This window comes from Meriones unguiculatus, chromosome 6 (genome assembly GCF_030254825.1).
Source record: "Meriones unguiculatus strain TT.TT164.6M chromosome 6, Bangor_MerUng_6.1, whole genome shotgun sequence".
Lineage (NCBI taxonomy): Eukaryota > Metazoa > Chordata > Mammalia > Rodentia > Muridae > Meriones > Meriones unguiculatus.
In genome coordinates this window covers 61368195-61619285 of record NC_083354.1, presented here as the reverse complement: position 1 = coordinate 61619285, position 251091 = coordinate 61368195, and the positions used below count along the sequence as shown (strand labels likewise).

The 251091-nt window shown below is 39.6% G+C and overlaps 5 protein-coding genes and 8 pseudogenes across 5 annotated transcripts; 3 read left to right on the top strand and 10 right to left on the bottom strand.

Moving 5' to 3' along the window:
• Window positions 1–2125: 2125 nt before the first annotated feature.
• On the top strand, window positions 2126–2745 carry LOC132654864 (small ribosomal subunit protein uS4-like; annotated as a pseudogene).
• Window positions 2746–7585: 4840 nt separating this feature from the next.
• On the bottom strand, window positions 7586–28400 carry LOC132654863 (tripartite motif-containing protein 43-like). Its single transcript, XM_060386141.1, has 8 exons — window positions 27990–28400; window positions 27352–27447; window positions 26578–26808; window positions 25787–25809; window positions 24997–25094; window positions 23419–23929; window positions 9063–9477; window positions 7586–7870 (listed from the first exon to the last, which is right to left on the bottom strand). Exons 1-8 carry the CDS (start codon window positions 28398–28400, stop codon window positions 7586–7588), a joined length of 2070 nt encoding a protein of 689 aa, XP_060242124.1.
• A 13970-nt stretch (window positions 28401–42370) lies between these two features.
• Window positions 42371–53045, bottom strand: LOC132654862 (zinc finger protein 420-like; annotated as a pseudogene).
• A 10172-nt stretch (window positions 53046–63217) lies between these two features.
• LOC132654861 (small ribosomal subunit protein uS4-like) lies at window positions 63218–110945 on the top strand (annotated as a pseudogene).
• A 5291-nt stretch (window positions 110946–116236) lies between these two features.
• LOC110540469 (tripartite motif-containing protein 43-like) lies at window positions 116237–121189 on the bottom strand. The gene is made up of 6 exons (XM_021627245.1): window positions 120779–121189; window positions 120154–120249; window positions 119369–119599; window positions 118565–118587; window positions 117788–117885; window positions 116237–116718 (listed from the first exon to the last, which is right to left on the bottom strand). Exons 1-6 carry the CDS (start codon window positions 121187–121189, stop codon window positions 116237–116239), a joined length of 1341 nt encoding a protein of 446 aa, XP_021482920.1.
• A 14380-nt stretch (window positions 121190–135569) lies between these two features.
• On the bottom strand, window positions 135570–137932 carry LOC110540470 (zinc finger protein 73-like; annotated as a pseudogene).
• Window positions 137933–156988: 19056 nt separating this feature from the next.
• On the bottom strand, window positions 156989–157555 carry LOC110540471 (small ribosomal subunit protein uS4-like; annotated as a pseudogene).
• A 6825-nt stretch (window positions 157556–164380) lies between these two features.
• LOC110540472 (tripartite motif-containing protein 43B-like) lies at window positions 164381–169926 on the top strand. Its single transcript, XM_060386139.1, has 5 exons — window positions 164381–164791; window positions 166524–166754; window positions 167544–167566; window positions 168248–168345; window positions 169328–169926. The coding sequence occupies exons 1-5, from the start codon at window positions 164381–164383 to the stop codon at window positions 169924–169926; spliced, it is 1362 nt and encodes a 453-aa protein (XP_060242122.1).
• A 15419-nt stretch (window positions 169927–185345) lies between these two features.
• On the bottom strand, window positions 185346–186033 carry LOC110540468 (spliceosome-associated protein CWC15 homolog; annotated as a pseudogene).
• A 416-nt stretch (window positions 186034–186449) lies between these two features.
• On the bottom strand, window positions 186450–187454 carry LOC110540475 (RNA binding motif protein X-linked 2). The gene is given in 2 exon segments (XM_021627248.2): window positions 186450–186947; window positions 186949–187454. Coding segments are annotated over 2 exon segments (987 nt in total). The 5' UTR covers window positions 187438–187454.
• Window positions 187455–194124: 6670 nt separating this feature from the next.
• LOC110540474 (tripartite motif-containing protein 43B-like) lies at window positions 194125–199141 on the bottom strand. The gene is made up of 5 exons (XM_060386138.1): window positions 198731–199141; window positions 197282–197512; window positions 196469–196491; window positions 195679–195776; window positions 194125–194636 (listed from the first exon to the last, which is right to left on the bottom strand). The coding sequence occupies exons 1-5, from the start codon at window positions 199139–199141 to the stop codon at window positions 194125–194127; spliced, it is 1275 nt and encodes a 424-aa protein (XP_060242121.1).
• Window positions 199142–227365: 28224 nt separating this feature from the next.
• On the bottom strand, window positions 227366–232377 carry LOC132654859 (tripartite motif-containing protein 43-like; annotated as a pseudogene).
• Window positions 232378–246389: 14012 nt separating this feature from the next.
• Window positions 246390–251091, bottom strand: part of LOC110544836 (zinc finger protein OZF-like) — a 7980-nt pseudogene continuing 3278 nt past the window's right edge.

The following is a 251091-nucleotide window of genomic DNA, read 5'->3' as shown; positions in this document are numbered from 1 at the left end:
GGAGCCAATGATGCAGGGGCTAGGATATAGGTTTATCTGTTGGGGCTGGGAGCCCCATGATCTGTTGGTTTTCACAGTCTGTCCAGCTGTGATATTCCTTGAGTGTCTCTTCTATGTTTTTGTAAATAAGCATTACTAGGTTTTTTGTTTGTTTTTACCAGACTTGCAATCTACTGTTTTGTTTACTTTTATAGTTAATCAAATCAATGCTAAATTAATGTTGTTTCAAAAATTATGAGATCAAAAGAGGACTAGCAGGAAAAGAGTGTTTAGGACTCTTTTATGTTACTTGCCAGTTTTTTACATTGAGATATGCTTAGTATTTAGAGAGCCCAAGGAACCATATGAGTATGTTGAGACAGATACCAACAAGTGTATACTAATGATGAGAAAGACGTTAAAATTACATGTAAATAATCCATTAAATCCTCGAATATGACAATGGATTTGTCATCTGATGAAGATTTTTTATGTATGTAAAATTTATTTGACTCCTGTAGGTAGAAATGTGGTTCATATAAGGACTTCAAGAATTCCATGGATGAAAGTCAGGCTGTGCACTGTCATTGATGCTGTAGCTTCTTCTGGTAACTGGATTAAAATCAATGATGTAACAGAAATTCCTTATGGCAGACCAGGTGGTGGAGAACCTCCCATTCCCTTAGTAAATTACTTTTCACCTAGAGTGATAGCCAAATCCTGGAACAAACGTCTCAACCCTAGTTGAACAGGTTACTAGAAACCATTTAGCTTCTGCCTTAGAGAATCCTCAGGTGGCGCGGGCGGGGGAGGTAGGGGGGAGGTAGGGGAGAGATGATGTGGTTTGTTTAAACAAAGGTGTGGCAAAGTTTTAGGGTGGAACCTCAGACTGTAATTGATCTATATTTAGGTGGGTCTCCCTGCTTCCAATTATTAAACCTCATATATATATATATATATATATATATATATATATATATAAATTTCCAAGGCTCTTGCATTTTAGTTAATTGTAGATGTAATCAAGTTGATAAGCAAGAATAACCATCCCAAGTGCTGATCACTTTGTATTGGATGATCATTTAGAAAGCTCATTCCTGAGAGAGGCTAATTTCTAGGTCTAGTAGTGAGTCCCTTCCAAAATTCTCCCTTCTACATCAACACATTCATTATTTTGTTCTTGTTTATGCAATTGTTTTAAGACAGGCTGTTTCACATCACACTTCCTTGTATTTTGCCTCTCAGAATCTCTTTGCCCCACCATCCGCACTATTTGCGGAACCACTGAGGCTGTAGCTATGGGATATAGATATCTGTTGGGGTTGGGATCACCATGATCTGTAGACTTTTTCCCTTGTAACAAGATGTGATTTGCAGTGATGGTTTCCATTTGTTGTAAAGAGAATCTTGTCTTATGAGAGGTAGTAGCTCATATAGATCCTATGGGTATATATTCAAATATTTTGTCATTCTTGACTCTCTTTCAGATCCTAGGCCCAGGTTACACTTTAACAATTTGAACAGACACAAGAGACTGGAAATTTAGCCAGTTAGGTGTACGGGAGATTTACAAGAAAAAAATTCGAGAATTATTTTGAGATACATCAGTGGTCTTCTTTTCCAATAGTTGTTAATCCAAGAGAGTCTTGTCCAGCTGGATGATCTGTGCATTGCTTGACAAGACAACTGGGAATTTTAGGATGTAATGACTGTTGTCACCCTGTGCTGTTCTTTCCTCTGTCTTTACCGTTCTTTTCTCAGGTAGAGAAATAAGCATAATAGCTAGTTCTAAGTCCAGGTGGTCTCACTTACTATGGCATGCATGTTGGTGGTGGTCAATGATGGTGAATAAGCATTTACAGTAGCATAATCCTACCCTGGGTTTCTACTCTCTGCTGTGAAAAGTCTTGAGGGGAAGCACCCAACACTGTTCTGAAAACTCAGGGTAGAAACACCCCAGCTAACTGTATCTGCATATTCTTGGTTCCTGTTAAATTGATTTCTTGTTTTATGCTGCAGTTGCCAACTAGGATAGAATTTGTGTGTGCATGCACACATGTGTGTGTTCCTCATCTTTAAAATCTCCCTGCACCTCTCTTTCTCCCAGGCATCAGTTCATAGAATCAGCAGGCCTAGAGAAGTCAGCATGCTGGTTACCATAATTTGGGTTTGCCACAAAAACTATGTGACCCCACAAAGACCCTTTGAGAAATCATTCTCAAACAAGAATTGATGTTGATCAGAGAGTACGAGCTCCACAACAAACAAGAGGTGTAGTGGGTCAAGTTTACATTGGACAAGATTCGCAAGGCTGCCTGGGAATTGTTGACACTGGACAAAAGGGACCCCTAGAGCATCTTTTTGAAGGCAATGTTCTACTGAGGCAACTTGTTCAAATTGGAGTGCTGAATGAGGGAAAGATGAAGCTGGATTATACCCTATGCCTGAAGGCTGAGGATTTCTTGGACAGGCAGCTGCAGAATGAGGTCTTTAAGTTTGACCTGGCCAAATCCATTCACCATGCCTGTATACTGATCTCCAAGCATCTATCTGGATCTGCAATAAGGTGGTGAACATTCTGTGCTTCATTGTCCATCTGGACTCCCAGAAGCACATGGACATCTCCTCCTTTCTCATCCAGGCTGAGAGAAGAGGAAGAATGCCAAGAAAGGCCAGGGTGGTGCTGGAGGTGGTGAAGATGAGGAAGAGGATTATATCAATAACTTCCTGGACTTGAGGACTACATGTAGGTTTCCAGTTGACTAATAAAACAGAATTGATAATTGGAAAAAATCTTCCTCTAATATGCACTTGGGTTTGCTCTGTGAGAAGTGTTTTGTTCTAAGAAGTCTCTTGCAAGTGTACGAGCTTGTAAAAATTTGATAAAGTTTTTCAACTCTGTGTTCAATTTTTGTTATTTTAATGTTCTTCCAAATTATTTTAGATTGGAGGGTCTAATGTACAAAAAAAAAAAAAAAAACAAAAGAGGAGTGAGCATCATATTGTACTCACAAACTCTTTTCTTAACAGTGACAATGAGTATGAGTATTGGTATTTGAGGAACACAGGACCACCAGCTAAAGCCAATTAAATGCAACTTTGTCAAACACTGAAAGTTTAAGTTGCTGGACAAAATTTGCCTCAATCAAATCAAAATGAGTTTTAGTGTAGATATTTAAAGAGATGGGCACCTGTTGGTTGGATAGCCAAGTCTTGTACAATCATGGGAGCTTCCCTTATGACTCAAGGTTTCCTCCCATAACACAGGAGGGTTCCCCTACTGTTCATCATGATGGAATTTAGATAGACATAGAAACCTCTGGACAAGTCTGTGAAGAATTAGTGCCATTCCATTCACTTTAGTTGGAAAGAGCCACCCTAAATGGTAATAAGATTTATTTATCCCTTCTATGGATTGGAGTCTCAAAATGAAGAAAAGGAAAAAAGGAGCTGAGCAGGAAGCTTTCCTAGAGTTCCTGCTTCCTAATGCTTTGGGGATGCCATTAAAACAGCTGCCTTGGGATCCTGCCACCATTTTTTCCCACCTTGATGGACAATATCCTTGAATTGTGAGCCCCAAGAAGTTCTTGTTCATGTAAAATTAATCAGGAAAAAGGAAAGTAACTAATATGGTCTTCAAGTGTCAAGAGGTTGTAGAGGAATGTTACTTTAGAACATGGCTGTTCTGGTAAGAGATGAGATCCAAAGATCTTCTAAATCTCTGTGATCCAGCTGGAATACACACACACTTTTAATTCAGGAGACAGAGGCAAGCAGATCAGAGGTCAAGGCCAGTCTGGTACAGAACCAGTTTCAGGAAAAGAAAAGCTTAGATCCAGGTGTGGGGATACGTTCCTTTAATCCCAAACAATGAAGATAAAATTTGGTTGCAGAAGGAAGCACCCATGCTTGGAATTTATGTCCACTTGAGTGGCAGAAAAGATGACAAATAACTGAAGATTTGACAGAATAGGATACTCCCAGTCTCATGAGAAGAGAGAGGAAAGAGGGGCATCTTAGGTGGCAATACAAAGTGATAAGAGGCAGTTTTACTGGGATAGTAATAGAGAGACTGTTTGTGGAGAGAGAAGTCAGGTAAAGCCTGAAGGAGCCAGAGAGTGAGATGGAGCCAGGAAATTACAGCAGATTGCTGGAGTTAGTTGGAGGCTAAGCTAATTAATTCAGAGGCCTAAAGAAAAGCCAGATTGAATAAGTTAGCTGGGAGAGGAATTTGAGTTAAAACATCAGAGTTAAAACAGCCAGACCAAAGCTCAGTAAGAACAAGAATGGGTGATCATATTAAGCAGTAAGTCTCAGAGGCTGAAGAAATCCCAGGCCTAGGTTAGAGTGTATGGAGATTAGAAGCTTCCAGCAATAAGCCTAGGCTAGCAGAAGAGGCAGTATGCCTCCCAGACAATTAACTGAACCAGGCAAATAAAACATACTTTTACAAGAAGTGAAACACTGAGATCTGCATTACTAGGATGCTAAAATCAAATATGAAAGCAAAGCACTTACTAGGGAAGGCGTGAAGTAAGGTTGCATTTTCTTGGAGAGACAACCAAAGAAGGAGGTGACTTACTGCAGTGAAAAATATAAAAGCTTCAGAGGTTTGAAATGAAGGTGTTTTAACTCAGAAATATGCCATTCTCTTTCTTACTTTTTTATTATTTGAGATTTTTACTTTACATCTCTTAAGAGTGCAGTCTCCCCTCTCACTCAACCCTCAACTTCTGCTCCTTCCCCCCTCCAGTCTTCCTTTTCCCCCAGAAAAGAGGAGCTTCCTCCCCTACTAACCCAGCCTGCAGGTCAGTCTAACAAGACCCTAAGACAGGGGATGAGAATGGGAAGGGACAAAGCATACCAACCCAGCCCATTGGCATCTCTATATAGTGTTGAAATTCTGGGCAGGTGGTGAGCAGACTATACTGGTTACCCTGCTTCACACAAACAAGGAGGAATACACCCTCAGGTTCATTCTGTTGACTGTCATCCTGAAAGACTCCTAGAGCCCATTCCAAAGACTTGGTTAAATTCAGCTCCCAGTAATATTTCCTAGAGGTGAAGCTTTGTGATCCCCTGGAAGCAAAATAGTGTTGAGATGATTTCACAGATGTCTCCTGATGGTGAAAGCTAAAGTTGAATCTTCTCACAACATCAAATGGGGTCATACTGTCAGGGGCTAAGATTGCTTTTCCAAATGAAATATACACTGTGGAAAGAGGCAACATTTTAATTAAAATGAGCATTTTAATTTCTCAGATGAGAGAGGTACCTGGAGATTGCCCAAGCTATAAGAGAGACATCTAAGGCTAGAAGGTTAAAGGTGGCTCAAGCACTTTAAAGACAAGAAATTCCACAAGCAACAAAATGGGATCCTGATAAAACAAAGAGAAGGGAGCTTCATCCTACTTCTGTCAGGTGACTTTTAATTACACCTGGCAAAAGGAAGATGTGTGCATTGCTTCAAGGTCTAGAATGAAGGCTGTCCTCATGGGCCTCCATCAAAACTCATTTCTAAGAGAGAGGCGATGATAATCATATCTTTATTTGCATGTAAGCACTCATGTTTATACTCAAGGAGAAGCTAAGTATGCATTAAAAGTGTTTTGCTGGTTGTAACTGTCTGCCTTTATCCAATTGGCTTCTCTGATACTCTTTCCCTGTGAGGGTATAATTCACATTTAGATGTAACAGGGAAATTTAGACACTGTCTCATGTCCTACAAATTGGTTTTATTTTTATTGTTCATGATATATACCCTTGGGTATATAGTTATTTTATGTTTATTTATTTAGTTCTTTTTGATACAGTCTTGATATATATTTTTGACTGGCCTGTCACTCAGCATATCAACCAGGCTAGCCTCAAACTCATGGGTAATCCTCATGTCTTGATATTATATTGTTGGGATTACAAGTGTATAACACTATAATTTGTATATTTCTAATCTAAGAAGTGAAGGTACTTTATAAATTCTACAGCTAAAATGTTTAAGGAAAGGCAGTCAAATATTTTCATCACTGGGTTTATTTAACATGAATTAGATTATAATGAATTAATTTATCATTCCTTATGTCACAAGAAAAAACTGATACTATATTTTCATCCTGGATCACATACAACAATATATTCATGTTCATGTATATTTTTAAATAACCATGTGAATAAACATGATTAGAAATGACACATCTTTCAGTGGAGATTAAAAAAAAACAGGTTGTGGTAAGCTTATCTCATTGTTGAAGTGCACCTCTGGCCTTTTCAGCAGTGCTGACACTCACCTTGGAAGCACTTGCACCTCTCAATCAGTCCAGTGATGGGCAAGGCACTGAGCTCTGGTTTCATAGGCTGGGGCATGCAAAGCTGCACTGACTCACTCCTGCAAGGACAAGAAGACCTTGATCTGCCGGGTGCTAAAGAAACCATTACAGTGATTAGGAGAAATGCTCACCCCAAGTTCACACAGGGACTCAGGAGTTAAATCCCTTCCCACACAAGCCCTTCCTGCTACCAATTTGTTTGTCCATGTGTCCTGCTACTTCTTCTACTACAAGAAAATGCTGCTGATGGGCCTCAAGATTTATGATTTCAAAAGTAGATATTTTATCACCAAGTCCTTTTGCATTACTGCTTTACTATTATGTAGTAAGTAAAGGCACTTTCTGGTAAAGAACAGATGTCATATACATGAAACCAATCTCAAACATCATACACAAGCAATTGAGTATTATTCATTTCTAAAGGATATTTTTAGTTTGTTAAGGCAGCTTGATCAATTTTATAGCCTAGTTCAAGGATCCTGGCTTGCACTGATGATTGTACTCACCTTCTGAACATGTCTTCCAAGTCCTGCAAAAACAACAAGAATAGTTTAGACTCATGAAGAAATGGCTTACAATGTTTTTGTATGAAGTTCATATAAATGTTAGTCATCATCACACTTATTGATCTTTCAAATTTATTTTCATGTCTTAAGATAATACCAACCAAGCAAATGAGCAGAAGAGAATTCTTGATGAAATCAGACAGTGAGCGCAATATTGGAGAAGAACATGCATAGTGATTGTACATTGTTTTACAACCCACAGATGTCTACATGTGGGACTTTCCTTGAGCCTGTCCACAAAGCACAGGCATGATTTTACTAAGAATAATTTCAAACTGCAAAGTCACCCCTGAATGACACCTCATGCCTATAATTCCAGAATTTGGGGTTTTGAGACCTCAGGATTACTGTGAGTTTCAGGCAATCATTCACCACCAAAGAAGTCCATACATCAATGTTTCACCTTCCAAAGAACACAGAAAAATACATTTTGTAAAGAGAAGACATTAACTATAAATTTCTTTAAAACTATACATAATTTTCAAGTTGAGGCAAAAAATAATGAATGTTTTGTAACAGGAATAACTACATTTGGGATTTTAGAGAAGCAAGCTACAAAAGAAAAAAATGAAGAGATATTCAATGGGGAAATCCACAGACACAGTGTCAAAAGCTTGCTCTTTTAAGGTTATAACAGAACATAGTGTCTCCAGATTATCCCTAATATCCGCTGACAATAAGTGCAGGGAATGTGGACAGCTATCTTAGATGTAACAGTCAGAGTGGGGGCCTCAGATAACAAAGCCCTTTCATGCACTCCTCCATGCTCCCCTGGAGCAGCACCACATATGGCTGCTGGAATATTGTCATCAGCTCCCGATACATTGCTATTAGTTGACTCCTCTTTTGGACCATCAAGGCTTCACTTTTCCTCAGTTTCTCTAACATAGTCTGGCCTTCATTTTCCATATACTCTATATGCTGCTTTTCTTCTTCATAATGAATTGGATGTAGTTTCCTATATTCTATCCTGATCATTTCTTTCTGAAGAGTCACATAGTCCTGAAGAAAAAGCCCAGAATATTTTATCATCTCAACTGATTCCATCTAAGCTTAAATTCGACTGGTCGATTCTGTCACTGTGGTGTACACACTGATTTACTGTGCCCACTTTTCAGAAATGGAAATTATTTTATTTCATTCATTTTTCTATGTTAATGGCACAATGAAACAAACCCATCATTTTCTCTAAGTATTTTCATCAATTTAATGAGATCTTGAGCCAATTGAAAAGATTATTTGATAATTCATATGTTCAAACAAATATGACATTCTGCACGTAGTAATTAAATATCATGATATAGCCATAAAGTCAAACATACTGTGCTAAACTGACAGGAAGTCACTCATTAGTCTCAACATTCTCTACCATAGCCTGGCCATGCTCTCTGAGTGGAGAATTTTATTTTACGCTCAGAATTAGAGGCCTGCAGAAAAGGTTTTCCTAGTATCAATGTCCATGCCTTATTCTCAACTTGTGAATGAGCAGGTTTGCAAAAGAGCTGCCTCAATCTATTTTCAAGCTGATTTTCAGCATCAATTTCATACCACCAACCACTGAGTTGTCATTCTATTCGCTGCCTTTAGATTCTCTTGATTTTCTTGGATCTTCTTCTATAAAGATGCCATCTGATTCAGAAATCTCTCCTGTAAAAAACAAAAAATGTCCACTTTAGGTAAATAAATAGTACTGATGGACTCTTAGGCAATGAACACTTTACTTTAGGGAGAGTAGAAGGATCACAGTGTCCTTCATTTTTTCTTTTGTTGACAATGAATTTTAGATTTCTGGCAATAGAAATAAAAAATACAGCATAACCCTTTGTTAAGTCATTTATAAGCCTCACTGGGTAACATGCATCTGGTTGGGATTCCCAGATCCTTCTCTCTAGTTAATTCCAATGTTTTTTTTTTCTCATTTTCTCCAGTCATGGACAGTTTAGAAAGATATGAACTTACTTAGTCACTTTCCAGGGACCTGGACATGAGGAAATATAAAACTAGATATTATCTTTACACTTATGGGTTTCTAAAAAATATTTATATAATCATAGTCACTCTCTCTCCATTACATGTTTAAAATTTGCCACCACTTAAAACAGAAAGGCTTCCTCATAATCAGGACAGGCATCTTCCTGTGCTCTGCTAAGCTCCCTCTCTCCAGCTGTCATATTCTCTCAGAACCATCACTTACCATTTGCCCCTCAGCAGCTGCTTCAGTGGGACAGTGCCTGTGACCCTTGTGCTCCTGAGAGTCAGAGCACAGTTGACAGAGGAGGACCCTGTTTTCCTCACAAAAGATCCTCTTTGCCTCCTTGTGGGTCACACACTTGTGCTCCTCAGAGCTCAGGTACTTCATGAGGCTGTCCTGTCTGGCAATGGACACCAGCTTCTTCAGAACAACATTGGTTCTGAAGTCCTTCTGCCTGGATGGATGCCTACACGTGGGACAGTGGACAGGAACTTGCTGGTCTTCCCAGAAAAAGCAGAGGCAGGCCCAACAGGAGCTGTGTCCACAGCTTATGGTGATTAGGTCTGATAGGCAGCCCAAGCAGATGGGGCAGGTGAGCTCTTCCAGGAAAGCCTGTGAGATGCCTGACTCCACTTTCCTGAGGAAAGAAGCAGAATTGCTATTATTGGACCCCAGAGAAGCAAGAGACTGCTCAAAATTTGATTCAAGTTGTGATTCAATTCTGTCTATGGCAAAACAGGCTTCACTTTTCGCATGATCAAGGATAAAAGGAAGCATAGGATTTTGGGTGCTGATGTTTCCTGTTACACTTTCCTGACAGAAACAGAGTAGTAGCCGGACGTGGGGGCAAATGCCTTTGATCCCGGTACTCAGGGAGGAATACACAGGACGATCTCTGTGAGTTTGAGTCCACCCTAGTATATGAAGCAAGTCCTGGTCAGCAAAGGCAACACAGAGAAACACTGTTTCAAGAACGAAAAAAAAAAATTCTGTTGACCTTTTGTGCCTTCTGATCTGAAATTGTCCTGGAGACTTCTGCCAAATGTCACCTTGGCTCAAGGTCAGAGACTTTCTTTCAGTGTTTTTTGGGGTAAAAAAAAAATGTGTACCCACATGCACACACTACCTTACAGACATACGTAAGTAAAACACCTCCTTCTTTGTTTTCTGTCCAAGAAAAGGCACCCCGGCTTCACACCTTCCCTAGTAAATGCTTTGCTTTGCTTTCTGATTTTAGCTTATTAATCATTCAGATTCCACTGTCCCATCCATTGACACTTAAAGCAATGTTATTTACTTTTTCTCTCTGCTACAAGTACCTAACAAGAACAAGAATTTTTGAGGGTTTATATTTCAAGGTATTGGCCATCACGGTGGGGAAGAAATGTTGGCAGGAGCTCTAGGCAGCTGGCCCCATGGCGTCCAAAATCAGGAAGCAGGAAGCAAGGGAAGCTTGCTGATCAGCTCATCCCCATTTTCAGCCTCAACCTGTGGAATGGTGCAGTGACCTCACCAGCCTTGTGGGAGCAACTTCCCACCTGAAGTGAATCTAAGCCAACTATCTCTCAGAGACTTCTCCAGTCATCTCATGTCAGTCCTGAATCTAGGAACATTGTTTTCTTGTAAAAACTTATTTGCTTCCCAAAAACACAACTCCTGCCTGAGTATATGGGAGGAAATCTTGAGGCATAAATGAAGTTCACATGAGTATTTGAGACTTGGCTGTCTAACCAATAGGAGTTCACTTTCGATCCCTTTAAGCGTCTACACAGAAATAATCTTGGTTTGATTGAGCCACATTTCCTTCAAAGAGCTTAAGTTTCTGTGTTTGAAACAAATGGAGTGAAATGATATCCTGGATATCCTGTGTACATCAAAAACCAATACAAATACTCATTGTCAATACTTAGTTGGGCAAAGGGACTGTGGCTCCAGTATTTCTTTCATTCCTTCTTTTCGTTTCTTTTTCTTTTATTCTTTTCTTTTTGTCCTTTAAGACATGGTTTATCTTTGTATCCCTGGCTGCCTTTGAACTCAGGCCTGCTTCTGCTTTCCCACTGATGGAATTAAAGGCTTGTGCAAGCACTGCCTGGCTACTGGTTTCATTTCTTTCCTTTCTTTCTTTCTTTCTTTCTTTCTTTCTTTCTTTCTTTCTTTCTTTCTTTCTTCCTTCCTTCCTTCCTTCCTTCCTTCCTTCCTTTCTTTCTTTCTTTCTTTTTTTAGATTTATTATTATTTATACAGTGTTCTGCCTGTATGCCAGAAGAGGGCACAGATCTCATTATAGAAGGTTTTAAGCCACCATGTGGTTGTTGGGAATTGAACTCAGGACCTTTGGAAGAGCAACCAGTGCTCTTAACCTGTGAGCCATCTAGCCAGCCCCTTGGCTTCATTTCTAAACTTCTTTGATGGTCATGTTTTTCTCATTTGTTTTTTTTTTTTTCAGTACATTATATATCTCACTCCAAATTAATTCATAAATACACAGAAATATCAAAAATTGAACACAGCATTGAAAATTTGCATCATTTAATCAGGACCTATTCTTATGAATAAAATGGTTTAATTAGTTCTCTCTACTTTATTACATGCAGACTTCCATTCTAGTAAACCAATCTATAGCTAAAAATAGCCACTTCTTACAACATGGCAGCCTATTATCAAACATCCCTGAGATTCTCTTACAATTTACAACAGAAAAAAATATTACTCCCCACCCCCAAGGGAGGAGCAGTACTGCTAGGCCACAGAGGAAGACTATGCAGGCAGTCCTGAAGATACCTGATAAAACAGGTCCTCCCTGTTTTATTGGGGAGGAGGTCCTCCCCAATCAGTGGACTGGGAAAGGGGCAGGGAGGAGATGAGGAAGGGAGGGTGGGATGGTGAGGAAATGAGGGAGAAGGATACAGCTGGGATATAGAGTTAATAAGATATAACTAATACTAAAAATAAATTTAAAAAAAAGAAATTTTTTTCTTTTGCTAAATCTTGTATTTTTTACTTTTATACTACCCCAAAATATCTCTAAAGACTGGTATTTTTCAAGCCATTCAGAATATTTATTTGTTACATATTATATATGTATGCAGTATTAGATGTTATGATCTTGCTTATATGCAGTACATACATAGTAAAATGCTCAAATGCTTTAGAATTAAGAAAAAACTCAAAATTGAAAAGTGTCTTGTAATTGCCTCTTAGTATAATACATCAGAGGAATTAAGTCATGCATGATAAATCTATAATGATCCACATCTTTAACATGTTCTATACCAAGGAATATGATCAAATGGTAACAAAATCATTTTTGCTAAATAGTGAAATATCACATCTAAGCAGAATCCTCAGTTTGGTAATTAATTAAAAGTGGTAAATATTAATGACTTCTTTCCTGTAAATCATGCACTCACCCAAGCAACTGTCTCTGGTCTCAGCAATATTTTGTTGGGATGCAGTAAACTTAGCTCAGTTCTGGGTCAGACCCTCAGTGCAGAGAGGTGGTAGATCTAGCAGGGTCTGGAGCCAGAAGGTGTGGAGACAAACTCTGTTTGCTCTGGAGAAGAGTGAACTTTGATGAACCCTTGGAGGTCCTTATATACAGTCTCTAGAGACCCCGCAAACTCCCAATAGCACCTTTCTAAATAAAAGATTGAATCATGGTAGAGAGGACTCCCACTTTCTGTGGAATAAGGGTGAGGAAAGATGCAGGGAGAGTGGGACAGGGAAAAAGAGAAGGGGAAGACTATGATAGGGATGTAAAGTGAATTAAAAAGCAATTAATGAAAAAAGGAAATCTGAAATATCAAAAAAAATAAGGTTGAATCAACACCATTTCAAAAAAAAGGTTTCAAAAAAAAAGGGAGTCAGTGCTTAGCTGGGTGTGTCAGCTCACACCTTATCCCAGTGTTCGAGAACTGGGATCCTGAAGCAGGAGGAGTTTTAGGGCAAGGCCTACCTAGGATATACAGTAAGAATTTGTTTTTTTTTTTTTTTTTTTTTTTTTTTTAAAAGACTTAGTGATTTTATACCCAAATACTTTTCAGTGTCCTTATATTTTTACTTTTGCTAAGGTAAGAGTTGATTATGTTATGAATCTGTGATTTTAGCAACTTTCAACATTAAAATTTTTATTGGTTTCTTGAAAATTTAGTTCAATTTATTTTTATCATGTTCACCTCACCTGTAACTCCTCTCAAACTGATCCACTTTTTCCACTAACTCAACTCTCTATTATTTAAAATCACAAAGCACCAGCCAAATGTTCGTGCACATAATTGTATATCAGTTCCTTCTGTGAATAGTGTCGCTAGAGTTCAAAGATGCCTATCTCAATAGACATTTAGTGTTCACAGTAACCAGCTAGAGAATCCCACGGAAATGCTGTAGTAGTAAAATATCCAAGAACCTGCAACATTGTGAGGCACATGCCTTTAATCAAGCACTCAGGGACACAGAGGGCAGTATATCTCAATGAGTTCCAGGGCACTATATCTCTGAGTTTCAGGTAAGCATGCTTTACAAAGCAAGTCCAGGACTTCCACAGCTTGATACATAAGAAAAAACTGTCTACAATAAAAGAAAGCCAGAGAGAAAGGAACAAAAACAACAACAACAACAAAATCAAAATAAAACAAAACATAAAAAAAGAACCTGCAACATCTTTCTGTCCTCCCTGCTCTCATGAAACAGGGTTTTTTCTAGTAGTCTTGGCTTTCCTGGAACTAGTTCAGTAGACCGCAATGGCCTGTAACTTTACAGATCCTGCTGACTTTGCCTGCCAAGTGCTGGGATTAAAGTCATGCACCACAACTACCACCTGGCCAAACACATAACATGTCAGTTAGATACTGTTCAGTGTGTTGAATGAACCTGCATGCTGTGTTTTCATATTTTAATTCTCATGTGGTTTTAGTTGAAATAAAATCATATCACTTTCTCAGTCCCATTTCATTTCTTCTTACAGATTCTTTATATAGGCTGGTGCCAGACAGTGTGGCTAAGACTTAAGGTGGATCCTCACATCTCAATAGATGCAGATTAAGGTGGGTCTCTTCGCTCCAGGTGATTCAACCAGGAAAAAATCCAGCCTCTTGTGTTTTAATTAATTCCAGATGTAGTCAAATTCACAAGCAAGAATGGCATCACAAGGACTGGCCACATTTTATAGGGTGCTCAGTTAAGTAGCTCATCTTTGGTAGAGGCTAATTCTTTGTCAAAATTTCCCACTTGCACATCAACAAATCCAATGTTCTGTTCTTGTTGATGCAGCCAGTTTTTGAAAAATTATTAGCTTTTTACAACTTGCAGTTTATTCACCTTGTATCAGAGCGGTAGCCACCTCCCTCATTTCCTCCCAAACTCACCCTCCCTCCCTCATCTCCTGCCATACCTCTCCCCAAGTCCCCTGATAGGGGAGGTCCTCCTCCCCTTCCATCTGGCCCTAGTTTATGAGGTCTCATCAGGATTGTCTTATGCAGCCATTTTTAAGGAGAGACTGTATCACAGCAGACTTCCTGGTATTCTGGCTCTTCCTATCTTCCCTACCCTCTGCCACAATATTTCTGGAGCCAGTGATACAAGGGCTAGGAATTAGGTGTATCTGTTGGTTGTCGCAGTCTGTCCAGCTGTGGTATTCTGTTAGTGTTTGCCTGTATGCTTCTTCTCTATGCTATTGTATATATGCTATATGCTATATGCTATCCTAGCTTTACTAGGGTTTTTGTGTTTTTGTTTTATCAGATTTGCAATCTAATGTTTGGTTTACTTTGATAGTAAGCTAAATCAATGATATATTAATTTTCAGTGATTATGAGATCAAGGGAAGAATAGCTATAACTACTAAGGAGGCCTGGCAGAAAAAGGGTGTTTAGTATTATTTATGGGACATGCCAGTTTTACACACTGAGCAGTATTTACTATTTAGAGAAGACAAGGGACCATAATGAATATATTAAAATGGAGCTCAAAGTGTGTATAAAGATGAGAAAGATGTTAAAATTACATATGTTCACCTATTGTATCCCAGATAATGGGACTGGATTTGTCATATTGACAAAGGTTCTAATGTATATAAAGCATATTTGAGTCGTGAAGCTCAATGTAGTTCAGATAAGGATTGTTCTTAATTGGAGTTAGCTAGCCTATAGATGAACTCAGGCTCAGTGATGGTCTAGCTTCAGTGTAGCCTCTTCCCTCCCTGGTGATTGAATTAAAATCAGTACCATGAAATGAATTACCTCACATCAGACAAGGAGCTGGAGCCCCTCACATTCCCTTAGTAAACTATTTTCATCTAGAGTGATAACCAAATTCTTTAGCGAAACCAAAAAAATCTGAACACAGGGGTCTTTCCTGAGACTGCTATTCCAACCAAGGGCTATACATGGAGATAACCTAAGACCCCTGCACAGATGTACCCCATGGCAATTCAGTATCCAAGTGGGTTCCATTGTGATAGGAACAGGGACTGTCTCTAACACGAACTGATTGGCCTGATCTTTAATTACCTTCCCCTGAGGGGGAAGCAGCATTACCAGGCCACAGAAGAGGACAAGGCAGCCACTCCTGATGAGACCTAATTGACTAGGATCAGGAGGAAGGAAAAGAAGTCCTCTCCTATCAGTGGGCTTGGGGAGGGGCATGTATGCAGAGGGTGGAGGAATGGAGGGATTGGGGCCAGAGGAAGAAGTGAACCACGGGGGGGGGGGGACACAAAGTGAGTAAAGTGTAATTAATAAAGAAAAAGGAAAGAAAAAAAATAAAAACGAATTAAAAAAAAAGAAATAGTCCTTGTTCCCCTTACTATGGGCAATCACTTGGTTACTGAAAATTCAACCAGAGAACTCCTTCAGCTGATAAACACCTTCAGCAAAGTGGCAGGATACAAAATCAACTCAAAAAAATCAGAAGCCCTCCTATATACCAAAGACAAAAAGGCTGAGAAAGAAATTAGGGAAACAACACCCTTCACGATAGCCACTAATGACATAAAGTACCTTGGTTTGACTCTAACCAAGCAAGTGAAAGACCTGTTTGAGAAAAACTTCAAGTCTCTGAAGAAAGAAATCCAAGAAGATATCAGAAGATGGAAAGATCTCCCATGCTCATGGATTGGTAGGATTAACATTGTGAAAATGGCCATACTGCCAAAAGCAATCTACAGATTCAATGCAATTCCCATCAAAATACCAACTCAATTCTTTACAGACCTTGAAAAAAAGATTCTCAGCTTCATATGGAGAAACAAAAAACCCAGAATCTCCAAAACGATCCTGTACGACAACAGATCATCTGGAGGTATCTCCATTCCAGATCTCAAGCTGTACTACAGGACAACAGTAATAAAAACTGCATGGTATTGGCATAGAAACAGAAAGGAGGATCAATGGAACCGCATAGAAGACCCAGAAATAAATCCACACACCTATGAATACTCGATATTCAACAAAGAAGCCAATTCCATTCAATGGAAAAAAGACAGCATCTTCAACAAATGGTGCTGGACCAACTGGATGTCTACATGCAGAAAAATGAAAATAGATCCATATTTATCACCCTGCAGAAAACTAAAGTCAAAGTGGATCAAGGACCTCAACATAAAACCAGATACCCTAAATCAATTGGAAAAAAAGTGGGGAACAGCCTAGAACTCATTGGCACAGGAGACAACTTTCTGAACAGAACACCAACAGCACAGGCTCTAAGAGCAACAATCAATAAATGGGACCTCATGAAACTGAAAAGTTTCTGTAAAGCAAAGGAAACCGTCATCAAAACAAAACAACTGCCTACAGATTGGGAAAGAATCTTCACTAACCCTTTATCTGACAGAGGACTAATATCCAGTATATACAAAGAACTAAAGAAGCTGAAAAGCAGCAATCCAAGTAATCCAATTAAAAAATGGGGAACAGAGCTAAACAGAGAATTCTCGACAGAGGAATATCGAATGGCAGAAAAACACTTAAAGAAATGCACATCCTCATTAGCCATCAGGGAAATGCAAATCAAAACGACCCTGAGATATCACCTTACACCCATCAGAATGGCCAAGATGAAAAACTCAAGCGATAACACATGCTGGAGAGGTTGTGGAGAAAGGGGAAACCTCCTCCACTGCTGGTGGGAATGTAAACTGGTACAACCACTGTGGAAAGCTATCTGGAGCTTTCTAAGACAAATAGGAATAGTGTTTCCTCCAGACCCAGCTATACCACTGCTAGGTATATACCCAAAGTTCGTTCAAGCACACAAAAGGGATACTTGCTCAACCATGTGTATAGCAGCTTTATTTGTAATAGCCAGAACCTGGAAACAACCCAAACGTCCATCAACGGAGGAATGGGTACAGAAATTGTGGTATTTTTACACAATGGAATACTACTCAGCAATCAAAAAGGAGGAAATCATGAAATTTGCAGGCAAATGGTGGGATCTAGAAAAGATCATTCTGAGTGAAATATCCCAGAAGGAGAAAGACAAACATGGGATATACTCACTTATATAGATACTCACTTATATACTCACTTATAAGATATGATAAACATAATGAAATCTATACACCTAAAAAAGATAATCAATTGAGTGGACATGGGGTAAGATGATCAATCCTCATTTAGAAAGACAGATGGGATATGCATTGAACGTATGACAGGAGTCTACTGAGCACATCTGAAAGACTCTAACTAGCAGTGTTTTCAAAGCAATGACTCATGACCAAACCTTTGGCAGAGTACAGGGAATCATAAGAAAGAAGGGGAGTTAGTCTGATGGGGAAAGGATAGGAGCTCCACAAGGACCAAATATATCTGGGCACAGGATCTTTTCTGAGACTGACATTTAACCAAGGACCATGTATGGATATAACCTAGAACATCCACTCAGATGTAGCCTATGGTAGCTCAGTAACCAATTGGTTTCCCAAAGTGAGGGGAACAGGGACTATTTCTAACAGGAACTCAATGACTGGCTCTTTGGTCTCCCCACCCCAGAAGGGAGGAGCAGTCCTGTTAGGCCACAGAGGAGGGCTTTGCAGCCAGTCCTGAAGATACGTGATAAAACAGGATCAGATGAATGAGGAGGAGGTCCCCCCTATCAGTGGACTTGGAAAGGGGCACAGTGGAGATGAGGGAGGGAGGGAGGGACTGGGAGGGAATGAGGGATCAGGACACGGCTGGGATACAGAGTTAATAAAATGTAACTGATAAAAAAAAATAAAAAATAAAAAAAGAAGAAATTTGAGACAGCACATTCAAGCAACTTAATGGCTCACTTAAAAACCCTAGAAAAAGAAGAAGCAGACACACCAAGAAGGAGCAGACGGCTGTAAATAATCAAACTCAGGGCTGAAATCAATCAATTAGAAACAAATAAAACAATTCAAAGAATCAGTGAAACCAAGAGCTGGTTCTTTGAGAAAATCAACAAGATAGACAAACCCTTAGCCAAGCTAACTAAAAGGCAGCGAGACACCATCCAAATCAATAAAGTAAGAAATGAAAAGGGGGACATAACTACAGACACTGAGGAAATCCAAGAAATCATTAGGACTTACTTCAAAAGTCTATACGGAACAAAATTTGAAAATTTAAATGAAATGGCCAATTTTCTTGATCAATTCCACTTACCAAAGCTAAATCAGGACCAGGTAAATCAATTAAATAGTCCTATATCCCCCAAGGAAATAGAAGCAGTCATCGAAAGTCTCCATTCCAAAAAAAGCCCAGGACCTGATGGTTTCAGCGCAGAAATTTACCAGACATTCAAAAAAGAGCTAACTCCAATTCTCTTCAAACCATTCCACAAAATCGAAACAGAAGCAACATTACCAAACTCATTCTATGAAGCCACAGTCACCTTGGTACCTAAACCGCACAAAGACCCAACCAAAAAAGAGAACTTCAGGCTTTATGAACATGGATGCAAACAATACTCAACAAAACACTCGCAAACCGAATACAAGAACACATCAAAGATATCATCCACCATGACCAAGTAGGCTTCATCCCAGGTATGCAGGGGTGGTTCAATATACAGAAATCCAACAATGTGATCCACCATATTAACAAATTGAAAGAAAAAAAAAACACATGATATTCTCCCTAGATGCTGAAAAAGCCTTTGACAAAATCCAACATCCATTCATTTTTAAAGTATTGGAGAGATCAGGGATACAAGGCACATATCTAAACATAGTGAAGGCAATATACAGCAAACCTATAACCAACATCAAACTGAACGGAGAGAAACTTAAAGCAATCCCACTGAAATCAGGGACAAGACAAGGCTACCCACTCTCTCCATATCTCTTCAACATAATTCTGGAAGTCCTTGCTAGAGCAATAAGACAGTTGAAGGAGATCAAGGGGATACAAATTGGAAAGGAAGAAGTCAAATTATCACTATTTGCAGATGATATGATAGTATACGTGAGTGACCCCAAAAACTCTACCAGGGAACTCCTACAGCTGATAAACACCTTCAGCAAAGTGGCAGGATACAAAATTAACTCAAAAAAATCAGTAGCCCTCCTGTATACAAAAGACAAAAGGGCTGAGAAAGAAATAAGGGAAACAACATCCTTCACAATAGCCACAAATGACATAAGGTACCTCGGAGTAACCCTAACCAAGGAAGTCAAAGACTTGTATGAAAAAAATTACAAGTCTCTGAAGAAAGAATTAGAAGAAAATATGAGAAGATGGAAAGATCTCCCATGTTCGTGGCTTGGCAGGATAAACATAGTAAAAATGGCCATTTTACCAAAAGCAATTTACAGATTCATAGCAATTCCCATCAAATAACCAACACAATTCTTTACAGACCTGGAAAGAAAAATTCTCAACTTCATATGGAATAAGAAGAAACCCAGAATTGCTAAAACAATCCTCTACAATAAAGATCTTCTGGAGGTATCTCCATCCCTGATCTTAAGTTGTACTATAGAGCAACAAATTTAAAAACTGCATGGTACTGGCATAGAAACAGAATGGTGGATCAATAGAATGGAACAGAGGATCCAGAAATAAACCCACATACTTATGGACACCTGATCTTTGACAAAGACACCAAAACCATACAATGGAAAAAAGATAGCATCTTCAACAAATGGTGCTGGTCTAACTGGATGTCTACATATAGAAAACTGAAAATAGATCCACACTTATCACCCTGCACAAAACTGAAGTCCAAGTGGATCAAAGACCTCAACATAAAACCAGACACATTAAATCGGCTTGAAAAAAAAGTGGGGAGTACCCTAGAACTCATTGGTACAGGGGAAAACTTCCTGAACAGAACACCAACAGCACAGGCTCTAAGAGCAACAATCAATAAATGGGACCTCATGAAATTGAAAAGGTTCGGCAAAGCAAAGGACACTGTCATCAAAACAAAGCAACCACCTACAGATTGGGAAAGAATCTTCACCAACCCTTTATCTGACAGAGGACTCATATCCAGTATATATAAAGAACTAAAGAAGCTGAAAAGCAGCAAACCAAGTAATCCACTTAAAAAATGGGGAATAGAGCTAAACAGAGAATTCTCTGTAGAGGAATACCGAATGGCAGAGAAGCACTTAAAGAAATGCTCAACATCACTAGCCATTAGGGAAATGCAAATCAAAACAACCCTGAGATTTCACCTTACACCCATGAGAATGGCCAAAATAAAAAACTCAAGTGACAACACATGCTGGAGAGGTTGTGGAGAAAGAGGAACCCTTCTCCACTGCTGGTGGGAATGTTAAACTTGTACAATCACTCTAGAAATCAATGTGGCGTTTTCTCAGAAAACTAGGAATAGTGCTTCCCCAAGATCCAGTCATACCACTCCTAGGCATATATCCAAAAGAGGCTCAAGCACACAAAAAGGAAATTTGCTCAACCATGTTTGTATCAGCTTTATTTGTAATAGCCAGAAGCTGGAAACAACCCAGATGCCCCTCAACTGAAGAATGGATGCAGAAAATGTGGTACATCTACACAATGGAATATTACTCAGCAATGAAAAATGAGGAAATCATGAAATTTGCATATCAATGGTGAGATCTGAAAAGGATCATCCTGAGTGAGTTGTCCCAGAAGCAAAAAGACACACATGGTATATACTCACTCATATAGACATACAACATAGGACAAACCCACTAAAACCTGTGCATCTAAAGAAACTAAGCAAGAGTTAGGACCCTAACTAAAATGTCCAATCCCCATCTGGAAAGGCAAAGAGGATGGATATCAGAAGAAGAAAACAGGAAACAACTTAGGAACCTACCACAGAGGGCCTCTGAAAGCCTCTGCCCTACAGACTATCAAAGCAGATGCTGAGCCTGATGGGCAATTGTTGGGCAGAATGAATGGAATTTTATGTAAGAACTGGGAAATAGTAAGAGCTGGAGAGGACAGGGTCTCCACAAGGAGAGCAACAGACCAAGAAAATTTGAACACAGGGAACTTCCCAGAGACTCATACTCCAGCCAAGGACTATTCATAGAGATAACCCAGAACCCCTGCACAGATGTAGCCCAGGGCAGTTCAGAGTCCAATTGGGTTCCATAGTAATGTGAAGAGGGACTGCCTCTGACATGAACTGACTGGCCTGCTCCTTAGTCACCTCCTCCTGAGGGGGAGCAGCCTTACCAGGCCATAGTAGAGGACAATGCAGCCACTTTTGATGTGAACTGATGGACTAAGATCAGAAAGGAGAGGAGAACCTCCCCTATCAGTGGACTTGAGGAGTGGCATGCATCCAGAGGGAGGAGGGAGGGTGTGATTGGGAGGGGAGGAGGGAGGGGCTTATGGGGGGGATGCAGAATGAATAAAGTGTAATTGATGAAAAATTTAAAAAAAAAGGGAAAAAATAATTTAAGAACCTTAAATGACTTTCAAAAGTGGAGGAAAACATGGAGTTAGTCAATTTACATGGAGCACGTCTCGCCCCTGGGGGCAATGGTCTCCTGAACCTACTCAGACCTCAGACACCGCCACTGCTAGTTGTAGAACTGATGCAGGATGTTCCAAAGAGGGGGTTAAGGCTTCTCATAATATTTCCTATAAGCCCACACCTGTTAGTCTATATCCCCCATTTTTATTCATTATTAGCCAGATAGAGCCAAGTAATTTTGGTAATGATACTTGCTTTTTTGCCCAATGCTGGAATGCTAGTAAATTTACTAGCTGGTTACTCTCATGCCTCGCTGGGTGCCTGTGCCCATTGATGCCCCTCACGCTATGACTCTCTTCAGACAGAAAAGGGATCTTGGAATTACAACCGCCATTGTTACTGCGATCTCATTGGCAGCTGTTGGAGTTACCACCGAGGCATTAGCCAAGAGTCATACTGTGCAGACTGCTCAGACCCTGAATAACCTTTTAGCCAATGTAGCTCATGCCTTAGATGTACAAAAAGGAATTAATGCTCAACTAAAAGGAGGCTTGATGGTGTTCAATCAGAGGATTGACCTCATGCAGGAGCAAATTGATACCCTATGGAAAATCGCTCAACTTGGCTGTCAATGAAAGTATGCTGGACTTTGAGTCACTAGCATGAGAATTTTCCCTGTTCTGCACATCTGTCTAAACAAATGTCTAGCTATATTTTAGGTAATTGGACTGGAGAATTCGATACTACGATGGAGCCGCTGAGAGTGGCCATTGTCACGGTAAATTCTACCAGAGTGGACACAGGACTAGCCACAGGATTATCATCATGGATTGCTGCAGCCATGAATCAACTGAAGGAATGGGCGGGCATGGGAGCGTTAGCAGGCCTTCTGGTGTTGGGTCTTCTTGGTTTGCCTGTGGTATATATGCAAGATTAGAGTCTCACAACAGCATAATGGAGCCATGACCATTCAGGCCTTTACAGCCATGGAAGCAGGACAGTCTCCCTAAGCATGGTTGGCTACCATAAAAAGCTAAAATGTTACGCTCAGGATGCAAGGCTAAGTAAGCACTGCACTCAGGGTCAGCCGATTTGGACCCAGAGAAGAGCATGTCTGATTGAATGCGGGTTGATGCCCCAGGTCCTGCCTCTGTGAAAAAGGTATCGGACGGGTCTGATGCTCTTTGGGTGGATGACACCTAAATGAACATCAGTACAAAGTCCCAATTTATTTCTAATATCAGAGATCAGACCTCTACTCTTGCCTGATGCATCTAAAACAAAAAGGGGGAACTGTAGATTGCTGCGTAATGCTGCACCTTAAAGATGGAGCTGGTTTCTGCCTTTCACCTTCCCGATGGTGAGTGCTCTCTGTCACGAACAAGTCCACATTTGGCTAAGGCTGAGGATCTGGCTTGCTTCCATGTATGTGGACCTCTCTGCATTGCCCACGTGGCATGCTGGGGTTGGCTACCCAGATGCTATTTAAGCTATGGGCTGGCTTTCCCCAGGGTCAGATGATTGTTCAAGGTTCCTGAATAAACTGCATTGAAAAAAAAAGGTGTTCTGGGTAGGTTATGAGGAACACAAAGAAAAGAAAACATAGTTAATCATGTTTTATATTTAATAGTATTTTAATGTTTAATGGCAAAAAAAGTAACATTATATTAGGAAATACCTAAACAACAATAAAGTACTGGATTATGCTTTCTATCAAAATGCCGCCAAGAGAGAAGAAAGGTCTGACAGGGTAATTGAAAGTGCCAGGTGGGTAACTGTATATGAGGGAACTCTTGGCTACATCCAGGAAACTCACACATCCACCCTCACAATCAAGGAACACACCAACCCGGCCCACTGGCTTCTCTATATAGTGATGAATTACTGGACAGGTGGTGAGGAGACTGTACTGATTACCCTTCTTCACACACACAAGGAGAAATGCACCCTCAGGTTCAGTCTGCTGCCTTGTATTTGTTAAATAGTCATCCTCACAGACTCCTATAGCCCATTCCGGATAGTCCGTTAAATCCATCTCCCAGTAATATTTCCTAGAGAAGAAGCTCTGTGATCCACAGGAAGCAAAATAGTGTCCAGCTGATTCCACAGATGTCTCCTGATGGTGAGGGCTAAAGCTGAATCTTTTCAGGACATCAAATAGGTTCATCTTGTCATGGAGTAAGATTGCATTTCCAAAGAATATGTTCACTGTGGGAAGAGGCAAGAGGCAACAATTTAGTTGAAATGACTGTTTACACTTCTTAGGTGAGAGAGGTACCTGGAGATTGCCTGAATTACAAAAAAGAAGGTTAAGGCTAGAAGGGTTAAATGTGGTTCAAATACTTCAAAGTCAAGAAATTCCACAAGAAACTGAATGGGATCCTGATGAAAAATTTGCTGATGCTGTAGAGGTGGCTTTTAATTACACCTAGTAAATGGAAGATGTGTAGTGTGCCTTGCAGCTATGTCTGCAGCAAAGACTGTCCTTACCCGTTTCCATTAATAGTTATTTCTAAAATAGAAGAAGTGATGATGGTATTTTTATTTGCATGTAAGCACTCATGTTTATACTCAAGTAAAGACTAAACGTGCATTAGAAGTGGTTCCCTGGTTGTAACTCTCTAGCTTTAACCCCTGCCTCCTCTGATACTCTTTCCATATGAAGTCACAATTCACATTTAGATCTAACAGGGGAATAAAGACACTGTCTCTTGACCTATCTATTTGTTTTATTTTTACTGCTCATGATATATGCCTTCATGTATATAGTTATTTTATGTTTATTAACATCTTTTTTGATACAGAGCATTGGTATATATTTTTGACTGCCTTGGAACTCCCTATTTCAAACAGGCTAGCCTCAAACTCATGGGCAATCCTGACAGCTCCACATTTTAATGTTGAGATTACAAGTGCACACCACTATATTTTATATATTTTTAAACTAAGAAGTGAAACGTACTTTAAAAAAATTCAACTGCTGAAGTGATTAAGGGAAAACAATCAAATAACTCCAACACTTAGAATGATTTAGATTGTCCTGAATTAATTATCATTCTTATGTCTCAAGGAAAAACTGTTACTATATTTTCATCCTGGGTCACATACAACATTATATTCATATTTGTTGTTTGTTAAATGACCACATGAATAAACACGATTAGAAATGTGACTTGCAATGACATATCCTTTAGAGGAGGTAGAAATTCATATACACAACCCTTATCTCATTGTTGAAGGACACCTTTGGTCATTTCAGCAATGCTGACACTCACCTAGGAAGCACTTGCACCTCTCAATCAGTCCAGTGATGGGCAGGACACTGAGCTCTGGTTTCATCACCTGGGGCATGAACAGCTGCACTGACTCACTCCTGCAAGAGAAGAACACCTGATCTGCCTGGTGCTAAAGACACCATCACAGTGATTAGGAGAAATCCTCACTCCAAGTTCAGACAATGACTCAGGAGTTAAATCCCCTCCCATACAAGCCTGACAACTAGAGTTCAATCCCAGGAATCTGTGGTGGAAGGAAAGGACTGACTTCTGAAAGTCATCCTGTGAACTCCATGCATGTGCAATGGCACACTTGCATGCATGCACAAACATACAGAAAACACAACTAATTAGTACAAGTAAACACTTGTCTGAACATCTTTCACACAAGCATTTTCTGATATCATAGTGACATCATGATCAGAAAACAGGGTTGTTTCCTCCTAGATGCTCTTTTTGAAGCCCTTCTGGCTACCCATTTGTTTTTCCATGCATTCTGCCATTTCTTCTACTACTAGAAAATAAAGGTGATGGACCTTAAGGTTTATGATTTCAAATGTAGATATTTTATCACCAAGCCCTCTTGTATACACTGATTCACTATGATGTAGTAAGTGAAGGCACTTTCTGCTAAAGAACAGATGTCATATACATGAAACCAATCTCAAACTTCATACACAAGCAATTGAATATTATTCCTATCTAAGTATGTTTTTAGTTTGCTAAGGCAGCTTGGTCAATTTTGTAGCCTCGTTTAAGGATCCTGGCTTGCACTGATGACTGTACTCACCTTCTGAACATGTCTTCCAAGTCCTGCAAAGACAACAAGAATAGTTAAGATTTCTGAAGAAATGGCATTCAATGTTTGATTATAAAGTTCAGATACATGTCAGTCATCATCAAACTGATCCACCTTGCAAATTTATTTTCATGTCTCAGGATAATGCCAACCAAGATTAGCAGAGGAGATATCTTAATGAAATTACACTGTGAAAGTAACATGATTGTAGTGTGCTCTGCAAAGGGGACTTCCTTGAGCCTGTCTACAAAGCATAGGAATATTTTTTATGAAGAATGCTTCAAAACTAACTTTACCCCTGGCTGGTACCTCATAGCTATAATTCCAGAATTTAGAGTTTTGAGGCCTTATGACTACTGTGAGTTGCAAGCCAGCAAGCACCACAAAAGAAGACCATATGTCAAAACCACTATTTCCCAAAGTACTCTCAAATACACAGGTTTAAAAAGAAGAAATTAGGTAAACTGTGTATAAGGAGAGGCAAAATATTCAAGTAGAGGCTCACTGGAATGTTTGGTAACAGGAATAACTGCATTTGGGATTTCAGAGAAGCAAGCACAAAAGCAAAAAATAATGATGTGATATTTAGTAGGGAATCTACTGACACACTGTCAAAAGCTTGTTCTTTTAAGGTTATGGCAAAGACTAGTGTCTCCAGATTATCCGTGAAAAGGAAATCCACTGACAATAAGTGCATGGACTGTAGACAGCTATCTTAGATGTAACAGTCCCAGTGGGGGCCTCAGATAACAAAGCCCTTTCATGCACTCCTCCATGCTCACCTGGAGCAGCACCACATATGGCTGCTGGGACGTTGTCATCAGCTCCCGATACATTTCTCTTAGTTGATTCCTTTTGTGCACCATCAAGGCTTTGCTTTTTCTGAGTTTCTCTAAGAGAGCTTGGCCTTCATTTTCCATACACTCTATATGTTGCTGTTCTTCTTCATGGAGGACTGGACGTCCTTTCCTATACTCCGTCCTGATCATTTCTTTCCGAAGAGTCACATAGTCCTAAAGGAAAATGGACATTCTAGTTCACATTTACAGAGCATTTTATCCTCTCCACTGACTCCTATGTTTAAAGTCGACGAGTAGCATCCTGTCAGTGTGCTGATTTTCTGTCTCCACTTTTCAGAAATGTGAATTATTTTCTTTCATTCATTTATTCTTTATTAATAGCACAAACAAACCCATCCTTTTCTCTAAGTATTTTCATCAATTTAAGGAGATCTGAGCCTCCTGAAGAAAAGGTATTCATTGCTAATTCACACATTCACTCAAAGAAGAAAATCTGCAGGTATTTAATAATCATGGGGCAGTCATAGGGTCAAATGCAATGTGATGAACTGTCGGCAAATCACTCATTAAACGTTTCTGCCATAGACAGGCCATGCTTTCTGAGTGCAGCATTGTATATTACACCCTGAATTAGAGGCCTGCAGAAAAGGTTCGCCTAGTATCAACGCACATGCCTTATTCTCAACTTGTGAATGAGCAGGCTTGCAAGAGTGTTAGTTGCCTCAAGCTGATTTTCAGCATCAGTCCCATACCCACCGACCACTGTGTTGGCATTCTCTTCTCGGCTTCTAGATTCTCTTGATTTTCTTGGATCTTCTCCCATAAAGATGCCATTTGCTTTAGAAGTTTCTCCTATAAACAAGTATAAACACATGAATAGTCCTGATGGAGAGACAGAAATGAATAGTTACTTTAGAGAAAGTTGAAAATCACCATGTTCTTACTTTCTGACTTTGATAACTATGAGTTTTAGATTTCAGGCTGTAGAAATACGAAATACAAAGTAACTGTTTACTCAAGTAGCATGATTAGTAAGCATGACTGAAGTCTGGCTAATTTGAATCTGACTGGGATTTCCAAATGCTTCTTTCCAGCTAATTCCAATGTACTTTTAGTAATTTATCTCCAGTGACATACAACTTTTACAGATGTAAATTTCCTAATTTTCTACCCACCAACATCAGCATAATGTATTACAAAACTAGAAATTATTTTACACTAATGGATTTCCCAATAGATGCTTACATTTTATAGTCACCCTTTCTCCATTAGCTGTTTTTAAAATGCCACCATTGAGAATGCAATGGTTTCTCTGTAATCTGGACATGAATCTTCCTGTTTTCTCCTAAACTCCCCCTCTCCACCTTTCAAGTTCTCTCAGAAATATCACTTACCATTTGCCCCTCAGAAGCTGCTTCAACAGGACAGTGTCTGTGACCCTTGTGCTCCTGGGAGTCAGAGCACAATTGACAAAGGAGGACCCTGTTCTCCTCACAGAAGATCCTCTTTGCCTCCTTGTGGATCACACACTTATTCTCCTCAGAGCTCAGGTACTTCATGAGGCTGTCCTGTCTGGCAATGTGCACCAGCTTCTTCAGAACAACGTTGGTTCTGAAGTCCTTCTTCTGGGATGGATTCTTACACATGGGACAGTGGACAGGAACTTGCAGGTCTTCCCAGGAAAAGCAGAGGCAGGCCCGACAGAAGCTGTGGCCACAGCTTGTGGTAACTGGGTCTGTAAGGCAGCCCAAGCAGATGGGGCAGGTAAGCACTTCCTGGAAGGCCTGTGAGATGTCTGACTCCATTTTCCTGAGGAAAGAAGCAGAATTACTATTCTTGGACCCCAGAGAAACAAGAGACTGCACAAAATCTGATAAAGTTGTGATTCAATTCTGTCTATGGCAAAAGAGACTTCATTTTTTGTATAACCATGAAGAAAACTAAGCATAGGATTGTGGGTCCTGCCCTTTACTGTTACAGTTTTCCTGATGGAAACACAGAATGAGCTCATGATCTTCTGTGTCTTTCCATCTGCATTTCTTATAGAGGCTTCAGCTTAAATTGGTACCTTGGTTCAAGGCCAAAGACATCTTCCATGCTGTAAAGTGATCAAAGTCCTTCAACTCCAGAGGCTGGCCTTTCATAGTAGACATATGTTAGTAAAACACCTCCTTCTTGTCTATCCAATAAAATACAACCTACTGCACACCTTCTCCAGTAAATGCTTTTGCTTGATATCTGACATTAAGTTTACACTGATCCACCGTTTGATACATTGTAAACAGTATTCTTTATTTCTCTTAATTCTGTTACAAGATACTGACAAGAATAATACTTTATGTTGGCTCATAACTCCAGGGTATTGGCCATCCTGCTGTGAAAGAAACGGTGGCAAGAGTTCAAAGCACCTGTTCTCATGGCATCTGATATAAGGGAGCAGGAAGGAAGGAATGTATGCTGCTCTGCTCCTCCTTCCCTTTTTCTTCAGTTTGGGACCCCAACCCATGAAATGTTGCAATGATCTCAGTAGAATTTATGGAGAATCTTCCCACCTGACACAAATCTAACCCAATAATCAGTAATGGACTTGTGCAGTCATTTCCATATCAATCCTAAATGACATCAATTGAATACTAGGAAAATTTTCCATGGTGTCCTGTTTGCTTCCCAAAGACACAACTCCTGCCTTGAATTTCTGGGAGGAAATCCTGAGGCCTAAATGAAGCTCACACGACTATTTCAGACTGAGCTATCGAACCACCAGATGGTCATTTTTCATCTCTTTTACATTTTACACAAAGAAATCATCTTGATTGGATTAATTTCAATTGTTTATTTTTTTAAAGATTTATTTACTTTTTGTTTGTTTATTTATACAGTATTCTGCCTGCATGTATGCCTGAATGCCAGAAGAGGGCACCAGATCTCATTATAGATGGTTGTGAGCCACCGTGTGGTTGCTGGGAATTGAACTCAGAACTGTTGGAAAAACAGCCAGTTGTCTTAACCTCTGAGCCATCTCTCCAAGCCTGATTAATGCCAAATTTGCAAAAATAACTTAAGTTTCTGGGATTTGACACAGATGGAGTCAAATGGCTTTAGAGTTGGTCCAGAGTAACTAAAAATGTAGGACTAACACTCAATGCCAATGATTAGTTTAGCAAAGAGATTGTGCCTTCCTTAACTTCTCTAATGGTCATGTTTTCCAAAAAGGTAATTTATTCTCTATTAGACACCTCACCCCATAATGTTTTGGAAGTACACAGAGATAAATAAAATCAAACACAGAAATTGAAAATTACATCAGACTTTAACCTGAATGTACTATTATAAACAGAATGGTGTGCTTGGTGCTCTCTTTAATTGCATGTAGCCTTCCAACCCAATACAAAACTCTGTCAGGAAAAGTCAGTCCTCCAACATGGTAGACTATCAAGCAGCTCTTAAGATTCAATTCAACTCACATCAAAATCCCAACACAATTATTTACAGACCTTGAAAAACAATTCTCAACTTCATATAGAAAAAAACAGGATATCTAAAATAATCCTGTATAATAAAAGAACTTCTGGACCTATCACCATCCCTCATCTCAAGCTGTGCTACAGAGCAATAGTAATAAAAATCGTATGGTATTGGCATAAAAACAGACAAGTTGATGAATGGAATCTAATCAAAGACCCAGAAATAAACTACACATCTACAGACACCCGAGTTTCAACAAATTGTGCTGGTCTAACTGGATGTCTCCATGTACAAGAATGCGAATACATCCATATTTATCAATTTTGTACATTGTCTAACAGTATCTTGTGACTATCTCTCAGTATAACACATCAGGTCAAATAAAGTGTAGAGAATGATAAATGTAAAATTATCCATAACTTTAACACACATTAAATACCAAGAAAGAAAACTAAATAGGGACAGCGTCATTTTTTTTGTAAAATGGCAAAATATCTCTTCTAAGCAGAAACTTTAGTTCCATAATTAACTGAAAATAAGAAAACATCAAGGATTTTTCTCTTGTAAATTGTTCACTCACCCAATGAATTTTCTCTGGCCTCAGCAGTGTTTGATAGTAATGTTAGCTCAGCTCTGGAGTCAGATCCTCAATGTGTGGAGAGGATAGATCTAGCAGGGTCTGGAGCCAGAAGGTTTGGAAACACACTCTGTCTAGTCTGGAGAAGAATGAACCTGGTTAGGCCCTGGAACCTCCTTTTATGGAGGCACTGAAGACCATGCCCACTTCCTCCCCTGGTAGCTTTCAGTAATGCTTCCAATAGGTGAGCTCCAATAGATTGAATCTACACAAACAAATCCCCACAACAAGGTTTCCTGAGTTACTGTTAAGCTGGGTGGAAGCTCACACCTTTAATCCCAGAGTCCTATGAACTGTACTATTGAAGCAGGAAGATTTTTTAGTTCAAGGACTGCCTAAAATGTACAGTAATAACTTTGCTTTTGAAAAAAAGTAATTTTACAATATTTTGCTGTACCTAAATATTTCAGTGTGCTTATATTTTGTTTTTGATCATGTAACAGATGATGATGTCATCAACTTCTGATTCTAGAAAATACCAAAGACTACTTTCTCCAGACATCTTCATTCCCTACTCACTCAACTTTATTTTCTAAAAAAAAAAACTCCATAAATCTCATTCTGTAGAGTGACATTGGAGTTCAAGGTTTTCTAGCTCCCCAGCTGTCTAGAGTTCATGTTGACCAGACAGAGAATTCTGTGTTAATGCTGTAGATGTACAATAGCTAAGAACTTCCGCAACTCAAGCAGGTACTTTTGCCCATGGATGCTGAATTTGTATTTTTCATGTTTTTAGCTAAAATAAAATTGCATCACTTTCCCCTTCTCTTCCCTTTTTACAGATCCTTTAAATCACAGAAGCCTTTAAATCCTTTAAAGCCACATAAGGCTTGGCTAGGGTTTTATGTTTATCCTCACACCTGGAAAGACCTGGGTTTGGGTAGGTCTTTGTACTTCAAATAATTCAATCAAGAAAAATCCCTTGAAAGAAAAATTCCAGCTGGGCAGGTGTGGTGGTACTTGCATATAATCCTAGCACTCAGGGAGGCAGAGGCAGGTGGATCCCTGTGAGTTCAAGGCCAACCTGGTCTACAAAGTGAGTAAGGACAACCAAGACTACATAGAAAAACCTTGTCTAAAAACAGGAAAGAAAATAAAAGAAAGAAAAGAAAGAAAGAAAGAAAGAAAGAAAGAAAGAAAGAAAGAAAGACATTAAAAAAAAGATAGATTCCACCCTCATGAGTTTTAGTTAACTCCAGATACAGTCAAGTTGACAAGCAAGAATAGTCATGACAAGGACTGACCACTTTGTAGGAGTGATCAGTTAGAGAGCTCATCGCTGATAGAGGCTAATTCTTTGTCTAAGGATGAGACTTTAATACAATCTTTCACTACCACATCAATATGTCCATTGTTCTGTTCTTGTTTATGCAGCCATTTCTAGAAGTGGCACTTTCACAGCAGAGTTCCTAGCATACTGGCTCTTCCTATCTTCCTCACCATCTTTCACAATATTTCTGGAGCCAATGATGCAAGAGCTAGGATCTAGGTGTATCTGTTGGGCTGGGATTCCCATAATCTGTTGGTTTTTGCAGTCTGTCCAGCTGTGGTATTCCTTGAGTGTCTGCCTGTGTGGCTCTATGTTATTTGTAAATAAGCTTCACTAGGATTTTTAAAATTGGATTTGCAATCTAATGTTTTGTTTACTTTGACAGTAAACCAAATCAAGGATAAGTTAATGTCTCTGCAAGTATGAGATCAAGGAAGCACAGGAGGACCAGCAGGAAAAGAGCATTTATGATTACTTATATGTCATGGCAGTTTTCCACGTTGAGCTGTGTTTAATATTTAGAAAGCACAAAGGACCATAATGAGTGTGTTAAGATGTAATCCAAGTTCATTGCAAATTTATTTGTCATAGGCAGAATCTGGAAACAACCTAGATGGCCCTCAGCAGGGGAATGCATACAGAAATTATGGCATATTTACACAATGGAATACTATTCAGCTATTAAAAACAAGACAATCATGAAATTTGCAGGCAAATGGATGGAACTATAAAAGATTGTCCTGAGTGAGGTAACTCAGAAACAAAAAGACAGGCATGATATACATCCACTTATAAGCAGATATTAACTGTATAATATAGGATAGCCATACTAAAATCTACAGACCTAAAGAAACTAAACACTAAGGAGGACCCTAGGGAGGATGCTTAAGTCTCATTCAGAATGGCAAACATGACAGACAACAAAAGCATTTGAAGAGAGGAAACAGGATGGGAATCTACTATACAGGGTCCTCTGAAAGAATCCACCCAAATGGGGATCGGAGCAGATGCTGACTCACAGCCAAACTTTGGGCAGAGCACAGAGTCTTATGGAAGAAGAGGGGGGTAGGGATATGACATGTAAGGGATAGGAGCCCCACAAGGAGAACAACAAAGCTAAAAAATTCTGAGTCCAGTGTGTGCTGCAGAGACTGATGCACTAATCAAGGACTATGCATGGAGAGGACGTACATGGAACTGATTGGCAGCTCAGTCTCCATGAGGGTACTCAAGTAAGGGGAGCAGGGGCTGCCTCTCTCATGCACTTGGTTGCCTGCTCTTTGATCACTTACACCTGGCAATGTGGCCTTATAAAGTCACAGAGGAAGAGGATCCAGGCAGGCAGTCCTGATGAGACTTGATAAGCTTTGGGCAGATGGTGAAGTAGAACTCCCCCTTTCAGCAAACTAGGGGAAGGGAATAGGGGAGAAAACAGAGAGAGGGTGGGACTGGGGGAAGCTGAGGGAGGGAGCTTCAATCAGAATATATAATGAATAAATTTAAAAAAAATAAAATTAAACAAAAGCTTTAATCCAAGGAGTATGTAAAATGATGAGGAGGAAGGCTTTAAAATTATATGTATTTCACCCGTTAAATCCAGATGATGAAACTGGATTTGTCAGGCTGGTGAAGAGTTGTTCCTAATTGGAGGCAACATAAATCTTACTGATGAAGTCAAGCCATATACTGTCATTGATGTTACCGCTTCTATGTAGCCTCTTCCTAGTAATTGAATTAAAATCACTATAGTGACATGAGTTACTAGATAGAAGACCAGGAGATGCAGCCCCTCCCATCCCTTAGGCTGTGTTCTTTGCATCTAAAGTCATACCTAAAGCCTAGAAAGATTTAATCCTAGAAGCCATTTGTGGGTGGAAGCCATTTAGAATCTGCCTCTGAGAATTCTAGGGCAAAAAGAAAAAAAGTGACCCATTTGGTTCTTTTATCCAAACTTTTGGTGTGAGAGATAAGTTTTGTGCAGAGCTCCTTTAGCCTCCACTTGGGTGAGCTGAGGCTTAGAGAAAGTGCGTATGGGATGCAGGCTTCCTGAAGTGGAGGTTGATGTGTTTCCTCTTTTGAGAATTCTCTCTGTAGACCTGTTTTCATTTGACTGGGTTGTTTGCATAATGTCCAGTTTTTTTTTAATTCCTTAAACATTTTAGATATTAGCTATTAGCTCTTTATAGGATGTGTAGTTGGTAAAAAAAAAAAAAATCTCTGTAGGCTGCCACATTGTTCCAAACAGGCTGTCCTTTGCCAAACAGAAGGTTTTCTGTGTTTGAAGTTCCACTTATTCATTGTTTTTATTGCCTGTCCTATCAGTGTTCTGCTCAGAAATTCCATTCCTGTACCTATGAGTGCAAGGCTATTCCCCACTTTCTCTTGATCATATTCAGTGTATCTATTTGAGGTCTTTGAGGCATTTGGAGTTGAGTTTTGTATAGGGTGATAAATATGACTCTATTTTCACACTTATACAGGCAACCATAGAGTTTGGCCAGCACAATTTGCTGAAGATGCTGTCTTTACTCCAGTCTGTATTTCTAGCTTCTTTATCAAAAATCAGCTGTCTATACATAAGTGGATATATACCTGGGTCCTCAGACTGATTCCATTGATCAATGTGAATGTTTTTGTGCCAATATTGTGCAGTTTTATTTTATTTTTTAATACAAATCAGTAGTTTTCATAAATACACATTTTTATATGCCAAGTCCATTTAAATGCTACAATAATAAAGTCATGAATTTAATGGAGAATTGACTGGAAGTTTGGGAGAGCACAGCTCTTTAATTCCAGCAGTCAGGAGGCAGAGGCAGGTGAATCTCTGAGTTCAAGGCCAGTCTGGTCTACAAACAGAGTTCCAGGACCGTCAGGACTCCACAGAGAAACTATGTCTCAAAAGAAAAAAAAAATGTTTTTCTCAGTGTAGTAATCTGGGCTCTCGTCTGTGGTTTCTTAGAGTTTGTAGAACACTTGTCCTGACCCTTATGGCTTTCAGAGTCTCTGTTGCTATATCGGTCATTATTCATTTGGTCTTGAAGATCTTAAGATAGCCTGACTATAACTCCATTTTGAAATAAAGATCTTGACTGGGAACTGATTTCAGGCACCATGAAATATCACAGAATGTACACCTGGCAGAAAACAAAGTTAACTCTCCTAGCAACAGCCTCCAGGAAATATAATAGAATAAATGCTTCATAGAAAATAGAGACAAACTCCTTGGCAATAATCAATGAGAATTGGTTGAGAATAGGGTGGGAAAATTCTCCCCAATGTTTCAGATGTTCCTTAGAAAAATAGCCATTGTGATTATATGCCTTAGCCATTGTGATTATGTGCCTCAGAAAAGGTCGCCCCGCCCTGCTAAACTTCACCCAATTCTGTAACGCCAAGGCTTGTGCCCCCCTGCTTGCTGCCATGGAAACCCCCGGTCCACAGACATTCCCTTTAAAAATCCGGTTCACTCAGAGCTCGGGGTCCCACTTCTCTACTGCTGTGCCAGTGAGACTTGGGTCCCGAGTTCTATCGCTCTTGTAATAAAGCTCTCTTGCAATTGCATCGAGTTGTCTCCTGGTGGTCTCTGAGGGTCCCGTGAACCTGGCATAACAGTCTAGCTTTTTATATGTTACTTGATCTTTATTTTTCTCTTGAAGCTTCTGATTTTATTTGCCCTGTATATTTAGTGTTTTGAGTATAACTTGTCATTGAGAATTTCTTATCTGATCCAGTCTATTTGGTGTTCTGTATGCTTCTTATAGCTGATACTTGTATACAAGTACCTGTACTTGTACTTGATACGCACCTCCTTCTTAAGTTAGGCAAATTTCCCTGTATGAATTTGTTGAAAATATTTTCTATGCCTTTGAGCATTTAACCTGGGTTTCTTCTCCTTTCTCTATTGCTAGTATTCTTAAATTTGCTCTTTTCATAGCTTGGCAGTGGTTTCACACGCCTTTAGTCCAAGCACTCAGGGAGCAGAGGCAGGCAGATTTCTGTGAGTTCAAGGACAATCTCATCTACAGGGCAAGTTTCAGGACAGCCAGCGCTACACAGAGAAACTTGGTCTCAAAACACACACACACACACACACACACACACACACACACACATATATAAATTTTTTATTTATGTCTCTGTTTTTGTTGTTGTTGTTGAAATTTGGTTGTTTGTTTTTTGGCCAAGGATTATCTTTTTTTCTATAGTTTCTTCAATGCCTGAAATTCTCTCTTCCATCTCTTATATTCTGTTCATGCGGTTTGCCTCTGAAATTATCAGGGTTGCTAAATTTTTCATTTCCAGTTTTCTCTCCATTTGAATCATCTCTATTGATTCTATTTCCACTTTCAGATCTTGAACTGTTTTATTCATTTCCTTTCACTGTTTTCTCTATATTTTCATTGATTTCTCTAACATTTATTAATTCCTCTTAAAGGGCCTCTACAATATTCATAAAGCTATTTTAAGATCTTTGTCCTGTGCTTCAGGTATGTTGCAGTTCTCAGGGCTTACTGTGATAGGGTTGCTGGGCTCTAGGGTAGACATTGTCATACTGGTGTTGGTTGTGATTTTTATTTTATGCTGATATCTAAGCATCTAGGTTTGGGAATGTTCTAATTCTAGGTGCTAATATCTAGTCCTTGTTGGGTGTTTTGTTCCTTGTTTTCTGTTGCTCTGATAGGAGGGTATGGTGACTTTGTGTTGTTTGTTAGGGAGTTCTGGGATTTGGCTAGCTGTGATCACTGGGGGTTCTATGTAAAATGTATTTCTAAGTATTGGGAGCTGAGAAGTAGTAGTGGTGATGTGGGGAGGACTCAGGGGATCCACAAGGGGGAGGAAAGCAGGTTGTTCCACCAGGTTCTAGCCTGTCTCCTGGGAAATGGAGCAAAGAATGGAGAGAGGCCACAAGTAGTATGCCACAGAGCCGAGGATGAGATTGGTGGACTGGATTTGGGGGAGAGAAGGGAGATTGAAGATCCACAGTTAGCCTCCTTGCTTCGTTAGCCTATTTGCTTTTCTGGTAGAGTTGGCTGAAGGGTTCCTAAGGAATGCATGCTGCTGTTTGGAGATTGAAATAATGTGGTAAGTGGGGGGAAGGAAAGTTAGAGCAGAAGATCTGAGTGATCCCTAGAGGTAAGGGCAGAGAGAAAGAGGAGGCCTCAGCAGGTGGTCTGATACAGAGGTGAGGCTGAAACTAGGGGACTGGATTTGGAGGAGAGGAGGGAGAAGTGAAGATCAGCAGTTAGCCTACTGTTTCCCTGGCTAGAATCTCTCAACTCTATTTCTATTTCCTGTTAAAACCCCTCTGTGTTATATATTGCTGAAACACAGTAGCAGTTTTTAAAATGTGGCTATCTGGGCAGATTTTCAAACAGGCTTTAATTTAGTCCTTTGTACAGCCATCCAAAGCAGGAGAAGAAGCAGACAGAGCTTTAACCCAGGGAACACTTGTCTGTGCCAAATTGTAGCTCAAGCTTTCTTTCGTTTTGTTTTTTGTTTTGTTGTGTTTTGTTTTGTTGTGTTTTGTTTTGTTTTGTTTTGGGGGTTTGGGATTTTTGTTGTTGTTTTTTGGTTTTTGGTTTGGTTTGGTTTTTGTTTTCTGAGGCAGGGTTTCTCTGTGTAGCCTTGGCTGTCCTGGACTCATTTTATAGACCAGGCCGGCTTCCAACTCCCAGAGATCCACCTGCCTTCCCTCCCTGAATGTGTAGTTTGACTTTTAAAATTATCCTCCTACAGGTTTTTAAATTATCATCCTACATTTTCTCTCCATTATATTTTAAAATACAGGAGAAACTGAATAAAATATAGTGTTCCTACTAGGACTTCTTCTGACCTCCTCGGGTACCAGACTTGTATGTGGTATATATACATACAAGTATGTATGTATGCACATGTAATACCAGGATCACGGGACCCTCAGAGACCACCAGGAGATGACTCGATGCAAGAGCAAGGGAGCTTTATCATGAAAGCGATCAAACTTGAGACCCAAGTCTCACTGACACAGCAGTAGAGAAGTTAGACCCTGAGTCCTGAGCGAGCAGGCCTTTTAAAGGGAAAAACTGTAAGCAGGGGGTTTCCATGACAGCAAGCAGGGGAGGTGGGTACATGTTTCCATGAGAGAAAGCAGGGTGTTTCACACCTTGATGTTACAGAATTGGGTAAAAGCCATAAGAGACAGGTGACTGTTTACATAATCACAATTGCCAGGGAGATTGTATCTATTTTTTACTAAACATTTATTCTGTGATATTTCCTGGAGGCCATTGCTTGGAGAACTAACTTTGTTTTCTGGCAGGTGCACATTCTGTGATATTTCCTAGTACATGAGTTCAGCTCCCAGTCAAAATGCCTCCTTATTTCAAAATGGAGTAACCCAGGCTAACTTAAACTCTTCACACACTTACATACATACATACATTTAGGGAAAATACTCACACATAAAATAAAGAAAATATACTTTCTTCTTTCTTTAAAGTTTAACTTATTGAGTAGTTGTTAGTGGACATGTATCTAGGACTCCATAACTAGAGAGTCAGTTACAGAGAGTAACTAGTTCTATATCCTTTGGCATGCATACGTACACCTAGGCAGCTACCAATTTCAACACATGGGAAATTCTTCTTCCAGAACCTGCATTTGTAAGACCTGGGGTCTCACAGCTCAGGAGTTCAAGATCACGCCCTTCCCAGAAACCCCCACAGACCACGACTCAATGTAAAAGGAAGACATTTAATTTAACAATTGCGCAATGGGGCCACCCCTGCCAGTCAGCAAACTGTGGCACCTGGAGACAAAGGCTTTAGGTTTTTAAAAGAAAAATTACGGGAAATTTGAAGTTGCAGTTTTGGCAATTTAGGATTGGATGAGGAAGCTATAAAGTAAGATAATTGGGTAGTCTTAGGTGCTCAAGCTTGGCCAGTCCTGCCAAGTGTGGATGCAGCTGCAATTGAAGGTGGAGGTGGTTAGCTCATCCTTGAAGATTAGGGGCTGCGGACTTTTGGCTGGAGGTCAGGAGCTACACAGAAGAAGTCTGTGTTGGTTGCTAAGAAATACTATCTCAAAGACAAGGGTCTGGTCCTTCTTTTTGCTGAGTGAACTAAATGGAATAAAATATTGCCATTGATCATAGATATTTGTGGTAATTCAGGGTTAATCCATTCAAAGTACTGTACTATGAATGTATATTTCTACAAAAAACACTTTCTTTAGATTTCTGGGTATCGCTGCAAACACTGAAGACATTAAGGGGGGAAAGTGTTTTACTTATGATTGGGTAATAAAAATAAAAACTGGCTAGGAATGGTGACACATACCTGCCGGGAGCCAAAGCTATTTACTGAAGCTAAAGTCAAATAATAAGCCAAGGCTATTTAGTGGAGACAAAGCTATTTACTGAAGCCAAAGCCAAATAGTGAGCAAAGGTCATTTAGTGGAGACCTAAAGCTATTTAGTGAAAGAGTTACCTAGGACCCTAAATCATGGGTGATAGATTTGTGAGGACATCTGTCTCTTAGTTGTAGAGCATCCGTGAGATATCTTAAGAAAACATCCTCACAGTATCTTCAGGTGCAATATTTAAGCTGTGAAAGCACTCTTCCTATCTCCTGCAGCAGTAATTTAACCTTCCCTCTTTTCTTGCCTTCTCCCTATATAAGTTGGGTAAACATTTCTAATAAACGAGGCTTTGATCAGACAAACAGACTTAGCCTTCATTCCTTGCGTCTCTTGTTCTCTACCTCATTCCTTCCACCCCTCTCTTTAGGAACCCCTTGAAGTCCCTCGGGTCGGGACACATACCTTTAATCCTAGACTTGGGAAAAGGAGAAAAGCAGATATGTGAGTTCAAGGTTAGCATGGTCAACATTCAAAGTTTCAAGGTCAGGTTGGTCTGCATAGCAAGATCCAGGGCAGAAAGAGCTACATAATAAAGAGACCCTGGCTCAAAATAACAACAAAAATGCTTAGGTAAATTAAAATTTTATATACGTTAGTAAAAAAACAAGCATGGTATAATTCTATGTTTCATACTCAAAATGATATGAGTTGGCAATGGTATGAATGTGAAATTCCTTTCAAAGGTTGGCGTGCTGACGTGCTGAGTACAACTTGGCCCATGGTGCAGTAATGCTGAAAGGTGAGTGAATCTCTACTAACTATATTGTGATGAGGGGAGGACATAGTGACTGGATCAAGGGGAAATGCCACAAAAGAGATTGTGATAATCTCATAGTTAGTCCCATCAGTTTGTATTGTTTTTAGTGCAATGCCAAAGCACATTTGTTTTCTCTCTTTACTTAGCTTGATCCCTTTGTGACTCTCCAATATATTATAAAACAACCAAGTACATCTACAGTAGATGCTAAAATGATGAAACTACCTGCTCTTGCATTTTTAACCTAAAAGGCTGTCATCAAAATAAATTTAATTTCTTGATAAAAGTTCTAAACATCAAGTGTTTTATTACAGCAACTGAAAATGGCAGAGCACACTAATTTCTCACAGCATTTATCATATTTGCTGCATGTATTGTCTCATCACCATTAAGGGATCCAATTTTGAGAAATCTCTAACATGAAACACCTATTCATTAATCCAGGTACTGGGGGGAGAGGGGGACTGGTCACTGCTTCAATAGCAATGTATCAGATCCCTGGAGCTGACTACTACCCAGGAGCTGACACTCAGCAGCTACCAACATCCAGTTAAGTAAACAAGAATGTCTCCAAGCTTAGTCAAATATACCAGCACAGACTGTATCACTACTCAGGCTTCATGTCTGGTGAAGACTCAAATATTTGTTGTTAAAGTTATGTTTAACATTACCTGTGTCCATATGCATAATACATGAATTGGTACATCTCTGTTTATTACAATTTTATATAAAACTGGAATTACTATGAAAATATCTGATGGGCCTGGAGAGATGGTTCTATGGTTAAGAGCATTGTCTGCTCTTCCAAAGGACCGGGTTCAATTCCCAGCACCCACATGGTAGCTCACAACTATCTGTACCACCAATTCCAAGGAATCTGATACATTATTTAAAAAAAATTAACAATTATCTACTTTTTTCTGCAATGAGCTATACCTGCATGATAAAATGCATTCACAAAAAAGATTCATTGTGGGTTTTTCCACACTTGATTCTTCTAGAATTAACCTGGAAATGGAAAATGAAAAGGCAGGCTTCTCTTCTGTATGAAGGTACTGTATGGAGTATAAAAGGCTACTTAACATCTCTCAGAAAGATTCCCTATATTCATAAAGTGACTTGCCAATAATGAACTGTTAGCAATATAATGAGAAGAAATCACAGTCGAGAAGACTAAACATTACAGACATTTATTTCTCACTAATGTACCAGACATATAAAAGAGAAATAAAGGAGAAAGATGTTTTCTTCAAACAAATCTTAAATCCCAGAAAATATCTCTCAACAACTTTTGCAAAGATATCCTTGGGGTAACATGCACCTTACTCTGACATGACACAGAAACTGGAAAAAACTGCCTGCTATTCTTCAGATTGCCAAGTCTAAAAGCACTAGGGTTCTACATGACCTAAGAGTAGCTCACTTAACTTGTGATGGCAACAAGTGGAGGCTGATTTCTAACGATGTTCTTCCACACTGTAAGACTTCCCTTAGACTGTGCTGTCTGATCGCTGCTGAGGTGTGATAGGTAGTTAATAGGTTTTCAACATTAGAAGCTTTCTTTTCTCAAGTGAGTTCTCTGATGCATGCTGGGGGAAACTGCTAGCAGAATGTTGCCACAACGACCCCATTCACAGAGATTCTCCTCACAGGATGATCTCATATTTAACAAGGTGTGACTTCCAGGCAGTTTTCTAATGATTATATTTCTTAAAGAGGTTTTTCCCATGTCGACTTTCTCATGAATATTAAGGCATGAATGAGGTCAAAATGATCTCCAACATTAATTATATTCACAATTTGTTTCTAAATTATGTTATAGAAGTATTTTCCACATTCATGGCATTGATATTCTCTTCAATATGAGTTATCTCAGCTATATCAAAGAAAACACATGGTTACAACTCTTATATTCTTGAGATTCATGTTTCTCCTACATAAATACTTAGAAACACACCAAGTTTTGACCTCTAGTAAAACATTTTTCCACATGTATTACATTTATAAAAATTCTCTTCTGTGTGACTTTCCTTACAACTGCTTAAGTGCAAGTTCTGGTGAAACTTCCTTTATATTCATTCAATAATTCCTAAACTTTCTCACCCCGGGTGTGTTCTCTCCTGTAAACTGAGATTTGTTTTATAGAAAGAAAACCTATACTACTCATCCTTAAGTGGATTCTTGGAGTACATGGTTTATTCTGAGGCTTAAATGTCAGGCAAATATCTTTCTGTACCCATTATCATCATAGCTCCCCATGACTGTGAGTTTTTTGATGCCTACTTAGGTCTGATTTCTGTGAAAAGGTTTTTCTACATACAGAGACGTTCATAGGGTTTCTTCCCAGAATGAATCAACTCATGTACAATAAGGGATGATTTATAGCCAAACGTTTTCCCACACTGAATGCATTCATAGGGCTTTTCACCTGTGTGAATTCTATGATGCTCATTGAGGACTAACTTCCACTGAAAGGTTTTCCCACATTTATTGCATTCATAGGACTTCTCACCTACATGACTTATCTGATGCTTGTTGAGATACGACTTGTTTTGAAATGCTTTTCCACACTCTTTACATTCATTGATGAGTTGTGAGGTATGACTTATTTTGAAAGGCTTTTCCACACTCTTTACATTCGTGTAATCTCTCACTGTTGTGGATCCTCTGATGCCTCCTGAGGTCTGACTTTTGGTAAAAGGCTTTTCCACACTCATTGCATGCATAGGGCTTCTCACCAGTGTGTGTTCTATGGTGCATGTTGAAGTATGACCTATCATGGAAAGTTTTTCCACATTTTTCACATTCATAATGTTTATCACTCTTGTGAGTTCCCTGATGCATTCTGAGGTATGACCTCTTCAGAAAGGCTCTTCCACAGTCTTTACATTCATACTGTTTCTCACCAGTGTGAGTTCTCTGGTGCATTTTGAGGTACCACTTATATTGGAAGGCTTTACCGCACTCACAACATTCAAAGGGATTCTTCCCAGTATGAGTCCTCTCATGTACAATGAGGGCTGACTTTTGCCTGAAGGTTTTATCACATTCACTGCATCTAAAAGGCTTTTCTCTTGTGTGAATTCTCTGATGAATAGTAAGGGAAGATTTAGTGCTAAAGTGTTTCTCACACTGAATGCACACATGAGCTTTCTTTCTTTATGTGTCCTCTGATAAACTCTAAGGTCTAAACTAGGAATAGCACTTCCTCAAGATCCAGCCATACCACTCCTAGGCATATATCCAAAAGAGGGAAAAGTACACAATAAAGACATTTGCTCAACCATGTTTGTAGCAGCTTTATTTGTAATAGCCAGAAGCTGGAAACAACCCAGACACCCCTCAACTGAAGAGAGGATTCAGAAATTGTGCTATATCTACACAATGGAATATTACTCAGCAATGAAAAATGAGGAAATCATGAAATTTGCAGGTAAATGGTGGGATCTGGAAAAGATCATCCTGAGTGAGCTGTCCCAGAAGCAGAAAGACACACACAGTATATACTCACTCATATATATATATAATATAGGATAAACCTACTAAAATCTGTACTTGTAAAGAAACTAAACAAGAGGGAGGACTCTAACTAAAGTGATCAGTCCGCATCCTGAAAGGCAAAGAGGATGGGCATCAGAAGAAGAAGAAAACAGGAAATAAGTTAGGAACCTGCCACAGAGGACCATGGAAAGGCTTTTCCCTGTAGACTATCAAAGCAGATGCTGGGACTTATGGCCAACTTTTGGGAAGAGTGCATGGAATCTTATGAAAGATGTGGGAAATAATAGTAAGATCTGGAGAGTATAGGAGTTCCACAAAGAGAGCAACAGAACCAGAAAATTTGAACACAGGGGTCTTTCCTGAGACTCATACTCTAACCAAGTATCATGCATGGAGATAACCTAGAAACCCTTCACAGATGTAGCCCATGGCAGTTCAGTGTCCAAGTGGGTTCCATAGTAATGGGAAGAGGGACTACCTCTTACATAAACTGATTGGCATGCTTTTTGATCACCTACCCCTGAGGGGGGAGTAGCCTTACCTGGACACAGAAGATGATAATGCAGCCACTCAGCCACTCCTGATGAGATCTGATAGACTAAGATCAGAAGGAAGGAGAGAGGGACCTCCCCTATCAGTGGACTCGGGGAAGGGCATGCTTGAAGAAGGGATAGGGAAGGTGGGATTAGGAGGGGAGGAGGTGGGGCTTATGGAGGGATACAAAGTGAATAAAGTATAATTAATAAAACTTAAAAAAATGTCTAAGGCCTAATTTGCTAGTAAATGTTTTCCTTCTTTCAAGGCATGTACAATATTTCCTCCCTGAGAATGTAGCTTGTTGTTTAGTGGGGTTACAGTTGTTACTGAAAGTTGCCTTCACTACCTTAGTCATGACATTTGATTTAACAGAAACTTCTTTGTATTCATTATGCTTACAGGAAGTCAATCCCATTTAAAGTTGCTTAGATGTACTAATCTTTTTTCAATAGTTTTGCCTCCTTTTCCTTTCTCCACTGTATTCAAAATTCTGCCATCCAGTTTGAATCTTGGAAATTCCATACAGTTTTCAATGCAGAAGAAGAGCAGCATGTACAGTGTATGGAAAATGAAGGTCAAACTATTTTAGAGAAACTCTGGAAAAGTGAAGACCTGATGGTCCAAAAGTGGGATCAACTAATAGAAATGTATCGGGAGCTGATGACAGTGTCCCAGCAGCCATATGTGGTGCTGCTCCAGGGGAGCATGGAGGAGTGCATGAAAGAGCTTCTTTATCTGAGGCCCACACTGTGACTATTACATCTAAGATAGCTGTCTACATTCCCTGCACTATTGTTAGTGGATTTTAGGGATAATCTGGAGACACTATGTTCTGTCATAACCTTAAAAGAGCAAGCTTTTGACCCTGTGTCAGTGGATTCCCCATTGAACATCTCCTTATTTTTTTGCTTTTGTAGCTTGCTTCCTTGAAATCCCAAACCGAGTTATTCCTGTTACTACATATTCATCCTTTTTGTCTCTACTTTAAAATTATGTACAGTTTTAATGAAATTTATAGTTATTTTCTTCTCTTTACAAAATGTAATTTTGTGTGTTCTTTGGAAGATGAAGCTTCGAAGTATGAACTTTTTTGGTGGTGAATGATGGCCTGAAACTCACAGTAATCCTGAGGTCTTAAAACCCCAAATTCTGGAATTTTAGGCATGTGGTGTCAGGCAGGGGTGAGGTTATACTTTTAAAGTAGTCTTAGTAAAACCATGCCTGTGCATTGTGGACAGGCTCAAAGAATGTCACATTTGTAAACAGCTGTAGGTTGTAAAGCAATGTACGTTCACTATGTATGCATGTTCTTCTTAATTATTGCCCTCATAGTCTGATTTCTTCAAGAATTCTCTTCTGCTCATTTGCTTGGTTGGTATTATCTTAAGACATCAAAATAAATTTGAAAGGTCAATAAGTGTGATGATGACTAACATTTGTATGAACTTCATATACAAACATTGTATGTCATTTCTTCAGAAATCTAAACTATTCTTGTTGTCTTTGCAGGATTTGGAAGACATGTTCAGAAGGTGAGTATAGTCATCAGTGCAAGCCAGGATCCTTAAAGTATGCTATAAAACTGACCAATCTGCCTTAGCAATCTAAAAATATACTTTAGACAGGAATAATCAATTGCTTGTGTATGATGCTTGAGATTGGTTTCATGTATATGATATCTGTTCTTCTTTATCAGAAAGTGCCTTTACTTATGAAATAATAGTGGAATATGCGGGGCACTATTTTGCTGCCTGGGGATCATGGAGCTTCACCTTTGGAAAGTATTCCTGGGAACTAGATTTGAAGGATTCTTGGGACTGGGCTGTAGGGGTGTGTCAGGATGCCTGGTTGAGGAAGAGAAACCAGCAGACTGAACCTGAGGGTGCATTTCCTCTTGTGTGTGTGAAGCAGAGTAATCAGTACAGTCTCCTCACCAAGTGAGAATAAACCCATCACTGTGTAGAGAAGCCAGTGGGCTGTGTTGGTGTGCTCCTTGGTTGTGAAGATAGATGTGCAAGTTTCCTGAAAGTCGCCAAGACTTCGTTCATATACAGTTACTCTCCTGGCACCTTCAATTACCCTGTCAGGCTTTTCTTCTCATCTGGCCACACATGACCATAGGAAGCTGTAATCCAGTACTTTAGTGCTGTTTAAGGGTTTCCTTCTGTAAATTTATTCCTTCTATTGCTATGAAATATTAAAATTCTATTAAATATAAAAGATGGTTGACTATTTTTTCCTCACCTGTTTTTAAAACAGGGTTTCATTTTTTCTTCCATTTACCTATTTATTTATTTAACCACTTGACAGCCTTATCTTAGCCTTCTTCCTCCTTTCTTCCCAATCTCTTCATTAAGCCCCCACCTTTTTCCTTCTCAGAGAAGAGTATACACCCCATGGGTACCAACCCACCCTGGCACCTCAGGTCACAGTAGGACTAAGCACATCCTCCCCCACTGAGGCCTTACAAGGTAGCCCAGCTAGGAGAAAGGGATCCAGATGCAGGCAACAGAGTCAGAGACAAATCCTACTCACCTTGTTGGGGGACCCATATGGTGACTAAGCTGAACATCTGCTACATGGTCCATCCCATTAATGCCCTCTGGTTGGTGGTTCAATCTTTGTAAGCCCCAATGAGCCCAGGTTACTTTATTCTACAGGTCTTGTGGTTTGCTTGACTGCACTATCTCCCTCAATCCTTCCTCTCACTTTTCCACAAGTCTCCCCTAGTTTGTCATATTGTTTGGCTAAGACAGGGTTTCTTTATGTAGCTCTGACTTTCCTGGAACTCACTCTGTAGACAAAGTTGGCCTGGAATTCACAGAGATCTTCCTGTTTCTGCCTCCCAATGCTGGGACTAAAGCTATGCTCTCCTTTCTTTTCTCCTTCCTGTTTTCCTTTCTTCCTTCATTCGTTCCTTTAAAAAAAGTTTTTTCGAAGGAACCAGACAGTAGCCTACCAGAGAGGGCCTCTGAAAGACTCTACCCAGTAGGGTATTGAAGCAGATGCTGAGACCCATAGCCAAACTTTGGAGAGAGTGCAGGTAATCTTAGGAAAGAAGAAGGAGATAGAATGACCTGGAGGGGACAGGAGTCCACAAGGTCATCAACAGAACCAAAAATTCTGTGCCCAGGGGTTCTTTTCTGAGACTGATACTCCAACCAAGTAACATGCATGGAGATATCCTAGAACCCCTGCTCTAATATAGCCCATGCCAGGTTAGTCTCCAAGTGGGTACCATAGTAAGGGGAATAAGGGCTGTCTCTGATATGAACTCAGTGGCTAGTTCTTTGATCACTTTCCCCTGAGGTGGGGACAGCTTTACCAGACCTCAGCAGAAGACAAATACAGCCAGTCCTGATGAGACCTGATATACTAGGGTCAGGTGGATGGGGAAGAGGTCCTCTTGGTGTCCAGCTGATCCACCTGGACTTGGGGAGAGGCATGGGAGGAGATGAGGGAAAGACAGTGGGACTGGGAGGGGGGAGAGAAGGGGCTATAGACAGGATACAAAGTGAATGAATTGTATTAAATAAAAAAAGTAAAAAATATATTGACCCAAAAATAGGTAAGGGGCTATTTTAAATTGTTTTCCTATTTATTTATTTTGTTCACTTTATGGCCTGATTGAAACCCCCTCAGTCTCTCCTCTCAGTCCCACCTTCATCCATTCCCAAATCCCATTATCCTCTGAGAGTTGGAAGCCCATCATGGGCACCATCCCACCCTGGTACATCAAGTCACAGCAGGACTAGCTGCATCCTCTCCCACTGAGGCCAGACAAGGCACCCCATTTATGTGAAAGGAATCCAAAGGCAGGCAAAAGAATCAGAGACAGTGTCTATTCTAGTTGTTAGGGAACCTACCTGAAGAACAAGGTGCATATATGCTATATATGCATAGGGAGCCTATGCCCATCCCATGCATGCTCTTTGGTTGGTGGTCCAGTCTCTGTGAGACCCTATGGACCAAGGTTAATTGACTTTGCATGTCTTTCTGTGCTGTCCTTGACCCCTTCAGCTCCCTCAACTCTTCCTCCCACTCTTCCACAAGACTCTTCTAGAGTCTTGCCAATTGTTTGGCTGTGTATCTCTCCATTTGCTTCTATCAGTGGCTGGATAAAACTTCTTCCAAGACAGTTATGATGGGCCCCTATGTACAAGCCTAGCAGACCATCACCAATAATGTCAGGGGTTGGCTCTCTCCAATGGAGTGTGTCTCAGTTGTGCCAATCTTTGGCCCTTACTCTGTCAGGCATTTCTTCTCCACTGGCTACACAAGAGCGTAGGAAGCTATAATCTACTACTTTAGTGCTGTTTAAGTATTTCCTACTATAATGTTTTGTAGCCATTAAATAATATAATGCTATAAAGGGTAAAAGAAAACGGCTGAGTATCTGTGATTCATATATTCTACCCAGAACACTTCCTTTCACACTGGTTCTTGTTTGTTGTTTTTTGTTTTTGCATGCTGGTGAGAATTACTAATTAGGACTTAGGCTCTAGTTTAATGATAAAGCCGTGGGTATGATCAGTACACTGATCTGGATTCCAGCATCCTAAAAATGTTATGTATCTGTGTGAGTCTAAATAAGTGGTGTCAAGCCGGAGCACAGAGATGCACTGTAGGCAGATTTGTTGATCCTTGAAATCTTTGAATCCATATTTTATCTAATAAAATGTAATCATTCATTATCTGAGACAGAAAAAAAAAGCAGGGTCTCATTATCCTAAAACAAGGGATTGTTTTTTTCTGAAAAAAAAAAATAAAAGGAAAAAAAGAAAAAAGAAAAAAGTGACTTTCTCCTATTCTTTATTTTTAAGCTATTTTATGTTTGCAACACACTCGAATTAAATGTTTTTTTAATTTTTTTATTTTATTTTTCTTTATTAATTACACTTTACTCACTTTGTATCTGCCCCAATTCTCTCTCTCCTCCTGTCCCAATCCCTCCATTCCTCCACCCTCTGCATGCATGCCCATCCCCAAGTCCACTGATAGGGGAGGACTTCTTTTCCTTCCTTCTGATCATAGTCAATCAGGTCTCATCAGGAGTGACTGCCTTGTCCTCTTCGGTGGCCTGGTAATGCTGCTTCAACATCAGGGGGAGGTAATTAAAGAGCAGGCCAATCAGTTCATGTCAGAGATAGTCCCTGTTCCTATCACAATGGAACCCACTTGGATACTGAATTGCCATTGGCTACATCTGTGCAAGGGTATTAGGTTATCTCCATGTATAGTCCTTGGTTGAAATAGCAGTCTCAGGAAAGAGCCCTGTGTTCAGAATTTTTAGTTCTGTTGCTCTCCTTGTGGAGTTCCTGTCCTCTCCAGATCTTACTGTTTCCCACTTCTTTCCTAAGATTCCCTGAACTCCGCCTAATCCAGTATATAAAAAGAACTAAAGAAGTTAAACAGCAAAAAATCAAGTAATCCAATCAAAAAATGGGGTACAGAGCTAAACAGAGAATTCTCTACAGAGAAATATCGAGTGGCAGAGAAACACTTAAAGAAATGCTCAAGCTCATTAGCCATCAGGGAAATGCAAATCAAAACAACCCTAAGATTTTACCTTACACCCATCACAATGGCTAAGATCAAAAACTCAAGAGACAACACAAGAGCCAGATTGATTTCCACAGTGGTTGATATGCCTACCCTAGCTCCTGAATAATGACATGCAAACTTTTATTTTTTTATTATAACCTTCTGGGACTATAGCTGAGAATATACTGACCTATTCTAACACCAGCCTACTTTCCAGCTGTGTGGCTCATTACCTGCCATCTTAGTATTTCTCTTGCACCTCCTTACTCATCTGTGTCCTCATTCCAACCCTCTTTTGAAGATGCCTTCCCCCCAACCCAGGACCCCATCACTGAGATCAGAAGTCCCTCCTTATCCTTTCCTTCCCTGCTATTGGCAGTTCAGCCCTTTATTAACTAATCAGAAGGTTAGTAAGAACAATGTTTACACAACATTGAGGCAGGAGATGTTTAGTAGAAATGACAGTGCTAAGGCCTGGACTGAAACCAGATCTCTGGGTACAGAAATCAGTTTTTATATACACAGTGCACAAAAACTACCTCTAACAGCAAGAGCTAGCCCTGCTCCCTACTGGCTAAAGCACTTGGAAGAGTGAAGCCTGTACCTCTCCTGGGCAACACAGTAGGGCTGTGTATTCCCTGATGGGGAAGGCACTGGTGAGCCAGTCCCAGGGTTTGAGAGCAAGAGAGCTATCCCAGCACCTCACAGGCTGCAGCATTTGGGAGAGTGGGCCCAGTGCCTCTACTGGGCAGCACAGTGGATTTGGCTTTGGAGTCATGGGTGTGGTAGAGCTGCCCAGCTTTAGGGCATGAGATCAGGAAAGCTGACCTTGCCACCTGCCCATGGCAGCACTGGGAGTCCTATAAAGAGAAGTGCTGGAGAGTTCACCCTGGTGGTGGTGATAAGGGAGAGTCAATGGGCCAACCAGCTCTGCTATCACCCAGGCTCAGCTCCAGATTTCAGAGTTGGCCCATCCCAACATCTGTATCATCTGTGAAGGACTGGGACATATGAAGAGGCTGGCCAATCCTGCTGATTTAAAGCTGCAGGATTTTTATAACACAGGGCAACAATAGCATAACTGAAAGGAGTCCCATTGAGGACCTAATATTGATGAATCAGAAAGCCAGATAACTTGAACCAGACCAATGAGTCATTGCAATGAACATTTAAAAGTGAAGATTTGTAGTGATATTTAGTGAGTTTGAGGACAGCCTGGTCTACAGAGCTAGTTCCCGGGCAGGCAAGTCTACATAAACACACACCAACCCATCCACACCCAACTATCCCTCCCCTACATAAATTCTATCTTGTGTCAATTTAAAATAAAATTAGCCAGCACAATACACATCAGTGCTAGGAAGCATTAAGATAGCATCCTACATCTAAATAATATTTTTATGATTCTAAATCCAACTGGGTTCCTGAGCATATTTAAAAAGGGCTTTAGTTCTGAACTTGAGCTTCACTCCTAATTAGTACTTCTGACATGTATGCAAAAACTAATAAACAAAAAATGAAACTGGAGAAACCTGCTTTAAAAGGTGTTCTGGGTAGACTCTGGGGGCCACAAAGAAAAGAAAACACAGTTAACCATGTTTTATATTTAATGGTATTTTAATATTTAATGGCAAAAAAGTAACATTATATTAGGAAATACTTAAACAGCACTGAAGTACTGGATTATAGCTTTCTATCAAAATGTGCCACCAAAGGAGAAGAAAGGCCTGACAGGGTAATTGAAGTCACCCAGAGGGTAACTGAACATGAGGGAACTCTTCGCTACATCCAGGAAACTCACACATCCACCCTCACAATCAAGGAGCACACCAACCCAGCCCACTGGCTTCTCTCTATAGTGGTGAATTACTGGGCAGGTGGTGAGGAGACTGTACTGATTGCCCTGTTTCACACACACATGGAGAAACAAACCCTCAGGTTCAGTCTGCTGCCTTCTATTTGTTAAATAGTCATCCTCACAGACTCCTACAGCCCAGTCAGGAGAGTCCATTAAATCCATCTCCCAGTAATATTTCCTAGAGAAGAAGCTCTGTGATCCACAGGAAGCGAAATAGTGTCCAGCTGATTCTACAGATGTCTCCTGATGGTGAGAGCTAAAGGTGAATCTTTTCATGACATCAAATAGGTTCATCTTGTCATGGAGTAAGATTGCATTTCCAAAGAATATGTTCACTGTAGGAAGAGGCAAAAGACAACTATTTAGTTGAAATGACTGTTTACAATTCTTAGGTGAGAGAGGTACCTGGAGATTACCTGTATTATAAAAGAGAAGGCTAAGGGTAGCGGGTTAAATGTAGCTCAAATACTTCAAAGTCAAGAAATTCCACAAGAAACTGAATGGGATCCTGATAAAAATTTGCTGATGCTGTAGAGGTGGCTTTTCATTACACCTGGCAAATGGAAGATGTGTGCTTTGCAGCTAGGTCTGGAGCAAAGACTGTCCTTACCTGTTTCCATTAATAGTTATTTCTAAAATAGAAGCAAAGATGATGGTATTTTTATTTGCATGTAAGCACTCATGTTTATATTAAGTAAAGAATAAATGTGCATTAGAAGTGGTTCCCTGGTTGTAATTGTCTGGTTTAACCCCTCCCTCCTCTGATACTCTTTCCATATGAAGTCACAATTCACATTTAGATCTAACAGGGGAATTAAGACACTGCCTCTTGAACTATCTATTTGTTTTATTTTTATTGCTCATGATATATGCCTTGGTGTATATAGTTATTTTATGTTTACCAAATTATTTTTTGATAGAGAGCCTTGGTATATATTTTTGACTGGCTTGGAACTCCCTATTTCAAACAGGCTAGCCTCAGACTCATAGGCAATCCTCATGGCTCCACATTTTAATGTTGGGATTACAAGTGTACACCACTATATTTTATATATTTTTAAACTAAGAAGTGTAACATACTTTTAAAAAATTCAACTGCTAAAATGATTAAGGGAAAACAATCAAATAACTCCAACACTTAGAATGATTTAGATGGTCCTGAATTAATTATCATTTCTTATGTCTCACGGAACAGGTGTTACTATATTTTCATTCTGGATCACATACAACATTATATTCATGTTCATTTATGCTTGTTGTTTGTTAAGTGACCACATGAATAAACACGATTAGAAATGTGACTTACAATGACATAACCTTCAGAGGAGTTACAAATTCATATACACAACGCTTAGCTCATTGTTGAAGGGCAACTTTGGTCATTTCAGTAGTGCTGATACTTACCTAGGAAGCACTTGCACCTCTCAATCAGTCCAGTGATGGGCAGGACACTGAGCTCTGGTTTCATCACCTGGGGCATGCACAGCTGCACTGACTCACTTCTGCAAGGAGAGGAAGACTTTGATCTGCCTGGTGCTAAAGACACCATCATACTGATGAGGAGAAATGCTCACTCCAAGTTCAGACAATGACTCAGGAGTTAAATCCCTTCCCACACAACCCTGGCAACTTGAGTTCAATCCCAGGAACCTGTGGTGGAAGGAAAGGACTGACTTCTGAAAGTCGTCCTCTGACCTCCACACATGTACAATGGCACACATGCATGCATGCACACACATAAAGAGAACAAATCTAATTAGTACAAATAAACACTTGTCTGAACATCTTTCACACAAGCATGTTCTGATATCATAGTGACCCCACGAACAGAAGACAGGGCTGTTTCCCCCAGATGTTCTTTTTGAAGCCTTCGGGCTACCCATTTGGTTTTCCATGCATTCTGCCATTTCTTCTACTACTAGAAAAAAAGGGTGATGTACTTCAAGGTTTATGATTTCAAAAGTAGATATTTTATCACCAAGCCCTCTTTTATACACTGCTTCACTATTATGTAGTAAGTAAAGGCACTTTCTGGTAAAGAAGAACAAATGTCATGTACATGAAACCAATCTCAACCATCATACACAAGCAATTGAGTATTCCTATCTAAAGTATATTTTTAGTTTGCTAAGGCAGATTCGTCAATTTTATAGCACACTTCAAGGATCCTGGCTTGCAATGATGACTATACTCGCCTTTTGAAGATGTCTTCTAAATCCTGCAAAGACAACAAGAATAGTTAAGATTTCTGAAGACATGGCATACAATGTTTGATTATAAAGTTCAGATAAATGTCAGTCATCATCAAACTGATCCATCCTGCAAATATATTTTCATGTCTCAGAATAAAGCCAACTAAGATTAGCAGAGGAGAAATCTTGATGAACTCACACTGTGAAAGTAACACTGAAGAAGAAAATGCATAGTGATTGTACTTTGCTTTGCAAAGGGGACTTTCCTTGAGCCTGCCTACAAAGCATAGGAATACTTTTTATGGAGAATACTTCAAAACTGTGACTTCACCCCTGACTGGTACCTCATAGCTATAATTCCAGAATTTAGAGTTTTAAGGCCTTATGATAACTGTGAGTTTCAAGCCAGCTAGTACCACAAAAGAAGACCATATATCAAAACCACTATTTCCCAAAGTACCCTCAAAAACACAGCTTTAAAAAGAAGAAATTAGGTAAACTGTGTATAAATAGAGGTGAAATATTTAAGTAGAAGCTCACTGGAATGTTTGGTAACAGGAATAACTGAAAATGGGATTTCAAAGAAGCAAGCTACAAAAACAACAACAACAAAAAAAGATGTGATATTTAATAGGGGATCTACTGACACACTGTCAAAAGCTTGTTCTTTTAAGATCATGGCAAAAACTAGTGTCTCCAGGTTATCCCTAAAAAGGAAATCCACTGACAATAATTGCAGGGAATGTAGACAGCTATCTTAGGTATAAGAGCCAGAGTGTGGGCCTCAGATAACAAAGCCCTTTCATGAACTCCTCCATGCTCACCTGGAGCAGTACCACATATGACTGCTGAGATATTGTCATCAGCTCCCGATACATTTCTTTCAGTTGGTTCCTCTTTTGGACCATCAGAGCTTTACTTTTCCTGAGTTGTTCTAAAATACATTGGGCTTCATTTCTCATACACTCTATATGCTGCTTTTCTTCTTCATAGAGGACTGGATGTAGTTTTCTATACTCTAACCTGATCATTTCTTTCTGAAGAGACACGTAGTCCTGAAGAAAAAGGGACATTCTAGGTCACATTTACAGAACATTTTATCCTCTCAACTGACTTATTCTATGTTTAAATTCGACTAGTGGATCCTGTCAGTGTGCTGCACACTGATTTGCTGTATTTTCAGAAATGGAAATTATTTTATTTCATTCAATTCTTCTTTGTTAATGGCACAATCAATGAACCCATCATTTTCTCTAAGAATTTTTATCAAATTAATGATATCCTGAGCCACCTGAAGAAAAGGTATTCATTGGTAAATCATATTTTCATACAAATTTGAAATTCTGCATGTAGTAATTAAATATCATGACATAGCCATAGAGTCAAGGCACTGTGCTGAACTGTCAGCAAGTCACTCATTAGTCTCAACATTCTCTGCCACAGCCTGGCTATGTTCTCTGAGTGCAGAGTTGTATACCACACTCAGAATTAGAGGCCTGCAGAAAAGGTTTTCCTAGTATCAACACCCATGCCTTATTCTCAACTTTTGAATGAGCAGGTTTGCAAGAGAGCTGCCTCAACCTATTTTCAAGCTGATTTTCAGCATCAGTCTCATACCCACCAGCCACTGAGTTGTCATTCTGTTCTCTGCATTTAGACTCTCCTGATTTTCTTGGAGCTTCTCCCATAAAGATGCCATTAGATTTAGAAATCTCTCCTGTAAAAAGTAAAAAATATCCACTTTAGGTAAATGAATCCTACTGATGAACTCTTAGGCAATGAACACATTACTGTAGGGAGAGTGGAAGGATCACAATATCCTTTATTTTTTACTATTGTTGACTATGAATTTTAGATTTCAGGGAAGAGAAATAAAAAATACAACATAACCCTTTGCTCACTTAAGTGATTTATAAGCCTGACTGTCTGGGTAACTTGTATCTGGTTGGGATTCCCAGATCCTTCTCTCTAGCTAATTCCAATGTATTTTTTTTCTCCAGTCATGGACATTTTTAAGGATATGAATTTACTATGTCATTTTCCAGTGACCTGAGCATAGTGAATCATAAAACTAGAAATTGTCTTTACGTTATTATTTTCTGAAACTGTGTTTACATTTGTGATTACCCTTTCTCCATTAGCTGTTTTAAAAAAGCCTCCATTCAGAATGCAATCGTTTCAACATCATCAGGACAGGAATCTTCCTGTGCTCTCCTAAGCCTCCTCTCTCCAGCTGTCATGTTCTCTCAGAACCATTACTTACCATTTGCCCCTCAGCAGCTGCTTCAATGGGACAGTGTCTGTGACCCTTACCCTTATGCTCCTGAGAGTCAGAGCACCATTGACAGAGGAGCATCCTGTTCTCCTCACAGAAGATCCTCTTTGCCTCCTTGTGGGTCACACACTTGTGCTCCTCAGAGTTCAGGTACTTCATGAGGCTGTCCTGTCTGGCAATGGACACCAGCTTCTTCAGAACAACGTTGGTTCTGAAGTCCTTCTGCTGGGATGGATGCCTACACGTGGGACAGTGGACAGGAACTTGCAGGTCTTCCCAGGAAAGGCAGAGGCAGGCATGACAGAAGCTGTGTCCACAGCTTATGGTGATTGGGTCTGAAAGGCAGCCCAAGCATATGGAGCAAGTGAGCTCTTCCTGGAAAGCCTGTGAGATGCCTGACTCCATTTTCCTGAGGAAAGAAACAAAATTAATATTATTGGGCACTAGAGAAACAAGAAACTTCACAAAATGTGATTCAAGTTGTGATTCAGTTCTCTCTATGGCCAAATTTTTTTTTATGATGAAAAAGAAAATGAAGCTTAGGGTTATAGTTGTTGATAATTCCTGGCACACTTTTCTGTACGGAAACACAGAGGATCTGATGACCTTCTGTGTCTTCCCATCTGCAATTCTCCTGGAGACTTCAGTCCACATTGGTACATTGATTCAAGGCCATAGCCATCTTCGATGTAGAAAAAAACAATGTGGTAGGAAAAATACACTGTAAAGTGACCAAAGTCAATCAACTCCACAGCTGGCCTTTCATTGCAGACGTACGTTAGTAGAACACTTCCTTCTTTTCTATTCAATAAAATAAACCCTACTTCACACCTTGTCCATTAAATGCTTTTGTTTGATATCACATTAAGTTTCCTTTGTTCCACCACTTGCCAAGAATAATACTTTATGATGGCTCATAATTCAAGAGTATTGGCCATCATGCTGTGAAAGAAATGGTGACAGGAGTTCAAAGCAGCTGGTCTCCTGGCATCCAACATCACAGTGGGAAGCAAAGAAAACTTATGTTCAGCTCCTCTTCTGCTTTTTCTTTAGTTTGAGACCATAACCCATGAAATGGTGCAATTATCTCAATAGAATTTATGGTGGAACTTTGCATCTGAAAAATCAAACCCAATAATCATTCACAGACTTGAGAAGTCATTTTCATACCAATCCTAAATAACATCAATTGAATACTAGGAGAACCCTCTGTGGAAATTGTTTGCTTCCCAAAGACACAACTCCTGCCTTGAATTTATGAGGGAAAATCTTGAGACATAAATGAAGCTCTCATGAATATTTGAGACTTAGTTATCTAACTAATAGGGTTCCCATTTTTCATCGGTTTTAATTTTTACAAAAGAAATAATCTTGCTTTGATTGAGGCCAATTTTGTGAAAATAACTTAAGTTCCTGGGATTTGACACTGATAGAGTCAAATGGCTATATAGGTGGTTGAGAAATAACTCAAAATCCAGGACTAACACTCATTTTCAAAGATTAGAAAAAGGAGGTGGCCTTAACTTCTCTGATGGTCATGTTTTCCATGAAGTTAATTTTTTTGTATATTAGACAACTCACCCCATAATGCTTTGGAAGTAAACAGAGATAACTAAAATCAGAGAAACTGAAGATTGCATCAGACTTGAACCAGAATGTACTATTATAAATAGAACGGTGTGATTAATGCTGCCTTTAACTGCATGTAGCCTTCCAACTCAATATCAAGCTCTGTCAGGAATAGCCAATTCTACCAACATGGTAGACTATCAAGCAGCCCAGAAGACTCAATGCAATTCTTACCAAAATTCCAACACAGTTCTGTAGAGACCTTAAAAGAACAATTCTCAACTTCATATAGAAAAATAAAACAGCCAGCATAGCTGAAACAATCCTGTACAATAAAACAAAATACAAGAACCAAAAACTTCCTGAGGTATCACCATCTGTGATATGCTGTATTACAGAGCAATAGTAAGAAATCCCATGTTATTAGTATAAAAACAGAGAAGTTCATGAAAGGAATTGAAGAGTCAGAAATAGACCCAGATACTGGAGTTTTTACAAAGAAGCCAAAACCATTCAACATATTGTGTTGGTCTAACTCAATGTCTGTATGCAGAAGAATGCAAATAGATCTATATTAATCACCCTGCACAAATCTCCACTTCAGGAGGTTCTAAGACCTCAACATAAACCAGAGACACCAAATCTAATGAATAAGAAAGTGAAAAATAGACTTGAACTCATTGATACAGGAAACAACTTCCTAAACAGAATAAAAACAGCTCAGGCATTAAGATCAATAACCAATAAATGGAACCTCATGAAATTGAAAAAGTTCTCCAAGGCAAAGGACACTCTCAATAGCACAAAACAGCAGCCTTCAGAATGAGAAAAGATCTTCATTAACCCTACATCTGACAGAAAGCTAATATCAAAAATATATAAAGAACTCAAGAAATTAAACACCAGCAAACCAAAAAACCCAATTAAAAAATGTGGTATAGAGCTAAACAGAGAGTTCTCAAGAGAGAAATTTCTAATGATCAGTTAACTAAATGTTCAGTGTCCTTAGTCATCAGGGAAATGCAAATCAAAATGACACCAAGATTAGATCTTACACCCATCAGAATGCCTAAGACCAAAAAGTCAAGTGCAGCACATTCTGGCAAGCATGTGGAGCAAGAGGAATGATCCCCCATTGCTGGTGGGAGTGAAAACTTGTACAACTACTGCAGAAATCAATCTGGAGTTTTCTCAGAGAACTGGGAAACATTGTACATCAAGACCCAGATATACCATTCCTAGCTATATACCCTAAAGATGCTCCACTGTACCACAAGGCCACTTGCTCATCTATGTTCATAGCAGGTTTATCCATAATAGTCAGAGGTTGTAAAGAACCTAGATGCCGCTCAACTGAAGAATGGATGATGAAAACGTGGTACACTTGCACAATGGAATACTACTCAGTGATTAAAAAAAGAAAAAATTATTTCTATGCTGTTCCTAAATATCTCTAAATTCTGATATATTTCCAAATAATTTGGAGCATTTAATCATTATATATTATATGTATATCCATTATTTGGAGATGTTAGTCTTGCATCTATGAAGTACATACAAAAGAAAACACTCTTAAAATATTTTATAATTTGGCAAAGCACAAAATTGAAAAGTATCTTGTAACAATCCCCCAGATCATCACATCAGACTATCTAGAATGTTCATTATGACAAATCTAAAAATATCCATAATTTTAACCCACATTATATAGGAAGAAAGATGACCAAATGGCAACTAAATCACTGTTTTTTTTTTTTTTTTGTTAAACAGTAAAAAATGTTAATTCTAAACAGAACCTTCAGATTTGTAATTAATTAAAAATAAAAAACATAATGTACTTTTCCCTTGTGAATTTCTCACTGACCCAAGAAATTTTCTCAGGCCTCAGCAGTGTTTGGTAGAAATGCACTAATATTAGCTCAGCTCTGGGGTCAAATTCTCAATGTGTGGAGGTGATAGATCTAGCAGGGTCTGGAGCTAGTAAGTTTGGAAACACACTCTGTCTAGTCTGGAGAACAATGAACCTGGTTAGTCCCTGGAGTCTCCTTTTATGGAGTCTCTGAAGACCACACCCACTTCTTCCCCTGGTTGCTTTCACTAATGCTTCCAATAGTGAGTTCTAGTAGATTGAATCAACCTTGTTTCCAATCTGCACAAGCAAATATCCACAACAAGTTTTCCTGAGTTACTGTTTAGCTGGGTGGAGGCTCACACCTTTAATCCCAGAGTCCTAGGTCCTTGGCTGATGAAGCAGGAAATTTTTAGTTCAAGGCCTGCTAAATTATACAGTAGGAACTTTGCTTTTTTATAAAAAAAAAGTGCATAATTTACAATAATATTTTACAGTGCTCATATTTTGTTTTGAATCATGTAATAGATGATGGTGTCATCCATCTCTGATTCAAGCAAATACCAAGAATAAAATGTTAAGATCTTCAAGAATTCCATCTTTGTTTTGATCACATTCATCTGAAAGGTTACTTCTTCCAGCCATCCCCATTCCCTACTCACTTAACTTTATTTTCTTAAAAAAAGTATAAAAAAAAAGACATAAATCTCATTCTGTTTACTTTGACTCTGTAGCATGACTTTGGAGTTCAAGGATTCCTAGCTCCCCAGCTGTCTAGAGTTCATGTTGACCAGACAGAGAATTGTCTGTTAATGCTGTAGATGTATAGTTAAAAACCTACCACATCTCAATCAGGTACTTTTTCACATGGATGCTGAGTTTGTATATTTCATGTTTTTAGCTGAAATAAAATTGCTTCACTTTCCCATTCTCTTCCCTTCTTACAGATCCTTTATATAGGCAGCCACAAGAGAGAAGTTTTGGGTAAGGTTTTAGGTAGATCCTCACACCTGGAAAGGTCTGGGTTTGGGTGGGTCTTTCTGCTTCAAATACTTCAATCAAGAAAAATCCCTCCCAAGAAAAATTCCAGCTGGGCAGGTGTAGTGGTGCATGCCTGTAATCCTAATACTCAGGGAGGCAGAGGCAGTCAGATCTCTGAGTTTACGGCCAACATGGTATCCAAAGTGAGTAAAGGACAGCCTGTCTCAAAAAGAAAGAGAAAGAGAAAGAGAAAGAGAAAGAGAAAGAGAAAGAGAAAGAGAAAGAGAAAGAGCAAGAGAAAGAGCAAGAGCAAGAGCAAGAGCAAGAGCAAGAGAAAGAGAAAGAGAAAGAGAAAGAGAAAGAGAAAGAGAAAGAGAAAGAGAAAGAGAAAGAGAAAGAGAAAGAGAAAGAGAAAGAGAAAGAGAAAGAGAAAGAGAAAGAGAAAGGTAGATTCCAACCTCCTGGGTTTTAGTTAACTCCAGATGCCGTCAAATTGACAAGCAAGACTAAAGAATAGACATCATGAGGGCTGACCACTTTGTGCTAGGTGATCAGTTAGAGAGCTCATCCCTCAAAGAGGCTAATTCTTCATCTAGGGGTGGGACTTTTTCAAAATTTTCCACTACCACATCAATACGTCCATTGTTCTGGTCTTGTTTATGCAGGCATTTCTAGAAGAGGCAGTTTCACTGCAGACTTCCTGGTATTCTGGCTCTCTCTAGCTTTCTCACCCTCTTCTAAAATGTTTCTGGAGCCAATGATGCAGGGGTTAGGATATAGGGGTATCTCTTGGGTCTGGGATCCCCATGATCTGTTGGGTTTTACAGTCTGTCCAGCTGTGGTATTCCTTGAGTGTCTCTTCTACGTTCTTGTAAATAAGCATTACTAGGCTTTTTGTTTGTTTTTACTAGACTTGCAATCTAATGTTTTGTTTACTTTTATAGTTAATCAAATCAATATTAATTTAATGTTGTTTCAAGAATTATGATACCAAAAGAGGACTGGAAGGAAAAGAGTGTTTAGCACTATTTTATGTGACCTGCTGGTTTTTTACATTGAGATATGTTTAGTATTTAGAGAGCCCAAGGAACTGTATGAGTATGTTGAGACAGACTCCAACGAGTGTGTACTAATGATGAGAAAGAGGTTAAAATTACATGTAACTCATCCATTGAATTCTCAACTATGACACTAGATTTGTCATCTGATGAAGATTTCTTATATATGTAAAATTTATTTGAGTCCTGTAGCTAGAAATGTGGTTCAGATAAGAACTGCAAGAATTCCATGGATGAAAGTCAGGAAGTATGCTTTCATTGATGCTGTAGCTTCTTCTGGTAAGTGGATTAAAATCAATGATGTAACAGAAATTCCCTTATGGCAGAGCAGGTGCTGGAGATCCTCCCTTTCCCTTAGTAAATTACTTCTCATCTAGAATGACAAGTTCCAAATCCTGGAACAAACATCTCAACCCTAGTTGAACAGGTAGCTTCTGCCCTGGAGAATCCTCGAGTGGGGGGGGGTCGAGATGGTTCAGTTTGTTTAAACAAAGGTATGGCAAAGTTTTAGGGTGGATCCTCAGAGTGTAAATGATCTGGTTTTAGGTTGGTCTCCCTGCTTCCAATTATTCAATCAAAAAAAATATGTCTCAGGCTAAATTTCCCAAGCTCTTGCATTTTAGTTAATTTAATCAAGTTGTAATCAAGTTGATAAGCAAGAATAACCATCCCAAGGGCTGAACACTTTGTATTGTGTCATCACTTAGAAAGATCATCCCTGAGAGAGGCTAATTTCTTGGTCTAGTAGTGAGTCCCTTCCAAAATTCTTCCTTCCACATCAACACATTCATTATTTTGTTCTTATTTATGCAATCGTTTTAAGACAGGCTGTTTCACATCACACTTTCTTGTATTTTGCCTCTCAGAATCTCTCTGCCCCACCATCCACACTATTTGTGGAGCCACTGAGGCTGTAGTTATGGGATATAGATATCTGTTGGCGTTGGGATCACCATGATCTATAGACATTTTCCCTTGTAACCAGATGTGATTTGCAGTGATGATCTCCATTTGTTGTAAAGAGAGACTTCTCTGATGAGAAGTAGACGCTCATATCCCTATGGTTATATATTCAAATATTTTGTCATTCTTGACTCTCTTTCAGATCCTAGGTCCAGGTTATACTTTAGCAATTTGAACAGACACAAAAGACTGAAAATTTGGCCACTTAGGTGTATGTGAGATTTACAAGTGTATGAGAGCAGAGACAATGCCACGATCATTTTGAGGTATATCAGTGTTCTTCTTTTCCAGTAGTTTTATCCAGGACAGTCTTGTCCACCTGGCTGATGTGTACATTGCTTACAAGACAAGTGGGTCTTCTAGGATGTAATGACTATTGTCACCCTGTGCTGTTCTTTACTCTGTCTTTACTGTTCTTTTCTCTGGTAGAGAAATAGGCAGAATAGCTATTTGCAAGTCCAGGTAGTCTCACTTATTATGGCATGCACACTGGTGCTAGTCAAAGCTGGTGAATGAGCATTTACAGAATCATTGTCCTATCCAGAGTTTCTACTCCCAGGAAATGTTGATGGGAAGCACCCAACACTGTTCTGGAAACTCAGGGTGGAAACACCTCGCTAACTCTAACTGCATATTATTGATTCCTGTTAAATTGATTTCTTCTTTTATGCTGCAGTTGCCAACTAGGATAGAGTTTGTGTGTGTGTGTGTGTGTGTGTGTGTGCGTGCACACACATGTGTGTGTTCCTTGTCTTTAAAATATCCATGCACCTGTCTTACTCAGAGGGATCAGTTCATAGACTCAGTGGGCATAGAGAAGTCAGCAGGCAGGTTGCCATAATTTGTGTTTGTCACAAAACCTATGTGACCCCACAAAGACCCTTTGAGAAATTGTTCTCAACCAGGAAATGATGTTGATCATAGAATATGGGTTTCATAACAAGCGTGAGGTGTAGTGGGTCAAGTTTACCTTGGGCAAGATTTGCAAGACTGCCTGGTAGTCGTTGACAATGGACAAAAAGGACCCCCAGAGCATCTTTTTGAAGGCAATATTCTACTGAGGTGACTTGTTCGATTTGGAGTGCATTTTTTTATACATCAGTTTATGTTTTATGTTATATAATTAATGTACTAAAGATGATAACATTTCATAGGGATTTCTTTTTGAATAATTATTAAAATACTAGTTTTTATTAATTAATTAAATTAAAATCTCAGTCATAGGTCCCTCCCTCCTTTCCTTAGGGGATATAGGATTATTTAATTGGTTTACCTGCTCTTGATTCAGCTTTGGCATGTGGAATAGTTTGAAGAGTATTGGTGTTAGCTCTTCTTTGAAGGTCTGGTAGAATTCGGCACTGAAACCATCTGGCCCTGGGCTTTTTTTGCATGGTAGACTTTTGATGACAGCTTCTATTTCCTTAGGGGATATAGGACTATTTAATTGGTTTGCCTGGTCTTGATTCAGCTTTGGCATGTAGAATTGGTCAAGAAAATTGTTCATTTCATTTAGATTTTCAAATTTTGTGGCATATGAACTTTGGAAGTCAAGCCTAATTATTGTTTGGATTTCTTCAGTGTTTGTGGTTATGTCCCTCTTTTTGTTTTGGATTTTGTTGATTTGAATAGTTTCTCTCTGACTTTTAGTTAGTTTGGCTAAGGGTTTGTCTATCTTGTTGATTTTCTCAAAGAACCAGCTCTTGGTTTTATTGATTCTTTGAATTGTGTTATTTGTTTCTAATTTATTGATTTCAGCCCTGAGTTTGATTATATCCAGCCATCTACTCCTCTTTGGTGTGTCTGCTTCTTTTATTTCTAGGGCTTTTAAGTGAGCCATTAAGTTGCTTACATGAGATGTTTCGAATTTCTTTTTGAAGGCACTTAGTGCTATGAACTTTCCTCTTCGCACTGCTTTCATTGTGTCCCATAAGTTTGGGTATGTTGTGCCTTCATTTTCATTGAATTCTAGGAAGTCTTTAATTTCTTTCTTTATTTCTTCTCTGACCCAGCTGTCATTTAGAAGCAGGTTGTTCAGTTTCCATGTGTGTGTAGGCCTTTTGCTATTTTTGTCATTGAGGTCCAGTTTTAGTCCAAGGTGATCAGACAGGATACCAGAGATTATTTCAATCTTCTTGTATCTGTTGAGGCTTGCTTTGTGACCAACTATGTGGTCTATTTTGGAGAAGGTTCCATGAGGTGCTGAAAAGAAGGTAAATTCTTTTGAGTTTGGGTGAAAGGTTCTGTAGATGTCCGTGAGGTCCATTTGATTCATGACCTCTGTCAGAGTTATTGTTTCTTTGTTTAATTTCTGTTTTGTTGACCTGTCCTTTGTTGAGAGTGGGGTGTCAAAGTCTCCCACTATTAATATGTGGGGGTCTATGTGTGGTTTAAGTTTTATTAAAGTTTATTTTACAAATGTGGGTGCCCTTGCATTTGGGGCATAGATGTTCAGGATTGTGATATCTTCCTGGTGGATTTTTCCCTTGATGTGTATGAAGTGTCCTTCTCTATCTCTTTTGATTGGTTTTGGTTGAAAATCTACTTTATTAGATATTAGAATGGCTCTTCCTGCTTGCTTCTTGGGTCCATTTGCTTGGAAAACCATCTTCCAGCCCTTTACTCCCAGGCAATATCTATCTTTGTGATTTAAGTGTGTTTCTTGTATGCAACAGATTATTGGGTCTTGTTTATGCATCCATTCTGCTAGTCTGTGTCTTTTTATTGGAGAATTGAGTCTGGCAACACTGTCATGAATGGATGATACTGAAGAGAACATGATGAATGTGTTTAATATGGTAACTCAGTGCTTTGTGTTTTCATGTGTCATAGAGATGTAATGAAGTGGTATAATTGGCAATCAGTTGCATCTCACTAAATAGCTTGATTTGATATGAACATATATATATATATATATATATATATATATATATATATATATATATGATTTGATGTTCTGTGATTCTGTATGTTGCTCCTTATTATCCATTTGTCATTTCATCTTACAGGACTGCATTCTATAGGAAATATACAATATAGAGATTCTAGGTAATGTAACAACAAGGATATTTACTTAAAAAGAGACACTCTAGTGTGCCTGTAAAGTGATTATGGGGTTTTAGGCCATGGCAGATATGTACAGAGTGGGAAACAACTTTGTGGCATCTTCTTTTGCCATCTTTTCTTTTTATTTTATTATTATTTTTTTATTTATTTATCAGTTACATTTTATTAACTCTGTATCCCAGCCGTGTCCCGATCCCTCATTCCCTCCCAGTCCCTCCCTCCCTCCCTCATCTCCACCGTGCCCCTTTCCAAGTCCACTGATAGGGGGGACCTCCTCCCCATTCATCTGATCCTGTTTTATCAGGTATCTTCAGGACTGGCTGCAAAGCCCTCCTCTGTGGCCTAACAGGACTGCTCCTCCCTTCGGGGGTGGGGAGACCAAAGAGCCAGTCATTGAGTTCCTGTTAGAAATAGTCCTTGTTCCCCTCACTTTGGGAAACCAATTGGTTACTGAGCTACCACAGGCTACATCTGAGAGGAAGTTCTAGGTTATATCCATACATGGTCCTTGGTTGAATGTCAGTCTCAGAAAAGACCCTGTGCCCAGATATATTTGGTCCTTGTGGAGCTCTTATCCTTTCCCCATCAGACTAACTCCCCTTCTTTCTTATGATTCCCTGTACTCTGCCAAAGGTTTGGTCATGAGTCTTTGCTTTGAAAACACCGCTAGTTAGAGTCTTTCAGATGCGCTCAGTAGACTCCTGTCATAGGTTCAATGCACATCCCATCTGTCTTTCTAAATGAGGATTGATCATCTTACCCCATGTCCGCTCAATTGATTATATTTTTTAGGTGTATAGATTTCATTCTCATGGGTGTAAGGTGAAATCTCAGGGTTGTTTTGATTTGCATTTCCCTAATGGCTAATGAGGTTGAGCACTTCTTTAAATGCTCCTCTGCCATTCGATATTCCTCTACAGAGAGTTCTCTGTTTAGCTCTGTTCCCCACTTTTTAAGTGGATTACTTGGTTTGCTGCTTTTCAGCTTCTTTAATTCTTTGTATATACTGGATATGAGTCTCGGTCAGATAAAGGGTTGGTGAAGATTCTTTCCCAATCTGTAGGCAGTCACTTTGTTTTGGTGATGGTCTCCTTTGCTTTGCAGAAGCTTTTCAGTTTCATGAGGTCCCATGTATTGATTGTTGCTCTTAGAGCCTGTGCTGTTGGTGTTCTATTCAGGAAGTTTTCTCCTGTACCAATGAGTTCCAGGGTATTCCCCACTTTTTTTTCTAGCCAATTTAATGTGTCAGGTTTTAGGTTGAGGTCTTTGATCCACTTGGACTTCAGTTTTGTGCAGGGTAATAAGTATGGATCTATTTTTATTTTTCTACATGTAGACATCCAGTTGGACCAGCACCATTTGTTGAAGATGTTATCTTTTTTCCATTGTATGGTTTTGGCGTCTTTGTCAAAGATCAGGTGTCCATAAGTCTGTGGGTTTATTTCTGGGTCCTCTGTTCGGTTCCTTTGATCCACCATTGTGTTTCTATGCCAACACCATGCAGTTTTTAAAACTGTTGCAATTTTTTTCATACAAGTCTTTGACTTCCTTGGTTAGGGTTACTCGGAGGTACCTTATGTCATTTGTGGCTATTGTGAAGGGTGTTGTTTTCCTAATTTCTTTCTCAACCCTTTTGTCTTTTGTATACAGGAGTGCTATTGATTTTTTTTTTGAGTTAATTTTGTATCCGGCCACTTTGCTGAAGGTGTTTATCAGCTGTAGGAGTTCCCTGGTAGAGTTTTTGGGGTCACTCACGTATACTATCATATCATCTGCAAATAGTGATAATTTGACTTCTTCCTTTCCAATTTGTATCCCCTTGATCTCCTTCAACTGTCTTATTGCTCTAGCAAGGACTTCTAGAACTATGTTGAAGAGATATGGAGAGAGTGGGCAGCCTTGTCTTGCCCCTGATTTCAGTGGGATTGCTTTAAGTTTCTCTCCGTTCAGTTTGATGTTGGCTATATGTTTGCTGTATATCGCCTTTACTATGTTTAGATATGTGCCTTGTATCCCTGATCTCTCCAATACTTTAAACATGAATGGATGTTAGATTTTGTCAAATGCTTTTTCAGCGTCTAGGGAGATTATCATGTGTTTTTTTTTCTTTCAGTTTGTTAATATGGTGGATCACATTGATGGATTTCCATATAGTGAACCACCCCTGCATACCTGGGATGAAGCCTACTTGGTCATGGTGGATGATATCTTTGATGTGTTCTTGTATTCGGTTTGTGAGTATTTTGTTGAGTATTATTGCATCAATGTTCATAAGGGAGATTGGCCTGAAGTTCTCTTTTTTGGTTGGGTCTTTGTGAGGTTTAGTTACCAAGGTGACTGTGGCTTCATAGAATGAGTTTGGTAATGCTGCTTTTGTTTCAATTTTGTGGAATAGTTTGAAGAGAACTGGAGTTAGCTCTTTTTTGAATGTTTGGTAGAATTCTGCGCTGAAACCATCAGGTCCTGGGCTCTTTTTGGATGGGAGAATTTCGATGACTGCTTCTATTTCCTTGGGGGATATAGGACTATTTAATTGATTTACCTGGTCCTGATTTAGCTTTGGTAAGTGGAATCGATCAAGAAAATTGTCCATTTTATTTAAATTTTCAAATTTTGTTGCATATAGACTTTTGAAGTAAGTCCTAATGATTGGTAGGATTTCCTCAGTGTCTGTAGTTATGTCCCCCTTTTCATTTCTGATTTTGTTGATTTGGATGGTGTCTTGCTGCCTTTTAGTTAGCTTGGCTAAGGGTTTGTCTATCTTGTTGCTATTCTCAAAGAACCAGCTCTTGGTTTCATTGATTCTTTGAATTGTTTTATTTGTTTCTAATTGATTGATTTCAGCCCTGAGTTTGATTATTTCCAGCTGTCTGCTCCTTCTTGGTATGTCTGCTTCTTCTTTTTCTAGGGTTTTGAAGTGAGCCATTAAGTTGCTTGAATGCACTGTCTCGAATTTCTTCTTGAAGGCACTTAGTGCTATGAACTTTCCTCTTAGCACTGCTTTTATTGTGTCCCACAAGTTTGGGTATGTTGTGTCTTCATTTTCATTGAGTTCTAGGAAGATTTTAATTTCTTTCTTTATTTCTTTCCAGACCCAGATGTCTTTTAGTAGCAAGTTGTTCAGTTTCCATGTATGTGTAGGCTTTTTGCTATTTCTGTTGTTGTTGAGTTCCAGCTTTATTCCGATGGTGATCAGACAGGATAGAAGGGATTATTTCAATCTTCTTGTATCTGTTGAGGCTTGCTTTGTGACCAACTATGTGGTCTATTTTGGAGAAGGTTCCATGAGGTCCTGAGAAGAAGGTAAATTCTTTTGTGTTTGGGTGTAAGGTTCTTTAAATGTCTGTTAGGTCCATTTGATTCATGACCTCTGTTAGAGATATTGTTTCTTTGTTTAATTTCTGTTTAGTTGACCTGTCCTTTGTTGAGAGTGGAGTGTTGAAGTCTCCCACTATTAGTATCTATGTGTGGTTTAAGTTTTATCAATGTTTCTTTCATAAATGTTGGTGCCCTTGTATTTCGGGCATAGATGTTCAGGATTGTGATGTCTTCCTGGTGGAATTTTCTCTTGATGAGTATGAAGTGTCCTTCCCCATCTCTTTTGATTAATTTTGGTTGAAAGACTATTTTATCAGATATTAGAATGGCTACTTCTGCTTGCTTCTTGTGTCCATTTGCTTGAAAAGCCATCCTCCATCCCTTTACCCTCAGGTAATGTCTATCTTTGTGACTTAGGCATGTTTCTTGTATACAACAGATTGCTGGGTTTTGTTTATGCATCCATTCTGTTAGTCTGAGTCTTTTATTGGAGAATTAAGTCCATTAATATTGAGAGAGATTAATGACCAGTGGCTGTTAGATCCTTTGAATTTGATGTTGGCTGTGGTCATACTGTTGTGTGCTTGGTTGCTTTTTGTTTTACTGTAGTGGGGTTATTTATTTCCTGTATTTTCTTGAATGTAGCTAGCTTTCTTGGGTTGTATTTTCCCTTCCAGTGTCTTCTGTAATGCTGGATTTGTTTGTAGGTATTGTTGAAATTTGTTTTTGTCATTGAATATCTTGTTTTCTCTGTCTATGAGGACTGAGAGTTTTGCAGTGTATAGTAGCCTGGGCTGACATCTGTGTTCTCTTAGGGTCTGCATGATATCCGTCCAGGCCCTTCTGGCTTTCATAGTCTCTGTTGAAAAGTCAGGTGTGATTCTAATGGGTTTGCCATTATATGTTACTTGGCCTTTTTCCCTTGCAGCTTTTAGTATTTTTTCTTTGTTCTGTATACTGACTGTTTTGATTATTATGTGGTGGGAGGATTTTCTTTTCTGGTCTAATTTCTTGGGTATTCTATAGGTCTCTTGTATTCTTATTGGCCTCTCCTTTAAGTTGGGGAAATTTTCTTCAATGATTTTGTTGAAAATATTTTCTGGGCCTTGGTGCAGGGAATCTTCTTTTTCCTCTATTCCTATTATTCTTAGGTTTTGTCTTTTTATGTTGTCTTGAATTTCGTGGACGGTCTGTGTCAGGAATTTTTTAGATTTAACATTTTCTTTGACAGATACATGTATTTCTTCCATTGTATTTTCCACACCTGAGATTCTTTCTTCCATTTCTTGTAGCCTATTGGTTATGCTAACCTCTGTAGTTCCTGTTTTCTTCCCTAAGTTCTTTCTCTCCACAATTTCTTCCATTTGTGTTTTTTTTTTTTAATTTTTCCAATTCTATCGTCAGGTCTTGAGCTATTTTGTTGGTTTCCTTCCCCTGTCTGACTGTATTTTCATGTTTTTCTGTCAATTCCTTCAGCTGTTTGTTTGAACAATCCACTGTTTCTTTTATTTCATTCAGTGATTTAAGCATTTCCTCTCTAAAGGCCACAGACTGTTTGGCTGCAGCTTCTCGTATTTCATCATGGAAGGCCATAATCTCCTTGTCTTTAATTTCCTCCATTTCTTTACGGATAGCCATGATCTGTTTCTTTTTATCTTCCTCTAATTCTTTTTGTATTTTATTTGTTTCTTCTGTTATCTTCTTCATGAGCATAGATGTTAGGTCATCTCCTTGAATTTCAATTATGCTGGGGTGTCTAGGGCTATTTGCCCCTGGATAACTGGGTTCTGGAGATGCCATATTGCTCTGGCTTTTGTTGGTTGAACTTTTACGCTGTCCTCTACCCATTGGGCTATCTTAGTTGTTTGAATTTAGTTTCTGGTTGTTCCTGGACCCTTGTACTGGAGAGAATCCCTTTGGCAGGAAGATGGGTTTTCCTGAAGGAAACCTTCCCAGCTTTTTGGGTATGTCCAGTGTTTTTCAGGAGTTGCTACAGCTCACCTCAGGCATAGAGACCTGGGTTGTAACTGTGGTCCTGATTAGTCAAGAGGGCTGTCCTCTCACTGGGAGAAGTCCTGGAGACAGCTGTCCTCCTTCTGGGTTTCTTCCTGTAAATTTAGTGATCAGCTGCTGTAACCTGTGTGTCCCGTTTGGTCGGTTCTGTTAGGGATAACTGGTTGCTCCTTGGAGCAATGTCTGGGGTTGATCACAGGGTTCCCGGTCTTTTGTAGGTCTGAGGTTGGGGCTCTGTGCCCCAGAACCCAAGAGGTAATCTGTGGCGGGTGAGTACTGCTCTGGTGTCTTGGGGCACACAGTTCTGCCTGTAAGGTGTAGTTGGTACAAAGCAGGCCTCTGGGCTGGCAGAGCGTGCGCCCACCTGCTAGTTTGCGGGAGCTGAGTTTCCAATCACTCTGTACTCCCTGTTTAGGCCCAGATCTGTGATGGCTGGGCTTACTCACCTGTTTGCGATCTGCAGGCTACTAGACTTTCCCTAGGTGACCCCAGCAGCACAGTTTCTTCCTTCCCTGTGGGGTCCTCTCTGGACAGGGGTTCCCAGTCCCTGTTGTACTGGGGCATGCAGCTTGTCTGTACCACTGAGCTGAGCGCGCAGCTCTCTGTGCAGCAGGATCTCAGTTGTGTTGGTGGTGGGTACCTGCAGTCCTAGAGACCTTCAGGGGAAAGACTGGGTGACCCATGATCAGACTGGCAACTTTGCTTCCCCGTGGGGTTTTCTTGCAACTGGGACTCCCAGTCTCAGGCACCCTTGTGCCCACCGATCAGCCTGGGAAAGTGATTGGGACATGCAAGCTTGCTGCTCCAGCCCGGGGACCCAAAGCCCGAGTTACCGGGGATTTCTTCTGGGTTCTGGCTGGGTAGCCGTGAGTGGACCGGACCGATTCCCACACCATGGGAGCCTCCCCTCATCTGGGAAACACAATCGATGTAGTTTCAAGGCCCGGAGTTCAGTCTCCTGGTCTCTGCAGGGAGAGTGCTGTCCTGTTTTCTCAGATGCGATGCTCTCCCGGCGCCGCCATCTTGGCTTCCCCTATATATTATTTATTTATATATTATTTAATTTTTTTTTATTTTTTATTTTTATTTATTTTTTTATACTTAATTCAATTTGTTTCCCCCCATAAGCCACTCTCTCCTGCCCTCCCGATCTCAAGCTCCCACCCCTTCTTCAGGCATGCTCCTCCCCAAGTCCACTGATAGGGACTGCTTTCTTCTGATCTTAGTCTATCAGATCACATCAGAAGTGGCTGCATTGTCATCTTCTATGGCCTGGTAAGACTGCTCTCCCCTCAGGTGATCAAACAGCAGCAGGCCAATCATCTCATGTCAGAGGCAGTCCCTTTTCCCATTACTACAGAACCCACGTAGACACTAAACTGCCATGAATTACATCTGCGCGGGGGTTTAGGTTATCTCCATGCCTGGTACTCGGTTGGAGTATGGGTCTCTGGGAAGACCCCTGTGTTCAAATTTTCTGGTTCTGTTGCTCTCCTTGTGGGGTTCCTGTCCTCTCCATAACCTACTATTTCCCACTTCTTACATAAGATTCCATACACACTGCCCAACACTTGGCCATAAAGTCTCAGCATCTGCTTTGATAGTCTGCAGGGCAGAGGCTTTCAGAGACTCTCTGTAGCAGGTTCCTAGGTTGTTTTCTGCTTTCTTCTTCTTCTGATGTCCATCCTCTTTGCCTTTTCAGGATGGGGATTGAGCGTTTTAGTCAGGGTCCTCTCTCTTGATTAGTTTCTTTAGATGTACAGATTTTAGTAGGTTTATCCTATAAGCCTATATGAGTGAGTATATACCGTGTGTGTCTTTCTGCTTCTGGGACAGCTCACTCAGGATGATCCTCTCCAGGTCCCACCATTTACCTGCAAATTTCATGATTCCTTATTTTTCATTGCATAGTAATACTCTATTTATTGTATAGATGTACCACAATTTCTGCATCCATTCTTCAGTTGAGTGGGAGACACCTGGGCTGTTTCCAGCTCCTGGCTATTACAAACAAGGCTGATACAAACATGGCTGAGCAAATGTCCTTATTGTGTACTTGAGCCTCTTTTGGATATATGCCTAGGAGTGGTATGGCTGGATCTTGAGGAAGCAGTATCCCTAGTTGTCTGAGAAAATGACAAATTGATTTCCAGAGTGGTTGTACAAGTTTACATTCCCACCAGCAGTGCAGGAGGGTTCCCCTTTCTCCACAACCTCTCCTGTATGTGTTTTCACTTGAGTTTTTCATCTTGGCCATTCTGATGGGTGTAAGGTGAAATCTCAGGGTTGTTTTCATTTGCATTTCCCTGATGGCTAATGAGGTTGAGCATTTCTTTAAGTGTTTCTCTGCCATTCAATATTCCTCCACAGAAAATTCTGTTTAGCTCTGTTCCCAATTTTTTTAATTGGATTACTTGGTTTTCTGCTTTTCAGCTTCCTTAGTTCTTTATATATGCTGTATATTAGCCCTCTGTCAGATAAAGGGTTAGTGAAGATTCTTTCCCAATCTGTAGGCAGTCGTTTTGTTTTGATGATGGTTTCCTTTGCCTTACAGAAGTTTTTTAGTTTCAGTTTCTTTTATTTCTTTCTGTGATTTAATTATTTCTTCTCTGAAGGCCACAAACTATTTAGCTTGTATCTTCCCGTATTTCTTCATGGATGGCCATAATCTGCTTGTCTTTAACTTCCTCCATTTCTTTATGGATAGCCATGATCTGTTTGGTTTTATCTTCTTCTAATTTTTTATGTATTTATATTTGTTTCCTTTATTATCCTCTTCATCAACATAGATGTAAGGTCATCTTCTTGATTTTCTATTATGCTGGGTTGTCCAGGGCTGCTTGCCCCTGGATGGCTGGGTTCTGGAGATGCCATATTGCTCTGTCTTTTGTTGGTTGACCTTTTATGCTGACCTCTACCTATTAGGCTGTTTTAGGTGTTGACTGTTAGTTTCTATGCTTCCAAGAGTCCTGAGGTAGGGAGAATCCCCATGGCCAGAAGATGCTTTTTCCTGAAAGAGGCCTTCTCTGCTTTTTGGGTATGGTCACTGTGCCTGGAGCCAAGGCCAGCTAGTGGAAAGTTACAAACAGCTGCAACAAGGTTATAGGTGAGAGATTTACCTTTCCAGAACCTATGAGACATCTGTGAGTCAGGCTAGACATTTTGAGATATCTTAGCTGACATTCTTGTAGTATCTCTTTTAGTAAACATTCTTGTGGTGTTCTGCATCATCATTAATCACCCTGTTATGTTTTGTAAACTATATTGCTGGCACATTTTCCCTTCCTGCCTTCTCCCTATAAAGTTGTGTGAAATTTTTCAAATAAACGAGAGTGAGATCAGATTATAGACTTGCTCTCATTCTTTGTGTCTCCTTGTCTCTATTTCATTCTTTTCACCCCTCCTTAGTACTTCGTTGAACTCCCCCTGGATGGGACATAATTGGCTCCCAATGTGAACCTGAGGCACTGGGATTGAACTGAACATTGTTCTTTGTAGGCCCACCCAGTTTCATAGTAACGCTGCTTCTACAGGAGAAGTGAGTGAAGATCCTGCCTAAGAGATCTCCACAGAGCCACCTGTCTTTGAGTCTGATCCAGAGAGTTAAGTCAGAATGACAAATTATGGGACAAGAGTTGAATAAACATGACTTTTTCTTTCAGGGTCTCAAGGAGTCCTTCAAGACATGAGGAGTAAGGGTAAATAAAAAAGAAAATCACAAGCTAAAGAGTTGCTTGAAAGATTAGAGCAGCCAAACAGGCAAAATAATAATAATAATAAAGTACTTCTAAGGGTATTTCAAATGTTCATAAAGTATCTCAAACAGATTTGTGTAATTTAAAAGCAAAAAATGGTTTAGGAGACAAGCTCTACATAATGAGTATAAAACAGTCAGATGAAGAAACTGCCAAGTCTCATAATTCAGACTGGTCTCCTGCGCCTGCCTCCCTCTAACCCAAACAACAACAAAAAAAGACCTCCAGGTAGGCTGAGGTAGAGAGCTCAGAGTGGGGGCCTATACTTCGGTGAGCAGGAGGAATGGGACACTACACTTCTTCTTCCCCCTCCCCTACAGTGGGCTAGGCTTGGATGACTTGCGCAGAACTGGGTAGATGGGAACACTCACACCCTCAAAATCGGCTGCTGAGCTGAGCAGCATCACCTTGCCCCTTCCTCTGCTCATCTCTCCTCCCACGGGCTGTAGTCAGTGTTGGCCAAAGGGATGAAGCCACTTCTAGCTTCAAAGATTAAATTGTGTGCAGTGATAAATTCTGAGTTTTAAATTTAGTTCTGACTTTTAAAATCATATTTATGCTCTATAAATTCACTCCTAAAGAAAATGGTTTGTTTTAATATTACAAAACAGGTTTTAAAACATATTTAAATATTTAAAAAGCAGGTACCGCAGGTGTTTTTTGTCTTTGTCTTTGTGTTTTGTTTTTGTCTGTCGATAAAATAAAAATAAAAACTGTCTGTTTTTATTTTTGGTTTCAGTTTGCTCTCGAGATCTAAAAAACTTGGAGAGTTTCCAATCTGATCAAGGGAGCCTGGGGGACGCCCCAGATCCCAAGGGCAGGGCCATGGGGGCTCTGCTCCTTCTGGAATCTATGTGTGTATGTGTTTATATGTGAACTTAATATGATGATAGTTTAAAATTTGACTGACGATATTAATATTTTTGGACATGAGACAGTTTAAATCAACACCTCTGAGTTTGGTCCTGGACTATCAGAGTTAAACTATATAAAACATTTTAAGATTTATCAGGTATTTTAAAATAATAATCCTTGGACAGTCTAACAAAAAACTTAAATACAGTTTCTCAACCCTTTGGGAGAGGTCAAAAGACCTTGGCATTTATTTTATTAACTTTACAAAATAAAATCAAGTCATGCTGTTTAAGCCAATTAAACAAAACCTGCAGTTATTACAGTATATCAGGTAAAAAAAAAAACTATAAAATATGTTTTTCTTCATTTAAAAAGGCTGGAGATTCTCAATGCAAAATGTTTGCTTAGGTACTTTTACAGGACCAAAAGGACTACAGTTCCATGTTAGCCCAATGTTATGCAGGGTTATATTCAGATCATTGTTAAACATTATATAAAATATATGCCTGGCTGCCAGTACCTAAATAAATGATTTAGTGCTGTTTCTTTCTGGCCTATAGATTTGGTATGGCCAGAATAGTCTATTTTTGCTAAAGGTTGCAGGCTAAGTAAACTTTTGTCCTTTAATTTTTTTTGCTCTTAAGTTTTAGTACAATATGATAGGATTAATAACATTTGCTAGACCCTTTATAAATTATATTTAAATAAAAGTTTTGCTTTGATTTTATTTTAAAAGAACAGATTTAAAGTTATGCTAAAGATTATAGTTGAGTACAAGATTAAATTTTACCTAATCTCTTTGTTTAGGCTGTTTTTTTAAGGTTAATATTAATATGGGTCACCATAAAGTTTGCCTATACAGATCTACCTAATAATTGGTTCTAAAACATACCTTTAAAATATATGCCAAAATTAAAGATTATAACATCCTATTTTATAAGATGCAGTCTAGAGCAGATGATAAAAGTAGAAAAAAGAGTAGCTCAAATATGCTGGCCCTCAGACTTGTCAAAGATCTGAAAAATATGGCATTTTAACATATGTAAGCTTATTATGACAGAGTCCAACCTGTTGAGCCACAAGAAAATAAATTAATTCAGTTTTTATAGATGCAACCTATAGTTTTTCCATTTTAAACAAAAGTTATTCCAATTGTTGATACTTCAACTGTATTTACTAATGATTCATTATCTGGTGTTGCTGCCGGTACTTATGAAAAGAAAAACAATGTCTTTTCAAGTGTCTAGCACATCTGCACAAATAGCAGATTATCTGCAGTATTGGCTGTGTTTCAAATTTTTAATAAGCAGTCTTTAAACATTTTTGCAGGTAGTGCATATATAGCTTAGTCTTTGCCTAGGTTAGAGACTGCAGGTCAAATTCAGATATTTTCTCCTCCTGGAATTTTATTTTTACAAATTCAAAACTTGACACAAGAAAGAAACGTTCCCTTTTCATAGGACATTTAAAGGCTCATTCTAATATGCCAGGAGCCCTGTCTGAAATAAAAAATTATTGGCAGATAAAGCCACCAAAGTTTATTGTTCACAGTTAAAAAGAGCCCAGGATGCCCATAACATGCATCATCTTAATAGTCAAAATTTGAGACTTAAATATGTGTTGACTATAAAACAGGCCCATACTAAAATCAAGGCTTGCAGCACTTCTCCTCACTTTCAGCTGTTTCTCATTTGGGAGTCAATCCTAAAAGGACTGGTTCCAAATCAGATTTGGCAAATGGGTATTACTCATATTCCTAAATTTAAAATTAAAATATGTGTATGTTTGCATAGATACCTATTCTGGATTTATTTTTGCCACTCCTCAACCAGAAGTCCTGCAAAAAAATGTTATTACTCATTGTCTACAGGCTTTCAATGTTCTCAGAGTTCCTAAGCAATTTAAAAACTGACAATGAAGCAAGATATAATAATAAACCTTTTAAAAGATTTTGTCAACAGTTTCAAGTTTCTCACATAACTGGAATATCTTACTATCCTGAAGGACAAGGCATGCTAGAACATGCCTACTAAACAGTTAAGATTTATTTGCAAAACTAAAAAATGGGGAGCCACTCCCCTGGACACCTTAATTTAAAAAAAAAATAGATCTGAATTTTTAAAATTTGGATAAGCATGGTAAATCTACAGCAGATAGATTTTGTCATACAGAAACCAAAAAACTTTTGCTAAAGTTAAATGGAGGAATCTTTTAACAAAGCAATGGCATGGACCCGACCCTATATTCATATGGGGACAAGGAGCTGTCTGAGTTTTTTCCGCAGGAAAATGATGCAGCTTAATGGCTACTGGAACACCTGGTGCGACAAGTGGATGAGGAGTTTTCTCCTGACAATGATAATGATGTCAAAGAACACCCCACCGGTCAAGATGACTACTATGTTCTGCCCTCAAAGAAGAATGTTGTTTTTACATGGACAATTCTGGGGTTGTAAAAGACAGCATGGCTAAAGTTAGAGAGGGTTTAGAGAGGAGAAAAAGACAGAGAGAACAAGAGGAAAGTTGGTTTCATAATTGGTTTTCAACTTCTCCCTGGCTCACTACTCTCCTCCCTTCAATCTTGGGACCCATGGTGGGCTTCCTTCATCTCATATCTTTCGGTCCATGGGCCATCAAAAGGCTTACTAGGTTTGTAAAAGAACAAATTGACTCCCTGGCATCTAAACCCATACAAGTTCATTATCACAGACTTGATTTGGCTGACAGAGGCTTAGTCAAGCCCAAGGAAGACTGGTGACAGTCCATTACATGGGTCTTGATTGCGCTTGGCTCTCATGAGAACAGCATAAAACTCAGATAAATGCTTGCCTAATGTGGCATGGGCACCATAGGGGTGTAGGACAAGGTACCGCGGGGGAAGGACCCAATTGTCTGCTTCTGAGTTCCCCGAGAAGCAAACCTGATTGCATAGAGGTTGGTGTTTGATTACCCCTAACCACAACCTGCTGGGGATGCCCTCAGGTGTTGATGGGGTCTTCCTCTCCTCCTCAAAAAGACGCCCAAAAAGGCTGCAAGACGTCCTGGGAGGATCAGGTCTCTACTTCCCCCCTCTGGTTAATGCCCACTGTCTTCAAAAGACCTCATGTTTGTAACCTACTTGCTAGCCTCTTAAATTATTTGAGAAAGGGAGGAGATGCCGGGAGCAGAGGCCAGCTAGTGGAAAGTTACAGACAGCTGCAACAAGGTCATAGGTTAGAGATTTACCTTTCCCGAACCTATGAGACATCTGTGAGTCAGGCTAGACATTTTGAGATATCTTAGCTGACATTCTTGTAGTATCTCTTTTAGTAAACATTCTTGCGGTGTTCTGCATCATCATTAATCACCCTGTTATGTTTTGTAAACTATATTGCTGGCACATTTTCCCTTCCTGCCTTCTCCCTATAAAGTTGTGTGAAATTTTTCAAATAAACGAGAGCGAGATCAGATTATAGACTTGCTCTCATTCTTTGTGTCTCTTTGTCTCTATTTCATTCTTTTCACACCTGCTTAGGAACTCATTGAACTCCCCCTGGATGGGACAGTCACTGTATGGCCAGTGTTTCTCAGGAATTGCCACTGCTCACTTCAGGTGTATAGACCCGAGTAGTAGCTGTGGTCTTTGTTAGTCAGGATAGTGGTAACTCCAGGAGTTGTTATCATATCAGGATTATGTAAGCTTTATTTTATTATTATTTATTTATTTTATTTATTTATATTTTAATATAAGAATATATTTAATATAATATATTTAAAATAAATATTATTAAATATAGTAATATTTATATCATTATTTCATATATTATTTAATTCTTTATTTTTTTATATTTCCATATAAACCTGAGGATCTGCTTAGAATGTCTATACAAACAATGTCCTGGTGGTGGATTTGCACATGTTTATTTCCAACATTCCAAAGGCAGAGACAGATTTATGTTTCTTTGAGGCACGCCTGGAATACAGAGTTAGTTCTAGCACAGCTAACACTACATTAAAAAAAAAATCTGTCTCAAAACCCAAAATATCATGTGTCAAGTTAAAACAAAATTAGCCAGTAAATACATACCTGTGCTTGAAACAATTAAGATAGAATCCCACATCTAAATAATATTTTTATAATGCTAAATCCAACCGAGGGTCCTGAGCATTCTTAAAAATGGCTTTAATTCTGAACTTGAATATCACTGCTAATTGATAATTCTGAAATGTATGCAAAGACTAATAAACAAACAATGAAACAAGAGAAACCTACTTAAAAAAGGTGAGGACCACAAATTAAAAGGAAACATAGTCAGCCATATTTAATAGTATTTTATTATATAACTGCAAAAAGAAAAGTGATAACCATACAGAAGGAAATAATTAAACAGCACTAACGTACTGGATTACAGGTTTCTATTAAATTGTGCCACCAAAGGAGAAGAAAGGCCTGACACGGTAATTGAAGGTGCCAGGAGGGTAACTGTATATGAGGGAACTCTTGGCTACATCCAGGAAACTCACACATCCACCCTCACAATCAAGGAGCACACCAACCCAGCCCACTGGCTTCCCTATATACTGATGAATTACTGGGCAGGTGGTGAGGAGACTGTACTGATTACCCTCCTTAACACACACAACGAGAAATGCACCCTCAGGTTCAGTCTGTTGGCAGCCATCTTTACAGACTCCTACAGCCCAGTCCAATGGCTCTACTAAATTCAGCTCCCAGTAATATTTCCCAGAGGTGAAGCTCTGTGATCCCCAGGTAGCAAAATACTATCCAGCAGATTCCAAAATTGTCTCCTGATGGCGAGGTCTAAAGCAGACTCTTCTTACAACATCAAATGGGGTCATCTTGTCACGAGCTAAGATTGCATTTCCAAATGAAATGTACACTGTGGAAAGAGGCAACATTTTAATTAAAATGAGCATTTTAATTTCTCAGGTCAGAGAGGTACCTGGAGATTGCCTGAACTATAAAAGAGAAGGCTAAGGCTAGACGGTTAAATGTGGCTCAAACACTTCAAAGTCAAGAAATTCCACGAGAAACAGAATGGGATCCTGATGAAAAAAAGAGGAGAAAGCGTCATCCTACTTCTGTCAGGTGAATTTTAATTACACCTGACAAAAGGAAGATGCATGCATTGCTTCAAGGTCTGGAGTGAAGGCTGTCATCATGGTCCTCCATAAAAACCAATTTGTAAGAGAGGGGCAATGATAATCATATCTTAATTTGCATGTAAGAACTCATGTTTATACTCAAGGAAAGGCTAAATATGCATTAAAAGTGCTTTGCTGGTTGTAACTGTCTGCCTTTATCCAATTGGCTTCTCTGATACTCTTTCCCTGTGAGGGTATAATTCACATTTAGATGTAACAGGGAAATTTAGACACTGTCTCATGTCCTTCAAATTTGTTTTATTTTTATTTCTCATGACATACACCCTTGTGTATATAGTTATTTTATGTTTATTTATTTAGTTCTCTTTGATACAGTCTTGGTATATATTTTTGACTGGCCTGGAACTCACTGTATCGACCAGTCTAGCCTCAGACTCATGGGCAATCCTCATGCCTCAACATGTATGTACTGTTGGGGTTACAAGTGTCTATCCCTAAATTTTGTGTATTTTTAATCTAAAAAGTTCATGTACTTTATAAATTCAACTGTTAAAATGTTTAAGGAAAGAAAATCAAATATCTCTATCACCGGGTATATTTAACATGAGTTAGATTGTCTTCGATTAATTTATCCTTCCTTATGTCTCAAGGAACAAATGATACTATATTTTCATCCTGGGTCACATATAACACTGTATGCATGTTCATCCATATTTTTTAAATGACCATGTGAATAAACATGATTAGAAATGAGACTTACATTGACATATCTTTCATTGGAGATTAAAAGAAAATCATGTATGTTAAGGTTATCTCATTGTTGAAGGGCACCTCTGGTCATTTCAGCAGTGCTGACACTTACCTTGGAAACACTTGCACCTCTCAATCAGTCCAGTGATGGGCAGGGCCCTGAGCTCTAGTTTCATCACCTGGGGCAAGCACAGCTGCACTGACTCACTTCTGCAAGGAGAGGAAGAATTTGATCTGCCTGGTGCTAAAGACAGCATGACAGTGATTAGGAGAAATGCTCACTCCAAGTTCAGACAGTGACTCAGGAGTTAAATCCTTCCCACACAAGCCTGGCAACTTGAGTCAAGTCCCTGGAACCCATGGTGGAAAGAAAGGACTGACTCCTGAAAGTTGTTCTCTGACATCTACACGTGTACAATGGCACACATGCATGTGTGCACACACATAATTAAACAAATCAAACTAGTACAAGTAAACAGTTGACAGAAAAACTTTCACAAAAGCATTTTCTGATATCATAGTGACCCAAAGATCAGGAGACAGGGCAGTTTCCTCCTAGATAAGTTTTGGAGCCCTTCCTGCTACCAATTTGTTTGTCCATGTGTCCTGCTATTTCTTCTATTACTAGAAAATGCTGCTAGTGGACCTCAAAGTTTATGATTTCAAAAGTAGATATTTTATCACCAAGTCCTCTTGCATACACTGATTCACTATTAAGTACTAAGTAAAGGCACTTTCTGGTAAAGGATTACAGATGTCATATACATGAAACCAACCTCAAGCATCATACATAAGCATTTGATTATTCCTGTCTAAAGTATATTTTTAGATTGCTAAAGCAGCTTGGTCAATTTTATGGCATGCTTTAAGTCTCCTGGCTTGCACTGATGACTATACTCACCTTCTGAACATGTCTTCTAAATCCTGCAAAGGCAACAAGAATAGTTTAGAGTTCTGAAGAAATGACATACAATGTTTGTATATGACATTCATAAAAATGTTAGTCATCAGCACAATTATTGACCTTTCAAATTTATTTTCATATCTTAAGATAATACCAACCAAGCAAATGAGCAGAAGAAATCAGACTATGAGGGCAGTAATTAAGAAGAACATGCATACATAGTAAAGGTACATTGCTTTACACCCACAGCTGTCTACAAATGGGACTTTCTTTGAGCCTGTGTACAATTCACAGGTATGCTTTTACTAAGACTACTTTAAAAGTGTGACCTCACCCCAGCGTGACACCTCATGCCTATAATTCGAGAATTTGGTGTTTTGAGACCTCAGGATTACTCTGAGTTTCAGGCCATCATTCATCACCAAAAGAGTCCATACATCGAAGCTTCATTTTCCAAAGAACACACTACATTTTGTAGAGAAGACAATAAGTATAAATTTCTTTAAAACTGTGCATAATTTTCAAGTAGAGGCAAAAAAGAATGAATGTTTGGTAACAGTAATAACTGAATTAGGGATTTCAGATAAGCAAGCTACAAAAGCAAAAAAATGAGGAGATTTCAATGGGGAATTCACTGACACAGGGTGAAAAGCTTGCTCTTTTAAGGTTATGATAGAACATAGTGTCTCCATATTTTGCCTAAGTTCCAGTGCAAATAAGTGCATGGACTGTAGACAGCTATTTTAGATGTAACAGTCCCAGTGTGGGCCTCAGATAACAAAGACCTTTCATGCACTCCTCCATGCTCACCTGGAGCAGCACCACAAATGGCTGCTGGGACATTGTCATCAGCTCCGGATACATTTCTATTAGTTGATTCCGTTTTTGGACCATCAAGGCTTTGCTTTTCCAAAGTTTCTCTAAAAGAGCTTGGCCTTCATTTTCCATACACTCTATATGTTGCCTTTCTTCTTCATAGAGGACTGGATGTACTTTCCTATACTCTGTCCTGATCATTTCTTTCTCAAGAATCACATAGTCCTAAAGGAAAAGGGACATGCTAGATCACATTTACAGAGTATTTTATCCTCTCCACTGACTCCTTCTATGTTGAAAGTCAACTAGTGGGATCCTGTCAGTGTACTGCACACACTGATTTTCTGTCTCCACTTTTCATAAATGTGAATTATTTTCTTTTATTCATTTATTCTTTATTAATAGCACAAACAAATCCATCATTTTCTCTAAGCATTTTCATCAATTTAAGGAGATCTGAGTTAATGAAGAAAAGGTATTCATTGCTAATTCACACGTTCACTCAAAGAAGAACCTCTGCAGGTATTAGTTAATCATCATGGGGCAGTCATAGGATCAAATGCAATGTGATGAACTGTCAGCAAATCACTCATTAAATGTTTCTGCCATAGCCAGGCCATGATGTCTGAGTGCAACAATGTATATTACACTCAGAATTAGAGGCCTGCAGAAAAGGTTCTCCTAGTATCAATGCCCAGGCCTTATTCCCAACTTGTGAATGAGCAGATTTGAGAGATAATTAGTTGCTTCAAGCTGATTTTCATCATCAGTCCCATACCCACCAACCACTGAGTTGGCATTCTCTTCTCTGCTTGTAGATTCTCTTGATTTTCTTGGATCTTCTCCCATAAAGATGCCATTTGCTTTAGAAGTTTCTCCTGTAAACAAAAATAAACACAGTCATAGTCCTGATGGACAGACAATAGAAATCAACAATTACTTTAGGAAAAGTTGAAGAATCACCATGTTTTTACTTTCTGACTTTGATAACTGAGTTTTAGATTTCAGACTGTAGAAGTACAAAATACAAAATAACTCTTTGCTCAAGTAACATGATTAGTAAGCCTGATTGAAGTAATTTGGATCTGACTGGAATTTCCATATGGTTCTCTCCAGGTAATTCCAAAATACTTTCAGTAATTTATCTCCAGTGACATACAACTTTTAAAGATGTACACTTACTATTTTACTTCCCATTGACATCGGCAAACTATATTTCAAAACTGGAAATTATTGTACACTATTGGATTTCCCAAGGGATGCTTACATTTTATAGTCACCCTTTCCCCATTAGCTGTTTTTAAAATGTTATTGTTCAGAATGCAATGGTTTCCTTGTAATCTTGACATGGAACTTCCTGTGTTCTCTAAGCTTCTTTTCTCCACCTTTCAAGTTCTCTCAGAAACATTACTTACCATTTGACCCTCAGAGCTGCTTCAATAGGACAGTGTCTGTGACCCTTGTGCTCCTTCTGCTGGGATGGATCCTTACACAGGAGACAGTGGACAGGAACTTGCAGGTCTTCCCAGGAAAGGCAGAAGCAGGCCCGACAGAAGCTATGGCCACAGATTACTGTGACTGGGTCTGTTAGGCAGCCCAAGCAGATGGGACAGGTGATCGATTCCTGGAAGGCCTGGGAGATGCCTGAGTCCATTTTCCTGAGGAAAGAAGCAGAATTACTCTTATTGGACCCAAGAGAAACACAAGACTGCACAAAATCTGATCAAGTTGTGATTCAATTCTGTCTATGGCAAAACAGCCTTCATTTTTTGTATGACCAAGAAGAAAACTAAGTATAAGGTTGTGAGTCTGCCCTTTCCTGTTACAATTTTCCTAATGGAAACACAAAGTGAGTTCATGATCTTCTGTGTCTTCCCATCTACATTTCTTCTAGAGGCTTCAGCTTAATTTAGTACCTTAGTTCAAGGCCAAAGGCATCTTTGATTTGGTAGAAAAAAAATACACTGTAAAGTTGTCAAAGTCCTTCAACTCCAGAGGCTGGCCTTTCATCGCAGACATAAAACACCTCCTTCTTGTCTATCCAATAAAATACACCCTACTTCATAGCTTCTTCAGTAAATTCTTTTGTTTGATATCTGACATAAAGTTTCCACTGATCCACCTTTTGATACATTGTAAACAGTAATAGTTATTTCTTTTAATGCTGATACAAAATACTAACAAGAATAATAGTTTATGTTGGCCCATAACTCAAGGGTATTGGCCATTGGCTGTGGAAAAAACAAACAAACAAACAAAGATGGTGGCAGGAGTTGAAAGCATCTGTTCTCTTGGCATCTGATATAAGGAAGCAGGAAGGAAGGAATGTTTGCTGCTCTGCTCCTCTTTCTCTTTTTCTTCAGTTTGGGACACCAAGCCATGGAATTGTGCAATGATCTCAGTAGAATTTATGCTGGATCTCACCACCTGATATAAATCTAACCCAATAATCAATAGTGGACTTGTGCAGTCATTTTCATATCAATCCTAAATAACATCAATTGAATACTAGGAAAATTCTTCATGGTGACCTCTTTGATTCCCACAGACACAACTCCTGCGTTGAATTTATGGGAGGAAATCCTGAGGTATAAATGATGTTCACATGACTATTTGAGACTTACCTATCCAACCAACAAATGCTCACTTTTCATCTCTTTTACATTTTAGAGAAAGAAATAATCTTGTTTGGATCAATTCCAGTTGTTTATCTTTTTTACAGATTTATTTATTTACTTATTTCTTTGCTTGTTTGTTTATACAGTATTCTGCTTGCATGTATGCCTGAATGCCAGAAGAGGGCACCAGATCTCATTATAGATGGTTCTGAGCCACCATGTGGTTGCTGGGAATTGTATTCAGAACTGTTGGAAAAATAGCCAGTGGTCTTATCCTCTGAGCCACCTCTCCAAGCCTGATTAACGCAAATTTTGTGAAAATAACTTAAGTTTCTGAGATTTGACACAGATGTAGTCAAATGGCTTTAGAGTTGGTCCAGAGTAACTAAAAATGTAGGACTAACACTCATTGTCAATGATTAGTTTAGCAAAGAGATTGTGGCTTTGATGTTGCCTTTCTTAACTTCTCTGATGGTCATGTTTTCCACAAAGGTAATTTATTCTATATTAGATACCTCACTCCATAATGCTTTGGAAGTACACAGAGATAACTAAAATCACACACAGAAACTCAAGATTGCATCAGACTTTGACCTGAATGTACTATTATAAATGGAATGGTGTGATTGGTGCTGTCTTTAACTGCATGTAGCCTTCCAACCCAATACCAATCTCTGTCAGGAATAGTAGATCCTCCAACATGGTAGACTATCAAGCAGCTCTTGAAATTCAATGCAATTAACATCAAAATTCAAAATTCCAATACAATTCTTTACAGACCGTGAAAAACAATTCTCAACTTCACATAGAAAAAAAACAGGATATCTAAAATAATCCTGTATAATAAAAGAACTTCTGGATCTATCACCATCCCTCATTTCAAGCTGTACTACAAAGCAATAGTAATAAAAATCATATGTTATTGGCATAAAAACAGAACAGCTGATAAATGGAATCTAATCAAAGACCCAGAACTAAACTACATGCCTACAGACACCCAACTTTTTACAAAGAAGTCAAAACCATACAATGAAGAAATTGTGCTGGTCTAACTGTATGTCTGCATGTACAAGACTGAAAATACTTCCATATTTATCATCCTGCACAAAACCCAAGTCCAGGTATATCTAAGATCTCAGTATAAAACCAGATACAATAAATCTAATAGAAGTTAAAGTGGGGAATGACCTTGAACTTAGTAGAACTGGAGACAACATCCTGAACAGAACACAACAATATCTCAAGAACTAAGATCAACAATGCAAAAATGGGGCTTCATGAAAATTTGAAAACTTCTCCAAGGCAAGGACACTGTCAATAGGACAAAATAGCAGCCTTCAGAGTGAGAAAAGATCTTTACCAACCCTACATCTGACAGAGGACTAACATCCAAAATATATAAAGAACAAGAAATTAAACACCAACAAACAAAATAACCCAATTAAAAATGGACTATAGCACTACAGAGAGATATCTCAACAGAGAAATATTTAATGGTTGAGAAACAATTAAAGAAATGTTCTATGTTTCTAACCATCAGGGAAATGCAAATCAAAACAGCTCTGAGATTCCATGTAACACCTGTCAGAAAAATCAAGTGACAGCACATGCTGGTGAGGATATAGAGAAAGCAGAGCACTCCTCCATTGCTGGCGGGAATGCAAATTTTTATGACTGTAGAAATCAAACTGGATGTTTCTTAGAAAACTGGGAATAGATCTTCCTTAAGACCCAGCTATACACTCCTGGGCATATACCCAAAATATGCTTGACCATACCACAAGGAGACTTGCTCAACTATGTTCATAGCCCATTTATTCATAATTTCCAGCAAATGGAAACAGCATACTGTACTTCCACGCTGTTTTTAAATATCTCTAAGTTCTGGTATGTTCTCAAACAATTTAGAGCATTTAATTGTTACATATTATACGTATATCCATTATTTAGTGGTGATAGTATGTACAAAATAGAATGTTCTTTAAATATTTTAGAACTTAGAAAATGCACAAAAATGAAAAGTATCTTGTGACTATCTCTCAGAATAACAACACATTAGGTCAAATAAAGTGCAGAGAATGATAAATATAAAATTATCCATAGCTTTAACACACAATATAATACCCACATTATATAAGATAACTAAATAGGGACAGGGTCATTTTTTTTCTTAAATAGAAAAATATCTTTTCTAAGCAGAAACTTCAATTCCATAATTAATTGAAAATAAGAAAACATCAACGATTTTTCTCTTGTAAATTGTTCACTCACCCAATGAATTTTCTCTGGCCTCAGCAGTGTTTCCTAAAAATGCAGTAATGTTAGTCAGCTCTGGGGTCAGATCCTCAATGTGTGGAGGGGATAGATCTATCTAGCAGGATCTGGAACAAGAAGGTTTGGAAACACACTACCCAGTCTGGAGAAGAATGAACCTGCTTAGACCCTAGAATCTCCTTTTATGGAGGCTCTGAAGACCACGCCCACTTCCTTCCCTGGTTGCTTTTACTAATGCTTCCAATAGGTGAGCTCCAGTAGATTGAATCAACCCTCTTTCCAATCTCCACAAGCAAATCTCCACAACAAGGTTTCCTGAGTTACTGTTTAGCTGGGCAGAAGATCACACCTTTAATCCCAGAGTCCTAGTAACTGTACTACTGAAGCAAAAAGATTTTTTTCATTCCAGGTAGCCTAAAATATAGAGTAAGAACTTTGGGTTTTGTTTTCTTTTTATTTTTTTCTTTATTAATTACACTTTATTCACTTTGTATCCCCCCATGATTCCCTCCCTTCTTCTGTCCCAGTCCCTCCCTTCCTCCACCCTCTGCATGCATGCCCCTCCCCAAGTCCACTGATAAGGGAGGTCTTCTTTTCCTTCCTTCTGATCCTAGTCAATTAGGTCTCATCAGGAGTGGCTGCATTGTCTTTCTCTGTGGCCTGGTAATGCTGCTTCCCCCTCAGGGGGAGGAAATTAAAGAGCAGGCCAATCAGTTCATGTCAGAGACAGTCCCTGTTCCTATCAAAATGGAACCCACTTGGATACTGAACTGCCATGTGCTACATTAAAAAAGGAATTTTACAATATTTTGCTGTACCTAAATATTTCACAGTGTGCTTATATTTTGCTTTTGATCATGTAACAGATGATGATGTCATCAAGTTCTGATTCTAGCAAATACCAAAGACTACCTCTTCCAGCCATCTTCATTCCCTACTCACTAACTTTATTTTAGAAAAAAAAAAGCCACAAATCTCATTCTGCTTACTTTTGACTCTGTGGCATGACATTGGAGTTCAAGGTTTTCTAGCTCCCCAACTGTGTAGAGTTCATGTGGAACAGACAGAGAATTCTGTATTAATGCTGTAGATGTGCAATAGTTAAGAACCTTCCACATCTCAATCAGGTACTTTTGAGCATGGATGCTGAGTTTGTATTTTTCATGTTTTTAGCTGAAATAAATGTGCATCACTTTCCCCTTCTCTTCCCTGCTTACAGATCCTTTAAATTATCAGCCACATAAGGTTTAGCTAGGGTTTTAGGTGAATCTTCACACCTCGAAAGATCTGCGTTTCAGGTTGTCATTCTAGTTCAAATAATTCAATCAAGAAAAATCCCTCAAAAGAAAAATTCCAGCTGGGTGGGTGTGATGGTACATGCTTATAATCTTAGCACTCAGGGAGTCAGAGGCAGGTGGATCTCTGTGGGTTGAAGGCTAGCCTGGTCTACAAAGGAGTCTAGGACAACCAAGACTACATAGAAAAACCCTGTCAAAAGAAAGAAGAAAGAAAGAAAGAAAGAAAGAAAGAAAGAAAGAAAGAAAGAAAGAAAGAAAGAAAGATAGATTCTAGTCTCATGGGTTTTTGTTAACTCCAGATGCAGTCAAATTGACAAACAAGAATAGTCATCACAAGGGCTGACCACTTTGTGTTAGGTGATCAGGTAGGGAGCTCATCCCTGATAGAGGCTAATTCTTCATCTAGGGGTGGGACTTGTTCAAAAATTTCCACTACCACATCAATATGTCCATTGTTCTGGTCTTGTTTATGCAGCCATTTCTAGAAGTGACACATTCACAGCAGACTTCCTGGCATTCTTGCTCTTCCTATCTTCCTCACCCTCTTCCACATTGTTTCTGGAGCCAATGATGCAGGGGCTAGGATCTAGGTATATCTGTTGGGCTGGGATCCCCATCATCTGTTGGTTTTTGCAGTCTGTCCAGCTGTGGTATTCCTTGAGTGTCTGCCTGTGCGGCTCATTGCTTCTTTTCTATATTTGAAAATAAGCTTCACTAGGATTTTTAAAACTGGATTGGCAATCTAGTAAACCAAATCAATGATAAGTTAATGTCTCTGCAAGTATGAGATCAAGGGAGCACAGGGGGGCTGGCAGGAAAAGAGCATTTATGATTACTTATAAGTCATGGCAGTTTTCCATGTTGAGCTATGTTTAGTAAGCACAAAGGACCATAATGAGTGTGTTAAGATGTAATCCAAGTTCACTGCAAATTTATTTGTAACGGGCAGAATCTGGAAACAACCTAGATGTCCCTCAGTGGAAGAATGGATACAGAAATTTGTCACCGGCCAGCAGTAACACCTGAATACCACCTGAGAGAGGGCTTGGGAAAGAGAGAGAGACAGAATGACACAGAGAAGGACACCAAGTCTACATGCTGATCAAAATGTCAATTTAATGGACGTCAGGTTAACACTTAAGTAGGCAAAAGAGTTTCTCACGCAGGCAATTTTACTTAACCAAAACATATGAGGGCTTATTCAAGGTTACACAGAGCCTGCTGTCTGGTTACTGTGCTTGCACAGAGTTTCTCAGGGTCCGAGCAATCTGCTGTAGGACCACCAAGGTCAGTCTATGAGAGATTGGACTTTGGAAAATAGGCAGAGCCAAGAGGCCGAATTCCACTGCTCAGATGACATTACCTCCAAATTTGCCATTAACTCCAAACAGGCTGCCACAGAAATTGTGGCACATTTACACAATGGAATACTATTAAGCCATTAAAAACAAGACAGTCATGAAAATTGTAGGTAGATGCATGGAACCAGAAAAGATTATCCTGAGTGGGGTAACCCAGAAACAGAAAGACAGGCACGATATACACTCACTTATAAGCAGATATTAGCTGTATGATATGGGATAGCCATATTAAAATCTACAGACCTAAAGAAACTAAACACTAAGGAGAACCCTAGGGAGGATGCTTAAATCTCATTCAGAATGGCGAACATAGATACCAGAAGCAATGGAAGAGGGGAAACATGATGTGAGTCTACTATACAGGGTCCTCTGAAAGGCTCCACCCAACAGGGGATCACAGCAGATACTGAGACTCACAGCCAAAATTTTTACAGAGCACAGGGAGTCTTATGGAAGGAGAGGGGGTGGGGATAGGATATGTAAGGGACAGGGGAAGACAGAGAGAGGGTTGGACTGGGGGGAGCTGAGGGAGGGGGCTTCATCAGGATATATAATCAATGAAATTTTTTAAAAAATTAAAATTAAACAAAAGCTTTAATCCAAGGAGTATCTAAAATGATGAGGAGGAAGTCTAAAATTATATGTAATTCACCCATTAAATCCCAGATGATGAAACTGGATTTGTCAGTCTGGTGAAGATTTGTTCCTAATTGGAGTCAACATGAATCTTACTGATGAAGTCATTGATGCTAGCGCTTCTATGTAGCCTCTTCCTCATAACTGAATTAAAATCACTATAGTATCATGAGTTACTGGATAGAAGACCAGAAGATGCAGCCCCTCCCATTCCCTTAGGCTGTGTTCTTTGCATCTAAAGTCATAGCTAGAGCCTAGAAAGATTTATCCCTACAAGCCTTTTATGGGTGGCAGCCATTTAGAATCTGCCTCTGAGAATTCTAGGGCAAAAAATAAGTGAAGCATTTGGTTCTTTTAACCAAACGTTTAGTGTTTGAGCTAAGTTTTGTGCAAAGCTCCTTTAGCCTCCACGTGGGTGAGCTGAGGCTTAGAGAAGGTGGGTATGGGATGCAGGCTTCCTGAAGTGGAGGTTGATGTGTTTCCTCTTTTGAGAATTCTCTCTGTAGACCTGTTTTTCATTTTGATTGGGTTAATTGTGTATGTAATGTCCAGTTTTTTAGTTCCTTATATATTTTAGAGATTAGCCCTTTATTGAATGTGTAGTTGGAAAAAAAAATCTTACTGCAGGCTGCCACATTGTCCCAAACTGGCTGTCCTTTGCCAAACAGAAGCTTTTGTGTCTTTGAAGACCCATTTATTCACTGTTTTTATTCCCTGTCCTATCAGTATTCTGATCAAAAATTCCATTCTGTGCCTATGAGTGCAAGGCCATTTCCCACTTTCTCTTGATCATTTTCAGTGTATCTATTTGAGGTCTTTGTTGCATTTGGAGTTGAGTTTTCTATAGGGTGATAAATATGAACCTGTTTTCAAACTTATACAGGCAACCATAGAGTTTGAGCAGCACCGCTTATAGAAGATGTTGTCTTTTCCCCAGACTATGTTGTCTGTATTTCTAGCTTTTTTATAAAAAATCAGCTGTCTAAAATACCTGCATATATGACTGCATCCTCAGTTTCATGCCATTGATCAACATGAATGTTTTTGCACCAATACTGTGCAGTTTTTTTTTAATACAAATCAGTAGTTTTCATAAATACACATTTTTATATGCCAAGTCCATTTAAATGCTACAATAATAAAGTCATGAATTTAAGGGAGTAGTGTCTGGAAGTTTGGGAGAGCACAGCTCTTTAATTCCAGCAGTCAGGAGGCAGAGGCAGGTGAATATCTAAGTTCAAGGCCAGTCTGGTCTACAGAGAGAGAGTTCCAGGGCAACCAGGACTCCTCAGAGAAACCCTGTCTCAAAAGAAAAAGAAAGAAATGTTTTTCTCAGTGTAGTAATCTGGGCTCTCATCTGTGGTTTCCTAGAGTTTGTAGAACAATTGTCCATTCCCTTCTGGCTTTCAGAGTCTCTATTGCTAAATCAGTCATTATTCATTTGGTCTAGCTTTTTATATGTTACTTGATCTTTCTTTTTCTCTTGCAGCTTTTGATGTTATTCGCCCTGTATATTTAGTGTTTTGAGTATAACTTGTCATCTAGAATTTCCTTTCTGATCCAGTCTATTGTTGTTCTGTATGTTTCTTATAACTGATACTTGAATACAAGTACTTGTATTTGTACTTGATAGGCACCTCCTTCTTAAGTTAGGCAAATTTTTCTGTGTGAGTTTGTTAAAAATATTTTCTGTGTTTAATATTCACTTATGAGTGAGTGTATACCCTGTGTGTCTTTCTGCTCCTGTGATACCTCACTCAGGATGATAATTTCAAGTTTCCACCATTTACCTACAAATTTCATGATTTTCTTTTTTTATCGCTGAGTAATATTCCATTGTGTAGAAGTACCACAATTTCTGTATCCATTCCTCAACTGAGGGGCATCTGAGCTGTTTCCAGCTTCTGGATACTACAAATGAAGCTGTTACAAACATGGTTGAGCAGATGTCTCGGTTGAATACTTGAGTATCTTTTGGATATATGCATAGGAGTGGTATAGCTGGATCTTGAGGAAGTGCTATTCCTAATTGTCTGAACTTCATATGGAATAACAAGAAACCCAAAATTGCTAAAATAATCCTCTACAATAAAAGATATACTGGAGGTATCTGCATCCCTGATCTAAAGCTCTACTATACAGCAACGGTAATAAAAACTGCATGGTACTGGCATAGAAACAGAATGGTGGATCGATGGAATCAGATAGAAGACCCATAAATAAACCCACATATAGACACCTGGTCTTTGACAAAGACGCCAAAAAAAAAAAAAAAAAAAAAAACAATGGAGAAAAGATAGCATCTTCCACAAATGGTGCTGGTATAAGTGGATGTCTAAATGTAGAAAAATGCAAATAGATCCATACTTATCACCGTGCACAAAAGTAAAGTCCAAGTGGATCAAAGACCTCAATATATAACCAGACACAATAAACTTGTTAGAAGAAAATGTGGGGAAGAGCCTTGAACTCATTGGCACAGGAGATTATTTCCTGAACAGAACACCAACAGCACAGGATCTAAGAGCAAAAATCAAAAAATGGGAGCTCTTGAAACTGAAAAGCTTCCGTAAAGCAAAGGACACCATCATCAAAATAAAATGATTGTCTACAGATGGGAAAGGATCTTCACCAACCCTTTATATGACAGAGGGCTAGTATTCAGTATATGTACAGAACTCAAGAAGTTAAACAGCAACAAGTCAAGTAGTCCAATTAAAAAATGGGGTACAGAGCTAAACAGAGAATTCTCAATAGAGGAATATCGAATGGCAGAGAAACACTTAAATGTTCAACTTCCTTAGTCATCCGGGAAACGCAAATCAAAATGACCCTGAGATTTCACCTTACACCCAGAATGACTAAGATGAATAACTCAAGTAACAACACATGCTGGAGAGGATGTGGAGAAAGGGGATCCCTCATCCACTGCTGGTGGGAATATAATCTTATACAACCAATTTGGAAATCAATCTGATGCTATCTTAGACAATTAGGAATTGTGCTTTCTCAATATCCAGCTATACCACTTCTAGGCATATATCCAAAAGATGGTCAAGTATGCAACAAGGAATGGTGAGAATTAAAAAAGATCATCCTGAGTGAGGTCTCCCAAAATCAGAAAGACACTCAGGGTATATACTCTCTCATAAGTGGATATTAGACATATAATATAGGATAAACATACTAAAATCTGTACACCTAAGGAAGCTAATTGGGAAGGAAGACCCTGGCTAAGATGCTCAATCCCATTTAGAAAGGCAAAGAATATGGACATCGGAGTAGGGAGAAAACAGGGAATAGGACAGGAGCCTACCACAGAGGGCCTCTGAAAGGCTCTACCCCGCAGGATATCAAGGCAGATGCTGCGACTCATAGCCAAACTTTGGGCAGAGTACAGAGAATCTTATGAAAGAAGTTGGAGGTAGTAAGACCTGGAGAGGACAGGAGCTCCACAAGGACAGCAACATATTCAAAAAGTCTGAGCCCAGGGGTCTTTTCTCAAACTGATACTCCAGCCAAGGACCACTCATGGAGATGGCCTGGAACCCCTGCACAGAGGTAGCCCATGGCAGTTCATTGTCCTAGTGGTCTCCATAGTAATAGGGACAGGGACTGTCTCTAGCCTGCTCTTTGATCACCTCCCCCCAAGGGGAGAGCAGCCTTACCAGGCCACAGAAGAAGACAATGCAGACACTCTTGATGAGACCTGATAGACTAGAATCAGAGGGAAGGGGAAGAGGACCTCCCTTATCAGTGGACTGGGAGAGGGACAGGGGTGGGGAGGAGGGTAGATGGGATTGGGAAGGGAGGAGGGAGGGAGGCACAGGGGGGATACAAAGTGGACAAACTGTAATTATAAAAATAAAAATAATTTTTAAAAATGAAGGAAAAAGAAAATATTTTCTATGCCTTTGAGCATTTAACCTGGGTTTCTTCTCCTTCCTCAAATCCTAGTATTCTTAAATTTGCTCTTTTCATAGTTGGGCAATGGTGTCACAAGCCTTTAATGCAAGCAAACAGGAAGCAGAGGCAGGCATATCTCTGTGAGTTCAAGGTCAATCTGATCTACAGAGCAAGTTTTAGGACAGCCAGCACTACACAGAGAAACTTTGTCACAAAAAAAAAAAAATTAGCAAAAATAAATTTTCATTTAGTGTCTCAAGTTTTAGTTGTTGTTGCTCTTTGGATGTTTGTTTTTGGGGCCAAGGATTACCTTTTTTTTTCCTATAGTTTCTTCAATGCCTGAAATTCTCTCTTCCATCTCTTGTATTCTGTTCATGAGGTTTGCCTCTGAAATTGTTACGGTTGCTAAACTTTTCATTTCCATTTTTCCCTTTGTTTGAGTCATCTTTATTGATTCTATTTCCACTTTCAGATCTTGAACTGGTTTATTCATTTCCTTTCACTGTTTCTCTGTATTTTCATTGGTTTCTCTAAGAGATTTGTTAATTCCTCTTTAAGGGCCTCTACAATATTCATAAGGCTATTTTAAGATCTTTGTCCTGGGCTTCAGGTATGTTGTAATTTTCAAGGGACTAGTGATGTTAAATGTTAAATGAATAAATTTAAAAAAAACTAATGAGAGAGAAAGAAAGAATTGTCACTTTATGGCAGTCTAGGGCTTTGTGATTATAGTCACCCTATAGGGTTTCCTTGATCATCTTTACAATTCTTTTCTCTGATAGAGAAATTGGCTTAATGAATGGTTGCCAGTCTGGGTGGTATCTCTTTTTTTTAATTTTTTTAATTAACTTTTATTAATTACACTTTATTCATTTTGTATCCCCCCATAAGCCCCTCCCTCCTCCCCTCCCAGTTCCACCCTCCTCCCCTTTCTGCATGTATTCCCCTCCCCAAGTCCACTGATAGGGGAGGTCCTCCTCTCTTTCTTTCTGATCTTAGTGTATCAGTTCTCATCAGAAGTGGCTGCATTGTCAGGGTTCTAGGTTATCTCCATGAATAGTCCTTGGTTGGAGTATGAGTCTCTGGGAAGTTCCCTGTGTTCAAATTTTCTTGTTCTGTTGCTCTTCTTGTGGAGTTCCTGTACTCTCCAGCTCTTGCTATTTCCTACTTCTTCCATAAAATTCCGTTCACTCTGCCCGTCAGTTGGCCATCAGGCTCAGCATCTGCTTTGGCAGTCTGCAAGGCAGAGGCTTTCAGAGGCCCTCTGTGGCAGGTTCCTAGGTTGTTTCCTGTTTTCTTCTTCTGGCTTTCAGAGGCCCTCTTAATATGGAATGTAGTCTGGTGCTGGTCAATGCTGGTGGATGAACATTTACAGAAGCATTATCCTAGCAATGCGTAAGAAAACTGGTTGTGGTTTGACTTTTCTTTGAGTTATCTTGGTGACAGTCCTCCCTCCCTGCTTTATATGACTTAATTCCACTGTACTGATTAATTCTGTGTGTCAACATGACATAAGCTAGAGTCATGAGAGTGAAAAGAGGCTTAGCTGAGAAAAGGCCTCCATGAGATCCAGCTGTAAGGCAGTCACTCAATTAGTGATCAGTGGTGGAAGGCCCAGCCCATTGTGAGTGGTGCTGTTCCTGAGCTGGTTGTCCTGGGTTCTATTTGGCTGAAAGGATCTATTTGGAGTCCTCTACATGCAGCCATCATGTTTAAACGGCACCATTTGTTTAAGAAGTTTTTTATTCTTTTTAGTTTGTATTTTTGCCTTTTTAAAATAAAAAATCAGTTGTCAGTAGTGTGAATTTTAAATTTTATTATCTTGATCAATATGTCTCCTTTAACGCTAATGCCATGATTTTTTTATTATTACTGTGACTCTGTAGTACAATTTGTGTCTTAAAATCAAGCTGTGGAGAGGTGTGAGACAAAGCTTTAGACAAAGCCAGCCTGAGAGACAGTCCCAATGCTCCAGGTAACTTGGAAACCTCCAGCACCTGGACACAAATGGCCTCTTCCTAAAGCAACACACCTGTGGCCAAGCTTGACAATCTGAGTTGGATCACTAGGACCCACTGTGATGTGGAGAGCTGCTTGTTAAGCTGCTTTGTTACATTTTCACCTGGGGAAGTAGTTTTTGAAAAACATTAGGTGGTTCCACACCTTTTTCTTTTTGTATTGATGTGACTTGCTTGCTTTGCCTATAAATAATGAACCCTGAAATAAACCCACACTGCTTCAGTCAGACTGACAGCCCTCTCAAGCAGATCCGTGTGAAGTGTGATTTGTCTTCACTCCCCACTCAGGTACTTTTTGACTCTGCATGCACACTCCAGCAGATTGGTGCCTGAACAGGGACCTGGGATACAGAGAATCAGAGAAGGACACCTCAGTGTTGACAAGCAGGATCATAAAAATGCGCAGTGAGAAAAATAAATGGTAGTAAAAATGGGACAAGGCAGTAGTGTCATGTTTTCTGCATGGTCTTTAATTAGAGACAGACTGTTTCTGTGGTTTGCGACAAAGACAGTGAAACTTTCAGGGTCAAAGAAAAAGAGGAAAGACAAACAGGAGGCTTCGATATAAAATAAGATTAAACCATTGGCTCCTCCTAAAGAGTTTTGTCTCTTCTGATGACGATAATTCTTTGTTAGAAGAAGGCTCTGAGGATGACTTAGATCCTGATGAGGTTGCAGAGCTGGAGGATTCTGAAAGTTATCCTCCAATTCAGGCTATGTGTGTTAACAAACTTGAGCCTTGGCAAAAGGAAATTAAGAAATTGGAATGGGGCCTGGAGGAAATAAACAAAAATTGGAGAAGTAATGATTAGGGAAAATGAGGCTCAATCCCCCACTCCAACCTCCTCATTGATTACAGGCTTGGATCCTCCTCCTGGGATGGCTTCAGTTGCTATAGCTCAAAACAAGAGTGGGCCTCTTCCTTTGTCCACTACGCAAGCAACTGTATCCCCTTTACAAGCTTTACAACAAGCTATGCAGAAAGGAGAAGCTATAACTGAGTTTTATGGCTTTCCAATAATAGAACAACCTGACAGGCAGGGTGATAAGGTGAGAGTCCATGCTCCTATTTCTTTTAAACAATCAATAGAATTAAAAGCTGCATGCTCTCAATATGTCCCTATAGCACCTTTTATTCAAGCTCTGTTAGAATCCTTGTCTACTGAGGCCTTCTGCCCAGGAGACTGGAAGCAATTAGCAAGGTCATGTTTATCAGGAGGAGATTATTTATTATGGAACTCAGATTTTGCAGAGCACTGTCAAGTCACAGCTGAACTCAACCGAGCTCAAGGAGTTCCTATAACTTATGACCTACTTGCTGGGAAGGAACCTATAGGGAAACAGGACAACAACTGGATTTGATGTGGCAGTTTATGCTCATGTGAATGCTGCTGCCCACAAGGCCTAGAATAAACTTCCTCAGGGAGACAGGTGGAGGATTTGTCTAAAATCTGTCAGGGACCTGATTTTGTGGCAAGGTTAATGCAAGCACCAAGCAGACTTATAGGTGATGAAAATTCTGGATTATAATTAATAAAACAATTGGCTTGTGAGAATGCTAAAAGTGCCTGCCAAGCAGCTTTGAGACCCTTTAGGAAGGAAGGAGATATTTCTGATTATATTAGGTTATGTTCTGACATCTGGCTGTCTTGTACTCAAGGAGTAGCCATGGCTGCCCCCCTATAAGGGAAGACTATTAAAGAGGCATTACTTCAGCAAAAGAAAGGCCCAAAGAATGGAGTTTGTTATAACCTGGAAATTGTTATGGCTGTGGGCAAGTGGGACATCAAAGAAACAATTGTCCCAATAATGCTAGTAAGAAAGAAGGAAATCAGAAGAAACCTAGTCTATGCCCAAGATGTAAAAGAGGAAAGCATCGGGCTACTGAATGTAGGTCTAAAAGAGATACTGTAGTAAATCCTTTAATGCAGGGAAATGGGAGGAGGGGCCAGCCCTGGGCCCCACAACAATATTATGGTACACTATAGAACTTCATCCCTCAGCAAGGAAATCCATTCAGGACCTCCATAGAGCAACTGAGGTAGTGCAGGACTGGACCTCAGTTCCTCCACCTACACAGTATTAACTCCTGAAATGGGAATGCAGGCCTAACCTACAGGAGTTTATGACCTATTACCTAGGGGTCTGTTGGATTTTTACTAGGAAGAAGTTGTACTACTATGCAGGGAATTTTAGTAGCTCCTGGGGTAATTGATGCTGATTTTTAAGGGAAGAGCAAAACTATGACATCCTCTCCAAATGGAATTTCTGTAATAAAGCAAGGTCAAAGTTTAGCTCAATTAATATTGCTCCCCCAAGTTCAGACAAAAAAAAAATGCAAGTAAGAAGGATAGGAGAGGAGATACAGGTTTTGGATCCTCTGATACCTATTAGATACAAGCTATTGGCCCCAATCAACCTGAACTAGTGTTACAAATTAATGGAAGAAATTTTATAGGATTATAGGATACAGGAGCTGATGTTTCTGTCTTAACTGTGGATCAGTGGCCTAGACATTGGCGTAAACAATCCTCTATAACAAAATTACGGGGACTAGGACAAAGCCAATGTCCTGAACAAAGTAGTGATGAGTTAACTTGGAAGGATGAGGAAGGACACAAGGGAACTTTTAAACTATATAATGTTCCTGGCCTTCCTGTTAATTTGTGGGATAGAGATGTGATGAGTAATATGGGAATGTATCTTTTTTTTCTGAAAAAAATCTCTCAAGTTTCATATTTGCTATTAAGCACTGGGGAGACAGATACAGGAGCATTCCAAGTCTGAGGCCACTGTGGGCCACAGTGTCTTTAGACTTCATAACACCAATCACATTTACCACAGTCATACCAGAAAAATAACTTCAGCTAAAAATCTATGATAAAGGGAATGTAATGTCTTCCTTTCTTTTGGTTTTTCAAACAGGGTCTCTCTTTATGTACCTGGCTGTCCTGGAATTTTCTCTTTAGACCAGGCTGGATGTGAACTCAAAGAGATCTCCCTGCCTTTGCCTTCCAAGTGCTGGGATTAAAGGTGTGCATATTAATACATAATGTTCAAGCTTGATTTCTTTTATTTTATAGGACCTAACAAACTTCATGTTCAGCACCATATTCAAGGAAGAGCTTTAATTCTAGAGACCACAGAAACTAGTGGCTTATACCTGAAATCTTAGCACCTTGGAGACAAGAGGCCAGTATCAGTACTTCAAGGTCATTCTTGGCAACACAATGAGCTCAAGGCCAACTGGGGCTACACAAGACTGTCTGACAGAGAAGCAAAATACACACAAATATAACATCTGCTCACTAAGTGTGTAACAATTATTCATTAACCATAAGAAAATCTCACTACCCCTACTCTTTTCTTCTAAGAAAGAGAAATGCTGAGCAGAGTCTCGATGAGCCTTTCTAGAAACTGAGATTTACACTCCAGTCCCAAGTATCTTCACAATAAATCTAATGGTTGTTCAGAGTTTACAGAACTGTAAAATAATTTTGAATGTAGAAAAACAAAGTGAAACATTTATTGTTTTTAGGCTCAAAAGCAATAGGGTAAAGAATGAAATATAGGGGGCAGAGCCAAGATGGTGACTAGCACACACAGTTTCTGAGCTGTGGAAGAGCTACCTCTGAGTTGGTGAGTGGAAGGACCTCTGAACCCAGGAAAACAACGGTGAGGTGATGAGGCTTTCTAAACAACAGGGAACATCGCAGGAGGTGAAAACTTTGGTCTCGGGTCACCCGGGGACTTGTTTGGGGAAGGTGAGAAAAGATCCTTTGATCTCCCAGCACTTCCCTCCCCAAGACCTCCCTCCTCCTTGGCACAGTGGACTCATCTTTCTCAGCACAGACCTAACTGCCTGGAGTCTGCAGCTGCTGAGGCGGAGCTCCAAGCCTTTAGTGGCAAATGCCAGCAGTACCTGTCTTGGAGTCTTAGATTCACACAGCGGCTGCACCATCCTCCCAGGGCCCGAGTCTGCTAGACACCATACTAGCTTCCCAGGATCGTGATCACTGACGGTAAGGCCCGCCCAATCCCATAGTGACAGAGAATACACTATATACTCACCAAAACCAGGCAGAAACACCATACAAGCTAGGCATACCAGGCGCTGGGTCTCCCAAGCTTGGAAAGCACAGTGAAAAGAGACCCCAGGACTTCCCAGAAAGCATCTGGACTAGCAACCCAGTCTCCAGTTACAGCGGGACTTTCTAGCCTGGCGGCGGAGCAGCACTGAGCTGGCAGGCACATCAGCCCTCCAGTTTAAGACTAACCAGGGCCAAATCAGAGAAGAGAGAGCCTGGTTACTCCGATCTGAACTGACGTGACCACCTTGAAATCTCCAGCTGCAGCAAGACCTTGTAACCTGGCAGTGACAGCACCACGGAGCTGGCGGAGCACATCAAAGAAGCAGGGCCAAACCAGAGAGCAGAGAGCCTGAATACCCTGATCTCTGCCAAGTGACCTGACTGTAAGTGAGTGCACCCTTGAGAATCTGAAGATCCCCAGATCCTGGGTCCTTCTAAAACAGAAACCAGGCATCGAACCTCCCTCCCACCCATATACCCACTTTGGGAAACAGAGGGGAACTTGGGACATTGAAGTTCCTGCTCTGTGGGTCTAATTGAGGAGTTAAGGCAATTAATGCCAGAAATTACACTGCGATCATCACTAGCACCTGTGACATATACAGTGCAGACCCCCTCCCACACACTCAAGGGTTCAACATTAACCATCACTCTGTCCCTCCAGACACAGGTCCATGCACACTTCCACACAAACACACACACACAAACATACACACACAAACACAAACACAGACACGCCTGCATTTGCCCCGTTTGCACCTGCATACTTTTATCCCATAGGTACAGGGACCTTTTTTTCAGCTTCCTGAAGAACTCTCCAGACGCCAGAGAGAGACAGTACCAGTCTGATCTGCAGAATCCACAAACAAACAGGGAAGGTTTCAGATAAGCCAATGGCCAAGGGTCGATGAAAGAACACTTCCAACTTGAATCAGGACATCATGACTTCACCAGCAACCCCCAAAATTGATGGATACTCCAATTCATCAGAAGCACAGGAAAATGACTTTAAAGCTATGCTTACCCAATTATTTGAAGTTCATAAGGAGGAAATGAACAAATATTTCAAAGAGTTGGCCAGTCAATTGGAGGTAAAGAAAGAAGAAATAGACAAGATCCTTAAAGAAACACAGGCAAACATAGCCAAACAAATAGAGGCACAAGTAGAGATAAAATTAGTGGCATATAAAAAGGAAATAAACAAAGAAATAGAGACCATCGTAGAGAGATAGGAATCCACATTCAAACAAATGAAGGAAATGGTGCAAGGCATTAAAACAAGAATTAAAATCAATAAAGAAAACACAAACTGAGAAAACCCTTGAGCTGGAGAACTTGGAGAAAAGATCAGGAACCACAAAAGTAAGCATCACCAGCAGAATACAAGAGATGGAAGAGAGAATCTCTTGAGGTGAAGACACACTTGCAGAAATTGATACTTCTCTCAAAGAAAAAGTAAAATCAAAAAAGTTCCAATCACAAAATATCCAAGAAATCAAGGACACTTTGAAAAGACAAAATCTAAGAATAATAGGAATTGATGAAAAAGAAGACTCCAGGCTCCAAAGTCCAGAAAATATTTTCATGGAAATCATTGAAGAAATTTTTCCCAACTTAAAGAAAGAGATGTCCATAAATATACAGGAGGCCTACAGAACGCCAAATAGACTAGACCAGAAAAGAAACACATCACGTCACATCATAGTTAAAACACTAAATCTACAGAACAAAGAAAAGATATTAAAAGCAGCAAGGAAAAAAGGCCAAGTAACATATGAAGGTAGACCTATCAGAATCACACCAGACTTCTCATCAGAAACTATGAAAAACAGAAGGGCCTGGGCAAGTATCATGGAGACTCTAAGAGATCACAAATGTCAACCCAGACTACTATACCCTGCAAAGCTTTCAATCAACATAGATGGAGAAAACAAAATATTCTATGACAAAAATAAATTTACGCAATATCTACATAGCAAACCAACCCTATAGAAGATACTAGAAGAAAAACTCCAATCCACCAAAAACAACTTCACCCAAGAAAACAGGGCATACAGATAATATCCCAACAAAAATGAAAAGAAAACAAGCAATGAAACAGGGTAAGATCACCGACTCCATTACAAAAGGAACTAACATGCACGTCACTATTATCTATCAATATCAATGGACTCAATTCACCAATAAAAAGACACACGCTAACAGAATGGTTGCTGAAACAGGTTCCAACTATCTGTTGCATCCAAGAAACATACCTATGCAACAAAGATAAACACTACCTCAGAGTAAAGGGCTGGAAAAATGTTTTTCAAGCAAATGGTTCCAGAAAACAAGCTGGAGTAGCCATCCTTATATCTAATAAATTAGACTTTCATCCAAAGGTAATCAAAAGAGATAATGAGGGCCACTATATTCTCATCAAAGGAAAAATCCACCAAGAGGACATCACAATCTTGAATATCTATGCCCCAAATACAAGAGCACCTACATTCGTTAATGAAACATTATTAAAGCTTAAATCATACATTGATCCTAATACCTTAATAATGGGAGACTTCAATACCCCACTCTCATCAAGGGACAGATCAACTAGACAGACACCAAATAGGGAAATAAAAGCACTCACAAAATCCCTAAATCAAATGGACCTAATAGACATCTACAGATCTTTTCACCCAAACTCAAAAGAATACAACTTCTTTTCAGCACCGCATGGAACCTTCTCCAAAATAGACCATATAGTGGGTCATAAAGCAAGCCTCAACAGATACAAAAGGATTGAAATAATCCCTTGTATACTATCTGACCACCATGGACTAAAGCTGGACATCAACAACAACAGAAACAACAAAAAGCCGACATGCACATGGAAACTGAACAACTTACTACTCAACGACAGCTGGGTTAAGGAAGAAATAAAGAAAGAAATTAAAGACTTCCTAGAATTCAATGAAAATGAAGGCACAACATACCCAAATTTAATGGGACACATTGAAAGCAGTGCTCAGAGGAAAATTTATAGCACTAAGTGCCTGCAAGAAGAAATTCATAACATCACATACAAACAACTTAATGGCCCAACTAGAAAACCCTAGAAAAAAAAGAAGCAGATACACCCAAGAGGAGCAGATGGCTGGAAATAATCAAACTCATGGCTGAAATCAATCAATTAGAACCAAATAAAACTATTCAAAGAATCAATGAAACAAAAAGCTGGTTCTTTGAGAAAATCAACAAGATAGACAAACCCTTAGCAAAACTAACTAAAAAGCAGAGAGAATCTATCCAAATCAGCAAAATCAGAAATGAAAATGGGGACATAAATACAGACACTGAGGAAATCCAAACAATTATTAGGTCATACTACAAAAGCCTATATGCCACAAAATTTGAAAATCTAAAAGAAATGGATAATTTTCTTGACAGATTCCATCTACCAAAATTAAGTCAAGATCAGGTAGAAAGACTGAATAGCCCTATATCTCCCAAGAAATTGAAGCAGTCATTAACAGTCTCCCCTCCATAAGAAAAGATGGCTTCAGCGCAGAATTCTACAAGACCCTCAAAGAAGTGCTAACACCAATTCTCCTCAAACTATTCCACAAAATAGAAACAGAACGAACACTACCAAACTCATTCTTTGAAGCCACAGTCACCTTGATACCTAAACCACACAATGATCCAACAGAAAAGAAAACTTCAGACCTATCTCTCTTATGAATATTGATGCAAAAATACTCAATAAAATACTTGCAAACTGAATCCAAGAACACATCAAAGATATCATCCACCATGACCAAGAAGGCTTCATCCCAGGCATGCAATGGTGGTTCAACATACAGAAATCCATCAATGTAATCCACCACATAAACAAATTGAAGGAGAAAAACCACATGATCATCTCCTTAGGTGCCGAAAAAGCATTTGACAAAGTCTAACACCCATTCATGTTTAAAGTATTGGAGAGAGCAGGGATACAAGGCACATACCTAAAGATTGTAAAGGCAATATACAGCAAGCCTATAGCCAACATCAAACTCAATGGAGAGAAACTTAAATCAATCCCACTGAAATCAGGGACAAGACAAGGCTGCCCATTGTCTCCATATCTCTTCAACACAGTACTTGAATTCCTAGCCAGAGCAATAAGACAACTAAAGGAGATCAAAGGGATACAAATCGGAAAGGAACAGGTCAAAGTGTCATTATTTGCAGATGATATGATAGTGTACATGAGTGACCCAAAACCAGAGAACCAGAGAACTCCTTCAGCTGATAAACACTTTCAGCAAAGTGGCAGGATACAAAAATCATCTCAAAAAAATCAGAAGCCCTCCTGTATACCAAAGACAAAAAGGCTGAGAAAGAAATTAGGGAAACAACACCCTTCACAATAGCCACTAATAACATAAAGTACCTTGGTGTGACTCTATCTAACCAGGCAAGTGAAAGACCTGTTTGAGAAAAACTTCAAGTTTCTGAAGAAAGAATTCGAAGAATATCTCAGAAGATGGAAAGATCTCCCATGCTCATGGATTGGTAGGTTTAACATTGTGAAAATGGCCATCCTGCCAAAAGCAGTCTACAGATTCAATGTAATTCCCATGAAAATACCAACTCAATTCTTTACAGACCTTGAAAAAAAGATTCTCAGCTTCATATGAAGAAACAAAATACCTATAATCTCCAAAACTATCCTGTACATCAACAGATCATCTGGAGGTATCTCCATCCCGATCTCAAGCTGTACTACAGGGCAACAGTAATAAAAACTGCATGGTATTGGCATAGAAACTGAAAGGAGTATCAATGAAACCGCATAGAAGACCCAGAAATAAACCCACAAACCTATGAATACTCGATATTTGACAAAGAAGCCAAATCCATTCAATGGAAAAAACACAGCATCTTCAAAAAATGGTGGTGGACCAACTGGATGTCTACATGCAGAAAAATGGAAATAGATCCATATTTATCACCCTTCACAAAACTAAAGTCAAAGTGGATCAAAGACCTCAACATAAAACCAAATACTCTAAATCAGTTGGAAAAAAAAGTGGGGAACAGCCTAGAACTCATTGGCACAGGAGACAACTTCCTGAACAGAACACCAACAGCACAGGCTCTAAGAGCAACAATCAGTAAATAGGACCTCATGAAACTGAAAAGCTTCTGTAAAGCAAAAGACACTGTCATCAAAACAAAACGAGTTCCTACAGATTGGGAATCTTCACCAACCCTTTATCTGACAGAGGGCTAATATCCAGTATATATAAAGAACTAAAGAAGCAGAAAAGCAACAAACCCCAATTAAAAAATGGGGAACAGAGCTAAACAGAGAATTCTCAATAGAGGAACATCTATTGGCAGAGAAACACTTAAATAATTGCTCAACCTCATTAGCCATTAGGGAAATGCAGATCAAAACGACCCTGAGATTTCAGTTTACACCCATCAGAATGGCCAAGATGAAAAATTCAAGTGACAACACATGCTGGAGAGGTTGTGGTGAAAGGGGAACCCTCCTACATTGCTGGTGGGAATGTAAACTGGTACAACCACTTTGGAAGTCAATCTGGCTCTTTCTCAATTAGGAGTAGTGCTACCTGAAGACCCCGCTATACCACTCCTATGTATGTACCCAAAATTTGCTCAAGGACACAACAAGGACATTTGTTCAACCATGTTTGTAGCAGCTTTATTTGTAATAGCCAGAACCTGGAAGCAACCCAGATGTCCATCAACTGAGGAATGGATATAGAAATTGTGGTATTTCTACACAATGGAATACTACTTAGCAATCAAAAAGGAGGAAATAATGAAATTTGCAGGCAAATGGTGGGTTCTAGAAAAGATCATTCTGAGTGAAGTATCCCAGAAGGAGAAAGACAAACATGGTATATACTTGCTTATATAGACCTACAAGATATGATAAACATAATGAAATGTTTATCATTCTTCTACCTAAAGAAGATAATCAAGAAAGTGGACAAGGGCAAAGATGAACAATCCTCATTTAGGAAGACAAATGAGATGTGCAAAGAACGTATGACAGGAGTCTACCGCAAAAGGCATCTGAAAGACTCTACCTAGCAGTGTTTCAAAGCAGACACTAAGACTCATAACCAACCCCTCGGCAGAGTGCAGGGAGTCATATGAAAGAAGGGAGTTAGTATGATATGGAAAGGATAGGAGCTCTACAAGAACCAAATATATCCAGGCACAGGGTCTTTTCTGAGACTGACACTCAACCAAGGACCATCTATGGATATAGCCTAGAACTTCTGCTCAGATGTGGACCTTGGTAGCTCAGTAACCAAGTAGTTTTCCAAAGTAAGGGGAACAAGGACTATTTCTAACACGATCTCAAGGGCAGGCTCTTTGACCTTCCCACCCATCCCCCCAGGGGAGGAGCAGTCCTGTTAGGCCACAGAGGAGGACTTTGCAGCCAGCCATGAAGATACCTGATAGAACAGGGTCAAATGAAAGGGGAGGAGGTCCTCCACTATCACTGGACATGGAAAGGGGCAGGGAAGAGACCAGGGCGGGAATGTGGGGTGGGGGAGGGAATGAGGGAGCGGGATACAGCTGGGACACAGAGTTAACAAAATGTAAATAAAAAGAAAAATAAAATTAAAAAAAATAAAATCAAAAGAAAAAAAGAATGAAATATAAACACAGTTCTACCCTAGCCCTATTTATCCACGGCTGCATAACCAAATGGACTTGTAGAGAGACCACCTGTCAACAGAGGCTCTATCAACGGCATCTTCGGTCTGGACTCCTGCTTCGTCTTGGGCCACCTCTCCTCTTGCCTTTTGGTGGACCACGAAGAAAACTCCAGTCAACACTGACTGGATGTCCCATCAACTCTTGACCAATGAGTCTCTCCTTGGCAGCCTGAGCCTCTTTGTATGTTTCATACTCAACTAGTATGTAGCCCTTCAATTATCCCATAAGCTGGTCCAAATTAAAGTGGATGCTTTTTATTTCCCCATATTCAGCGAATTTGTCATGGATATCTTCTTCAGTAGCTTCTTCATGGACTCCACCAAAGGTGTGGCCAAGAGTTAAGACAGACACTGAGACCCTGCATGATCTGGATTTAGGTGGGTCTCCCTGCTTCCAATTATTCAATCAAGAAAAATCTCTCATGTGTGTCTTTTTGCTTCTGGGACAACTCACTCAGGATGATCCTTTCCAGATCCCACCATTTACCTGCAAATTTCATGATTTCCTTATTTTTCATTGCTGAGTAATATTCCATTGTGTAGATGTACCACAATTTCTGCATCCATTCTTCAGTTGAGGGGCATCTGGGTTGTTTCCAGCTTCTGGCTATTACAAATAAAGCTGCTACAAACATCGTTGAGCAAATGTCCTTTTTGTGTACTTGAGCCTCTTTTGGATATATGCCCAGTAGTGGTATGGCTGGATCTGATAGACATACAACATAGGACAAACCCACTAAAACCTGTGCATCTAAAGAAACTAAGCAAGAGAGAGGACCCTAACTAAAATGTCCAATCCCCATCCAGAAAGGCAAAGAGGATGGACATCAGAAGAAGAAGAAAACAGGAAACAACCTAGGAACCTACCACAGAGGGCCTCTGAAAGCCTCTGCCCTTCAGACTATCAAAGCAGATGCTGAGCCTGATGGGCAACTGTTGGGCAGGTGAACAGAATTTTAGGTAAGAACTGGGAAATAGTAAGAGCTGGAGAGGACAGGGTCTCCACAAGGAGAGCAACAGAACAAGAAAATTTGAACACAGGGAACTTCCAGAGACTCATACTCCAACCAAGGACTATTCATGGAGATAACCCAGAACCCCTGCACAGATGTAGCCCAGGGCAGTTCAGAGTCCAATTGGGTTACATAGTAATGTGAAGAGCGACTGCCTCTGACATAATCTGACTTGCCTGCTCTTTGATCACCTCTCTCTGGGGGGGAGCAGCCTTACCAGGCCATAGTAGAGGACAATGCAGCCACTTTTGATGTGAACTGACAGACTAAGATCAGAAAGGAGAGGAGAACCTCCCCTATTAGTGGACTTGGGGAGTGGCATGCAAGCAGAGGGAGGAGGGAGGGTGGGACTGGGAGGGGAGGAGGGAGGGGCTTATGGGGGGATGCAGAATGAATAAAGTGTAATTGATGAAAAATTAAAAAAAAAGAAAAATCTCTCAGGAAAAGTATCTCAGGTCCTTGGGTTTTAGCTAATTGCAGATGTACTCAAGTTGATAACCTTGAATAGACATGCCAAGTCCTGAAAGCTTTGTTTTGGGTGATCTGGTAGGGAGTTCATCCCTGGAAAAGGCTAATTACTTTGTCTAATAGTGGAACCCTTCCAAAACTTTTCTCTGCCACATCAACATATTCATTATTTTGATCATGTTTATAAAGCCATTTCTAGGAGAGACTTTCACACCAGTCTTCCTGGTATTCTGGCTCCTACAATCTTTTTGTCCCTCTCCCACAATGACCCAGAGCCACTAATGCAAGGGCTATGCTATGTATCTGTTGGGGTCGGGATCACCATGATCTGTTGACTTTTTGCCTTGTAACGAGTTCTGGTTTTAAGCGATGGTCTTATTTGCTGTATAGAGAGGCTTCATTGATGAGGGGTGGTAGCTTATGTAGCTTATAGTTATACATTCAATATATGTTGTCACCCGTGAATCTTTCTCAGACCCCAGGCCCAAGTTACACATTAACAATTTAAACCAACACAGGAGACTGCAATTTTGGCCACGAGGGTTTATGGGAAATTTACATGGCAAAGCCAGTGCCAGAATTATTCTTTAGGCACACTGGTGTTCTTTTACAGTAGTTGTTACTTGTGGTTATCTTGTCCACCTGGCAAAGCTATGCATTGCTTTAGAAGAAAATTGTCTCTCTACCACCAGAGACCATGGACGGAGCCCCCCTACACATATGTGCATGATAGACAGCTTGGCCTTCATGTGGGTTTCCTTTAAGGGAAGTGGCAGATGTCTCTGGCAAGGACTCTCTTATATGCTTTGCAGTCACTAGCCTCTGGCCTGGCTGCCTTGCCAGGCCACCATAGTAGAGGAAGCACTCAGTCCTGATAGGACTTGATGGGATGAGACAGATAGGTGGAAAGAGGGAGGCTTTCCTTTTCGGAGGGGGATGGGGGAGGATATAGGGAAGAGGGAAGAAAGGTCTGGGACTGGGAGGAGAGAAGGAAGGGGGCTACTTATGTATATTGAATAAATTTTAAAGAAACAGAGAGAGAAAGAGAGAATTGGCACTTAATGGCAGTCTAGGGTTGCCTGGGACCTGTTGACACTGGACAAATAGGACCCCCACAGCATCTTTTTGAAGGCAATGCTCTATCGCGGCAACTTGTTTGAATTGGAGTGCTGCATGAGGGCAAGATGAAGCTGGATTACACCCTATACCTGAAGACTGATTATTTCTTGGACAGGTGGCTGCAGAACCAGATCTTTAAGCTGGACCTAGCCAAATCCATTCATGATGCCCGTGTGCTTATCTGCCAGCATCATATCAGGGTCCGAAAAAGGAAGTGAACATTCTATGATTCATTATCCCTCTGGACTCCTAGAAGCATATGGACATCTCCTCCTTTCTCATACAGGCCGAGTGAAGAGGAAGAATGCCAAGAAAGGCCAGGGTGGTGCTGGATCTGGTGATGATGAAAAGAGGATTAAATCAATACCTTCCTGGACTTGAGGACTGAATATAGGTTTCCAGTTGACTAATAAAACAGAATTGATACTTGGAAAAAAATCTTCCTGTAATATGTATTTGGAGTTACTCTGTGAGAAGTGTTTTGCTCTAGGCAGTCTCTTGCAAATGAACAAGCTTGTAAAAATTTGGGGAAAATTTTCAACTCTGTGTTCAATTTTTGTTATTTTAATGTTCTTACAAAGTATTTTAGAGTGGAGGATCTAACGTACAAAAAAAATAAAGGAGGAAAACATGACCATCAGATTGTAGTCACAAATTATTTGCTTAAAAGTGACAATTAGTATGAGTATTGTTATTTGAGGGACACAGGACCACCAGCTAAAGCCAATTAAGTCCAACTTTGTCAAACACTGAAAGTTTAAGTTGTCTGGATAAATTTCCCTCATTCAAACCAAAATGAGTTTTAGTGTAGATATTTAAAGAAATGGGAGATGGGCACCTGTTGGTTGGATAGCCAAGTCTTGTACAATCATAGAAGCTTCCCTTATGACTCAAGGTTTCCTCCTATAACACAGGAGGTTTCCCCTACTGTTCATCCTGATGGAATTTAGATAGACATAGAAACCTCTGGACAAGTCTGTGAAGAATTTGTGCCATTTGATTCACTTCAGTTGGAAAGAGCCACCTTAAATGATTATAAGATCCATTTATCTCTTCTGTGGGTTGGAGTCTCAAAATGAAGAAAAGGGGGAAGAGGAGCTGAGCAGGAAGCTTTCCTAGAGTTCCTGCTTCCCAATGCTTTTTGGATGCCATGAAAACAGCTGCCTTGGGATCCTGCCACCATTGCTTCACACCATGATGGACAATATCCTTGAATTGTGAGACCCAATAAGTTCTTGTTCATGTAAAATTAATCAGGAAAAAGGAAAGTAACTAATATGGTCTTCAAGTGTCAAGAGGTTGTAGAGGAATGTTACTTTAGAACATGGCTGTCTGGTAAGAGATGAGATCCAAAGATCTTCTAGGTCTCTGTGATCCAGCTGGAATACACACAACACTTTTAAATAAGGAGACACAAGCAAGAAGATCAGAGGTCAAGGCCAGCCTGGTACAAAACCAGTTTCAGGTAAAGAAAAAGTTTGATCCAGGTGTGGGGATACATTCCTTTAATACCAAACAATGAAGATATAATTAGGTTGAAGAAGGAAGCACCCATGTTTGAAAGTGATGTCCAGTTGAGTGGCAGAAAAGGTGACAAATCACAGAAGATTTGAGAGAATAGGATACTCCCAGTCTCATGTGAAGAGAGAGGAAAGGGGAGCATCTTAGGGGACAATACAAAGTGATAAGAGGCAGTTTTACTGGGACATTAATAGAGACTGTTTGTGGAGAGAAAAGTCAGATGAAGCCTGCATGAACCAGAGAGTAAGATGGAGCCAAAAATTAGAGCAGATTGCTGGAGTTAGTTGGAGGCTAATCTGAGCAATTCAGAGGCCTAGAGAAAAGCCATATTGAATAAGTTAGCTGGGAGAGGAGTTTGAGTTAAAACATCAGAGCTGAACCAGCCAGCCCAAAACTCCGTAAGAGCAAGAATGAGTGATCATATTAAGCAGTAAGTCTCAGAAGCTGAAGACATCCTAGGCCTAGGTTAGAGAGTATGGAGGTTAGAAGCTTCCAGGACTAGGGTTGGCTAGCAGAAGAGGCAGTATGCCTCCCAGACAATTAACTGAACCAGGCAAATAAAATATACTTTTTTTCTTTATCAATTACACTTTATTCACATTGTATCCCCCATGTGGTTCCCTCCCTCCTCACCCAATCCCTCCCTTCCTCCACCCTCTGCATGCATGCCCCTCCTCAAGTCCACTGATAGGGGAGGTCTTCTTTTCCTTCCTTCTGATCCTAGTCAATTAGGTCTCATCAGGAGTGGCTGCATTGTCTTCTTCTGTGGACTGGTAGTGCTGCTTCCCCCTCAGGGGGAGGTAATTAAAGTGCAGACCAATCAGTTCATGTCAGAGACAGTCCATGTTCCTGTTACAATGTAACCTACTTGGATACTGAACTGCCATGTGCTACATCTGTGCAGGGGTCTTAGGTTATCTCCATGCATAGTCCTTCCTTAGAGTATCAGTCTCAGGAAAGATCCCTGTGCTCACATATTTTGGTACTGTTGCTAACCTTGTGGAGTTCCTGTCCTCTCCAGATCTTACTGTTTCCCACTTATTTCCTAAGATTCCCTGCACTCTGCCCTAAGGTTGCCCATAAGTCTCAGCATCTGCATTGATATTCTGCAGGGCAGTTCTTTTCAGAGTTCCTCTGTGTCAGGATGCTGACTTGTTCCCTCTTTTCTCCTTCTTCTGATGTCCAGTCTTTTTGCCTTTCTGGATAGGTACTGAGCATTTTAGCAAGAGTCCTCCCTCTTGATTAGTTTCTTTAGGTATACAGATTTTAGTATGTTTATCCTATATTATATGTCTATATGAGTGAGTATATACTGTGTGTGTCTTTCTGCTTCTGGGACAGCTCACTCAGGATCCAGATCCCACCTGCAAATTTCATCATTTTCTTGTTTTTTATTGCTGAGTAATATTCCATTGTGTAGATGTACCACAATTTGTGCATCCATTCCTCCACTGAGGGGCATCTGGGCTGTTTCCAGCTTCTGGCTATTACAAATAAAGCTACTTCAAACATGGTTGAGCAAATGTCCTTATTGTGTACTTGAGAATCTTTTGGATACATGCCTAGGAGTGGTATAGCTGGATCTTGAGGAAGTGCTATTCCTAGTTGTCTGAGAAAATGCCAGATTGCTTTCAAGAGTGGTTGTACAAGTTTATATTCTCACCAGCAGTGGAGGAGAGTTCCCCTTTCTCCACAACCTCTCCAGCATTTGTTGTATCTTGAGTTTTTTATCTTAGCCATTCTGATGGGTGTAAGGTGAAATCTTAGGGTCGTTTTTGATTTGCATTTCCCTGATGGCTAATGAGGTTGAGCATTTCTTCAAGTGTTTCTCTGCCATTTGTTATTCCTCTGCAGATAATTCTCTGTTTAACTCTGTATCCCATATATACTAATATAAACTGGATATTAGCCCTCGGACAGATGTAGGGTTGATGAAGAACCTTTCCCAATCTGTAGGCTGTCGTTTTGTTCTGAGGACAGTGTCCTTTGCTTTACAGAAGCTTTTCAGTTTCATGAGGTCCCATTTATTGATTGTTGCTCTTAGAGCCTGTGCTGTTGGTGTTCTGTTCAGGAAGTTGTCTCCTGTGCCAATGAGTTCAAGGCTCTTCCCCACTTTTTCTTCTAAGCAGTTTAGTGTGTCTGATTTTATGTTGAGGTCTTTGATCCACTTGGATTTTAGTTTTGTGCAGGGTGGTAAGTATGGATCTATTTGCATTTTTCTACATGTAGACATCCAGTTAGACCAGCACCATTTGTTGAAGATGCTATCTTTTTTCCATTGAATGGTCTTGGCATCTTTGTCAAAAACCAAGTGTCAATAAGGGTGTAGATTTATGACAGGGTCTTCCATTCAATTCCATTGATCCACCAGTCTGCTTCTGTGCCAGAACCATGCAGTTTTTAGTATTGTTGCTCTATGATACAGCTTAAGATCAGGGATGGAGATACCTCCTGAAGATCTTTTACTGTAGAGAATTGTTTTAGCGATTCTGTGTTTCTTGTTTTTCCGTATGAAGGTGAGTATTTTTCTTTCAAGGTCTGTAAAGAATTGTGTTGGAAATTTGATGGAAATTGCATTGAATCTGCAGATTGTTTTTGGTAAGGTGGCCATTTTTACTATATTAATCCTGCCAAGCCAGAGCATGCGAGGTCTTTCCATCTTCTGATATCTTCTAATTCTTTTTCAGAGAATGGAAATTTTTTTCATACAAGTATTTGACTTGCTTGGTTAGGTTCACACCAAGGTACTTTATGTCCTTTGTGGCTATTGTGAAGGGTGTTGTTTCCCTAAGATAGCCAGGAGAAGAGTTGGAGTTGAAACATCAGAGCTGAACCAGCCCAGAGCTCATTAAGAGCAAGAATGGGCGATCATATTAAGAAGTAAGTCTCAGAGGCTGAGGACATCCTAGGCCTAGGTTAGAGAGTATGGAGGCTAGAAGCTTCCAGGACTAGACCTAGGTTAGCAGAAGAGGCAGTATGCCTCCCAGACATTTAACTGAACCAGGCAAATAAAACAAACTTTTACAAGAAGTGAAACACTGAAATCTGAATTATTAGGATGCTAAGATCAAATATTAAACAAAGCACTTAATAGGGAAGGTGTGACTTAAGGTTGTATTTTCTTGGAGAGACAACCAAAGAAGGTGACTTACTTTAGTGAAAAATTAAAAGCTTCATGTAGTCCTTTCCTGTTCCAGTGAGGTCAAGGCTATGGTCCACCTCTTCTATCACATTAAATGTATATTTGATTCATTTCTACTGGGTTCTGTACAGGAAAATGAATATGGATATATTTTTGACTTTTACATACAACCATCCAATTTGACCAGCAAAATTTATTTAAGATGCTATCTTGTGTTTTTTATGTAATTTTTGCCTTTTTACACTTAAAAAATTTCCTGTACATAACTGTATGAATTCATATAGGAAGGTTCAGTTTGGCTCTGCTGAAAAGTGTGCCAAATTTTATGATAATGCCAAAGTGTTTTTAGTTCTATAACTTTGAAATACAGTTTGAAAACAGGGATAGTGGTATCTTCAGGTGTTGTTATCATATCAGGATTATTTAAGCTTTCTTTATTTTTTATATTTTCATATAAATCTGAACATCTGCTTTCAATGTCTATACAATGTCCTGGTGGTGGACTTGCACTTATTTCCCAACATTCGAAGGGCAAAGACAGATTTATGTTTGTTTGAGGCAAGTCTGGACTAGAGTTAGTTTGAGCACAGCTAACACTACTTTAAAAGAAAAAAAACCTGTCTCAAAATCCAAAATATCGTGTCAAGTTAAAACAAAATTAGCCTGTAAATATATATCTGTGCTTGAAAACTTTAAGATAAAATCCCACATTTAAATAATATTTTTATAATGTGAAATCCTAATGAGGGTCCTGAGCATTCTTAAAAATGGCTTTAATTCTGAAATTGAATATCACTGCTAATTGATAATTCTGAAATATATGCAAAGACTAATAATCAAACAAGGAAACAAGAGAAACCTACTTTAAAAATGTGATGACCACAAATGAAAAGGAAACATAGTCAGCCATATTTAATAGTATTTTATTATATAACTGCAAAAAGAAAAGAGATAACCATACAGAAGGAAATAATTAAACAGCACTACAGTACTGGATTGAAGCTTTCTATCAAAATGTGCCACTAAAGGAGAAGAAAGGCCTGACAGGGTAATTGAAGGTGCCAGGAGGGTAACTGTATATCAGAGAACTCTTGGCTACATCCAGGAAACTCACACATCCACCCTCACAATCAAGGAACACACCAACCCAGCCCACAGGCTTCTCTATATAGTGATGAAATCCTGGGCAGGTGGTGAGGAGACTGTACTGATTATCCTCCTTCACACACACAAGGAGAAATACACCCTCAGGATCAGTCTCTTGGCTGCCATCTTTACAGACTCCTATAGACCAGTCCAAAGAATCCAAGAAATTCAGCTCCCAATAATATTTCCCAGAGGTGAAACTCTGTGATCCCCAGGTGGCAAAATAGTGTCCAGTTGATTCCAAAATTGTCTCCTGATGGTGAGGTCTAAAGATGAATCTTCTCACAACATCAAATGGGGTCATCTTGTCATGGGCTAAGATTGCATTTCCAAATGAAATGTACACTGTGAAAAGAGGCAATATTTTAATTAAAATGAGCATTTTAATTTATCAGGTCAGAGAGGTACCTGCATATTGCCTAAATTATACAAAGAGACATATAAGGCTAGAGGGTTAAATGTCACTCAAACACTTCAAAGTCAAGAAATTACACAAGAAACAGAATGGGATCCTGATGAAAAAAAGAGGAGGGAGCTTCATCCTACTTCTGTCAGGTGAATTTTAATTACACCTGACAAAAGGAAGATGTGTTCATTGCTTCAAGATCTAGAGTGAAGGCTGTCCTCATGGGCCTCCATCAAAACTCATTTCTAAGAGAGGGGCAATGATAATCATACCTTGATTTGTATGTAAACACTCATGTTTATACTCAAGGAAAGGCTAAATATGCATTAAAAGTGCTTTGCTGGTTGTAACTGTCTGCCTTTATCCAATTGGCTTCTCTGATACTCTTTTCCTGTGAGGGTATAATTCACATTTAGATGTAATAGGAAAATTTAGAAACTGTCTCAAATTTGTTTCATTTTTATTTGCTCATGATATACACCCTTGTGTATATAGTATTTCTTTAGTTCTCTTTGATACAGTCTTGGTATATATTTTTGACTGGCCTGGAACTCACTGTATCGACCAGTCTAGCCTCAGACTCATGGGCAATCCTCATGCCTCAACATGTATGTACTGTTGGGGTTACAAGTGTCTATCCCTAAATTTTGTGTATTTTTAATCTAAGAAGTTCATGTACTTTATAAATTCAACTGTTAAAATGTTTAAGGAAAGAAAATCAAATATCTCTATCACCGGGTATATTTAACATGAGTTAGATTGTCTTCGATTAATTTATCCTTTCTTATGTCTCAAGGAACAAATGATACTATATTTTCATCCTGGGTCACATATAACACTGTATGCATGTTCATCCATATTTTTTAAATGACCATGTGAATAAACATGATTAGAAATGAGACTTACATTGACATATCTTTCATTGGAGATGAAAAGAAAATCATGTATGTTAAGGTTATCTCATTGTTGAAGGGCACCTCTGGTCATTTCAGCAGTGCTGACACTTACCTTGGAAACACTTGCACCTCTCAATCAGTCCAGTGATGGGCAGGGCCCTGAGCTCTAGTTTCAACACCTGGGGCATGCACAGCTGCAGTGACTCACTCCTGCAAGGAGAAGAAGACCTTGGTCTGCCTGGTGCTAAAGACACCATCACACTGATGAGGAGAAATGCTCACTCCAAGTTCAGACAGTGACTCAGGAGTTAAATCCCTTCCCATACAAGCCTGAGATCTTGAGTCCAATCCCAGGAACCTGTGGTGGAAGGAAAGGACTGACTCCTGAAAGTCATCCTCTGACCTCCACATGTGTACAATGGCACACATGCATGCATGCACACACATAATTAAATCAAATTAGTACAAGTAAAGAGTTGACTGAAAATCTTTCTTACAAGCATTTTCTGATATCATAGTGACTTCAAGATCAGGAAACAGGGTAGTTTCCTCCTAGATACTATTGGAGCCCTTCCTGCTACCAATTTGTTTGTCCATGTATCCTACTATTTCTTCTAGTATCAGAAAATGGTGCTGATGGACCTCAAGGTTTATGATTTCAAAAGTAGATATTTTATCACCAAGCCCTCTTATATACACTGCTTCACTATTATACAGTAAGTAAAGACACTTTCTGGGAAAGAACAGATGTCATATACATGATACCAATCTCATACTTCATACACAAGCAATTGATTATTCCTGTCTAAAGTATATTTTTAGTTTGCTAATGAAGCTTGGTCAATTTTATAGCCTAGTTCAAATATTCTGCCTTGAACTGATCACTCACCTTCTGAACATGTCTTCCAAGTCCTGCAAAGACAAGAATAGATTACATTTCTGAAGAAATTTATACAAATGTTGACTAACATCACACTTATTGACCTTTCAAATTTATTTTCATATCTTAAGATAATACCAACCAAGCAAATGAGCAGAAGAGAATTCTTGATAAAATCAGACTATGAGGGCAATAATTAAGAAGAACATGCATACATAGTGAACGTACATTGCTTTACACCCACAGCTGTCTACAAATGGGACTTGAATTGAGCCTGTCTACAATGCACAGGCATGCTTTTACTAAGACTACTTTAAAACTGTGGCCTCACACCTGAATTACACCTCATGCTTATAATTACAGAAATTTGTGTTTTGAGACCTCAGGATTACTTTGAGTTTCAGGCCATCATTCATCACCAAAGAAGTCCATACATCGAAGCTTCATCTTCCAAAGAACACACAAAATTACATTTTTGTAAAGAGAAGACATTAACTATAAATTTCTTTAAAACTGTACATAATTTTCAAGTAGAGGCAAAAAAAATTAATGTTTGGTAAGATTAATAAATGAATTTGGGATTTCAGGGAAGCAAGCTACAAAAGCAATAAATAAGGAGATATTCAATGAGGAATCCACTGACACAGTGTCAAAAGCTTGCTCTTTTAAGATTATGACTGAACATCGTGTCTCCAGATTATCCTTATATCTACTGACAATAAGTGCAGGGAATGTAGACAGCTATCTTAGATGTAACAGTCCCAGTATGGGCCTCAGATAACAAAGCCCTTTCATGCACTCCTCCATGCTCACCTGGAGCAGCACCACATATGGCTGCTGGGACATTGTCATCAGCTCTTGATACATTTCTATTAGTTGATTCCGTTTTTGGACCATCAAGGCTTTGCTTTTCCACAGTTTCTCTAAAAGAGCTTGGCCTTCATTTTCCATACACTCTATATGTTGCTTTTCTTCTTCATAGAGGACTGGATGTACTTTCCTATATTCTGTCCTGATAATTTCTTTCCGAAGAGTCAGGTATTCCTAAAGGAAAAGGGACATTCTAAATCACATTTACAAAGTATTTTATCCTCTCCACTGACGCCTTCTATGTTGAAAGTCGACTAGTGGGATCCTGTCAGTGTGCTGCACACACTGATTTTCTGTCCCCACTTTTCAGAAATATGAATTATTTTCTTTCTTTTCTTTCTTCTTTGTAAATAGCACAAACAAACCCATCATTTTCTCTAAGCATTTTCATCAATTTAAGGAGATATGAGCCTCCTGAAGAAAAGGAATTCTTTGCTAATTCACACGTTTACTCAAAGAAGAAACTCTGCAGATATTATTTAATCATCATGGGGCAATCATAAGGTCAAATGCACTTGCTGAACTGTCAGATCACTCATTAAATGTTTCTGCCATAGCCAGACCATGCTCTCTGAGTGCAGCATTGTATATTACACTCAGAATTAGAGGCCTGCAGAAAAGGTTCTCCTAGTATCAACACCCATGCCTTATTCTCAACTTGTGAATGAGCAGATTTGAGAGAGAGTTAGTTGCCTCAAGCTGACTTTTAGTGTCAGTCCCATACCCACCGACCACTGTATTGTCATTCTGTTCTCTGCTTCTAGATTCTCTTGATTTTCTTGGATCTTCTCCCATAAAGATGCCATTTGCTTTAGAAGTTTCTCCTGTAAAGAAGAATAAGCACATTCATAGTCCTGATGGACAGACAATAGAAATGAATAGTTACTTCAAAAAAATTTGAAAAATGACCATGTTCTCACTTTCTGACTTTGATAACTATGAGTTTTAGATTTCAGACTGTAGAAATACAAAATAACTCTTTACTCAAGTAACATGATTAGTAAGCCTGACTGAAGTCTGGGTAATTTAGATCTGACTGGGATTTCCAAATGCTTCTCTCAAGCTAATTCCAATGTACTTTTAGTAATTTATCTCCAGTGACATACAACTTTTAAAGATGTGAACTTACTATGTTACTTCCCACTGACATCAGCAAAATATATTTCAAAACTAGAAATTATTTACACTAATGGATTTCCCAAGGGATGCATACATTTTATAGCCACCCTTTCTCAGTTAGCTGTTTTTAAAATGCCATTGTTCAGAATGCAATTGTAATCAGACATGGATCTTCCTGTGCTCTGCTAAGCTCCCTCTCTCGACCTTTCAAGTTCTCCCAGAAATATCACTGACCATTTGGCCCTCAGAAGCTGCTTCAATGGGACAGTGTCTGTGACCCTTGTGCTCCTGGGAGTCAGAGCACAATTGACAGAGGAGGACCCTGTTCTCCTCACAGAAGATCCTCTTTGCCTCCTTGTGGGTCACACACTTGTGCTCCTCAGAGCTCAGGTATTTCATGAGAATGTCCTGTCTGGCAACGGACACCAGCTTCTTTAGAACATCATTGGTTCTGAAGTCCTTCTGTTGGGATGGATGCCTACAGATGGGGCAGTGGACAGGCACTTGCAGGTCTTCCCAGGAAAGGCAGAGGCAGGCCCGACAGAAGCTGTGTCCACAACTTATGGTGACTGGGTCTGTTAAGCAGCCCAAGCAGATGGGGCAGGTGAGCTCTTCCTGGAAGGCCTGTGAGATGCCTGACTCCATTTTCCTGAGGAAAGAAGCAGAATTTCTATTATTGGACCCCAGAGAAACAAGAGACTGCACAATATCTGAGTCAAGTTGTGATTCAATTCTGTCTATGGCAAAACAGCCTTCATTTTTTTGTATGACCAAGAAGAAAATTAAGCATAGGGTTGTGGGTCCTGCCCTTTCCTGTTACAGTTTTCCTACTAGAAACACAGAATGAGCTCATGATCTTCTGTGTCTTTCTGTCTGCATTTCTTCTAGAGGCTTCAGCTTAATTTAGTAGCTTAGTTCAAGGCCAAAGGCATCTTCAATGTGGTAGAAAAAATACACTGTAAATTGATCAAAGTCCTTCAACTCCACAGGTGGGCCTTTCATCACAGACATATGTTAGTAAAACACCTCCTCCTTGTCTATCCAATAAAATACAACCTACTTCACACCTTCTCCAGTAAATGCTTTTGCTTGATATCTGACATTAAGTTTCCACTTTTGATCCACCTTTTGATATTGTAAACAGTATTAGTTATTTCTTTTAATTCTGCTACAAAATACTAACAAGAATAATACTTTATGTTGCCTCATAACCCAAGGGTATTGGCCATCTGCTGTGAAAAAAAAATTATGGCAGGAGTTCAAAGCATCTGTTCTCCTGGCATCTGATATATGGAAGCAGGAAGGAAAGAATCTTTGCTGCTCTGCTCCTCTTTCCCTTTTTTCTTCAGCTTGAGACCTCAATCCATGGAATGGTGCAATGATCTCAGTAGAATTTATGGTGGATCTTCCCACCTGACATAAATCTAACCCAATAATCAATAGTGAACTTATACAGTCATTTTCATGTAAATCCTAAATAACATTAATTGAATACTAGGAAAATTCTCCATGGTGACCTGTATGATTCCCAAAGACACAACTCCTGCCTTGAATTGATGGGAGGAAATCCTAAGCCATAAATGAGGCTCACATAACTATTTAAGACTTACCTATCCAACCAACAAATGCTCATTTTTCATCTCTTTTGCATTTTACACAAAGAAATAATCTTGCTTGGATTAATTGCCATTGTTTATCTTTTTTAAAAATGTATTTATTTACTTATTTCTTTGTTTGCTTGTTTATACACTCTTCTGCTGCATGTATGCCTGAATGCCAAAAGAGGGCACCAGATCTCATTTTAGATGGTTGTGAGCCACCATACAAATTCAAAGCCATTGAAAAACAGCCAGTGGTCTTAGCTTCTGAGCCATCTCTCCAAGCCTGATTAATGCCAATTTTGTGAAAATATTTGAAGCTTCTGGAATTTGACACAGATGGAGTCAAATGGCTTTAGAGGTGGTCGAAAGTAAACTCAAAATCCAGGACTAACACTCATTGTCAATGATTAGTTTAGCAAAGAGATTGTGGCTTTGATGTTGCCTTCCTTAATTTCTCGGATAGTCATGTTTTCCACAAAGGTAATTTATTCTATATTAGACACCTCACCCCATAATGCTTTGGAAGTACACAGAGATAACTAAAATCACATACAGAAATTGAAGATTGCATCAGACTTTGACCTGAATGTACTATTATAAATGGAATGGTGTGATTAGTGCTGTCTTTAACTGCATGTAGCCTTCCAACCCAATACCAATCTCTGTCAGGAATAGTAGATCCTCCAACATGGTAGACTATCAAGCAGCTCTTGAAATTCAATGCAATTCACATCAAAATTCAAAACAATTCTTTACAGACCTTGAAAAACATTTCTCAACTTCATATAGAAAAAAAAAACAGGATATCTAAAATAATCCTGTATAATAAAAGAACTTGTGAATCTATCAAAATCCCTAATTTCAAGCTGTACTACAGAGCAATAGTAATAAAAATCATATGGTATTGATTAATAGATTCTAATCAAAGACCCAGAAATAAACTACATGCCTACAGACACCCGACTTTTTACAAAGAATCCAAAACCATACAATAGGGAAAAGAAAGTATCTTCAACAAATTGTGCTGGTCTAACTGGATGTGTGAATGCACAAGACTGCGAATGCATCCATATTTATCACCCTGCACAAAACTCAAGTCCAGGTAGATCTAATATCTCAATATAAAACCAGATACACTAAATCTAATGAAAGGTAAAGTGGGAAATAGCCTTGAACTTATTAAAACACGAGACCACATCCTAAATAGAACACAATAAGATCTGAGGGACTAAGATCAAAAATGCATAAACGGGGCCTCATGAAAATTGGAAAAATTCTCTAAGGCAAAGGACACTGTTAATAGGACAAAATAGCAGCCTTCAGAGTGGGAAAAGATCTTTACCAACTCTACATCTGACAGAGGACTAATATCCAAAATATATGAAGAACAAGAAATTAAACACCAAAAAAACAAAATAACCCGATTAAAAATGGGCAACAGCACTACAGAGAGATTTCTCAACAAAGGAATATTTAATGATTGAGAAGCAATTAAAGAAATGTTCTATGTTTCTAGCCATCAAGGAAATGCAAACCAAAACAACTCTGAAATTCCATGTAACACCTGTCAGAAAAATTAAGTGACAGCACATGCTGGTGAGGATGTGGAGAAAGCAGAGCACTCCTCCATTGCTGGCAGGAATGCAAATTTTTATGACTATAGAAATCAAACTGGATGTTTCTTAGAAAACTGGGAATAGATCTTCCTTAAGACCCAGCTATACCACTCCTGGGCTGACATCAGCATCTGTTGATATATACCCAAAACATGCTTGACCATACCACAAGGAGACTTGCTCAACTATATTCATAGCACATTTATTCATAATTACCAGCAAATGAAAACAACATACTGTACTTCCACGCTGTTCATAAATATCTGTAAGTTCTGGTATGTTCTCAAAGAATTTAGAGCATTCAATTGTTACATATTATATGTATATCCATTATTTAGTGGTGATAGTATGTACAAAATAGAATGTTCTTAAAACATTTTAGAACATAGAAAACGCACAAAAATGAAAAGTATCAACAACCAGGGTGGTCAGGTGGGAAGTGAAGGTCTCAGAGGCTTGTGAGCGGAGGCAAGAGGTGTGCCTATCTAGAAGAGCCTAGAAATGGAGACAGACTTGCAGTGACTTCCAGAGTGGGTGAAGAAGCTAGACCTTGTGTCCTATGGTAACTGAGATTCAAACCCTTCATTCTAGGAAGGCAAGCACATGACCTGTGGGACAGTGCCTGATCGCTTGAGCCCTGTTTACTTCCTCAGTGCTTCATCAGAGATAGGGAGGGAAAGGCAAAGTTTACAGGCAGAAAGAGCTGATGTCCCAGGCTCCCTAAAACTTGGAGACGAGAAAATCTAGGTTCCAAGCCCTCCCTCGAGAACTCTGTCCGGCGGCATCATGTGTGCAGACTTCAACCTTAGTGAGTATCAATAAAACCAAGATCACTTAATGGCTCAGCTCACGAAGGCCTTGTTTTGTTTTTGTTTTGTTTTGTTTTTCCCCTACTTCGTTTACACAAGGGCTCATATTTGAAAAGTCCTGGCCAGGAGCTTGACACCCTGCTTGAAGGAAATGAGTTTTCATCTAATGTTTACAGTGACTGTATCCACAGATGCCAAAAAGGAAAAGAGAGCAAAAGCTCGGGAAGGCTAGAGGGAATGAAGAGGTGGTGGTGGGAAAGGCAAAAAGCGAGACAAGAAGGGAGGGTTATTTAAAGGCAAGCAGCTCACCTGAAAACTCAAAGATTTATTCCCTGTCACTGAGGGACCACCCGGGAATGAGAAAAACAACTGTGATTATTTGAATTGAATCCAGGTGCACATACCTCTTGAAGGGAAGGATGAACTGTTCTGAGATAAACCATAAACAACCAGCTGTAAACTATCTACAACCAGCTGTAAACTATCTTCATGCTATTCTTGCTGACCAATCAAAAGTGGTCTGATTTTCAGGTATAAAAACCCTGTGCTTTGCATGTTCAGGGTTGTCTCCTGTCTTTAGAGGGGTGACCCTATCACGATTGGAATAAACCTCTTGCTTTTGCATCGAGAAAAAAAAATGAAAAGTATCTTGTGACTATCTCTCAGAATAACAACACGTCAGGTCAAATAAAGTGCAGAAAATGATAAATGTAAAATTATCCATACCCTTAGCACACATCATATTACCCACATTATATAAGATAACTAAATAGGGACAGAATAATTTTTTTTCTTAAATAGCAATATATCTCTTCTAAGCAGAAACTTCAATTCCATAATTAATTGAAAATAAGAAAACATCAAGGATTTTTCCCTTGTAAATTGTTCACTCACCCAATGAATTTTCTCTGTCCTCAGCAGTGTTTTCTAGAGATGCAGTAATGTTAGCTGAGGATCTGGGGACAGATCCTCAGTGTGTGGAGGGGATAGATCTAGCAGGGTCTGGAGCCAGAAGGTTTGGAAACATACTCTGTGGAGTCTGAAGAAGAATGAACCTAGTTAGACCCTGGAATCTCCTTTTATGGAGGCTCTGAAGACCACGCCCACTTCCTTCCCTGGTTGCTTTTACTAATGCTTCCAATAGGTGAGCTGCAGTAGATTGAATCAACCCTCTTTCCAGTCTCCACAAGCAAATCTCCACAACAAGGTTTCCTAAATTACTGTTTAGCTGGGTGGCAGATCACACCTTTAATCCCAGAGTCCTAGGAACTGTACAACTGAAGCAAAAAGATTTTTTTGTTCCAGGCAGCCTAAAATATAGAGTAAGAACTTTGTTGTTTTGTTTTTTTTTAAGAAATTTTACAATATTTTGTTGTACCTAAATATTTCACAGTGTGCTCATATTTTGCTTTTGATCATGTAACAGATGCTGATGTCAGCAAGTTCTGGTTCTAGTATATACCAAAGACTACTTTTTCCAATCATTTTCATTCCCTACTCACTAACTTTATTTTCGAAAATAAAAATGCCACAAATCTCATTCTGTTTACTTTTGACTCTGTAGCATGATATTGGAGTTCAAGGTTTTCTACCTCCCCTACTGTCTAGAGTTCATGTTACCCAGACAGAGAATTCTGTTTTAATGCTGTAGCTGTGCAATAGTTAAGAACCTTCTGCATCTCAATCAGGTTACTTTTGCACATGTATGCTGAGTTTGTATTTTTTGTGTTTTTAGCTGAAATAAAAGTGCATCACTTTCTCCTTCTCTTCCCTTCTTACAGATCCTTTAAATCATCAGCCACAGAAGGTTTGACTAGGGTTTTAAGTGGATCCTCATACCTTTAAAGATCTAGGTTTAGGTGGGTCTTTATATTTCAAATAATTCAATCAAGGAAAATCCCTCAAAAGAAAAATTCCAGCTGGGTGTGATGGTACATGCTTACAATCCTAGCACTCAGGGAAACAGACTCCGGTGGATATCTATGAGTTCAAGGCTAGCTTGGTCTACAAAGTGACTCAAGGACAAAAAAGACTACATAGAATAACCCTGAAGAAAGAAAGAAAGAAAGAAAGAAAGGAGGGAGGGAGGGAGGGAGAGAGGGAGGGAGGGAGGGAGGGAAGAAGGAAAGGAGGGAGGGAGGGAGGGAGGGAGGGAGGGAAGAACGAAGGAAAGAAAGAAAGTGAAAGATGGATTCTAGCCTCATGGGTTTTACTTAACTTGAGGAACAGTCAAGTTGACAAGCAAGAATAGTCATCACAAGGACTGACCACTTTGTGCTAGGTGATCAGTAAGGGAGCTCATCCCTGATAGAGGCTAAATCTTCATCTAGGGGTTGGACTTTTTCAAAATTTTTACTACTACCTCATCAATATGTCCACTGTTCTGATTTGTTTATGCAGCCATTTCTAGAAGTGACACTTTCACAGCAGACTTCCTGGCATTCTTGCTCTTCCTATCTTCCTCACCCTCTTCCACATTGTTTCTGGAGCCAATGATGCAGGGGCTAGGATCTAGGTGTATCTGTTGGGCTGGGATCCCCATCATCTGTTGGTTTTTGCAGTCTGTACAGCTGTGGTATTCCTTGAGTGTCTGCCTGTGTGGCTCATTGCTTCTTTTCTATATTTGTAAATAAGCTTCACTAGGATTTTTAAAACTGGATTTGCAATCTAATGTTTTGTTTACTTTGATAGTAAACAAAATCAATGATAAGTTAATGTCTCTGCAAGTATGAGATCAAGGGAGCACAGGAGGACTGGCAGGAAAAGAGCATTTATGATTACTTATAAGTCATGGCAGTTTTCCATGTTGAGCTATGTTTAGTACTTAGAAAGCACAAAGGACCATAATGAGTGTGTTAAGATGCGATCCAAGTTCATTGCAAATTTATTTATAATGGGCAGGATCTGGAAACATCCTAGATATCCTTCAACATAAGAATGGATACAGAAATTTGTCACCAGCCAGCAATAACACCTGAATACCATCTGAGGGAGAGCTTGGGAGAGAGAGGGAGATAGGATGACACAGAGAAGGACACCAAGTCTACATGCTGATCAAAGTGTCAATTTAATGGACGTCAGGTTAACACTTAAGTAGGCAAAAGAGTTTCTCACGCAGGCAATTTTACTTAACCAAAACATATGAGGGCTTACTCAAGGTTACACAGAGTCTGCTGTCTGGTTACTGTGCTTGCACAGAGTTTCTCAGGGTCAGAGCAATCTGCTGTAGGACCACCAACGTCAGTCTATGAGAGATTGGACTTTGGAAAATAAGCAGAGCCAAGAGGCTGAATTCCACTGCTCAGATGACATTACCTCCAATTTTGCCATTAACTCCAAAAAGGCTGCCACAGAAATTGTGGCACATTTGCACAATGGAATACTATTAAGTTATTAAAAACAAGACAATCATGAAAATTGTAGGCAAATGGATGGAACCAGAAAAGATTATCCTGAGTGAGGTAACCCAGAAACAGAAAGATAGGTATGATATACACTCACTTATAAGCAGATATTAGCTGTATGATAATGGATAGCCATATTAAAATCTACAGACCTAAAGAAACTAAACACTAAGGAGGACCCTAGGGAGGATGCTTAAATCTCATTCAAAATTGCAAACATGAAAAACAGGAGCAATGGAAGAGAGGAAACAGGATGGGAATCTACTATACAGGGTCCTCTGAAAGGCTCCACCCAGGGGATCACAGCAGATACTGAGTCTCACAGCCAAAGTTTGGGCAGAGAACAGGGAGTCTTATGGAAGAAGAGGGGGTGGGGATAGGATATATAAGGGACAGGGGAAGACAGAGAGAGGGTTGGACTGGGGGGAGCTGAGGGAAGGGGCTTCAATCAGGATATATAATCAATGAATTTTTTAAAAAATTAAAATTATACAAAAGCTTTAATCCAAGGAGTATGTAAAATGATGAGGAGGAAGTCTAAAATTATATGTAATTCACCCATTAAACCCAAGATGATGAAACTGGATTTGTCAGTCTGGTGAAGATTTGTTCCTAATTGGAGTCAACATGAATCTTACTGATAAAGTCATTGATGCTAGTGCTTCTATGTAGCCTCTTCCTCGTAACTGAATTAAAATCACTATAGTATCATGAGTTACTGGATAGAAGACCAGGAGATGCAGCCCCTCCAATTCCCTTTGCATTTCTTTGCATCTAAAGTCATAGCTAGAGCCTAGAAAGATTTATCCCTACAAGCCATTTATGGGTGGCAGCCATTTAGAATCTGCCTCTGAGAATTCTAGGGCAAAAAAAGTGAAGCATTTGGTTCTTTTAACCAAACTTTTAGTGTGTGAGCTAAGTTTTGTGCAAAGCTCCTTTAGCCTCCAATTTGGTGAGCTGAGACTTAGAGAAGGTAGGTATGGGATGCAGGCTTCCTGAAGTGGAGGTTGATGTGTTTCCTCTTTTGAGAATTCTCTCTGTAGACCTGTTTTTCTTTTTTATTGGGTTAACTGTGTATGTAATGTCCAGTTTTTTAGTTCCTTATATATTTTAGATATTGGCTCTGAATGTGTAGTTTGAATTTTAAAATTATCAGCCTACAGGTTTTTAAGTTATCATCCTACATTTTCTCTCCATTATCTTTTAATATACAGGAGAAACTGAATGAAAATATACTTTTCCTACTAGGACTTGTTCTGACCTCCTCGGGTACCAGACATGTACATACACAAGGATGTATGTATGCATATGTAATGCCAGGATCACGGGACTCTCAGGGACCAGCAGGAGATGACTCGATGAAAGAGTAACAGAGCTTTATCATGAGAGCGATCAAACTCGGGACCCAAGTCTCAGTGACACAGCAGTATATAAGTGGGAACCTGAGGCCTGAGAGAGCAGGGCTTTTAAAGGAAAATACTGTAAGCAGGGGGTTTCCATGACAGCAAGCAGGGGGTGGCTACATGTTTCCATGACAGAAAGCAGGGGGTTTCACACCTTAATGTTACAGAATTGGGTAAAAGCCATAGGGGAGAGGTGACTGTTTATATAATCACAATTGCTAGGGAGATTGTCTCTATTTTTCATTAAACATTTATTCTGTGATAATTTGTGGAGGCTGTTGCTTGGAGAGCTAAATATGTTTTCTGCCAGGTGCACATTCTGTGATATTTCCTGGTACCTGAGTTCAGCTCCCAGTCAAAATGGCTCCTTATTTCAAAATGGAGTCACCCAGGTAACTTAAACCCTTAATTCCCCACCCCCTGCTTTTTTTTAATAAAGAGGCCAATCTTGGGCTTTTACACTCCATGGTCAACTTCAAATTGATACTACTGGGTTCTCATTACCATCAAATGCATGATCCCTAGTCTTTGTCTAATATATCCTAACAACTCATTAAGCAAGCATGATCCAAAAATGACCAAATGCAAAAGATTCTGCCTTTGAGCTGTTATGATTCTGGCTTTGTAATCCAGTATTGCAATTCTATTTCTGCTCCAGCTAAGCATGTCCCCAAAATAATAGGTAATGTCAGGGAGCCCCCTTTGATGTAGCATTTCAGCCTGTAGGTGGGATTTGGGTCTGGTACTCTCTTTTTCTGAAACTGCTTCAATTCTGACAATAGGACTTTTGGCATCAGGGGCTATGAAAGCTGAAAAGCCAGCCAAAGGCAGGGCAGTGGGGCAGTACTCAGAAGCGTCCGGTTAGTTGATCTATCTGACGAGGCAGTGAGCAATCATGTCAGCTTTCAGCAAGTTCAGATCTCAGCTTGCATTCTCAACCAGGTGAAAATCTGCTGAGACAAATTCAAACTAGAAATCAATGGAAAAAGTGAAAAATTTCAAATCCAAGGAAATAACTCATCTGGGGTTCGTTCAAGCTATGTCAGATTCAGGTCTCATGACTTTCTGATTCCCTGAAACATATTAATTTTTAGTTTGCAACAGAAAATATATAAAAAGACTCAGAAAAAGAATATATCAATAAGTTTTTGTGAATAACAGGTAAAACTGCATCCAATGGAATCAGTGTCAATTCTTCCTAGGTGTTTCTTTTATAACTTTTATAAGTAATTTAAACGTGTCCATGGTCTTTAACATTTTAAACTTGAACATTTTAGCTGTGAGTACAGCTGTTGGTAATCACCCATCATGCCATTTCTTATATACTGGAAAGTTAGGCAGAAATACATTAACGGCTTTAGTGCTAAACTCTAAATAGTTGGACTTTCCCTAGCAAAGCAATTAGATAAGAAAAACCTGTTTGCCTTTTTAAATAGAAGACCTAGTACTTAATAATTTTAACTAGTAAATTAACCAAAGAACTAACAATAATCTAATTATCTGCTCTTTAGCTGCAAGGCTACCATAACCTTAGCTTAGCCATCAATGTAATCAGAGACCTGAGAAGGAAAAATCATGAGTCAAATAAATGAACTGATTCATGAATCAATCAAAATGACAGTGACAACTAGTCAGTCCATCACCCTAGGCAGCTGTCCCTGGCTCCTGTGGTCTTCTGGCATCATGAGCAAGGGTGGCCCAGTATCCAGGCACAGAAGATGAGACACTGTTTCTGTGGAGAAAGAAACGAGAAAATGGCCTCACCTCGCCCTTAGCAATGTGAAACATTGGCTGTCCAGGTGTCACAGTTTAGGCTGGTCCCTAGCAGTGGTACAGTTGGGGTAGGTTTTTCCCAGTGGATAGCATATCATAATCCAGAGTTGCATTGTGCCCAAATTTTCTTGGAGACCTTGGGAAACTACTGCCAGGATTTTGGGACTCTCTGTCATATAACCCTATACAACCCTGTGCTAACATGGAGCTGCAATGAAGAACATAAAAAACATTTTGTATTGAAGAAACATCAGCCTTTTAAATGAAGAGTGACATATATTACAGTTCTTTTTCAAATCATGCTTGCAAGTGAAAAAAAAAAACAAAGCAAATACATTTTATACTTTCTATAACATTCTATATACCTTCAGGTTAGGCTTTTCCCAGCTCCATTCTTTTGATTTAATCAGACATTTTTCTTGCTTTTCAGACAATATAAGTTTCCATCAGAACCCTTTTTATTATTTTATCATTTTGACATAATACATTTTAAAAACAGCAATTTTCTTAATTGGCTCAAATAGTATGGCTTGGTTTTACTCGGTAAAATTAACAAAATATATACCAAAGTCTTTTTGTCCTCCTCCAAAAGATTGAGAAACTGTTTCAAGTTTCCTGTTAGAATGCCCAAGGTCATTGTCTAAAAAGCCTGATAAACTTTAAAATGTTTTATAGACATAAACATATTTTAAACCCACTTTAGCAATATCAAAGTACCCTTTTAAGAAATGAAATGACAAATTATAACTATAATTTTAAAAGTCAAAACCAAATTTCATCAATGCAAACAATTCAGTACATTTAAAATCAATAGCAAGTGTATTATTTTAATATTGGTTGCCAGTAAGAAAAGTTCTTATATAAAAACATATGGAGGTGTGGTTTTAATATTGTATATAAACAGAGTTTCAAACCAAATTATTTTAATAAACCTGGTTTTTAAGACAGGACAGAAATTATGTAAAGTCTTAATACATTTAATAATTAATAATTAGACATCATGATATATAAAACATAGTAAACTTACATATTCAAAATAAACAGACAACACTATAAAACTCATTTTTACTCCCTTTAGCTGTAATTTCAAGGGAGGAACACCTTGCTACCTGTTGAATCCAATTATTATGATCATAGAGCTTACAGCTTTCTTACCTGAGAAGCTGCTGGTGCCTTTTTAAGAACTGTCTGCTTGCACAGGAGCCTTAAACATTTCTCCAAACATGTTTTAATCCACTTCATCAGTAGCATCAGTCTTAAGGTTGGGTATTATAGGGGCAGGCATCCCATGTAATATCTTAAAGGCAGTTAACCCTAGCTGGTAAGGGGAATTCCTAACCCTATAAAGGGCAAAGTGGAGGAGCATCACCCAGTCAGTGCCAGTCTCAAAGGTCAATTTAGTTAAGGTCTCTTTTAACATTTTATTAATTTTCTCTATCTGTCCTGAACTTTGGGGCCTATATCTCCAATCTGCCCCAATAAACTTAGTTACATTCGGACTTACCTTTGACATAAATGCTGGTTGCGGTTTAAAGTCTTAATTTCTTTTCTTTTTTTTTTTTTTTAATGTCTGGAGTGGACTGGTTAATGAAAGCCAAAGCAACCGTACCTGTTCTTTCAAAGAAGGTACTGGAATTTCATCTGTTCCCTGTCTGATATCATACACCTTGGCCGAATTAGTGGGCCATCTTGCGGTCACCTTGAGTCCTGCCAACAGAGTCTGATGGTAGACTAGGAGATATTTCCTACCTGAAGCCATGTCTGAATCCCAATTGGGCCTCTTGTAGGGAAATCAATCATCAATATGTGTTTGATCTCTATTTGGAACTCCTGTAGTATCTGGGACATTTTTGTGCACTTCTGAAATAATACATACACTCTCCTCTATGGCAGACAAAATGTTTAAAAGCTGCTGACAATCATCCAAGGTGGGCTGGTGGGTAAAAAGAACAGTTTCAAAGAGATCAATCAAATCCCTAGAATTGACAGAGAACTTGGCATTCTGAGTTCTATAGTGATCTTGTTCTCCAGAGAGAGAGAGGCTGCCTGGAGGCTCTGGGTCTTTGGTGCTGGGCCAGTTGGTGGCTCCAACCTCGATAAAGGAGCCAGAGCCAGCTGAGGAGTGAGAAAAGGTCTATACCAAGGGGGTGGAAAAATCATCTCCGTGGGGTCCCATCCTGCAAAACAGAATAGTAGGGGGTAAGGCAGCCAGGACAGTGGTCTCTGGTTTTGGAGAGCCTGTGGAAGGGGATTGTTAGTGCGGGTCAGAAAGGGCTTAATCCATGGAGGTGAATGAATCACTAGATCTTTCCAAACTGCAATATAGGGCACTTGGTCTGGGTGGCCACATACTTTCTGAAAGATTCTACTTCCTACCACAAGGATTGTGGGAAGATGGAAAATTCCTTCTGGCAACCAACCCACATTGAAGGCAGGCCACCCTGAGTTTCATTTTTCCTTTCCTCACATCAACTGAAAGACTGTGAGCTCTAGTCTTAACTTCCCTAAAATGAGTCATAAAGAAGTCAAGGGGTTTGGAAGTATTCTGTCCCATATTGTCAGTCAGTCTATCCATCAAAAAGAAACAAGAGAAATAAAACGGACAATTTCAACAAACAGTAAAAATCACACAAAGATGGAGCCAGCTGTCTCAGGCAGAAGCAAAACTAAAGACATTAAATCACAGCCTGTACCTGGGCTTTATCTCGGGACAAGACTGAAATCACAAAATTGAAAAGAGCTTCAGCTTCAAACAGAAATAGAACCAAGCAAATCAGACTGCAAACAATCACAGAAATGAAACAGTAACTCCTGGCACAACACCAAGCAAGAGACAATCACACACAGAGACGAAGTAAAACCAAAACCTGGCTTTTCCCAGACATCTCTGCCACAGAAGTTCCAGAAAGGCTAAAACTGATCCCCACTCCCCCACTCCAGCTTCCCTGCCATAGAAGTTCCGGATGGGTTAACTGATTACTGGTGAGAGGACCAGATGTCTTTGATGCCCCCGTGGGCAGTGGCTGTCTGGATGTCTCCCAAAGCCATATTCTGCCCCCTGACTGAAGGTTAACCAAACTATATAACAAAAAAACTTGAGACAGACAGACAACACAAAAAACATTTTCCCACAGGACTAAGCTCTCTTGGTCAGGGGTCCTAGAGGTTTTGAGGGTTCCCAGACACCGGAATCAATATAATACCAGAATCACGGGACCCTCAGAGACCACCAGGAGATGACTCGATGCAAGAGCAACAGAGCTTTATTACCAGGGTGATCGAACTCGGGACTCAAATCTCACTGACACAGCAGTAGAGAAGTGGAAGCCTGAGTCCTGAGAGAGCAGGATTTTTAAAGGGAAAAACTGTAAGCAAGGGGTTTCCATGACAGCAAGCAGGGGGTGGCTACATGTTTCCATGAGAGAAAGCAGGGGGGTTCATACCTTGATGTTCCAGACTTCGGTAAAAGCCATAGGGGAGAGGTGACCGTTTATATAATCACAATTGCCAGGGAGATTGTCTCTATTTTTCATTAAACATTTATTCTGTGATACTTTGTGGAGGCTGTTGCTTGGAGAGCTAAATATGTTTTCTGCCAGGTGCACATTCTGTGATATTTCCTGGTACCTGAGTTCAGCTTCCAGTCAAAATGGCTCCTTATTTCAAAATGGAGTCACCCAGGCTAATTTAAACTCTTCACACTTACATACATACATACATACATTCAAGGAAAATACTCACACATAAAATCAAGTAAATATACATTTTTTTCTTTCTTTAAAGAAAGCCAATTGGATACTGAGCTGTCATGGGCTACATCTGAGCAGGGGTTGTAGGTTATATCCATACATGGTCCTTCTTTGGATCAAGGCAGTTTTCTAATTGAAGAGGTTTTTCCCATTGTCATCTTTCTCATTAATATTAAGGCATGAATGATGTCAAAATGATCTCCAACATTAATTATATTCATAACTTTTTCTAAATTATTTTATAGAAGTATTTTCCACATTCATGGCATTGATATTCTCTTCAATGTGAGTTATCTCAGATATATCAAAGAAAACACATGGTTACAACCCTTATATACTTGAGATTCAGGTTTCTCCTACATAAATACTTAGATGCACACTAAGTTTTGAACTGTAGTAAAACATTTTTTCCACATGTATTACATTTATAAAAATTCTCTCCTGTGTGAGTTTCCTTACAACTTCTTAAGTGCAAGTTCTGGTGAAACTTCCTTCATATTCATTAAATAATTCCTAAACTTTCTCAACCCCGGGTGTGTTCTCTCCTGTAAACTGAGATTTGTTTTATAGAAAGAACACCTATACTACTCACAGTTAAGTGGATTCTTTGAGTACACGGTGCATTCTGAGGCCTAAATGTCAGGCAAATGTCTTTCTGTACCCATTATCATCATAGCTCCCCATGCCTGTGAGTATTTTGATGCCTACTTAGGTTTGATTTCTGTGAAAAAGGTTTTCTACATACATTACACTCATAGGGTTTCTTCTCAGAATGAATCAACTCATGTACAAAAAAGGATGATTTATAGCCAAACATTTTCCCACACTGAATGCATTTGTAGGGCTTTTCACCTCTGTGAATTCTATGATGCTTACTGAGGACTAACTTCCACTGAAAAGTTTTTCCACATTTATTGCATTCATAGGGCTTCTCGCCTGTATGAATTATCTGTTGCTTGTTGAGATACTACTTGTTTTGAAATGCTTTTCCACACTCTTTACATTCATTGATGAGTTTTGAGGTATGACTTATTTTGAAAGGCTTTTCCACACTCTTTACATTCGTGTAATCTCTCACTGTTGTGGATCCTCTGATGCCTCCTGAGGTCTGACTTTTGGTAAAAGGCTTTTCCACACTCATTGCATGCATAGGGCTTCTCACCAGTGTGCATTCTATGATGCAAGTTGAAGTATGACTTGTTATGGAAAGTTTTTCCATGTTCATATGGTTTATCACTCTTGTGAGTTCTCTGATGCATTTTGAGGTATGACTTCTTCAGAAAGGCTCTTCCACAGTCTTAACATTCATACGGTTTCTCACCAGTGTGAGTTCTCTGGTGCATTTGGAGGTACCATTTATGTTGGAAGGCTTTACCACACTCACAACATTCAAAGGGTTTCTCCCCAGTATGAGTCCTCTCATGTACAATGGGGGCTGACTTTTGCCTGAAGGTTTTATCACATTCACTGCATCTATAGGTCTTTTCGGCTTTTCTCCTGTGTGAATTCTCTGATGAATAGTAAGGGAAGATTTTGTGCTAAAGTGTTTCTCACATTGAATGCACACATGAGCTTTTTTCCAGTTATGTGTCCTCTGATTAACTCTAAGGTCTAATTGGCTAGTAAGTGCTTTCCTTCTTTCAAGGCATGTACAAGATTTGCTCCCTGAGAATGTTGCTTGGTGTTTAATGGGGTTACACTTTTTACTGAAAGTTGTGTTCCCTCCCTTAGTCGTGACATTTGATTTAACAGAAACTTGTTCATATTCATTATGCTTACAAGAAGTCAGTCCCATTTGAAGTCTCTTAGATGGAGAATTTTTTTAATAGTTTTGCCTCCTTTGCATCTTTCCCTTCTCCACTACACTGAAAATTCTGCCATCCAGTTTGAATCTTGGAATGTTTACCTAACTGCTCAGGACATCTGAGGGATTTCCCTACTACATGACAGTACGTGTTTCATGAGGCTCCGAAGTAAGACATGCATTTTGATATCCATTCAACTCCTCAGACTTCACTTTTGAACAGTTTCTGTGATTTACAACAAATTTTGAAATGTTCATGGAGCATAAATACAGTGTGTTTTCTAATCCACCTGTTTCTTCACTTGCCCTATTATGACTATTGGCACTAACTTGCCACAAAAGTCTTTCTTGAGTCTTCTGGTTGGTCTCAACTTTGCCATCCACATTGAAGAAGCCTGAAAGAGCAAAAAAAAATTCCTTATTTCTTGTCTTAACCTTGAGTCTGAGATCAATAAAAATCTTGTTCAAAAGATTTTCTAATGAATTCTCATGTTTATATAAAGAAAACTTTCTATCCTGCGAGCACATATTGTTATTAAAATAATATTAAGTTTCAGTTTATAAACTTGAGTTTATTTAATTTATTTTTTTGATTTCACATACTAAAATACACTAACACATTTTCCTAATGTTAAAGTGTTTTTCCTTGATTCATTTTATTTTTGTGAAGAAATATTTTGTTAAAATAGAAAATATCTATCAATTGGTAGGCATGGTTTTCCACTCAGAGAATGGTGACATTTTCTACAAGTTTCTATTCACATATACATTTTAATGAATAATATTGATGACCTTCATTGTTCTCTTCATTCTGGTCTAAAAGGGGCAACAATTTCCACAATATCCTCTTGGCAGATTATGAGCCAACTCCAGTTGGTTCCTTCTTAACCTGAACCTTCTCTTATGGCGATAAGTTAACATCTTTGTTTACTAACTGAATGACAGACTAAGTTTTTCAAACATGAATTTCTTCCTTTCCACTTCCACACAAAACAGATTCCAGTAACTGAAGTCTTAACTAAACAATAAATCCTGTTCTTCTCTGAACCAGAATAAGTATATGAAAAAAAAAAAAAACCTCCCATCTACCCCTCTAGAGAAATATGTATGTTGCACATCATCCTGAAATACCAGGCTAATTGTGAAATCATGAGCCTGACATTAGCCTCTGAAATGGTGATACATATACCAGTGTCTGATAATCCATGGCTTCTCAGGGATGTTATCATGTTTACGGAGTCTTCTCTTAGTTTCATAAAAAGTGGAGTCTTCTGCCATTTCTCATTAGTTTTGTTGCTTTAGAATTTGAGGAAAAAAATTAAAGAAGGAAGTGTTACATTCAAACTATAGTCCCCATTCAAAAAACCAAACAAACAGACAAAAAGCTTTAGTTATTCAACAGGAAAACTTGTTTCACTTTTCCTTGGGAGCAAGAAATTCTTGATTCTTTCTCAATTAGGAATAACCCTTCCTATTTTGCATCCTCCTTTTTTATATAATGGCTCACAAGCCTCAGTTCTAGATCTGTTTCTATCTGTTCTCACCAACAACCTAAGTAAAATAATCTGTAACTTTAAATACCATCTGCCATTTATACTCTGGTTCAACATTAAATATAGGTGGTTGTGACTCCTTAGTGTAAATAAACTTATTTGTCTTTTATCAAAATATTAATTCCATGAAGTAAGGACTTTATTCTTACATTTTTATTGATGTAGAAATATAAAAGAACCAGCACTTGAAATTTGCCTATTAGAATGTACTAAACCAAAAACAAACACATGAAAAATGTCTGAGAACAAAATCCCCAAGAAACTGGAGTGTATGAGGCATTTGAAACTATGGAAGAAAGAAGTACCAGAAAAAAACATCAAATTAAAGAAGTCAGAGGTTAGTCTTGAAGGGAAATACAGAAAGAGCTCACTTGCTTCATCTGCTGGGCTGCCTAACAGGCCCAGTCACCATAAGCTGTGGCCACTGCTTCTGTCAGGCCTGCCTCTGCCTTTCCTGGGAAGACCTGCAAGTTCCTGTCCACTGCCCCAAATGTAGGCATCCATCCCAGGAGAAGGACTTCAGAACCAACATTGTTCTGAAGAAACTGATTGTCCACTGCCAAACAAGACAGCCTCATGAAATACATAAGCTCTGACAAGCACAATTGTGTGACCCACAAGGAGACAAAGAGCATCTTCTGTGAGGATAACAGGGTCCTCCTCTGTCAATGTGTTATGACTTCTAGGAGCACAAGGGTCACAGACACTGTCCCACTGAAACAGCTGCTGAAGGTAAAATTGTAAGTGATGTTTCTGAGAGAATATGACAGCTGGAGAGAGGAAGCTTAGTAGAGCACAGGAAGATGCCTGTCCTGATGATATCAGATCCATTGTATTCTGATTGGTGGCAATTTTTGAAGAGCTAAAGGAGAAATGTTGACTATAAAATGTAAACTTCCCTTGGGAAACATGATAAGTGTAAAATCATTTTTAGTCTTATGATTATTATGTTCATATCACTGAAAAGGAAAATAGTAAACTCACATCTTAAAAAGTATCCATGGCTGGAAATTGAATTAGCAAAAGTACATTAGAATTAGCTAGAGAGAAGCATCTGGGAATCCCAATAGAATCCAAATCACCCAGATATTAGTCAAGCCTATTACTCAGTTACTTGAGTAAAGGGTCATATTGTGTTGTTTATTTATATGATCTGAAATATAAAATTTGTAGCTACCAAATTAAGAACAGAAGGACATTGTAAGCTATACTCTCCCTAAACTAATTGTATTTTTTGCCCAAAAGTCAGTACATCATCAGTATTTATATTTATTGTTTTTTACAGGAGAAACTTCTGAAGCAAATGGTAATTCTATGGGAAGAGTTGAAAGAACATCAGGAGAATCTAGAAGCAGAAAAAAGAACAACCACTCAGTGGATGGTGGGTCTGGGACTGATGCTTAATCAGTCACAGGCAGATATATTGCAACCCTGTTGTTCACAGTTTTAGAATGAGGCATGGGATATGACGCTAGGAAATCCTTTTCTGCTGGCAAAAATACAACTTTTTATAGAGAACAAATGGCCTGGTTGTGTGGCAGAAAATTTGAGGCTGATTAGTAATTGGCTGATAGTTCACAACAGTGACGGTAGTATGAATTCTAATTACTGTATGCTGACTTTCATATTTATATTAACATACTAATTATCAATCAAAAATTTTTCTTCAGGTAGCTCAGGATATCTTTTAGTAGAAAAATATGAATAGAGAAAAGGATGAACTTTTATTTTTGCTTCTGCTATTAATAAATAAAAAATTGATGAAGTCAAAGAATTTTTATTTCTGAAAAATGGGGACAGTAAATCAGTGTGTGCAGCACACTAACAGTATCCTCTAGTCAACTTTCAACATAGAAGGAGTCAGTGGAGAGGATAAAATACTCTGTAAATGTGATCTAGAATGTCCCTTTTCGTTCAGGACTATGTGACTCTTCAGAAAGAAATGATCAAAACAGAGTATAGGAAATTCCATACAGTTCTCTATGACAACTTATGCGATTGTTTAATGTTCTTAAAGGGTATTTCGCTCCTACCTCCTCCCAAAACAAATTGACTCCAGAAGCTCAAGATACATTATTATTAATAATAAAGGCTTTAAAAAATCAATTTGTAACACATTGGGATCCAGATAGTCCTCCCTCATTACTTGTATTTCAAACAGTCAGCTCCCACTGGATTGTTATGGCAATCTAATCCTCTATTGTGGATCCACTTGTCAGCTATCCCCAATCAAGCTATTTTGCTTTATTATGAGGCTATTGCCCACATCACTGTGTTGGGATGCACCCAGGCAAGGGCTTACTTTAGAATTGAGCCATCCAAGATTATTATACCATATAGTAAAGCTCAGACTAATTGGCTTTATGCCAATTCAGATAAATGGTTACTTTCTTTGGCTACAACTAGATAATCATTAACCTTCCAATAAGATTATTCAATTTTTTACCTTACATAGTGTTGTTTTTCCTATCATAGTTAAAAATAAACCTTTAAAATGCTTGTTCTATTTTTTCTGATGGTAATGCTAAAGAAAAAGCTGGCTATACTGTTAATGGAAAAAAAAGTTATTTTTCAAGTTCCAGGGTTATCTGCTCAACTTGCAGAATTTACGGCTATCCACACAGTTTTACAACATTTTTCTGAGCCTTTTAATTTGTTTACCGATAGTGCTTATATTGCTCAAGCTAATCCTAAGCTTAAAACAGCAGGCCAGATTCTTCCTACCACTCGGGCTAGTCAAATGTTTACTTAGATTCAAAGACTTATCCAGGCTCGTCATAATTCTTTTGCTATTATTCATGTTAGAGCTCATTCTGGCCTCCCTGGACCTCTTGCTTTAGGTAACCAGACTATGGATAAAGCCTTAATAACCTTGGCTCAAGAAACACCTATACAAAAAGCTCAATTGGCTCATAAATTACATCATCTTAACAGTCACTCCTTACGTTTAACTTATGGCCTTACCAAAAAACAAGCCAAAAAATTGTTTAAAAATTATAACAATTGTGATGTTTTCTGTCCAGTACCTCATCTTGGGGTTAACCCCTGATCACTGACCCCAGGTCAGCTATAGCAAATGGATGTGATCATTTTGTAAAATTTAAAAAATTAAAAATTATTCATGTAACAATTAATGCCTGTACAAGATTTATTTTTGCTACCTTGCATTCTAGAGAAGCAGCATGCCATATTATAGATCATTGTTTGGCTACATTTGCTGTTCTTGGCATGCCACACCAAATTAAGACTAATAATGGAACAGCTTATACCAACATGCCCTTTCAATTCTTTTGTAAAAAATTAAATATTAAGCATATAACAGGTATTCCTTATAATCCTATGGGCCAAGGCATGGCTAAACATGCAGACATCCTGCTGCTATATTTTAGGTAATTGCACTGGAGAATTCGATACTACAATGGAGCAGCTGAGAGTGGCCATTATCACAGTAAATTCTACCAGAGTGGACGCAGAACTAGCCACAGGATTATCACCATGGATTGCTGCAGCCATGAATCATCTGAAGGAATGGGCAGGCATGGGAGCGTTAGCAGGCCTTCTGGTGTTGGTCTCCTTGGTTTGCCTGTGGTGTATATGCAAGATTAGAGTCTCACAACAGTGTAATGCAGCCATGATCATTCAGGCCTTTACAGCCATTGAAGCAGGACAGTCTCCCCAAGCATGGTTGGATACCATAAAAAGCTAAAATGTTACACTCAGGATGCAAGGCTAAGCACTGCACTCAGGGTCAGCTGCTTTCGACCCAGAGAAGAGCATGTCTGAGTGCATGCGGGTTGATGCCCCAGGTCCCACCTCTGAGAAAAAGGTATCGGACGGGTCTGATGCTCTTTGGGTGGATGACACCTAAATGAACATCGGTACAAAGTCCCAATTTATTTCTAATACCAGAGATCAGACCTCTACTCTTGCCTGATGCATCTAAAACAAAAAGGGGGAACTGTAGAGAGCTGCGTAATGCCGCGCCTTAAAGATGGAGCTGGTTTCCGCCTTCCACCTTCCCGATGGTGAGTGCTCTCTGTCACAAACAACTCCACATTTGGCTAAGGCTGAGGATCTGGCTTGCTTCCATGTATGTGGACCTATCTGCATTGCCCACCTGGCATGCTGGGGTTGGCTACCCAGAGGCTATTTAAGCTGTGGGCTGGCTTTCCCCAGGGTCCGATGATTGTTCAAGATTCCTGAATAAACTGCATTGAAAAAAAAAAGAATGTATTTAAAGAGGTTCTAATCCATTAAAAATATTATGTATCTGAAGTATGCTATGTCTCTGTGAGATATTAAATTCTTGATAAAGCAAAAAAAAAAATTAAATATTAAGCATATAACAGGTATTCCTTATAATCCTATGGGCCAAGGCATGGCTAAACATGCCCATGCCACCATTAAGATATATTTACAAAAGACAAAAAAGGGGGAATTATGTCCTCCTTGTTCATCCAGAGCTCAATTTAAATTTTTTAACTTTGGACAAACATGGCAAATCTGCAGCTAAACATTTTTGGCACCCTAAAACCTCCATGGCTAAATGGAGGGACCCCTTGAATAATACATGTCATGGACCCGACCCCATTTTAAGTTGGGGACGAGGATATGTTTGTGGTTTGTTTGCAGGTTAAATATGCTGTTTGATGGCTGCCAGAGAGACTGGCGCAACAAGTGGATTACTTCAAGGAACAAGATCATTCTCCAAGTGACAATATTGCTGATCCTGCTGCAGCTGATTCATCCAGTGAAGGCTAAATTACATTTTTAGGCCTTAGTACCCAATCAACTCTTGTTCTCCCTATACATGTTAGCACACCTTTGTTTGGCTGGTCTGGTACTATTCATCTTTGTCATTGCCAGATGTGTCTACTTAGCTCAACAGCGCCAAGTTAGATTTAATGCCATTGAAACAGTAACATGCTGTGATTCGCTCACCCCAGGTAGGGGATTGGCTTGCCCAGCTCAAATGTCAGCTTTAACCTCTCCTTTCCTGTGTGATTGGCCAGTTAGTCAATGACGGGTTCTGGGTGATCAGATATTTATCAACCTAAGACACAGAAATGCCCCTATAAGTTTACATTCCCACCAGCAGTGGAGAAGGGTTCCCACTTGTGTTGTCACTTGAGTTTTTGATCTTGGCCATTCTCATGGGTGTAAGGTGAAATCTCAGGGTTGTTTTGATTTGCATTTTCCTAATGGCTAGTGAGGTTGAGCATTTCTTTAAGTGCTTCTCTGCCATTCGGTATTCCTCTACAGAGAATTCTCTGTTTAGCTCTGTTCCCCATTTTTTAAGTGGATTACTTGGTTTGCTGCTTTTCAGCTTCTTTAGTTCTTTATATATACTGGATATGAGTCCTCTGTCAGATAAAGGGTTGGTGAAGATTCTTTCCCAATCTGTAGGTGGTCGCTTTGTTTTGATGACGGTGTCCTTTATGCAGCTACTCTGATCATTTATTATTTGCCTCTTTTGCAATCATGAATATATTATTTCATGTATTTTTCCATTGAACTTTGTCATTCTGTATCATTCAGCAGAAAAATAATTGAAAATTTGTTTGAATAATTGTATATATCATAGTTGTTATAAAAAACCTTAGGTAAAAATATGATAATCCAGCCACTTACTCAAGTATATTTTGAAGTTACTTCTATGTGAGAAAGTATGATATTATCAAATTTAAAATGGAATATATTTTTTAATTATTATTGTTAAAAAAAATAGAAATGCCCCTATAAGCGGGACTCTCCTATGAGGGGTAAGATTTTTATCGGGAATCACCCCCACCTAAGACAGGCACGGTCCCTTTGTTTTAATTCAAAAGGGAGGAATTATGGCAGACTTTTTGTAGTTAATGGCAAATTTGGAGTTAATGGCATCTGAGCAGTAGAATTCGGCCTCTTGGCTTTGACTATTTTTCAAAGTCCAGTTTCTCATAAACTGACCTTGGTGGTCCTACAGTGGACTGCTCTGACCCTGAGAAACTCTGTGCAACCATAGTAAGCAGACAGCAGGCTCTGTATAACCTTGAGTGAGCTCTCCTATGTTTTGACCAAGTAAAGCTCCTACGTGAGAAACTGCTTGTATTTTTTTGCCTACTTAAGTGTTAACCTGATGTCCATTAAATAGACACCTGGATCAGCATGTAGACTTGGTGTCCTTCTCTGTGTCGCCCTGTCTCTCTCTCTCCCAGCCCTCTCTCAGGTGGTATTCAGGTGTCACTGCTGGTCAGTGACAAGTATTTTTAGCTGAAATAAAATTGCATCACTTTTCCCTTCTCTTCCCTTCTTACAGATCCTTTAAATCATCAGCCATAGAAGGTTTGGCTGGGGTTTTAGGTGGATCCTCACTCCTGGAAAGATCTGAGTTTGGGTGGGTCTTTCTACTTCAAATAATTCAATCAAGAAAAATCCCTCAAAAGAAAAATTCCAGCTGGGCTGGTGTGGTAGTATATGCTTATAATCCTAGCACTCAGGAAAGCAGAGGCAGGTGGATCTTTGTGAGTTCAAGGCCACTCTGGTGTCCAAAGTGAGTCCAGGAAAAGCAAATCTACATAGAAACACCCTATCTGAAAAAAAGAAAACAAAATAAATGAGAGAGAGAGAGAGAGAGAGAGAGAGAGAGAGAGAGAGAGAGGGTCCAGCCTCTTGGGTTTTAGTTAATTCCAGATGTAGTCAAACTGACAAGCACAAATAGTCATCACTTTGTACTAGGTGATCAGGTAGGGAGCTCATCCCTGATAAAGGCTAAATCTTCGTCTAAGGGTGGGACTTGTTCAAAAATTTCCACTACCACATCAATATGTCCACTGTTCTGGTATTGTTTATGCAGCCATTTTTAGAAGTGACACTTTCACAGCAGACTTCCTGGCATTCTGGCTCTACATATCTTCCAGACCCTCTTCCACAATGTTTCTGGAGCCAATGATGCAGGAGCTCAGATCTAGGTGTTGGGGTGAGATCTCCATGATGTGTTTGTAGGTTTTTGCAATCTGTCCAGCTGTGGTATCCCTTGAGTGTCTGCCTATGTGGATCATTTCTTCTTTTCTATATTTGTAAATAAGCTTCACTAGGATTTTTAAAACTGGATTTGCAATCTGATAGTAAACCAAATCAATGATAAGTTAATGTCTCGGCAAGTATGAGATCAAGGGAGCACAGGAGGAATGGCAGGAAAAGAACATTTATGATTACTAATATGTCATGGCAGTTTTCCACATTGTGCTGTGTTTAGTATTTAGAAAGCACAAAGGACCATAATGAGTGTGTTAAGATGTAATCCAAGTTCACTGCAAACTTATTTGTAATGGGCAGAATCAGGAAACAACCTAGACGTCCTTCAGCAGAGGAATGCATACAGAAATTGTGGCACATTTATACAATGGAATACTATTCAGCTATTAAAGACAATAAAATTATGAAATGTGCAGGCAAATGGATGGAACTAGAAAAGATTGTCCTGAGTGAGGTAACCCAGAAACAGAAAGACAGGCATGATATACACTCACTTATAAGTGAGTGTATATCAAGCAGATATTAGTTGTATAATGTAGGATAGCTATACTAAAATCTACAGACCTAAAGAAACTAAATAGTAAGGAGGACCCTAGGGAGGATGCTTAAATCTCATTCAGAATGGCAAACATGATAGACAACAGAAGCAGTGGAAGAGAGCAAGCATTTATCTGAATTAGCATAAATCCAATTAATTTAAGCTTTACTGTATGGTATCATAATCTTGGAAGGCTCAATTTTAAAGTAAGCACTTTCTTGGGTGTATCCCGACACAATGACTTGAGCAGTAGCCTCATAATAAGGCAAAATTACTTTATTGGGACTAGCTGATAAGTGAATCCACAATAGAAGATTAGATTGCCATAACAATCCAGTAGGAGTTGACTGTGTTTGAAATACAAGTAATAGGTTGAGGAGTACTTGATCCCGGTATGTTACAAAATGATTTTGAAAAGCCTTTTTCACTGACAATAATGCATCTCAAGCCTCTGGAGTCAATTTTTTTTGGGGGGTTGGGGTGTAGGAGTTGTATCTCCTTTAAATTCTTAAAGAGGATACAATGGCATAAGTTGTCCAGTATTTAATTTTATATATGGCCTGAGCCAATTTATATCTCCCAATAATTTTTGAAAATCATTAAGAGTCCTTAAATGATCTTTCTAATTTGTATTTTCCAATCTTTAATAGCCAGAGGAAATAAATTAAAACCTAAATAACTATAAGGATCTGTAGTTTGTACTTTCTCTGGAGCAACTTTTAATCCTGCTTGGGACAAAGCCTTAAATAGATCTGTATAGCAAGCCATAACAACTTGAGCTATAGGAGAGGCTAATAAAATATCATCCATATAATGAATGATATAAATAGAAGGCCATTTTATTTTCGTACTGGACTAATAGCATTAGCAACAAATTGTTGACATAAAGTAGGACTATTTGCCATGCCCTGTGGCAGCACCCTCCAATAATAACATTTCATAGGTTCTCTGAAATTAATAGAAGTGAGACTAAAAGCAAATCTATGGCAATCCTCAGGATGCAAAGAAATGGAAAAAAAAAACAGTCTTCTAAATCTAAAATAATCTTGTGTTTTGAGGAATCCCACTAGGTGATGGGAGTCCTGGTTGTAATGTTTTTATAATTATCATTGTCTCATTTACCTTTCTTAGATTTTGTAATAATCTCAATTTGTCAGAATTTTTTTTTAATTACAAAAATGGGTGTGTTCCACTGTGAGTTAAAGGGAACTATATGACCTATAATGGTTAACAACGATCTGAATATAACTCTGTATAACCCTGGGCTAATATGGAGCTGTAGTCCTTTTTTCCTTTAAAAGAGCATAAGCAAACGCTTTGCATTGAAGAATCTCCAGCCTTTTTAAATGAAGAACAACATATTTTATAGTTTTTTCCTGTAATGATACATTGTAATAACTGCAGGTTTCTCAATTGGCTCAAACAACATGGCTTGGTTTTACTTTGTAAAATTAATAAAATAAATACCAAGGTCTTTTGACCTCCCCCCCAAGGGTTGAGAAACTCTTTTAAGTTTTTTGTTAGACTGTCCAAGGGTTACTATTTTAAAATACCTGATAAATTCTAAAATGTTTTATAGAATTTAACTCTGATGGTCCAGGACCAAACTCAGAGATGTTGATTTAAACTGGCTCATGTCCAAAAATGTCAATATCACTCATCCAAGTCTACAGATAAATATACATACACAGATAAACATACATACACAAATAAACATACACACATACACATACATAAGGTACATAGAAATCCAACATTGCCACCATGGAGTAACCATAATACCCAAATACCAGGACTTGACATAAGTCTCACAGATTCCAGAAGGAGTGGACCCCCTCATGGGTGCCCCCTACACATAGACTCCAGAAAGAGCAGAGCTCCCATGGCCCTCTCCACAGCTTTCAGATGAAGACCAGGCTCCATCAGCCCTCTTATCACACATAATAGGGTCCCAGCGACACTCTCTCCTACTCCCAAGTCTGAAAGGAGTAGAGCCTTTACAGGCACCTTCCCTGGGATTTGGAGCGTCCTCCAAATTCCCTTGACCAGATTGGAAACTCTCCAAGTTTCCCCAGAGCAAACCAAAACCAGAAACCAAAAAAGACAGCCGGCAGACAAAAACAAAAGACAGAGCCAAAGACAAGAAACAAACGAGGTACCTGCTTTTTAAACACTGAAATATTTTTTAAAACCAGTTTTTGCAATACTAAAATAAAGCATCCTCTTTAGGAGTGAAATCATAAAGCATATTTATAATTTTAAAAGGAAAACCAAACTTCAAAATTTACCACTGCACACAATTCAATTTTTAAAACTAACACCAATTTAAAATGAGACTTGTCTTTTCAGTCTAAAAGGAAACAAAATTTATGTTAACTAAGAGGTTTTATAATAATTTTAACCCATATCATATAGCAAAGATGACAGAGTTATATCATATGGTTGCCTTTTAAACACATGTGTTTACAGACCTTATAAACATATATGCATATATATATATAGTCTAAATAATGGTTTGATTATATATTTAAAATATATTTAATTACTTTTTATTTATTACCTAGATATATATTAACCATTTAAGATGACCATATATTTAAACAGACAAATAAAACTCTTTTTACTGGGTTCAACTGTAATTTTAAGCATGATAGAAAAGAATGGCCAAATATCAGCACAAAGTTTAATATAACCAGTTAAGTTTGATTTAGTTTGATAGAGCATGATAGCTGATTTACAGGCTGAATTAGCATTCTCAAAAGCCAATTGCTGCACAATAGGAAGTCCACTCGGAGTGAATATTCCTTTTGTGTTACAATAAAATTATTATTATCATCATTATTATTGTATTTTTAATATTTAACTTTTCCCAATTATTTTAATTGAACCTGTTCTCTTTTTAATTGGATTTTCTCTCAGAGAACAGTAATATCTTCCTGCAGTGATCCTGTGCCACCTCCACCCATGAGGGGGTGCAGGAGGCCAGTCTGAATTATGAGACTTGCCACCAACTATCACCGACCAGCAGTGACACCTGGATACCTCCTGAGTGAAGACTGGGGAGAGAGGCACAAGGTGACAAGAAGAGGGACATCAAGTCTATGCTTTGATCAAGGTGTCCGTTTAATGGATGTCAGGTTAACCCTTAAGTAGGCAGAAAAGTAGAAGCAGTTTCTCACCTAGGAGCTTTACTTGGTCAAAACATAGGAGAGCTCACTCAGTGTTACACAGTCTGCTGTCTAGTAACCATGGTAGCAAGGAATTTACTATCTAGTTCTCTCAGTCAGAACCTTCTGCTGTGAAATTGCCAGGGTCAATCTCTTAGCCTCCAAGCTTAGACAGTAACTAGGATCAAGAGGCCGAATTCCCTTGTTGAGATGTGCACGCCAATTTGCCAAAAGGCTGCCACACTTGTTGCATGGTGGAGCATCTCTTGGGTTATATGCCCAGGAGTGGTACAGCTGGGCCTTGAGATAGAGCTATTCTCTATTTTCTGAGAAAGTGCCAAGTTGATTTCCAGAGGAGCTGCACAAGTTTGCACTCCCACCAGCAGTGGAGGAATGTTCCCCTTTTCTACATGCTTGCCACCATGAGTTGTCCCTTGAGTGTTTGAGCATAGCCATTCTGACTGGTGTGAGATGGAATCTTAGAGTAGTTTTGATTTTCAATTCTCTGATAGCTAAGGACAGTAAGCATTTTTTTCAGGGCTTTTCAGCCATTCAAGATTCCTCCGTTATGAAATCATGAAATTTGCAGGCAAATGGATGGAACTAGAAAAAATCATCCTAAGTGAGGTAATGCAGACCCCCGTGGTATGTGCTCACTTGTAAGCAGATATTACACCTATAGTAGAGAATAACCATACTACAATTCACAAACCCAAAAAGCTAAGGAGCAAGGGGGGGACAAGGGAGGAGAACTAGAATAGACAGCAGAGGTGGAGGGGGACAGGGAGATTGAAGTGATCACCTCCTAGCCAGGCAGGAATAGTGGAAAGAGGGGAACAACAACCCACCAACAAAACCTGGAATCCAAAAATTACCCTGTCTACAGGAAGTGCAGGGATAAAGAGGAAACAGAGGTTGAGGGAAAGTCCACCCAGTAATTGGCCCAACCTGAGACCTACCCAAGGATAGAGAGCCAGCCTTGACACTAATAGTGATGCTCTGTGATGCTCACACATAGGAGCCAAGTCGACTGTCCTCTGGGAGGCTCAAGTCAGCAGTGGATCCAGACAGAAGATGGGACTTGCAGCCAAGCAAGGGGCAGAGCTTCGGGGTTCTTGTAGAAGTGTTGGGGGGGGGGGGTGGTGGAAGGACCTGCAGGGGACAGGAACCTCACTAAAAGACCAACAGAGACAACTAACCCAAACCCATGGGGGCTTTCAGAGACTGAGACATCAACAAAGGAGCATGCATCAACTATGGGGACCTAGGCCCCCTGCACACATTTAGCAGGTGGAATACTTGGTCTTCATATGGGGTGACAGCAAGTGGAGTGGGCGCTGTTTCTAACATGGACTCCATTGTCTGCTTTTGGGTCACTTCCTCCTGGCAGGGCTGCCTTGCCTGGCCTGGGGAATGAAGATATGCACAGTCCTGATGTCACTTGATGTGCTGGGGAGTTTTGGAATGGGAGAGGGTGTGTGGAGCTATAAAATGGTGCTTGAATATAGCCTGCTTAGAATCCATGAAGCATAGCATGCTTAGCACGACATGGTGATTTTTCACCCCTGGACCACAGGTGTCCTTTGTTCTTTAGATGTGTGCTCAACCATTTAGATTTGTCAGGTATCCACATGAGAACTTGTCTCCAGCTTACCTGAGAACTTTTCTCCTGCTTTTAGAATTTCCTGAAGAATATCCTGCTCTGTGATTTTCTTTGAAACTAGTTCCTCCCCCCGAATTGTCCATTCTTACTCTTTATAAGCTGTAACCTAAAGAACAATAAACGGATACTTGTTCAGAGATTTGATCTGTCTTGTCTCCAATCTTCACGAATTTTGTCCCATCCTATTCTTACCCCCTGTCTTAGGGTCTTGTTAGACTGACCAGTGGGCTGGGTCAGTAGGGGAGAGGGCTCTTCTTTTCTGGGGGAAAAGGAGAGGGGAGGGGGACAGGAGGGGAAAGGTTTGTGTGGGGTGAGAACGGAGGCATCACTCTTAAGATGTAATAGAATTTCTCAGAGTTCAAACAACTACATTGTGAACCTCTGAAGCTTTTAGATTTTCCACTGCAGTAAGACTCCTCCTTCTTTTGTTGTCTCTCCAAGAAAATGTAACCTTACTTCATGCCTTCCCTAGTAAGTGCTTTGTTTTAATATTTGATTTTAGCATCCTAATAATGCAGATCTCGGTGTTTCACTTCTTGTAAAGTATGTTTTATTTGCCTGGATCAGTTAATTGTCTGGGAAGCATACTGCCTCTTCTGCTAGCCTAGGCCTAGTCCTGGAAGCATCTAGCCTCCATACTCTGTAACTTAGACCTAGGATGTCTTCAGCCTCTGAGACTTACTGCTTAATATGATCACCCATTCTTGTTCTTACTGAGCTTTGGTCTGGCTGGTTCAGCTCTGATGTTTTAACTCAAACTCCTCTCCCAGCTAACTTATTCAATCTGGCTTTTCTCTAGGACTCTGAATTGCTCAGCTTAGCCTCCAACTAACTCCAGCAATCTGCTTTAACTTCCTGGTTACATCTCACTCTCTGGCTCCTGCAGGCTTCACCTGACTTCTCTCTCCACAAACAGTCTCTCTATTACTGTCCAGGTAAAACTGCCTGTTATCACTTTGTATTTTCCCCTAAGATGACCCCCTTTCCTCTCTTTGCATGAAAATGGGGGTGTCGAATTCTGTCAAATCTTCAGTGATTTGTTACCTTTTCTGCCACTCAACTGGACATCACTTTCAAACATGGGTGCTTCCTTCTTCAACCTAATTATATCTTCATTGTTTGGGATTAAAGGAATGCATCATTACACCTGGATCTAAGCTTCTCTTAACCTGAAACTTCCTCTGTACCAGGCTGGGTTTGAACTGTCCTGCTTGCCTCTGTCTCCTGAGTTAAAAGTGTCTATGTATTCCAACTAGATCACAGAGACCTAGAAGATCTTTGGAAATGATGTCTTGCCAGAACAGCCATGCTTTAAATTAACATTCCTCTACAACCTCTTTTTTAAATTTTTTTACTTTTAATTACACTTTATTCATTTTTATCCCCCCACAAGCCCCTCCCTCCTCCACTCACAGCCTCACCCTTTCTCCCCCTTCTTCATGCATGCCCCTCCCCAAGTCCACTTTTAGGGGAGGTCCTCCTCTCCTTCTTTCTGATCTTAGTCTATCAGTTCTCATCAGAAGTGGCTGCATTGTCATCTTCTGTGGCCTGGTAAGGCTGCTCCCCCCTCAGAGGGAGGTGACCAAAGAGCAGGCCAATCAGATTATGTCAGAGAAAGTCCCTCTTCACATTACTATGTAACCCACATGGACACTAAACTGCCATGGGCTACATCTGTGCAGGGGTTCTAGGTTATCTCCATGAATAGTCCTTCATTGGAATATGAGTTTCTGGGAAGTTCCCTGTGTTCAAATTTTCTGGGTCTGTTGCTCTCCTTGTGTGGTTCCTGTCCTCTCCAGCTCTTACTATTTCCCACTTCTTAGATAAGATTCCATGTACTCTGCCCAACAGTTGGCCATAAGTCTCAGCATCTGCTTTGATATTCTGCAGGGCAGATGCTTTCGGGGGCCCTCTGTGGCAGGTTCCTATGTTGTTTCCTGTTTTCTTCTTCTTCTGATGTCCATCCTCTTTGCCTTTGAGGATGAGGATCGAGCGTTTTAGTCAGGGTCCTCTTTCTTGCTTAGTTTCTTTAGATGTACAGTTTTTAGTAGGTTTGCCCTATGTTATGTCTATATGAGTGAGTATATACCGTGTATGTCTTTCTGCTTCTGGGACAACTCACTCAGGATGATCCTTTCCAGGTCCCAACATTTACTTGCAAATTTCATGATTTCCTTATTTTTCATTGCTGAGTAATACACCATTGTGTAGATGTACCATAATTTCTGCATCCATTCTTCAGTTGAGGGGCATCTGGGCTGTTTCCAGCTTCTGGCTATTACAGATAAAGGTGCTACAAACATGGTTGAGCAAATGTCCTTATTGTGTACTTGAGTCTCTTTTGGATATATGCCTAGGAGTAGTATGGCTGGGTCTTGAGGAAGCACTATTCCTAGTTGTCTGAGAAAGCGCCATATTGCTTTCTAGAGTGGCTGTACAAGTTTACATTCCCACCAGCAGTGGAGGAGGGTTTCCCTTTCTCCACAACCTCTCCAGCATGTGTTGTCACTTGAGTTTTTGATCTTGACCATTCTGATTGGTGTAAGGTGAAATGTCAGGGTCGTTTTGATTTGCATTTCCCTCTTGGCTAATGAAGTTGAGCATTTCTTTAAGTGTTTCTCTGCCATTCCATGTTCCTCTACAGAGAATTCTTTGTTTAGCTCTATTCCCCATTTTTTAATTGGATTACTTGGTTTGCTGCTTTTCAGCTTCTTTAGTTCTTCATATATATTCTGGATATAAGTCCTCTATCAGATAGAGGGTTGGTGAAGGTTTTTTCCCAATCTGTAGGCAGTTGTTTTGTTTTGATGACGGTGTCCTTTGATTTACAGAAGATTTTCAGCTTCCTGAGGTCCCATTTATTGATTGTTGCTCTCAGAGCCTGTGCTGTTGGTGTTCTGTTCAGGAAGTTGTCTCCTGTGCCAATGAGTTCAAGGGTATTCCCCACTTTTTTTTCTAACCGCTTTAATGTGTCTGATTTTATGTTGAGGTCTTTGATCCACTTGGACTTCAGTTTTGTGCAGAGTGATAAGTATGGATCTATTTTCATTTTTCTACATGTAGACATCCAGTTGGACCAGCACCATTTGTTGAAGATGCTATCTTTTCTCCATTGTATGGTTTTGGCATCTTTGTCAAAGATCAGGTGTCCATAAGTGTGTGGGTTTATCTCTGGGTCCTCTGTTCAGGTTCCATTGATCCACCATTCTGTTTCTATGCCAGTACCATGCAGTTTTTATTACTGTTGCTCTAAAGTACAGCTTAAGATCAGGGATTGAGATACCTCCAGATCTTTTATTGTAGAGGATTGTTTTAGCAATTCTGGGTTTCCTGAGATTCTTTCTTCCATCTCTTGTAGTCTATTGGTTATGCTAACCTCTGTGCTTCCTGTTTTCTTCCCTAAGTTCTTTCTTTCTACAATTTCCTCCAATTGTGTTTTCTTTACATTTTCCAATTCTATCTTCAGGTCTTGAGCCATTTTGTTGATTTCCTTCATTCGTCTGACTGTATTTTCTTATTTTTCCATCAATTCTTTCAGCTGTTTGTTTGAACAATCCTCTTTTTCTTTTCTTTCATTCAGTGATTTAAGCATTTGTTCTCTATAGGCCGCTAACTGTTTGGCTGCAACTTCCTCTATTTCTTTGTGGATGGCCATAAACTGTTTGTTTTTATCTTCCTCTATTTCTTTACAAATTTTATTTGTTTCCTCTGTTATCTTCTTCGTGATTATAGATCCTAGGTCTTCTTCTTGCATTTCAATTATGCTGGGGTGTCTAGGGCTACTTGTCCCTGGATAACTGCGTTCTGGAGATGCCATATTGCTCTGGCTTTTGTTGGTTGAACTTTTATGCTGGCCTCTACCCATTGGGTTATCTTAGGTTTTTGAAGTTGGTTTCTGGTTTTTCCTGGAATCCTGTGGTGGATAAAATCCCTTTAGCAGGAAGATGTTTTTTTCCTGAAGAAAGCCTTCTCACCTTTTTAGGTATAGTCACTGGATGCCTGCTGTTTTTCAGGAGCTGCCACTGCTCACCTCAGGCATAGAGACCTGAATGGTAACTGTGGTTCTTATTAGTCAAGAGGGCTCTCCTCTCACCAGGAGAAGTCCTGAAGACAGCTGCCCAGTTTCTTAGTGATCTGCTGCTGTAACCTGTGTGTCCTGTGGTTTAGTCAGTTTTGTTAGGGATAACTGGTTGCCCCATGGAACAGTATCTGGGGATTGATCTTGGGGATCCTGGGCTTTTGTAGGTCTGAGGTTTGGGCTCTGTGCCCCAGTACCCAAGCAGTAATCTGTGGCGGGTGAGTACTGCTCTCCTGGTAACAGCAGGCTATCTGGTACACAGCAGGTCCCTGGTTTGTACCAGTCTGCAGGACCTTTTCTTAGAATATAGTGAGTGGTCTAAGTCCGTCCTCTTTGGTTAATTCCTGTGAGGATTTCTCCAGACAGTGACTCCAAGTCTCTGGTGTCCTGGGGCACACAATTCTGTCTGGTACAAAGCAGGGCTCTGGGTTGGTGGCGCATGTGCCTGTCAGCTAGTCTGCTGGAGCTGGGTGCCCAACTCTCTGTGCTTCCAGCTTGGGGCTAGATCAGTAATGGCGGCTGTTACCCGCCTGTCTGCAAGAGACTTTCCGCGGGTAAAGCCTGGGTGTCCCAAGTCAGTAATGTTTCCTTCCTTCCCTGTGGGGGCCTCTCCTGACAGGAACTCCCAGACTGTGCTGCACTAGGGTGCTCAGCTCTGTCTGTGCAAGAGAGCTGGATGCGCACGTGCTGGCACTGGCACTGGCGCTTGGAGCCTAGTTCAGTGATGAGGCTCAAACCCGCAGGTCTGTGAGATACTTTCCCTGGGTAAAGCCTGGGTGTCCCAAGTCAGTACTGTTTCCTTCCTTCCCTGTGGAGCCCTCTCCCGACAGGAACACCCTGACTCTGTTGCACTAGGGCGCGCAGCTCCGGCTGTGCTAGAGAACTGGCGTGCAGACCCTGTCTGTGCTGGTGGCAGAAGGCCAGTTCAGTGATGGCACTTCAGACCCGCCAGGGAAAGACTGGCTCCTGTGGTCAGTCCCTCTACTTTCCTTCCCTGTGGGGTTTTCTCGCAACTGGGTCTCCCAGTCTCTGCTGCTTTTTGTGCTCACCAATCAGCCTGGGAAGATGATCAGGTCACACAGGTTTGTGGCTCTGGTCCAGCGACCTAGTGCCTGCGCAACCCAGGATCTAGTCCGGGATCTGGCTGGGTGACCTGAGTATGGACCCAACTGATTCCACGAGGTGGGGGTTTCCTCTCACCTGGGAAACACGATCGCAGTTGTTTTAGGGCCCAGAGTTCAATCTATTGGTCGCTGTACAGAAAACATTGTCCTGCTCCTTAGATGCATTGTTCTCCTGGTGCCACCATCTTGGTCTCCCCTCCTCTACAACCTCTTGACACTTGAAGGCCATATTAGTTACTTTCCTTTTTTCCTGATTAATTTTACAAGAACAAGAACTTATGTGACCTCATTATTCAAGGATATTGTCCATCATGGAGGTAAGCAATGGTGGCAGGATCCCAAGGCAGCTGTTTTAATGGCATCCACAATGCATTAGGAAGCAGGAACTCTAGTAAAGCTTCCTCCTCAGCTCCTTTTCCCCGTTTTCTTCATTTTGAGACTCCAACCCATAGAAGAGATGAATGTATCTTATTACCATTTAGAGTGACTCTTACCAACTGAAGTGAATGGAATGGCACTAATTCTTCACAGACTTGTCCATAGGTTTCTATGTCTATCTAAATTCCATCAAGTTGAACAGTAGGGGAACCCTACTGTTTTGTGGGAGGAAACCTTGAGGCATAAAGGAAGCTCCCATGATTTTATAAGACTTGGCTATCCAACCAACAGTTGCCCATCTCTTTAAATATCTACATTAAAACTCGTTTTGGTTTCATTGAGGCAAATTTTGTTCAAACAACTTAAACTTTCAGTGTTTGACAAAGTTGGACTTAATTGGCTTGAGCTGGTGGTCCTGTATCCCTCAAATACCAATACTCATACACATTGACACTGTTAAGCAAAGAGTTTGTGACTATAATCTGATGGTCATGCTTTTCTCCTTTGTTTTTTTTTCTGTATATTAGACCCTCCACTCTAAAATAATTTGTAAGAACATTAAAATAACAAAAATTGAACATAGAGTTGAAAATTTTCATCAAATGTTTAAAAGCTTATACATTTGCAAGAGACTGCTTAGAGCAAAACACTTCTCACAGAGCAACCCCAAATGCATATTACAGGAAGATTTTTTTTCCAAGTATCAATTCTGTTTTATTAGTCAACTGGAAACCTATATACGGTCCTCAAGACAGGGAGGTATTGATTTAATCCTCTTCCTCATCATCACCAGCTCCAACAACACCCTGGCCTTTCTTGGCATTCTTCCTCTTTACTCAGCCTGGGCGAAAACTGAGAGAAGTCCATGTGCTTCTGGGGATCCAGATGGACAATGAAGAACGAAATTTTTGCCACCTTATTATGTACCCTGATATGATGCTGGTGGATAAGTACATGAGCATGGTGAATGGATTTTGCCAGGTCCCGCTTAAAGACCTGGTTCTGCAGACACCAGTTCAAGAAAACCTCAGCCTTCAGACATAGGATGTAAACCAGCTTCATCTTGCCCTCATTCAGCACTCCAATTCGAACAAGTTGCCTCAGTAGAGCATCTTCAAAATGATGCTCTGGGGGTCGTTTTTGTGCAGTGTCAACAACTCCCAGGCAGTATTACAAATCTTGCCCAAGGTAAACTTGACCCACTACACATCACATTTGTTGTGGAGCCCATACTCTGCGATCAACATCATTTTCTATTTGAGACACGATTTCTCAAAGGGTCTTTGTGGGGTCACATAGGTTTTCTGACAAACCCAAATTATGGTAACCAGCATGCTGACTTCGCTAGGCCCACTGAGTCTATGAACTGATGCCTGTGAGAAAGACAGGTAGAGGAAGATTTTAAAGAAAAGGAACACACACACATGTGCACACACACACACACACACACACACACACACACACACACACACAAACTCTATCCTAGTTGGCAACTGCAGCATAAAAGAAGAAATCAATTTAACAGGAACCAAGAATATGCAGTTACAGTTAGCTGGGGTGTTTCCACCCTGAGTTTCCAGAATAGTGTTGGGTGCTTCCCATCAACTTTTCATGGCTGGGAGTAGAAACTCTGGATAGGACAATGATTCTGTAAATGCTCATTCACAAGCATTGACCAGCACCAGCGTGCATGCCATAATAAGTGAGATCATTTGGACTTGGAACTAGCATACTATGCCTATTTCTCTACCAGAGAAAAGAATGGTAAAGACAGAGTAAAGAACAGCACAGGGTGACAATAGTCACTGCATCCTAGAAGACCCACTTGTCTTGTAAGCAATGTACAGATCAGCCAGGTGGACAAAACTGTCTTGGATAAAACTACTGGAAAAGAAGAACACTGATATACCTCAAAATGATTGTGGTGTAGTCTCTGCTCCCATACACAGGTAAATCTCTCATACACCTAAGTGGCCAAATATCCAGTCTCTTGTGTCTATTCAAACTGCTAAAGTATAACCTGCGCCTAGGATCTGAAAGCGAGCCAAGGATGACAAAATATTTGAATACATATCCATGGGGTCTATATGAGCGACTACCTCTCATCAGACAAGACTCTCTTTACAACAAATGGAGACCATCACTGTAAATCACATCGGGTTACAAGGGAAAATGTCTACAGATCATGGTGATCCCAACGCCAACAGATATCTATATCCCATAACTATAGCTTCAGTGGCTCCACAAATAGTGTGGATGGTGGGGCAAAGAGATTCTGAGAGGCAAGATACAGGGAAGTGTGATGTGAAACAGTCTGTCTTAAAATGGTTTCATAAACAAGAATGAAATAATGAATATGTTGATGTGGAAGGGAGTATTTTGAAAGGGACTCACTATTAGACCAAGAAATTAGCCTCTCTCAGGGATGAGCTTTCTAAGTGATCACCCAATACAAAGTGTTCAGCACTTGGGATGGTTATTCTTGCTTGTCAACTTGATTACATCTGTAATTAACTAAAATGCAAGAGCCCGGGAAATTTTGCCTGATATAAGTTTTTTTGATTGAATAATTGGAAGCAGGAGACCCACCTAAAACCAAATCATTTACACTCTGAAGATCCACCCTAAAACTTTTCCACACTTTGTTTAAAAGAACTGAACCATCCCCCCCTTAACAACCGAGGATTCTCCAGGGCAGAAGCTAAATGGTTTCTAATAACCTGTTCAACTAAGGTTGAGACTTTTGTTCCAGGATTTGGAACTTGTCACTCACTCTAGGTGAGAAGTAATTTACTAAGGGAATGGGAGGATCTCTAGCACCTGGTCTGCCATAAGGGAATTTCTGTTACATTATTGATTTTAATCCAGTTACCAGAAGAAGCTACAGCATCAATGAAAGCATACAGCCTGGCTTTCATCCATGGAATTCTTACGGTCCTTATCTGAACCACATTTCTAGCTACAGGACTCAAATAAATTTTACATACATAAGAAATCTTCATCAGATGACAAATCCAGTCTTATAGTCAAGGATTCAATGGATGAGTTACATGTAATTTTAACCTCTTTCTCTTCATTAGTACACACTCATTGGAGTCTGTCTCAACATACTCATACGGTTCCTTGGGTTCTCTAAATACTAAACATATCTCAATGTGAAAAACTGGCATGTCACACAAAATAGTCCTAAACACTCTTTTCCTGACAGTCCTCTTTTGATCTCATAATTTTTGAAACAACATTAATTTAGTATTGATTTGATTAACTATAAAAGTAAACAAAACATTAGATTGCAAGTCTAGTAAAAACAAACAAAAAGCCTAGTAATTCTTATTTACAAGAACATAGAAGAGACACTCAAGGAATATCACAGCTGGACAGACTGCAAAAAACCAACAGATCATGGGGATCCCAGCTCCAAGAGATACACCTATATCCTAACCCCTGCATCATTGGCTCCAGAAATATTTTGGAAGAAGGTGAGAAAGCTAGGAAGAGCCAGAATACCAGGAAATCTGTTGTGAAATTGCCTCTTCTAGAAATGGCTGCATAAACAAGATCAGACCTATGGACATATTGATGTGGTAGTGGAAAAGTTTGAACAAGCCCCACCCCTAGACAAAGAATTACCCTCTATCATGGATGAGCTCCCTAACTGATCACCTACCACAAAGTGGTCAGCCTTTGTGATGTCTATTCTTTATTCTTGCTTGTCTATTTGACTGCATCTGGAGTTAACTAAAACCCAGGAAGCTGGAATCTACAATCTTTCTCTTTCTTTCTTTCTTTCTTTCTTTCTTTCTTTCTTTCTTTCTTTCTTTCTTTCTTCTTTTTTTTCTTTCTTACTTTCTTCTCTCTCTCTCTCTCTCTCTCTCTCTCTCTCTCTCTCTCTCCCTCTCTCTCTCTCTTCCTTTCTTTCTTTTTGAGACAGAGTTTCTCTATGTAGTCTTGGCTGTCCTGGACTCACTTTGGACACTAGGCTGGCCTTAAACTCAGAGATCTGACTGGCTTTGCCTCCCTGAGTGCTAGGATTATAGGCATGCATCACCACACCTGCCCAGCCAGAAATTTTCTTGGGAGGGATTTTTCTTGATTGAATTGTTTGAAGTGGAAAGACCCACTCAAACCCAGATCTTTCCAGGTGTGAAGACCTACCTATAACCTTACCCAAACCTCTCTCTCGTGGCTGCCTATATAAAGGATCTCTAAGAAGGGAAGAGAAGGGGAAAGCAATGCAATTTTATTTCAGGTAAAAACAAAAAATATACAAACTCAGCATCCATGTGCAAAAGTACCTGATTGAGATTCGGAAGGTTCTTAACTATACATCTAGAGCATTAATACACAATTCTCTGTCTGGTCAACATGAACTCTAGATATCTGGGGAGCTAGGAATCATGGAACTCCAAAGTCATGCAACAGAGTCAAAAGTAAACAGCATGAGATTTATGTCTTTATTTTTTTAAGAAAATAAAGATAAGTGTGTAGGGAATGGGGATGGCTGGAAGAAGTAGCCTTTGAGATGAATATGATCAAAACAAAGAGAGAATTCTCAAAGATCTTGACACTTTATTGTTGGTATTTGCTTGAATCAGAGATTGATGACACCATCATCTGTTACATGTTCGAAAGCAAAATATGAGCACTGTAAAATATTATTGTAAATTATGCACTTTTTTTTTTAAAGCAAAGATCTTACTGTAAATTTAGCAGGCCTTGAACTAAAAATTTCCTGCTTCATTAGCCCAGTACCTAGGACTCTGGGATTAAAGGTGGGAGCTGCCAGCCAGCTAAATAGTAACTCAGGAAAGGTTGTTGTGTAGATTTGCTTGTGCAGATTGGAAACAGGGTTGATTCAATCTACTAGAACTCAGTATTGAAAGCTTTAATGAAAGCAACAAGGGGAGGAAGTGGGCGTGGTCTTCAGAGCCTCAATAAAAGGAGATTCCAGGGCCTAACCAGGTTCATTTTTCTCCAGACTGGACAGTGTGTTTCCAAACCTTCTAGCTCCAGACCCTGCTAGATCTATCACCTCGACACATTGAGAATCTGACCCCAAATCTAAACTGACATTACTGAATCTCTACCAAACACTGCTGAAGCCAGAGAAAATACCTTGAGTGAGTGGAAAATTCACAAGAAAAAAGTACATTATATTTTTTATTTTTAATTAATTACAACTCTGAAGGTTCTGTTTAGAATTAACATTTTACTATTCAACAAAAAAAAGTGATTTAGTTGCCCTTTGGTCATCTTTCTTCTTATATAATGTGGGTTAAAGTTATGGATATTTTTAGATTTGTCATTATGAACATTTGAGATGGTCTGATGTGATGATCTGGGAAGATTGTTATAAGATACTTTTCAATTTTGTGCTTTGCCAAACTAAAAAATATTTTAAGGGTGTTTTCTTTTGTATGTACTGCATAGATGCAAAACCATCACTTCCAAATAATGGATATACATATAATATATAATGATTAAATGCTCTAAATTATTTTGAAATATATCAGAATTTAGAGATATTTAGGAACAGAATAGAAGTAAATTTTTCTGTTTTTAATCTCTGAGTAGTATTCCATTGTGCAAGTGTACCACGTTTTCATCATCCTTTCTTCAGTTGAGGGGCATCTAGGTTCTTTCCAGCTTCTGGCTATTATGGATAAAGCTGCTATGAACATAGATGAGCAAGTGGCCTTGTGGTATGGTGGAGCATTTTTAGGATATATAGCTAGGAATGGTATATCTAGGTCTTGATTTAGAACATTTCTCAATTCTCTAAGAAAACTCCAGATTGATTTCCACAGTAGTAGTATAAGTTTTTACTCCACCAGCAATGGGGGAGCATTCCTCTTGCTCCACATCCTTGCCAGACTGTGCTGCACTTGACTTTTTGTTCTTAGCCATTCTGATGGGTGTAAGATCTAATCTCAGTGTCATTTTTATTTGCATTTCCCTGATGACTAAAAACATTGAACATTTCTTTAAGTACTTCTTGATCATTAGAGATTTCTCTCTTGAGAACTCTCTGTTTAGCTCTGTACCACATTTTTTAATTGGGTGTTTTGGTTTGCTGGTGTTTAATTTCTTGACTTCTTTGTATATTTTTGATATTAGCTTTCTGTCAGATGTAGGGTTGGTGAAGATCTTTTCCCATTTTGAAGATTGCTGTTTTGTGCTATTGAGAGTGTCCTTTGCCTTGGAGAACTTTTTCAATTTCATCAGGTCCCATTTATTAATTATTGATCTTAGTGTCTGAGCTGTTGGTATTCTGTTTAGGAAGTTGTTTCCTGTACCAATGAGTTCAAGTCGATTTCCCACTTTCTTTTTCATTAAATTTAGTGTATCATGTTTTATGTTGAGGTCTTAGAACCACCTGAAGTGGAGATTTGTGCAGGGTGATAAATACAGATCTATTTGCATTCTTCTGCATACAGACATTGAGTGAGACCAACATAATTTGTTGTATGGTTTTGGCTTCTTCGTAAAAAACTCCGGTATCTGGGTCTATTTCTGAGTCTTCAATTCCTTTCCTGAATCTCTCTGTTTTTACACTCATAATATGTGATTTTTATTACTATTGCTCTGTAATACAGCATGATATCATGGATTGTGATAACTCAGGAAGTTTTTGGTTCTTGTATTTTGTTTTGTTGTACAGGATTGTTTCAGCTATGCTGGCTGTTTTATTTTTCTATATGAAGTTGAGAATTTTTCCTTTAAGGTCTGTAAAGAACTGTGTTGGAATTTTGATAAGAATTGCATTGAGTCTTCTTGGCTGCTTGATAGTCTACCATGTTGGTAGAATTGGCTATTCCTGACAGAGTTTGATATTGAGTTGGAATCCTACATGCAGTTAAAGACAGCACTAGTCACACCATTCTATTTATAATAGTACATTCTGGTTAAAGTCTGATGAAATCTTCAGTTTCTCTGATTACAATTATCTCTGTGTACTTCCAAAGAATTATGGGGTGAGTTGTTTAATATACAAAAAATTAACTTCATGAAAAACATGACCATCAGAGAAGTTATGGCCACAATCTCTTTTCTAATCATTGAAAATGAGTGTTAGTCCTGGATTTTGAGTTATTTCTGAACCACCTATAAAACTATTTGACTCCATCAGTGTCAAATCCCAGAAACTTAAGTTATTTTCACAAAATTGGCCTCAATCAAAGCAAGATTCCTTTTTTTTTTTGTAAAAGATAAAAGAGATGAGAAATGGGAACCCTGTTGGTTAGATAACCAAATAGACATGTGAGCTTCATTTATGTCTCAAGATTTTCCCTTATAAACTCAAGGCATGAGTTGTGTCTTTGGGAAGCAACCAATTTCCATGGAGGGTTTTCCTAGTATTCAATTGATGTTATTTAGGATTGGTATGAAAATGACTGCTCAAGTCTGTGAATGATTATTGGATTAGATTTGTCAGATGCAAAGATCCACCATAAATTCTATTGATATCATTGCACCATTTTATGAGGTGAGGGCTCAAATTAAGAAAAAGCAGAAGAGGAACTTAGCATAAGCTTTCCTTGCTTCCTACTGCATGATTTTGGATGCCAGGAGACGACCTGCTTTGAACTACTGCCACTATTTCTTTCACAGCATGATGGCCAATATCCTTGAGTTATGAGCCAACATAAAGTATTATTCTTGGCAAGCGGTGGAACAATTGAAACTTAATGTGAGATCAAACAAAAGCATTTACTGGAGAAGGTGTGAAGTAGGGCTTATTTTATTGGCTAGACAAGAAGGAGGTGTTTTATTAATGTATAACCCAAATGAAAGGCCAGCTTGTGGAGTTGATAGACTTTGATCACTTTATAATGTAATTTTTCTACCACATTGAATTTTCTACAACATCAAACATGGCAATGGCCTTGAATCAAGGTACCAATCTGGGCTGAAGTCTCCAGGAGAATTGCAGATGGGATGACACAGAAAGTCATCAGATCCTCTGTGTTTCCATCTCAAAAAGTGTGCCAGGAATTATCAACAACTATAGACCTATGCTTCATTTTCTTTTTTGTAATAAAAAAAATGAAGCCTATTTTGCCATAGAGAGAACTGAATCACAACTTGAATCAGATTTTGTGAAATTTCTTGTTTCTCTAGTGCCCAATAATAGTAATTCTGTTTCCTTCCCCAGGAAAATGGAGTCAGGCTTCTCACAGGCCTTCCAGGAAGAGCTCATCTGCCCCATCTGCTTGGGCTGCCTAACAGACCCAATCACCATAGCCTGTGGCCACAGCTTCTGTCAGGCCTGCCTCTGCCTTTCCTGGGAAGATCTCCAAGTTCCTGTCCACTGTCCCACGTGTAGGCATCCATCCCATCAGAAGGACTTCAGAACCAACGTTGTTCTGAAGAAGCTGGTGCACATTGCCAGACAGGACAGCCTCATGAAGTACCTGAGCTCTGAGGAGCACAAGTGTGTGACCCACAAGGAGGCAAAGAGGATCTTCTGTGAGGAGAACAGGGTCCTCCTCTGTCAACTGTGCTCTGACTCCCAGGAGCACAAGGGTCACAGACACTGTCCCACTGAAGCAGCTGCTGAGGGGCAAATGGTAAGTGATGTTTCTGAGAGAATATGACAGCTGGAGAGAGGGAGCTTAGCAGAGCACAGGAAGATGCCTGTCCTGATGATACCGAAGCAATTGCATTCTGAATGGAGACTTTTTCAAAACAGTTAATGGAGAAAGGGTGATCACAAATGTAAACACAGTTTCAGAAAATAATAATGTAAAGACAATTTCTAGTTTTATGATTCACTATGCTCAGGTCACTGGAAAATGATATGGTAAATTCATGTCTTTAAAACTGTCCATTATTGGAGATTAAATGAGAAAAAAAAAATACATTGGGTTTAGCTAGAGAGAAGGATCTGGGAATCCCAACCAGATACAAGTTACCCAGACAGTCAGGCTTATAAATCACTTTAACCTAGCAAAGGGTTGTGTTGTACTTTTTATTTCTATTCCCTGTAATCTAAAATTCATAGACAACAACAGTAAAAACATAAAGGATACTGTGATTCCTCTACTCTCCCTACAGTAATGTGTTCATTGCCTAAGAATTCATCAGTACTATGTATTTACCTAAAGTGGATATTTATTACTTTTTACAGGAGAGATTTCTAAATCTAATGGCATCTTTATGGGAGAAGCTCCAAGAAAATCAGGAGAATCTAAAGGCAGGGAACAGAATGACAAATCAGTGGTCGGTGCGTATGATACAGATGCTGAAAATCAGCTTGAAAATAGGATGAGGCAGCTCTCTTGCAAACCTGCTCATTAAAAAGTTGAGAATAATGCATGGTTGTTGATACTAGGAAAACCTTTTCTGCAGGCCTCTAATTCTGAGTGTAGTATACAACTCTGCACTCAGAGAGCATGGCCAAGCTGTGGCAGAGAATGTTGAGACTAATGAGTGACTTGCTGCCAGTTCAGCACAGTGCCTTGACTCTATGGCTGTGTCATGATATTTAATTACTACCTGCAGAATTTCATATTTGTGTGAGCATATGAATTAACAATGAATACCCTTTCTTCAGGTGGCTCAGGATCTCATTAATTTAATAAAAATTCTGTTTTTAATTTTTTTTAATTTTTTATTAATTACACTTTATTCATTTTGTATCCCACTATAGGCCCCTTCCTCCTCCCCTCCCAATACCACCCTCCCTCCTCTTTCTGCCTGCATGCCACTCCCCAAGTCCACTAATAGAAGAGGTTCTCGTCTCCTTTCTGATCTTAGTCTTTCAGTTCACATCAAGAGTGGCTGCATTGTCCTCTACTGTGGCCTGATAAGGCTGCTCCCCCCCCCAGGGGGAGGTGATCATAGAGCAGGCCAGTCAGATAATGTCAGAGGCAGTCCCTCTTCCCATTACTATGTAAACCACATGGACATTGAACTGCCATGGGCTACATCTGTGCAGGGGTTCTAGGTTATCTCCATGAATAGTCCTTGGTTGGAGTATGAGTCTCTGGGAAGTTCCCTGTGTTCAAATTTTCTAGTTCTGTTGCTCTCTTTGTGGAGACCCTGTCCTCTCCAGCTCTTACTATTTCCCACTTCTTACATAAAATTAAAAATTCTTAGAGAAAATGATGAGTTTGTTTGATTGTGCCTTTAACAAAGAAGAATTAAATGAAATAAAATAATTTACATTTCTGAAAAGTGGGTACAGCAAATCAGTGTGCAGCACACTGACAGGATTCACTAGTTGAATTTAAGCATAGAAGTCAGTTGAGAAGATAAAATACTCTATAAATGTGACCTAGAATGTCCCTTTTTCTTCAGGACTACGTGTCTCTTCAGAAAGAAATGATCAGGATGGAGTATAGGAAAGTACATCCAATCCTCTATGAAGAAGAAAAGAAACATATAGAGTGTATGGAAAATGAAGGCCAACCTCTTTTAGAGAAACTCTGGGAAAGCAAAGCCTCCATGGTCCAAAAAATGAATCAACTAATAGAAATGTATCGGGAGCTGATGACAATGTCCCAGCAGCCATATGTGGTGCTGCTCCAGGTGAGCATGGAGGAGTTCATGAAGGGCTTTGTTATCTGAGGCCCACACTGTGACTGTTACATCTAAGATAGCTGTCTACATTCCCTGCACTTATTGTCAGTGGATTTCCTTTTCACGGATAATCTGGAGATACTAGTCTTTGCCATAACCTTAAAAGAACAAGCTTTTGACAGTGTGTCAGTAGATTTCCTATTAAATATCATATCATTTTTTTTTGCTTTTGTAGTTTCCTTCTCTGAAATCCCAAATGAAGTTATTCCTGTTACCAAACATTCCAGTGAGCCTCTACTTGAATATTTTGCCTCTACTTATACACAGTTTACCTAATTTCTTCTTTTTAAAGCTAGGTATTTGAGGGTACTTTGGGAAATAGTGGTTTTGATATATGGACTTCTTTTGTGGTGCATGCTGGCTTGCAACTCACAGTAGTCATAAGGCCTCAAAACTCTAAATTCTGGAATCATAGCTATGAGGTACCAGTCAGGGGTGAAGTCACAGTTTTGAAGCATTCTTCATAAAAAATATTCCTATGCTTTGTAGACAGGCTCAAGGAAGTCCCCTTTGCAAAGCACAGTACAATCACTATGCACTTTCTTTATAAATGGTACTTTCACTGTGTAATTTCATTAAGATATCTCCTCTGCTAATCTTGGTTGGCATTATCCTGAGACATGAAAATAAATTTGTAAGGTGGATCAGTTTGATGATGACTGACATTTATCTGAACTTTATAATCAAACACTGAATGCCATTTCTTCAGAAATCTTAACTACTTTGTTGTCTTTGCAGGACATGGAAGACGTGTTCAGAAGGTGAGTACAGTCATCAGTGCAAGCCAGGATCCTTAAACTAGGCTACAAAGTTGACCAAGCTGCCTTAGCAAACTAAAAACATACTTAGATAGGAATAATACTCAATTGCTTATATATGATGTTTGAGATTGGTTTCATGTATATGAAATCTGTTCTTTACCAGAAAGTACCTTCAATTACTACATCATAGTGAAATGGTGTATAAAAGAGGGCTTGGTGATAAAAGATCTACTTTTGAAATCATAAACCTTGAGGTCCATCACCTTTATTTTCTAGTAGTAGAAGAAGTGGCAGGATGCATGGAGAAACAAATGGGTAGCCAGAAGGGCTTCAAAAAGAGGAAACAACCCTGTTTTCTGATCATGATGTCACTATGATATCAGAAAATGCTTGTGTGAAAGATGTTCAGACAAATGTTTACTTGTACTAATTAGGTGTGTTTTCTGTATGTGTGTGCATCATGGAAGTGTGCCATTGCACATGCATGGAGATCACAGGATGACTTTCACAAGTCAATCCTTTCCTTCCACCACAGGTTCCTGGGATTGAACTCTAGTTGTCAGGCTTGTGTGGGAGGGTATTTAACTCCTGAGTCATTGTCTGAACTTGGAGTGAGGATTTCTCCTAATCACTGTGATGGTGTCTTTAGCACCAGGCAGATCAGGTCTTCTTCTCTTGCAGGAGTGAATCAGTGCAGCTGTGCATGCCCCAGGTGATGAAACCAGAGCTCATTGCCCTGCCCATCATTGGACTGATTGAGAGGTGCAAGTTCTTCCAAGGTGAGTGTCAGCACTATGACCAGAGGTGCCCTTCAACAATGAGATAAGCTTTGTACATATGAATTTGTACCTCCCCTGAAGGACATGTTATTGTAAGTCATGTTTCTAATATCGTTTATTCACCTGGTCATTTAACAAACAACGAATATAAATGAACATGAATATAATGTTGTATGTGATCCAGGATGAAAATGTAGTAACACTTGTTCCTTGAGACATAAGAAATGATAATTAATTCAGGACAATGTAAATCATTCTAAGTGTTGGAGTTATGTGATTGTTTTCCCTTAATCACTTCAGCAGTTGAATATTTTAAAGTACATTACACTTCTTAGTTTAAAAATATATAAATATAGTGGTGTGCACTTGTAATCCCAACATTAAAATGTGGAGCCATGAGGATTGCCCATGAGTCTGAGGCTAGCCTGTTTGAAATAGGGAGTTCCAAGCCAGTCAAAAATATATACCAAGGCTCTGTATCAAAAAAGATGTAAATAAACATAAAATAACTATATACACGAAGGCATATATCATGAGCAATAAAAATAAAACAAATGGATAGGTCAAGAGGCAGCGTCTTTATTCCCCTGTTAGATCTAAATGTGAATTGTAACTTCATATGGAAAGAGTATCAGAGGAGGCAGGGGTTAAAGCCAGAGAGTTACAACCAGGGAACCACTTCTAATGCAAGTTTAGTCTTTACTTTTGTATAAATGTGTGTGCTTACATGCAAATAAAAATACCATCATCACTGCTTCTATTTTAGAAATAACTATTAATGGAAATGGGTAAGGACAGTCTTTGCTGCAGACATAGCTGCAATGCACACGTCTTCCCTTTGCCAGGTGTAATTAAAAGCCACCTCTACAGCATCAGCAAATTTTTCATCAGGATCCCATTCTGTTTCTTGTGAATTTCTTGACTTTGGAGTATTTGTGCCACATTTAACCTGCTAACCTTATCCTTCTCTTTTGTAATTCAGGCAATCTCCAGGTACCTCTCTCACCTAAGAAGTGTAAACAGTCATTTCAACTAAATTGTTGCCTCTTGCCTCTTCCTACAGTGAACATATTCTTTGGAAATGCAATCTTACTCCATGACAAGATGAACCTATTTAAGTTCATGAGAAGATTCAGCTTTAGCCCTCACTATCAGGAGACATCTGTGGAATCGGCTGGACACTATTTTGCTTCCTGTGGATCACAGAGCTTCTTCTCTAGGAGAAGGAAATATTTCTCTAGGAAATATTACTGGGAGATGGATTTAATGGACTCTCAAGACTGGGCTATCGGAGTGTGTGCGGGTGACTATTTAACAAATGCTAGGCAGAAGACTGAACCTGAGGGTGTATTTCTCCTTGTGTGTGTGAAACATGGTAATCAGTACAGTCTCCTCACCACCTGTCCAGTAATTCATCACTATATAGAGAAGCCAGTGGGCCGGGTTGGTGTGTTCCTTGATTGTGAGGGTGGATACGTAAGTTTCATGGATGTAGCCAAGAGTTCCCTCATATACAGTTACCCTCCTGGCACTTTCAATTACCCTGCCAGGCCTTTCTTCTCTTTTGATGGCACATTTTGATAGAAAGCTGTAATCCAATACTTTAGTGATGTTTAAGTATTTCCTAATATAATGTTACTTTTTTACCATTAAACATTAAAATACTATTAAATATAAAACATGGTTAACTATGTTTTCTTTTCTTTGTATTCCTCATAGTCTACCCAGAACACCTTTTTTTAAAGCAGGTTTCTCTTATTTCATTGTTTGTTTATTAGTTTTTGCATACATGTCAGGAGTATTAATTAGGAGTGAAGCTCAAGTTCAGAACTAAAGCCCTTTTAAAATATGCTCAGGACTCTCAGTTGGATTTAGAATCATAAAAATATTATTTAGATGTAGGATTCTATCTTAATGGTTTCAAGCATTGATGTGTATTTTGCTGGCCAATTTTATTTTAAAATGACACAAGATAGAGTTTATGTGGGGAGAGGGGTGGGTGGGTTGGTGTGTGTGTATGTAGCCTTGCCTGCCAGGGAACTAGTTCTGTAGACCAGGCTGTCCTCAAACTCACTGAAATCTGACTACACATCTTCACTTTTACATTGCAATGAATCATTGGTCTGGTTCAAGATCTCTGTCTTTCTGATTCATCAATATGGGATCCTCATTAGGACTCCTATCAGTCATCCTATTATTGCCCTATGTTATAGAACTCCTACAGTTTTGGATCAGCAGGACTGGCCAGCCACTTCATATGTCCCAGTCCTTCACAGATGATACAGATGTTGGGATGGACCAACTCTAAACCCCAGATCTGAGCCTGGATGATAGCAGAGCTGGTTGGCCTACTGACTCTCCCTTATCACCACCACCAGGGTGAGCTCTCCAGCGCTTCTCTGGATAGGCCTCCCAGTGCTGCCATGGGCAGATGGCAAGGTCAGCTTTCCTGATCTCATGCCCTAATCCTGGGCAGCTCATCCACACCCATGCTCCCAAAGCCAGCTCCACTATGCTGCCCAGTAGAGGCACTGGACCCACTCTCTCAAGTGCTGCAGCCTGTGAGGGGCTGGGATAGCTCTCTTGCTCTCAAACCCTGGGACTGGCTCACCAGTGTCTTCCTCATCAGGGCCAGCCCTACTGTGTTGCCCAGGAGAGGTACAGGATTTACTCTTCCAAGTGCTTTAACCAGTAGGGGGCAGAGCTAGTTCTTACTGTTAGAGATAGTTTTTTGTGCACTGTGTATTCAAAAGTTGATTTCTGTACCCAGAGATCTGGTTTCAGTCCAGGCTTTGGCACTGTAGTTTCTTTTTTCTTTTCTTTTTTTTTATATTAATCACAGGTTATTTACTTTGTATCCCAGCCTTAGTCCCCTCCTTTATTCCCTCCGAATCCCACCCTCACTACCTCATCCTCTCCCTGCCCCTTTCCAAGTCCACTAACAGGAGAGGACCTCCTCCCCTTCCATCTGACCCTAGCTTATCAAGTCTCTTCAGGACTGGCTGCAATGTCCTCTTCTGTGGCCTAACAAGGCTGATCTTCCCTCATGAGGGGCGGGGGTGAAAGAGCTTGGTGTTGAGTTCATGTCAGAGTCCATGTTCCCTTTATTAGAAAACCCATTTGGACACTGAGCTACCATGGGCTATATCCAAGCAGGGCTTCTAGATTATATCCATACAAGGTCCTTGGTTGGAGAAACAGTCTCATGAAAGACCCCTGTGCCCTGATATATTTGGTCCTTGTGGAGCTATTGTATTCTCCAGGTCTTACTAATTCCTCCTTCTTTCATATGATTCCCTGCTTGGTTTGGTTATGAGTCTTAGTATCTGCTTTGATACACTGCTAGGTAGAATCTTTCAGAGGCACTTTGCTGTAGGCTCCTGTCCTGTTACTTGTTTTCTCCTATATCCAATGTCCATCCCATTAGTCTTTCTAAGTGAGGATTGGTCATCTTAACCCCAGTCCACTTTCTTGTTTATCTTCTTTAGATGTATAGATTTCAGTATATTTATCCTATCTTATAGGTCTATATAAGTGAGTATATACCATGTGTGTCTTTCTGCTTTTGGGATACCTCATTCAGGATGATGGTTTCCAGGTCCCACCATTTGCCTGCAAATTTCATGATTTCCTCATTTTTAACTGCTGAGTATTATTCCATTGTGTAAATGTATCACAATTTCTGTATACATTCCTCAACTGAGGGACATCTGGGTTGTTTCCAGGTTCTGGCTAATATGAATAAAGCTGCTATAAACACGTTTGAGCAAATGTCCTTGCTGTGTACTTGAGCATCCTTTGGATATATGCCTAGGAGTGGTATAGCTGGATCTTGAGGAATCACTATTCCTATTTGTCTGGGAAAGAGCCAGATTGATTTCCAAAGTGGTTGTACAAGTTTGCATTCCCACCAGCTATGGAGGGGGGTTCCCTTTCTCCACAACCTCCCCAGCATGTGTTGTCACTTGAGTTTTTGATCTTAGCCATTCTGATGGGTGAAAGGTGAAATCTCAAGGCCATTTTGATTTGTATCTCCCTGATGGCTAAGGACATTGAGCATTTCTTTAAGTGTTTTGCTGCCATTCTACAGTCCTCTACACAGAGTTCTCTGTTTAATTCTGTGCCCCATTTTTTAATTGGATTACTTGATTTGTTGCTCTTTAACTTCTTGAGTTCTTTATATATACTGGATATTAGCCCTCTGTCAGATGTAGGGTTGGTGAAGATCCTTTCCCAGTCTGTAGGCTGTTGTTTTGTTTTGATGACAGTGTCTTTTCCTTTACAGAAGTTTTTCAGTTTCATGAGGTCCCATTTATTTATTGTTGATCTTAGAGGCTGGCACTGTAGTTTCTATGAAACATCTCTTGCCTCAATGCTGTGTAAACATTGTTTTTTACTAACTTTCTGATTGGTTAATAAAGAGCTGAATAGCCAATATCAGGGAAGGAAAGGATAAGGTGGGACTTCTGAACCCAGTGATGGGGTCCTGGGTTTGGGGGAAGGCATCCTCAGAAGAGAGTTGCCATGAAGACACAGATGAGCAAGGAGGTATAAGAGAGAGACTAAGATGGCAGGCAATGAGCCACACAGCTGGAAAGTAAGCCAGTGTTAGAATAGCTCAGTATATGCTCAGCTATAGTCCCTGAAGCTTATAATAAAAAATAAAAGTTTACATGCCATTATTCAGGAGCTAGGATGGGCATATCAACCACTTTGGAAATCAATCTGGCAGTTTCTCAGACAATTAGGAATAGTGCTTCCACAAGATCCAGCTATACCACTCCTAGGCATATATCTAAAATATGCTCTAATACACAACAAAGACAGTTGCTCAACCATGTTCATAGCCACTTTATCCATAAGATTCTGAATCTGGAAACAACCCAGATGTCCCTCAGTTGAGATATGTATACAGAAATTGTGGTACATTTACACAATTGAATAATACTCAGCAATTGAAAACAAGAAAATGATGAAATTTGCAGACAAATGGATGAAAACAAGAAAAGATCATCCTGAGTGAGGTATCCCAGAAGCAGAAAGACACATATGGTATATACTCACTTATAAGTGGATATTAGACTATAATATAGGATAATCATACCAAAATCTGTACACTTAAAGAAGCTAAGCAAGAAGGAAGACCCTGGTAAGATACTTAATCCTTATTCAGAAAGGCAAACTGGTTAGACTTTGGAAGATGGAGAAAACAGGGATCAGGACAGGAGCCTACCACAGAGGGCCTCTGAAAAAACTCTCCTCAGCAGGGTATTAAAGCAGATGCTGAGACTCATAACCAAATTTTGGTCATAGTACAGGGAATCTTATAAAAAAGGGGGAGATAGAATGACCTGGGGGGGGACTGGAGCTCCACAAGGAGAACAACAGATCCAAAAAAAAAAAAATCTGGGGTCAGGGGTCTTTTTTGAGACTGATAGATACTCCAACCAAGGATCATTCATGGAATAACCTAGAACCCCCTGCACAGATGTAGTCTCCAGCAGCTCAGTATCCAAATGTGTTCCCTAGGAAGTGGAACAGGAGCTGTTTCTGACATGAACTCAGTGTCCGGCTCTTTGATCAATTCTCCCTGAGGAGGGTGGGCAGCTTTACCAGGCCACAGAGGAAGACAATGCAGACAGTCCTGATGAGACCTGATAGACTAGGGTCAGATGGAAGGGGATGAGGACCTCCCTATCAGTGGACTGAGGGAGGGACATGGGAGGAGAAAAGGGAGGGAGGGAGAGACTGGGAGGGAAGTACAGCTGGGATACAAAGTGAATAAACTGTATTAAATTTTTTAAAAAAATAAACAAAAGAAAATTAAAATAACCCACTGCATCCTATCAGATCATCAGATGAAAGTTGGATTTTGAGAAACCCAGAAAAAAATAAAAGCCTATCCATTCATGAAAACTAACCAACTCTCTATTTAATAACTACTGGGTCAAGGAAATAATAAAGAAAGAAACTGAAGTCATCCTAGAATTTAATGAAAATCAATGCAAAACTTACTTGAAATTATGGGACACAATGAAACTGGCACCAAGATAGATATTCATAGCATTAAATGCTTATGTACTCATACTATCAACTTAACAGTACACCTGAAAGCTCTGGAAAAACAAAACAACACACAAAACACCCACACAACCAAGAGGTGTAGAGAGCGATAAATAACCAAACTAAGGCCTGTAATTAATAAAATAGAAACAAAGAGAACAACACAAAGAATCAATGAAAGAAAGATTTGTCCTTTGAGAAAATCGATAAGATTGCCAAACCTTTATCCAAACTAAATTTAAAAAAAAGAACAGAGAATATGTAAATTAAAAACTCAGACACAAAATTGGGTCATAACAACAGATGTTGGGGAAATCCAAAGATTCTTTAGGTCATAATTTAAAAACCTTTCCTTCACAGAATTCAAAAATTGAAAAGAAGTGACTAATTTTCTTGATAGGACATCTTACCAAAGATGAATGATTTAAATAGAACTTTAACGCCTAAGAAAATAAAAACAGTCAGTAAAAGTCTTCTAATAAAAAACAAAAAGAAAGAAAAAGACAGAGGAAAGAAGGAAGAAAGAAAGAAGGAAGGAAAGAAAGAAAGAAGTCCAAGGCCGTATTTCTTTAGGAAAGAATTCTACCAAGCTTTCAAAGAAAAGTTAACACTATACTTCTGAAATTATTACACAAAGTCTAAACAAAAGGAACATTTACAATTTTATTTTATGTGGCCACAGTCACTCTGATATCTAAACCACTCAAAAAGAAAAGTAAAGATCCAGCTATGCCACTAAGCATATATCCAAAAAAGGCTCAAGTATACAAAAAGGACATTTGCTCAACCATGTTTGTAGCAGCTTTATTTGTAATAGCAAGAACCTGGAAAAAAACCCAGATGCTCCTCAGTTGAGGAAAGGATACAGAAATTGTGGTACATCTACACAATGGAATATTACTCAGCAATAAAAAACAAGGAAATCATGGAATTTGCAGGTAAATGGTGGGAATAGGAAAATATCATCCTGAGTGAGGTATCCCAGAAGCATAAAGACACACAGTATATACTCACTCATATAGACATATAATATAGGATAAACCTATCCTGGAGAGGACAGGAGCTCCACAAGGAGAGCAACAGAAGGAAATTATCCGAGTATAGGGGTCTTTCCTGAGATTGATACTCCAACCAAGTACCATGCATGGAGATAACCTAGAACCCCTGCATAAATGTAGCCCATGGCAGTTCAGTGTCCAAGTGGGTTCCATTGTGATAGGAACAGGGACGATCTCTGACATGAACTGATTGGCCTGCTAGACCACCAGGAGACAACTGGATGCAAGAGCAAGAGAGCTATATTACAAGAGTGATCAAACTCAGGACGCAAGTCTCATAGACACAGCAGTAGAGAAGTGGGATGTCGAGCCCTGAGTGAGCAGGGTTTCTAAAGGGAGAGACCGTGAGCAGCAGGTTTCCATGACAGCAAACAGGGGGTCACAAGTTTTCATGACAGCAAGCAGGGGGTTCATGCCTTGATGTTATGGGATCAGGTAAAAGTTAGAGGGTCAAGGTGACCTTTTCTGAGGCACAATTGCTTAAGACATATGATCACAATGGCTATTCTTTTAAAGTATATCTGAAACACTGGGGAGAATTTTCCCACCTGATTCTCAACAGATTCTCATTGATTATTGCCAGGGAGATTGTCTCTGTTTTCTATAAAGTATTTATTCTGTGATATTTCCTGGTACCTGAATTCAGCTCCCAGTCAAGATGGCTCTTTATTTAAAAATGGAGTTATACCCAAGCTAACTATACCCAAGCTAACTTAAACTCTTCCAGTAGAAATCTCATGCAATGGAAAGTGCCTGGAATTTACAAGGGTGACTCCTAGTAATGGAGAATACAAAGCCTGATCCAGCCAGCCATCTCTCTATCCAGGCAACTTCCAGTATTGTACTGGAATCCAGTGGTACACCAATCCGGCTATCAAACCTTGAGCCTACAATTCATCCTACCTGCAACGTGTGCTGGCAGTACACACAATAATGACACAAAACCTGAAGTAGAGGCCAACTGATGACTGGTCTAACTTGAGACCCACCCCAGGAGAAGAAGCCCATGCATGACGCTGCCTGGATGACCAGGAACTGGAGGCTGGATAGGCGAGAAACCTAGGGTAGGAGGAAAAAAACTGAATGAAATGACTTCTAATATTCTCCTATATTCATATATCAGGGCCTCGTGTAATCTGCCTCTGAGAAGGTTACTTCAGCTGCTTATTGGAGCAGATGCAGAGATTCACAGCCAAACATTTGACAAAGAAATAGTTCAAGCCAGAGATCTCCATCTTGAGCTCCCCTCAAACTCAAGAAACCTCGTGGAAGAGGAAAGAATTGTAGAGACCAGGAAGTTTGGGGATACCAGGAGAGCACAGCTCACACAATCAACAAAGGAGGGCTAGAGGGTCACAGAATCTGAAGCAGCAATCACAGAACATGCCTAGGTCTGTGCTTAGGTCTTCTGCATATATTAAGGTAGTCAGCTTGATGTTCTCTCTCTCTCTCTCTCTCTCTCTCTCTCTCTCTCTCTGTGTGTGTGTGTGTGTGTGTGTGTGTGTGTGTGTGTGTGTGTGTGTTGGGGGAAGGATTCCTAACCCTGTGAGTGGGGTGTCTCTGACTCTTTCACTGTCTCTTAGGATCCATTCCCACTGTCTGGGTTGCCTTGCCCAGCCTTTTTCTGTCTAGTCTTTCTTAATTTTTTTAAATATTTAATTTTTTTAAAATTTTTTATTTAACTTTTATTAATTACAATTTATTCCTTTTGTATCCCCCCATAAGCCCCTCCCCCCTCCCCTCCCGGTCCCATATTCCCCCCCTTTCTGCATGCATGCCTCTCCCCAAGTCCACTGATATGGGAGGTCCTCCTCTCCTTCTTTCTGATCTTTTTTTTTTGTTCTTCTCAATGCAGTTTATTCAGGAACCTTGAACAATCTTCTCACCCTGGGGAAAGCCAGCCCACAGCTTAAAATAGCCTCTGAGTAGCCAACCCCAGCATGCCTCGTGGGCAATGCAGATAGGTCCACATACACGGAAGCAAGCCAGATCCTCAGCCTTAGCCAAATATGGAGTTGTTTGTGACAGAGAGCACTCACTATGGGGAAGGTAGAAGGCGGAAACCAGCTCCATCTTTAAGGCAAGGCATTACGCAGCTCTCTACAGTTCCCCCTTTTTTTTGTGTTGGTCTCCTTGGTTTGCCTGTGGTGTATATGTAAGATTAGAGTCTCACAACAGCGTAATGCAGCCATGATCATTCAGGCCTTTACAGCCATTGAAGCAGGACAGTCTCCCCAAGCATGGTTGGCTACCATAAAAAGCTAAAATGTTACGCTCAGGATGCGAGGCTAAGCACTGCACTCAGGGTCAGCCACTTTGGACCCAGAGAAGAGCATGTCTGATTGCATGCGGTTTGATGCCCCAGGTCCCGCCTCTGTGAAAAAGGTATCAGACGGGTCTGATGCTCTTTGGGTGGATGACACCTAAATGAACATTGGTACAAAGTCCCAATTTATTTCTAATATCAGAGATCAGACCTCTACTCTTGCCTGATGCATCTAAAATAAATATTTAATTTTTAAGTTTTTTATTTATTACAATTTAGTCACTTTGTATCCCAGCTATGGCCCCCTCCCTCATCCCTTCCCAATCCTGCCCTCTCTCCCACTTCTCCTCCCATGTGCTCCTTCCCCAGTCAACTGGTAGGTGAGGTCCTCCTCCCATTTCATCTGACCCTAGCCTATCAGGTTTCCTCAGGACTGCCCACACTGTCTTCCTCTTTGGGGTGGTAAAGCTGCTCACCTCTCAGGGGGAGGTGATCAAAGAGCCAGTCAATGAGTTCATGTCAGAGAGAGACCCTGTTCCCAGTACTAGGGAATCCACTTGGAGACTGAGCTGCCATGGACTACGTCTAGGGTTTCTATGTTATCACCATGCATGCTCCTTGGTCGGAGTATCAGTCTCAGAAAAGACCCCAGTCTAGTCTTACTGTACCCTTTTCAAGGTATTCGGTAGATATCCTTGGGAGGCTTGCTCTTTTCTGAGGAGAAAAGGAAATGTGGATGCTGGACACAACAGAGGCTGAGATGGGAACTGGGAGGATTGAATGAAGAGGGGGTTGTGGTAAGGCTGTATTGCATAAGAGAATAAATTTTAAAATGTATGCGTACAGGTATTTATCAGATACAAACTCAGCAGACTGAAACAACAGTAAAATCAGAAAGGACTTGTAATCCATCATGCTCTAAATGTGGCCAAATGTACACAATTTGCCCACCACAATAGTGCATCTGAGAAACTTTGAACAGGAGGTAAGCCACTGAGCTCCCATGACTGTTCTTCTGTGATTTCTGTTTTAAAACAATTTTATTAACTTAAGAAAATTTCAGATCTCATATAGTGATAATGTTCACCCATGAACCCTCCTCCAATTCCCTCCCTCTTACTCTGTGTGTCTATTCTGAAGTAGGTGTCCTTGTGCTCTGGCTCTTACAATCTTTCTGCCTCTTCTGCAAGGTTCCCTGAGTCATAGGTATGAGGGTTTATGCTAAAGATGCATCAAATGTGATGTTTTATGGCTGGAATGTTGCTTTTGAGGAAATGAGGGATTTGGAGATTATCTGGGATACTGGCCACAATACAAAGGCAACCCCATGAAGTTTTCTGTCTCTATTTCTAGCAGAAATGATTGCATAAGAAATACAAGACACTCTACCCCATTTGAGCTTACTATTCCTGTTTTCAGATCAAGTGAATTGCTTCCTTATATTCTCCTCAAATACCTGGTGTTAAGCAGGTAGTAATCAAATGGCATATCTGATGTCTACTGTGTTAAGCATTATAGTCTTTTCTAATACAATATGCAGTATGTTTTCTAAAGGGACACCCTAAGTTCTCAGGACTCTGTCTGTAGTGTCCTTGCTGTAATATTCTGTTTAGAGCCTAGGCTTCACACAAGTCAAGCTATACATAAAAAGCCAAATGGTAAATACAGTCAAATCTTGCTTATATGTTGGGACATTAAAATGTGTAACTTTCACTATGCCTTTAGGAATAAGGTGCATAAAACAGAGATAGCAGACTGGAGGGCCAAAGGGAAAGTGAAATTTTGGGAATCAGTTCCTGAAAATCTGGGATGATCAAAGAAATTTGCCTCAGATAGACATTCCAACTCATTTCTTCCAGGGTTTTCAAATGCACATGACACTCTGGGTATTTTTCTAGTAACAGAACAAGTAGTGGTTGTCAGAAGAAGAGAGAATTTGTTTAGTGTGGGAAGGGGTTTGTGTGCACTCAGAGACTGGAAAACTACAAAATTATGGAGAAAGAATTAATTAACATTTAATTCGAGGGTGTTGCAAACATAAAAATAGCTTAAGAATAAAGCAAGTGAAAGAATAAGAGAAAATCACTTTTTTTTTTTCAGAAAAAAATAATCCCTTCTTTTAGGATGATGAGAAACTGCTTTTTTTTCTATCTCAGATGATAAATAATTAGATTTGATTAGATAAAATATGGATCCAAAGATTTCAAGGATGAATAAATCTGCTTCCAGTGCATCCCTGTGCTCCGGCTTGACACCACTAATTTAAACTCACATAGATACATAATATTTTTAGGATGCTGGAATCCAGCTCAGTGTACTGAACATACCCATGGCTCTTTCATTAAACTAGAGCCTAAATCCTAATTAGTAATTCTCACCTGCATGCAAAAACAAACAAACAACAAACAAGAACCACCATGAAAGGAAGTGTTCTGGGTGGAATATATGAAGCACAGATACTCAGCCATTTTTTACCCTTAATAGCATTTTATTATTTAATGGCTGTAAAACATTATAGTAGGAAATACTTATACAGCACTAAAGTACTGGATTACAGATTCCTACGCTCTTGTGTAGCCAGTGGAGAGGAAATGCCTGACAGAGTAAGGCCAAAGATTGGCACAACTTAAGACACACCCCATGAGAGAGAGCCAATTCCTGATATTATTGGTGATGCTCTGCTTTGCTTGTACACAGGGGCCCATCATAACTGTCTTGGAAGAAGTTTCATCCAGCCGCTGATAGAAGCAGATGGAGAGATCCACAGCCAAACAAGTGGCAAGACTCTGGAAGAGTCTTGTGGAAGAGTGGGAGGAAGAGTTGAGGGAGCTGGAGGGGTCAAGGACACCACCGAAAGACATGCAAAGTCAACTAACCTTGGTCCAAGATACTGAAACACCAACCAAGGAGCATGCATGGGATGGGCGTAGGCTCCCTATACATATATAGCACATGTGCACCTTTTTCTTCAGGTAGGTTCCCTAACAACTAGAGTAGGAGCTATCTCTGACTCTTTTGCCTGCTTTTGGATTCCTTTCACATAAGTGGGGTGCCTTGTCTGGCCTCAGTGGGAGAGGATGCAGCTAGTCCTGCTATGACTTGATGTACCAGGGTGGGATGGTGCCCATGATGGGCCTCCACCTCTCAGAGGATAATGGGATTGGGGAATGGATGGGGGTTGGACTGAGAGGAGACTGAGGTGGGCTTCAATCGGGCCATAAAGTGAATAAAATAAATAAATAGGAAAATAATTCAAAAGAGCTCCTTACCGATTTTTTTGGTCAATAGATTTTTTTACTGTTATTAAATTTAATATAATTCATTCAGTTTGTATCCCAGATATAGCCCCCTCTCTCATCCCCTCCCAGTCCCACTGTCTCTCCCTCATCTCCTTCCATGCCCCTCTCCAAGTCCACTGATAGGGGAGGACCTCTTCCCCTTCCACTGACCCTAGCCTATCAGGTCTCATCAGGACTGGCTGTATTTGTCTTTCTCTGAGGTCTGGTAAGGCTGCCCCCACCTGAGGGGAATGTGATCAAAGAGCTAGCCATTGAGTTTATATCAGAGACAGCCCCCATTCCCCTTACTAGGGTACCCACTTTGAGACTGAGCTGACATGGGCTACATTAAAGCAGGGGTACTAGGATATATCCATGAATGGTCCTTGGTTGGACCATTCAATAAAGACCCCTGGGCCCAGATTTTTTAGTTTTGTTTCTCTCCTTGTGGATTCCCGTCCCCACCAGGTCATTCGTTCTCCCTCTTCTTTCCTAAGATTACCTGCACAATGTCCAAAATTTGGCTATGAGTCTTAGCATCTGCTTCAATTCCCTACTGGGTAGTCGTTCAGAGGACCTCTCTGGTAGGCCTGGAAAACTTTTTTTTAAAGGAAAGAATGAAGGAAGAAAGGAAAACAGGAAGGAGAAAAGAAAGGAGAGCATAGCTTTAATCCCAGCATTGGGAGGCAGATACAGCAAGATCTCTGTGAATTCCAGGCCAGCCTTGTGTACAGAGTGAATCAGAGCTACATAAAGAAACCTTGTGTTAGCCAAAAAATATGACAAACTAGGGGAGACTTGTGGAAAAGTGGGAGGAAGGACTGACGGAGTTAGTGGGGTCAAGCACACCACAAGACCTATAGTATAAAGTAACCTGGGCACATGGGGGCTCACAGAGACTAAACCACCCACCAGAGGGCAGGCATGGGCTGGACCTAGACCCCCTAAACATATGTAGCATATGTTTATATGTTCATATGTTCATATAAACATATGTTCATCTTTGTCACCATATGGTTTGCTCCCCAACAATATGAGTAGGGTTTGTCTCTGACTTTGCTGCCTATGTCTGGATCCCTTTCTCCTAGCTGGGCTACCTTGTAAAGCCTCAGTGGGAGAGAATGTGCTTAGTCCTGCTGTGACTTGAGGTGCCAGGGTGGGTTTGTACCCATGACGTATATACCCTTCGTTGAGAAGGATAATGGTGGGGGGATTAATGGAGAGATCAGGAAGAAAGGAGAAAGAAGGCTAAGATAAGGCTGTAAAATGGTTAAATAAATAAATAGATAAATGGAAGAAAAAAAAAAAGAAACCCTGTCTTAAAAACAGATGGGGAAAAAAACAGTCAACAATCTTTTATATTTAATAGTATTTTAATGTTTCATAGCAATAAAAGCAATAACATTACAGAGGGAAATACTTAAACAGCACTAAAGTACTAGATTACAGCTTCCTATAGTCATGTGTGTCCAGAGGAGAAGAAAAGCCTGACAGGGTAATTGAAGGTGCCAGGAGTGCAACTGTATATGAAGGAAGTCTTGGCGACATTCAGTAAACTCACACATCCACCCTCACAATCAAGGAGCACACCAACCTGGCCCACTGGCTTCTCTACACAGTGATGAAATGGTGGAAAAGTGGTGAGGAGACTGTACTGATTACCCTGCTTCACACACACAAGGAGAAATACACCCTCAGTTCAGTCTGCAGGTTTCTCTTCTTCAAGCAAGCATCCTGACACACCCCTACAGCCCAGTCCCAAGAATCCTTCAAATCCAGTTCCCAGGAATAGTTTCCAAAGGTGAAGCTCCATGATCCCCAGGCAGCAAACAGTGTCCAGCAGATTACACAGATGTCTTCTGATGGCGAGGTCTAAAGCTAAATCTCATGACAGTAAATAGGTTTGTCTTCTCATGGAGTAAGATTGTCTTTTCAAAGGAAATATTCACTGTGGGAAGAGGCAACAAGTCAATTAAAACAACTGTTTACATTTCTCTGGTTGGAGAGGTAGGTAAAAACTTCCTAGATGTAAAAAGTAGGCTATGACTAGATGGTTATATGAAGCTCAAACACATCAAACTCAAGAAATTCCACAAGTAACAGAGTTAGATCATGATGAAAATATTTCTGAAAAGTTGTCGATGCTGTTTTTGAAGGAGCCTCAGGCTACTTCTGTCAAGTGACTTTGGATTACACCTGGCAAATAGAAGTTGTGTGTGTTGCAGTAAGGTCCAGGGCAAAGGCTGTCCTCATGGGCCCCCTATTCCTAACACATAAGAAATGACTACTTTCATATTGGGTGGTTTGCTTTGCATGTTCCTAATCACATTTATACGAAGGAAAAGCCAAGCATGCATTAGAAGTGGTTTTCTGGTTGTAATTGTCTGCCTTTAAGCCCTGGCTCCTCTTTGTGGTTACAATTCACCTTTAGATCTAACAGGGGAATTTAGACACTGCCTTGTGTCCAAACTATTTGTTTTATCCTTATTGCTCATGATATTCAGTTTTGGTATACAATAGTTTCCTGATTATTTATTTACATATTTCTCCCCAGTTTTTAATAAGCCAAGAAGGGCTGATAAGCCATGATCCCAAAAATCCTTTTTATTCACTTTGTATCCCCTTATAAGCCCCTTCCTCCTCCCCTCCCAGCCTCACCCTCCCTCCCCCTTCTTCATGCATGCCTCTCCCCAAGTCCACTAATAGGGGAGGTCCCCCTCTCCTTCCTTCTGATCTTAGTCTATCAAATCTCATCAAAAGTGTGTGCTTTGTCATCTTCTGTACCCTGGTAAGGCTGCTCCCCCGTCAGGGGGAGGTGATTAAAAAGCAGGCCAATCAGTTTATATCAGAGGCAGTCCCTCTTCTCATTACTATGTAACCCACTTGGACACTAAATTGCCATTACTACCTTGCTTTGACTATAAACAATGAACCCTGGAATAAACCCTTGCTGCAGCAGCCAGACTGTGAGCCCTCTCCAGTGGATCCCAAGTGAAGTGCAATTTGTCCTCTCTCCCCCCTCAGGTACTGTTTGACTCTGCAGGCAGGCTCTAGCAGATTGGTGCCTGAACAGGGACTTGGGATATAGGAAAGCAGTGAAGGACACAGTGGTGTTGACAAGCTGGATCATAAAGAGGCATGGTGAGAAAAATTTAAGAGTAAAAATGGCACAAGGCAGTAGTGTCATGTTTTTTGCATGGTCTTTAATTGGAGACAGTCTGTTTCTTTGGTTCGTGACAAAGAAAGTGGAACTTTCAGTCAGAGAGAAAGAGGACATACAAACAGGAGGCTTCCAGACAAAATAAGTTTAAACCATCGGTTCCTCCTGAAGAGTTCTATGCCCAGGTATGGCTTTCCTCACATGATCAGATAATAGACCAGCATTTGTGTCAAAGGTCAGTCAGAATGTAGCTACGTTTATTGGGGAAGATTGGAGATTGCATTGTGCATATAGGCCCCAAAGTTTAGTACAGGTAGAGAGGATGACTAGAACATTAAAAGAGACCTTGACTAAATTGACCTTGGAGAGTGGCACTGACTGGGTGAGGCTCCTCCCCTTTGCCCTTTCTAGGGTTAGGTATTTCCCTTAACAGCTAGGGTTAACTGCCTTTAAGATTATATATATGAAGCCTGCCCCATAAGACCCAATCTTAAGACTGATGCTACCGCTGAATTGGATAAGACAGGTTTTGAGAAATGTTTAAGGCTTCCGTGCAAGCAGAAAACAGCAGCTTCTCAGGGAAGAAAGCTGCAAGCCTCTATGGTCATAAAAATTGGGATTCAACAGGTAGCAAGTTGTTCTTCCCTTGAAATTACAGCTAAAGGGAATAAAAATAAGTTTTATAGTTTTGTTTGTGTTTTGAATATGAAGTTTACTATATTCTATATATCTTGATGTCTGATTATTGATTACTAAATATGTTAAGAGTTTACATAATTTCTATCCTGTCTTAAAAACGAGGTTTTTAAGAATAATAAGGTTTAAAATTCTTTTTATATAAAATTAAAACTGCCCTATTATATGTTTTTATATAAGAGCTGTTCTTGCTGGGAGCCAAAGTTTGTAACATCAAAATACACTTGATTTTAAAAGTACTGAATTGTTTACATTGATAAAATTTGGTTTTGACTTTTAAAACTATAGTTATATTTTATGACTTCATTCCTTAAAAGGGTACTTTGAAAAACGCATTTTTTTTTATCTTGCAAAAACAGATTCTAAAAATATGTTTAAAGCTATGAAACATTTTAAAGTTTATCAAGTATTTTAGACAATGGCCTTGGCATTTTTTTTCCCTTGGCATTTCAGTCTTTTATTAAGCACATAAAACTGCACTACCTAACATATTTCTCCATGAACTTTTTGTGAAATTTAGATCGCAGTGTATCATTTACAGATCTTTTGTCTTTCTTCTGATCACCTACACCTTTTGCACAGTTCTTAAAAACAGCATCGTTGTACCACCTTCTTTTAGCCTTGAAGTTGGCCTGAGGCTGGGATGGGCCAGTGAGATTAAGGAGAGGGTTTCCACGCAGAATGTTTTCCATGCGAATTCTCTCTTCCTCTGCTTTTTGTTCTTGTTCCTTCCTGGCCTGCTCTTCAGCTCTTTCCTTCTTGATTTTTTCCAGCTCTGCAAGAAGAGTGGCAGCATCATCGTCATCACTCTCCTCTCGAAATGCTCATCTTCCTCATCCGTGAGAGGATCATCGGCAGCAAGGATGGCAGCAGGAATCTGGTCTAAGTGGGCTTCTTTGACACTGAAGAGGAAGTCGCATGTTCTCGGGTTGGATGGTCCCTATTCTTTCCCCTTGCAGCAGCTCTCGCTCTCTCTTCCAACTCTCTCCTGAAGTCACGGTTCCGAACCTCTTCGGGGGCTTCCTGTGTAGTTTGTCTGTATTTTATCTTTGTATGGGAGGGAAGGTCTCTGCTTGAATACTGCTCTGACAGCTGGCTCAAATCCCCTTCTCCTTTTCCTCTTCTACCTCTTGCAGGTTCAAAAGTTGGTGTTGCTGCTGCTGTCATCTTTTATTCTTCTCGGGTTCCGACGCAGCACCTTTGGAAGCTCACTCATGAACCATTGAGACCCTCAGCGCCCAGGGACCTTGGACATTCTAACAGGGAGCTTGGAACAGTTTCTCAATCCTTTGGGGGAAAACAAAAGACTGATATTTCTTTTGTTAAACCAAGCTATATTATTTGAGCCAATTATGAAAATTGCAGGTTTTACAAAGTAATGAAACGGGTTCTGATGAAAACTTTCATATGGTTTGAAAATCAAGAAAAATATTTGGTTAAATCAACAGAACGGAGCTGGAAAAGCCTAACCTGAAGGTATATAGAATATTATGAAAGATATAAACTGTACTGGCTTTGTTTCCTTTTTTTTATTTTTATGGAACAAAATTCATTTTCAAAGAACTAGGAAGTTGAAACAGGATTCAGTAATGTCTCCCATCACTGGCATTGAAGGACTCCCACTCCCAAGAGTGTCTATGCTTTATACGACGATGAGACTTACCCAGAATCCTATTTCTACTCCTACGATTCTGACTTTCAGAATGCCCATCATGCTTGCTGGAATGCGTCCCTGAGCTCTTCTTTCTATCCTTATCTCTGCTCTTTTCTTCTTCTTCCTCCCTCCTGCTTGAGGACTTATGTTCATGCTTGGGTTTCTCTTTCTTTGGCTCCCACTCAGGGTTCTCTGCTCTACCCTGGAAGGAAATCCTCACATCAAAGGTGTCTGAATGATTCCTCTTCACCTCTCTATCATCATACTTCTGCACTCTCTCTGAGTTCTTGCTGTTGTGCTTCTGTGGGCCATGGTCATCCTCTTCCTTGAATGTCTTGCTTCTGGAGGACAAAGAACAGGATGGCAGCTCTGCTTGTACCTTGCATTCAGGCTTCTCTTTTTCTTTCTTTTTCTCTTTTTTTGTCTGGGTCTTTTTTGTGCTTTTTTGGGGGTATGACATCTTCATAATCAGAGACCTCAGGAGAACTTGATGGAGGTGTATTAGGCCCACAGCCCTTCTCCTGGAGCTCTCTGGTCACTTCATTCACATCTTCTGATTCCTGGGGAGCGTGGTAGTGTGACACATGGTCCACAAGGATAGTTCTTCCTTTGATCTTAATTCCATTGAAATTGTCAACAGCCAGAACTGTGCTCCTCTAATCTTCATAGCACAGGAAACAGAATCCTTTGGATTTCCCAGTCTTTGTGTTTCTTACATGATTAATGTTGACAATCTCCCCATATTGTGAGAAAACACAGATGATGCCTTCTTCTGTCAATTCATACGGAAGCCCTCCAAGAAAGATCCAGGTGCTGTCCTTGTATTCTGAGTGCCAAGACACCTTTTCTGCCACCCCAAGTTGAACCTCTCGCTCATTCAGTTCATTGATCAGCTTCACCTTAGTTAAAGGGTTCATAGTCGCACCTTCGTGCTCCTTGCTTGTAAGCTTCCTGGTGAGGCTACCTTGCTTTGTTTTCTTACACCTGCAAGTATGATTTGAGAAAGGACTATGAGATATGCTGCTCTTCCTTTAAAGGCTGATGTTTCTTCAATGCAAAATGTTTTTTTCATGCTCTTTAGCCCAGGTTTATACAGGGTTATATTCAAGTTATTGTTATTATATAAAATATATGCCTGCTTGCCAGTTCCTAAATAAATAATAGTTTGATGTTTCTTTCTGGCCCATAGGTTTGAAATGGCCAGAATTGTCCATTTCGGCTTAGGTTTCCAGCTGTGTTTAGTTCTCCATTTAGTGCTAAATGAAACTTTTGTCCTTTATGCTTTATTGCTGTTCAGTCTTAATGCAGTATGATAGGACAAGCAAGATTTGCTAGCTCTTCTATGTATTGTATCTGATTGAAAGTTTTGCTTTTTAGTTCAGAAAGATATTTGAAGTTAGGCTAATGACTGCAGTTAGTTATAAGAATAAATGTTATCTAGTCTTTTGTTTATGGTTTTAAAGTTAAGCCTAGAATGAGAATTATGAAGTTTGCCTATGTAAATCTATTTGGAAAAAATATAGTTTTAAACCATCTAACTAAGGAACAGGCCAGAATTAGAGATCATAGCATTCTGTTTTATAGGATGCAATTTAGAACAGATAATTAAAAGAGAGATGAAAAATAATTCAGATATGCTGGCCCTCAAGTTTGTCAGAGTTCTGATGAATATGGCCAAATGCATCTTCGATGTGGTAGAAAAAAATAGACTGTAAAGTGATCAAAGTCCTTCAACTCCAGAGGCTGGCCTTTCATCACAGACATATGTTAGTAAAACACCTCCTCTTGTCTATCCAATAAAATACAACCTACTTCACACCTTCTCCAGTAAATGCTTTTGCTTGATAGCTGACATTAAGTTTACATTGATCCACCTTTTGATACATTGTAAATAGTTAGTTCTCTTAATTCTGCTACAAAATAATAACAAGAATAATACTTTATGTTGGCTCATAACTCAAGGGTATTGGTCATCATGCTGTGAAAGAAATGGTGGCAGGAGTTCAAAGCATCTGTTCTCATGGCATCTGATATAAGGAAGAAGGAAGGAAGGAATGTTTGCTGCTCGGCTCCTCTTTCCCTTTTTCTTCAGTTTGAGACCCCAACCCATGGAATGGTGCAATGATCTCAATAGAATATGGTGGATTTTCCCACCTGACATAAATCTAACTCAATAATAAATAATGGACTTGTGCAGTCATTTTTATATCAATCCTAAATAACATCAATGAATACTAGGAAACTCTCCATGATAACCTATTTTCTTCCCAAAGACACAACTCCTGCCTTGAATTGATGGGAGGAAATCCTGAGGCATAAATGAGGCTCACATGACTATTTGAGACTTACCTATCCAACCAACAGCTGCTCCATTTTTCATCTCTTTTACATTTTACACAAAGAATTAATCTTGCTTAGATTAATTTCAATTGTTTATTTTTTTTACAGATTTATTTATTTACTTATTTCTTTGTTTGTTTATACAGTAGTCTGCTTGCATGTATGCCTGAATGCCAGAAGAGGGCATGAGATCTCATAACAGATGGTTGTGAGCCACCAAGTGGTTGCTGGGAATTGAACTCAGAACTGGTGGAAAAGCCTGATTATTGCAACTTTTGTGAAAATAACTTAAGCTTCTGGGATTTGACACAGATTGAGTCAAATGGTCCAGAGTAACTCCAAATCCAGGACTAACACTCATTATCAATGATTAGTTTAGCAAAGGGATTGTGGCTTTGACGTTGCCTTTCTTAACTTCTCTGATGGTCATGTTTTTCAAAAAGGTAATTTATTCTATATTAGAATCTCACCCCATAATGCTTTGGAAGTACACAGAGAAAACTAAAGTCAAACAGTGAAATTGAAAATTGCATCAGACTTTAACCTGAATGTACTATTATAAATGGAATGGTGTGATTGGTGCTGTCTTTAATTGCATGTAGCCTTCCAACCCAATACAAAACTCTGTTAGGAATAATCAAATCTCCAACATGGTAGACTATCAAGAAGCTCTTAAGACTCAATGCAATTCACATCAAAATTCCATTACAATTCTTTACAGATATTAAAAAAACAATTCTCAACTTCATATAGAAAAAGAAAAAACAGGATATCTAAAATAATCCTGTATAATAAAAGAACTTCTGGATCTATCACCATCCCTCATTTCAAACTGTACTACAGATCAATAAGAAAAATCATATGGTATTGGCATAAAAACAGACAAGTTGATCAATGGAATCTAATCAAAGACCCAGAAATAAACTGCACACATACAGATACCCGTGTTTTTACAAAGAAGCCAAAACCTATACAATGGGGAAAAGAAACCATCTTCAACAAATTGTGCTGGTCTAAATGGATGTATGCATGCACAAGACTGAGAATACATCCATATTTATCACCCTGCACAAAACTCAAGTCCAAGTAGATCGAAGATCTCAATATGAAACCAGATACACTAAATCTAATAGAAGTTAAAGCGGGAAATAGCTTGAACTTATTAGAACAGGAGAGCACATCCTGAACAGAACAGAATAATATCTCAGGGACTAAGATCAACAATGCAAAAATAGGGCCTCATGAAAATTGGAAAACTTCTCCAAGGCAAAGGACACTGTCAATAGGACAAAATAGCAGCCTTCAGAGTGGGAAAATATCTTTACCAACCTTCCATATGACAGAGGACTAATATCCAAAAATATATGAAGTACAAGAGATTAAACACCAAAAGACAAAATAACCCAATTAAAAATGGGGTACAGCATTACAAAAAGATATCTCAACAGAGGAATATTTAATGGTTGAGAAGCAATTAAAGAAAAGTACTATGTTTTTAGACATCAGGGAAATGCAAATCAAAACAACTCTGAGATTCCATGTGACATCTGTCAGAAAAATCAAGTGACAGCACATGCTGGTGAGGATGTGTGGAGAAAGGGGGAGAACTCCTCCATTGCTGGTGGGAATGCAAATTTTTATGACTGTAGTGATCAATCTGGATGTTTCTCAGAAAACTGGGAATAGACTTTCCTCAAGACCCAGATATAACACTCGTGGGCACATACCCCAAACATTCTCAACCATTCCACAAGGAGACTTGCTCAACTATATTTGTAGCACATTTATTCATAATTGTCAACAAATGGAAACAACATACTGTACCTCTATGCTGTTCTTAAATATCTCTAATTTCGGGTATGTTTTCAAACAGTTTAGAGCATTATTTGTTACATATTTTACATACTTCCATTATTTAGAGGTGATAGTACTTACAAAACAGAATGTTCCTAAAATATTTTAGAACTTAGACAATGCACAGAATTGAAAAGCATATTGTGACTATCTCTCAGTATAACAACACATCAGGTCATATAAAGCGTAGAGAAAGATAAATGTAAAATTATCCATAACTTTAACCCACATTATATCAGATAACTAAATGGGGACAGAGTCATTTTTATGTTAAATAGCAAAATATCTCTTCTAAGCAGAAATTTCAGTTCCACAATTAATTGAAAATAAGAAAATATCAAGGATTTTTCTCTTGTAAATTATTTACTCACCCAATGAATTTTCTCTGGCTTCAGCAATGTTTGGTAGAGATGCAGTAATGTTCCAAAGAATTTTTTCTGGCCTCATCAAAGTTTGATCGTAGTGTTAGCTTAGCTCTGGGGTCAGATTCTCAATTGTGGAGGGTAAAGATCTAGCAGGGTCTGGAGCCAGAAAGTTTGGAAACACACTCTATCCAGTCTGGAGAAGAATGAACCTGGTTAGGCCCTGGAATCTCCTTTTATAGAGGCTCTGAAGACCACGCCCACTTCCTCCCCTGGTTGGTTTTACTAATGCTTCCAATAGGAGAGCTCCAGTAGATTGAATCAACCCTGTTTCCAAACTCCACAAGCAAATCTCCACAACAGTGTGTTCTCAGTTACTGTTTAGCTGGATGGCAGCTCACACCTTTAATCCCAGAGTCCTAGGAACTGTACTACTGAAACAGAAAGATTTTTTATTTCAAGGTAGCCTAAAATATAGATTAAGAACTTTGGTTTGTTTGGTTTTTTTTATTTATTTTTTAAAATTCTTTGTTAATTACACTTTATTCACTTTGTATTCCCCTTGTGGTTAGAACTTTGTTTTTTTTTTTTTTAAAAAAAGGAATTTTACAATATTTTCCTGTACCTAAATATTTCACAGTGTGCTCACATTTTCCTTTTGATCACGTAACAAATGATGTCATCAACTTCTGATTTTAGCAAATACCAAAGACTTCTTTCTTCAGCTATATTCATTCCCCCTCCCCCCCCAAAAAAAGAAATCCATAAGTCTCATTCTGTTTACTTTTGACTCTGTAGAGTGACATTGGAGTACAAGGTTTTCTAGCTCCCCAGCTGTCTAGAGTTCATGTTAAACAGACAGAGAATTCTGTGTTAATGCTGTAGATGTGCAATAGTTAAGAACCTTCCACATCTCAAGCAGGTACTTTTGCCCATGGAAGATGAGTTTGTATTTTTCGTGTTTTTAGCTGAAATGAAATTGCATCACTTTCCCCTTCTCTTCCCTTCTTACAGATCCTTTAAATCATCAGCCACAGAAAGTTTGGCTAGGGTTTTAGGTAGATCCTCAGCTCAACGTGGAAAACTGCCATGCTCTTTTCCTGCCAATCCTCCTGTGCTTCCTTGATCTCATACTTACAGAGACATTAACTTATCATTGATTTGGTTTACTATCAAAGTAAACAAAACATTAGATTGCAAATCCAGTTTTAAAATTCCTAGTGAAGCTTATTTACAAATAATATAGAAAAGAAGCAATGAGTCACACAGGCAGACATTCAAGGAATACCACAGCTGGACAGACTGCAAAAACCAACAGATCATGGGGATCCCAGCCCCCAGATATACACCTATATCCTAAACCCTGCATCATTGGTTCCAGAAACATTTTGGAAGAGGGTGAGAAAGCTAGGAAGAGCCAGAATACCAGGAAGTCTTTTGTGAAACTGCCTTTTCTAGAAATGCCTACATAAACAAGACCAGAACAATGGACATATTGATGTGGTAGTGGAAAATTTTGAAAAAAGTCCCACCCCTAGATGAAGAATTAGCCTCTATCAGGGATGAGCTCCCTAACTGATCATCTAGTACAAAGTGGTCAGTTCTTGTGCTGCTATTCTTGCTTATCAACTTGACTGCATCTGTAGTTAACTAAAACCCATGAGGCTGGAATCTGTCTCTCTCTCTCTCTCTCTCTCTCTCTCTCTCTTTCCTTCTTTCTTTCTTTCTTCCTTAATTTCTTTCTTTTCTTTCCTTTTCTTGACAGGGTTTTTCAATGTAATCTTGGTTGTCCTGGACTTGCTTTGGACATCAGGCTAGGCATGAACTCACAGAGATCCACCTGCCTCTGCCTCCCTGAGTGCTAGAATTATAAGCATTTACCATCACACCCACCCAGCTGGAATTTTTCTTTTGAGGGTTTTTTTCTTGATTGAATTATTTAAAGTAGAAAGCCCCACCCAAACCCAGATCTTTCCAGGTGTGAGGATCCACCTAAGACCATAGCCAAAGCTTCTGTGGCTGATGATTAAAAGGATCTGTAAGAAGAGAAGAGAACGGGAAAGTTTTCAGCTAAGAACACAAAAAAATACAAACTTAGCATGTGCAAAAGTACCTGATTGAGATGCAGAAGTTTCTTTTTTTTTTTCGCTTTACACTTTATTCATTTTGTATCCCCCCATAAGCCCCTCCCTTCTCCCCTCCCGATCTCACCCTTCTTCCCCTTTCTGCATGCATGCCACTCCCCAAGTCCACTGATAGGGGAGGTTCTCCTCTCCTTTCTGATCTTAGTCTATCAGTTCACATCAAAAGTGACTACATTGTCCTCTACTGTGGCCTGGTTAGGCTGCTACCCGCTCAGGGGGAGGTGATCAAAGAGCAGGCCAATCAGATTATGTCAGAGGCAGTCTCTCTTCCAATGCAGAAGTTTCTTAACTATTGCACATCTACAGCATTAACACAGAATTCTCTGTCTGGTCAACATGAACTAAAGACAGCCGGGGAGCTAGAAAACCTTGAACTCCAGTGTCACTCTACAGAGTCAATAGTAGTGAAGATATGTAGTCAGATTTCAGTGAGTTTGAGGACAGTCTGGTCTACAGAGCTAGTTCCCTGGCAGGCAAGCCTACATACACACATACCAACACAACCACACCCAACTATCCCTCCCCCCACATAAACTCTATCTTGTGTCAATTTAAAATAAAATTGGCCAGCACAATACACATCAGTGCTTGAAACCATTAAGATACAATCCTACATCTAAATAATATTTTTATGATTCTAAATCCAACTGACAGTCCTGAGCATATTTTAAAAGGGCTTTAGTTCTGAACTTGAACTTCACTCCTAATTAATACTCCTGACATGCATGCAAAAACTAATAAACAAACAATGAAATATGAGAAACCTACTTAAAAAAGGTGTTCTGGGTAGACTATGAGGAGCACAAAGAAAATAAAACATAGTTAACCATGATTAATAGTATTTTAATGTTTAATGGCAAAAAAGTAACATTATATTAGGAAATACCTAAAAAGCACTAAAATACTAGATTATGCTTTCTATCAAAATGCCACCAAAAGAGAAGAAAGGTCTGACAGGGTAATTGAAAGTGCCAGGAGGGAAACTGTATATGAGGGAACTCTTGGCTACATCCAGGAAACTTACATATCCACCCTCACAATCAAGGAACACACCAACCCGGCCCACTGGCTTCTCTATATAGTGATGAATTACTGGACAGATGGTGAGGAGACTGTACTGATTACCCTTCTTCACACACACAAGGAGAAATACACCCTCAGGTTCAGTCTGCTGCCTTCTATTTGTTAAAAAGACATCCTCACAGACTCCTATAGCCCATTCCGGAGAGTCCATTAAATCCATCTCCCAGTAATATTTCCTAGAGAAGAAGCTCTGTGATCCACAGGAAGCAAAATAGTGTCCAGCTGATTCCACAGATGTCTCCTGATGGTGAGGGCTAAAGCTGAATCTTCTCATGAACCTAAATAGGTTCATCTTGTCATGGAGTAAGATTGCATTTCCAAAGAATATGTTCACTGTAGGAAGAGGCAAGAAGCAACAATTTAGTTGAAATGACTGTTTACATTTCTTTGGTGAGAGAGGTACCTGGAGATTGCCTGAATTACAAAAGAGAAGGATAAGGCTAGCAGGTTAAATGTGGCACAAATACTTCAAAGTCAAGAAATTCCACAAGAACCTGAATGGGATCCTGATGAAAAATTTGCTGATGCTGTAGATGTTGCTTTTCATTACACCTGGCAAATGGAAGACATGTGCATTGCAGCTATGTCTGCAGCAAAGACTGTCCTTACCCATTTCCATTAATAGTTATTTCTAAAATAGAAGCAGTGATCATGGTATTTTTATTTGCATGTAAGCACTCACGTTTATACTCAAGTAAAGACTAAACGTGCATTAGAAGTGGTTCCCTGGTTGTAACTCTCTGGCTTTAACCCCTGCCTCCTCTGATACTCTTTCCATATGAAGTTACAATTCATATTTAGATCTAACAGGGGAATAAAGACGCTGCATCTTGACCTATCTATTTGTTTTATTTTTATTGCACATGATATATGCCTTCGTGTATATAGTTATTTTATGTTTATTTACATCTTTCTTGGTAGAGAGCCTTGGTATATATTTTTGACTGGCTTGGAACTCCCTATTTCAAACAGGCTAGCCTCAGACTCATGGGCAATCCTCATGGCTCCACATTTTAATGTTGGGATTACAAGTGTACACCACTATATTTTATATATTTTTAAACTAAAAAGTGTAACGTACTTTAAAAAAATTCAACTGCTAAAATGATTAAGGGAAAACAATCAAATAACTCCAACACTTAGAATGATTTAGATTGTCCTGAATTAATTATCATTTCTTATGTATCAAGGAACAAGTGTTATACACATTATATTCATGTTCATTTATATTTCTTGTTTGTTAAATGACCACATGAATAAACGATATTAGAAACATGACTTACAATGACATATCCTTCAGGGGAAGTACAAATTCATATGTACAAAGCTTATCTCATTGTTGAAGGACACCTCTCCTCATAGTGCTGACACTCACCTTGGAAGAACTTGCACCTCTCAATCAGTCCAATGATGGGCAGGGCACTGAGCTCTGGTTTCATCACCTGGGGCATGAACAGCTGCACTGACTCACTCCTGCAAGAGAAGAAGACCTGATCTGCCTGGTGCTAAAGACACCATCACAGTGATTAGGAGAAATCCTCACTCCAAGTTCAGACAATGACTCAGGAGTTAAATACCCTCCCACACAAGCCTGACAACTTGAGTTCAATCCCAGCAACCTGTGGTGGAAGGAAAGGACTGACTTGTGAAAGTCGTCCTGTGATCTCCATGCATGTGCAATGGCACACTTGCATGCAAGTACAAACATACAGAAAACACACCTAATTAGTACAAGTAAACACTTGTCTGAACATCTTTCACACAAGCATTTTCTGATATCATAGTGACATCATGATCAGAAAAAAGGGTTGTTTCCTCCTAGATGCTCTTTTTGAAGCCCTTCTAGCTACCCATTTGTTTCTCCATGCATCCTGCCACTTCTTCTACTACTAGAAAATAAAGATGATGGACCTCAAGGTTTATGATTTCAAAAGTAGATCTTTTATCACCAAGCTCTCTTGTAAACACTACTTCACTATGATGTAGTAACTGAAGGCACTTTCTGGTAAAGAACAGATGTCATATACATGAAAACAATCTCAAACATCATATACAAGCAATTGAGTATTATTCCTATCTAAGTATGTTTTTAGTTTGCTAAGGCAGCTTGGTCAGTTTTGTAGCCTAGTTTAAGGATCCTGGCTTGCACTGATGACTGTACTCACCTTCTGAACACGTCTTCCATGTCCTGCAAAGACAACAAGAATAGTTAAGATTTCTGAAGAAATGGCATTCAATGTTTGATTATAAAGTTCAGATACATGTCAGTCATCATCAAACTGATCCACCTTGCAAATTTATTTTCATGTCTCAGGATAATGCCAACCAAGATTAGCAGAGGAGATATCTTAATGAAATTACACAGTGAAAGTAACATTTATAAAGAAAGTGCATAGTGATTGTACTGTGCTTTGCAAAGGGGACTTCCTTGAGCCTGTCTACAAAGCATAGGAATATTTTTTATGAAGAATGCTTCAAAACTGTGACTTCACCCCTGACTGGTACCTCATAGGTATGATTCCAGAATTTAGAGTTTTGAGGCCTTAATGATTACTGTGAGGTGCAAGCCAGCATGCACCACAAAAGAAGACCATATATCAAAATCACTATTTACCAAAGTACCCTCAAATACACAGGTATAAAAAGAAGAAATTAGGTAAACTGTGTATAAGTAGAGGCAAACTATTCAAGTAGAGGCTCACTGGAATGTTTGGTAACAGGAATAACTGTATTTCGGATTTCAGAGAAGCAAGCACAAAAGCAAAAAATAATGATGTGATATTTAATAGGGAATCTACTGACACACTGTCAAAAGCTTGTTCTTTTAAGGTTATGGCAAAGACTAGAGTCTCCAGATTATCCGTGAAAAGGAAATCCGCTGACAATAAGTGCAGGGAATGTAGACAGCTATCTTAGATGTAACAGTCCCACTGTGGGCCTCAGATTACAAAGCCCTTCATGCACTCCTCCATGCTCACCTGGAGCAGCACCACATATGGCTGCTGGGACATTGTCATCAGCTCCCGATACATTTCTATTAATTGATTCCTTTTTCGGACCATCGAGGCTCTGCTTTCCCAGAGTTTCTCTAAAAGAGCTTGGCCTTCATTTTCCATACACTCTATATGTTTCTTTTCTTCTTCATAGAGGATTGGATGTACTTTCCTATACTCCATCCTGATCATTTCTTTCTGAAGAGACACGTAGTCCTGAAGAAAAAGGGACATTCTAGGTCACATTTACAGAACATTTTATCTTCTCAACTGACTTCTATGCTTAAATTCAACTAGTGAATCCTGTCAGTGTGCTGCACACTGATTTGCTGTACCCACTTTTCAGAATTGGAAGTTATTTTATTTCATTCAATTCTTCTTTGTTAATGGCACAATCAAACAAACTCATCATTTTCTCTAAGAATTTTTATTAAATTAATGAGATCCTGAGCCATGTGAAGAAAAGGTATTCATTGGTACTTCATACGCTCACACAAATATGAAATTCTGCAGGTAGTAATTAAATATCATGACACAGCCATAGAGTCAAGGCACTGTGCTGAACTGGCAGCAAGTCACTCATTAGTCTCAACATTCTCTGCCACAGCTTGGCCATGCTCTCTGAGTGCAGAGTTGTATACCACACTCAGAATTAGAGGCCGGCAGAAAAGGTTTTCCTAGTATCAACACCCATGCCTTATTCTCAACTTGTGAATGAGCAGGTTTGCAAGAGAGCTGCCTCAACCTATTTTCAAGCTGATTTTCAGCATCTGTATCATACGCACCGACCACTGAGTTGTCATTCTGTTCCCTGCCTTTAGATTCTCCTGATTTTCTTGGAGCTTCTCCCATAAAGATGCCATTAGATTTAGAAATCTCTCCTGTAAAAAGTAATAAATATCCACTTTAGGTAAATAAATAGTACTGATGAATTCTTAGGCAATGAACACATTACTGTAGGGAGAGTAGAGTGATCATAGTGTCCTTTATTTTTTACTGTTGTTGACTATGAATTTTAGATTTCAGAGAATAGAATTAAAAAGTACAACACAACCCTTTGCTAGGTTAAAGTGAGTTAAGCCTGACTGTCTGGGTAACTTGTATCTGGTTGGGATTCCCAGATCCTTCTCTCTAGCTAATTCCAATGCATTTTTTTTTCTCATTTAGTCTCCAGTCATGCACAGTTTTTAAAGATATGAATTTACTGTCACTTTTCAGTGACCTGAGCATAGTGAATCATAAAAATAGAAATTGTCTTTACATTATTATTTTCTGAAACTTTGTTTACATTTGTGATCACCCTTTCTACATTAACTGTTTTAAGAAAGTCTCCATTCAGAATGCAATTGCTTTGGCATCATCAGGACAGGCATCTTCCTGTGCTCTGATAAGCTCCCTCTCTCCAGCTCTCCTGCTCCCCGAAACATCACTTACCATTTGCCCCTCAGCAGCTGCTTCAGTGGGACAGTGTCTGTGACCCTTGTGCTCCTGGGAGTCAGAGCACAGTTGACAGAGGAGGACCCTGTTCTCCTCACAGAAGATCCTCTTTGCCTCCTTGTGGGTCACACACTTGTTCTCCTCAGAGTTCAGGTACTTAATGAGAATGTCCTGTCTGGAAATGAGCACCAATTTTTTCAGAACAACATTGGTTCTGAAGTCCTTCTGATGGGATGGATGCCTACACGTGGGACAGTGGACAGGAACTTGGAGGTCTTCCCAGGAAAGGCAGAGGCAGGCCCGACAGAAGCTGTGGCCACAGGCTATGGTGATTGGGTCTGTTAGGCAGCCCAAGCAGATGGGGCAGGTGAGCTCTTCCTGGAAGGCCTGTGAGATGCCTGACTCCATTTTCCTGAGGAAAGAAACAGAGTTACTATTATTGGGTTCTAGAGAAGCAAGAAATTTCACAAAATCTGATTCAATTTGTGATTCAGTCAGTTCTCTATGGCAAAATTGGCTTCATTTTTTTATGAGGAAATACAAATCAAAATGACACCAAGATTAGATCTTACACCCATCAGAATGGCTAAGACCAAAAAGTCAAGTGCAGCACATTCTGGCAAGCATGTGGAGCTAGACGAATGCTTCCCCAATGCTGGTGGGAGTGAAAATTTGTACAACTACTGCAGAAATCAATCTGGAGTTTTCTCAGAGAACTGGGAAACATTCTACATCAAGACCCAGATATACCATTCCTAGCTATATACCCTAAAGATGCTCCACCGTACCACAAGGCCACTTGCTCATTTATGTTCATAGGAGCTTTATCCATAATAGTCAGAGGCTGGAAAGAACCTAGATGCCCTTCAACTGAAGAATGGATGATGAAAACGTGGTACACTTGCACAATGGAATACTACTCAGTGATTAAAAACAGAAAAATTTACTTCTATGCTGTTCCTAAATATCTCTAAATTCTGATATATTTCCAAATAATTTAGAGCATTTAGTCATTATATATTATAAATATATCCATTATTTGGAGGTGTTAGTCTTGCATCTATGCAGTACATACAAAAGAAAACACTTAAAATATTTTATAATTTGGCAAAGCACAAAATTGAAAAGTATCTTGTAACAATCCCCCACATCATCACATCAGACCATCTAGAATGTTCATTATGACAAATCTAAAAATATCCATAACTTTAATCCACATTATATAAGAAGAAAGATGACCAAATGACAACTAAATCACTTTTTTTTTGTTAAACATAAAAATGTTAATCGTAAACAGAACCTTCAGATTTGTAATTAATTAAAAATAAAAAAACATAATGTACTTTTTCCTTGTGAATTTCTCACTCACCCAAGAAATTTTCTCAGGCCTCAGCAGTGTTTGGTAGAGATGCAGTAATATAAGCTCAACTCTGGGGTCAAATTCTCAATGTGTGGAGGTGATAGATCTAGCAGGGTCTGGAGACAGAAGGTTTGGAAACACACTCTGTCTAGTCTGGAGAAGAATGAACCTGGTTAGTCCCTGGAGTCTCCTTTTATGGAGGCTGTGATGACCACGCCCACTTCTTCCCCTGGTTGCTTTCACTAATGCTTCCAATAGTGAGTTCTAGTAGATTGAATCAACCTTGTTTCCAATCTGCACAAGCAAATCTCCACAACAAGTTTTCCTGAGTTACTGTTTAGCTGGGTGGAGACTCACACCTTTAATCCCAGAGTCCTAGGTCCTGGGCTAATGAAGCAGGAAATTTTTAGTTCAAGGCCTGCTAAATTATACAGTAAGAACTTTGCTTTTTTAAAAAAAAAAAAAGTACGTAATTTACAATAATATTTTACAGTGCTCATATTTTGTTTTGAATCATGTAACAGATGATGGTGTCATCCATCTCTGATTCAAGCAAATACCAACAATAAAATGTTAAGATCTTCAAGAATTCCATCTTTGTTTTGATCACATTCATCTGAAAGGTAACTTCTTCCAGCCATCCCCATTCCCTACTCATTTAACTTTATTTTCTTAAAAAAAATTATGAAAAAAGACATAAATCTCATTCTGTTTCCTTTGACTCTGTAGCATGACTTTGGAGTTCAAGGATTCCTAGCTCCCCAGCTGTCTAGAGTTCATGTTGACCAGACGGAGAATTGTGTGTTAATGCTGTAGATGTATAGTTAAAAACCTACCACATCTCAATCAGGTACTTTTTCACATGGATGCTGAGTTTGTATATTTCATGTTTTTAGCTGAAATAAAATTGCATCACTTTCCCATTCTCTTCCCTTCTTACAGATCCTTTATATAGGCAGCCAGGAGAGAGAAGGGTTGGGTAAAAATTTTAGGTAGATCCTCACACCTGCAAAGATCTGGGTTTGGGTGGGTCTTTCTGCTTCAAATAATTCAATCAAGAAAAATCCCTCCCAAGAAAATTTCCAGCTGGGCAGGTGTAGTGATGCATGCCTGTAATCCTAATACTCAGGGAGGCAGAGGCAGTCAGATCTCTGAGTTTAAGGCCAACATGGTATCCAAAGTGAGTAAAGGACAGCCAAGACTACATAGAGAAACCCTGTCACAAAAAGAGAGAGAAAAAATAGAGAAAGAGAAAGATAAAGAGAAGAAAGAAAGAAAGAAAGAAAGAAAGAAAGAAAGAAAGAAAGAAAGAAAGAAAGAAAGAAAGAAAGAAAGAAAGAAAGAAAGAAAGAGAAAGGTAGATTCCAGCCTCCTGGGTTTTAGTTAACTCCAGATGCCGTCAAATTGACAAGCAAGACTAAAGAATAGACATCACAAGGGCTGACCACTTTGTGCTAGGTGATCAGTTAGGAACCTCATCCCTGATAGAGGCTAATTCTTCGTCTAGGGGTGGGACTTTTTCAAAATTTTCAACTACCATATCAATATGTCCATTGTTCTGGTCTTGTTTATGCAGGCGTTTCTAGAAGAGGCAGTTTCACTGCAGATTTCCTGGTATTCTGGCTCTCTCTAGCTTTCTCACCCTTTTCCAAAATGTTTCTGGAGCCAATGATACAAGGGTTAGGATATAGGTGTATCTCTTGGGTCTGGGATCCCCATGATCTGTTGGGATTTACAGTCTGTGATATTCCTTGAGTGTCTCTTCTACGTTCTTGTAAATAAGCATTACTAGGTTTTTTGTTTGTTTTTACTAGACTTGCAATCTAATGTTTTATTTACTTTTATAGTTAATCAAATCAATACTAAATTAATGTTGTTTCAAGAATTATGATACCAAAAGAGGACTGGAAGGAAAAGAGTGTTTAGGACTATTTTATGTGACCTGCCGGTTTTTTTTTTTTTTTTTTTCATTTAAACTCTTTTTATTTATTTATTTTTTTTTATCAGTTACATTTTGTTAACTCTGTATCCCAGCCATGTCCCGATCCCTCATTCCCTCCCAGTCCCTCCCTCCCTCCCTCATCTCCACCGTGCCCCTTTCCAAGTCCACTGATAGGGGGGACCTCCTCCCCATTCATCTGATCCTGTTTTATCAGGTATCTTCAGGACTGGCTGCAAAGCTCTCCTCTGTGGCCTAACAGGACTGCTCCTCCCTTCGGGGGTGGGGAGACCAAAGAGCCAGTCATTGAGTTCCTGTTAGAAATAGTCCCTGTGCCCCTCACTTTGGGAAACCAATTGGTTACTGAGCTACCACAGGCTACATCTGAGTGGAGGTTCTAGGTTATATCCATACATGGTCCTTGGTTGAATGTCAGTCTCAGTTTTTTACATTGAGATATGTTTAGTATTTAGAGAGCGCAAGGAACCGTATGAGTATGTTGAGACAGACTCCAACGAGTGTGTACTAATGATGAGAAAGAGGTTAAAATTACATGTAACTCATCCATTGAATTCTCAACTATAACACTAGATTTGTCATCTGATGAAGATTTCATATGTATGTAAAATTTATTTGAGTCATGTAGCTAGAAATGTGGTTCAGATAAGGACTGTAAGAATTCCATGGATGAAAGCCAGGCCGTATGCTTTCATTGATGCTGTAGCTTCTTCTGGTAACTGGATTAAAATCAATAATGTAACAGAAATTCCCTTATGGCAGACCAGGTGCTGGAGATCCTCCCTTTCCCTTAGTAAATTACTTCTCACCTAGAATGACAAGTTCCAAATCCTGGAACAAACGTCTCAACCCTAGTTGAACAGATTACAAAAAACCATTTAGCTTCTGCCCTGGAGAATCCTCGAGTGGGTGGGTGTGTGGGGGTGAGATGGTTCAGTTTGTTTAAACAAAGGTATGGCAAAGTTTTAGGGTGGATCCTCAGAGTGTAAATGATCTGGTTTTAGGTGGTTCTCCCTGCTTCCGATCATTCAATCAAAAAATATGTCTCAGGCTAAATTTCCCAAGCTCTTGCATTTTAGTTAATTGCAGATGTAATCAAGTTGATAAGCAAGAATAACCATCCCAAGGGCTGAACACTTTGTATTGTGTGATCACTTAGAAAGCTCACCCCTGAGAGAGGCTAATTTCTTGGTCTAGTAGTGAGTCCCTTCCAAAATTCTCCCTTCTACATCAACACATTCATTATTTTGTTCTTGTTTATGCAACCATTTTAAGACAGACTGTTTCACATCACACTTCCTTGTACCTTGCCTCTCAGAATCTCTTTGCCCCACCATCCACAATATTTGCTGAACCACTGAGGCTGTAGCTATGGGATATAGATATCTGTTGGGGTCGTGATCACCATGATCTGTAGACATTTTCCCTTGTAACCAGATGTGATTTGCAGTGATGGTCTCCATTTGTTGTAAAGAGAGTCTTCTCTGATGAGAGGTAGACGATCATATCCCTATGGTTATATATTCAAATATTTTGTCATTGTTAACTCTCTTTCAGATCCTAAGCCCAGGTTACACTTTAGCAATTTGAACAGACACAAAAGACTGAAAATTTGGCCACTTAGGTGTATGGGAGATTTACCTGTGTATGAGAGCAGAGACAATGCCACGATCATTTTGAGGTATATCAGTGTTCTTCTTTTCCAGTAGTTTTATCCAGGACAGCCTTGTCCACCTGGCTGATCTGTACATTGCTTACAAGACAAGTGGGTCTTCTAGGATGTAATGACTATTGTCACCCTGTGCTGTTCTTTACTCTGTCTTTACTGTTCTTTTCTCTGGTAGAGAAATAGGCAGAATAGCTAGTTGCAAGTCCAGGTGGTCTCACTTATTATGGCATGCACACTGGTGCTAGTCAATGCTTGTGAATGAGCATTTACAGAATCATTGTCCTATCCAGAGTTTCTACTCCTAGCCATGAATAGTTGATGGGAAACACCCAACACTGTTCTGTAATCTCAGGGTGGAAACACCTCAGCTAACTCTAACTACATATTCTTGATTCCTGTTAAACTGATTTCTTCTTTTATGCTGCAGTTGCCAACTAGGATAGAGTGTGTGTGTGTGTGTGTGTTTCTGTTTGTGTGTGTGTGTGTGCGCACACGTGTGTGTGTTCCTTTCTTTAAAATCTCCGTGCACCTGTCTTTCTCACAGGGATCAGTTCATAGACTCAGTGGGCATAGAGAAGTCAGAATGCGGGTTACCATAATTTCCGTTTGTCACAAAACCTATGTGACCCCGCAAAGACCCTTTGAGAAATTGTTCTCAAACAGGAAATGATGTTGATCATAGAGTATGGGCTCCATAACAAGCTTGAGGTGTAATGGGTCAAGTTTACCTTGGGCAAGATTTGCAAGACTGCCTGGTAGTCGTTGACAATGGACAAAAAGGACCCCCAGAGCATCTTTTTGAAGGCAATGCTCTACTGAGATGACTTGTTCCAATTGGAATTTATACATCAGTTTATGTTTTATGTTATATAATTAATGTACTAAAGATGATAACATTTCATAGGGATTTCTTTTTGAATAATTATTAAAATACTAGTTTTTATTAATTAATTAAATTCAAATCTCAGTCATAGGTCCCTCCCTCCTTTCCTTAGGGGATATAGGATTCTTTAATTGGTTTACCTGGTCTTGATTCAGCTTTGGCATGTGGAATAGTTTGAAGAGTATTGGTATTAACTCTTCTTTGAAGGTCTGGTAGAATTCGGCGCTGAAACCATCTGGCCCTGGGCTTTTTTTGCATGGTAGACTTTTGATGACCGTTTCTATTTCCTTAGGGGATATAGGACTATTTAACTAGTTTACCTGGTCTTGATTCAGCTTTGGCATGTAAAAATGGTCAAGAAAATTGTCCATTTCATTTAGATTTTCAAATTTTGTGGCATACGGGCTTTGGAAGTCAAGCCTAATTATTGTTTGGATTTCTTCAGTGTCTGTGGTTATGTCCGTCTTTTTGTTTTGGATTTTGTTGATTTGGATAGTTTCTCTCTGCCTTTTAGTTAGTTTGGCTAAGGGTTTGTCTATCTTGTTTATTTTCTCAAAGAACCAGCTCTTGGTTTTATTGATTCTTTGAATTGTTTTATTTGTTTCTAATTTATTGATTTCAGCCCTGGGTTTGATTATTTCCAGCCATCTACTCCTCTTTGATGTGTCTGCTTCTTTTATTTCTAGGGCTTTTAAGTGAGCCATTAAGTTGCTTACATGAGATGTTTCGAATTTCTTTTTGAAGGCACTTAGTGCTATGAACTTTCCTCTTAGCACTGCTTTCATTGTGTCCCACAAGCTTGGGTATGTTGTGTCTTCATTTTCATTGAGTTCTAGGAAGTCTTTAATTTCTTTCTTTATTTCTTTAGTCCATGGTGATCAGACAGGATACAAGGGATTATTTCAATCTTCTTGTATCTGTTGAGGCTTGCTTTGTGACCAACTATGTGGTCTATTTTGGAGAAGGTTCCATGAGGTGCTGAGAAGAAGCTAAATTCTTTGGAGTTTGGGTGAAAGGTTCTGTAGATGTCCATGAGGTCCATTTGATTCATGACCTCTGTCAGAGTTATTGTTTCTTTGTTTAATTTCTGTTTTGTTGACCTGTCCTTTGTTGAGAGTGGGGTGTTGAAGTCTCCCACTATTAATGTGTGGGGGTCTATGTGTGGTTTAAGTTTTATTAAAGTTTCTTTTACAAATGTGGGTGCCCTTGCATTTGGTGCATAGATGTTCAGGATTGTGATATCTTCCTGGTGGATTTTTCCCTTGATGAGTATGAAGTGTCCTTCTCTATCTCTTTTATTCATTTTGGTTGAAAATCTACTTTATTAGCTATTAGAATGGCTACTCCTGCTTGCTTCTTGGGTCCATTTGCTTGGAAAACCATCTTCCAGCCCTTTACTCTCAGGCAATATCTATCTTTGTGATTTAAGTGTGTTTCTTGTATGCAACAGATTATTGGGTCTTGTTTATGCATCCATTCTGCTAGTTTGTGTCTTTTTATTGGAGAATTGAGTCTGGCGTCACTTTCAAGAATGGTTGATACTGAAGAGAAACCTGATGAATGTGTTTAGTATGGTAACTCAATGCTTTGTGTTTTCATGTGTCATAGAGATGTAATGAAGTGGTATACTTGGCAATCCATTGCATCTCACTAAATAGCTTGATGTGATATGAACATATATATATGATTTGATGTTCTGTGATTCTGTATGTTTCTCCTTATTATCCATTTGTCATTTCATCTTACAGGACTGCATTCTATAGGAAATATACAATATAGAGATTCTAGGTAATGTAACAACAAGGATATTTACTTAAAAAGAAACACTCTGGTGTGTGACTGTAAAGTGATTATGGGGTTTTAGGCCATGGCAGATATGTACAGAGTGGGAAACAACTTTGTGGCATCTCCTTTGGCCATCTTAATATGATGATTGATGTCTGGTTGCCAGCTTTGGACACCAAAAACCTTTCCTACAGTTCTGTTTCCCTGATGCTTAAATAAGAGTAATTGAGATATTACATCAACAAAATATAGTCTTCTTTTCACATTGTAAACATATTGTCATGTAAAATTGAGGAATTCAGGGCAATTTGAATAATAAAATTTGCCTGAAAATGAAAGTGTTCAGCCAGTTCTCCTAGGTGCTGAACCATGTGTTTAGCCCCATCACTGTGTCATGAATAGCATTTAGGTATGAAAGGTTGATCCTAAGTTCATCTTTAACTCAGCCCTGATGACCCAGAAGAAAGAGTGACAAGTGAGAGCCTAAGAAAGTAACTTAAGCTTGCTGTTGAAAGAAGTTTCTGAGCCAAATTCTTCACAAAAATATGGAAGTATCCAAAAATGATCAGGATAGAAACTGACAATACAAGTGTTTAAAAAGTGCCTGGCCACTTGACCAAAGCCACCAGACTGAGTTTATCTCACACATGGTAAATAGGCAGCAATGGAAGCCCACAAGGACACATGTCAGGTATACCCCTTCTTGAGATTATGCCTAATATAAAGAGAAAGAACTTGAAGGCATGAAGGCCTCTTTTTCTCAAATGGATTGTATTCTGCTGCCCTGAGGCATGAAAACTTTCGGTTAGGAGCCCTGGGTGGTGAAGACTCCAGATGTTGTGGTGCTTGTTTGTCAGAGGAACCTGAGGCTCAAAATGATGTCAGTATAAGGCTGCAGAAATCAGGCACTTACAGAGACCTGTGGAGCATGGAGGAACTATAAGGGAAGGAGATTAGGATCTGAAAGAAAGGATTAAAGTCCCAGAGAGCAATTAATTCTTGGGCTGTACCTGAGGACAAGTTGCCTCCTACTGTATTTTCTGTATCTACTCAGCTGTGGTGGGTCATCTCTCCAGTTCTTCCATTCTTTCCATGTATTTGTCGATATGAGCACATGTCAGTCAGAGTAACATGCAGGCCAACATTGGTGGTCTCAAATTGGACTTTAAATCTCCTCAGTCCCTACTCTGTCATATTTTTTAATCTCTCCGCCTGTCATGAATAAGGATATTCTGGATAAACATTCCTATATTTCCCTTAGGTAAACATCTAGTAAGTCAATGGACTCCTTGAAATTCTAATCTCTGGAATCTCATTGTTGGAAAAGACCTATTCCTGTAGATAAGCTATTTTCTGCTCAATAACAAAATGTCATTCTTTGAACACCTTGCAGGAGAGAAATAACTTGAGAATTGGGCAGGAATGTACAGGCAGGAAATTCTTAATATATGGCTTGGTGAGATTACTTAGTTGTGTATCTCTTGCCTGGTGTCTAAACCTATTAAACATGAGGGATGAATTAGTTATCATATGTTGTACTTCACACCTGAGAAAACTGGTGAGTTGCCTTTTGACAGAAGGGGATCTTGCTTCCAGGTTTTCCCAGCATCCCTCAGTGTCTACCTTCTCAATGGCATGATTAGCATCCCCCACCTTTACCTTAACTTTCCAGACTGGTAGAATGGGCTTGTCCAATTCCAGAGGCTCTTCCCTACATAGCCAGATGTTTTATTTTCTTCTATGTTTTTCTATTCTCCCTCTTTTTCTGTTTTTTCTCTCTCTCTTTCTCTGCCTCTCTCTGTCTCTCTTTCTCTCTCTGCACACAATTCTCTTTACCAATGTTTAGGTTTCCTACATGGGAGCTTCCATGGCCCTATTCCTTAGGAACTGGTAACCCTCTGAGAACTGTTTGCAATAAGCCTGCATTTATATGCTATATCGCTATATCATGTCTTCAATTAGCAAATTTCACCTGTGGGAAGAAAGATAAAGTATAACCTTATATATTCATCACTGGTCATAACCAGTCACACTGAATAATTTGTGTTTTAACTATTGTTTTCTTTCCCTAGCCCCTTATCACTGGACTAGGAAAGGTGCACAGGGGGAGATGGGAAGGGTGGGAGGGAATGGGTGGATTTGGAAGGGGAAACAGCCAGAATACAAAATGAATAAATTGTAATAAATAATCAAAAGTAATTTCATTTTTAACCATTGTTTTCTTTTTTCTTTCATTTCAAAGAACAGTCTCAGTATGAATCTCAGGCTGACCTGGAACTTAGTGTACATACTAGATCTGCTTACCTTGCCTCCCTAATGCCTGCAGTATAGTTGGGCATGGTCTGTCTCGAAAACTCAGTTCTTTCAGTGGGCTTATTGAGAATGAGTCACTGAGTCCAAATGGTCAGACAGGCTCTGGTTTTAACTACATTAATAAAAAAAAAAGCATTGTTCAATTGCAGTTGTTTAGCTTAAAATCCTCTCCTTTAATTATAAAGAAAATTGTTTTTCTTTAACATTGAGTTTTTATCACTCATCCATGTAGATCAGATTTCCTTCTTCAACAGATAGTGAAAAACAGCCTCATAAACATAATTAGATTCTCAATATAGTTAAGTGTAAGTACTCATTACACTCATCCCAACATTCTACTAAATCACTAAGGGAGATTGAAACTACCTAAGCCAGGCATGGTAACACAGGCCTGTAGTCATGGTGTTCAGAAAGAGGAAGCAGGAACTTCAAGATTTCAAAGTCATTCAAGGAAATATCCAAGGTCAGTGGCATCACTGGACGTGAAAGAACAAAGAACGACTGTGATTGCCTAAGACCAATGTCTGTAGTCTTCCCTGCAGCTCCAGAACATCAGGGCCATGCCTGCACCATGTTTTATCTAAGGAATTTACCCATTCTAGCAAATGTTTCCTGCCATGACAGCTTAGGCCACTTTGGGGTCAGAACCCCTGGGGGCGTTGAAGACTAGAACTCTCTGGAAATTGGGGGAATTAGGCTCAGGCAGAGATGAGCTCCTTAATTATATATCCTATGGAATGTGTCCAGCACAGAAATCTTATACACACAAAGAATAGAAATTAACTCAGTAATTTTCATATGTATATACAGGTCCATACTTATTCACCCATTCTACTTTAAGACATTCGAAGGGGAGAATTTAGAAAGGCATGGAGAAAGGGGGTGGAAAGGGTAAAATTGGTATAATATATTTTAATTAACTATTGTAAAAATAAGTTTTGAATAAAAGGTCTCTAGAGAGAGCATAGACGTTAACAGCACTGAGTGTTGTTACAGAACACATGTTCTATTTCAGATATCACCTGCTGGCTAGATAATCCCTGTAACTGTGTTCTCAAGGGATATGATGCCCCATTTAGCCTTTGTCTGCACACAGAAACATGAACACAAAACATCCATATAAATGAAAGACATATAAGGCTTAAAAAAAGTGGATTTCTCAGTGCTGTAGAGATGGCTCAGTGGTTAGGACATTGACTGGTCTTCCGAGGACCTGGGTTTAATTCCCAACAACCACATGGCAGCTCACAACTGCCTATAACTTTAGAAACCAACACCTTCACACAGAATACATGCAGGCAAAAGATTAATGCATGTAAAATAAAAATCAATTTTAGAAAAAGAATTCTCTCTATTGTCATACCTCCTAGACAGAGCTCTCTTGGGTAGTTAAAATGAACTCCTTTTCCTTTATTGAGCCAACATGCCTAGAGCACAGGGAGCCTTATTCTGAGGTTGGATTAGTTCAGCATAGTTGTTCATCTAAGAATTGCAAACACAGTACTGATTGGTGACATTTCCCTGAGGCCTATTGGACCCAGCCCCCCATGGTCATCTCTTGGGTCTGAGAATCAAACTGTGGAGTCCCTGCACTCACTGCACATCCCAGCCAGTGAGGAGCTCCAGGTCCAGGAATCCTGTTCCAACAATCAGACATTGGATGGCCCATGCTCCCCTCAAAGGAGCTTCAGTATTCCTGAGACTGTTGGGGTCTATTGGAACCAGGAATCCTGTGGCTGTCTCCCAGGTCTGAGACTAATGAACCATTATGCCCTTGTACTTTATGCTTATAGCCAGGGAAGACTCTCAGGTTTTGGGAACCTCCATTCTTGCAGCCAGACATCTAATCTCTCTTGCTCCCCTTCGGGCAGCTTCAAGATTCCTGGTATAATTTGAGGTCAATCAGATATGGGACCCCCATGGCTGTCTCCCAGGTCTGAGAGTCAAGAAACTTGTGTCCCCAGCACTTTGCACATATGCCAGAGAGAGGGGATTCCCAGGTCCAGGGACTTTATTCTCTAGCACCCAGACATCAGATCCCTCCTGGTCCCCTGAGGGCATCATTGGGGTTCCTGGGAATGAGTTCCCAGCATTGAAGCCACAGTTCACTGGTCACCCTGTGGAGACCAGGCTAACAATAGAAGCACCTGCATCACGGATCCAGAATGGCCCAGCCCAGATGATTCTCAGTGGCAAAGGCACGGAGTCTGGATGAAATCCCTTGCATTTTCTTCCTCCTAAACCCCTCACTTGGCCTGCTGTCTTCTGTGTCTGGCCTGCAACCTCACTCTCTCCAAGGACAAGAGCCATGTACTCTTTACTTCTCCAGAAAACCATGCCTTGCCTCTTAAATGGGAAGATTCCCAACTGAATCCACAGACATCAGCTCAGCCTGCTCCCTGGCACCCCTCCTGGTCAAGGACACTACTAAAAACATCACTTAGAGACTTCTGAGAGGGCATACACAGTTGCTGATCTTGACCCATCTAGATCCCAGCTTCCTGAAAAATTGAACACTCAGGAATTCCCAAAAGATGAAGCTGAATCCCATCCCCCCACAGAACCACTCTCCCCATTCTTCTTACTGAGAGACACACAGACTGGCATACTTAGATGCCCCTAACATGTACATCGTCATCGTCCTAGGGGCTCAACATAGACCCAGGCCCATGGAGTGCGATCTCTTCTCTCTCTCTCTCTCTCTCTCTCTCTGTGTGTGTGTGTGTGTGTGTGTGGCTGGCTATTTCCACTTGCTGTGGAAATAAAGACTTAGCTGTGGGGTCTTCTCTCTCTCGCTCTTACTCTCTCTCTCTCTCTCTCTCTCTCTCTCTCTGACTATTTCTCCCTGTTGATCTCTATGGCAAGTATTTCCTTACTTGAGTATCTCAATATTTTGTGGCCTCAGAATGCAACTCAGGATTCATCCTCACAATTTATGATAGGCACTCTCAGGAGTTCAGATGCCGTGAAACCTACATGGCTTCAACAGTGTTGAACTGAAACCACAGAGGACAAATCTATGGCCTTGAAATTTTGCTCTTTTCTTACTTCTAGAAAAGGAGCATAGGTGTTACCACTATGGTAGGATCTGGCTGTGAATGGACTCTCCTGCACTTGGAACAGAGCAGCAGCATGGGGTCTGTATGAAGTTGATTTCAGCAACTAGGAATCAGCATGCATTGTACTTCCATATAATGAGGGCTCAGGTGAGTGGGACCTTACCCTTAGGACACCATTCCTATGCTTACAATGAAGACCAAGTGTCTTCTTTTTGATAGATAGCACTGACTGCTATGAAAATTGCTGCCTGTATTTCAACATATGAATGACAACCAAAGCTACCTGAGTTTTAATGGCTTTGATCCACCATGCTCAACTTCTCCATCCTTTGGAAATGACTCATTTTTGAAACTGTTTCTTTGATGTATACTCAATAGTGTTGTTCTGCTTATGTATCTCTTTCTATATCCATTGCTAGGCATTTCAACTTGCATTGCCATGTCCTATGCAGGGGTACCAGACATGAGAGAGATGGTCCTCATTTTCTCTTTCCTTCTATCATGAATTGTTTTTCTTTCCAAATGACATGTTCTTTTTTATGTTTATTTTTCTTTTCTTTTCTTTTTTCCCTTGGACACTTGAACCTCTGTTTTACTAAACCTCTGTTTTTTCCTTTCTCTACAACCTCTCCAGCATGTGTTGTCATGTCAGTTTTTTTAATTTAGCCATGCTGATGGGTGTAAGATGGAATCTCAGGATAGTTTTTCTTTGCATTTCCTTGATAACTAAGGATATTGAACATTTCTTTAAGTGTTTTTCCATCATTCAATATTCCTCTGTTAGAATTCTCTGTTTAGCTCTGTACCCCATTTTTTTATAAATTGTATTACTTGGTTTGTTGGTGTTTAACTTCTTGAGTTCTTTATATACTCTGGATATTACCATCTGTCAGGTGTAGGGTTGGTGAAAAGCATTTCACAGTCTGTAGGTAGTGGTTTTGTTCCGTTGACAGTGTCCTTTGCTTTACAGAAGCTTTTCAGTTTTATGAGGTTACACTTATTTGTTGTTATTCTTAGACTGTTAGTGTTCTGTTCAGGAAGTTGTCTCCTGTGCCAATGAGTTCAAGGCTGTTCCCTAATTTTTCATTTAATAGATTTAGTGTGTCTAAATCTTTTATAATGATGACTGATCAACTTGGACTTTAGATTTGGGCAGGGTGATATGTATGGATCTATTCACATTTTCTACATATAGAGATCCAGAGACACCAGCACCATTTGTTGAAGATGCTATCTTTTTTCCATGATATGGATTTGATATCTTTTTCAAAAATCATGTATCTGTAGTTGGGTGGGTTTATTTCTGGGTTTTCTACTCCATTCCACTGATCCACCAGTGTGTGTGTGTGTGTGTGTGTGTGTGTGTGTGTGTGTGTGTTTGGTTTTTTGTTTGTTTGTTTGTTTGTTTGTTTGTTTTGGCCAGTACCAAGCCTTTTTTATTACTGTTGCTCTATAGGACAGCTTGAGAACAGGGCTACAGATACCTCCAGAAGATCTTTTATAGATTCTATTTCACTAAAGAGTTTGGGTCAGTTTTGTTGCACGGTATTTGATCCCCTTGAGAACCCCAAAATTTGTGAACTCTAAAGCACCATTTTCTTTTGATTGAGCCCTAACACACACCTTTAATTTGAGAACTTTTTGTTTATTATAAACATATGATTATGGTGTGGTTCACCCAGCCCTAGCACATACCTTTAATCCAAGAGGCCTCTGTATTATGGATCTAATAGAGAAGTTTATATGACATTAAGACAGTAGATTCTCAGGCTTCCAACCAGATATGGGGAATACAGAAATCAGCCTTTGAATTAATTACACAATAACCTTATGCCTACCAAAAAACCTAGGTAAGAAACCTGTGAACTTCACATAACTCTTTTTGTATTTTCCAATATAGTGAGGAAAATCATTATCATTTTACTCAGTTCAGAGCCTGTTAAACAGCTAGTTTGTGCACCAAGTTTTTAATACCTTTTAAATAGTTCTGCCTAGTACCCATCTGGGTTGTTTCCATCTTCTGGCTATTATAAATAAAGCTGCTACAAACATGGTTGTGCAAATGTCCTTTTTGTTTATGTGAGATTCTTTGGATATATGCCCAGGGGTGGTATGGTTGGATCTTGAGTTCGAATCTAGAAAAGATCATTCTGAGTGAGGTAATGAAGAGTTTAAGTTAGCCTGGGTATAGTTAGCCTGAGTATAACTCCATTTGGAAATAAAGAGCCATCTTGACTGGGAGCTGAATTCAGGTACCAGGAAAAATCACAGAATGTTCACCTGGCAGAGAACAAAATTAACTTTCCTAGCAACAGCCTCCAGGAAATAAAACAGAATAAATGCTTCATAGAAAATAGAGACAAACTCCCTGGCAATAATCAATGGGAATCAGTTGGAAATCGGGTGGGAAAATTCTCCCCAATGTTTCAGATATGGTTTAGAAAAATAGCCATTGTGATTATATGCCTTAGCCATCGTGATTGTGTGCCTCAGAAAAGTTCACCCAGCCCTGCTAAACTTCACCCAATTCTGTAATGACAAGTCTTGTGCCCCCCTGCTTGTTGCCATGGAAATCCCCTGCTCACAGACTTTCCCTTTAAAAATCCTATTCACTCAGAGCTCGAGGTCTCACTTCTCTACTGCTACATCAGTGAGACTGGGGTCCCGAGTTTGATTGCTCTTGTAATAAAGCTCTCTTGCTATTGCATCAAGTCATCTCCTGGTGGTTTCTGAGGGTCCCGTGAACCTGGCATTACAGTAACCCAGAAGCAAAAAGTCACACACGGTATGTACTCACTTATAAGTTGGTATTAGGCATATAATATAGGATAATCATACTAAAATCTGTACACCTAAAGAAGCTAATCAAGAAGAAGGACCCTAGGTAAGATGCTCAATCTTCATTCAGAAAGGCAAATGGGACAGACATCAGAAGAGGGAGAAAACAGGGACCAGGACAGGAGCCTATCACAGAGGGCTTCTGAAAGACTCTACACAGCAGGGTATCAAAACATGTGCTGGGACTCATAACCAAACTTTGGGCAAAGTGTAGGGAATGTTATGAAAGGGGGGATAGAAAGAAGTGTTATGAAAGAAGTGGGAGATAGGAAGAACAGGAGGGGACAGGAGCTCCACAAGGAGAGTAATAGAACCCAAATATCTGGGCACAGGAGTCTTTTGTGAGACTGATACTCCAACCAAGGACCATCCATGGACATAACCTAGAACCCCTGCACAGATGTAGCCCATGTCAGCTCAGTGTCCAAGAGGGATCCCTAGTAATGGGAACAGGGATTGTCTCTGACATGAACTCTGGCATGAACTCAGTGGCTGGCTCTTTCATCACCTCCACCTGGGGGGTGGAGGGAAGCAGCCTTACTAGTCCACAGAGGAAGACAATGCAGCCAGTCCTGAAGAGATCTGATAAGCTAGGGTCAGATGGAAGGGGAGGAGGACCTCTCCTAGCAATGGACTTGGGGAGGGGCATGGGAGGAGATTTTGGAGGGAGAATGGTATTGCGAGGGAATGTTGGAAATGGCTCCAGCTGAGATACAAAATGAATAAACTGTAATTAATATAAAAATGAAAATTTAACTTTAAAAAATAAACTAAATTACTGTAGTTACACTAGTTCTGTTAAATAAAACCCAAGCAGTTGGGTAGAGTGAAGTAGGAAACCCATTCTTTTATCTTGATTTTGTTTTCATTAATTTTCTTTTCTTTTCTTTTCTTTTTTTGAGACAGGGTTACTCTGTGTAGTCATGAAAGTTCCAGAACTCCGTCTGTATAACTGGTGAGCCTCTAAGTCACAGAGGTCTGCCTGCCTCTGCCTCTGGTGTGCTGGAATTAAAGGCCTGTGCCACCACCACTTGGGGATTAACCTGTATTTTTTTGAGGTGATAAAATCCTTCTTTCATCTCAGACATATTTCTGATGGCAGGCTATACATCTAAAGACCACTGAAGATGATAACTTTCTTGTTTTCTGCTTGCCTTCAATCTGGCTAGCAAGTTCATATTTTTTGGTAACTGGGATTAGAGCCTACTTCTTTGAAATACTGGTATTTACTGAAGACCAGCTGAGGCATCCAGCCACATGGTCTGAACAGCAACTGGATTCTTCAACTTTCCTTTTGCAGACAGTCATTGTTGGATTAGGTGGACCAGAAACTGCGGGTAATTCTTACAGATCCAGTTTCTACCTCTACAGAGAGATTCATTCTATCTGTTCTGTTCACCTACACATCCTTTGCTGATACTACTGTGTTTTTCCAGTTTTTTTCGCAGTTACAGAGGAAGACGTGCCTGCTCCAAATTGTGCATCATCTGTTTTCTGTTTTTCTCTCAGGGTTGTCTGATATCTACCAGGCGAGAAGTAGCTGCAGTTTAGCTGACCCGAGTGTGAAGTCACAGAACAACAATCTCATTTTGTTTCCTAAAATCCTTCTAAACCGTTAATATTCATAGTAGCCTTCCTCTTGCGGACAGATTGTTCATGCCACTGTAAGTTGAATAATGGGCTGTTCAAGCTATCCACCTTGATTCCAGGAGGAGGAGGGGAAGTGCCTACTGAGTGCTGGAGACAGAAAGGTAGGTTATTATACAAAGAGCACAAATCTACAGACATACAAATCCCTGCAGATCTTGAAAAGGTGTGGCCCTCATTCTCCGCATCTCGAAACACAATCCAAATCATGGATTCAAGGTCCCTGTGTGGAGCATAGTCTTCTCCAGGGTTAGCTTCCTCCATCAGCCAGGTCCTCTTTGCTCTTTGTAATTAGCAAACATGCACTCAGGCCTCCTGGGCCAGGAAGAACAATGCTTTGTCCCCTCAGTACACTGTGACCCTAGGGGAGGTGCTCATGTCGCTCAAGACTCAGTGGCCAATCAGGACTTCCAGGTGAATCCTGTGATCAGAGGAAGAGGAGAGTTCTTCCAGATGGCGCTGTTTTTCAGGGTGTGTTCCATAGCTGAGCTGTGTAGAATGGTTCGCCTGCTGTGGTCCGAGCTCAGCTGCTGGGTCCTGTGAGGGGATTTCAGGCGAGTTCCAAAGTCGCAACATGGTGAGTGTGTGGCCGCCACCCTCAACATGCTGGAACAGGAGGCTGAACAGCAGGAGCTGGGGTGGTTGGTCTTTCCTGGGCTGGGTGGGAACCTGCAGCCATTAGCTGCTTGTGAGGTCCTTTGTCCTAGCCTTTGGAATGCTGAGCTACCTGAATCATTTGTGTTAGAAGTGGGATGGACTATGAGCCAGACTGGATGTGGTGGCCTGGGCAGAGGCCCTTGCCCTACCAGCCTCTCCTCCTGGAGAGGAGGAGACTCTGCAGCTCTGGCCTGTAAAAATTACTTTTATTCTCCTATTGTAGTTGTATTTGAGGCTTAGTACCAGCTCCTGCTTACTTAGATCTAGTCCTGGTGTTATACCCAGTTCGCGAGCCCCCAAAAGATCTCCAGGAATCGACTCCGTTGCAAAACACATGAGGGTCTTTTTATTGTAAATTACAAGCTGCAGCTTGGGCCTACACAGACCCACTGCCGAAATGGTGGGAGCTGAGCACACCGCCCCAGGTTAGTTAGGTGATTTATAGATTCTGGCCCATCCCAGCATGCCCAAGGCAGGGGCGATTCCTGCCTGGCAGGCATCTATTGGTCAAGATGCTACATTTTGAATCGATTGGCTATAGGAAGGTTCCCAGACCATTAATGACCAGGTGTCCCTCCCTAGGGGGAGGGTCCAGTTTCCTAGCAACTGTATCTCTAGTGGGTGGGGAAAGAATGCAGCGAGGTAGCTCTCCCTCTCAGGGCATTTACTAACTACTTTACCGCACCTACTTTACCGTCATAACGATCGCTGCTACTCGCTGCTACTTTATCCTTTGGTCTCTCACTGGATGCATCTAGCTTCCATATAATGTAATCTAAGCCTAGAATGTTTTCAGCCTCTGTGCCTTACTGCTTAATAAGCTCACACTTTCTAGTTCTTTCTGAGTTCTGGCTGACTTGTTCATTTCAGCTGTTCTGGCTCAGACTCCTCTCTAAGCTGAGTGATTCAATCTGGCTTCTCTCTCAGGCTCTGAGTTGCTTTTCTTGGCCTCAAACCAACTTCGGCCATCTGCTCCAATCTTCTGCCTCCTTCTCAATCTCTGGCTCATTCTGTCTTCTCTGTTGACTAGCTTGTTCTCTCAGTCAACCTCTCTGTGTAAACATCTCCTCTAGAACTACATCCTGTCTCTATGCATTGCCCCTGAAGTAGCTTTCCTTTCCTCTCTCCTCTCCTGAAAGTTGGGCTTAGCCTATTCTGTCAAGTCTTTCTCTGATTGAATAGTTTCTGCCACTCAATTAAACATTGCTTTCAAACATGGTGCTTCTGTCTACATCTTCTGTGTAAAAACTGTTACAAACTGTCTATTTGGGTTTTTTGGTAGGAGTGATGACCTCTGTATTTGTTTTATTTTGTATACATGCAATCATATTTAACAGTGGTCAAGTTCACATTTTATCTGACTTACTTTCCTTAGGTATTTTGATAAAAATTTGACTTTATTTTGAGGTTATTTTTCTCTTTTTATCTTTATTCATTTATTCTTTTATAAATATTATATACTTTCATGATATTTTTAGCTTCATAGTAAGTACAGAAGTCATGTTGTGCCTATATGTATATTTTTTCACATAGCACATAGTTTTGAAATCAGCTTTCTTGTTATAAATTGTTAGAAACTTGATTTGGAATATATTGATTTATGCTGCAAATTGAACATATTGAACACTTATTTTGAAAATACATCCTATTAATGGTGTTGTTTCTATTTGTATGAAAGGGTAAAAATATTATTCAGTACTCACTTATTTAGCAAAAAGAATTAGTGTGTGGACAATAGAGGGGGGAGCCAAGATGGCAGCGCCTGTAGAGCACCGCGTCTGAGAAGCAGGACAGCACTCTCCGTGCAGAGAGCAGGAGACTGAACTCGGGGCCCTGAAAATACATCGATCGTGTTTCCCAGGTGAGGGGAGGCTCCCACGGCATGGGAATCGGTCGGGTCCACTCACGAACTCACAAACAAACCCAGCCAGAACCCGGAAGAAATCCCGGGTAACGCGGGCTTTGTGTCTCCGGGCTGGAGCCGCAAGCGTGTGTGTCCCAATCACTTTCCCAGGCTGATCAGTGGGCACAAGGGTGCCTGAGACTGGGAGTCCCAGGCAAGGGGGGACCCCACGGGGGAACAAGGTTGTGGGTCTGATCGAAGGTCACCCAGTCTTTCCCAGGAAGGTCTCTGCCGCCATAACAGCTGAACTCCTGAGCGCTCAGCTCAGCGGTATAGACAAGCTGCACACCGCAGTACAACAGGGACTGGGAACCCCTGTCCGGAGAGGACCCCACAGAGAAGGAAGAAACCGTGCTGCTGGGGTCACCTAGGGAAAGTCTAGCAGACTGCAGATCACAAACAGGTGAGTACGGCCAGCCATAACAGATCTGGGCCCAAACAGGGAGCACAGAGTGATTAGAAACTCAGCTCCTGCAGACTAGCAGGTAGGCTCACGCTCCACCAGCTCAGAGGCCTGCTTCGTACCAACTATTCCTTACAGACAGAACTGAGTGCCCCAAGACACCAGAGCAGTACTCACCCGCCACAGATTACCTCTTGGGTTCTGGGGCACAGAGCCCCAACCTCAGACCTACAAAAGACCGGGAACCCTGTGATCAACCCCAGACATTGCTCCAAGGAGCAACCAGTTATCCCTAACAGAACCGACCAAACCACGGGACACACAGGTTACAGCAGTTGATCACTAAATTTACAGCAAGAAACCCAGAAGGAGGACAGCTGTCTTCAGGATTTCTCCAAGTGAGAGGAGAGCCCTCTTGACTAATCAGGACCACAGTTACTACCCAGGTCTCTATGCCTGAGGTGAGCTGTAGCAACTCCTGAAAAACACCGGACATCCAGTGACTATACCCAAAAAGCTGGGAAGGCTTCCTTCAGGAAAAACCATTTTTCTGCCAAAGGGATTCTCTCCACTACAACATTCCAGGAACAACCAGAAACTAAATTCAAACAACTAAGATAGCCCAATGGGTAGAGGACAGCGTAAAAGTTCAACCAACAAAAGCCAGAGCAATATGGCATCTCCAGAACCCAGTTATCCAAGGGCAAATAGCCCTAGACACCCCAGCATAAATGAAATTCAAGGAGATGACCTAACATCTATGATCATGAAGAAGATAACAGAGGAAACAAATAAAATACGGAAAGAATTAGAGGAAGATAAAAAGAAACAGATCATGGCTATCCGTTAAGAAATGGAGGAAATTAAAGACAAGGAGATTATGGCCATCCGTGATGAAATACGGGAAGCTGCAGCCAAACACTCTGTGGCCTTTAGAGAGGAAATGCTTAAATCACTGAATGAAATAAAAGAAACAGTGGATTGTTCAAACAAACAACTGAAGGAATTGACAGAAAAACATGAAAATACAGTCACACAGGGGAACGAAACCAACAAAATAGCTCAAGACCTGAAGATAGAATTGGAAAAATTAAAAAAAAAAAACACAAATGGAAGAAATGATCGAGAGAAAGAACTTAGGGAAGAAAGCAGGAACTACAGAGGTTAGCATAACCAATAGGCTACAAGAAATGGAAGAAAGAATCTAAGGTGTGGAAGATACAATGGAAGAAATAGATGTATCTGTCAAAGAAAATGTTAAATCTAAAAAATTCCTGACACAGACCGTCCAAGAAATTCAAGACAACATAAAAAGACAAAACCTAAGAATAATAGGAATAGAGAAAAAAGAAGATTCCCTGCACCAAGGCCCAGAAAATATTTTCAACAAAATCATTGAAGAAAATTTCCCCAACTTAAAGGAGAGACCAATAAGAATACAAGAGGCCTATAGAACACCCAATAAATTAGACCAGAAAAGAAAATCCTCCCGCCACATAATAATCAAAACCATAAGTATACAGAACAAGAAAAAATACTAAAAGCTGCAAGAGAAAAAGGCCAAGTAACATATAATGGCAAACCCATTAGAATCACACCTGACTTTTCAACAGAGACTATGAAAGCCAGAAGGGCCTGGACAGATATCATGCAGAGCCTAAGAGAACACAGATGTCAGCCCAGGCTACTATACACTGCAAAACTCTAAGTCCTCATACACAGAGAAAACAAGATAATCAATGACAAAAACAAATTTCAACAATACCTACAAACAAATCCAGCATTACAGAAGACACTGGAAGGGAAAATACAACCCAAGAAAGCTAGCTACATTCAAGAAAACACAGAAAATAAATAACCCCACTACAGTAAAACAAAAAGCAACCAAGCACACAACAGTATGACCACAGCCAACATCAAATTCAAAGGATCTAACAGCCACTGGTCATTAATCTCTCTCAATATCAATGGACTTAATTCTCCAATAAAAAGACACAGACTAACAGAATGAATGCGTAAATAAAACCCAGCAATCTTTTGTATACAAGAAACACACCTTAGTCACAAAGATAAACATTGCCTGAGGGTAAAGGGATGGAAGACGGCTTTTCAAGCAAATGGATGCAAGAAGCAAGCAGGAGTAGCCATTCTAATATCTGATAAAATAGTCTTTCAACCAAAATTAATCAAAAGAGATGGGGAAGGACACTTCATACTCATCAAGGGAAAATTCCACCAAGAAGACATCACAATCCTGAACATCTATGCCGCAAATACAAGGGCACCCACATTTGTGAAAGAAACATTGATAAAACTTAAACCACACATAGATCCCCACACACTAATAGGAGGAGACTTCAACACCCCACTCTCAACAAAGGACAGGTCAACTAAACAGAAATGAAACAAAGAAACAATATCTCTAACAGAGGTCATGAATCAAATGGACCTAACAGACATTTACAGAACCTTACACCCAAACACAAAAGAATTTACCTTCTTCTCAGCACCTCATAGAACCTTCTCCAAAATAGACCACATAGTTGGTCACAAAGCAAGCCTCAACAGATACAAGAAGATTGAAATAATCCCTTGTATCCTGTCTGATCACCATGGAATAAAGCTGGACCTCAGTAACAACAGAAATAGCAAAAAGCCTACACATACATGGAAACTGAACAACCTTCTTCTAAATGACAGCTGGGTCAGAGAAGAAATAAAGAAAGAAATTAAAGACTTCCTAGAATTCAATGAAAATGAAGGCACAGCATACCCAAACTTATGGGACACAATGAAAGCAGTGCTAAGAGGAAAGTTCATAGCACTAAGTGCCTTCAAGAAGAAATTTGAGACAGCACATTCAAGCAACTTAATGGCTCACTTAAAAACCCTAGAAAAAGAAGAAGCAGACACACCAAGAAGGAGCAGACAGCTGTAAATAATCAAACTCAGGGCTGAAATCAATCAATTAGAAACAAATAAAACAATTCAAAGAATCAATGAAACCAAGAGCTGGTTCTCTGAGAAAATCAACAAGATAGACAAACCCTTAGCCAAGCTAACTAAAAGGCAGCGAGACACCATCCAAATCAACAAAGTCAGAAATGAAAAGGGGGACATAACTACAGACACTGAGGAAATCCAAGAAATCATTAGGACTTACTTCAAAAGTCTATACGGAACAAAATTTGAAAATTTAAATGAAATGGACAATTTTCTTGATCAATTCCACTTACCAAAGCTAAATCAGGACCAGGTAAATCAATTAAATAGTCCTATATCCCCCAAGGAAATAGAAGCAGTCATCGAAAGTCTCCCATCCAAAAAAAGCCCAGGAGCTGATGGTTTCAGCGCAGAAATCTACCAGACATTCAAAAAAGAGCTAATTCCAATTCTCTTCAAACCATTCCACAAAATCGAAACAGAAGCAACATTACCAAACTCATTGTATGAAGCCACAGTCACCGTGGTACCTAAACCACACAAAGACCCAACCAAAAAAGAGAACTTCAGGCCTTATGAACATGGATGCAAAAATACTCGCAAACCGAATACAAGAACACATCAAAGATATCAGCCACCATGACCAAGTAGGCTTCATCCCAGGTATGCAGGGGTGGTTCAATATACAGAAATCCAACAATGTGATCCACCATATTAACAAATTGAAAGAAAAAAACCACATGATAATCTCCCTAGATGCTGAAAAAGCCTTTGACAAAATCCAACATCCATTCATGTTTAAAGTATTGGAGAGATCAGGGATACAAGGCACATAACTAAACATAGTAAAGGCAATATACAGCAAACCTATAGCCAACATCAAACTGAACAGAGAGAAACTTAAAGCAATCCCACTAAAATCAGGGACAAGACAAGGCTGCCCACTCTCTCCATATCTCTTCAACATAGTGCTGGAAGTCCTTGCTAGAGCAATAAGACAGTTGAAGGAGATCAAGGGGATACAAATTGGAAAGGAAGAAGTCAAATTATCACTATTTGCAGATGATATGATACTATACATGAGTGACCCCAAAAACTCTACCAGGGAACTCCTCCAGCTGATAAACACCTTCAGTAAAGTGGCCGGATACAAAATTAACTCAAAAAAATCAGTAGCCCTCCTGTATACAAAAGACAAAAGGGCTGAGAAAGAAATTAGGGAAACAACACCCTTCACAATAGCCACAAATGACATAAGGTACCTCGGAGTAACCCTAACCAAGCAAGTCAAAGACTTGTATGAAAAAAATTACAAGTCTCTGAAGAAAGAATTAGAAGAAAATATGAGAAGATGGAAAGATCTCCCATGTTCGTGGCTTGGCAGGATAAACATAGTAAAAATGGCCATTTTACCAAAAGCAATTTACAGATTCAATGCAATTCCCATCAAATTACTAGCACAATTTTTTACAGACCTGGAAAGAAAAATTCTCAGCTTCATATGGAATAACAAGAAACCCAGAATTGCTAAAACAATCCTCTACAATAATAGATCTTCTGGAGGTATCTCCATCCCTGATCTTAAGTTATACTATAGAGCAACAGTTTTAAAAACTGCATGGTACTGGCATAGAAACAGAATGGTGGATCAATAGAATGGAACAGAGGACCCAGAAATAAACCAACATACTTATGGACACCTGATCTTTGACAAAGACGCCAAAACCATATAATGGAAAAAAGATAGCATCTTCAACAAATGGTGCTGGTCTAACTGGATGTCTACATATAGAAAACTGAAAATAGATCCATACTTATCACCCTGCATGAAACTGAAGTCCAAGTGGATCAAAGACCTCAACATAAAACCAGACACATTAAATCGGCTTGAAAGAAAAGTGGGAAATACCCTAGAACTCATTGGTACAGGGGAAAACTTCCTGAACAGAACACCAACAGCACAGGCTCTAAGAGCAACAATCAATAAATGGGACCTCATGAAACTGAAAACGTTCGGCAAAGCAAAGGACACTGTCATCAAAACAAAGCAACCGCCTACAGATTGGGAAAGAATCTTCACCAACCCTTTATCTGACAGAGGACTCATATCCAGTATATATAAAGAACTAAAGAACCTGAAAAGCAGCAAACCAAGAAATCCACTTAAAAAATGGGGAACAGAGCTAAACAGAGAATTCTCTGTAGAGGAATACCAAATGGCAGAGAAGCACTTAAAGAAATGCTCAACCTCACTAGCCATTAGGGAAATGCAAATCAAAACAACCCTGAGATTTCACCTTACACCCATGAGAATGGCCAAGATCAAAAACTCAAGTGACAACACATGCTGGAGAGGTTGTGGAGAAAGAGGAACCCTTCTCCACTGCTGGTGGGAATGTAAACTTATACAACCACTCTGGAAATCAGTGTGGCGTTTTCTCAGACAACAAGGAATAGTGCTTCCCCAAGATCCAGCCATACCACTCCTAGGCATATATCCAAAAGAGGCTCAAGCACACAAAAAGGACATTTGCTCAACCATGTTTGTAGCAGCTTTATTTGTAATAGCCAGAAGCTGGAAACAACCCAGATGCCCCTCAACTGAAGAATGGATGCAGAAAATGTGGTACAATGGAATATTATTCAGCAATGAAAAATGAGGAAATCATGAAATTTGCAGGTAAATGGTGGGATCTGGAAAGGATCATCCTGAGTGAGTTGTCCCAGAAGCAAAAAGACACACACAGTATATACTCACTCATATAGACATACAACATAGGACAAACCCACTAAAACCTGTGCATCTAAAGAGACTAAGCAACAGAGAGGACCCTACCTAAAATGTCCAATCCCCATCCGGAAAGGCAAAGAGGATGGACATCAGAAGAAGAAGAAAACAGGAAACAACCTAGGAACCTACCACAGAGGGCCTCTGAAAGCCTCTGCCCTACAGACTATCAAAGCAGATGCTGAGCCTGATGGGCAACTGTTGGGCAGAGTGAATGGAATTTTAGGTAAGAACTGGGAAATAGTAAGAGCTGGAGAGAACAGGGTCTCCACAGGGAGAGCAACAGACCAAGAAAATTTGAACACAGGGAACTTCCCAGAGACTCATACTCCAACCAAGGACTATTCATAGAGATAACCCAGAACCCCTGCACAGATGTAGCCCAGGGCAGTTCAGAGTCCAATTTGGTTCCATAGTAATGTGAAGAGGGACTGCCTCTGACATGAACTGACTGGCCTGCTCTTTAGTCACCTCCTCCTGAGGGGGAGCAGCCTTACCAGGCCATAGTAGAGGACAATGCAGCCACTTTTGATGTGAACTGATGGACTAAGATCAGAAAGGAGAGGAGAACCTCCCCTATCAGTGGACTTGGGGAGTGGCATGCATCCAGAGGGAGGAGGGAGGGTGTGATTGCGAGGGGAGGAGGGAGGGGCTTATGGGGGGATGCAGAATGAATAAAGTGTAATTGATGAAAATTTTTAAAAAAAGGGAAAAATAATTTAAGAACCTTAAATGACTTTCAAAAGTGGAGGAAAACATGGAGTTAGTCAATTTACATGGAGCACGTCTCGCCCCTGGGGGCAATGGTCTCCTGAACCTACTCAGACCTCGGACATCGCCACTGCTAGTTCTAGAACTGATGCAGGATGTTCCAAATAGGGGGTTAAGGCTTCTCATAATATTTCTTATAAGCCCACACCTGTTTGTTTATATCCCCCATTTTTATTCATTATTAGCCAGATAGAGCCAAGTGATTGTGGTAATGATACTTGCTTTTTTTGCCCAATGCTGGAATGCTAGTAAATTTACTAGCTGGTTACTCGCATGCCTCGCTGGGTGCCTGTGCCCATTGATGCCCCTCACGCTATGACTCTCTTCAGACAGAAAAGGGATCTTGGAATTACAGCCGCCATTGTTACTGCCATCTCACTGGCGGCTGTTGGAGTTACCACCAGGGCATTAGCCAAGAGTCATACTGTGCAGACTGCTCAGACCCTGAATAACCTTTTAGCCAATGTAGCTCATGCCTTAGATGTACAAAAAGGAATTAATGCTCAACTAAAAGGAGGCTTGATGGTGTTCAATCAGAGAATTGACCTCATGCAGGAGCAAATTGATACCCTATGGAAAATCGCTCAACTTGGCTGTCAATGAAAATATGTTGGACTTTGAGTCACTAGCATACAACATGAGAATTTTCCCTGTGCTGCAAATCTGTCTAAACAATTGTCGAGCTATATTTTAGGTAATTGGACTGGAGAATTCGATACTATGATGGAGCAGCTGAGAGTGGCCATTGTCACAGTAAATTCTACCAGAGTGGACACAGGACTAGCTACAGGATTATCATCATGGATTGCTGCAGCCATGAATCAATTGAAGGAATGGGCGGGCATGGGAGCGTTAGCAGGCCTTCTGGTGTTGGGTCTTCTTGGTTTGCCTGTGGTATATATGCAAGATTAGAGTCTCACAACAGCATAATGCAGCCATGACTATTCAGGCCTTTACAGCCATTGAAGCAGGACAGTCTCCCCAAGCATGGTTGGCTACCATAAAAAGCTAAAATGTTATGCTCAGGATGCAAGGCTAAGCACTGCACTCAGGGTCAGCCGCTTTGGACCCAGAGAAGAGCATGTCTGATGGAATGCGGGTTGATGCCCCAGGTCCCGCCTCTGAGAAAAAGGTATCTGATGGGTCTGATGCTCTTTTGGTGGATGACACCTAAATGAACATCAGTACAAAGTCCCAATTTATTTCTAATATCAGAGATCAGACCTCTACTCTTGCCTGATGCGTCTAAAACAAAAAGGGGGAACTGTAGAGAGCTGCATAATGTCATGCCTTAAAGATGGAGCTGGTTTCCGCCTTTCACCTTCCCGATGGTGAGTGCTCTCTGTCACGAACAACTCCACATTTGGCTAAGGCTGAAGATCTGCCTTGCTTCCATGTATGTGGACCTATCTGCATTGCCCACGTGGCATGCTGGGGTTGGCTACCCAGAGGCTATTTAAGCTATGGGCTGGCTTTCCCCAGGGTCAGATGATTGTTCAAGGTTCCTGAATAAACTGCATTGAAAAAAAAAAAAAAAAGGTGTTCTGGGTAGATTATGAGAAACACGAAGAAAAGAAAACATAGTTAACCATGTTTTATATTTAATAGTATTTTAATGTTTAATGGCAAAAAAAGTAACATTATATTAGGAAATACCTAAACAGCAATGAAGTACTGGATTATGCTTTCTATCAAAATGTCGCCAAAAGAGAAGAAAGGTCTGACAGGGTAATTGAAAGTGCCAGGAGGGAAACTGTATATGAGGGAACTGTTGGCTACATCCAGAAAACTTACATATCCACCCACACAATCAAGGAACACACCAACCCAGCCCACTGGCTTCTCTATATAGTGATGAATTACTGGACAGGTGGTGAGGAGACTTTACTGATTACCCTTCTTCACACACACAAGGAGAAATGCACCCTCAGGTTCAGTCTGCTGCCTTGTATTTGTTAAATAGTCATCCTCACAGACTCCTATAGCCCATTCCGGATAGTCCGTTAAATCCATCTCCCAGTAATATTTCCTAGAGAAGAAGCTCTGTGATCCACAGGAAGCAAAATAGTGTCCAGCTGATTCCACAGATGTCTCCTGATGGTGAGGGCTAAAGCTGAATCTTTTCAGGACATCAAATAGGTTCATCTTGTCATGGAGTAAGATTGCATTTCCAAAGAATATGTTCACTGTGGGAAGAGGCAAGAGGCAACAATTTAGTTGAAATGACTGTTTACACTTCTTAGGTGAGAGAGGTACCTGGAGATTGCCTGAATTACAAAAAAGAAGGTTAAGGCTAGAAGGGTTAAATGTGGTTCAAATACTTCAAAGTCAAGAAATTCCACAAGAAACTGAATGGGATCCTGATGAAAAATTTGCTGATGCTGTAGAGGTGGCTTTTCATTACACCTAGTAAATGGAAGATGTGTAGTGTGCATTGCAGCTATGTCTGCAGCAAAGACTGTCCTTACCCGTTTCCATTAATAGTTATTTCTAAAATAGAAGAAGTGATGATGGTATTTTTATTTGCATGTAAGCACTCATGTTTATACTCAAGTAAAGACTAAACGTGCATTAGAAGTGGTTCCCTGGTTGTAACTCTCTAGCTTTAACCCCTGCCTCCTCTGATACTCTTTCCATATGAAGTCACAATTCACATTTAGATCTAACAGGGGAATAAAGACACTGTCTCTTGACCTATCTATTTGTTTTATTTTTACTGCTCATGATATATGCCTTCATGTATATAGTTATTTTATGTTTATTAACATCTTTTTTGATACAGAGCATTGGTATATATTTTTGACTGCCTTGGAACTCCCTATTTCAAACAGGCTAGCCTCAAACTCATGGGCAATCCTGACAGCTTCACATTTTAATGTTGAGATTACAAGTGCACACCACTATATTTTATATATTTTTAAACTAAGAAGTGAAACGTACTTTAAAAAAATTCAACTGCTGAAGTGATTAAGGGAAAACAATCAAATAACTCCAACACTTAGAATGATTTAGATTGTCCTGAATTAATTATCATTCTTATGTCTCAAGGAAAAACTGTTACTATATTTTCATCCTGGGTCACATACAACATTATATTCATATTTGTTGTTTGTTAAATGACCACATGAATAAACACGATTAGAAATGTGACTTGCAATGACATATCCTTTAGAGGAGGTAGAAATTCATATACACAACCCTTATCTCATTGTTGAAGGACACCTTTGGTCATTTCAGCAGTGCTGACACTCACCTAGGAAGCACTTGCACCTCTCAATCAGTCCAGTGATGGGCAGGACACTGAGCTCTGGTTTCATCACCTGGGGCATGAACAGCTGCACTGACTCACTCCTGCAAGAGAAGAACACCTGATCTGCCTGGTGCTAAAGACACCATCACAGTGATTAGGAGAAATCCTCACTCCAAGTTCAGACAATGACTCAGGAGTTAAATCCCTTCCCACACAAGCCTGACAACTAGAGTTCAATCCCAGGAACCTGTGGTGGAAGGAAAGGACTGACTTCTGAAAGTCATCCTGTGAACTCCATGCATGTGCAATGGCACACTTGCATGCATGCACAAACATACAGAAAACACAACTAATTAGTACAAGTAAACACTTGTCTGAACATCTTTCACACAAGCATTTTCTGATATCATAGTGACATCATGATCAGAAAACAGGGTTGTTTCCTCCTAGATGCTCTTTTTGAAGCCCTTCTGGCTACCCATTTGTTTTTCCATGCATTCTGCCATTTCTTCTACTACTAGAAAATAAAGGTGATGGACCTTAAGGTTTATGATTTCAAATGTAGATATTTTATCACCAAGCCCTCTTGTATACACTGATTCACTATGATGTAGTAAGTGAAGGCACTTTCTGCTAAAGAACAGATGTCATATACATGAAACCAATCTCAAACTTCATACACAAGCAATTGAATATTATTCCTATCTAAGTATGTTTTTAGTTTGCTAAGGCAGCTTGGTCAATTTTGTAGCCTCGTTTAAGGATCCTGGCTTGCACTGATGACTGTACTCACCTTCTGAACATGTCTTCCAAGTCCTGCAAAGACAACAAGAATAGTTAAGATTTCTGAAGAAATGGCATTCAATGTTTGATTATAAAGTTCAGATAAATGTCAGTCATCATCAAACTGATCCACCTTGCAAATTTATTTTCATGTCTCAGGATAATGCCAACCAAGATTAGCAGAGGAGATATCTTAATGAAATTACACTGTGAAAGTAACATGATTGTAGTGTGCTCTGCAAAGGGGACTTCCTTGAGCCTGTCTACAAAGCATAGGAATATTTTTTATGAAGAATGCTTCAAAACTGTAACTTTACCCCTGGCTGGTACCTCATAGCTATAATTCCAGAATTTAGAGTTTTGAGGCCTTATGACTACTGTGAGTTGCAAGCCAGCAAGCACCACAAAAGAAGACCATATGTCAAAACCACTATTTCCCAAAGTACTCTCAAATACACAGGTTTAAAAAGAAGAAATTAGGTAAACTGTGTATAAGGAGAGGCAAAATATTCAAGTAGAGGCTCACTGGAATGTTTGGTAACAGGAATAACTGCATTTGGGATTTCAGAGAAGCAAGCACAAAAGCAAAAAATAATGATGTGATATTTAGTAGGGAATCTACTGACACACTGTCAAAAGCTTGTTCTTTTAAGGTTATGGCAAAGACTAGTGTCTCCAGATTATCCGTGAAAAGGAAATCCACTGACAATAAGTGCATGGACTGTAGACAGCTATCTTAGATGTAACAGTCCCAGTGGGGGCCTCAGATAACAAAGCCCTTTCATGCACTCCTCCATGCTCACCTGGAGCAGCACCACATATGGCTGCTGGGACGTTGTCATCAGCTCCCGATACATTTCTCTTAGTTGATTCCTTTTGTGCACCATCAAGGCTTTGCTTTTTCTGAGTTTCTCTAAGAGAGCTTGGCCTTCATTTTCCATACACTCTATATGTTGCTGTTCTTCTTCATGGAGGACTGGACGTCCTTTCCTATACTCCGTCCTGATCATTTCTTTCCGAAGAGTCACATAGTCCTAAAGGAAAATGGACATTCTAGTTCACATTTACAGAGCATTTTATCCTCTCCACTGACTCCTATGTTTAAAGTCGACGAGTAGCATCCTGTCAGTGTGCTGCAGACACTCATTTTCTGTCTCCACTTTTCAGAAATGTGAATTATTTTCTTTCATTCATTTATTCTTTATTAATAGCACAAACAAACCCATCCTTTTCTCTAAGTATTTTCATCAATTTAAGGAGATCTGAGCCTCCTGAAGAAAAGGTATTCATTGCTAATTCACACATTCACTCAAAGAAGAAAATCTGCAGGTATTTAATAATCATGGGGCAGTCATAGGGTCAAATGCAATGTGATGAACTGTCGGCAAATCACTCATTAAACGTTTCTGCCATAGACAGGCCATGCTTTCTGAGTGCAGCATTGTATATTACACCCTGAATTAGAGGCCTGCAGAAAAGGTTCGCCTAGTATCAACGCCCATGCCTTATTCTCAACTTGTGAATGAGCAGGCTTGCAAGAGTGTTAGTTGCCTCAAGCTGATTTTCAGCATCAGTCCCATACCCACCGACCACTGTGTTGGCATTCTCTTCTTGGCTTCTAGATTCTCTTGATTTTCTTGGATCTTCTCCCATAAAGATGCCATTTGCTTTAGAAGTTTCTCCTGTAAACAAGTATAAACACATGAATAGTCCTGATGGAGAGACAGAAATGAATAGTTACTTTAGAGAAAGTTGAAAATCACCATGTTCTTACTTTCTGACTTTGATAACTATGAGTTTTAGATTTCAGGCTGTAGAAATACGAAATACAAAGTAACTGTTTACTCAAGTAGCATGATTAGTAAGCATGACTGAAGTCTGGGTAATTTGAATCTGACTGGGATTTCCAAATGCTTCTTTCCAGCTAATTCCAATGTACTTTTAGTAATTTATCTCCAGTGACATACAACTTTTACAGATGTGAATTTCCTAATTTTCTACCCACCAACATCAGCATAATGTATTACAAAACTAGAAATTATTTTACACTAATGGATTTCCCAATAGATACTTACATTTTATAGTCACCCTTTCTCCATTAGCTGTTTTTAAAATGCCACCATTGAGAATGCAATGGTCTCTCTGTAATCTGGACATGAATCTTCCTGTTTTCTCCTAAACTCCCCCTCTCCACCTTTCAAGTTCTCTCAGAAATATCACTTACCATTTGCCCCTCAGAAGCTGCTTCAACAGGACAGTGTCTGTGACCCTTGTGCTCCTGGGAGTCAGAGCACAATTGACAAAGGAGGACCCTGTTCTCCTCACAGAAGATCCTCTTTGCCTCCTTGTGGATCACACACTTATTCTCCTCAGAGCTCAGGTACTTCATGAGGCTGTCCTGTCTGGCAATGTGCACCAGCTTCTTCAGAACAACGTTGGTTCTGAAGTCCTTCTTCTGGGATGGATTCTTCCACATGGGACAGTGGACAGGAACTTGCAGGTCTTCCCAGGAAAAGCAGAGGCAGGCCCGACAGAAGCTGTGGCCACAGCTTGTGGTAACTGGGTTTGTAAGGCAGCCCAAGCAGATGGGGCAGGTGAGCACTTCCTGGAAGGCCTGTGAGATGCCTGACTCCATTTTCCTGAGGAAAGAAGCAGAATTACTATTCTTGGACCCCAGAGAAACAAGAGACTGCACAAAATCTGATAAAGTTGTGATTCAATTCTGTCTATGGCAAAAGAGACTTCATTTTTTGTATAACCATGAAGAAAACTAAGCATAGGATTGTGGGTCCTGCCCTTTACTGTTACACTTTTCCTGATGGAAACACAGAATGAGCTCATGATCTTCTGTGTCTTCCCATCTGCATTTCTTATAGAGGCTTCAGCTTAAATTGGTACCTTGGTTCAAGGCCAAAGACATCTTCCATGCTGTAAAGTGATCAAAGTCCTTCAACTCCAGAGGCTGGCCTTTCATAGCAGACATATGTTAGTAAAACACCTCCTTCTTGTCTATCCAATAAAATACAACCTACATCACACTTTCTCCAGTAAATGCTTTTGCTTGATATCTGAGATTAAGTTTACACTGATCCACCTTTTGATACATTGTAAACAGTATTCTTTATTTCTCTTAATTCTGCTACAAGATACTGACAAGAATAATACTTTATGTTGGCCCATAACTCAAGGGTATTGGCCATCCTGCTGTGAAAGAAACGGTGGCAAGAGTTCAAAGCACCTGTTCTCATGGCATCTGATATAAGGGAGCAGGAAGGAAGGAATGTATGCTGCTCTGCTCCTCCTTCCCTTTTTCTTCCATTTGGGGCCCCAACCCATGAAATGTTGCAATGATCTCAGTAGAATTTATGGAGAATCTTCCCACCTGACACAAATCTAACCCAATAATCAGTAATGGACTTGTGCAGTCATTTCCATATCAATCCTAAATGACATCAATTGAATACTAGGAAAATTCTCCATGGTGTCCTGTTTGCTTCCCAAAGACACAACTCCTGCCTTGAATTTTTGGGAGGAAATCCTGAGGCATAAATGAAGCTCACACGACTATTTCAGACTGAGCTATCGAACCACCAGATGGTCATTTTTCATCTCTTTTACATTTTACACAAAGAAATCATCTTGATTGGATTAATTTCAATTGTTTATTTTTTTAAAGATTTATTTACTTATTTGTTTGTTTATTTATACAGTATTCTACCTGCATGTATGCCTGAATGCCAGAAGAGGGCACCAGATCTCATTATAGATGGTTGTGAGCCACCGTGTGGTTGCTGGGAATTGAACTCAGAACTGTTGGAAAAACAGCCAGTTGTCTTAACCTCTGAGCCATCTCTCCAAGCCTGATTAATGCCAAATTTGCAAAAATAACTTAAGTTTCTGGGATTTGACACAGATGGAGTCAAATGGCTTTAGAGTTGGTCCAGAGTAACTAAAAATGTTAAGACTAACACTCAATGCCAATGATTAGTTTAGCAAAGAGATTGTGCCTTCCTTAACTTCTCTAATGGTCATGTTTTCCAAAAAGGTAATTTATTCTCTATTAGACACCTCACCCCATAATGCTTTGGAAGTACACAGAGATAAATAAAATCAAACACAGAAATTGAAAATTACATCAGACTTTAACCTGAATGTACTATTATAAACAGAATGGTGTGCTTGGTGCTGTCTTTAATTGCATGTAGCCTTCCAACCCAATACAAAACTCTGTCAGGAAAAGTCAGTCCTCCAACATGGTAGACTATCAAGCAGCTCTTAAGATTCAATTCAACTCACATCAAAATCCCAACACAATTATTTACAGACCTTGAAAAACAATTCTCAACTTCATATAGAAAAAAACAGGATATCTAAAACAATCCTGTATAATAAAAGTACTTCTGGACCTATCACCATCCCTCATCTCAAGCTGTGCTACAGAGCAATAGTAATAAAAATCGTATGGTATTGGCATAAAAACAGACAAGTTGATGAATGGAATCTAATCAAAGACCCAGAAATAAACTACACATCTACAGACACCCGAGTTTCAACAAATTGTGCTGGTCTAACTGGATGTCTCCATGTACAAGAATGCGAATACATCCATATTTATCAATTTTGTACATTGTCTAACAGTATCTTGTGACTATCTCTCAGTATAACACATCAGGTCAAATGAAGTGTAGAGAATGATAAATGTAAAATTATCCATAACTTTAACACACATTAAATACCAAGAAAGAAAACTAAATAGGGACAGCGTCATTTTTTTTGTAAAATGGCAAAATATCTCTTCTAAGCAGAAACTTTAGTTCCATAATTAACTGAAAATAAGAAAACATCAAGGATTTTTCTCTTGTAAATTGTTCACTCACCCAATGAATTTTCTCTGGCCTCAGCAGTGTTTGATAGTAATGTTAGCTCAGCTCTGGAGTCAGATCCTCAATGTGTGGAGAGGATAGATCTAGCAGGGTCTGGAGCCAGAAGGTTTGAAAACATGCTCTGTCTAGTCTGGAGAAGAATGAACCTGGTTAGGCCCTGGAACCTCCTTTTATGGAGGCACTGAAGACCACACCCACTTCCTCCCCTGGTAGCTTTCACTAATGCTTCCAATAGGTGAGCTCCAGTAGATTGAATCTACACAAGCAAATCCCCACAACAAGGTTTCCTGAGTTACTGTTTAGCTGGGTGGCAGCTCACACCTTTAATCCCAGAGTCCTATGAACTGTACTATTGAAGCAGAAAGATTTTTTAGTTCAAGGACTGCCTAAAATGTAGAGTAATAACTTTGCTTTTGAAAAAAAGTAATTTTACAATATTTTGCTGTACCTAAATATTTCAGTGTGCTTATATTTTGCTTTTGATCATGTAACAGATGATGATGTCATCAACTTCTGATTCTAGCAAATACCAAAGACTACTTTCTCCAGACATCTTCATTCCCTACTCACTCAACTTTATTTTCTAAAAAAAAAAAAAAAAAAAAAAAAAAAATCCATAAATCTCATTCTGTTTACTATTGACTCTGTAGAGTAACATTGGAGTTCAAGGTTTTCTAGCTCCCCAGCTGTCTAGAGTTCATGTTGACCAGACAGAGAATTCTGTGTTAACGCTGTAGATGTACAATAGCTAAGAACTTCCGCAACTCAAGCAGGTACTTTTGCCCATGGATGCTGAATTTGTATTTTTCATGTTTTTTGCTGAAATAAAATTGCATCACTTTCCCCTTCTCTTCCCTTTTTACAGATCCTTTAAATCACAGAAGCCTTTAAATCCTTTAAAACCACAAAAGGCTTGGCTAGGGTTTTATGTTTATCCTCACAGCTGGAAAGACCTGGGTTTGGGTGGGCCTTTGTACTTCAAATAATTCAATCAAGAAAAATCCCTTGAAAGAAAAATTCCAGCTGGGCAGGTGTGGTGGTACTTGCATATAATCCTAGCACTCAGGGAGGCAGAGGCAGGTGGATCCCTGTGAGTTCAAGGCCAACCTGGTCTACAAAGTGAGTAAGGACAACCAAGACTACATAGAAAAACCTTGTCTAAAAACAGGAAAGAAAATAAAAGAAAGAAAAGAAAGAAAGAAAGAGAGAGAGAGAGAAAGAAAGAAAGAGAGAGAGAGAGAAAGAAAGAAAGAAAGACATTAAAAAAAAGATAGATTCCACCCTCATGAGTTTTAGTTAACTCCAGATACAGTCAAGTTGACAAGCAAGAATAGTCATGACAAGGACTGACCACTTTGTAGGAGTGATCAGTTAGAGAGCTCATCGCTGATAGAGGCTAATTCTTTGTCTAAGGATGAGACTTTAATACAATTTTTCACTACCACATCAATATGTCCATTGTTCTGTTCTTGTTTATGCAGCCATTTCTAGAAGTGGCACTTTCACAGCAGAGTTCCTAGCATACTGGCTCTTCCTATCTTCCTCACCATCTTTCACAATATTTCTGGAGCCAATGATGCAAGAGCTAGGATCTAGGTGTATCTGTTGGGCTGGGATCCCCATAATCTGTTGGTTTTTGCAGTCTGTCCAGCTGTGGTATTCCTTGAGTGTCTGCCTGTGTGGCTCTATGTTATTTGTAAATAAGCTTCACTAGGATTTTTAAAACTGGATTTGCAATCTAATGTTTTGTTTACTTTGACAGTAAACCAAATCAAGGATAAGTTAATGTCTCTGCAAGTATGAGGTCAAGGAAGCACAGGAGGACTGGCAGGAAAAGAGCATTTATGATTACTTATATGTCATGGCAGTTTTCCACGTTGAGCTGTGTTTAGTATTTAGAAAGCACAAAGGACCATAATGAGTGTGTTAAGATGTAATCCAAGTTCATTGCAAATTTATTTGTCATAGGCAGAATCTGGAAACAACCCAGATGGCCCTCTGCAGGGGAATGCATACAGAAATTATGGCATATTTACACAATGGAATACTATTCAGCTATTAAAAACAAGACAATCATGAAATTTGCAGGCAAATGGATGGAACTAGAAAATATTGTCCTGAGTGAGGTAACCCAGAAACAAAAAGACAGGCATGATATACACCCACTTATAAGCAGATATTAACTGTATAATATAGGATAGCCATACTAAAATCTACAGACCTAAAGAAACTAAGCACTAAGGAGGACCCTAGGGAGGCTGCTTAAATCTCATTCAGAATGGCAAACATGACAGACAACAAAAGCAGTTGAAGAGAGGAAACAGGATGGGAATCTACTATACAGGGTCCTCTGAAAGAATCCACCCAACCAGGGATCGGAGCAGATGCTGACTCACAGCCAAACTTTAGGCAGAGCACAGAGTCTTATGGAAGAAGAGGGGGTGGGGATAGGACATGTAAGGGATAGGAGCCCCACAAGCAGAACAACAAAGCTAAAAATTTCTGATCCCAGTGGGTGCTGCAGAGATTGATGCACCAATCAAGGACTATGCATTGAGAGGACGTACATGTAACTGATTGGCAGCTCAGTCTCCATGAGGGTACTCAAGTAAGGGGAACAGGGGCTGCCTCTCTCATGCACTTGGTTGCTTGCTCTTTGATCACTTACACCTGCCAATGTGGCCTTATAAAGTCACAGAGGAAGAGGATCCAGGCAGTCCTGATGAGACTTGATAAGCTTTGGGCAGATGGTGAAGTAGAACTCCCCCTTTCAGCAAAGTAGGAGAAGGGAATAGGGGAGAAAACAGAGAGGGTGGGACTGGGGGAAGCTGAGGGAGGGAGCTTCAATCAGAATATATAATGAATAAATTTAAAAAAAATAAAATTAAACAAAGGCTTTAATCCAAGGATTATGTAAAATGATGAGGAGGAAGTCTTTAAAATTATATGTATTTCACCCGTTAAATCCAGATGGTGAAACTGGATTTGTCAGGCTGGGGAAGAGTTGTTCCTAATTGGAGGCAACATAAATCTTACTGATGAAGTCAAGCCATATGCTGTCATTGATGTTACCGCTTCTATGTAGCCTCTTCCTAGTAATTGAATTAAAATCAGTATAGTGACATGAGTTACTAGATAGAAGACCAGGAGATGCAGCCCCTCCCATCCCTTAGGCTGTGTTCTTTGCATCTAAAGTCATAGCTAAAGCCTAGAAAGATTTAATCCTAGAAGCCATTTATGGGTGGAAGCCATTTAGAATCTGCCTCTGAGAATTCTAGGGCAAAAAGAAAAAAAGTGACCCATTTGATTCTTTTATCCAAACTTTTGGTGTGTGAACTAAGTTTTGTGCAGAGCTCCTTTAGCCTCCACTTGGGTGAGCTGAGGCTTAGAGAAGATGCACATGGGATGCAGGCTTCCTGAAGTGGAGGTTGATGTGTTTCCTCTTTTGAGAATTCTCTCTGTAGACCTGTTTTCATTTTGACTGGGTTAATTGTTTGCATAATGTCCAGTTTTTTTTAATTCCTTAAACATTTTAGATATTAGCTATTAGCTCTTTATTGGATGTGTAGTTGGTAAAAAAAAAAAAAAAAAATTGTAGGCTGCCATATTGTTCCAAACAGGCTGTCCTTTGCCAAACAGAAGGATTTCTGTCTTTGAAGTTCTACTTATTCATTGTTTTTATTGCCTGTCCTATCAGTGTTCTGCTCAGAAATTCCATTCCTGTGCCTATGAGTGCAAGGCTATTCCCCACTTTCTCTTGATAATATTCAGTGTATCTGTTTGAGGTCTTTGATGCATTTGGAGTTGAGTTTTGTATAGGGTGATAAATATGACTCTATTTTCACACTTATACAGGCAACCATAGAGTTTGGCCAGCACAATTTGCTGAAGATGCTGTCTTTACTCCAGTCTGTATTTCTAGCTTCTTTATCAAAAATCAGCTGTCTATACATAAGTGGATATATACCTGGGTCCTCAGACTGATTCCATTGATCAATGTGAATGTTTTTGTGCCAATACTGTGCAGTTTTATTTTATTTTTTAATACAACTCAGTAGTTTTCATAAATGCACATTTTTATATGCCAAGTCCATTTAAATGCTACAATAATAAAGTCATGGATTTAATGGAGAATTGACTGGAAGTTTGGGAGAGCACAGCTCTTTAATTCCAGCAGTCAGGAGGCAGAGGCAGGTGAATCTCTGAGTTCAAGGCCAGTCTGGTCTACAGAGAGAGTTCCAGGACCATCAGGACTCCACAGAGAAACTATGTCTCAAAAGAAAAAAAAAATGTTTTTCTCAGTGTAGTAATCTGGGCTCTCATCTGTGGTTTCTTAGAGTTTGTAGAACAATTGTCCTGACCCTTATGGCTTTCAGAGTCTCTGTTGCTATATCGGTCATTATTCATTTGGTCTTGAAGAGCTTAAGATAGCCTGACTATAACTCCATTTTGAAATAAAGATCTTGACTGGGAACTGATTTCAGGCACCATGAAATATCACAGAATGTACACCTGGCAGAAAACAAAGTTAACTCTCCTAGCAACAGCCTCCAGGAAATATAACAGAATAAATGCTTCAAAGAAAATAGAGACAAACTCCTTGGCAATAATCAATGAGAATTGGTTGAGAATAGGGTGGGAAAATTCTCCCCAATGTTTCAGATGTTCCTTAGAAAAATAGCCATTGTGATTATATGCCTTAGCCATTGTGATTATGTGCCTCAGAAAAGGTCACCCCGCCCTGCTAAACTTCACTCAATTCTGTAAAGCCAAGGCTTGTGCTCCCCTGCTTGCTGCCATGGAAACCCCCAGTTCACAGACATTCCCTTTAAAAATCCTGTTCACTCAGAGCTCTGGGTCCCACTTCTCTACTGCTGTGCCAGTGAAACTTGGGTCCCGAGTTCTATCGCTCTTGTAATAAAGCTCTCTTGCAATTGCATCGAGTCGTCTCCTGGTGGTCTCTGAGGGTCCTGTGAACCTGGCATAACAGTCTAGCTTTTTATATGTTACTTGATCTTTCTTTTTCTCTTGAAGCTTCTGATGTTATTTGCCCTGTATATTTAGTGTTTTGAGTATAACTTGTCATTGAGAATTTCTTATCTGATCCAGTCTGTTTGCTGTTCTGTAAGCTTCCTATAGCTGATTCTTTTATACAAGTACCTGTACTTGTACTTGATACACACCTCCTTCTTAAGTTAGGCAAATTTCCCTGTATGAGTTTGTTGAAAATATTTTCTATGCCTTTGAGCATTTAACCTGGGTTTCTTCTCCTTTCTCTATTCTAGTATTCTTAAATTTGCTCTTTTCATAGCTTGGCAGTGGTGTCACACGCCTTTAGTCCAAGCCCTCAGGAAGCAGAGGCAGGCAGATTTCTGTGAGTTCAAGGACAATCTCAGCTACAGGGCAAGTTTCAGGACAGCCAGTGCTACACAGAGAAACTTTGTCTCAAAAAAAAAAACACACACACACACACACACACACATATATATATAAATTTTTTATTTATGTTGTTGTTGAAATTTGGTTGTTTGTTTTTTGGCCAAGGATTATCTTTTTTTCTATAGTTTCTTCAATGCCTGAAATTCTCTCTTCCATCTCTTATATTCTGTTCATGAGGTTTGCCTCTGAAATTGTCAGGGTTGCTAAATTTTTCATTTCCAGTTTTCCCTCCATTTGAGTCATCTCTATTGAGTCTATTTCCACTTTCAGATCTTGAACTGTTTTATTCATTTCCTTTCACTGTTTTCTCTGTATTTTCATTGATTTCTCTAACAGATTTATTAATTCCTCTTTAAGGGCCTCTACAATATTCATAAAGCTATTTTAAGATCTTTGTCCTGCGCTTCAGGTATGTTGCAGTTCTCAGGGCTTACTGTGATAGGGTTGCTGGGCTCTAGGGTAGACATTGTCATACTGGTGTTGGTTGTGATTTTTATTTTATGCTGATATCTAGGCATCTAGGTTTGGGAATGTTCTAATTCTAGGTGCTAATATCTAGTCCTTGTTGGGTGTGTTGTTCCTTGTTTTCTGTTGTTGATAGGAGGGTATGGTGACTTTGTGTTGTTTGTTAGGGAGTTCTGGGATTTGGCTAGCTGTGATCACTGGGGGTTCTATGTAAAATGTATTTCTAAGTATTGGGAGCTGAGAAGTAGTAGTGGTGATGTGGGGAGGACTCAGGGGATCCACAAGGGGGAGGAAAGCAGGTTGTTCCACCAGGTTCTAGCCTGTCTCCTGGGAAATGGAGCAAAGGATGGAGAGAGGCCACAAGTAGTATGCCACAGAGCTGACGATGAGATAGGTGGACTGGATTTGGGGGAGAGAAGGGAGATTGAAGATCCACAGTTAGCCTCCTTGCTTCGTTAGCCTATTTGCTTTTCTGGTAGAGTTGGCTGAAGGGTTCCTAAGGAATGCATGCTGCTGTTTGGAGATTGAAATAATGTGGTAAGTGGGGGGAAGGAAAGTTGGAGCAGAAGATCTGAGTGATCCCTAGAGGTAAGGGCAGAGAGAAAAAGGAGGCCTCAGCAGGTGGTCTGATACAGAGGTGAGGCTGAAACTAGGGGACTGGATTTGGAGGAGAGGAGGGAGAAGTGAAGATCAGCAGTTAGCCTACTGTTTCCCTGGCTAGAATCTCTCAACTTTATTTCTATTTCCTGTTAAACCCCTCTGTGTTATATATTGCTGAAACACAGTAGCAGTTTTTAAAATGTGGCTATCTGGGCAGATTTTCAAACAGGCTTTAATTTAGTCCTTTGTACAGCCATCCAAAGCAGGAGAAGAAGCAGACAGAGCTTTAACCCAGGGAACACTTGTCTGTGCCAAATTGTAGCTCAAGCTTTCTTTCGTTTTGTTTTTTGTTTTGTTGTGTTTTGTTTTGTTGTATTTTGTTTTGTTTTGTTTTGTTTTGGGGATTTGGGATTTTTGTTGTTGTTTTTTGGTTTTTGGTTTGGTTTGGTTTTTGTTTTCTGAGGCAGGGTTTCTCTGTGTAGCCTTGGCTGTCCTGGACTCATTTTATAGACCAGGCCGGCTTCCAACTCCCAGAGATCCACCTGCCTTCCCTCCCTGAATGTGTAGTTTGACTTTTAAAATTATCCTCCTACAGGTTTTTAAATTATCATTCTACATTTTCTCTCCATTATATTTTAAAATACAGGAGAAACTGAATAAAATATAGTGTTCCTACTAGGACTTCTTCTGACCTCCTCGGGTACCAGACTTGTATGTGGTATATATACATACAAGTATGTATGTATGCACATGTAATACCAGGATCACGGGACCCTCAGAGACCACCAGGAGATGACTCGATGCAAGAGCAAGGGAGCTTTATCATGAAAGCGATCAAACTTGAGACCCAAGTCTCACTGACACAGCAGTAGAGAAGTTAGACCCTGAGTCCTGAGCGAGCAGGCCTTTTAAAGGGAAAAACTGTAAGCAGGGGGTTTCCATGACAGCAAGCAGGGGAGGTGGGTACATGTTTCCATGAGAGAAAGCAGGGTGTTTCACACCTTGATGTTACAGAATTGGGTAAAAGCCATAAGAGACAGGTGACTGTTTACATAATCACAATTGCCAGGGAGATTGTATCTATTTTTTACTAAACATTTATTCTGTGATATTTCCTGGAGGCCATTGCTTGGAGAACTAACTTTGTTTTCTGGCAGGTGCACATTCTGTGATATTTCCTAGTACATGAGTTCAGCTCCCAGTCAAAATGCCTCCTTATTTCAAAATGGAGTAACCCAGGCTAACTTAAACTCTTCACACACTTACATACATACATACATTTAGGGAAAATACTCACACATAAAATAAAGAAAATATACTTTTTTCTTTCTTTAAAGTTTAACTTATTGAGTAGTTGTTAGTGGACATGTATCTAGGACTCCATAACTAGAGAGTCAGTTACAGAGAGTAACTAGTTCTATATCCTTTGGCATGCATACGTACACCTAGGCAGCTACCAATTTCAACACATGGGAAATTCTTCTTCCAGAACCTACATTTGTAAGACCTGGGGTCTCACAGCTCAGGAGTTCAAGATCACACCCTTCCCAGAAACCCCCACAGACCACGACTCAATGTAAAAGGAAGACATTTAATTTAACCATTGCGCAATGGGGCCACCCCTGCCAGTCAGCAAACTGTGGCACCTGGAGACAAAGGCTTTAGGTTTTTAAAAGAAAAATTACGGGAAATTTGAAGTTGCAGTTTTGGCAATTTAGGATTGGATGAGGAAGCTATAAAGTAAGATAATTGGGTAGTCTTAGGTGCTCAAGCTTGGCCAGTCCTGCCAAGTGTGGATGCAGCTGCAATTGAAGGTGGAGGTGATTAGCTCATCCTTGAAGATTAGGGGCTGCGGACTTTTGGCTGGAGGTCAGGAGCTACACAGAAGAAGTCTGTGTTGGTTGCTAAGAAACACTATCTCAAAGACAAGGGTCTGGTCCTTCTTTTTGCTGAGTGAACTAAATGGAATAAAATATTGCCATTGATCATAGATATTTGTGGTAATTCAGGGTTAATCCATTCAAAGTACTGTACTATGAATGTATATTTCTACAAAAAACACTTTCTTTAGATTACTGGGTATCGCTGCAAACACTGAAGACATTGGGAGGGGAAGTGTTTTACTTTACTTATGATTGGGTAATAAAAATAAAAACTGGCTAGGAATGGTGACACATACCTGCCGGGAGCCAAAGCTATTTACTGAAGCTAAAGTCAAATAATAAGCCAAGGCTATTTAGTGGAGACAAAGCTATTTACTGAAGCCAAAGCCAAATAGTGAGCAAAGGTCATTTAGTGGAGACCTAAAGCTATTTAGTGAAAGAGTTACCTAGGACCCTAAATCATGGGTGATAGATTTGTGAGGACATCTGTCTCTTAGTTGTAGAGCATCCGTGAGATATCTTAAGAAAACATCCTCACAGTATCTTCAGGTGCAATATTTAAGCTGTGAAAGCACTCTTCCTATCTCCTGCAGCAGTAATTTAACCTTCCCTCTTTTCTTGCCTTCTCCCTATATAAGTTGGGTAAACATTTCTAATAAACGAGGCTTTGATCAGACAAACAGACTTAGCCTTCATTCCTTGCGTCTCTTGTTCTCTACCTCATTCCTTCCACCCCTCTCTTTAGGAACCCCTTGAAGTCCCTCGGGTCGGGACACATACCTTTAATCCTAGACTTGGGAAAAGGAGAAAAGCAGATATGTGAGTTCAAGGTTAGCATGGTCAACATTCAAAGTTTCAAGGTCAGGTTGGTCTGCATAGCAAGATCCAGGGCAGAAAGAGCTACATAATAAAGAGACCCTGGCTCAAAATAACAACAAAAATGCTTAGGTAAATTAAAATTTTATATACGTTAGTAAAAAAACAAGCATGGTATAATTCTATGTTTCATACTCAAAATGATATGAGTTGGCAATGGTATGAATGTGAAATTCCTTTCAAAGGTTGGCGTGCTGACGTGCTGAGTACAACTTGGCCCATGGTGCAGTAATGCTGAAAGGTGAGTGAATCTCTACTAACTATATTGTGATGAGGGGAGGACATAGTGACTGGATCAAGGGGAAATGCCACAAAAGAGATTGTGATAATCTCATAGTTAGTCCCATCATTTTGTATTGTTTTTAGTGCAATGCCAAAGCACATTTGTTTTCTCTCTTTACTTAGCTTGATCCCTTTGTGACTCTCCAATATATTATAAAACAACCAAGTACATCTACAGTAGATGCTAAAATGATGAAACTACCTGCTCTTGCATTTTTAACCTAAAAGGCTGTCATCAAAATAAATTTAATTTCTTGATAAAAGTTCTAAACATCAAGTGTTTTATTACAGCAACTGAAAATGGCAGAGCACACTAATTTCTCACAGCATTTATCATATTTGCTGCATGTATTGTCTCATCACCATTAAGGGATCCAATTTTGAGAAATCTCTAACATGAAACACCTATTCATTAATCCAGGTACTGGGGGGAGAGGGGGACTGGTCACTGCTTCAATAGCAATGTATCAGATCCCTGGAGCTGACTACTACCCAGGAGCTGACACTCAGCAGCTACCAACATCCAGTTAAGTAAACAAGAATGTCTCCAAGCTTAGTCAAATATACCAGCACAGACTGTATCACTACTCAGGCTTCATGTCTGGTGAAGACTCAAATATTTGTTGTTAAAGTTATGTTTAACATTACCTGTGTCCATATGCATAATACATGAATTGGTACATCTCTGTTTATTACAATTTTATATAAAACTGGAATTACTATGAAAATATCTGATGGGCCTGGAGAGATGGTTCTATGGTTAAGAGCATTGTCTGCTCTTCCAAAGGACCGGGTTCAATTCCCAGCACCCACATGGTAGCTCACAACTATCTGTACCACCAATTCCAAGGAATCTGATACATTATTTAAAAAAAATTAACAATTATCTACTTTTTTCTGCAATGAGCTATACCTGCATGATAAAATGCATTCACAAAAAAGATTCATTGTGGGTTTTTCCACACTTGATTCTTCTAGAATTAACCTGGAAATGGAAAATGAAAAGGCAGGCTTCTCTTCTGTATGAAGGTACTGTATGGAGTATAAAAGGCTACTTAACATCTCTCAGAAAGATTCCCTATATTCATAAAGTGACTTGCCAATAATGAACTGTTAGCAATATAATGAGAAGAAATCACAGTCGAGAAGACTAAACATTACAGACATTTATTTCTCACTAATGTACCAGACATATAAAAGAGAAATAAAGGAGAAAGATGTTTTCTTCAAACAAATCTTAAATCCCAGAAAATATCTCTCAACAACTTTTGCAAAGATATCCTTGGGGTAACATGCACCTCACTCTGACATGACACAGAAACTGGAAAAAACTGCCTGCTATTCTTCAGATTGCCAAGTCTAAAAGCACTAGGGTTCATGACCTAAGAGTAGCTCACTTAACTTGTGATGGCAACAAGTGGAGGCTGATTTCTAACGATGTTCTTCCACACTGTAAGACTTCCCTTAGATTGTGCTGTCTGATCGCTGCTGAGGTGTGATAGGTAGTTAATAGGTTTTCAACATTAGAAGCTTTCTTTTCTCAAGTGAGTTCTCTGATGCATGCTGGGGGAAACTGCTAGCAGAATGTTGCCACAACGACCCCATTCACAGAGATTCTCCTCACAGGATGATCTCATATTTAACAAGGTGTGACTTCCAGGCAGTTTTCTAATGATTATATTTCTTAAAGAGGTTTTTCCCATGTCGACTTTCTCATGAATATTAAGGCATGAATGAGGTCAAAATGATCTCCAACATTAATTATATTCACAATTTGTTTCTAAATTATGTTATAGAAGTATTTTCCACATTCATGGCATTGATATTCTCTTCAATATGAGTTATCTCAGCTATATCAAAGAAAACACATGGTTACAACTCTTATATTCTTGAGATTCATGTTTCTCCTACATAAATACTTAGATGCACACCAAGTTTTGACCTCTAGGAAAACATTTTTCCACATGTATTACATTTATAAAAATTCTCTTCTGTGTGACTTTCCTTACAACTGCTTAAGTGCAAGTTCTGGTGAAACTTCCTTTATATTCATTTAATAATTCCTAAACTTTCTCACCCCGGGTGTGTTCTCTCCTGTAAACTGAGATTTGTTTTATAGAAAGAAAACCTATACTACTCATCCTTAAGTGGATTCTTGGAGTACATGGTTTATTCTGAGGCTTAAATGTCAGGCAAATATCTTTCTGTACCCATTATCATCATAGTTCCCCATGACTGTGAGTTTTTTGATGCCTACTTAGGTCTGATTTCTGTGAAAAGGTTTTTCTACATACAGAGATGTTCATAGGGTTTCTTCCCAGAATGAATCCACTCATGTACAATAAGAGATGATTTATAGCCAAACGTTTTCCCACACTGAATGCATTCATAGGGCTTTTCACCTGTGTGAATTCTATGATGCTCATTGAGGACTAACTTCCACTGAAAGGTTTTCCCACATTTATTGCATTCATAGTGCTTCTCAACTACATGACTTATCTGATGCTTGTTGAGATACGACTTGTTTTGAAATGCTTTTCCACACTCTTTACATTCATTGATGAGTTGTGAGGTATGACTTATTTTGAAAGGCCTTTTCACACTCTTTACATTCAAGTAATTTCTCACTGTTGTGGATCCTCTGATGCCTCCTGAGGTCTGACTTTTGGTAAAAGGCTTTTCCACACTCATTGCATGCATAGGGCTTCTCACCAGTGTGTGTTCTATGGTGCATGTTGAAGTATGACCTGTCATGGAAAGTTTTTCCATATTTTTCACATTCATAATGTTTATCACTCTTGTGAGTTCCCTGATGCATTCTGAGGTAGGACTTCTTCAGAAAGGCTCTTCCACAGTCTTTACATTCATACTGTTTCTCACCAGTGTGAGTTCTCTGGTGCATTTTGAGGTACCACTTATGTTGGAAGGCTTTACTGCACTCACAACATTCAAAGGGATTCTCCCCAGTATGAGTCCTCTCATGTACAATGAGGGCTGACTTTTGCCTGAAGGTTTTATCACATTCACTGCATCTAAAAGGCTTTTCTCTTGTGTGAATTCTCTGATGAATAGTAAGGGAAGATTTAGTGCTAAAGTGTTTCTCACACTGAATGCACACATGAGCTTTCTTTCTTTATGTGTCCTCTGATAAACTCTAAGGTCTAAACTAGGAATAGCACTTCCTCAAGATCCAGCCATACCACTCCTAGGCATATATCCAAAAGAGGGAAAAGTACACAATAAAGACATTTGCTCAACCATGTTTGTAGCAGCTTTATTTGTAATAGCCAGAAGCTGGAAACAAACCAGACACCCCTCAACTGAAGAGTGGATTCTGAAATTGTGCTATATCTACACAATGGAATATTACTCAGCAATGAAAAATGAGGAAATCATGAAATTTGCAGGTAAAAGGTGGGATCTGGAAAAGATCATCCTGAGTGAGCTGTCCCAGAAGCAGAAAGACACACACACAGTACTCACTCATATAGATATATAATATAGGATAAACCTACTAAAATCTGTACTTGTAAAGAAACTAAACAAGAGGGAGGACTCTAACTAAAGTGATCAGTCCGCATCCTGAAAGGCAAAGAGGATGGGCATCAGAAGAAGAAGAAAACAGGAAATAAGTTAGGAACCTGCCACAGAGGACCATTGAAAGGCTTTTCCCTGTAGACTATCAAAGCAGATGCTGAGACTTATGGCCAACTTTTGGGAAGAGTGCATGGAATCTTATGAAAGATGTGGGAAATAATAGTAAGATCTGGAGAGTATAGGAGTTCCACAAAGAGAGCAACAGAACCAGAAAATTTGAACACAGGGGTCTTTCCTGAGACTCATATTCTAACCAAGTACCATGCATGGAGATAACCTAGAAACCCTGCACAGATGTAGCACATGGCAGTTCAGTGTCCAAGTGGGTTCCATAGTAATGGGAAGAGGGACTGCCTCTGACATAAACTGATTGGCATGCTTTTTGATCACCTACCCCTGAGGGGGGAGTAGCCTTACCTGGACACAGAAGATGATAATGCAGCCACTCAGCCACTCCTGATGAGATCTGATAGACTAAGATCAGAAGGAAGGAGAGAGGGACCTCCCCTCTCAGTGGACTTGGGGAAGGGCATGCTTGAAGAAGGGATAGGGAAGGTGGGCTTAGGAGGGGAGGAGGTGGGGCTTATGGAGGGATACAAAGTGAAGAAAGTATAATTAATAAAACTTAAAAAATGTCTAAGGCCTAATTTGCTAGTAAATGTTTTCTTTCTTTCAAGGCATGTACAAGATTTGCTCCCTGAGAATGTTGCTTGTTGTTTAGTGGGGTTACAGTTGTTACTGAAAGTTGCCTTCACTACCTTAGTCATGACATTTGATTTAACAGAAACTTCTTCGTATTCATTATGCTTACAGGAAGTCAATCCCATTTAAAGTTGCTTAGATGTACTAATCTTTTTTCAATAGTTTTGCCTCCTTTTCATCTTTCCCTTTTCCACTGTATTCAAAATTCTGCCATCCAGTTTGAATCTTGGAAATTCCATACAGTTTTCAATGCAGAAGAAGAGCAGCATGTACAGTGTATGGAAAATGAAGGTCAAACTATTTTAGAGAAACTCTGGAAAAGTGAAGACCTGATGGTCCAAAAGTGGGATCAACTAATAGAAATGTATCAGGAGCTGAAGACCATGTCCTAGCAGCCATATGTGGTGCTGCTCCAGGGGAGCATGGAGGAGTGCATGAAAGGGCTTTGTTATATGAGGCCCATACTGGGACTGTTACATCTAAGATAGCTGTCTACTTTCCCTGCACTATTGTTAGTGGATTTTAGGGATAATCTGGAGACACTATGTTCTGTCATAACCTTAAAAGAGCAAGCTTTTGACCCTGTGTCAGTGGATTCCCCATTGAACATCTCCTTATTTTTTTGCTTTTGTAGCTTGCTTCCTTGAAATCCCAAACCGAGTTATTCCTGTTACTACATATTCATCCTTTTTGTCTCTACTTTAAAATTATGTACAGTTTTAAAGAAATTTATAGTTATTGACTTCTCTTTACAAAATGTAATTTTGTATGTTCTTTGGAAGATGAAGCTTCGAAGTATGAACTTTTTTGGTGGTGAATGATGGCCTGAAACTCTCAGTAATCCTGAGGTCTAAAAACCCCAAATTCTGGAATTATAGGCATGAGGTGTCAGGCAGGGGTGAGGTCATACTTTTAAAGTAGTCTTAGTAAAAGCATGCCTGTGCATTGTGGACAGGCTCAAAGAATGTCACATTTGTAAACAGCTATGAGTTGTAAAGCAATGTACGTTCACTATGTATGCATGTTCTTCTTAATTATTGCCTTCATAGTCTGATTTCATCAAGAATTCTCTTCTGCTCATTTGCTTGGTTGGTATCTTAAGACATGAAAATAAATTTGAAAGGTCAGTAAGTGTGATGATGACTAACATTTGTATGAACTTCATATACAAACATTGTATGTCATTTCTTCAGAAATCTAAACTATTCTTGTTGTCTTTGCAGGATTTGGAAGACATGTTCAGAAGGTGAGTATAGTCATCAGTGCAAGCCAAGACCCTTAAAGCATGCTATAAAATTGACCAAGCTTCCTTAGCAATCTAAAAATATACTTTAGACAGGAATAATCAATTGCTTGTGTATGATGCTTGAGATTGGTTTCGTGTATATGATATCTGTTCTTCTTTACCAGAAAGTGCCTTTACTTACAAAATAATAGTGAAGCAGTGTACACAAGAGGGCTCAGTGATAAAATATCTACTTTTGAAATCATAAACCTTGAGGCCCATCAGCAGCATTTTCTGGTAATAGAAGAAATAGCAGGACACATGGACAAATTGGTAGCAGGAAGGGCTCCAAAAAGTATCTAGGAGGAAACTACCCTGTCTCCTGATCTTGGGGTCACTATGGTATCAGAAAATATTGTATGAAAGATTTTCATTCACCTGTTTACTTTTACTAATCCGTTTGTTTTCTTTATCTTTGTGCATGCATGCATGTGTGCCATTGTACACGTGTAGACGTCAGAGAACAACTTTCAGAAGTCAGTCCTTTCTTTCCACCACCCGTTCCAGGGATTGGACTCAAGTTGTCAGGCTTGTGTGGGAAGGGATTTAACTCCTGAGTCATTATCTGAAAATGGATTGAGCATTTTTCCTAATCACTGTGATGGTGTCTTTAGCACCAGGCAGACCAGGCCTTCTCCTTTCAGAAGTGAGTCAGTGAAGCCTTGCATACCCCAGCCTATGAAACCAGAGCTCAGTGCCCTGCCCATCACTGGAGTGATTGAGAGGTCCAAGTGCTCCCAAAGTGAGTGTCAGCCTGCTGAAATGACCAGAGGTGCCCATTAATGATGAGATAACCTTAACACACAAGATTATTTCATAGTCTCACAAACAACCACATTTGTAATCATATTTTGTCACATCATCATTTTAAAACAAACAACTAAACAAACAAACATAAATGAATACAGTGTTGTATGTGATCCAGGCGCAAAAATACAGTATCATTTGTTCCTTGAGAGATAAGGATTGTTAAATTAATTCAGGACAATCTAAGGCTCATTAAATGTACAGAGTAATTAAAATATTTAATTGATTTCCATGAATATTTAAGCAGTTGCATTTTAAAATCCACAGATTAACATACAGAGCATATAGTGAGCTCTGTAAGGAGAGCAAGAGAACCAAAAATCCTGTGCACAGGGGTCTTTTCTGAGACTGGTACTCCAAACAAGGACCATGCATGGAGATAACCTAGAACCCCTGTGCAGATGTAGCCCATCGCAGCTCAGTGTCCAAGAGGGTTCCCCAGTAATAGGAACAAGGACTGTTTCTGACATGAACTCATGGGCTGGCTCCTTGAGCACTTCCCCCTGAGTGGTGAGCAGCCTTACCAGACC

Excerpts from the sequence above, each read along its gene's own strand:
- LOC110540474 (XM_060386138.1), bottom strand. The coding sequence starts at position 199,141 with ATGGAGTCAGGCATCTCACAGGCCTTCCAGGAAGAGCTCACCTGCCCC. Across the intron at positions 197,513-198,730 it reads CAGCTGCTGAGGGGCAAATG|GACTACGTGTCTCTTCAGAA; the intron begins GTAAGTGATGTT and ends CTTTTTCTTCAG. Across the intron at positions 195,777-196,468 it reads ATGGAAGACGTGTTCAGAAG|GAGTGAGTCAGTGCAGCTGT; the intron begins GTGAGTACAGTC and ends CTTCTCTTGCAG.
- LOC132654863 (XM_060386141.1), bottom strand. The coding sequence starts at position 28,400 with ATGGAGTCAGACATCTCACAGGCCTTCCAGGAAGTGCTTACCTGCCCC. Across the intron at positions 26,809-27,351 it reads GAATGCCAACACAGTGGTCG|GACTATGTGACTCTTCGGAA; the intron begins GTGGGTATGGGA and ends ATTTTCCTTTAG. Across the intron at positions 23,930-24,996 it reads GAGGTGCAAGTGCTTCCTAG|TGAACATATTCTTTGGAAAT; the intron begins GTGAGTGTCAGC and ends CTCTTCCCACAG.
- LOC110540472 (XM_060386139.1), top strand. The coding sequence starts at position 164,381 with ATGGAGTCAGGCTTCTCACAGGCCTTCCAGGAAGAGCTCATCTGCCCC. Across the intron at positions 167,567-168,247 it reads ATGGAAGACGTGTTCAGAAG|GAGTGAATCAGTGCAGCTGT; the intron begins GTGAGTACAGTC and ends CTTCTCTTGCAG. Across the intron at positions 168,346-169,327 it reads GAGGTGCAAGTTCTTCCAAG|GCAATCTCCAGGTACCTCTC; the intron begins GTGAGTGTCAGC and ends TTTGTAATTCAG.
- LOC110540469 (XM_021627245.1), bottom strand. The coding sequence starts at position 121,189 with ATGGAGTCAGGCATCTCACAGGCCTTCCAGGAAGAGCTCACCTGCCCC. Across the intron at positions 120,250-120,778 it reads CAGCTTCTGAGGGCCAAATG|GAGAAACTTCTAAAGCAAAT; the intron begins GTCAGTGATATT and ends TCTTCTTTACAG. Across the intron at positions 117,886-118,564 it reads TTGGAAGACATGTTCAGAAG|GAGTGAGTCACTGCAGCTGT; the intron begins GTGAGTGATCAG and ends TTCTCCTTGCAG.